Consider the following 246,288-nt stretch of genomic DNA (forward strand, 5'->3'; position numbering starts at 1 on the left):
ACAACATTTTAGATAAAAAAGACAAAAATAAAAAAGCCTCTATAATTATAACAAATTTCCAAGAAAGAACTCTTATTTTGCTACTTTCTTATGCAATTTTTATTATTATATTACATTGAATTGAAATTAGTTTTTTGAATTAGTTTCTTTTGAATTTTCTCGTAACGAATGTTAATTAAAAGTTATATCATATAATATGTCTGACATTAAAATAACTAATAATAATGTCAGGTTTCAGATACAACGATGATACACGTTTATATACGATAAAGGATAATATATTCATTCAAATCGTTAGTTTAAGGTGTAAGACCGCAAGCGAGAAAAGATAAATTAATGAATGCATGTAACAAGATTATAAGTCACATAAAATCTGACAGTCATATAAAAAAGTTACATATGATTCACGATTTCTTTAACATTATATCATAATTATTCCTTATATATTTTTATATAACAGATTATTTAAATGAAACCATTTATCTTGATTTATTATCGTATATTATTAACATTGTATCGGACTTTTAAATACATTCTATTGCTTATATGTTAACTGCTGCACACATATATCTGTTATTATTATTAATTATGTTATAATTATTAATTAATATGAATAATCTTACAAAACATTCTCACTTTACTTTTTTCCAATAATTATATTAGATTATGTGATATCCTCAGACAATGCTTTATATTTTGTGTCCAATTGTATTAGTAATCATACTAATAAGTTCTTCATATTTTACATATAATATAATCAAAAAATGATTCGTCTATAGCATTATTATCTTATAAATAAATTAACTTTTTCTCAGTGAATAAATCCACAAGATTATAATTTTGTTCATTATTAAGAAAAAAGCTAACAACTCTTAATGATATTAAATTCAATAAAATACATTCGCAGATGTTGTTATAAAAAGAATGAACAGTTTATTTAACAATTAGTAATACCATCTTTTTTATGTTATAATTTTAAAATGAAACAATAATTCCAATAATAATAATAATAATATTTTAATAATTATATAAAATAAAATTTTTTGCCCTATAAATTGATCATTGTTTGATAAATAAAAATAACGAAATATTTCAGATCCGTATTTCTATCTATTATCTCAATTATATTTAATAAATCTGAAAATTTGTATTGTTTGTAATATATTTGACCTGATTACTTCTTTATTTTTAGAAATTAACATAGGACGATTCAAATGATCAAGAATGAATCAAATGTCGAGAAGTTTGTGAATTTTTCAAAGATAAATCAGTGACACACTTATCATTTATTCAAATATCAAAATAATGGATAAAATTGGTGAAAGAAGCGAACCTACGAAAGATAACCCGTTTGATGATGAAATTTTTACTACTTTTGGACATCTTACAAAATTAGCACCTTTGGATATTGATTTTCACGATTTAACGTACAGCCTGCCATTCGAAGCAAAAGGTAAGCAAGCAATGAATAAATATATTCCTTTATAAAGAAAAGAAAAATTGCTTCTTTTAATTTCAGATTGTTTGTTAATTATGAAATTATTGTATTAATTTTTTAGAGATATTAAATAGATATACTCTGTTCCTTTTCTTCTTTAAATTTTTTATTTATCTGCATAGATGTTTACGCATTTAAAAGTTTAATTATGAATCAGAAATTCTAAGGAAGACAAAGAAGAAAAAGAACTTGTTTTTTCTTTTTACAAACAAAGGTCATGTTACCAAGGATAATATCTACAATCACTATCTAAAATCACTGCAATTTGCAATATGCGTCATTTAGTGATTCTATTAATAATATGTTACATGTATAATTATATGTAAACGTGTTAATGTCTATATAAATATTTACTATATAATTGACAATTAATACTTTTATGGCTGTACTTTTTATTTAAGATTCTATTAACTAATATTTTTTTCGTCTAACTTTAAACGCATGACGTCGCGATATTCATTTAATAGCTGTTCCACGTGAGATTAACGTTAGGTCATCGGACGGCATAATATTTAAAAAAAAATGTCATCAATGTCTATCTCTCTTTGCTCTTCTCTGTTTCTTCTTCTTCTTCTTCTTCTTAATTTTTTGCAATGAAAATATCGATGTTTCTCAAAAAAAAATGTTAGTTCATGAATATTTTTATTTGACACAAAATAACGAAGCGATGGATTGAAGAAAAAAATTGCAACTCTGACAAATAAATAAAGATACTGTATAGCCGTAAACATATACATAGAAATACCAGGAAAATTAAAAAAAAAGAAAAGGAAAAAGAACATTACCATAAGCTATTACGCAGGTCTTTTATAATCAGACAGTAACTGTCATTTTAATTGATCATCTATATAATTGCATAAATACATATACATGAGTAATTGATTCATTTTCATGATTAGTGATAGTTAGTTATTTGAAAAATTGAGATAACAATTTTTCTACGAATAGTTTTAAGGAAATAGAAAACTCTAATAAATAGACGAGATTTTCTCAAATGTGAAAAGGGTATTGTACGTAAAAATACCATATTAAATTTTGTAGGGACGTAAAAACATAGCAACAGTATATTTCCGAGAGGTACATTCTGTTATGATTATTATCATTCCGGATATGATTATAATAGAACAATGGCGTTCACTTTCTATTCATCCACAGCACGTGTGTTTTGTGTATATCTTTCTCTTTTTTATTCAGAATCTAAATATTTAATTATTCCCTACTTTAGTGTCGATTATACAATTCCTTACGTCATGCATTGTAAATTAATTTTCATTTTCATTTTCATGAATCGTTTGGAATTAAAATGAATAAATAAAAATTAATTTCGTTTGATATTTGATCTCAAAAATAGTATTTATGATGTTATTACTTGGAATAATATAAAATCCCATTAACGTATATATAATACGCATATTTTTTTAATTATAATTCCAAAGATCTAATACAAATTAAAATGGACAATTTTAAAACATTTTTAGCATTTTAATTAAATAATAACGATTTTGTATTAACTTTGATTTGATAAAATTGACATATGAAATTTATATTTTTTATCTATCATCGCATGAAAGTAATGAAGAAAAAAAGTATGACAGTGAATGTTAGAACTTTCATCGATAATTCTTTGCTGAAAAGTGAATGCGTTCGAATCATTTAAATCGCGAACAATTCTAATAATAGGTTCACAAGAAACGTGATAAAAGTGGTCGAGATACTTCCGCTAGAAAATTTTCTATTAAATTATCTCATCTGTTTGAAAAATTACTGAACCATTAGAAACGATTGTTTCCTTATTTTCGATTTAATAATTAATCATCTAAATCTTATTAATTGTTATATTAATAAATTAAATTTAACGCATTTCTTTCTAAATATAATTAAAAATATGTTTAAGATTAATTTCTTGAGTATCGGTTGAATCTTTCGTTTTAAATGTTACAATTTCTAATGTTAATTACCAAACAAGAACCACAATTCTAAAACCAAATTGATATAACCAGTAGCTAGCGTAAGGTTTGTTAATGCTCAAAAAAAAAAGAAAAATAAATAGAGTCTTTGTACGTTTTACGTCGAACGTTCTGCGCATTATGCGAAATACTTGAATGAATGTGCACTTTTATGAAAAACATGAATGATGAAGAAAAAAAATATGGGATAAAAAAATTTAAATTGCTTTCCGTTTACAGTTAACGTCAACCAGTTGGAAAATGAATGTGTTTAAGGTCAATTATTTGTTTGTAGAGGCAATAAAGACAAATAAAAAATTATTATCGCTTCATCATTTTCATCATTTATCTCATTAGTATTATAATAACATTAATAAAAATAATAACTAGGTATAAATATAAATACTAATCTACAAATAAACATATCATTAACAAATGTTTCCTCTCGTATTTAGTTTATTATAAATTATGCGAGGACGTAAATCAATGACACTCGAAAAATGTCGTCGATAGCTTATTAATGACCGGAAACTGTGATAAACATAATAAAATTTTCAATTCTTTGGACTTAGATTACAGCATAGTGTTTTAACAACAAAAAAAGTATCTTTTTTGATGAATAATAAACATGAGGTTTCAACGTAGTATATTAAAAGTCGATAAAGAAGTATGATTAATAGAAAATCAGTTTTCAAAAAAAAAGAAAAAAATAAAACGAACGAATATGTACGAACACTCATTATACGCTTTTATTTTATGTTTGTTTTCATAGTTTCCGAAGGAAGCCTTATTGAAATCATTAAATCAATAGACAAACTCTTTCTCAAGATTAGATAATCTTCATTTGAAAGGCCATAAAAACGTGTATTCATTTTGTTCGGATTTAGAACCGTGCAAATTAAACAGGTATTGAAAGAAAATCGAAGAATATTACTCTTATACTTGGGATCAAATTTAAATTTTATACTTTAATTATTTGCTTCTTAGGAACGCATAAAAGATAAATAGTTTTAGTACATAATAAAATTCTTTTTATTGCTTTCCCAAAAACATATACTTATTTGGAGAAAAAGTTTATGATTTTCACGATTTAATTGAACGTAGTATGATATTTAAAAAAAAAGAAAGAAAAAGAAAAAGAAAAAATTTAAATGTGTAATACCTATTATATAATAAATACTTTGAAACATGTGGCAATGTTTACAATTCTCACTGGAGATTATTGCACACGTTGAAATATTACGCGTTTATTTTGAACATTTCAATGTGTGTTTATCTTTACTCATAAATAAAAAAATAAAAAAAAAAAGGAAAAAAAAGAATATCTTTCAATTATTGATAGCATTCTTATTTTTTCCTCCGATCCAAGGTTCAAAAGTAATTTTACGAGGAATAAGCGGTCAATTTAAATCCGGTGAATTGACGGCTATTTTGGGTGCCTCCGGAGCGGGAAAATCAACTTTGTTAAACATTCTTGCTGGATATAAGTAAGTATTAAAAGATAAAATTAAATAATATTAAATATAAAAAAACAATGAATTTGTCTAGCGTAGTAGTTTAAGAAGGAAGAATAATAGATAATTAGATAATTGAGGGATTAGCATGGGAAAAGAGGAAAGGGAGAACGAAAGGTCAGAAACCTTTAAATCTTTAACATTATGACGAAATGAAATTTTTAAATAAATTACAACTCGGAAGAAAATGTAAAATCTCAAGTCTGATAACAATTAAAATATTATATACATTATTTTTACATAATCATTGATTATAATTGCACTACTTTGACTGATGTTTTATTAAATCCGAGATAATTATCGATATATATATAAATATTCACAGAAATATAAATGATAATCGAGAAAGAAATATATTTTGATTTTTGATTTTATTTATTATCTTCATATTTTTATGTTTGTTTATCTCTGTTATATTTCTTTTTTTGAACATGTTTCAGATGTCAAGAAGCAACCGGTTCAATAAATATTAATGGAATACCAAGAGACTTAAAAGAATTTAAAAAAAGTTCTTGTTACATAATGCAAAATGATTTAATTCAACCGAAACTGACGGTCTCCGAGTCTATGCATTTCGCAATCGATCTTAAAATTGGTTCTAAACTGACGAAAAAAGAGAAATCGGCAATAGTAAGTAAATTTGGATTTACTTTCCAATTTTTTTTCTAGCCTCTTTGAAACCAATGAAATTATTTACACATGCATATATATTATTCTATATTTTATTAATTTTAACTAATCTCTTATTATTTCAATCAATTAACGAATTAAAAACATAAGACGTATAAAACTTATTACAAATTTTCAGATCAAAGAAATCATAAATATATTAAGGCTGACCAAAGCAAGGAATACACTTTCAGATACACTTTCAGGCGGAGAAAAGAAAAGACTATCTATTGCTTTAGAAATGGTGAACAATCCATCAGTACTATTTCTTGATGAACCTACTACGTAAGTTAACAAAAAATATCTTTTTTCATCTTTCTAAAAGGACTATTTAAAAATAGACTTTTTTTTTTCTTTCAGAGGGTTAGACGAAATATCTTCGATACAAACCATCTTACTTCTCCAAAAATTAACAAAACAATTAACAAGAACTATAATCTGTTCGATTCACACGCCAAGTGCATCTATTTTTTCTAAGTTTGATAACGTATACGTTATGGCAAATGGAAAATGCGTTTATAGAGGTCCATCTAATAATATAGTATCATTTTTTCAACAAATTAATATTGAATGTCCGATTCATTATAATCCAGCTGATTTCAGTAAGTATTTCAAAAGAAATTTCTATTTATGATTACATTTAATTTCTCATATTTTATCTTATTTTTTAATTTCCTTTACAGTTATCGAAATTTCTACAGGAGAATACGGACAAGAAAAAGTTGATCAAATGATCACATACGTTGAAAGAAATTTACCAATTTTACCTGTAAAAGAAACTATAACAAAATTCGAACTAGAAAGAACAAATTTTAGAATATCATGGTACATACAATTCGTCACATTATTTAAGAGGATGATGTTACAATCATATAGAAACAGAGTAAGAAATAACAAAGAGAAAAAGTCTATCGTGTGTGACCTTTTCATATAAAATTTTTCTTATATATCACTATCTTATTGTCATCTTTTTTATTTTTCAGAAATACGAATATCTCAAGATATCTTTACACATTTTTTTAGGTTTAATAAACGGTCTTATTTTTATAAACATTGGGAATGATGCCTCAAAAACTCTCTTTAACTTTGGTTTCTGTTTTATCTGTTTGATTGTCTTTCTTTATATACCAATGTTCCCGATATTGTTACGTTGTATGTAAGAATCTACTTACACATATAAAAAGTTAAAGAAGAAAAATTATAATTTCAACTATTTCAGATCCCTCCGAGATCCATCTGGTTAAAAGAGAACACTTTAACAGATGGTACAATCTCAGCTCCTATTATTTTGCTTACACTCTATCTTCTGTTCCTGCCCAGGTTGATATAAATATTATTATAATTTGTATATTTAAAAAAAAAAGAAAACATACACACTTATAGCATTTAATTTTACAGTTTCTTAATACATTGATTTACGTCTTGATGGTTTATAATATCACTGGACAACCCCTAGAGTTTAGTAGGATAAGCAGATTTTTCTTAATTTGTCTCGTTTGTGCTTTTATTGCTGAAAGTATAGGTCTATCTATTGCCTGCACGTTAAATATGGTGGTATGTCGTATTGTTATAAAATTTATTTCTTTTTTTTTTATATATTTACAGTTTTTAGTTATAATCTATATTATATGTTTCAGAATGGTATGTTTATTGGACCAGCAATAGCAGCTTCTTTAATGTTAGTTTCTATCCAAGGCATGGGAGATCCTGAGCCACTGTCTATTTATCGTATAATAGTGATGTATTCTAGTTATTTAAGATACGGTTTGGAAGGTCTGGTAATATCAATGTATGGATTTAACAGAGGAAAATTGTATTGTCCACCAGAGGAAGATTATTGCGCCATACATTCGCCTATAGAATTACTGCGACTAATGAGTAAGAGTTATATTTTGAACAAATTTTCAATATTTCTCTCTATCATATTTAAAATATCTTTTATTTATACATTCATTGTATTTTTAGAGATGGAACATACTATTTATTGGGTAGATCTTTTGGTCCTCGTTATTATTCTTATTTTCTTGAAAGCGATTACATATTATTTAATAAGACAACGACTTTACCCAAACAAAACATTCAAAACGCTTCATCTTATTGGACAGATACTAAAAAGTCGTATTGGTTGATTACTTATCATTTTAATGACATTAGAATAGAATTGAATAAACAGATATGACTCTCTTGTATTATATATTTTATAGTTACAGCTATTTAATATATCTTTTTTGAAAACTTTAGTTTAAACATTAATGAAAGTTTTTAAAGTTTTTAAATCAATTCATTTTAAATAGTATTAAGATCAAGATTCTCTGGAGTTTAACAAAACTTTAATTACGTATAAGAATTATTTCTCATATTAATAAACGATATAACTCTCTATTTTATTTTTTACTATGAGTACAAATTATTACTATTGTAGACATTTTTGATATCGATATATGCGAAGAATAATATTAAATTTAGTTAGTAAGAGTCGTTATTATTTTTGATAAATGCACGAAGGAAGTTTTTGTACAAAAAGTATTCTCTATTTGATTTTTAAATATACAACTGCCTAATTATAGGAAAATGTATATTAATCTAACGTATTGTCTGTGAATTTAATAAAATAAAACATTACTATATGTGCCTATATTTTTTTTCCATGATCTGATAGTACTGATATTCTATTTCATTTCATTTTTATGAAAATTAATACGTAAATGATTGTGTATATGTACAAAAATTCAATCAAAATTAGATTGTAGAAAAAATTATTATTTTTTTCCTATGATATTTAATACAAATTAGATGTATTAATTAACAGAAAAAACATCTATTATTTCTTCCTACAAGAAAGGATATTTTTGTTTATAGGTAAAATGGCGCTGTACTTAATTAATTACTTATTAAATCATAAAAGATGCAACGTTGCTAGTTTCACGAATCGATTATCGATTATTTGTTTAAATAATCTAATCCTAAATGAAAGATTTAATGTACTTAACATATTTTCCCTCAAGTCCCATAAGTCATACTATTATACAACACTTATAAAAATCAAATTAAATGTTTATGATTAGAAGATTTTAACGAGGGAAATATTGTTGTCATATTTAAAACAATTTGTTAAGACAAATTAAGAACAAATAAATGGAATATTCAAAATTGTTGGAAACCATAGATACTTTAGGTTATGCGGGAATATGCGTGAGCACGGAAAATTCTCAGCTATTAAAAAATTCCCTCTTGATATTGCAAAAAGAAAATCAATTTCGAAAGTGTTATTATTGGGGTAAAATAAATGCCATACAAAATGATTATCACATAGCTTATGGATACAAAAAAGATTGTATGAACGGAAAAATATATTATTATAGGTTATAAAAATATCTTTTCTCCAAAAAGTCAATATAAAAATAAATACATTCAACGATACAATAAAAATAATATGAATAATTTTTAAACAGTATGGAGGGATTAAATTGGTTATTACTACCAAAGCCAGAAAAATATGCTAAATTTTTAACACCCCTTGCAATTAACAAATTCGAAGGAGAACCATCAATAGTGACGAACGTTTACGATTCGAATCCACCATTTCCATCAAATGAAGATCCTAAACAATATTACGACGTAATTGCATCATTTTAGATTGCATTAAATCATGTTTATCCGAAAAATCGTTCTAATATTAAATATATTTTTTTGTTCAGGGACCAATACCGAAAGAATTAAAAGAGGAAGATCGTTTGGCAACCATAGTTGAGACAATAACAGAAGAAGCAGTTATTATTCCTCGTGGTGGATGGTTCAAATGTCCAAACGGAGATATTATTGAAAATTTAACATTCGAGGGATTGGACGAGGTAGATGCATTTAATCTTAAATCCTATCAACATGCACGTCCTCCTCAACAAAAATGGAATACTAATTTGTTAACGAGACCTGATTACAACTATGCTATCGATTTTCTTGACACCATCGATCTGGATACTCCTCAGGGTATATACAAAAATCGTATTCGAGAAGTTAATAATAATTTGAAAAAATAGATAACCTCCAAATTGCTGCATCACACAAAATATTTTAATAACTTTTTTAATCAATAAAATATACGTATAAGAAAACTTGATATCTTACTTAGGATGCTGGAATCTGCAACTTCTTATGGAATCCAATTTAATAATCCTTTACAATTTATACTGGCCTGGAATGACATTTTATCACAAATTAAATACACCTCATTACGGTTTTTTATATATTGGTAACGGTAAGAAAAATATGGATTTACCTTTCATGGTGTAACAAATGATAAATAAATTATTTAATCCAAAAAAAAACATATATACACAAAACTTTAACCATAACCACACAATATATATATTTATATTTAATCGAGTTAACAATAATTATAGAAATAAATGTAAAATAAAACACTTAGTTTTCTTTGACAAATACGATTATATACGTATATTTAAATCGAACGTAAGATATTATTTTTCCCACGGTAAATTAAAATCTGACCAATCAGAGCGCATCTGCGTGGAGAGTAGATTGGGAACGTTTGAAAAGTGTATCGGAAGATGGCGGCACCATAACTGACCGAAGTAAGGACAGGTTTCGAGTCGCAAGATACAACGACACACAGGCGCAGTGACCGGCGTAGAGAAACGAGTGAAGTGACGTTGCCAGTAACACACTGCGAGAAAGAAAGAATCCCGTATTTCTTCTTCGATATTTCCTCGGGATAATTTGGTCGTCCTAACGGTAAGTCACATTATTCAACAACAACTATATCGAACGCTAATATCGTAGACAATATTACAAATTTTCCTCGTTACATCTTCGTCGTTGTTCGATCAAATTCGTAAAGACGTTTACTCCTCGCGGTAAGGAGCAAGAAAAGAAAGGAGGACGAAGAGAAAAAAAGGACGTGGAGGAAAAAAAAGCATAGCTTTTTCAGTGGCTGGATGCCCTTCACAAATCCCGAGCGTCTTGTCTTGTTCTTTGGTTGCTTGCTTGCTTTCTTGCTTTCCCTTGCTTGCTTGCCGGGTGACGACGCCGGTTTTGACTCGATAAACGTATTTCCTAGGGATATACTTTACATATTTCTTCGAACACTTGAATAATCTTGTCGAAGCTATTCAAAATAATTATAATATATTTACGTTAAAGTCGATTCCTCCCATAATTCGTTCTTTCTACTCAACATTTTATTTGAAATTTGAAATCTGTGAAGGAAAAAACGTTCTACGAAAAGAAAATAAGATATCAGAGTTTAATATCTTTTGTTCGTGATGATAAGCTTGGAAACAAATTAGGCGTGGACGCTTTATATATATATATATACACATGTATATGTATCTTTCTATTTCTTTCCATCTGTTTCTATCTTCTTGTCGTTGACAAGCGGCATCTCTACATCCTTTTTCTTCCTTCATTTTTCATTCATTCGGATTAGTTCAAATTCGTTTGGGGAAATAGTCCTCCACCGAATCCTACGCCTATGGAAAATGGAAACGGTCTTGTTTTTCATCAAATTTTTTTTAACGTACACGCGGTATACACGAGACATTTTTCGTATAAACATATTTTCGTTATAATACTTGATAAGAAAGTATTTTAACTGTTATGTGTACATATGGTTGGTATGTTGTATGATGTGTGCGTGGGTACATATGTATGCGTGTGTATATTTTTTTCAATGTTTTTCTCGACAAGTCATACAGAATTTTGCGTCGTAATAGTCAGATTTTATTATCACATATCTAATATGGGAGAATTACATCGATGTTCTTGTATTTTCTGTAATTTTGTTCTTATTTTTTAACGTGAAATAATATTTATTCGATGATATTTATAAGAACGTATATAGAAATGTCCCAATTAAGAGCTATTATTTGCTTTAATTTCTTAACTGTAAATGTAATTAATATGCATTGTAATAATAGATTGTAATTCATAGGGATTTTGTTTTTTCTCTCTTTCGTTTCTTTGTTTTTTTATAATTAAGGTTGTATTTAGCATAGATTTTATTTGTTTTCTTTTTCCCCTCGTTCTTAATTTCTGAGAAAGTTTGTTCGTAGAATGGTGATATCGTGAAATACGAGATTTCGATTGGTCGATTGAGAAAGCGACCCTTCCGATTGGTGTGCACGTTTGATTATACTTAGCGATAATGAGTTCATTTGGTCGAATATTATTGATCCTTCTACCTCTCTTTCATTGGTCTAATCTTTTAATTACTATAACGATTAATTATTCTGACAATTTGATTATTTATTTTTATTTGTTTGTATATTAAATTGCATCGATTAATTATAGATTAAAATAAACGTAATTCATGATGACGATGATTATTATTATTATTATTATTATTATTATTATTCGTGTGTATTATTAAAATATAAGCGAAATAAAATATTTTTTAATTTATTAATCTGATCTAACAATGAATCATGATTGAAAATATGTATTAGATAAAAAGAAATTGTTGATATTGTCAGTGTATTTCTATCGTTGTGATTCGTTTTGATATCTTTTTTCTCTTTCTTTATTTCTCTCTTACTCTTCCGCTTTTTCTCTGTCTCTCACATGTCGCGTTTGTTGGACGATGAAACCCACGACCGACTCGATTCAAGGTTAGCCGGGTCAACCTAAATTGCGAACCCGTTGGCGAATGAAAAAGAATTCTTTTTATTCTTTTCCACTTCTTTTTTTTTCTGTTTTTATATGATAGGCACGTCGACATGATCTTTCTATTTGGTTTTCTATCTTTTTCTTTTTTTTTCAACAATCTACGATCTTTGATTTTTTTTCTCGTATCATTTATTGTTTCTCATTAAATTGTATTTTTTTTTTTATTTCGTGGTAGTTTCAATTATATATTTAATTAAATGTGTTCTTGTTATTTAATAGTTTAAATTTTAGAAATTAAGGTTACTTCTTCCTTTCATTTTTTCTTTCTCTTTATCTTTCTTTTTTCCTTCTATCTCTTTCGTTGATAAAAGAGAGAGAGAGAAAAAGAGTAGGATTGCCTATGAAGTATCTCAAGCATATCTCTGAGGGTAATAAATTAATCTCATTGTCTGCCAATTACAAAGTTCAGATTCTATGTTCTTTCTTATTGCTCATTCAAGGTCCACGTTTTCTATACGGTATCACGTTGGAAATTTTCTTCCTTGTTCTTTCACCATGTCGTTTATTTTATAAAGGAAGAGAATACGAACAAGATTTTCTCTTACAAATTATTTATACGCAAATACATACACACAAACACAGACACACAGATGATATTTTTATAATCTGTCAATAAATTTAATTTATATATTCATTTTCTTTTTTAATTATTTAGATCTTTGTACCGATCAATATAAATGTTTTTAATCAACTGTTTATACAATAATTATCATTAATGTTTTAATTATTATACAACAGACCTCGAAGGAATATATGCAAATCATTTGCAATAAGAATTTAATTCTCATGTGACCTTAATTCGTATATGTATTGATCTACACATATGTAAGTACAACATATGTTGTTCTTTGATCTTTATATACACCTAAATATATATATATATATATATATATACAGGATGGGTCAAAAGTTTCTACATAATTTAAAAAGATTAATTACTTTACTTCGAGTTCATTTCATTTAAAAAATTCATATCAATCATTGTAAAAAAAAACACACAGACATACACACACATATTACAAAGATAAAAAGTAGATATTTATTATTTTAGCAAAGACTCGTTTAAACTCGAACGAATCTCATTGTCAAGAAAGAAACAGGAACTGTAGGTCTTGATTCGTGACTAATCCATCTTAGCATAACGTATCGTAATCGTGCGAGGATGCCAACAAAAATGGGAGCTTATCATCGTCGTAAAGAAATACCCGCGAATGATTAAAAGTCCTTTTCTTTGAACGTGACTGACTCACCGATGAAAAATTTGAAATGCTTAGAAGTCGAAACGATAACAAACGAAAATAAATCATTTCCACGGTATAAAAAGAAAACAAAGTACACCTGTACCATAATTAGAAATATTTTAAATGAGAGAAAATATATTATTTTTACTATATTTAAATTAATATTATATTATATCTACAGTACCTAATATAATTATCTACAAATATATTCAAATTATTACAGTTTAGATTTTACAAAAATCATAAATAATTAAAAATTGCATATAACGTACCGTACACAAACAACAACACACGTATTATAAACACTCAAACTGTATCGATTGTTATCGTATTGACAAAATTATTTCTTATTATTCAAATTAGATGATTACAGAGTCAAAATAATACACGCGATCAAATTTGTTCAATATTTCTTCGCGATCATAGATAAAATTTGTTTTCTTACGACACACAACGTTAGAACGTCGACGACGACTATACAACGACAACGTCGATGAAGAAGAAATCAATGAGGAGCCGATAACCTCAGCGCTTTGCTTTTTCTCCCCGCAAAGCCTCCGGCTCCCTTTTTTTATCCGATTCATATGCACAACCGTACGTGTGCAATCGTGTAGTCAATTCCGAGCACGGACTACCGAGTTCCGGTTCCTATTCAAGTGCTATTCTCTCGTATTTTCTACCTTTACCTCCCCCACGCACACCTACAGTATTCCCTTCCACCCCCTCCCCCTCCCACTACTCCTCCTTTTACTCTTTCTCCATCTTTTTCCTTTCTTTCTCTCTCTCTCTCTCACTCTCTCTTTCTTTTTCTATATCTCTTTTTTTCTTTATCACTATTCCTTTGTACCAAGCCGAGAATTTCACCGCGGTGGATTCGTATTTTCCATCATTTTTCTTCTCCGCTTCTCAATTCTGTGATATCCAAGTTGGATCTCCAGTTTCAGGAAACTCGAGGTATGCACTCCTCCTCTGTGTTCTAAGATATTTCCGATCTTTTTAATATTATTCCGTTGTACTCGTTTGAATTTCTATTTTCAATTATATTATCAATTGGAATTATAAAATAAAAAAAAAGAAAAAGAAAAGAGAGGATAATTTTGATGCATATTTTTTGTACGTTAGTATTTTGATTTAATGGTCTAATTTTGAAATATTAAATAAATGTATTTAAAAATTATCTGTTAATTTGAACTAATCTAAATATTTTTAGATCCATTTTATAGAATAGAATTTATTTGTAAAATTTCATTTATTTAATGTAACGTATCGAGAACACAATGTAAAGAGAATTTATTTTTTCAATTTGATGAAAGCTTTTTTCGAAGTAAAATTTAAAAAAGGAAAATATGTTATTCGATGGATCGAATTTTTCGATATATGTATATATGTGTGTGTGGTGTTTATATACGTATGTGAATTTTAATCGTAGAAATGATGAAAATATCGGCAAGAAATCGATGAGACAAGCACTTTGTCTATAATAGTACGCAGGGTGATATGTAGGTACCCTTTTATGCAAATGGAAGCCACAAAATCGGCTCTCGTTGGACGCACCGAGAGCGGAAGTTGTGAAAAAAAAAAAAAAAAGAAAACCGGACAAAGACGTAGTAAGCTCGTAGTAGGATGTGGTCGAAAAACAAAAACAAAATATACACATTGTGCATACGCAGCAACCTGACGTGTATTAATTACCACTTTTGCTTCTTCGTTAAGCTTTTAATTACACTTTTATAGTTTCTATGTTATTCCTATAACACCATAAACTCGTTATACTGTTCACGTGTTTTGATATCATCGCTTGTCTTATATACAATTTTTCTCCAAAAAAGAAAACGAAAAATCTAATAAATGTTATCGACAAAAGATTTTTTTTTGAAAAAATTCTTTTCTCGCGAATTTCAACCATTTGTGTATTTAGATCAAATATTTACTGAAAATTAATAAGAAATAATTAAAAATCGTTCGATTATTTTCTTTTTATTGATTTATTTATTAATTTACTTTGTTTTGATCTTGTCCAAGATCTTTCGAGATAATCGAAAGGCTGTCGACCTCAACTCGATACGCTTTGTCGTTGCGTTCGTTCTTTTCAACGCTCGAGCTAGCACCGTATACTGTTCACTGTTACTGCTTACTCCTGGTAAGATCGTCTAACGGGATCTAGTGTAAGCCGAGAAAAAGTACATCGAAATGGTTGCGTTAACTCGAACACGTTTCTTTCCATTTTACCCGTGTACATTCGTTCTTGCGAAAAAATATCGTCGATCTATCGTGAGATCGATACCGGTATCGAAAGTATTTTTTTCTTTTTATTTAATAGAAGAAAAAAAAAACTCGAATAATTCTTATTACGTGTGTACACATACTTATTTCTATAAGGAAAAAAAAAAAGTAAATAAAAAGAAATTTATTTACAACATAATTTATTGATTACTTAATTGAAGAATGAAAACACGTTTTATCATGGGTCATTTCATTTGAGGGGAAAAAAAAATTCGAAAGAACGTTTCTTCGAAAATTATTCATTAGTAATATACCGTTACAAAATATTATACATAATATAATTATTAAAACAGAAAAAACATATTGCAATGGAATAAAGTAATGTTTTAATTTCTACAATCCGTGCAATGGACCATTTGAAATCTTAATATTCTCATTTCTATGTAACTACTGAAAATAATTACATTTAATGAATCCTCTCGATTATATTCCACCTTGCATACTGATAACCGCTACGATCCTGGAACTGACTCATTAATGTTCAGTAATATCCAAAGAAAAGAAGAAGAAGAAAAAAAAAGATACGTGACTAATATTTTATTATCATAATCGTACACGTGATGTATATGAAAATTATGAAATATTATCGATCACGGAGAATTTATCAATAAAATTCCACGCGTTACAAAATAATTAACTTTTATATCAACATTCTCGTAACAATATTTTATATTCATTTAATTTCCGTTTTTCTTTTTTTTTCAAAAATCTTTTAAATTCTTCGTAAAAATTAGATTAATTTCGTTGAAAAAAAAAGAGGGGAAAAAATTCGAACGTTGCTTATATTATAACAAAAATTAATAGCAAAATTTGTAATTGTTAATTCTAATTTAATTTAAAATTAATTAAATTATTAAAAAAAAGAAAAAAAAATTTTTTTTATACATTGAATACACTCGTATACACGTATATATATATATATATATATATTTAGATGCATCGTAAATTTTGTAATTGTTAATTCTAATTTAATTTAAAATTAATTAAATTATTAAAATATTTAAAAAAAAATTTTTTTTATACATTGAATACACTCGTATACACGTATATATATATATTTAGATGCATCGTATACGTGAGTATCGGAACTCGCATGGGAATTTCAAAGTTTCACCAGTGGTTCTCTCGATCGATAATAAGAAGAAGGAATAAAGAAGAAAGAAGAGAAAAAGAAAGAGAGAGAGAACGATTAGATCGAAGAGAAAAAATATATGCATAAGTAAGAAGAAGAAGAAGAAGAAGGGTTCGAACTAAAACGTCCGTGAGAACCACCCGTTTAAGGCGCGAGAACTGGTTCCGAGTTGGTCGCGGGCCATCTTCTTTTCCGAGACCCCCACCCCCCTTTCTTCCCCTACTCTTTCCTCTTCTTCTTCTTCTCGTTATTAAACGCACCAGAGATGTTGCGAGCTCAGCATGCTCTTGTGCCTGAAATTAAACGTCCAAAGAGGACAAGAACCGATCTCTTGTCTCTTTTTTTTATTCTCTTTTTATTTTTTTGCAAATAAAAAAAAAAAGGAATCATTTTTGTTGCATAAATTTGTATTCCTTCTCTCTACTATATTTTTTTACATATAAATATTTGTTCAAAATTCATTCTTCTCTCTCTCTCTTATATTGTATTTTTTTCTAATTCTTACAATTTTTCTCCTTCCATAATGGTTTTCTTTTTTATTACATATTTCTATTCTCCGTTTTTAAAAAACCTCTTTCATTCTCTTTTATAAAAGCTCCAGATCTCTTCTAATCCCATTTTTTACCTGGTAAAGTATTATGAAACATTTCTTAAGTCGATCCTTTCTTCTCTTTGCCTCCCTAAGAATGGAATTTCAAGGACGAATAAGGATCAACAGTCAGAAGAATTTTGTAAAGATCATCCTTCTTGAAAGCTTACATAGCTATGATCGATTCTATTGCTAAATCGATTGATTTATATTCATTTGTCTTTTTTCTTTTTTTTTTCTTTTAAATAATATCAATATTTAGTAGCATTTTAGATGCATTAATGTGTCGTGATGAGTTTAAGAACGTTATTATGAATGCGTTTTCTGACTGGTATCGGACATCACGTGCGCCAAGAGTGATTCTCTTCCAGGCGGTGGCTCCGTTGTCAAGTGGACAATATCTTCTCGTGTTACTACGATGTTACCGTTGCCGAACAAAACGAAATGGTGTTCCCCGATGTTTCTTCTTGCATATTTTCTCTTCTCTTTCGTTCGTTCGTTCTTGTCATCTCTTATTCCATTATTTTTCGATTCACACATTTATATACGTATTCTTATTTTTATTCATATAATTTTCACAATTATAAATCCAAACTTAAATATTATTACAAGGATCCTGTATTAATTCGCATTTAATTATTGTATTTTTAATTTTTTTTATTTTTTTTTTTTTTTTAAATTATTAAGATACTGATAGTGTTAGAAAGATAATGAATGAAAGATCTCATTCGTAATAAATTCAATTTATATATTCATTTATTTAAAAGTATATTTTTATTCGAAATTTGATAATAAAAAAAGAAAGAAAAGAAAAGCGTAAAGATTATTTGATAATGCTAGTAATATATACAGATCCATTGAAACGATCTAAGCTAGCAGGACGTTAATTCGATGCCCGGATGCGTTTGACGGTCAATGTTATTTCCGTAGTAGTAATGTTAGATAGTACAAAGCTAGTAGTCTCATCGATTAGTTTAGTCCCATCGTTTCCGTTTCTCTATCTCTATTCGAAGTGAACGTAATAAAGCTATCAGAAGATATAAGCATCCTCATATACTCAACATCAGGGAGAATAGCTTGAGGGCTTAGTACTGTATCGTAGTAAGAGGAGTTAATTAACTCTTATTCGTCTAATTATTCTCGAATTTACGTGTTTGTATTTTTAAAAATTTATCATAGATTAAAATGATTTTCACAAATTAATTCCCAATGCATTTTAATAATATAATTTCAGAAATAGTAACATAATATAATATATCGTAAAATCAAAAATAAAATGAAATACAAAATTTTACTTCGAAATGTATGTTCCAATCATTAGTAATAACGTATAATTTGTATTTTCAAAATTGCCAAAAAATAGAAAATGAAACATCGAGTATAGAAAATTAAAAGTTCGAAATAGTTAAAATAATATTGTTAAAAATAAAGAATAAATTTAGTGACAGATGCGTATAAGTGATACTGTGGAAGGATATTTCATTTCCAAAAGGGTATGAAAGGTATACACAAGGATCTTGTTGAAAACGCGACGGACAATCTCGTCACAATAGTAATACAGGCACGAACGAACCGTGACGACGTAGAACGTCCTCCTTGTAATCTCGAATCAAGGGCTAATGTCGTCTCTCAGGGTCGACAGGCGTGCTAATTCCTCGGATCAGAAGCGGTCGTGCTATCCCTTTTTCCTTCTCTCTCTCTCTCTTTCTCTCTCCCTCTCCCTCACCTCCTCCCCCTCCCATCCTTACTTTTTCTCTTTTTTGATACAGTCCGCAGGATTCCACCTGGCTTTCTTTTTTCCTTTTTTTTTTATTCGGCCTATCGGAATCGACCTTCTGTGCAAGATCACTCGATTGCTTTTAAATATTACGTTTATAATGTAAAAATAAATTCTTATTATTTCGTTTACGATTTCGTATGAGTTAAGAACTTTTGGCCCACCCAGTATAGGATTTTAGTGAAAGAACGTCTTGTTTTTTTCCTATACATCTAACACTCTCTATACGATGCTTGAACGAATACTTGGTTGGTTGGTTGGTTTGGATGGATGGGTGGATGGATGGATGGATGGATGGATGAATCGATCAACGAAGAACCAAACGGAACATTTCTATAGGAAAAGGGACTCTCTTGCTCTCTCTCTCTCTCTCTCTCTCTCTGTGCTAGGGTGCTGGCGCTATGGGGGTTATGGGGGCACGTTCACACAAAACGACGGCCACCGTAGGCAACGGCAGCTGTTCACCATCCGTGCCCTACTCTCTTTTTCTCTTCACTATACTCGTTTCTCTCCCCCGCATTCTTTGCTCAGCTTAAACCGCGCCCTTCGAACCGAAACTTCCTCTTTCTTTGCTTTTACCTTCTCTCTCTCTCTCTCTCTCTTTTTTGTTTCTTTTTTTCTTGCTCTGTCGTCGTCGTCGTCGTTACTTTCGTCATAGAAAACGTGTGCGTGACTTTCACGATCTTTTCTTTCTTTTTTTTTTTTTTTTCGCGTAATTCCCATCGTTAATTTCACATTGTTAAATCATCAAAAACGTGCTCTAGTTTTTGGCCTTGTGATTTTTGTATTTTTGAGAAATCAAACTAGTGGATTTTGTATATATACTAAATTGTAGATGAGAAGGGGAGGGATTACAGTAGAAATTATTGAATTAATTTTATTATTAATTTATTATATATTTAACGAGTCACACAAAATGGCTGGTTGTATTATTGTACACCTAAATGAGAAAAATGTAATTAATTCGTTGAAAAACAATTTAAAAAGAAATTCATAAAAAAAGTTAATTGGATAAACTAAACGCGAAATTCGTTTATATCCTTCGGAGAATGAGAAAAGAAAAAAAAAAAGAATAAAAAAGAATAGAGAAAAAATCAAAATTAGGTCGCCGCCCCGGTCGGTCGGTCCTTTTTTAATTAAATTTTCGTAATTTTATTTCTGGTTTATTTATTGCCATCAAAATAAATAGATTAATTCGTCAAATTGATCGAATTAATGTGATCAAAATAGATCGGTAATTCCAATGTTAATTGTACAATAATAAGACGATTTAATGTTTCTTCAATTAGAAGATTCGTATCGAGAAAAAGAGAATGGGATGAGGAGGGAGGGGGTAGGGGGTGAGGAGAAAAAAATGTCCTCGTTGGTCATTTTAATTAAGTTTCGTTTGAACGAAAGGCTGTTCTCATTGGTCTCGCGATCAACGAACAAACTACTTACACTACTGACCCTCCTATGCAACGAGGGTAAAGCATTTACCCCCTCTCTTCCCCCTCACTCACTCTCTCTCTCTCTCTTTCTTTCTTTCTTACTCTCTTTTTTTCGTTCCTCGTAGTAGGATCTCCTTTGACTCTAATTAATTACAGTTAATTACGTTAATTGGCGTAACTAATACGATCGCACCGTTCTACGTCGTCTAGTTATTTTGCTCTCTTCGAGTTACTAGGACCTTTGACGAGGCAATCCTTTTTTTTTTCTTTATTTCCCTTTTATTTCTTTTGTTTTTTTTTACGTCATATTGAAAGAGTTTCTTTTTTTCTCTTTTATTTTCTTTTTTATCCTCATTTTTTATCTGCAAACAACAGAAACATTTCTTTCGTTACGTAACACTCAATTATTCGAGGGTAGATGTTTTTTTTTTGTTGTTAAATATTAAATGAAAATACAAAAAAATATAGTAATATAGTATTTAACTATAACGATGAATTATAAAACAATTATTAGATGAAATAAAATCTTGAAAACTCTTTATAATAAACATAAAGTCTTTTTTCTTTTCACATATATAGATGCACGTACTGATACATTTTTTTATGTATGCATATACAAGTAAAAAGAAAAGTGATAAGAAAAAAATGTAGCAATATAGTATTTAACTATAACGATAAATTATAAGACAATTATTAGATAATATAAAATCTTAAAAATCCTTTATAATAAACATAAAGTCTTTTTTTCTTTTTTTTCACATATATAGATGCACGTATTGATACATTTTTTTATGTATGCATATACAAGTAAAAAAAAAAAGTGATAAGAATTTTTCGACTAATCTAATAAACAAAGTTTCAATAACAAAAACGATCCTTTTTTTTTTTTTTGACAGAGAAACTTCCTGCGTTGGTACGGTTTATTTGAGTAGTATAACCTCTCTCCCTCTCTCTTTCTCTCTCCCTTTTATTCTCGTGTAAAAAGGAAAGAAAGAAAAAGAATGTGAGAGAAAGAGAGAGAAGAGAAAAGAAAAGAAAAGAAAGAAAGAAAGGGGGGAAAAAAAATAAACGGGGTCGATGTTATGCGAGGCATCCCCCATGACGTGTCTCGCGGGACAATGGGAGATACCGATGGAAGTTTTCCAATAATATCTTTCGTTGAAGAAGAAGAGTTAGAGAGAGAGAAAGAGTGCGACGACCGGACGAGAAGTACTTTTGTTTCATCGTTTGTCTTTTCTAAAAGTACTACACACACACACACATCCATCCACCCCCAATCTCTTCAACCCCCGGTCCCCCTTCCTATCCCCTTCCTCTCACCCGTCCTCCTTCGTTGCATAAGAAAAAACAACCAACCGATTGAATTATTCAGTGATAAAACGTTCCCTATTTCCAATTCGATAAGTATTTATCATCCTTTAAAAGTTCCAATGCAAATGGGAAATGAAAGAGAAAGAGAGAGAGAGAGAGAGAGACTGACGTTTAACTGATTAAATTATTTCTGACTTTAGATCAATTTTTGTGTCCTACTTTTATTTCTTATTTATAATATATTTTTTAAAAGTATTATTTCGTTAATAGGTGTAAATATATAAACAATATTGTATTGCAAACTATATATATATATATGTATGTTAATACGTTGAATTCCATGGGGGAATCTATAACTCTATGTAAGCTCCAGTAAGCTGAATGCATTATACGTGATTATACGATTTTACTTATTGTATGTTTTAATGAATATTTCAACGTAAATGTGTAACGCATAATAACACAAATTCTTGTTAGCGTTATGAAGTGTAAACCATGTAAAATTAACGTGGTGTTATATATATTTATTATAAGATATATTTTGTTTAATTTGTACGAAGTATAATTTGAAAAAATCTTTATACGTTATCTACTTTTTTTTTATATTCTATTATACAAAGAATATTTCAATGCATATGTCGTTTTCAAATTATAATATCTATATCTCTTTTTACAATATATGTTAACGAGTATAAAAACACCATTTGAAATGTTAAGCGATCCTCAAAGATTGTAATCAAAAAGATCTAATCGTCAAAACGAAATGTACAACTCCCTTTTTCAAACTTAAAATATATAATAATAGAATAAGTGAGAAAGAGACGTAATGACAAAGCATGGGAAAGATATGTGACTATAATTCGGTTTAGGTTTATCGCAAAAGGGTCGCGTATCAATCGATACACGACGTTTGGAAAAGCAAAGGCAAGCACATTTCACAGAGACCCTTATTTGTTTTCCCTGATGCATTGGCTTCGACACGTGTGTATTACTGTATTATTCTATTCCAAACGAAAAAAAAAAAAAATAAGAGAATACTATGATAGTACAATATACCCCATGTTACACATACGTCAGACGTTGGAAATTAACTAACGGAAGAGAAAGAAAAAAAAAAGGGACAGTTGAAAACGTCTGACCGAATTTCTTTTTAGGGACAATATATATCTGATTATCTAAGGGTTCTTCAGGGACAACCCTCGACATAAGGTTATTTCACTTAAATTGTGATCTAATCGATAGATATACCCTGATCACCGTCCTGTCATGCTCTGATATTTTCTATTTCTTTTTTATTTGTTACAATTATTATTATTATTATTATTATTATTATTATTATTATTATGAAAATAAATTGTCATCGAATTTTTTAACTAACGCACCCAAATGTGTGTGTGCGTTAACAATTGTAATAATAAAATAATGTCGATTAAATTTTCGCACAAATTTGAATTATATATAATTCAATGTAACATTTTTTTTTTAATATTATTTAATATTATTCACAATTAGTTCTCAAAAATGTTTTTAAAAAAATGAATAAAGAATTTTTTTTATCCCATATCATCGATAAAGAAAAATATACTTTGCTATCCCTGATATAGGGGCATAGTATATTTGAGTTTTTTTTTTTTTTTTTTTTTTAAAGGAATAATATATCACCGATAAAATATACAAACTTCCCCTGAACCGTAAAACTTAGATAAATCTTACAATACATTGTATCTAGTAGCTCGTTGAAAAGAAGGGACACATTTAAGACGATAGAAATACACTCTCAGATGACCAAAGGGAGCCTTTTATCCAAATACTTTATTACATTCCATTTGGGATGGCAAATATTTACTTGGAGATAACGATAGGGTATTCCTCGTTTAAAGAAGCTACTAAAAAAAAGGACTATCCTTTTCTTCTTATTTTTTTTTTCTTTTCTTTTCTTCCCTTTGCATCTTTTTACATACGAAACTAAAAAGTACCAAACTGCAAAACCAATATTCATAAATTTTAATATAGTTTTAATTTACTTTTACGTTAAGAAAAATAATTAAAATGTAAGAATCGAAATAAATGATGTATCATTCTACTCTATTTTCTAAATTATTTTTTTTTCTTTTCTTTTTCATCAAAATTAATTACTATTTCACATTCAGAATTTAATTAATTTTCACAATTTATATCTTTCTTTTTTTTTATTTTTTTTAGATAATAATAATAATAATAATAAAGAAAAAAAACACGCACACACAGTTAAGAAGAGACAAATTTTAATGTAATTAATTGCAGATTAGAACGAGAAAGAGAGAGAGAGAAAATTTAAAATCATTGTGTCATGCGATATCTTATTAATCACTTACACGAGTCATTCGCCTAACGCACGTAAAAATTACTGCTGCTGCAACCTACGCTAATCCAAGAAAGAACAAAGATAATATTTCCTTGCTCGATCGTAGGACGACGACGACGACGACGTACGTTCGCCAACGTCGAGTCGTTACGTTCTTTTCTTTTTTTTTTTTTCTTTTTTTTTTCCGATCTTTCTCGCGAATGAATAAATTGACCGGAGCAACTTGTTTAAAAATGATTATTATACGACGAGATGAGCCGAGACGACGAGCCGCACAATGAACAACGTGATTATGGCGTCATACTCGTTCGTGTAATTTGTGTGCATACTTTAATTAAATCATTTTCTTTTCTTTACTATTCTTCGTTTAATTTTAAATTCCGATCAATTTTAGCAACGTTAAAAGAATTCGATTTTGTTCCCCTGAATCGATCGAAAATTGTTGCCGAAATCGATGATGCGTACAGGGGCAACATATTGCAACATGTGTGTACGGTGGTGGTGGTGGTGCAGGAGGGGGGGAGGGGATGGATGGGGTCTTTAGGTTTCATCTGACACCATTGTCGTTCATTCCTCGTATTTTAGGGTAGAACCCCAAAATAGTTTTTTGGAGAGAGAGGGGGGAACTTGAGGGAACCGTTGTTCAAGGTTAAGGTTAAAGCTACGAGAAATAGGCATAACCTAAAGGAGGAAAGGGCAGTATATAGGAAAGTACGATGAAGGAATAAGAGGATGACGATGACGATCGACGATGGAACTAAAAGCAATTTTCCCATTCGAATTCTCGCCGCCCCCTTCTTCTCCACGTTAGAGAGATAGGATATAGATAAATCCCCTAACAAGCGGAAGTGTATCTCTATCCTTATCTGTCAGCCCTTCGTCGTAGTCCTCAAGGCCCTTAACAACCCACGCGTTTACTTTTCACATTGTTCGAGAGACTATCCTAGATTGATTTTAACGCATTGTTTGACTATTAAGAAAAATTATTTTCCTTACTTTTCTTTTTTTTAATTTGTAAATATGTAAATTTGTAAAGTATCAAATTCCTATTGTTTATTTTAATCGTAGTAATAATTATTGAAAATTGAAAAGAAATTTGATTTTTCATTATTAACGATTCAGCTCTCTCTCTCTCTCTTTTTCTCTGTAATTATTTATTATTAAAATTAATCATAATTTAGAAAATTTTTAAAACTCAAAATAATGTATAAAAAAGTAATAAAAAAAGAAAATATGAAGAAAGAGAAGAAAGAGAAGGAGGATGATTGTCTTCGATGTTTCATCGGTCGATCTTAAAATAGTTTTACTCTCTCCTGTCCACGCTCGAGGTTAAGGTTAAGGTTACGTGAAGCAGCTTAATGCTTCGTGCGTTACAGATACGTGAAGCACGACATCGGCTACAAAGAACAAGGGCTATTCTTTAACACCCACGATTTCTTCTCCTACTTCTCTAACCCTAACCCTTTCTATTTAAATTACTAACGTATTAATTATCCTGATACGATTTGTTTCTATCTAACAAATCGTATTTTAGTTGAAACTATAGAAAAATATTAATAAAGTATATTAGAATGTTCGACGTGCATTAAATAATTGTTAATTAATCGAAGATTAATAACATTTTTAATAACATATTTTTATAGAAAAATATTAATAAAGTATATTAAAATGTTCGACGTGCATTAAATAATTGTTAATTAATCGAAGATTAATAACATTTTTAATAACATATTTTTATAGAAAAATATTAATAAAGTATATTAAAATGTTCGACGTGCATTAAATAATTGTTAATTAATCGAAGATTAATAACATTTTTAATAACATATTTTTATAGAAAAATATTAATAAAGTATATTAAAATGTTCGACGTGCATTAAATAATTGTTAATTAATCGAAATAAATGTGTATTGTAGTTTAAAAGCACTGTGTATCGTTTGCACGAACCGTCACCTTTGAAATCCACCGTTGAACTGGCACGTTGTCCTCTATGAAAGTTCTTCTGTTAAATGTTGTCTATGTGACTTGCCGGAGGCTATATACACGTCTAACGATCATAATATGCGCGGTAAATAGAATTTGTTCGTTGGAAAAGTCATATAAACAATAATCAATAAAAGTATTGTCATAGAGGTTAACGCACCAGTCTAACGATGGATTTCGAAGAGGAAGGTACTCCGATCATATATAAAGTGTTTTTTAACAACAATACACACTTCTTTTAATTAATTAACTAATTATTTAAGGTATTTATAATATTCCGATATACTTTATTAATATATAGGATTTTTTTTTCAACGTTTCTTGAACAATGATAACTACGAGTTAAAAATGTTCATCTAATCAAATATCAGATCGAAATTTTTTTATTATTATTTTTATTATTATTCTATTATTATTATTAATTTAAATTTTTTCAACGTTCCTGAACAATGATGACTACGAGTTAAAAATGTTCATCTAATAAAATATCAGATCGAAATTTTTATATATTTCAATTAAATTATATTAAAATAATATAATACAATTATATTACATTTAATATATGTATATATCAATTTTAAAAAAATGTATTTTATATTATTCTTAGTTTAATGGGTATATTATACCAACACGTACGATTTTAAGGGAAACCACACTCACCATAGATGCTATACAAATCTTCGTGTTAAAGAGAATTCATAATTTCTTTTTCGTGCAATAATCTAAAAACATATAATTTTTAATATTACATTTGTCATTAGATTAAATCAAAATGTTGTTCAATTATAAATCGAGATTAACGAAATAACGAAGAATTTAATTCTTTCAGACCGATCGACGAATTTGTTCCAATTAATTTATACAATCGACATTTTTATTATAATTATTTTCTTGAAAGTAGAATATAAGAAAAAATATATGCCGAGATGAAAGATATGTAATAATATTCACTTTATATAATATCGTTTTCACGAAAGATTGAAAAACAATTGATCAAGACCCAACTACCGGGGGTGTAGAGACGCAGGGGGAGAAACAGAAAGAGAAAGAGAGACATGCTCTCCTTCATGCAACCATAATCTAGATTTCCATTTCACGGCTGCTACATTCGATCGTGGCGACGGTAGGCTCTCCTCTCTCAAACGCTATGGAAACTAAATGGGAATCGAGTTTGATATATATCTACGCGTTCCGGTTTCGACATGCTCGGTTGATTATGGGAGGTGGTGGTGGTGATGGTGGTTGTTGTTGTTCAGAGAAGGAGACACGCCTAATGTTCGCTTGGTTCGCCTTCGTGAAAGTTTTCTATCAGTTTTAATGTTTCTATCTTAACTTTTTACTTCCAACTTTTATCTATCTATCTTTCTCTAATTTGCTTTTTTTATTATTAATATTCTCTTCCTTAATCGTCAAACTCGAACCCCAACTGTATTCTTACCTACGCTTTAATTTAACTTAATATCACGAGATTTCTTTCTTTCTTTCTTTCTTTCTTTCATACCGGGCTTTCTTTTCTTTTCTTTTCTTTTCTACTTTTTTTCTTCGTCTTTCTGGTAATAACTGTGAGAAAAATTCGGTAGAAGTAGATAGGAGTTAAAAACAGTGATTTTTTTCTCCTCGATTACGGTATTTCAGGACTGGTCCAGAATACCACTCGGATCCACTCTGCCTTTTAACGATCGTTAACCTTAGACCTGCGCGTTCATATCTTTTCATCTTTGCTTCCTTGTCTAAAGAGAAATTATGGCTTCTGGAAGAAGAGCACATCGGTCGCCGGTGGTGTTTCCCTTTTCCTCATTTTATTCTTATTCGGAAGAGGGTTAGGAGGGAAGGGGTAGGGAAAGAAATTAAACTTTCGATAAATCGATTTATTAAGTTTGTATCTCTTTCTCTCTCTCTCTCTCTCGTTTCCGATCAAATCCTAAGAGAATTCAATTTTGGGGGGAAATTTCTAATCTTCGATTAATCCCTCAACGTTTTGTTTTTTTTCTTTTCTTTTTTCTTTTTCTTTTCTTTTTAGCAAAGAAAATTTATTTCCTTTTCGATCGAACAACCCATGAATTCTTAATGCTAACAAATTTTTTATTACCTTTTTTTTTGTTGGTCAGGAATTAGATATTTTTCTTTTTTTTTTAAATCTTTTATCAAACATTACATTTTTAATCGTTTAACAGAAAAATAAACTTTTATCTTAGATCGTATCGAATCGGAAAGAATATTCGATTTTTTTGTAAACCCTGAATATATTCCAGATAAATATTTGGAAGTTCGTAATCTGAGCTTAATACCGTTTTTATCTTCAACTATCGCACGTTAAAAATCCTCTTTCTAGGAAATCCATTCGAAGCTCGTGTCCGAACGTTCGAACACGTATTAACCTTTTTTTCTTTCTCTGTAGATAACAAAAATATATTTATCTAGATCTAGACAAAAGTACTATGGGATAACCAAAAGATATTTTTCAGTTCGTATGAACATTTTCTTCCCTATTTCTTTAGCAATTTTAACATTAAATCAACCTACCGATACTTCATGTATATTTTATTCTTAACACTAGATTTACGGACTGAGCCAATTTGACTCATTACAAAAATTTGTTTACCATATATATATAACTTAAATATTATTTTTTTAAAACATATGTTGGTTTTTAGTTACTTAATTAAATATACATAAATATTAATGCCTCTTCTTTACTCAATCATCCATTTAACAATGTTTGTAAGTCATTAGAAAAATAATGAACAAAATATCCGTAAATCTAGTGTTAAATTTGAGTGGTCAAATTTTTTTCACCGTTTCCAAAAATATAAAACGTTTATATTTTATATTTGAGAATGAGATTTTTGTAGCCAATTGGGGATAATGTGTGAACAATTTGTTATTAAATAATTAAATAAAATTATTAATATAATAATATTAATAATAATATAATAATATATATATAATATTAATAATTAAATAAAATTTTTATTTATAAATTAATCATTTACATTGTATTCTTTTCCATCGTATTTTTTTTTTTTTTTTTTACAAATTACAGAACACATTCACATTTAAACTCACGTGGGTAGATTTTTGTTAATGTTGACTAAGGATAAGAAGTAATTTTATCTACGTATATGTATATCGTTGTTCGCTAAGTTTAAGAAAAATCGAATGTTGTTCGTCTGTCGGCGTTGAACAAGAGACGTCGTGTTTTTCCTTGTACCCCAAGCAATTCCTTCATGGAGATACGGAATAATAGACTGTTTCTTTAGCCTCCATGACCTACGTCGTTAAGATACGTCCGTTAGAAAGAAGAAGGATGAAATGAAAGAGAGAAAAAAAGAAAGAGAAAACACCAAGAGAAGAATTTGTTGCGGAATCGGCTGAGTCGATTCCAACTGGTAGATCATTTTTCTTCCTTCTTTTCTACGTCCTTGGGGGAACGTTGTTCGGAAAAGCGAACATTAAAAAACAAATATAATATAATATTATTCCATTTTTATTTAAATTATTTAGTTTCAATAGTAATTTCAATTGTATCCAAAAAATATTTATTTGCTTGATTAAATATAAATTAAATAGAGAATTAAAATATATATATAAATATGCTTCTATTAGTAATTAATTTTTATATAATAATGGGATTAGTATTGATATTGTTAAATGAAAGAACAAAAATTCATTATATATATATATATATATTTTGTTTTAAACGAATCGTTCACCAAGAGACAGATGTTGAACAACATATTGAATTAATAGATTGAACTAGAATCGAACGGATTAGAGTTTTCCTTTCGCTGTTGAACCATCGACCGATTCCATAATACACAACGTGCTGGTTGGTATTAAGCTGACTCACACGGCCAATAATCTCCTCTTTTCTCAGTTAGTAAGCGTGAATAGAGAAAGGGAAAGAGACAGACGTAGATAGAACGAGATAGAACGAGATAGACATAGAAACATAGACATAGATATAAACTTGCAATCAGGGACGAGTTGAAGGAGGCTACAGAGATGGGGGAAAAAAGAAAGAAAGAAAGAAAGAGGTAAAGAAGAAGGATAAGAAAAAGGTGGGGAAGGGTGACGAGGGGAGGGTGGGAAGGAGAAGGTGGGGTAGATGTCGAGAAGAGGGCGGAACCGTTTTCTAACATGAACCACAGAATCGATCGTGTGCGAACAACCGAGATATACCACACTACTTTCTATATACAAGCTAAACACTTAAAAAGAGTGACAGAGATAGACGATTTACGAGAAATGCTGAACCTTCCACATACTCGTACACATATACGTTCACTAATACTTACGTAAGTACACTTAAGAATACACATACCATAGATATATTCATATATACGTGTATAACACCGTAAATACATTTACACATTCGTTTAGTACATACCCATACAACATATACTCGTATATACGTGTACATACCAGAAATACTTTTACACGTATATACGTGCATATGTAGTGTACATTCCATCTACTTTACATATACATCTATCTACGCACCATAGATACTCCATACATAGATACATTCTATCTACGTTACATACAATAGATACTTTTATATATATATACGTAGAATACATTCGTACTTACACACAAAGAGATGCATTCATGGATATATATATATATACATGAAAACGTGTACAGGTATATAATAGACAAGTACTTAATACATGTAGTTGTTTCCTCGATCGTAGTCGTTGGTGAAAAGCAAAGTATATTACCTGAATGCTTGGGAAGGTGTAACGACAAGATCTAGTCGATCACAAACACTCGTTCCTATGTCTAGACGATCGAACGGGATCGATCGATCCCTTTTCTTTTTATCTTTCTTTCTTTCTTTCATTCCTTCTTTCATTCCTTCTTTCGTTCTTTCTTTCTTTATCTTCTTCTTCTTCTTCTTCTTCTTTTTCTTATTTTACCTTTCATCCTTTCCCTCTTTCTAATCTTGTTCAACTTAGGAGGATGTTCTCAAACATTTACGATCCCTTCAAAATCTCTTTCTCCCTTTTTTTTATCGTGGAATTTCTTATCGATTTAATCTTATATATTATTCAATTAAGTTAAGAATGATTTTCAAATGAAAATTTATTCGCGCGATTGAATAAATATATAATAGAAAAACAAATACAAATACAAATGATTTTCATTAACGTCACTTTTTTTTTTTTACATTAATTATTTTAGTTTTTATTTAACAGAAATACATTGTTCACCCGATAAATGTGATTTATCATTTTTATCTCATTAATTTTGTTCCACGAAATCCATTTATTTTCATTTATTTATTTATTTATTTATTTATTTATACGTATTTGTTGAAAAATTGTTATTCCTTAGTTAGGATAATTTTGCAAATTGTATAGGATTTTCGAATGAATTTTCTTTTTTTTTTTTTCTTTTTTTTTTTTCGAGCGTAGCAAAATATACAGTTGAATGATCGTTTTGAAAATTCGAACAACCAAATAGGATTTGCAATTACTTTGAAACGAGTAGTAGTATCGACGTTTTCGTTGATTTTCTCTCTCTCTCTCCTCAATTGCATTTACGAGATGAAACGCAATGCGCCATGGAACTAATGAATTTTAGATAGAACCAGAAGAGCAAACGGTAAACGAGCGAGTACTGCTCATACATAGCGAATTTCTAGTTGTGTTTATGTATCGTGGGAAGAAAAATCTGCTCTTTTTTTTTTCTTTTTATTTTTATTTGTTTCCTTTCCCCCTAACCCCTCCCCCTTTATTTCTTATTCCATCTCGGTCGATCAATTTCACATAAATGTTACGATCGAAAAGAGAAATAAATTCTATTTAAAATTGATATAATATATTATGAGAATCACTGAGAGAAAATGACGAGTTTAACTCTTAGCAACGCGTTGCGCCACGTTATATCCGCGAGGAGAAGGTTTTAGAGAAGTGTAAGACACGCAAAGATAGAAAGCAACAAAAATAAACAAAAAGAAAGAGATACGAAAAGACGAGAAGAGGTCCTGGTAATTAAGGCGTTTCGACAAATGTACATCGTCGAAACCGGTTATCCTGGAATCTTCGCGATCGTTTGGCTTATACCTGCAAGCATGTATAGAAGGTATATATATATTATATTACTCAGTTTCTTCCTATAGTTAGTTAGTTTGTTAGTTAGTTAGTTAGTTAGTTGCCATGGTTAATTTTACTATATTCTTTCAACAAAAATCTTTCTTAAAATTATAAAAAAAAAAATAATTTCATTTAAAACGAGTAATTAGAAGAATTGAATTAAATTAGTATATATATTATATTACTCAGTCTCTTCCTATAGTTAGTTTGTTAGTTAATTAGTTGCCATGGTTAATTTTACTATATCCTTTCAACAAAAATCTTTCTTAAAATTATAAAAAAAAAATAATTTCATTTAAAACGAGTAATTAGAAGAATTGAATTAAATTAGTATATATATATATATATTACTTAGTTTCTTCCTATAGTTAGTTAGTTAGTTAGTTAGTTAGTTGCCATGGTTAACTCGACTATATTCTTTCAACAAAAATCTTTCTAAAAATTATAGAAAAAAAAAATAATAATTTCATTTAAAATGAGTAATTAGAAGAATTGAATTAAATTAGTATATATATATTATATTACTCAGTTTCTTCCTATAGTTAGTTAGTTAGTTAGTTGGCATGGTTAATTTTACTATATTCTTTCAACAAAAATCTTTCTTAAAATTATAAAAAGAAAAATAATTTCATTTAAAACAAGTAATTAGAAAAATTGAATTAAATTAGAAAAAAAAAATAAAAAAGATGAAGAATACAAAGAAAAAGATAAAATTGAATGGAAGAAGAGAAAGAAGAAGAAGAAGAAGAAGGAAATGTAGGGGGAGATGATCTCACATCAGTGAGATCTTAGCAGGAAATATCGAATTAACGTGGATACAACGTTTAGTGTCTTGTTCGTGAAAAGATAGAGAAAAGCTTGGAGGATCTGCTTTAATTCCTACGTTAAGCTGTCTTCTTACTCTTAAAGCCATTGTACTTTAAGTGAGAATTGATTCGGTCCATCTCCTTAATCTTTGAAACTATTATTTTTCTAATCTTCCTAAATGATTATTTCTCATACAACATTAAATTAAATCTTTGTTATATTTTCGTTTGTATGGTATTTTTTTTCTTTGTATTATTATATTATAATAGTATATTTTTATTGTTTATTTTCTTCGGAAAATTAAATGAATTTTCTTTTAAAAGAAATAATTTTCAATAATAATAATAATAATATCATCATCATTAATGACAATGTATACTCAAAGGATTAAGTATAATTTACTTTAATTTAATACTGAACCATCCAACGTGAAATGATCGAGTAGGACCACGTATCTCATTTCAGTTCAATTTTACCAACCTTCCCTTCCCCTGAACAGGTTTTTCTTTCATTCGGCCTAATCATAATCCCATCTGATGAAATAGAAGATACAAATTACCGTACTCCCTGAATCAAATTATTTTCAATTATCTACAAACAAATAACATTATTTGTCTTACAGTATCAAAACGTTGTATCTATGTTATAAAAATTATTTGTCTTTTTTTTCTTTTCTTTTTTAAATATCATCTCACATTTGAATCTAAAATAAAGTATCTTGTCTGAATTTAATGCGTTAAAATACGTATAAACTTTGATTTATACAATGGATTAATATAAAAATAAGATTACTGTTGAAATGAAAATACAAGCTTTATATCATTGTATTCAAGAATGGACGAGTTTAGATAAAAATAATCTAGGTTTTGAAATTATGAGCGACGATGATATTATTTCATCCGTGCTTGAGACAAGTGATAATACAAATGTCAGTATAAATGAAGATGGGATATAGTATTATTCCAACACCCAGCGAAGTTGAAAATATATTTTAATATCGTCTTGAAATGAGCGGAAAACATCAAAATGGAATTAGTTGTTGCACAAATGTTCGTATTTCATAATTTGACGATATATAAAAACAAAAAACCGTTGAATTTTTAAATATTACACTTTTCTTATTAATATTCGTTTACTCATTTAATTATTTTAGATTAAAATAAATTATTTAATTTTAAATTGATTTACGATTACAATTAGGAATATGATTTTTTCCAGACAGATTATCGAAACGAATCTGTCTTGCAATTAATTTTGATATCCGATGTTTTTTACCATGTATTTATATATATATTTATTACTTATTCGTAGAAACGTGTGTCACGTAATCACACGGAATGAGCTCGTAAAATATCGAAATTATCTTTTGCCACGTAATCGTACTATAACTTTGCTACCAAGAAGACAGTTATTATGTATTTCATGATCTTTATGTTACACATACACGCGACACACATACACATACAGATATACTTCTATTGTTTATTATGTATTTTGAATTTTTATTATTACTTAACCAAATAACCAAAGTTATTTTTAACGAGTGTAATAAGTACAGGGTGCGGAGTTTTACATTATCCTAATGATATATTATATATATATATATATAAATATAGTTATAGGTATAGGTAAAAGATGAGTGGAAGCGGAAGCGATTTTCATTGTTAAATTAAACACGTAAGGTAATAATTGAGAGGAGGAGGAGTAGGAGGAGGAGGAGGAGGGTTCGAGAACACACCACCACGTGGTTGGTCTGTGGCTTTGTTTGCTTTTTCACATCGTCACGCTGTCCAACTTTCTGTAATGTTATACCGAAGCCAAAGATAGACGGAACTTGGGGATATAAAAACGAAACGAAGGATTTCATTTATCGATCCGTTAAATCGCATCTTTTTATTTTCATTTTATTTTCATTTTATTTTCATTTTATTTACATTTTAGTTACATTATTTTCATCGTGGAAATAAATCGCATTAGCTTTTCATTTGCTCTTTTAACAGAAAGAACGTTTTTGAAAAGTAAACATTTGAAATCGATAAATTCGAGAGAAAGAGAGAGAGAGAGAGAGAGAAAATAGAGTGCTCGGTGGGTACTAATTTTATAATACAACCTAAATCAACAGGACTTCTTAATTAAATTAATTACGAAGCTTCACTTCCCAAGAGGAAGAGTAAAACTTGCGTAGGCGAGTTTTCTACTTCCTGAGTTCTTTTATTATATTTGTATACTTAATTACATTTATTTCCTTCGGTAATTATGTTCAATTAATTTAAATCCAGTTATGTATAATGTATTTAAAAATTTGTTTTACTTTATTCTCGAAATTTTCTTCTTTTCTTCCACCACCTATTTCTATCTATATCGAATTAAAATTATTTTCTCTATTCAATTTTCCTTTTACATATTATATTATTTTTATCCTAGTTATATTTGCATTACTTTTTTTTTATGACGCAAAAGTATGACAAATTATTATAAATACAGAATGTAGTTAATGTTTGCCAAGTACAAGTTATACCAAACCGTACCATAATTAGTCTATAATATTCATTATGTTATAAATATTCTAATAATGGTGGGGGGGTTTATTGATAGCTTAAATGTATGAAAACTTTTCAATATCAGGGGAATAATAATCGGGGAAATATCATGCAAGGGAGGGGAGGGGGGAGGGGAAGGGGTGGGGTATGTTTTAAAGGAACATAAATTCTTATGATCTCGTTAACTACCAAGAATACTCGTCTTCGAATAACTCGATAAATTATATCTCTTCGAGCCGTAAATCCTGTCGGCAGGATGGAATCTTTACGATAAATTTTCCTATATAAACGTGTCCCTTATCACTATTATATTCTCTTCTTAAGTTTAAGGATAGAAAATTAAAGCCCGTTGCTCGCAAAAAGTCCGAGAAAAGAAGAAGAAGAAGAAGAAGTAGAAGATTTTTTGTTCTTTTTTCTTTTTCAAAAAAATTATTTCACCTCCAGGCGATCTTATAGACAAAGTATTTCGATATAAGCAAAACTTTTCTTTATAGGGGGGGAGAAGGATACACGTTTCAGTATAACGTTCCTAACTAAATCCAAACTTTTATTATTTTATAAGTAATAGGATAGAAAACTCTAGTAAAGAATACATTTACATTTGGGGGAAAAGGTGGGGAAGGGAAATTTTTTGTAAGCAAGAAATTATTCAAAGTATATTATTTACGAGTTATTTTAATGTATAATGCTAATGATCGTTTTTATATAATTACAAAAGAAAAAAAAAAAGAAAAATAGAAAGAAAAAGAAACGACACGTTACTTAGCATCCGTTAAAAAAAATAAATTACTTAGAAAAAAAAAAAATTTAAAGCGAATATCTCGGAGTAGAAGAAAAAAGAATTAGAAAGGAAAGAGGAGAGAGAAAGAAGAAAAAAAAAAAGAAAAGAAAAAAATCTTTTCATGCTACCATAACTAAAAATTAAGAAAGATGTTATAGAAATACTTAAAAGCAAGCAAGCAAGAAAGAAAATAAGTAAGCAAACAGGTAGAAACACGCGCATAGAAGAGGAGACTTACTATGCCGGTGATGGGCACATCTGGTGTTGTACATTCAAGGCCGGACAATCAACTTTGCGTAAAAGGGGACCTATCTTGGTAGATTTGCGCATGCACACTAACACAATTGCTCCCTCTACGTAGTAGAAATATACGGGCAAGGACACCAATGAGAGAAAAGAGAAAGAGGTGAAGGAGGAAGAGGAGGAGAAAGAGGAGGGAGAGTATATGTATGTTTTTAAGTTACTCGATGGCGTTATTTATACCTTTTGTATTTGCGTAGGAGAAACTAAAGATATCTCTTTAAAATGGAAGGGATGAAATTGCAAAAAAAAAAAAAACGAAACCTAAGTGTTCGTCCTCTACCATTCGATAATGGCAATTCAAGTTTAACGAAAGAACGCAAACTATTATACTTGATAATCATTCTTATTTTATAATCCAAATAAATTTTCCTTAATTGAAAATAATTATTATAATTATATTATTATATATATTATATTATTATATTATTATTATTATATATATAATATATAATTAATATTATATATTAAATATAATTATATTTTATTAAATAAAAAAATTGTTATTTGAAATATGTAGGCGCAATATGAAATGGGGGTTTTTTTTGACTATTTTTCGTTAGAATGAAAATTCCAGGTCAGAGTTAAAAATTCATGAGAATCCTATAAAACCAACATCACCACCACCACCACCACCACCACCACCACACCTTTGTTCGCTATTTCTGATATACTCGGAGAAAAGTCGAGAAAGGAAAGAAAGAAAGGCATCGGAGGGGTTAACGTGCGAGTTAACGACTTCAACCTCACGCGGGATTGTAAAAATAGATTTCCCGTCTTCCTCGCAAGAAAGAATCTTTCTCTATCTATTCTTTCTCTTTATTGCCCATAAGAGATTCTTTTATTTTCATGGGATTCAGAAGAAAGGTATATCTCGGCTGAGATTAATCGTACACCATTTTAAATATTTATTTCCCCATTTTTTCTTTTCAATCTTTTTATCGTGAACTCGAACAATTATTTTTCTTTTCCTTTCGAATATTCATTTCGTTCGTTAGATTCGATTCATTTTCGAATACGATTAATCGGTGAGAATGAAATTAATTTTGATTAAAAAAAAAAAAAAAAAACAAATAAAAATTTACGATAGAAGAGTTATAATAAAAAAAAAAATAAATAAGAAACCTTTGAGAAATTATTTAAGATACTTTTGATATTCGCAAATGATAAGGAAGTATGTAACATTTGTATATATTTTAATTTGATTTATAACGCAATAGGAACAAAAAAAATACGGTAGAAACAATTTGCACGGACGAGAAAAAGTGGGGGAGGGGGAAAGATATAATTATAATTTTGTGAAAATTGTTATATCATGAAAATGATCGAGTAAGATAAGAGAGTAAGGGATACTTAGAAATTACACAAATGAATTTAATGAGTCACACACAACCATAGTCGATTATGATTATATGGATGGTGTACGATTCCCTTTTTTTCTTTCGTCCTTGATATTTGTCTACCTCGAACAGAACGTCGTCGTCATCGTCATCTCCCTTCCAGCAATGTCCCTTTTCCTCATGCCACACAGGGATAAGCTTCGAGACATGGGGGTTGGTCGCGCACGCTTAGAATATTGTGGGGGTGGCCAACAAGGGTGGTGAAAGACTGAGAGAGATAGGAATATAGAGAACCCCATGAATCATCCGACGTGAAATCAATACGAAAGCGGTAACCGTCGGTAACACGTTCGGACACAACGTTGCAATTCACCACGAATCATGGGGCCTGGTTTCAATTAAATTATGGCGAAAAAAATTGTGTTTCCATTGGGAAGAAAAATATTTCGTTCAAAATTTTCCTTCCTTTCTTTTCTTTCTTTCCCTTTTTAAACGAGGAATTATTATTATTATTATTTTAATAATCAATCTAAATTATTAACCCTTTAACTTACAAAGACGCCTCTGAGGCGTCATAAGGTTATCGGACCAAAAACGAATAAGACGCCTCAGAGGCGTCGCAAGGTTATTTGACCAAAAACGAATAAGACGCCTCAGAGGCGTCGCAAGGTTTTGGGACCAAAAACGAATAAGACGCCTCAGAGGCGTCGTAAGTCTACCGGGCGAAAAAAACAAAACATTTCAGAATATTGTTTGGGCGGCCGTTCCAAATATGAAATTAAGAATATTTTTCGTAACTCTAGTTTTACACTTTCTTACTCTGATATTCTTACTCTCTACCTTGATTCTTTTCCCTCTTCACCCTTATACTCTGTTACTGTGTAATAAAGGTAAAAAATTTTTATTTGAAGCTTACATAAAGTGAAGAATATTTGTCGGATCGATTTGAAATTTCAGAGAATATACTTAAATATATGTACATTCCGAAAATGAAAAAAACAAAAATCGATTTTTTTTAAATTCTAACTGCGTATAATCCCTTAAAATAAAAATGTTATTAATAATGGATTATTCAATTTGCAACAATAAGTCTTTTTTTGTTTAATAACCAACTAACCGTAATTATTTATCAAACATCTTGCAAAGTTAATTGTACCGCGCACGTGTATATACAAATCATAGGAAGTTTGAGATTAGTACAGTTTCGAGCGCTGAGCCAAGCTTGTGTTTATGTCGCTGCGCGCGACCGACTGGTGTCGCTTTAGGCCCGCACAGTTGGAAATTCGATCGTAAGGGAAAGGGTTAATATTCTTTTATTTTATTCTACTTTTTTTTTTTTAGTTATGATTAGCTCTCTACAAATATATATTAATAATTATAAAACTGTAAATAATATCCAAAAATATTTTGTACGAATTTTATTTATAAAAAATATATTTGTATAATTCGTTTATATTATATATTATTACAGGATAAATTTGTTCTCATAAAGTGCAACGAAATCTGAACGTTTTTACGAATTATTCAAAAAAATTACACCCGTACGTATTTAATTCAAAAATTTTCGTGTTAAATATTCGTAAGATAAAAAAAGAAAAAATAAATCAATTAAAATAAATAATACATACAAACGTATAATAAACTTATAAATACATATATGCATGTGTATATATACAAAAAAAAAAAAAAAGAAAGAAAGAAAGGGGAGCTTATTCTTTGAACGTTTTCGTGTGGTCGAGTCGTTTATTGCTTTCTGAAAGGTCCCGAAGGATAAAGTAAACCCTTCGACGAGTCTTCACAAGTATCTCCCTTTTTTATTAACTCGAGAACTCAAGAGAAAAGTAGGAGCATGAATTGAACTCTCTCATAGTAAATTCACGTCAGGAAGAAGAAGAAACTTTCTCCTTCCTTCCTTCCTTCTCCTTTCTTATTTTTTTTTTTTCAATCTTTCTTTTCTTTTTTCTTCGTACAGACAAGTAAGTCGATATACACGAAGAGGAGAGGATAATTACTATCAAGCTCTCGATTATGACGTGGCGATTAAGAGATGATCATAAGATAGTCACGATTCGTGGAGCAACAGAAGGGTATCGTTCGAACATGAGTCAAGGAAACGACCGTTTAAAAGCCTACTTCGTGCTTCAGCGAACACATATTTTTCGCACGTTTCTCATTCATTATTAACCTTCAATAATAATCCTTGAAATATATTACATATATATATATATTTAATATAATATAAAAATATAATAATATTTTATACATATTTTTTTTGATCCGTTAGAAAATTTGTACTTATTTTTATTTGAAATTTATTTTTAAAAGATAAAGGATTGATAAAATTGTTAAGAAAAATTTAATACAATATTTCGTTGCTTAATATCAAAGAGAAAATAATATTTAATAATAAAGGAGATTATTAATAACGAAAGAAAAATATAACATATTTATTTTAATATATATATATATATTTCTAAAATAATATTAATAGATATGATATAGAAATTATCGATCAAACAAATGATGTAGATTTATTAGCAAAAATGTCTTTTTTTCAACGATCAACGAGAAAATTAATTTAATAAAAAAGAAAAAAGAAAAAACAAAAATTAAAGAACGAATATCTATTTAATAGGAAGCAAATAAAATAAAATTTAATAAAATAAACGTGAAAGATAGGTTCATTAACATCAGCAGGTATTGCATAGTAGCGAGTGATTGATATTCAAAGAACGGTAAAAGAAAAGTGTGTCTGTTTTCCTGTTAGGTAAAAGCGATAATCGTCACTTCCGTTTTTTCATACTGTAGCGATGTAGACGATTGTAATAGTTGGTGGTAGAAGAGAAAAGAAGAAGAAGACGACTCGCATCGAAATACAAATCGGACTACGACGACGGGTATCCTTTTCTATTGTTCCGACTGGCACGTAAGCTTTAAGCTGCCATTAATCGTGTGCTCATGTAATCTTGTACTAACGACGAAGACTACGACGACGACTACGACGACGACTACGACGACGACGATGATGATGCAGAGTAGGTTAAACGAGCTGACAAAACGTAATTTCTCGAGGCATTCAATGTCACTTGTAACTCCGACCAAGTGAATCATGCCGATTTCAAAGCATCATTTAGAATCAAGACCGATTAGAAATTGGAGAGGAGTCCCATTTGACAATCGAAACCGAATCGTTTGAATATCTAATTCCTAAAATAGACACTAGCGCGATTCATTATACTATTTTCTTTTATTTTTTTTTCTTTATTTTATATTCTCCAACCTATTTCTATATTTCTATTTCTATTTTATTTCATTTGATTTTTTATTTTTGTTCCAAACAGATAGACACGGATAATTATTTATTTCCATCCCAATTAACCTAATATTTCTTTCTTCTCTATTTTGTTCAAATTATAGCGAAAGCAACAAATTTTAATTAAAATCAATTTTTCTATTTATTCATTTTTATCCAGTAAAAAAGTTGTCGCTAAATTTAAGCTTAAATATAATTTATTAATATTATATATATATATATATAATTTTTGTATTTTAAATTAGCATTTTTGTTTGTCTACGTTTCTATACCGATGTCCAAATAATTTCTTTTTTTTTTTTTTAAATATTTCCAAGCATTCTCTCGTATTAGAAAGAGAGAATCATCTAGCAATCCGTTAGACATATAACTGCACGTAGTAGTATTTTCCACGAACGTATCTAGTTCGATCCGAAAGTAATGTCTTTCATCGATTTCCTCCCTACCACTCCCCCTACCCTTACCCTTCCCCCTTTCCCCCATTCCCCTTCTTCTTCTCTTTACCACCATCTTCGTCACTCGCGACGAACGAAGCAAATAAAAGTACGTGAGTTGACTTACAAACTCATCGTTTTTCATAGGGACATCCCTGTCGAGACACTAGGGACTTTGATGATCACGTTCTTTCGTCTAGCAGGAGGAAAACTTCCTTCTTGTGAATGAATTTTTATGGGTTTCTTTTTCTTTCTCTTTTTTTTCCTTTCCCTTCGTCACTAGAAAACGATTACAAACACGTTTCAATTCTACCACGATTCTTATTCTAATGCTTTTCAATGATGTTGTTAATCCCAACGCGTTAAATTATTATTTTTTATTTTGTTTTTACTTTTTCTTTTTTAACGATCATTATAAATTATATTTATTTACTACTATTATTCACGTTTTCAAGAGAGGAGAACACGATTTATCATTTCCTTATGTATTAATATATTTTATGTACACTAATTTTCTTTGATAAGTACGTTCGATGATTTATTTATCTAACTTTTATTGTATTAATGATATTTAAATTATGTATAATTATTATCCACGTTGAAAAGAGAAAGAGAGAGAGAGTGCATGATTTATTACTTCCTTCATACAATTTTTATTATATACTTAATTCATACGTCTTGTTATATGTACACACCGTGAATTTGTAATTTAACAGGCCGTACAATTTATTTGTTTATTTATTATTAATATTCTCCAAGTACAAATAAGGTATTCTACGTTCAAAAAAAAATAAAGAACGAGATGATCGATCGATCGATCGATCGATCCGACAAACCTTTTTCGATAAATTTGAGAGCCATCGATCCTAGTTAGTGACACTTTTTAAGTGATCAATGTCCAATTATTACATATTAGGATCGATACTTTCGATCATTATCGTTTCTAATTGTAAGTTCAATAACATAGATCGAAAATCCATAGTGCGATAGAACGAAATAAAGAAAAAAAAATGGAAAAAGAAGAAAAAATGATCAAAGATCTTAGAATCACTGCTCGATTCTACGTTTAATCCTTCTTCTTCTTCTGCTTCTTCTTATTTTTCTTCTTCTTCTTCTTCTTTTCATTCTTCTTTTTATATTTCTTCGTCCTCTTCTTCGTTTCTCACGTTCCTACGCGACTCACGCACGTGCCTCGCATGAAAGAGAAACGCAAAGAATTTCGTTTAAGATGTTCCTTGCACAAGACTAATCGTTTCTCCTTGCACTTTCGAATGAATCTCCCGTTAATAACAATACCCACGGCCGGGGGGTGGTATTTGCAAAATTATAGTCATTTTTTTCTTTTTTTTTTTTTCTTTTTTCTTTTTTCTTTTTTTTTCTTTTTTCGGTACATATTTGCGCGGAGAAATTAATTAACACGAATTAAGTTTGTTGACCTGGGGGAGAGGGGGAAAGGAAAAAAAAAAGGAAACAAATTAATTAATGTTAACCTATACCTTAAAGATTTAATTATCATACAATCGTAATATCGAAAATGTCTCTGCGCGAAAAGTAATCCAACTAAAGTGTTAACTTTATTACGTCGGCAAATATAAATTTATTTAATTCTTTTCTATTTAACTTTTCATTAAAAGAAGAGTAATTTTATTTATTTTCTTTTTTTCTTAGTTTTTTTTGGTTTTGTAATTTAATTAGATTTTAAATTTAGTATGACACTTGAAATAACTTTTTTTACCAATCAAATGTTGTATTATTATTCCGTTGGTTTTTCAAAATAACGCGTTACGTAATTTACATTAAAAAGAAACGACAAGAACCAAAAATATTATTTTACGATATTAAATATATTAAAATTTATTCGCCAAGAGCAATATAAATAACCCATAATAATATAAATCAAAAAAGAAAAAAAAAAGGAGAAAAAAAAGGATGAAATGACAAATTAACGAGTTAACAAATTTACAGGATGTGCATCCGCCATACACTCTGTGCATCGAGAGTGCAATGAGCGTGAATGTGTGCGAATATTCGAAAAGCGTTACTCTACTACTGCCATGCGTTTGATAGAAAGAGACAAAAAATAACACATCCTTTATCTTTCTCTCTCTTACTCTCGTAAACGAAAATAATTTCGGGCGCCAGCCGTCCACAGTTCCGACGGATGCAAGAGAGAGAGAGAGAGAGAGAGAGAGAAAGAGAAAGAGAGAGGGTTTCGTTATGTTGTATTTGTGTTTTGCGACTGATGAACTTTTATTCGGAAGTAGCAAGTTTAAATGTATTAAAATGGCGGCTCTCTTGGTTGTCATCGTCGTCGTTCGTCGTCGTAGTCGTCGTCGTCGTAGCTGGTCCTTCTCTATCTGTCTGTCTATCCATCTATCTATCCATCTCTCTCTTATATCATATAATTCGTCGTGTCGTACATTTTATAAGCCTGACCGGAACCGGCGAACGGATAAATACGATATTGGACTTTATTACTGCTTTGAAGTTCCGTGGGCTTTCGTTTCTCTCAAAGGGAAGAAGGAAGGGTGGTACACGACCCAAAATTTAAAGACCGGAACAGAAAGATGGCCGACATCTTCCTGTGTTCTCTAACCGTCCAAGTAACATCACCGTTCACCTACTTTTTTTTAATAATTATAATAATAATAATAATAATAATAATAATGATATTTATTTTTTCCCAATGAATGAATTTAATTAAATATAAGACAAATATTTTTCATTCGCGTATACGCGTATGTATTGTTGTATAAAAATCTCTTTTTAAAAATAAATTCATCGTTTGGATGACCTAATTAATTAAACGATGAAATATAACTTGATATTGTATATTTTTGTAGTATTATTTTATATATGATTATTGTAAATTCCCTGATATTATATACTACATAGACGCCATAGGCATACTTCGTATCCAATGACTAAGGTGGAGCTTCCGTTTCCGGTAATGAACGTGCCGTATAAGAGAATCTGACCTGTCTATTACAATACTAGATATCTTTTCTATTAGTTGGTTACTCCTGGTAAACTTAATTTTTTTCTTTTAATGGAAAACAATGGTTAATCATTGTTTTTGCTTTTGAATTAGATAGATAGGTGATACAAATTACATGGTCTTATTGTTTTCTCTTATATTTTTATTTTTTTTTTTATTTTCTTTGACTAATAAATCAATTCTATCAGAATTAGTTAATATATTTTATATTAGAATGAATAAAAAATTGAATAATTAAAAACATAACTTATCATCCAATTCAATGATAAATTAATATCATTTATTAATTAACAAAATATTGATAATTATAAATCCAAATATTCGACGTAATAATATCCTTTTCAAAAAGATGATTAATATATTTAATTTGCTTACGAAAGAAAATGTATTTAAAACATACCTACTCGCGATCGGAGTCATCAATAAATAGATCCATTTCCGGTACGTATGACAAAATGGCGAATACGATTCCAAACAAGATAGATTGGTATCGGATTGATGCATTCCAAATCGATTACGCGTTTGAAATTCTTTTATTCGTATATAACAACGTATATAATACACTACATACGTGCATCATACGTGTATGCATTCAATATACAAAGATGTGTGTATTCAAACAATACAGTCGATATCGAGATATCGATATTCTTTCTTTAATCTGACTACCAAGCAAGCATCGCAATGGAATCGATATGTTAGGAAGAGAATTTAAAAACGATGCGTTGGCTACCAAGAAAACTCTCCTATCGAAAGATAAAGTTCTTTCCGATATATACGATGCCTCCAATCGTCCTCTTTCTCCTTCCCCCTCCCCCTTCTTCTATAATCTTTATACTACTCCCTCTTGGATATCTATCGATATATAAAACACCAAGCATAGATTACGGTCGCCTATACACCCCAGTTCCTTGAACTTATTTTATTCTAAATGGAAATACCAGAATAGAATGGATTAGAATCGAGAAAGCCACAAATGATTACGATCTATATACTGTTGTTTTATTACCGGAGCCTTTTCTATTCTGCGAATTAAATAAAAGTGTTGTATATTGATAAATATTAGAAGAAGAAAATAAATATATATATATCTTTAAATGGGATTTTTGTTTTTCAATAAGATTAGATCAAGAAAAATAATATTATTCTAATGAGATACATCGACAAAATTCTATAGAGATGAATAATTTTGTGTTTGTTGAAATATAGAAATAAATCAAAATGTTGAATAATTTCTTTTAGATTTAAATATTGATAATACATTTTTCAAATATTTATACAAAAGAAAGATATAATATATAAAATATTACGTATAAATGCATATACGCAATAATGCACAATAATAGCTTATGGTTAAATAATTATACGCGGCTTTATTTAGAAATATTTTTATTAGGCAGAACAAAATATTCAAACATTATTATGATTGGCTATTTAGTAGTACCCATTTTTCACACCGGAAATGATCGAAGGTTATCCATCGAAGGCTGCGAACCAAGACGAGACAATCTCCTTTCGCCTTTGCCCGAAGTAAGTGACTAATGCGAGAGAACCGACCGCGACCGCGAACGAAAGGAATGCACCGAAAGTTAGGTAACACCTTGCGTGTTTCGAATTTCTTTATTATAGTGGGTCCAACCTCTTTTGTTCGATTATCTCTATCCTTTATCTTTTTTTTTTTACTTTCTCTTTTTTAAGGAAGGTTATCATTTTTAAGTGCCCCACCCCCTCCCCCTCCTCCCCCGACACATTATTCCATCGACGTATAATATTTTTTTCAAGAGATAATAGAGAAACAGCAATATTAAGATTAATTTTAATTAATAAATAAAATATTTAATAAGAAAATCTACGCGTCTCTTTTTTTATCGTGTAATTTTTAAAAGATATAATAGATTAACAAATTAAATAGTATAATTTTCTTCTACGATTAATAAATAATGTCTGAAAAAAAAATCTATAAAGTAAAAAAAGATTTGAAGCGACACATCCTAGTCAAAGTATATATATATATACGGCCCTGTGTGTGTTCTCTACCACCTCACATAAATTATTATTATTTCTTCAAGCATAGAGAACCACGCTGCATAAGCGCAGCATTCCCAATTCTTTCTTTTCACTTATAGAAGAGATAGAAAGAGATAAGGAATGTAAATAAAAATTGATTTATATATACGATAAAAGTTTATTTCCAATAAATACGTGGAAAGTTCATTCATTAGATTGAACACCTAAAATAAACTATTATAAAACTATTATAAAACTATTATTCTTAATAAAAAGTATTGCGAAGAATTAAAAGAAATCGAAGATAAACAGGTAGTAGGGTACGATTAAGAAAGAGAGGGAAAGAGAGAGAAAGGTTAATAGTACGGTTGCACGAAGCGACAGTTGAGAGTGCAGTGAGTGAGTGAGTGAGTAAATGAGTGTGAGTGTGTGTGTAAGTGAGTGAACACGTACGCGCGCACCGTCGCCGTGTCGGCTAGACGAACAGACCTACGGACGCCGGGCGCCCGTACCCCCTCCCCTGACACTTCCTACCCCTTCTCTTGGCGTATCCCCACCAATCGGCGCCAGTCTTCTCACAAATCCACCTCGGCAGTCGGTCGCGCGTTACCGAGCAAAGTGGATAAGTTCGCGAACGCGCTCCCGCTAAGAAAGCTCAGAGTTTTGTTCTTTCTCATCCTCTCCCATCATCCGAGTATTATTCCCATACGACGACGCATCGTGTTCTACGATTTTGTACAACTTTCTTTGTATATTGATATATTTACTACGCCCTAGAGTTATATACGTATATATATATATATACATATATATATATATATATAGAAATATATACACGGTATATATTATTATTATTATTATTATTAATAATATTATTAATATATTATTATTGTGTGCGAAAGATAATATATTATATATCGTCGTCGAGTTTCTAACGATAAGTCGACGCCCGATCATCGATATATACACGCACACGCGCCCGCGTAGTGATAAACAAAGGAGAAAATAAATTTAAAAAAGTAACTTTTTGGGGAAGTTCGTGCTGATTCAGTGTTAAACGTTCCGTTACAAGGAGAAGAAGAAGAATAATAAGAAGATATTGCTTAAAGGAGATTCTTAAGTCTTCTCTTAAGGACCTTCGTTTCAAGGAATCGTTTTAAGAACGATCCCCAACGTACTACACACGGTGAGTCTAAAGAATAGAGAAAATGAAATATCGTGGACACAATTTTAACTTGAGAATCTCTCGAAAGTAATTTCGTCATAATCGCGTTCAGTTCTCGTGTTTTCTTTGTTCTTAGATTATTAAGATGTAATTTTATGTTGATGATGATAATAATAAAATATGTATAGGTTTTTACTATGAAATTTGAAAGTTCAGCGATTTCAACGAGCAAGCAAGTAGGTGCACCTCGTCCGCGCCATTTTGAAAATGGGTAGCGCAGCGATCGATATAGCGGACTGCGCGCGGGACCACGAGCTTTTTCATCGAGCTCTCCGGAGCTTACCCTTCTTTCTCTTCTTCTCTTCCTTTTTTCTTTTTTTTCTATTTTTTTATTTGTAATCATTCGAAAACTATTCAAATTTTCCTCTTCTCTCGTTCCTATTCTCTTGATTCGTGATTATTATTTCAGTCGAATCGTAAGGATTGATTTTCTTTCGAACGATTAGTACGAACGTTTTCTCATTGGCCGAAAATGTATCCTTCGAATTTACTCGTTAGGGTGCAAGTCGGTTACGCCATCTTGATTTCTCTCTTTCTCTCTTCCTCTTTTCCTTTTATGGTATATGGTTCAACCACCGCGTTCTTTCGACCTCAACCGTCGTTCAGCCTCAACGAATGGACCGAAACCAGATTCGTTCCAATACTTTCAAATAAATTCTTTAGATATTTCTTTTATTTTTTGTCCAAATATTTCATGATGATCTCAAATTTTAAATAATTATCAATGTAAAATAAAATCAATAATTTCATTAAAATTTCAACTTTTTTCTTTTTACTATTAATTATCATTATTTAATCGAACAAATTTAACAATATTACGAAATATTAAACCTTAAGAATTAGCAGTAGATAAATATTAATTTAAATTACTTTATACTTTGATATTTGTGTCAGTAGAAGTTTAGAAGATTAGATAAAGATCAGTTGAAATATGCAAACCCCTCTTTGTGCTTTCATTCTGTACCATTGTAGGAGAAAATAAAAAGTGAAAGAAGAAGAAGAAGAAGAACGTTTGGATTGGTTGAACGAGGAGGAGATCTCTTCTCATAATGTGGCCAGCAGCAAGCTTGCTTGCCTGCCTGCCTGCTTGCCTGCTTGCTTGCTTGCTAACCTTCTGCTTGACTACCTTCCTACCTTCTCTACCCTACCTAGCTTCTACCTACCAACCTACCTACCTATCTACCTACCAACCTACCTACCTACCTAGTTGTGCCTATCTTACCGTTTCTCATTCTCTCTCCTTTATTTTTCTTTCCTTGTGTATGTGTGTATGTGTGTGTGTGTATGCATTTATGTGTGTTGTATATATGTGACTCTTTCTTTTTCTCTTCTTTTCCTTTTCTTTCTTATTTGTCCCGATTTTGCATAGCAGTCTTCTCTACCTGCTGTGCATTTAAAAACGTGGTCAAGACTTCTAAGGAAACAATTGTTGTCCAAGCGAAGAGAGAAAGTTTTCTCCGTTCGATAAAATTTATTTAGCATGCTCGGACAATAAACGCTGACTGTATTATTATTTTTCTTTTTTTAATCCAACGCGTTGTCCCGCAAAAGAATTCATTTCGACATACATCGAGGAATTGGAATTTTTGTAAGAAAAAAAAAAATAGTATGCCTTGAATTTCTAATAGATTGAATTAATCGAATTTTATGGTAAATAGATAAAGGATATAAGATAATTATTTTTCTCCAAGGTTGTTTTTATATCTTTTAGTTTAGAGAGATCTTTCTATTGTCTGAAGAACAATAAAAATGACTAAGGGGAAAAAATATCCAATTCCAGGAAAATTATTATTTTTTACGATCTCGTCGTCGAACGTTAAACGTTTATATGTATATATGTGTGTATATGTGTATATCTGTATACATACAACAAGTTACGATTAGATTACCTCTATAAACTTCCCCAGAACGTGTACTATAATCGCGGTTCCGCGAAAACGGACTTGTTTTAACGTTAGGAGGAAAGATAAGCAGCACACTTCTTGATCTTTATTTCCACTTTTGTGGAAAAAAAGAAAAGAAATTGCTTAGAAAAGGACAAGAAAACCAACTAAAGCAAAAAGAAGAAAGAATATTTGTCCAGAAATCTTGCTATTAAAAAATTATTTTCAATTTCGTTGCATTATAATTCATTTTTACAATTCTTAAAAAAAAAAAAAACCAATTTCGATAATATTATCGTTAACCTTTTCATAACCCTAATTTATATATTTGCGTCTTAATAAACGAATTATATAATAATATGAAATATATGATAAAAACTTGTACTACTAGTTATACCTACACGTTAAGAGTATAACTTATTAATCATTCTTTAATGAAAAAAAAAAAAATAAAAATTCTTCTTAAACATAACAATTTTAATATATATTATTATACTTTTATATTATATAGAAACAAATTCATTTTGTCTTCTCTAAAATAAGATAATATAAAATATCCTAAAATATTACCAAACTAGTCATACCTATATATATATATATTATATTTTTTTTCTTCTTGTTCTTCCTTTTATTTTATTTTGATCTCGCATACGAGCAGGTGAAAATTCGAATCGCCATTGTAGCTAATTTAAACGCATCAATTCGGGCATAGCCGTGGTCCAGGTAAACGCGTAAGCGCGCAGCCTCCGCGCCAGCCGTTCGATTTTGCTTGCACCTGCGGGAGAACGTCCAAAGTACGAGAGGGAGAGAGAGAGAGAGAGAAATATAGAATGCCAAGAGAGAAAGAGAGAGAGAGAGAGAGGAGTGCCGAGTGTCTCGTACTCGGTCGATCGGCTTCTCCTCTCAACGATTCGCGATTCTCCCCCCTTAAAATGCGCGGTGCCCTTTCTCCCCCTTCCCTTCCCTTCCCTACTCTTCCATTCCCTTCCCTTCCCCACTATTTCTCTTCGTCTTCTCTCCCCCCACACCTTTCTTTCCTCTCATCTTTTCTCTCCCTCACCTCACCTCATTTCATCTCATCTCATCTCATCTCATCTCATCTCATCTGATCTTTTTCTTCTTCAGTCCTCTCCTCTCCTCTCATCTGATCTTTTCTCGTTTCTTCTCATCTCTCTTTCCTTCTGTTCTTGTTTCTCGTGTGGTGGCCGCGATCTCAGAGTTGTGTTGAGGCAACCAGTTTCAGCGATGAAGAGGTGGAGGAGGAGGAGGAGGAGGAGGAGGAGGCAACAGCAGCAGCAGGCAACTTCAACGCTCGCGCGATAACGGGTCGTTAACTTACCCACATCTGCCTTTCTCTCGACGTTTACCAACGCTTTGAACCTTTCCTTTCTTCTTCTTCTTCTTCTTCTTCTTCTACTTACTAGTAAGAAGACGCGCACGCACGATTATACTCTTCTTTGACGTCATAACGTGCTTTAGATCATTCTCCATGATTTCCTAGATCTAATGATCATTTTTTTCTTTCTTTCTTTCTTTCTTTCCTCCCTCCCTTCTCTTTTCTTTTCTTTACTTTACTTTATTTTTGCTTAATTCCAACGACTATTAATCTTAGGCGTGATAAGCGTTCCTTTCATTGACACTAAAGTTTTCTACGAAAGAACTCATCTCTTTGACTTACAATTAATTAATTATATACATCGTTTCTTTTTCTTTTTTTTTTGTGAAAATACAAGAAATTAATTGAACGATTGAACGAAAGATCAAGATCGGCAAACTTGTGTGATATAGTTAAACCCAAATTTAACATAGACTTTTCTTTTGAACGACCATTCAATTATTAATCTTCATAATGCATCTCTCGCATCGATGGTATTTTAATTATTATTTTTATTGAAATAAGTAAAAAGTCTGTGTTGTTATTAGTCTAGAAATTTTCCATATGATATGATATCATACGTAAAATATAAACTGATTACGTATGTATGTATGTATATTACCACAAGTGCAAAGGATTAACAATATGAAAAATTATACACATATATAAATAGCAAGCTTGGTACAACGATTATTTCAATGAGTTTTTTGTGTGTCACTTAATATAATATAAATTTTAATCATCTAACCATCTTCATATTTATCTCTTTCTCTCCTATAAACACACGATATCTTTCCGTTACACATTATTATTTATATATAATATCATTAACAAATTTTAATCGTCTAAACCATCTTCCTCTCATCTTTTTCCTTATCTTCATTTCTTTTTTTTTTCTTATTCGCTTTCATAAGCACTCTACCGAACATTTCTCCATTTCTCTTATTTTTCCTTTTTACATGTTTTTATCATAACTCTTACTCCGTACTCATCATCGTGGATAAGAAGTTTTTCTTTTTTCATTCTATCGTTCTAACGTTCGTTCATTCGTTCATACATTTACACGAGCCTTTAATCCAAGCTTCTTCTTACTCCTCGTATTTCCCTTTTTCAACAGCTAGCTAGCTAGCTAGCAGCTTGGTGTTTACACGAGCTTGAAGGGTGCATGCGCCACTACTACGTAGCCAGGAATAATCCCTTATAACGTTCTATACGTTGTACGTTATACGCGTTTTGTGTTCATCCCCCGCACCCCCCCACCTCTGTCTCTCTCTCTCTCTCTTTTTCTCTTATATTCGGTCTCTTTCTTTTCTATGCTTCGTTTCCCATACGACGATGTTTCTTTCTCGACTTCGTCGAAGCGCGAGCGCACGTGCGCTTCAATCCGCATCTGCTCGCGCATGCGGGACACGCGTCGTCCGTATACAGGCCATCGAGCGCACTCATGCTTAGAAGAGAGAAGGGTGTTTCTATTTCGTTACCACCCCTCACTTTTCTAACATTTCTATATTCCAACCGAGATCCTTACTTCAAAAGGAACACAAATATTTTTACCTTTCCACAACGATATATTTTTATTATTATTTATTATTATTATTATTATTATTATTTTTCTTATTCGAATAATTTTATTTAAATGTGTGCTGAAAGTTATTATTCCTTTTTTTTTGTTCCATCGTAGCGAGATAACTTTCTATTTTTATATATTTATTTATTTTTTTTTCCTATTTTGGAAGGGATAAAAAAAAAGTAAAGTATTTTTATTTATCGATCGATAAATTATATTGTTTCTCAAAATTGTTAATAATATTTTTAATAAATATATATATTCATAAATAATAAATTGGATATATATAAATTTCTAAAAATTATGGTATTATTTTTAGAAGTTTAATCGAATGCTATCTAATCTTTTCGCGTTGTTCTTTTCACTGTTATTATATTACAATTTAATTTAAAGTTTCTTTTTTATTTTTTGATATAACAACAGTGATTAAAGTAAATATGTGTATATTCAATAAAGAAAGGTATCTTATTCGAATAATTTTATTTAAATGTGCGCTGAAAGTTATTATTCCTTTTTTTTTTGTTCCATCGTAGCGAGAGATAACTTTCTATTTTTATGTATTTGTTTATTTTTTTTCTTTTTTTTTTCTATTTTAGAAGGGATAAAAAAAGTAAAGTATTCTTATTTTATCGATCGATAAATTATATTGTCTCAAAATTGTTAATATTTTTAGAAGTTTAATCGAATGCTATCTAATCTTTTCGCGTTGTTCTTTTCACTGTTATTATATTACAATTTGATTTAAAGTTTCTTTCTTATTTTTTGATATAACAACAGTGATTAAAGTAAATATGTGTATATTCAGTAAAGAAAGGACGACGAAGTCTTGTTGAATCTATTTTTCTTTGTGTATGTTGTATCACGTCCTCCTACTACCTCCGGTGTTTCTATATTAAGCATCAGGAAGGGTTTCGACAAATGTTTATGTTATTCCATCGTGTTCCTCTTCAGAGTACGCACATGGTGCGTTCAAGCCCAGTCCCTTCAACTCTTCTACTTCTTCTCTGCAATATGTTGAACGATAAAAAATAACTCCTTCCGTAGCCATAAGTACGAGGAAGCTCGAGTAGATGTCTTAGTTAAAAGGAAAGACTTTTTAAAGTTCGTGGGAAGAAAGAGAAATAGTCATTAATCGTTTTATAAACGTAACACGTGTGTTACTCTCTCTTTCTCTCTCTCTCTCTATCTCTCTAATCTTATCTTACGCAAACTCAAAATTTCAACGAATATCAACACGTCGAAATCTATTTTTAAACAAAATTTCATTCAAGTGTCCAAAATTGATTTTAATAATTTATTTAATTATAAATGATACCGAACTTGTAAAACCTCGAATTCATAATTACTTCTAAAATAATTGTAACAACAAAATTGACTTTAATTTATCTCAAAATGATTGTAATATTTTTCTTATTAGAAGTACGCACGAAAATAAGAATAATATAATAAAGTTCAAATAATCTATTCAATGTGTATATAGATATCAAATAAAATATTCGATTAAATCATAATTCACTTCTCCGAGGTGACTAATAGCTTACTTTCTACGCGTTTTATAATGATCATTGAGAAAGAAAAAGTCGTATTAGTGGTGGTGGTGGTGGTGGTGTTGGTCGTCTCTATGAACGTATTTTTCAAAGAGAAGAAGAGACTAGAGAAAGATTTCTTTTTGTAAAACCTTTGAATGGATTTAATAAGCACATTCAGAACTCACCGACAAGTTACAGTATAGCACAGCAGAGTATAACACAACACGTCGCGACGTCGAACGTCTATTAAAAGCTTTATAACAGTGTTGACTGGTGTCAGAGTCATGCAAAGAGATAGTTTCTTCTTTTTCTTACTTCGTCTATCTTCTTCTGTCGTGTCGTGAGAACCAGTAATGCATCCATCCCATCCCCCATTCCATCCCCCCCTCAGTTGTGTACGCGTGCATGCATATGCATAACGATAATCCAAGTACCGGCTGATACTAACGAGGAAACGTCCCTGACAATTAACGAGTATAACGGAGTTACACTATACACAGGTAGTTCTTCCCACCTTTACGAATTAAATATTCCCTTGATTTCTCATATTTCTCATATTTCTAACATTTCTCATAGATTCATTGTATTACTCTATTACAAACAATTTCTATTTCTTATCAAAAATGTTTGAATCGTATATACTAATATGCCAAGTCAAATTGAAGTCAATTATTTATATATATATTTATAATTTATATAATTTAATATAATTATATAATATAATATAATTATATTATTTATTATTATATTATTTAATATATATATTTAATTTTATATATATATATATGTTTTTTTGTTTATAATTGTTTATATTATTTTCCTTTTAAGCTATCAAATTTGTATAAGCGAGTGTCAAATGTTTTTAGATAATTTTTAAAAATATATAAGTGATGAGAGTCATGACTCAATATAATTAATATGTTACAAGTGCTTTATTTTCTATTATTTAATTATTATATTTAAATATGACAAAAAAATATTATTCAGGAAAATTTTTATTTGCAATCATTTATAAATATAAAATAAATTTTGTTAAACTGAAACATACAGATATTCTTGTATAAATGATCAAGTTGAAAAATTGAATTAAATCTGAAAATAATTTCTTTGGTTGAATAATTTTATGGCTTATCGATAAAAGTTAAGATTATTATTAAATGGGGTGTACGTAAGTTTACATACACACATATTTACCATATTAATGAAGCTTTGAATAAAAATGTGATCGAAAGAACACACGTGTATATTATATTAACGTGTATAAATGTACATATGTATTTATGAATCTGATGAGTAATGTCTTCCTATCAGAGAATACGATAACGTTCTCTTATTGCAAAATAGAAAATTTTTTTAATGTTAAATCATACCGCGATTCATCATTCAAAAATTTGTATTTCTACATTTATAATTTCTATTTTTATTTTTATTTTTATCTTTACATTTATTATTTTATTTCTATCAACTAAATGTTAATATACATGCATAGTTTCGATATAAAATTTACAGAGAGGGGGGGGAATCAAGATTTGAAAGAATTTATTTTGTTAGATTTTTGAACGAATATTCTAACAAAGTTCGTTTCTCATTTCCTTTCTCGAACAATGAATCCTCTTTTTCATCGACCTATGACAGAGAAAAAGAGAAAAGAAAAGGAAAAGAAAAAAACATTCTAGGTAAATATCTGTTACCGTTAGGTTATACGTCGTTTTAACGGAATCACTGCGATCCTACTAAACGTATGTCGATAATTAGTAACGTGTGTTGTTGAAAGAACGGGCTCTGTTAAGTTTTCTTTTGTTCTTTCATTTTTATATATACCATAGATTTTTACTTCGAAATATTTTTTTCATAGTATTTAAGTGTTAATTATTTCAATCTATTTTTCAGTCTTTCAAAAAATGTCTTATTTGTATTACAAAGGAACCGTTGTATTAATATGTTGATCGTTTTATTATTTTTGAAATATTATTTCCATTAGTTTTTTCATTTCTATCGAATTAAATTATGCGCGTTGGCTTTTTAAGTTTCTTTTATTTTCTAGAATTTTCCTTTTTTCTTTTTTCTTCTTTTCTAAAAATTCGTAAGAATTTTTATCCCACCCTATAGAAATTTGCGTTTCTTTCTTTCGATTTAAAATGCATACGATAAAACGGATATATTTAAATACGTGTTCGATCCAACTCGTCGCACTTGCTCACCTCTCTATCTCTCGTGTATTTAATTCGCAACACCTGCGTTAAATAAATCGTGCGAAAAATCGCGGTTATCTAAAACTTATGCGAAAATAATCGATTCGCATAATTCTTATGCCACAATCGTGATTTCAATATGATTCGATTACGTAGACCCAATATCACCTGCTTTTTCACCTCAATTTAACGTTCCCGATTAATGCGAATTTCGTATCAAGATATTACGTAAAATTATGAGACGAGAAAGATAAAATGTTAATATCGAAAAATCGATTATAAATGCAAATGATGAACGAAAGAGAGAGAGAAAAGAGAGGGAGAGAGAAACCATAGGAAAGCTATGAGTTCTCTTTGAAATTCACTCGACGAAAAGGATTTGCACGTGGGGAACGTTTACGAGCGGTTGTAACTTCTTCTGGCGCACCTGCAGCTAAATCCGAAGGAGGATCGAAAGTCTCTCTCTCTCTCTCTCTCTCTCTTTCCCTCTCTCTCTCTCTCTTTCCTTCTCTTTCTTTTTCTCTCTTTCTCTCTCTCTCTCTCTCTCTTTCTCGTGAAAAGAAACTTTCGAGAAACCGGTGCGTAGAGTGTGTAGTACGACAGATGGTGCTATCAGATTTCAGCTGGTTGGTTGGTAGTGGTTATGGTGATGGTGTGGTGGGATATATTTGCGAAAGTTGTACCTTTGGTATAACGCAAGCAATATGTTATCCTATTAGTATTTTACATTTAAACAAAACAACAAAATGTTCTTTTATATCAGAAAAGTTGTTTTACATTTAATTATTACAAAATTAAGATAAAATAATTATGAAGATTTTGTAACTTTGATATGTAAAAGAAAAATTTATCGCATATTAATATTGTTTATTTTATTTAATTTTTTCTTATAATATCTTAAACTTGTTTATATTTTAATTGTCAAAAAAAAAAAAAAAACCAAGAAAATAATCAGAATAGTTGTAACTTTAGGATACGTATTTTATCATACGTAATACTTGCTTAGATTTAATTATTAGAAAAATAATTTTTCAAAGTATTACCTTTGTGATATATGATACAAAGAATTTATTTCTATTAATATTTGACGCGTATTTTATTTTTATTTTTTTTTTACCAATGTATAGTTTGCTTTTAATTTACGTAGAAAATAGTTGAATAGTTCATTGTAGAATATATGTATGTATATTCATGAGGAGGATGATAATACGTATATTAAAAGTGGATTTCTATTTTAATCCCTTCATCGATTAATAATAACCCTTATCTTGCACGTTCGATCAGTTTCGTCGAGCAATAAACTGTGTCACAGGGGTGAACGTTCTTTCTTTAAAATATACGTTTTAATTCTAATAGAAATTTTTCTTTTTTTCTTCTGTCACGCGATGTTAATCAAATTGAAAAAGATCATTCCATTTTCCCATTTTTTCTTTTTGTTCTCTCTTTTATCTTTCAATTATTATTTCGTATCTTTTATTTTACAATTATTATCTTTATACGTGGTTATATTGATCGAAGTTTATTTTGATTATATAAAATAATTTGATAATAATATTTTTTTATAACATTTGATAATATTAAAATATTCTAATTTAATTTATTGATATTGTTGATATCGCAAAAACAAAGTGTTATTCGTTAAAATGCGGAACATACTTATTAATTTTGGTTTTAATTTGTTACAGGTAAAAACTCAGCAGCAAGCGCTTGTGCGCAACTTTGATAAAGGAAAAGATAAAGAAGGAGGATAATAAAGTAGCGAATCAAAAGGATTAAACAAAGGAAAAGATGGGTGCCAGACAAAGCAAAAGGTCAGTCGACATAACGACGACGCCGAAGAAAGAAGGTATCCCAAGCGAAGGGGCTGTTGGTGATGCAGCAACACCCGGTGATGGAAAACTAGAAAGGATCGAGGAAAGCGATGCTAAACCAACGACCAATGGCATTGCTTATCGTACCGACGTTAACGAAGATAAAGACAAAGACAAGGATGATACTAGTGAGAAGGATAAGGAAAAGGAAAAGGTAAGAAATTTCAAATAATGAAAAACATTTACAAAGTGGCCTAAACAACAATTTTCTTCTATAACAATAATTAGCAAATTATAATATTTTATTGTGTGTTTTTTTTTTATAATTACTCTATATCATAACATTTTAAAATATATAAATTTTATAGAGAGAGAAAGAAAAAGGAAGATATTTATATTATATATATATAATTTAATTAATATTTAACAATTTAATAATATATTAATATATATAATTTAATTAATATTTAACAATTTAATAATTATTTATATAATATATAATATAATTTAATATATGTTTATATATATATTAAATATTTATATATATATATATATAAATTATTTTTAGGCTACTTTCTAAAATAAAGTTAAGTTAGGTTCATGCAGGAAATAAAAAGAATGTGAACTTCTTTTGAACGAACTCAAAGTTACTCGGGATAGATTCTACTACTTCAAAGTGTCGTCCACCAACGTCTATTGTCATCCACTTGTTGTTCCGCGTACTATTCCAAGCTTGACCTAAGTAAAATGCGTCTCTACGACTTCGAATGACTTAGGTTCAATTCTACGAATAATAAAATACAATCTAAACTTCTCCTTAAATAATTTTCTCATGTTTTCTCTTTTTGAATCGTCGAACTTTTAGTTGAACAGAACGGAATTTCATTAACTGTGAGATATTAAATAAGAAAAATAAATTTATATATTAGATATTGATCGAAATATTTTCGAAAGCATCACCACTACTAGGTCAAATAATAATCGGAAAAAGGATATTAAAAAATGGTACGTTACGTGAAGCTCGATATTTTCTCGATGAAGTTTTCACTTGTCACAACTGTCATTCACAATAAACTTATATAATATAACAGTAGCACACATATCGAAGAAAGAGGGATAAAAGAGAAATAAAATGTTCACTCTTCTTCTTTTTTCTCTACCTTTTTCTTCTTCCTTTCATTTCCGTTCAAGAAATCATTTCTGATCTCATTTCTTCGTTTCCCTTTCCCCCTATCTTCCAAACGTCACAACTTAAAGGATCTTATTTCGTTTTTTATGATCAAATCGAGCATGACCAAAAACATGACTTTTGTGACATACTCAGTTATCAATTTTAACGATCATTGATATAAATAAATATATAAATATATATATATATATAAATCAAAATAAAAAAAAATAAAAGTAAATCTTTTAAAATAAATCATGAGCAAGATTTCGTATAAGATTCTTATCCGATCGTTCGATCGTTAGTGTTAATAAGCAAATATTTTTTGATAAAAAGCGATTAAAGATAAGAATATTGTCGCAGTAACTGGTTTTATACAGATTATATCGAAACATTACTTTTTTCTTTTATTTTTTTTAATTCTTTTTTTAATTGGATAACGTAATCGTTATAATAAAATATTTTTACGTTTCAAGGTATAACAAAAATTATTTGACAAAATGTGAATAATACCGTTATTAAATTAATATATATTTTCTTATCATTTTTATATATTTTTCAAATACCATTTTCATACAATATTATTTACATAATATTATTATTTGAAAAAATGTGAATAATACCGTTATTAAATTAATATATATATATATATTTTTTTTCTTATCATTTTTATATATTTTTCAAATACCATTTTCATACAATATTATTTACATAATATTCCTTTTAAAGTATTTTATATGCAATTTTTTCAGGATATTTTTTATCAGACATGTAGACATAATAATAACAATAGTAATAATAATACTAAATTACTTTATGATAATTTGTGCAAAAATGAAATAATTCGTCGAAATTTCAAGTGAAAAAAAGAAATAAAAATAAACATATACCGTTGGTGACTCAAAGAACGACATAACCCAGTAGACAGGTCAAGAAAGAACAGAACGGAAGGGTAGGGGGAAAGAGGGGGAAGATCGCAAACCTACCGGTAACTCGTTTTTACGACTAACCGTAATCGTTTCTCCACGCGTACACGTTTGTTAAAGAGGCACATCTAACTGTCACGGGAGCATAAATCTTTCCTCCCCTTTCTACACTAGTTTTCCCATGATTATTATAACTTTACCTACTTTTTTTTTTTTACGAGGTTAACTTGCTAAATTTCTTCTTAAAGAAGAAAGAGAAGCGTCAACGCGACGGAATTAACGGACTTAGAAAAAAAAAGAAAAAAAAAAGAAAAAATTACCTTCCATTACAAAACTGATGTCACAAAAACGCGTATATCATATTTTAATCTTACATATAAACTTTTTTCCTCCCAGGAAAAAACATATTAAAACATTTTAAAGATTTTAAGAATTATTTTGTAATACAATTCAAATATGGCTTCTTCGATGTTTGCTTTTTAATTCATTTAAATTATTATGTATATTAGAAATTGTATTAATTCTTTGAGGAGTTACTTATACTCGCACCTCGCGTGAAAAGGGTTGAATATTTTGTTGTTTATTTTTGTAATACAATCGAAAATATCATTTTTATCTCATTTATATTTGGATTTCTTTTTCACGCACACACACACACACACACATGCATTTAGGTAATTACGTAGATCCCAAATTAGAATTTATGGGGAACACACTTTTTGTGATTCAATACTCGGCTTTGAGAAAAAAAGATGCATAAAAAGAAAAAGCATATTCTTATCTGACAAATTTAAATGGCAGGTGTGCAACCAGCCGGTTTAGAAGGTTCTCTTTCTCTCATAAGCACGCCACCTGTCTTCTTATGGCTTCTCTGTTCTTTAATTTCAAGATGAAATGTACTTTTCAAGCCTCACCTTACATCTCTATCTCTTTCTCTTTCTCTCTCATTCGACGTAGATATAACGTCGTAGTAGTAGAGTATTTGTTATCACATCGATGACTACGTGGTGGCCGTGAATTCTCAAAGTCACGATCACAACCTCGTTCGTAAAGATTACACGATATGTAAAATGTGTTATTTATCCTTTTAAAAGTGGAAGTAACAAAAAATATGTCTAGATATTTATTTTCTTCCATTGATAATTCATTTATTCAAATATTAACCACGCAATTTTATCTTATAATTATTATAACATTATTATATTTTTTTATATTTATAAAAAAATTAATTTTACAATTGTATGTATGTGTGTTTATATACATCGCACAAGATCATAAATATTTATTTATATTTATAAAAAAAATTAATTTTACAATTGTATATAACATTATTATATTTTCTTTGTTTTATTTCATAAATATTATAATTCGTTGCAACGTTAATTAATTATTAATTTTTGTTTTGGCAATTAAATCAAACGAAATAATTATTTGCAAACATAATGATTTTTCTATGACGACCGAATTTGTTTTGTTTACTTTGTTCTTTGTTAAGTTTTAAAAAAAGAAACAAGTTTATTTACGAAAGTAATGCGAATTTTTGTTTTAATCGCGATACAAGAAATTTGTCGAGAACATTTAATCGTGTTCTTACAATCGTGAGTCATATTTCTTTCTCTCTCTCTCTCTCTCTCTCTCTCTCTCAGACACATACACACACACATATATATTGCATTCCATGAGAAAACTAGTTTTATTAATTAAACTGAGAGACTTGCGACTTAGTCGTTCGCTTTCGCTAATTAAGCTCGCATCTAACCCGAATTCCTTTCAATTTTCGCCTATAATATGACATTTACAACACATATCTCATTTCATCTTTCTTCCTTTCTTTCTTCTTCTTTCTTTCTTTCTTTCTTTTTTTCTTTTTTATCTACTTTCATCAAATTTTAAACCGAGGTGTGAGAACGACGGTTAGAAAATTAAATTAAATTACAAATTATGATTTATGTTATATCTAATTTTATCATCTAAATTATTTCCATTTATTTTTGTTCTTTATATATATATATATGTATGTGTGTATATATATATATATATAAAATATAATAAAAAAAAATATATATATATAAAAAAAAAATATATATATATGTGTGTGTGTGTGTATTTGGGTTTAATGGTTGGTTGGACGAATAGTTCAAATGATCAGTTAAGTGATCACTCATTATGATTAGTGTATAAAAATTATTATAACCAGTTAAACGATTGAGAGATCGTTCAAGTCGTCATAAATTTTCAAGAGAGAGACAGAGAGACAGGGAAAAAAAAAGGATGATAAATTTAATAAGAATATAAAATCACATTTTTCGACGAATCTCGTGTTACTATAATACTTCTCGCAGACACCTCTCATTCGTTTATATTCACGCGAGAGAAACTCACGAAAACGTAATTATCCGCACGAGGTTCCCTTTCGACAACATAAAAGCCGACTTTTAATTTTCCTTTTTCTTTTTTATTTTGATTTTGTTTAGTATTCGAAAATAAGAATCACGTGCAAGACATTGTATCGAAGTAGTCGAATTCCAGAACTTCCTTTCTCGAGCTCGAAAGGAAAGGTTCGTTTTAAAATTCGCTCGATTGAAATTCGTAGCATTGTATTTAAAAAAAGAAAAAAGAAAGAAAAAAAAGAGGAGAAAGATAAAAAAAAAAGCAACACGAGAGTGATCCTTGAAACGACCTTCTCGGTTTCCTGTTTGCTATCATTGCGTAAAATAATATCGAATTAAAATTTGTAATTGTATACTTTGTTATTGATTCTCGTATAAGTAAAAGTTTAATTTCATTTATTCGATTAAAAAATTCGACAAATTTTACTTATATCGCAGTAAATTTATTTTTATTACAACGATATACGAATTATCAATTATTATATATTCACGACAATTGAATTTAATAATTATTAGAACAGTAAAAATATTGGATTGGCAACTAAGTGAGCATGGTTACTTTTAACAAAAATCTTATCGCAAACACAGACCACCCCGTGGGTCCTTATTTGCCAACTCAATAATTAAAAATCAAACAAAATCAACGATATTTCAACATCTAACAAATTTCATAGCAACAAAGTGGCGCCAGCGCTTAGCTAATTTTCTTTTTCGCAATTCAATTCGTGTTTTCTTCGCATACGTGATAACAAAAAATGAAGAAGAAAAGAAAATAAAAAATAGCTGTGTAATAAAGTGGCGCTTCTTATTTAAGCGAAATGTGACACGTTCATTCAAAGTACTATTACACGAATGTACAAAGAAATTACAAAAAAAAAGAAAGAAAGAAAAAAATAAAGAATACGTGCAACAGACTGCTAAATGCATCACTTCGTATCTACAATGTTTAACTGTGCGTTGTACATACATACATACATACATACATATATACATACATACATATATATCATATAATACATAGAGATACATAATGTTACATTTATATGAAAAGTTACATAGCATACGTCTCTACAATCAACATTATTCTCATTCAACTTCATGTACAATTTCACACCTTACACAATAGCGAAAGACACGTAGTCCCAGACGGACCTGTCACGTTTCCGCGTCTACCAAGAACGAAAATAACTCGTTATTTACATAATGTAATGTGCCCAGGGCGATGATGAGCGTGGCGTGTGTTGTTTCCCTCTCATAAATAAAAAGAAAAAAAAAAAAAGAAAAAAGGGAAAAGAAAAACTGCTCGGGCAGAACTTTGTTCTTCTTCTTTATTCTACGATACTTTCTTTTTGTCATATACCTCAAAATCATACGAAAAGAAAAGCTACTACTCCTGGGGAATCTTTTATACAATTTTTATAACCCTAAGTCTTTCCCTTGTGTATATATATATATTATTTGTTGTTTTAGTTTGTTTTTTATTTTATAAATATTAAATCGAGTTAAAAGTTTTCTTCATTTTTTTTTTTCTTAGTAATTCAACATGTGTGTGTGTGTGTGGATAATATTTTTTTTATTTTATTATCTTATCGAACAATATAAATTATGAAGAAGATTAAGAAACAGAATGTGGATTATATATTATTTTATGAAATAACAGGAAAAATAAAAAATATTGAAATTCGCATAAAACTTCGCATTCAAGGATCCAAATCTTGATTTATTTATCGAAAAATCAAGTTGAGAGTCACTATCCATTCTCCGTAATCTGAGATTTTCGCGGTTTCATCCTGCACGACGTGTTCGTTCAAGCCACAGCAGCAGAACAGCTGCTTTATTCCAACGAGAATATATTCACCATCTTTTATTTAATTTTTCGGTTTTTTCTTTTTTTCTTTTCCCATATTATTTTCTTCAATTTTATATTATACTTATTTTGCGCTAACAATATTGAAAACGTAACGATTTTGACATGAACAATGTGAATACTCGAGATAAACAGGAAACACAAAGGAAAAATTAATTAATCATTCCGCATCGATCTTATTATTTACAATGTAAAAATGATCCTTGAAAGCATGATGCAAAATCATGTTAATCACTGCTTTTGTACTCTGTTTTTATTTATAGTCAAAGAGAGATTAGTATTGTTGTTGCGTTGTGGTGTATCTTATTGCGATGCATCTTAGAAAAAAAAACATTACTTTATCGTTTCAATATTATTTTCAGCAACCATCCGAAGAAGCAAAATCAGAGGACACGAAGCAAGAATTGTCCGGTGAATCTCCAGCAGAAGGTGCGGAAGTGACAACGCCTACAGAAGGTAATGCTGCAAGTCCCAACACTGTAGCATCGCCAGAAAGCAAAGAGCCTAAAAAAAAAGACAAGGTGTGTTATCATCCCATCTATACGTCGTTTTTCATTTCTTTTTTTTACATTTTTCAAATTACGCGCTAAAATATATTCATTTAAAAAATTAATACGAGTATAGAGATTTATTAATTTACAGCCTGTTGGGCTTGGTAAATAATTGACTTGGTTTTATAAAATAGATTAAATATCAAATTTATATAAATTATAAAACTCTGTCATTGCAAATTTAAATGAATATAAGTTAACACCAGATTTACGGACTGAGCCAATTTGACTCATTACAAAAATTTGTTTACCATATATACATAACTTAAATATTATTTTTTAAAAACATATGTTGGTTTTTAGTTACTTAATGAAATATACGTAAATATTAATTCCTCCCTTTTACTCAATCCGCCATTCAAACAATGTTTGTAAGGCATTAAAAAAATAATGAACAAAATATCCGTAAATCTAGTGTTAATTCATTATTATCTATATATGTTACAATGAGTTAAAAAATTAAATATCAAGCTGAATCGATTAATACATCTTTTTTTGGGGGGAAAGGAGAGAATTTACAATACTTTATATTTAAGTAAAAAATCAGAATAATATATTTTTATGTTGGAAATTCCGATATAAACGAGTCCAACAATTTTATTATACGACCAATTATTTTCAATAATATTTATAAATTAGTAATAATTAACTTTTGGATACTTGTATCTGTCCGTATTAAATCAGAAATAACATCAAGGATAATACTTACCTTTTTCTTTATTTTTTTTACTTATCAAAAAGAAATGATAAAAGATATAAATGATTAGATTATGTGTCGTATATTGTATTATACAATGAAGCTTTCTCGTTGTGTTCCTAGATGAGGAAAAAGTGGTCTTTGAGGTCGATCAGCTTTAGTAAGAAGGACAAGAGCAAGCCGGCTCGTGAAGAAGCACCTAAGAATGGAGACGTCACGAAAGAGGAGCCGCTGCCAGAGGTAAGCGCATTTAACAAGAATGAAAAACTAGCTTCCTATTAGTCCCCTAACAGGAGAACAAAATCATTGATTCTGAAAACGACGGAAGTTAAATACTGCTCCATATACCATTGTGTTTCTTTTTCTTTATTTTCTATACACTTTGTCTAAACACGCGTGCAATTAAGTTGTCTTAATCAGAACTCTTCAAAAAAAAAGTATATAGAAACAATATATATATATTTATTATTACATTCTATTATAATATAATATAATAATATATGTATTATAAAATATTGTTAATATACAATATTATATTGTACAATATTATTATCATTATATATATAATAGAGAAATAGAAAGATATATAACAATGTGTTGCAAGTTAAATAAATAGTTAAATAAAATAAGTATATAGAAACAATATATATATTTATTATATACAAACATTTTATTATATATAACAATATATATATATATTTATTATTTATTATATATTTATTATTACATTCTATTATAATATAATGTAATATAATAATATATGTATTATAAAATATTGTTAATATACAATATTATATTGTACAATATTATTATTATTATTATATATATAATAGAGAAATAGAAAGATATATAACAATGTGTTGCAAGTTAAATCAAAATGAAGAAGTTGTAAGATTTGCTCTAAGCTATAATGAATCTCTTGACTTTCTAGAACGACAATGCTAAGAGAAACACTCTTGCAATAAATCGCACTAGCCAGCAGACGTATAATAAGTAATACTAGGCTGCTCTCACCTCTTCTTATTATTTATATTCTTTTTATTATCTCTCCTGCTTTCTCTCTTTCTATTTTCTACCTTCTGGATTCAGAAAAGACATTGCGTAGGTGCTTTACCTCAAGATCACCAGGACTAATGTCCTTGCTTCTTCTTCTTCTTCTTTACCATCGTCCTTCCTCTTATTCTTATTCTTCTTCTGCTTCTTCTTCTTCTTCTTCATTGCAATCATGATTGGAAGGGGAGAATCATGAGTCATCCTTCTGGTTCATCGTACCTAGTAAGAGTTTCGTGATAGGCTGCTATGGAAAACCGGCTGCAAGTCGCGTTGAATTATCCCTTTTCTTATTTTTATTCTTCTTCTTGTTCTTCTTCTCCTTCTACTACTACTTCTTCTTCTTCTTCTTCTTCTTCTTCTTGATGGCACCTCCTACGTTGCCATCTCTTTCTTCAACATTTTTTACTATGCTTATCATTGAAAATGATAAGATTTCTCTCTTTCCTTCTCTTCGTATTATCATATAGAAAAAAAAGAATAAGAAAATTATAATCATTTTTATTGATTTTATTTGATTGCAATTTTGAGTACATTATTAGATTTTAATATAATCATATGAATGATAAATTAATTTGTTGATTTAATTAAAAATGAAAAAGAAGAATCAAACGTTCTATAAGAAAACTGATGAATCAGCTTATATTGTTCATCTTCTTCAATTGAACAGCTCCGATGATATTGAAGGAACGATTAGGCTTTACCATGAATCTTTCGCAATTCGTAAAGGCTTTGAAATAATCGCGCAACCTTCGCGCCATCGTTTACCATCACGAAGCTCACATTCAAACAGTTAGACTTTCACTCCCTTCAAATAGTTTGCATAGCAAATCTTTAAAATAATACATTTTATTCTTTTTGTACAAATACTTTGTACAAGCACATATTATACGTGAATATGTGTAATATCAATTATTATTATTATTAATCGGATATGATTCATAAATTTTATTAATAAATCAAATTATTTTTTATTATAAATATAAAATTATTTATATGAATAATTTATAATTATTTATTATGAATATAAAAGATAGATATTGTGCAACTATGTTTTCTTTTTATAGTTTTTTTTTTTCTTCTTATTATTAATTATTATCTAATAATAGTTTGTTTTCTACGAAGTCATTGTTAAAGAAAAACGAGCAGCAACAGTGTTATTAAGACTTTGTAAGAAAGAAAATCGATAATCGAGGCAAACAAACCGGTCTTGTTACTTGCAAGCTTTTATCGTTCATTGTGTTAACCAGTAACATGGTTCAATGGCCCAAACTTCCCGGATATATACTTACCTGACGTGAAACATTGTTCGTCACCGCGAGAAAAAGCAACTACAAGTCTTCCGTTTTGTCACGTACGTGCGTTACGAAAATAGAAAAGTGGAAAGTTTGTTTTAAACGTTCGTCAACATTTTCCATTGTTTCTTTTTTTTTTCTTTTTTTTTTCTTTTCTTTTCTTTTAATCGATCCTAACACTTACGATTAAAATAACTAACGTAATGTAAGGGTAATAACGTAATTAGATATTATTTGTATCGAAGATAAATTTATATCATTTTTCATTTCCATTAATTCGTTTCTAACATAATTTTATAATGGTGTCATATCGTTTAAATAATTAATTAAAATTATATTCGTTATTATATATATATATCTAACAAAAATTATATTATATATATTTATTTATTATTATATTATATTATTTTTTATATTATATATATTTATTATTATATATTTATTATTATTATTATTATTATATTATATACATTATATATATATATATATATATAATCTTATTTTTTTTATAAACTTATTCAAATTTTAAATTAGACAATTCATTTAACTGATAATAATTATTAAGAAGTTAAATAATATTCTAAATTTGTTCGATTTTTTATTAATATTATTATTATTATACACACTTAGCGTATTTAGTTTCTAACACTCGTTCCATCAAAGATTGGTCTCCGTTGCTTAGCCAAGAAGTGTTCATTCGTTAACCCTCGTCATTCATAGCACACATATGGCACATTCACGATCAATGCCAATGTAATAGAGAATTCCTGAGTACACTCTCGTCGTTGCACTCTCCCTTCGAAAATAAAAAAGAAAGAAAAAGTATTTTACAGAGTACTCCCGACCCAGTCCAACCCCCTCGCTCCACCTCACCCCCTTGCATCCTATGGCTTATAAAGTCATGGCCAACTAAAAAAGAAAAAAAATAAATCTACCCTTTAATCTGACACGTACATCTGCTCGAAGTATTTATTTTACGTTTTTATTATTTCATTTATTACAAGTGTATTATTTAATAATATATCGAATTATTTCAGTATATAAAATTGCATCATTTTCTGTCAAAGATAATTATATATAACAGCTGATTGAAATTAAACAAATATTTTTAATTAGAAAAAAAAAACAAAAACACGCGAAGGTATTTAAAAAATATTATTATTTCCTATAATATAAAAAAAGAATAGAGAGTTGTGCTTTTATTAATTTGCATCAGTGTTTCGTTACATTCCATTATCTTTGGTTGGAGATATAAACAAGCTCGGTGGTTCTAAAAATAAAAATATATTATTTATTATTCAAGATACGTCGTATATTATTCATAAAACGATAAATTCATTTAATCGGCTATACTTTTTCCTTTCTCTCTCTCACACACACACACAAACACATATATATTGTACGTGTCTCGTTACCATAACTCTATCTTTCTCTTAAGTTACTACCACTAACAACAACACTATTACTGCTATTACTACTACTATTACTCACGGCTTTTGCTCTCAGATCTTCGAAATAATTTTATACGATCGTAAATAAGATCGGTAGTGGAAGGAAAAGGGAAAGGGCGGAGGGCGTAGGTGGTGGTAGTGTATCGTAGGTCGAGATAAATACCTAAAACCCATCGTTAAATCTTAAATCTTCGTTATACCATTTTCTCGTCTTTTTATTTTCTTCATGTTTTATTTTTCCTTTTTTTTTAACTCTATCATAACGTTACGTAACTTTGTCATGTCACCACGTTTATATTTATCCGTGTTTATTCTTCTAATTTTATTTTTATCCTCATTAAATTTATTTCTTACTGCATTTATATGTAATTGCCCCGATACAAATAATATACTATAATTTTTATTATAAACATTTAAAAAAATTCAATTCTAAAAATCAAATTCGTTGAAACTAAAATATATTTTGAATACCAATCGTTTAATAATCTTCATCTCCAATGAGATTACTCTCCAAAAGTTTATTCGCTTAAATGAAAAAATTCAATTTTCAATTTGTTCATTTCTTTTTTTTCTTTTTTTTTTCTTTTTTATACATAAAACTTTGTCAAGTCACCACGTTTATATTTATCCCTGTTTATTCTTCTAATTTTATTTTTATTCTCATTAAATTTATTTGTTACTGCATTTATATGTAATTACGTTGATACAAATAATATACTATAATTTTTATTATAAACATTTAAAAAATTCAATTCTAAAAATCAAATTCGTTGAAACTAAAATATATTTTGAATACCAATCGTTTAATAATCTTCATCTCCAATGAGATTACCCTTCAAAAGTTTATTCGCTTAAATGAAAAAATTCAATTTTCAATTTGTTCATTTTTTTTTTTTTTTTATAGATAAAACTTTGTCATGTCACCACGTTTATATTATCCGTGTTTATTCTTCTAATTTTATTTTTATCCTCATTAAATTTATTGTTACTGCATTTATATGTAATCACGCTGATACAAATAATATACTATAATTTTTATTATAAACATTTAAAAAAATTCAATTCTAAAAATCAAATTCGTTGAAACTAAAATATATTTTGAATACCAATCGTTTAATAATCTTCATCTCCAATGAGATTACTCTCCAAAAGTTTATTCGCTTAAATGAAAAAATTCAATTTTCAATTTGTTCATTTCTTTTTTTTTTTTTTTTTTTCTTTTTTATACATAAAACTTTGTCAAGTCACCACGTTTATATTTATCCCTGTTTATTCTTCTAATTTTATTTTTATTCTCATTAAATTTATTTGTTACTGCATTTATATGTAATTACGTTGATACAAATAATATACTATAATTTTTATTATAAACATTTAAAAAATTCAATTCTAAAAATCAAATTCGTTGAAACTAAAATATATTTTGAATACCAATCGTTTAATAATCTTCATCTCCAATGAGATTACCCTTCAAAAGTTTATTCGCTTAAATGAAAAAATTCAATTTTCAATTTGTTCATTTCTTTTTTTTTCTTTTTTATAGATAAAACTTTGTCATGTCACCACGTTTATATTTATCCGTGTTTATTCTTCTAATTTTATTTTTATCCTCATTAAATTTATTTGTTACTGCATTTATATGTAATCACGCTGATACAAATAATATACTATAATTTTTATTATAAACATTTAAAAAAATTCAATTCTAAAAATCAAATTCGTTGAAACTAAAATATATTTTGAATACCAATCGTTTAATAATCTTCATCTCCAATGAGATTACCCTCCATAAGTTTATTCGCTTAAATGAAAAATTCAATTTTCAATTTGTTCATTTCTTTTTTTGTTTTCTTTTTTTCTTTTTTATAGATAAAACTTTGTCATGTCACCACGTTTATATTTATCCGTGTTTATTCTTCTAATTTTATTTTTATCCTCATTAAATTTATTTGTTACTGCATTTATATGTAATCACGCTGATACAAATAAATACTATAATTTTTATTGTAAACATTTAAAAAATTCAATTCTAAAAATCAAATTCGTTGAAACTAAAATATATTTTGAATACCAATCGTTTAATAATCTTCATCTCCAATAAGATTACCCTCCAAAAGTTTATTCGCTTAAATGAAACATTCAGTTTTCAATTTGTTCATTTCTTTTTTTTTGTTTTCTTTTTTTTCTTTTTTTATAGATAAAAGATAAAAATATTGTTTACGTGTATCGAACATGTTTCGAAATCCGTTCGCAGTTCGACGTAACAGTTTGATCCGGATTTAGAGAATTTCCGTAAGCTTTATCTCCTTTGGTCCCTTCTATCCGATCTTTAAAAAAAAAAAGAAGAAAAAAAAAGAAAGAAAGAAAGAAAGAAAGAAATCCTCGAAGCTTCTCACTAAAACTGGCAAGGATCCCAGAATAATCGTGCAGTAAAAGGAGTGTTAGAAGTGTTCGGAGTCCTTGGTGAAAAATACGCGATTGGGACGATACACCCGACACCCTTCTAGATACTTTTAAAAGATGAGTGCTTTCCAAAGAAAGAGTGTGAGAGAGAAAGAGAGAGAAGAAGAAGGGTTTCGAGGAGAAGAAGAAGGAGTACTTGAGTATTTTTCTCAAGTGTTAGAAAGAAATAGAGAAAGAGAAAGAAACAGAGAATATTCCTCTTTCGCACCTCAACGTCAATGTGACATTGTTTTCACACCCTTCTTTAACGTGTGTAAAAGAAAAAAAAGAAAAGAAAGGGTGTGGCCTTGCAACAACCCCTCTTCATTTCCTTACCAATATATCCAACCGATGTCTTTTGTGACTTTTATCGTAAAAGAGAATTGGGGGATGAATCAGGATGGTTGTGGTGGTTGTGGTGATGGTTGGGCAGTTACACGGCATGCTGTTATTAATTAGCATGATGTTGCGTGCTAGTAGAGGGTGGATGTGTGTCACCACCAAGGGTGCAACTCGAGTTTCTTCCCTCGCTCTCTCTCCTTCATCTTTTTCTTCTTCCTATGGTTCTACTTCAGTTCGTATGAGTCACCCTTATAATAGGAAAACACACCTGTGTTTTAATTTTATAAGAATTAAGGATGATAATTCGCAAAAAAAAAGATTGTTCATTATTTTTTTTATCAATCGAGTTTGTATTTATATGTGTTTATGCGTATCAAGTAATGGAAGATTATTTATTTTTTATTTTATATATATATAAATGTTAATATATTAAATTATAAATATTATTAGTGTTGCTAATAGAATTTTTATAGATTTATATTAGATTATATATATACATATTGATTACTTGTTCATATTGATGAATTAATTTTGAATTGTAAAATATTAGAAGACAAATAGTTCGAGATTTTCTGATTTAAATTTTATTTAATTATATATATTACTAATTACGTTTTTTAATCAATCTAAGAAAAGAATAATCAACCTCGTTTTCTTCGAAAATATACTCGAATGTCTGAAAAAGTATTCCTTTAAATCTTCTCCTAATTGCATTACATAGATACAATTACTTCTAATTAGAAAACTAAGTTTATTTCTTCTGTGTTAGAAACAAAGAGAATAGAAAGAGAGAGAGACAAATAGAGACAATTACATCTAACAATTACATCTTTGATAAAACTTAAATAAATTCGTAGAAACTTTTAATATGAATTAATCACAAGTCTGAAGATTCATTTTATTGTAAATTATAAATTCAAGATAAATTAAATTCAGATAATTTTAGATCATTCTCGATACTTTCTAAAGATATGTTCTTTCTATCTTTTCATATAAAAATTCAACTTTCGCTTGTAATCTTTTACAAGGATGTGTTGCGTGCATTGAAAAATAATAATAAAAGATAACGACGTATCATCTTTAATATAATCTAAAAGATTATTATATTGAGAAAAAAAAACAAATCATCTGTACACTTAACCAACACTACTACTACTACTACTAATACTACTACTAGTACTATTTCTATTACTATTGCTACTTACATTTATTACATATTCCTGTCTCTCTCTCTCTCTCTCCCTTTCTTTCTATTTCTATCTAGAAATCAGTAAACGTTAAAGATAGCTTAGATTGCACATGCAAAGAGACTCATACACGTGAACTTTTATCGAATCGTAAGAAAAATCGATTCTTTCCTTCGTCCATTGCAACAGTGGTATATAATACATACATATATAGATATATATGTATATATATATGGTATATATATATGTATATACATATACATGATAGTGCCGACGCATTCAAAAACCGGTTTTCATTGGCCACGGAAGGCATCTCAGTAGTAGTTTCCACTCGCTTCGATTTCGTTCCTAATGGCCTCGATGAAATTTATCCGACAAATATACTCCTTCTTTTACGGTCTAACTTCTTACACATACTTTGTGAAAACATTATTTTATTCAACTAACAAGATTTGCAGTTAAGTCCAATCTTATTATACATAAATATTTATCTTGTTTTATTAATATCTTTTTTATGACATTGGTCGTAGAAATAAACGACTTTTCTTTTTTTTTTTTCTTTTTTAATTTTTATTTTCAATTATTCACAATCATTGATCAAATAATTGTCCAATGATTATTCGTATAAATAACAATTTTTCATTGACATTATTGTATTGCAAAATCAAGCAGGATAAAATATGAAGTAAATCAATATCTATTTGAAATTTTAAATACTGATATATTATTTAAAAAAAATATTGTCATTAATTTCTTTCGTTTCTTTTCTTTTTTTTGTTTCTTTTTTTCTGTTTTCTTTTTATTTGTATAGAAAGAGAGAATCGTTCGGGAGTAAATTTTTCTTTAAACTCTTGGAATTCTCGGCGTATCTTCCGCCATTGTGGAAAAATCGAATTTGTCTGCTTCTCTTCTCTTTTTCTTCGCACCATGGGAGAATGTATGTATGTATGTACGCTTCGCCGCATCCAATGAAAAGCTGTCGCTTTTTAAAGGGGTGAGAAAAGCTGCCTATCTTTCTCTCTCTCTCTCTCTCTCTCTACACTGTATCTCTTTTGATACCATTCGATGTCACTCTCTCTCTCTCTCTTTCTCTCTTTCTCTTTTTCTCGTTCTCTCTTCTTCTGTTCCGTATTCGTAAATCACCAGGCGTTGACGACGAGAACTCTCTTACAAAAAAAAAAACTATCTCTTCCTTTTTTCCACAATTCAAAGCCAATCATGTTACTTTCTGTATAGTTACAATGTACGACACGTGAAATGTTACTAAAAACAAAAAATAAAATAAAAAAAAATAAAATAAAATAAAATAAAAAGAAAAAGAAAAAAAGAAGTTACACCACACATGGGAGGTATATATGCAAAAGAATAGAAAGAAAAAATACGTATAGCAGTCGCGTTGTTTTTCAAAAAGTCGTTTCGACGTTCACAATTACTCTTTCGTTTAATTGCATTTTCTTTTATTTCTCTCTCTTTTTGTCTTTTTCTTTTTCTAAATCAAACAAGGAAGTTCAATGAACCAAACGAAATCATTTCGGCAATGCGTATCGACGTATTTCAACAACGTTTCACTCTGCTCGAGTTAGACGAAGAATAGAAAAGAAAAAAAAAGAGAGATAGGGATAGAGATAGAGTGATGTGGGTGAGGAGGAGGAGGAGGAAGAGGAAGAGGGAGTGTAGGAAGGGACAATACGCAATTACGAACTACTCAAACCTCGAGTAGTCAAGAGAGAAAAAAAAGAGAGAGTGAGATAGAGGAATAGGTCTTGGCACCTGGCCAGAACTGTTGAACGTTTTCCTCTTGGACGTGTCTAAAAGCCATCCTAAGGTTGTTTGGATTAAATGGATTATCTGAAGAGGAAAGAGGCTTTCTTGTCTAATTTTTTTCTTCTTCTTTTTCTCCTTCTTCTTTTTCTTTTTATTATAATCGATAGTTTGATAGTCGTAAGAACCACAAATCAAGGAAACGTTTCCGAGAGATGCACACACACACACGCGCGCGCTCGTGTTTATTAAAATTAAATGATTATTTTATATTACGATTTAGTTGATATTAAAAAAGATAGAAAGAAAAAGAAATAGAAATGAATCTTCTTCGTTTTATTGAATTTATTTAATGATATAATATCTAATGAAAAACGTGGAGGAGGGGGAAAGAAAAACAAAAATAACTTAACGAAAAAATTGTCTCGATAAATCGTTAATATTATTAATTAAATTTGTATTCTTCTTTATACTTGTAACAACCAACGAGTGAGAATATATTTTGTATTGTATTACACGACCATACGATACGATAGAAAATACATTTGTTCAGCTGCCAAGGGTGATAGTAAACTGACTATCAAACACCACCACCACCACCCTCCTTCTAATGCATTATTTCGATACTCTTAGATGTTCTTGACTTTCTATTTTCCTAGAGAAGAATAAATATCCAACTGATGGATTGGTGGGGTGGTTACTGTAAACGGTGAATAGTTTTTATTGGGTATTTTTTTTTTTCTGACAAAAACTATTTTCTATCTATCCACTCCACTTCCTTGGAATGGAATTTAGAATGCCGTGCAAATTGTATATTCGTGTTATACGATATATATCTTGTTGCACGCGTGACAAATCAGTGTCGCGTGCAATTACTTTAGCCCTCTTTGGATTTGGGCGTCGTCGTCAACGTCGTCGTCGTCGTCGTCGTCGTCGTCGACGTTGACTTCGTCGTTGACTTCGTCGTCGTCGTCGTCGTTGTCTAGGAGTATCGAGCGTCCCGACGCCGGGACGCGCGGAGCTGTTGCCATGCCGACAGACGAAGCTACCAGGGCTTTCCCTATTCGCTCGTTGTGTCTCGGTTCTTCTACTGATGGCTTCGAGTTGCTACCGAACACCAAATTTGTTCCAAATTTTTTTTTTAATTCATTTATTTTTTTTTTTTTTATTTTTTGCTTGTTTGTATATTCTTACTTTAGGAAGAAAGGAAAACACACATTAGGAACTTTAGAATTTACCCATTTATTTACTCGTATAGTATAAGTTTATTTTATTTTATTTTATTTTATTTTATTTTATTTTAATTTATTTTAGGAATATTATTTTTTTCTAATTTTAAGATTAATTGTTATTTGTAGTTGACTTCATTTTAAATTATTAAAGTATATTTCATTCATTCATTCATTGAAAAACCAATCCCAAGAAGCTGCTTAGAACATATTGGACAAAATTTCGAATTTATATATAATTTATATTACATACAAAAAAGAAACAAATAATTTAACTTAACGAACAATCAGACTGTAGGAGTATACAAATCTTTCTACTATTTGCTTTTTTTTAATTTGTAGAATAAAATTCAATTGGGAAAATAAATTTAAGAATATTAATTAAACATTAAAATATTATAATCATTATTAGATATAGGAGTCTGCATATGTTATTAATATCTTATGAGTATCTTTCAGTTTTCTACTTGCAGAGTTAGTTGATATAATTCAAATGAATAGGATAAAAACTTCTTATGTTAGTAGATTATTATACAACGAACCCCATCTGTTTAATCATCTCTCTAATGCGATTCCAAAGTTTCTCAGTTGGTAAAGTAAAATCTAACATTCTATTCGTGTCTCTCAATCGAGGAAAGATAATAATTCCTCGTGTGTTAGTTGTTAGTCTTGCTCGATGCTGCCACCAAGCGTGCTTTTCGGAAGCTTTATCTTAAAACTGAATTGGTTTCGCAAATCAAAGCTCTAGATGAATTCCGATCAAACTGATATAACACACAATCTTTATAATATATTTAATTTATCTATCAATTTTTTATTCATTTTATTTCTTTCTTTCCACCCTCACCCCCCCTAACCCTTTATCTATATAGAAATTAGAAAATAAAATTAAATAATTCACCTTTTTATAGATCTTAATATTTTTCATAATCTCTTCGAGTTTATTTTTATTAACAATAATAACAAGAATTCTGTATCTCTTGTTCTCTTTTTTCATTTTCTTTTTCTTTTCTTAATTCTTATTTCTTCAAAATTAAACGCTAATTCATTTGCTTATAATTACGCTTTTATCAATTAATTGTAATTTAATTAAAGAACAAAATCTATTTTCAGAAAATATATTTATACATTTATTTATTTGAAAGAATATACTTCTTATAAATAGGATAAAAAAGGAAAAAGTTGTGATGAATAATTCACAAAGAAATAAATCAAATAAAAGCACGTTTCATTTAAACTTGATCCTTGAATGCTTTAGTCTCGTTACTAAATACGGTAGAGGATGGTCAGTGCCGAGTTTGAATACGGATAAGCTATTTTTACATTAACAACTACTAACAAACTAGTTCCACCCGTATGCAAATAACTTTCGCGAAAATATTAAAGATATTACTTTGCCAAACTTTCGTGAATAAAATGCAAACAATTTATTCTTTTTTCTTTTTTCTTTAGAAAATATTAACAAATTTTAAATATAGATCATCCTCCCCATACTTCTTGCATTTCTTTTCAAACGCTTTATACAATCGCATAGTAAAGAAAATAATTTAACATTCAGTATTAATAAAACCATTAAAAAAAGAAAAAAAATACCTACAATACAATAACGTTTGATCAAATTCGAATATTTTTAAACCCATCGCTATATTCAAATCCTACTTATCTGTTCAACTAACTATCATGTTCCTTAACTTTTCCTTGAGTTATCCAAGAATAGAAACCTATGGTGGTTTTGTGGTGTTAATTTTTTCTTTTTACTAGACATATGCTAGCTTTAACTATACGTTTCTAGTTCAACGCTAGGTATTACTAGTATCTTTATTCTACTCAACATATTCTATCTCTCTTTCCCTTCTCTATCTTTCGTTCTTTCATTCTTTAATTCTTTCTCTCATTCTAATCGTTACTCTCTCTTCCTAGTTTCACGTTCCTCCCACGTTTAAATGTTGGAGACCGGTTTGCACTCTTCTAATGCATCTAATTCTCTTTCTCTCTCTTTCTCTCTAATATTATTCTAATCCGTTCTATACAATCTTTCTTCATTTCCAAACTCGTCGTCGTCCCTTTTATTCCGTTTAACAAAGGAATACAACAACGTGGGTCGTTGGTTCGAAGGAAAAGTTTAACAAACAAAAACAAAAATAATAATAATAATAATAATAATAATATATTTTATCTTTATTAAAAATAATCGATGACACTTACTTCCTTTCGATAATTCTCCGAAAATAAACTCGAATATAAATATCGAATGATTTAATTAATAAAATTAATAAAAAGAAACATCGTATGAGATACGAATAATGTTTGTCTTCTCTAATCGCGTATTATTTTGTCTTTTTGCTTTTAATTTATTTTATTTTTTATCTTTGTTACTCTCTCTCTTTCTTTCTTTCTTTCTTTCTTTCTCTCTCTCCCTTCGTTGAGTTCGTTTTCGATAAACAACAGACAGTACACGTTCGCAAGCCGTGTAGTTCGACACGAGAAAACGATCTTTTTGCTTGTGTATCAATCCTCGCGCAAAGTTATACGAAGTTACATTTCTACGACGTAGTTTCATTATATTCTTTTTTTATTTTCATTCTACAATTTTTTTTAGATATATACGAACTATTTATTTATTTAATTTTTATTCGTTCCGACAATTCGAAATTTCGGTTTAATATAATCATTCTTTGTATATATTTTCTTTTTCTTTTTTTTTATTTTTATAATATTTATATGATTATCATTTTATTTCTATAAATCGTCTCTTAAAAATATAACTTATTAATTAATATAAATATTCCTTTTTTTTTTCTTCTTTTTGCGATATATATTTTGCTAACAATTAATTTTCAATATTATAAATTGAATTAAAATAACTTTTATCCTTCTTTTCTTTTTTCTTCGTAATATTATTTACATTAATCCTTCGAGATCTAACTACAAATTTAATTTCTAAATTAATCAAATCTTATCGGTGGATTGCAATATTTTATTAACAATTAATTTCAATATTGAATAATCGTATTTTATTATTTCAAATTTATTTCTTGTCATGGTGATTTATATTTATCATTCGACCTGAATTAAAATCTATTCGTTAAATCTATATATTTAAAAAAATATAAAATTATCATTTTACTTTTTGTTTTACATTAAAAAAAAAAAAAGTATAATTTTTGTATTTTAATCATATTTTCTTTTTCTTTCTCTGACATTCTACATTTGAACTCTCTCTCTCTCTTTCTCTTTAATTAAAATCTATTCGTTAAATCTATATATTTAAAAAAATATAAAATTATCATTTTACTTTTTGTTTTACATTAAAAAAAAAAAAAATATAATTTTTGTATTTTAATCATATATTCTTTTTCTTTCTCTGACATTCTACATTTGAACTCTCTCTCTCTCTCTCTCTTTCTCTTTAATTAAAATCTATTCGTTAAATCTATATATTTAAAAAAATATAAAATTATCATTTTACTTTTGTTTTACATTAAAAAAAAAAAAGTACAATTTTTGTATTTTAATCATATTTTCTTTTTCTTTCTCTGACATTCTACATTCGAACTCTCTCTCTCTCTCTCTCTTTCTCTTTAATTAAAATCTATTCGTTAAATCTATATATTTAAAAAAATATAAAATTATCATTTTACTTTTTGTTTTACATTAAAAAAAAAAAAGTATAATTTTTGTATTTCAATCATATTTTCTTTTTCTTTCTCTGACATTCTACATTTGAACTCTCTCTCTCTCTCTCTCTCTTTCTCTTTTCTATTTCTTTCTATTTCTTTCTCACACTAACAAGACGTGGGACGACGATCCTCTTCGTCGTCTTCTCTTCTCGTCGTCGTAGTCGTAGTTGTCGTCGTGGGTTTCTATATAAATCCTCGTGAACTCACTGGTTTCTCCGAGTAGTTCGCCATCGGCAAACAGTTCGCACGGATCATTCTCTACGAGTATATAAGTGATATACATACATATATACATACAAATACTTCATTTTGCGGTTTATATACGTGTGTTCCTCATTGTATATTTGTGTGTATCGTTTTAATTATAGGTAAACATTTATTAAAAAGAGGGGGAAAAAAAAAGCAATGCAATAATTGTGCGAACTTTTTTTGTCATTACTCTTTTATCGTGAACGAAACGAAAACGATCGATCGAGATATAATTATTATATTTCAAATCATATCTTTTTCTCCTATTTAAATTCTCAAATTTCGATAATTTTCTTATATAAGTAGTAATGAGTAGGGAAGAGGGGGCACGGTGAAAGGGAGGGGTTTTTGCAGTAAACGATAGTGATTCATATTTCAATGCTATTTTTCACTCGGCCATGAGCCACTGCGATTCGTATTTCTATTTATAGAACTAAAACAGATAATAGTAATTATTCTAGTAAAATCTTAAAAGTTACTTTTTCTTATTATTATTATTGTTAGTATTTTTTTCTTTTTTCTTTCTTTTTGTAAATTTAATATGATAATAATAGATACATATCCTTATACGGTGACCCTTTTCTTTTCAAGGATAAACTTCTTCGAAGTATAATATTCTTAGGATAATACCACACTAACGTAAATCTAAGAGAATCCACATTCTCGTACAGTTTCCGTTGAATTTTGAAGTTGTTCTGACGATAAAATTTCAAACCTTTTTCGCTATCTATGCGTTTGATTTATCTCGATCGTTTGTTTAAAGTATAGGTATTTGATAAAGTTTTTAAAATTCGTGACAATTAAACAACAAAAGTGAAGTGTTCGAAGGACAAAAAATATAAAATAAAAAGGGGAATAAATTAGATTGAAGAAAAAAAAAAATATATATATATATATAAAAATTTGAAAAGATTACATATTTCGACGATGGAGTCGGTCATTAAATTAGGACGAGGTATGAGCAATGGCGTATATAGAGCTGCCGGTGCCCTTTCCCGTGGAGCTCAATACTTTCTGGCAGCAGTCCCATTTGTGTGGTGGAAAATCGACGTTGCGGTATGATTAACACAAATTATATATATATATATAATTATATCAAGGCTAATATTATTAATTAAGTAGGTTCTTCTAATAAATTTGCAACCGAAAATGAATATTTCTCTAAGTTTTCTATTTATTTTGATTATTTTTGTATATCTATTTTAATCATTATAACTTCGAATATACACCGAAAATTTTCATTCAAGAGATGTTTGTTATAGACAAAAAAATTCACTTTGTTGCTAATTTATAAAATAATGTTATAGGAAAATAAATTAGACGGCGCTAATATTTTCGTTTGATATTATATATATTTTTATTAATTCATTTATTTGATATCTAATGCATAAACTGTATTTAATATATAAAAGTGTTATAAAATTAACACAAAATATAGTAAATTGATGAATATGAAGGGAATATTGTTACCTCATCGTAACACGATTCAATACTACGCAGTATAATATATATACTAAACGCAATTCGATGCTAACGTATTCGTATCATCTTAGACGCAATTAGCTGCTAAGAAAGATAATGATTTATAATATACATGGAACTCCTCTTTAACAGTTGGAATTAGTATAACTAATCGTAGAAGAAAAAGGGGAATGTATTATCGATTATGTACATAGACGCCATGTTCTTAACTAACAATTAATGATCCCAAAAAAATGTTGGCACAGGTACTTCAACGGTATATCCTCGAGGTATCATTGACAATTTGAATTTAAATTTAGAACGTTAACGAATGATGATCATTCACAGTAACGTAATTAGAAAATTTCATTTTATTCTATTATTGAAATTAGTTGAATATTTTATTTTTAATTTTTTTCTTTTTTCTTTTTTTTCTATTCAAATTATTACGATTCAATTTGTTTAAATTATTATTGGCAACGAGAGATGGTAACAATGGCAACGTACTTTGAGGAAGCATAAAAATAGTAAGAAGAACATAATACCAAGATGTAACTTAGCTAGCACGGGGGTAAGCAACACTGTGAAAGCATAAAAGCTCGAAGCAAAGCTCGAAACAGAAGCTTGCCAGTTGTTATCGTAGTAGTAATATGTGCTATAGTAATGGTTAGTGTTAGTATGCGTTTGGAAACCGAAAATAGAACGAAGAAAGACGCTGACTCGAAAGTTCAATCTTTCGTTTCTTCTCTCCTGTTTTCTTTTTCCTCGCATTATTTTTTTTCTACATCGTTATTTTAAGTAAATACTTGCGGCAACAATTAGACGCGAATTAGAGTCGACTAATTTGTTTATATATTTATTTATTTTTGTTCATTTCTATGAATACTTTTCTCATTCGATCGAAGAATAATTGCAATTCAATTTCCTGTTACACAAAGTCTTCTGGCAAATCTTTATGACAGTCATTTGATGAATATTATTATAGCCAAAGTAGTAAAATTATTTCTGTTCCGTTGCACGATGTTAATTAGCCAAACATAAAAATCTACGAATTGGCGGGAAATTTAAAAACAAATTTTCTATACGCGTACTTTATATTTGTATATATATATGATATATATATTTTTGTACAGATCTATTTTTTTTTTTGGTTTTAAAGCATTTAATGCAATCAGCATGCAATCGTATACATATCCATATATTAAACCGATGGTAAATATGCACGTATGCATCACGCTGTATACATATATACATTGAAACACACAAAAAGTAACACACATGGCTTTTCTACCGTTCTCTTCGTTTATACGTTGCAATATATTATCGTCGGACACGCTCCGACGAACCGAATAAATGTCCTTTCGCAATTTCGATCTGTAAAACATCGAAATGACAAAAAAATAGCAGAGGTCGACAAAAAAATTGTGTCCGGCATTTTCGACAGTTCCAAATCGACACACACTTCTTTCTATATGCGTGTACGCATATAATGTATTCCAAATACACGCAAAGAAGAAATACTATTGACATGAAATCATCAAATCTTTTACTAACCTTTCTTAAAACTTAATTCCAATGTTTTCTTCATTTCCAAGAACTAAAGCCAATTGTGAAAACATCTAAGTTACGAAACAATACACCATTTAATTGAACTTCATCGGAAGAAGGTGGTAGGTTAACCGGAAGTTTATTTTTCCTACTTGTTACGGACAATGATCTCTCTCTCTCTCTTTCTCTCTTTCTTTCTTTCTTTCTTTCTTCCTTTTTTTTCTTTTTTTAGCATACACGAATGATTCCCTGGCAACATTCCAACTTTCAATAGAGTTCCTTTTCTCCTTTTGGTGACGAGCCAAAGTCTTCACCAGCAAAGCAAGCGTGTTAGAGAAGATATATCCCGAATTGCCTTGGGCATTGATCTGCTTGCAATCGATTTTCTATTCCCTTGGAAGCTAACGCAGTTTTTATCGGTTTATCCTTGCTAATGTTCTGGCACACGGAGAAACACGAACTACTTTTGTCCCTATATCCGTTCACTATAATTTCTTAAAATTATCGTGATAAGTTCTGAGACTTCAAAAAGTTATAAATTATTAACACTGTATTAAATAATAATATACTCGTACTTCTTTATCTAATACAAACTTATCGAATTGTTTAGAGCGGCGAGGATTGCGATCAAGGAGCTGTGACAAGCAGTCCAGCGGAAGAAAACAAATCCGATGCAAGCAGTCCGTCAGAAAATAACAGCAGTACGCCATTATCACCGGCAGTAGAGGCAAACGAAGAGTCATCGGCAACAACAACGACGACGACGGCGACGACGACAACAGCAGCAGCAGCAGCACCAGCACCAGCAGAGGCTACGACACCAGAAACATCAACAGAAGCACCAACAGCAGTAGCAGCAGCAGCAACAACGACGCCACCAGCAACTAGCCCAGTTGCCGAGGAAAAGAAAGAGGAGCCCACTCCTTCCGCCCCTACTCCCGTTCCTCTAGAGGATAAGAAAGGAGATGTCGAAAATGTCGAGGGGGAAAAGAAAGTAGTTGAGGTCAGTCCAGCAGACGACGGTGGTCGGTCCTTAACAGACTCAATCAAAGCCTCCGTCTTCCAAGTTCAACCAGTCGATACGCCGTCTATCATTGAGAGGAAAACCAGTGAGGATCTCCCATCCCAATTTCCATCGAGTCCTCCTCCAACTCCAATCGAACCATCGCCCTTACAACAAGCTCAGCAGGCAGCAGCAGCAACAGCCGTAACTGTTACAGCTCTTGCTAAAGCTTTAGAGTTGCCTGTTGAACCTGTTATAGATGATAAGGACATTGCTACAACTGAGGTCAATCCAACTTTACCGCCAATATTACACCAAGACCCTCTAGAAGACGCACCTGAATTCTCATTGCTCACTCGCGTTTCTAACAACGATCCACTCGAACAATCATCTCCAATTCTCTCGAACCTTGAATCAACAACTACAGTTATCGAAAAGATAATAATCCCTGCCAATGTAGATTCCACTCTATTGCTTACAAAAGACGAACCTATGGGTATCGTTAACAAGACTGATGATAAGACTGTTTCTGTACTGACGGAACCCGATAAGACTAACCCTAATTCCGAACTAAAAACTGGTAAGACTAATACAGACATTTCGGAACATTTAGTAACTATTGTCGAAGATATTCCTAGAAGCCCTAAATGTAATATTTCGGATAACATTGTCGAAGATATACAGACGACTGAGCAATTACAGACTGACGAAATTAGACTGGAAGACAAATTTGATATTCTTATTGAATCTAAACAAGTATCAAATGATCCAATTGATACATGTATCAAAGATGACAAGAAGGTTCTTATTGATGACACACCATCGTGCGAGGTGGAAGACGACGAGGTGATCATATTGGAAGAAATTAAGAATTCAGATCCGTCCAAAGATGTTTTAAATCCTGAAGAAACGTATCAAGAACATATTGTAGAAGCCAAACCAGCAGTAGTCATACCTTGCGAAGAAGTAGAGATAGAAAATGATGAAGTCCAAATAATCGAAACCGTGGCACCTAAAGTAGAAACTGAAAACATTGTTGACGAGATTTTGAGCGAAGAAAAAATCGAGACAAAGCCAGTATCATCAGACACAAGCTTGCTAGTGGAAGATGATCTTTCAGAGGAACCATTCAAAGTAGAAATTCCATCTCCTCCACAAGATGTTATGAAACCCAAAGACCAACTTGCGACAGAATTAATAACTCTTATCGAGAACTTTGCGACTGGAGAAAAAGGTGCTGAAGTTGAAAGTTCAGTTACTTTGCCAATGTCAGAACCAAGAGAATCCTTTGAGGAACTTATACCTGAACAACCACATCCACCACTACCACCGCCACCTCCATCATCTTCAACAACATCGACTACTATCACCGAAGTCGCTTCCAACGATCAATTGAATAACGTAGAAACAAAAGAATCTTTAGAGGACTTGACAAAAAATGCTAATGAACTCTCGTCGAGTTCACAAAAAGACACAATAGTTACGACAGACGTTCCCACGGAAAGACAGAGTCCATCTTTAAGTACTGTTACGGAAATCACAACATGTTCACTACAACCATCACTACCTTCCACTCCTCCACCTCCCCCTTGTCTTCCTACCAAAGAGGATGAAGATTCTTCTTCTCCTTTAATTGAAAGTAGCTCAGTATTCCCAATGCCACCACCACCACCACCACCTGCAGCATTATCTCCTCCTTCCTCACCTCAATGTAACATTAGTCACGCGTCCGGTAATCAAACAGAAGTTGTCCCAACGTCAGTCACAAGTCCAAATCCAAGTACTATCATCCAATCCAGTATCGTGTCTAGCACAACAACAGCAACGACAAATGATTGCTCGCAAACTCAGTTGCACGATGACCAGACCGATGATTCGAAGACGGAGTCGGTATCTCAGAGCCTCAGTTCGTACAATGATTCAGAAGTTGAATTGAAGGACAGGTTAGCCCAATCCCTGGCGGAGACGGAAAACCAGAAGGATACCTTATCGTGTCGATCGTTGAACGACGATGTCTCAACTGCCTTCCAGGAGAACCACCAGGTGACTAACATGCGACACAACCTCCTGGCATGAATTGGGGCCAGCCAAATTACACTTTGGCAGTGCTCGCTCGTTACCAAGTATATCTCTCGTCGTTACGGTCCGCACCACCACAAATATCTTCTTGTCTCTTGTCGTATAGATATTCGATAAATAAGTATACATTTATATACATACATATGTATATATGTGTATACGTATATATCGATGATCACCAACATCTCAATTGTCCCTTTAATATTCCCCCTTATCTTATCAAGTATAACAGTCTTATCCAAATATCATTCTTTCTTCTTACTCATCCCAAATCTTTGTCTTTCTATCTTTATCTCTCTCTCTTTCTCTTTCTTTCTCTCTCTATCTCTTATTCTCTCGTGATCGACATTGATATATCCCTAGTGTCATCAAATCTTTTTCCCGACAATATCTCTCATATCCAATATCAATCATATTTTCTCATTCTCTCAACGGAGGGGTCAAAATGATGAAACCTGGCGACTGCATCTTCATAAATATACAGGGTTTTCTTTGCACGTTTACGTATTTTTTGGTCGTCACTCCACGAAACTCTTGCCTTCGTACTCATATATTTACTCACTCACTCACTCACTCACTCACTCACTCACTCACTTACTAGCTTACCCTGGTGCTCTTTTGTTTCTAATCAAAAAGATAATAGACCTTTTACCCGTGTTGCTTTGGCCAAATAAATCCTTACTTCCTTGCAATGGATCAATCATTCTCCCACTCTCTGCCCGAAAGCAACCCCTCTTATCTTTAAGTGTCTATGTTGAGGGTCTCGTCAAACATTTATCCTTTATTCTGTTGAACGCACAAACAAATTAAATGAGGAGGAATCACTTGTTTCATTCCTCTTCAATAATCCCTGATCATCCAACTCTGGTTTTATATTGTCACACCTTCAACAATTCATTCCTCCCTTTAATACCATATCACCAAATTATTACCGCCCAACAAAAAATTCCTTGCGTTGTTTGCCTCTTGGTTTTCTTGATACGATATATTACTATTAACCTGGCTTTACATTAAAAATAAAAATATATATATATTCGAAATACGCTGAAAAGAGTAGAGCCAAATTAATTGTAGAGCTCGGTAATGATTATTATTATGTGTATGTTAAATAGATTTTAAGAAAGCATATAGCAAATCAGTTTCTTATTAGAAACACGTCATCTAATTAGACAAAAATTTGCTATTATTATTAATATATTTAATATAACATATAGTTCGCTCGAATATTAGATCAATTATATATAAAATAGAGTGAAACTCATTGATAGACGTGAGATATTTTTTTTTATTAATCATTTAGATTAGTAGAAAACTGGCGCCTTTGATGGAGCAGCCTTGGAGTTGATGAAAAAGTGTATTTTTTTTTTTTTTTATTATTTTTTTTTATATTCTTTCTATCTCTTTTTTTATTCTTATTTCTTTACTCTCTATTTTTAATTTTTATCATTATATTTTTATCCGTAAATATATATTGTCGGATTTTTATATTATTCTTTTCACGTAATAATTGCATCCAAATTGCGTTTCGTAAGAAGCATCCTGTTGTAAATGCTGCATGAAATGAATTTTCTTTTTTCTTTTTCTCTTTTATTTTATTATTATTATTATTATTATTATTATTATTATTATTATTGTTATTATTATATTATTATTGTTATTATTATTATTATTATTATTCACTACTCGGAATTTTTCAAACGGGATGTTCACACATGTCCTTTGAACTGCTCGAAGCATGGTGAACGATTCTGTCTTGTTTGTTATATTTGTGTCTGTTTTGTCCAGTTTCTCTTCTCGTCCAAGCATTCGATTATAAATAAAAATATCTAGTCTAAATTATTATAGGGATATATATAGAATTATTGCTAATTATATATTTATTTTATTTTATTTTTTATTTACTTTTTTCTTTTAATTTTGTAATGGGGGTTCACGACAGAATCGATTCACGTTCTTAAGTTGGATCTTATGGTAATAATAAAAAAAAAAGAAGCATGTTTGGTTTTCTTGGGGTCATTGGCAGGAAACGCTTTCAAATTCGGAAATAAGAATTCGTTAAAATATGTCTGTCTAACGTGATCTTTTACAGAGCACTCCGGAAGTCGAGATACCAGTCGTGGAAAAAGCCGTGACTCATGAAGTTGATACGACAGAAAATAATATTGAAGAAGCTCCTAAGATGGCACCACCAGCAATTCCGATCGAAGTTCCTGCTTCGCCACCATCTGCACCGGCCATTACTGAGGATGTTGCTTCGGTCACTAAGGTAACAATGATTTAGGGGGAAAACATACCTTCTGTTGTGCTGTCTTATTCCAACATATAGAAAAAAAAAGTCTGCTTGCTGTCTACGTCAATGATAATGACTGAAAGAATATATGACTCTGGAAAAGCTATGACTCATAGCTTAGTGGGTTGTAAATGACTCTACCTATTGACTCTAAACAGGAACATCTCTTCGAAACTTCATTTGTTTTACCTTATCCTGTTGAACAAACATAATATTTGACTTTATCCATTTATCTTAATTATAATTTTTAAAATATGATGATTTCCTAATGATCCCGAATTTTTGTTTTCGAAATTTAATGACGATTATTGGGGCCATCTGATTTTTTTTATAATATAAAAATATATTATTGATATTGTTATATTTATCGTATGTGTTTATTTCTTATTATTAATATTAATATAATTTTGGGATTTTTTTTGTTTCACGTTACAGGCCATCGAGGAAATTGAAATTAGCGACAAAGCTGTTGCAGCGGCGGTTAACGAGGCCATTGAATGTAACACGAATGTAAGCGTCATCAACATGAATATGTAACAATGATCATCAACGAACGAATGAATTATAATTGAATTTTCTTTTTCTCTTTTTTGTTTTTTTATTTTTCTTTTTCTTTTGAATTTCAGGAAATAATCGCCGATGCGCATCACCAAAACAACATGAATGAATAAACGCCATTTAACCGAATTGTATCTTGGGATGAAGAAAATTTTTTTCTCTCGTTAAAACCAAAAAAGTATATTATATAGATATGTATATTTGGACCATTCCTTACTAATTAAACCAGAAAATAACGTTCTTTCGTTACGAGCAACAACAACAAAACAAAGCAAGCAAGAAATAAATAAATAAACAAACAAACAAATAAACAAGATAAAAAAAAAATAATAAAAAAGGAAGGAAGGAAGGAAGGAGGAAGGAAAGTCAGGTAGAAAGAGAATAACGATGTTACCTAAGCATCACGATAAGAAGAAAAATAATAATAATAATAATACAAAGAAGAAGAAGAGTAAGAAGAAGAAGATGAACATTATAGACTTTAAATAGTAGGCCTATTAATTATTATGATGAAAACAAAAGCCGGCAGGGTGACGAAAAAAAAAGAAAAATAACAAGAACTAAACGATTGCATTATTTAAAGGAAGAAAGCGAGGGTCGTTAAAAAGGGTATATAATAAAAGGAAAGAATAATAAGCGAATGAAACCGGATGATTTTATGCAAATTAAACCAAACAAAATAAAAAAATACACAAGAACAACAACATCCACTACCACCACCACCACCACCACCACCACCACCACTACCAATAATATCACTACCCCTAAAACCCATTTATACTCGCTTGTGCGCAGATTATGAGACTCTTTTTCTAAAATAAACGATTCATAATAATAAGAAGAAGATACAATAAGAAAAATAATACGATTAAAATTATAAAATTACATCTATCTCGTTTAGCGTTTATGGTCGCTCGTAACCGAAGGATCCATTGAATTCATTTTTACCACGGGCTGAGCCCAGCCACAGGTGGGGTTAGTTATAATTGGCCTTCCTGTGTAGGAATTTAAACAAAAATAGCAACAAGTACTGAAAGGGTTACCGATAAATAAATTAAAAATAAATTAAAATAACAATGCGCATGTGAGAGAAGGAAAAATAAATCTTTCAAAGATTATCGTCATCTTCATTGTCTTCATCATCATCATCATCGTCATCATCATCTTTGTCATCTTAATTATCATAATCATCATCATCTTTTTCATAATCATAGTCGTCGTCTTCGTCGTCGTCAATATCATTATCATGAACATTTACATTTACATTTAACATTGTTGTCGTCGTCATCAATGAACAAATAATATCTTATTCTTTAACGTATACTATTTCGGTTTAATGGAAATACTCGAAACTAAAAAAAAATATTTAAAAAAAAGACGAAATGGCTGGTGCCCTCCCGTGTAATAAACATTAACATATAACATTATTAGATTTATATGAGAGAAAACGAGTATGAAATATCGCAAATGGTAAGTAAGGAGATTGATTTGAAAAAGTTGAGAAATGAAAGGAAAGAACGTATTAAAATAATAATAAATAATAATGATATATTATAATAATAATGATATAGTAATAATAATGGTGTACGATTTTACTTTAACTTTAATTGTGATTTGTATGACGATAAAAGAAAACAAAGTGGCCGCTATTGGCTCTAATAAAGCATTTGGTAAAAAAAATTAACTATAATAATATTAATAATAATAATAATAATATTAATAATAATAATAATAATAATTATAATAATAATAATTATAATAATATTAATATTAATAACAACTAAGATGAGAAAAGATAATAACAATGAGAGAGAAAGAGAGAAGGAAAAAAGAAAAACGAAGAAATGGTTTTTAGATAATCCAAAAATTGTCGAAATGCTAATACATTAACAGCAGCAGCAACAACAAAAACCGCATGAGTGATTTAAGACGAAAATAAAAATATCTTTAAGAACGAAAAAAAGAGAGAGAAGAAAGGAAAAAAAATGAGAGAAAAATTTTCTCTTGTTCGTAGAGGAAAGAAGGACATATTCTTACATGATATACATATGCAAATATATATATATCACGATATTTTCTTTTTTATTATTTTATTATTATCTTATTTTATTTTATTTTTGTTCGTACTTTTTCCTTTCTTGCGATCCTCTTTGGTTTTTCTTGTCTTTTCTTTTTTCTCTCTTTTCTTATCTTAATCATTTTATTTTATTTTTTTTTTTATAGATATATATGTAAATTTCAATCTTCGTTCTTTCCTTTAAAAAGTATTTGTACGTTCGACAATTGATTATAATGTTAATTATTATTTTTTTCTTCTTTTTTATATTATATAACGAAGAACTATAACACTTCTATTATATACGCATTTTTATGATATTTGGATAAGCGCAGGTGATTAAAAAAAAATGAAATGAATAACTCATATGACTACTCTCGTATTTTACACACACTCACAAACATATATATATGTATAATTAAAAGGAAGGAACAAACAAAAGAAAATATACAAAACACACACATTTACCAAAAGAACATTTTGACACGCACATAATACGATACCTTCGTAAATTTACTATCACCCCATAACCATTCACCATCACCGCTACCACCCACTACCACCCACTACCACTACGAACACCATACGAATACACAAACTTTTAAGCAACAAAAAAAAATACAATAAAATCGAAACACAGTGTAAGTGATATTTAATCTAGACGTATAGGACACAAAAAATACGTTCGTGTATAAATACACAAAACAACCCAAAAAAATAAAGAAAATGAAAGAAAGGTAAAAAAAAAATAAATAAATAAATTCGGTGTTCGTTCGATAAATGATATTTCTCTTTTTTAACTAAAAAAAAAAATAAAAATAAAAAAAAAAGAACAAAAAATGAGAAAATAAATTTACGACAGAAAGCCTACTATCTCTCGTAATTTTTAGGATAATCATTTTAAACAAAAAAAGTATCGTCAATCGCCTAATACTTACAATAATAATAATAATAATAAATAATAATAAATAATAATAATAATATTAATGATAAACGAAAAAGACAACGTGTTGTGTGCACAATTTTACCGCCCCCGAAAATATAACAATAGGAAAGGGATAAAAAAGAAGAAAAAAAATTGCAAAAAAAGGACAAAAAAAGAAGTAAAGTAAAGAAAAGAAAAGAAAATAATAAAAGAAGGAACGTTTACCTTTTTCAAGTTTTTCATACAATATTTCTACGTTTATACGGATCTCCCAGAAGTAAGGAATAAATAATAAAACTTTAAAAAAAGAAAAAATGCAAAAAAAATTTTAAGAGTAATTTACATGCGAAAGCTTTTTTTTTTATTAAAACAGTAGAGTGTAGACCATTTAAAGCTAATCGAACAAACAAACGCAAAAACAAAACGAAAAAGTGCATATATCCGTGCACTTTATTCCTTATGCTCTTGATCAGAATAATTCCAAGTGTTAGAGGATGTTGGTATTCATTTTTGAACAATATAATTATTATTAAATAAGAGAAAGAAAGGAGAAGATAAGAGATGTTTAGGGGAAGGGGGTATAGGAAGAGTAAGAGAAGGAGTAGAGTAAGAATAATAGAAAGATGGAGGAGGAGAAGGAGGAGGAGGAGGAGGAAGAAGAAGAGAAGAAAAAGAAAAAGAAAAAGAAGAGGAGGAGGTGGCAAAAAGTTAAAATTAAAAGTTGTATAGTAAACCTTATTCGTATGGAATTTCATCAAAATAGTATTGTCCATAATGATATTTACAACGAAATTGCGTCGGTTTTTTCTCAACGGAACATATTTCGGCAACGAGAGAAAGAGAGAGAGAGAGAGAGTTTTTTTAGAACATTTTCGTTTTCGAAAAATTTATTGTTTAAACGTGACTAATAATCTGTATCTCAGCGTAATAACAAAATGGATTGTTAAAATAGAAAATTTAGGGCGTCTTCCGGCACATCGAGTCAACTATACTCGTTAATCTAGAGAGAAAAAAAGAGAGATTGAGAGAGAAAGAGAGAGCGAGAGAGAGAGAGAGAGAGAAAGAAAGAGAGAGAGAGAGAGAGTGAGAGAGAAAAAGTAAAAGAGAAGAGATCTTTGCGTTTTTGAATACTATTAAAATAATAAAATTATATTAATATAATAACACTTTTTACACCGGAGGCGCTTCTAAAACCACAAAACTACAGTCTTTGGTATCTTCGATCAACAGTTATGATAGTAACTAAACTATTCTACATTTATCTATAATCTAATAAACTGTGAAACAAGTGTACTATAATGTTATAGTTCATTATGACCCCCTCCCCCCTCATCAAACATCCTTTTTTATTTATATATATATATATATAAATATTTGAATATTTTTTTCTTTATTTATTTTTTTTCTGTAACACTGGTGGTGAGCCACATGAAAAAACCTTTTAAAAGAATTTTCTAAAATATATGTATATATTATCTTGTTTCTATTTGTTTTTTTTTCAAACGTGATAATTTTATTATAAAAAACGCGAGCGAGAGAATACATTATTGTATTATTGTTTCCATTGTAGTTATCAACGTATCTAATTCATCCTTGTTCATTTCAACGTCAATGATACGTCTTGTTCCCTTCTCTTCAACAATAAAGTCTAATTGAAGTAGAGGTTCTCGTAACGATGCCATTTTACTCGTACCCATGACAAGCTGTAAGTTATACAATTCCAATATATCCTTCTTTTATTAAATAATCATATAGAAGAACAAAATATAATGAAATATTTGATTACTTTTAATCTCCAATCAAAGTCTACTAAAGTTTGTAATTTTCGCTTTGAATGTTCCATTAATAAGGCATGCGTCAGTTGTTTTTGTCTAACTTTTAAACAATTTAAAATATCTTTTTGAATTAATTCAGGAAGGTCATGATACTCTGGAGGCATCTAAAAATTAAATTAACTTCAATAAGGCAAATGGAAACTTGAAATAATTATTTAACATAAATCAAATACGTTAAGAGTACTGGGATAAATTTTTAAGTATAATAGTTGTTGGTAATAATTTTTAATACCTTCTCTTCCATCAAATATAAACATGCTGGATTACGTAAAAGCATTATCATTAATTTATAAACATCTTCGTATACTTCTTTACTCCAATTCATTCGATTCATGAACTTGTGGTAAGACGGTCCAGGACGTCCACATATTTCATCTACACATGCATGTAGTAACTGTAAACATAATAGTTACTTTTAATACACAATTTTAATTTGTTACATTTAATAAAATATACTAACTTCTTTCAACACATCACCCTTATCTTGATCAATTAAGTTGGAATATAAAGACTGAATAATCTCCATTCTTAATCAATACTTAAGCATTTTCTAATATTTGTGTCGTTTCATCTGAATCAAAAAAATACAAATATAATAACATGTAACAGTATTAAAAATACATATTAAATTTTTGTACACACAACTTAATGTATATTATTAATAAATAATAATTAATATTACCTTATGTTACAGATGAATTAAATTATATAATAAATGATTATTTTTTACAAATACATATACATAAGTGAATGCAATCACTTAATTTTTTGTTTATCACATTGAACAGATTGTCTATTGTAATAAATTTTATTCGAAGGTTATACATTCAGATAACGTAGAAATGTCATCGAAACAAAAAAATCATTTGTTAATACCGGCCTGGAGCAGGGATACCAACATGGCAACCGGAACGCCAACTGGTGGTGATTAAATTTTTCTATTCAATAAAATCATAATAAATTATAATAATTAACTCAAATTCATTCTCAAATATCGCGAAAAATATTACAAATATAAAACTAATAAATTAAATTAAAATATATATATATATAAAAAAAAAAATAAAAAGTAGAAGAAAAATATACAAAAATTATTTGTAAGTTAGAACATTAAAACAAAAAAAGGAAAGAAAATTGCATCGTTAAAATAAATGTGGTAATATATCTTATATATATATTGATAATTAATAGTTTTCCCCATTAATAATTATCTTTGTAATTAATTTATGAAGAAATCAAAAAGAGAAAATTTTTAAAAAGCCTAGATGGCGCGCAGAGCGTATTTACTAATGTTCCTTTTCTTATAAAAGAAAGAGAACTTGGTACGTTTCACTTTTACTTGACGGTTACCCTTCCATTTATACTATTATCTTTAGTTACAAAATGCACTTCTGTGTATAGTCATGCATTATAGGAGAAGGTTTATCATGAAATAACTAACGTTTTACGATTATTTACTCGAGTTCATCGATTTTACTGCAAATTTTCTTTTACAGTAAGTTTTTTAAGTAATATCTTACATTTATTTCATTATGACAATTGGTTTTATTCATCTAAATAAAATTATCTTGATCATATTTTATACACTGAATCGTAATATTAGAGAATAACATTCACTCTCTTTATGGCTTCGCGAATCAATTTGTTTACGTGTGTGTATTATATATATACATATATATAAAACATTTCTGGAGTGACATAAAACATACTTTTATTACAACGAACGTTTGCAGATTATTGGTTAACGTACTGGTTACGTTTTATTTAAAGAAATATTATTTCTAAAGTTTATAGAGTTAGATTATATAATTCTATTGCTAGATTTTTCTTTTGACCTACTTTTTTTTTCACTATCTTACCCATCTGTTTATTAAAATATTTAGGTCAACTGTTGTATTTTTGTTCTGTTTCACTTGAAGCAATTGTCATTTATAACAAATTCGATATTTTAATCATACATTCATGTAGAACGAAATTTGTTTAAAATTATTGTTATTCTATAATTTAAATTTTTCGTTATTAATCAGTTTTGATTTATATTAAATTCATTTGTTGTTTACAAAATGTATTCAATTAAGAATAATTTTAATCGGACGATCATTGTTTATCGTGTATCGATATTTATAGAAATTTTTTTATAAAAAAGAAAATACTTGAAAAGTTTTATCAGAGTTTGTTTTAATTAGTATAATTTCATTTTTAATTTTGCTTTAGTTTCAATAACAAAGTTGAATCTATCGTACGTGACTCAAATCACGTATTCTTTTCCTCGGATAATTTTTCGTAATGTCTTTTATAAAATCGATATTTTAATGTTTTATGCGAATATATCGATAATAAAATTTAATATTTGCCGATGCATGTAATATAAACATTTTTATAAATATAATATATTTTTTGTTGTAAATATTACTACACAATATTATTCACAATTCAATTAGTGATATTTATTCTTATATTTTTTTATATAAATTGTATTTCTTTAAATATATTATTATATTATATTGCATTTTCTCTTTCAGATTATAAAGAACAACTTAATTATTTAAAAAAAGCTTTGAAGAAAGTATTGAACATTTTTTAATGAAATATTTTATTAAACCTAATCAAGACTGTTGTTGAAAATATATTTCAATTGGTTGCATTTTTCATTATAATGGTTAAGTATTTCGAAGACAATACAACCTTTTACTTTAATTGGAAGCAAGTTGTACAAGGATTTTGGGTTAAATATCCCAATCCTCACAGGTATTAATGGTGTTATTATAATGAAGCTAGAATATATTTCTCTCATGTATGAGCTTTTTTAAATAATATTACTTTTTCATTATGTCATCAGCTCGCATGTCTTATCAGAAGATACTATATCGAGAGAAGTTAAGGAAGGCAAGCTTTACTCTAAGCGTCTCTTGACAAAAACAAACGGTGTACCAAAATGGGGTGAAATGTTGATTAAGAAAAAGTCTGTTAAAATAGTTGAGGAAAGTATATTGGATCCAGAAGCGAAGACATTAACAACATATTCGAGAAATTTTACCTACAACAAGGCAATGGTAATTCTTGCAAATAAGATATATTATATTATGAATACATCTTCGTTACTTTTCAAATGTATATAACATAATATTGGTGTTATTACTTAGAGCGTTATTGAGAAAGTTGTTTATCGAGTATCGGATGAAAATCCTTCATGGACTACAGTACACAGATCGGCATGGATATGGAGTTGCGTACTTGGATTTAGTAAAGCAATTGAAGCATTTGGACAAGACAGATTAAAAAAGAATTATGTTAAAATGTCATTAGGTTTCAATGACGTTCTTGGACGTATGTTTCCACAAACAGCACAATTATCAACTTCTTACAGCAGTATTCAAGTAAGTATATATCATATAAGAAAATGGTTTCTACAATTTTCATATTTTTTATATTTTTTAATATCGAATAATTTACAGCCAGACGATACAACTGCAAGTAAATCAATTTTAGCTGAAGGTTTGCAACATTCATTAAAAGACAAAGCAGAGCAAGTTAAAGATGCTGCTAAAAAAGCTTCAGATTTAGCTAAGCAAAAGACTGGTCAATTTATGTAATATATAGACGATTCAGATTAATTAAACTTAAATAAAACATTAGCGAATAATCAAGTGCTATACCAGATGAAGAAATTCAATGGAGCATGTATTAATAGTTAAAAAAAACAACAGCAAAAAGAATTAGATCACTTGGAACTTTGTGTTTAGAAAAATCAATTTGATCTTCTCTCTCGTCACAATATATAGATAAATTAATGATTTTTATTACTTTTGTTTTACAAAACATAGTTAATTGTATTTTAAACAAAAATTACCATTCCTTTTTAACTGCCGGAGTTCCCAGAATATATACAACATTAAGAATATTTTCTGTATCGAATTATTTAAGGCTTAGTGCATATATAATTAATATAAAATACACTTTTTAGATACGATATACGTACTTACGTGACTTATACACTACTACTCGTTTAAAATAAAATATACGAGTTTAATTACTATAAAAAGTAAGTCTTGCCTATAGAAATGGAGATTCTATTAGATTATATTAAATTGTTAATGCCATACAACATTTTTTCGGTTGTAATGTAAAATTCAATTTTATTTATTGTTCATGTTATAAAAAAGTCCACATATTTTTTAGAATTATTTTCAAATAAATTATTTTATTTAATGGCATATATATAAGTGAAATACATTTTGTGTTAATTTGTAATATAGGGTATAACTTTTTTCTTTTTTGGAATAACAATTTTTTCTTTATTCTAAAAACAAGAAATACAATCATACCGTTGAAATATAAAACTATAATATATATATATCAAATTGAAATATAAAACTATAATGTATATATATCAAAAATTAACATAAGTTGTGACTTGATGTTTTGTATGTAGAATGCCAATAAAAAATAAGTATGCATTTATGTAAAATTAGCGTTTAAAATATTGCATAATAGAATTTGCACCTTTGTTGCTTTATAAAAGAACGTAAATGCAAACTTATATGTACGTATATATAACAATTGTATTATATTATAAAAATATATTTGCTATATGTATGTGCTTTTTAATGTATTATATGAATAACTAATTTAAAGTTATTAAAATATATATATGTCCAACATATGCAAGTTTTATTGCATACAATTCTTGTTATTTTCATATCAAAAGGTGAAGGATAATAATAAATTAAATTAATCAAGGTTATTTCCTTAATAGAATAATCAATGTCCTGTAATTAAAACTGAATTATTGTTTTATTTAAATTAAACATTTACAAAAATTAAAGGTGGACTGTAAACTTTAGGGGTCTTGGATTACACTATTTGAGGACCTACCCAATTTACCCAGATTAGCCTAACTAAATTTGAATTAGTTATGACGACTCATTCGGCATTTTGTCGAAAAATATCCTATTAAAATTTTCCTATTTAAATTCAATAATGTTGCAAATCAACGAACGTAAAAAATGTTTTTTAATAACAAGAATAAATAAATAAAAAAATATGCTTATTTAATTTCAAATTTTATGTATTTATGAATACTCTTGTTGTTGTACAGTTATGACTGTACAAGCATAAACGTGCGTATCAATCTAATTCTTGAAAATAATTATTTAATAATTTCTTGTTAAAGAATCTTATTCTAATATCCTAAGTATCTAAACAAATTTCTTAGAAGAAACTTGGAAAATTTATCTCATTGAACATATTGCGGAAATAAAAATTCAAATATACTTATAAAAATTTTCAATAAATAATATTAATATTAATCATTGACATTGCAGTGACGTCATTGAATTTTCGCATTCACGTAAATACAGTATTGAAAATAACGATGATCTAGTAGTAATTAATTTTGTTGATATGTTTTTTGTCTTCCTCATTTCATAAGCATGAAACGTGATTTTCTGGTTGACCTTGTCGTCGCCATTTACGGATCGGACTTCTCATTAACGTAGTGATTCCTTGAAATTTTAGAAATATCACTTTCCTTTAAATTTATCAATAAATTCAAAGAGGAAAAAGAAAGTAAGACAGAAGAAATAACATAAAAAAACCTTTTAACAAAAATATGTAAAGATGAAATTGTTATTATAATCAAAAGTGTTGTGTTTTTATTAACGCATTAAAAGGGGAAATTTATCTTGTGCAATATACGAATGAGGGAAAAACCAAGTTTTTTTTTCTTTTTATAATGTATTTGTGAGAAATGGAGTGAATAAGAAAGAGAAAGAGGAAAATTCTTGGGTACACGTATTTAATTCTTTTCCAAGTTGTCGTCGACCCGTGCAACGTATCAGAGATTCATATAAAAGTAAAGAGTCTCGATAAATTTCCGTACAGTCGATCGTCGACCTTCAGTGAGAAACTTTGTTTGAGAAGTCTTGAGAATCGTATATAAAGATATTTCTTTTGTGGTCTATAATAATTTATTATAATCAATTCAACATGACGTGCCGTGTCAGCGTTTCTACGATTTTAAGTAATTACTAATTAAAACATATAATAATTTGTGTTTTTTTTATACGATGTGATTTATTTATACGATAGTTTATTCTCCGTTGATCTTTGATATTTAATAAGATTAAATATTAATACGATTATTTTGTTGTTTGTTATTATTGTAGTCGTGCTTGCAGTAACATCAAACACCATAGCCTTTCCTCAGGTAAGTTTACAAATGTTATTTTAAACATTAACGTTATAAATATAAAAATTGCACTTTTACATTATTTCGACGGATAAGAAATCAAGAATTGTTTAAATATATTTATGAAATTATAATCCAAGTAATGCGAATGATCGGATGATAGAACCAACAGTTTCTTGACAATTGTTACTTGTATTTATACGTGTACTATTGTATTTAATTATTACCTTAATTATTTATAATTCATTTCAGAACTTGAATTTAAATGATTTTTCTCAAGTTAATGGGTTCGTTTTTGACGGTCCTATAAGAACTACAAGTCGACGTCCTGTGGATAATGGAATTATGGATATTACATCAACTACACGAGCAACACCTGCACCTGTTACGCCAGGATCCCAAGAATATGAACAATGCATTTCTTCGTGTGTGGTAAATATTTGTTTTAAATAATTTTATCTTATAATATTACTTATTACTTTACATATATGTAATTTTTTAATACAGTTTACTGCAGAATATAATCCTGTATGTGGAACAGATAACATCACTTATGAAAATCCTGGAAGATTGAATTGTGCAGTTTTGTGCGGCAAAAGTAAATTAATTAAATATTTAAATTTTTTAAACAATAATTAACAGTTCCTAATACTAATTTGATTCTCTATCTAATTACAGATATAAAAACAAATTCGTACGGACGTTGCGGTGCTGATGGGCTCAGAGGTTAATTGATCATTGGTACAGACTGATAATAATGATTTATTACTAAATAGATAAGTAATCTATTATGAAAGACTGTTTAGTGATATATGTTTTTTTATAATCTTTTCTATTAAATTTCTTTTATTTCTACTAATACGTTTCTTTGATAATATTAATAAATATCAAAATATCAAATTAAATGCATTCTCATTTGTTTTTTCTACTAGATTATTATTAACGACAAAAAAATTTATAACAATGATTTCATTTATTAATTGTTAATCATAATTAACATTTATTATATTTATTGGGTATACACTGTAATTATCTTTTCTTTTTTGTAAAAATTAATATAATTTCCAAGTAACAAAGTATAAACTTTTGTTAGAATATTTATTTAATTGTTATTATTATTTTCAATGTTGTTAATATAAATAGAAAAAAAAGAAAAAAACAAGAAAGAGAGTGATAGAAAAAGGAAAAATTGATGCAGCTTTGTGATATGTCGATTTAAAGTGATTCCCTCAGCCGATGGTAACAAATCAACTGATCGAAGAATTATTTCTATCAGCCCACCTGACCCTTCGAGATATTTCAAAGTTACCCCCATGAATACCATAAAGATGTCTGGCCAATATATCAGCTCTGTCTTCTTCCGCTCTTATTGCCATTTTTCTGTATCGTCCAACAGCAAATAGGCACGATGCTATCAAAATTATTTGAATGATCAGCCAAAAGATGAGTAAGCCTAGAACTAAACTAGCATCTACGCAGAGTAGTCCATCGATGGAGTCTAAAAAAAAACAAGTAAAAAAACAATTTAGAAATGGATTTAAACAAAAAAAAAGATAAATTTTAAACTTGTTTAAAATAATTGGGATTAAACTTACGTCCGCCAGCTATTAGAATCGTATCGGGAGTAGTATTTTCCCTGGACAGTAGAGGATCCGCAAATATCACAGGACTCTGAACTATGATAGACAGTTGTAATGGTAGTTCATCTGGTGTTTTGTTCCTGAAAATTTCAGTTACCTCAGCAGTTATATAAGGCTCCGACGTAGAAGTGGCAATTGTTGATTTTCGTTTCCTTCTTCCGTAAGAGACACGATTTCCTTCGCAATGTGCCTTCAAAATGAAAAATAATCATTCCAATGATATGTGTACTTTTCTATTGAATTCGATGTTTAATTGTTAATTTACCGGCTCGCATATATCCAGACAAAATTTAACAATAACGTTGAATCGGACCAACTGACTTTCGGGAAATTTGAAAGCAGTAAAAGTTGCAATAAGTGATCGATTATCAATAGGATCTTTGGATAACGCTGGAAATGTTGTTGGATCCGTAGGACACCCAACTTCATTAAGTAGAAGATAAGACCAATGTCCTGTTGCACTACTAGCTACTAGATGTCCAGCCATGATATCATACGGACCTAAAATACTTGAAATTCTATTTAATTTCATTCCTAATTTTCATATCTATCATTTAACTAATTCAAGATCACGCATATTTATTTTATCATTTTTTGAACAAAGGGACAAAGAATAAATAAATGGTTTAAATTAATGAAGATAGGATACTTAACCAAAGACGTACCATCAGCTGGATTTATTTCAATTCTAAGAGTCAGCCTTTCTCCTAGTTTCGTAACAACAGCATCCTGATGATCCTCGTTTAAAATTCTCATTGTTATCACTGGAACTTCCGATGATGCGTTCATTACAATTGTTGAAATTGGTGGTACTCCTGCGCTAAATACGTTATTACGGATATGGAAAAAAGTTAAAAAAGTAATACATTTTACAAGGACTCAAAACAGTGCTCACTTGGGATCAGCAAAACTTAAACTTGATTGTACCGATATGTTCCTAGGTTTTGGAATATCATGTTCACCTATAGTACATCCAACTTTAACAGCTTGATCACCCAGTCTTTGAATAATAGGATTGAACTGTACGACTATGGTAGCCCATATCATTGTTCTTGTTCTAAAAAATAATACATAATTTTAATGTAATTATTGATTATAAATGTTTTGTTGAACTAACCGATTTTCATTATCGATTGAAAATGCTGGCGTAAAACCACATGGAATTTTTGACATCTCTAATTCCTCGGTTTTTGGTAAAGGCAGTGTTAATATTGTTACGTTTCGGCCAGTCCCTTGAATACCACAATCATTTCCATAACCATTGGCGTAAAGTCTACCATCGAAGGGTTCCAACGTAGTCAAAGTTACTGTTAACATTGTGTCGCTGCATTTGACTTTAACTGAAAACATAGTATTTTATAATTTTGTAATTGAATCAAATCCCAAAGTTTTGCTTTTAGCGAAATAACTCACCGTCTAAACAAGGTTCGCGTTCCTTGTAAATACTGTTAGGTGTGTTTTCAAGTGAACTGGTACCAAGACTCAGTGTATCTTCTGAGTGTAATCGACAAATTGGTTTTTGATTTGACGTGTATACTACTGTATAACTTCTACAGATGAAACCATCCTCGCCGAGATCGCATCTGCTTTCGCACTGTGTGCAATTACAAAACAAAATGTTAATGTTATTATTAAAATAATATTAATAAAAATATAATACATCTACCTCTTGTTTATCAACACCAGGTAATTCAAGATCCGAATATGGCAGAGTTACGTTCGGAAATTCAGCGTAGGAACAATAATCCATTTTTACTGCAACATAATTTAAGATTTAACAATAGGCAATATTTTCGCAATAATTTCATTTTCCTATGTTAAATAATTAGAACAAGGAATATATTATTAGATATTTTTAAATACATTCCTTTTTTTTTTTTTTTTCAATAAAATACCCACATATATCATGACACTGATGTTGCAGATATTCGTCTCTGTACATGGAAGCCCTGTAAGTCTGTGGTCTGATACTCCTTTCAGCCATTGATAGGGCACATCTTCCAAGTATATTATTAATCGATAATGCTTTTGATGCACGAAATTGGGCTGATTTACAGGCACCACCTGAAAATCAAAATTCGTTTAACATAAGTTCATATTCTAATAAATTTCATTCTGTAAATGACAACAACAACATCAAATCAACTTTTTTTTTGTGTTTACTTTATATATTTTTTACAGATATTAATTACATTAATTTAAATTTACCTGCATCGATACACATTTTATAACATCGGCTTCTTCGCATAAGTTGTGGTAACCAAACGGAGGCAACATCGAGTAAAACGGCACCCAATGTTCTTTCCACTTGCCAAAGTTTCTTTTCTTTACAAATTTTAGGTACTAAAATAAAATAAGATTCGAATAAATAATTCGAGAGAACATTGAATAGGAATAATATAAAAAGAAAAAAAAAAGAAAATATTCTCGATACCTTTAATACAAATTTCTTGATAAAATATAGCATTCGACTCTGGAACAAATTCGTCGCCTTGAACTTCGACGCTGTAACAGAGACTTCTATCGATATCGATCACGAAGGCAGTGCAATTGATTCTTTTACACCTGAGAGAATCAAATAAAAATAATTAATATATAAATAATAGAAAAAACAAAAATTCATTTAAATATATTTAATATTAAATATAATATTTTATGAGAATACCTTTCAAAACAAGGTATAACAATGCCATGGGCATTTTCACCACTGAACAGGGCAACTTTAGAAATGGTATATTCAGGCCTAGCTCCATTAACTTTCTCCCATGCTGTGTCTTGACAACTTTGACATAATCCTACAAAATAAAACGAAAGAAAAAACAAAAATTATTAAAATAAATATAAATGAAGAAAAAGAAGCAAATACACGATTAGATGAACGTGAATTCCTTCGAGCATTGCATACCTAGTTTAACATCGGGAATACATTAATGACGTAACGTAAACGTGGTTAAAAAAAAAGCAACAAAGAAAAAAGCAAAAAACAAGATAAAAGATAAAAATGCAGCACACCTGTACAAATGATCGACAAGATGACGATGACGACGAGGAATAGAAGAAATATCAAAGATCTCGAACGTCCAGTCATCCTTTTAACTAAACTCTTTTTCTTTTTCTTTTTTATCATAAAGTATTATCAATCAATTTGCAATTCATCTATCAAACAAACGAACACTTATTGTTAGTCCTTCCTTCGTTTCTTCATGCGCGAACAAATATTTCGTCGTTACATAATTTTGTTGATTCACGGTGCTTATATCCTACTTTGTAATTAATATCCTTCGAAACCAATCATTAACACCGTCTTCTTCAAACAGTTGATATTTTTTCATCCCCATTCCCGTCATTCACAAATTTTCCTTCTTCCTCTTCTTCTTCTTATTTTTATTCTTCCTCTTCTACTTCTCTTCTTCTTATTATTCTTCTTCTCTTTTTTAATTAATTTCTTTGAAATAAATCATTTCCCTATATACTTATACGTATAATGGAATAATTTAAAAAAAAAAAAGGAATAAAAATAGAAGAACACGTTGTTCGTCTAACGACGAACAAAAATATGAATGACAATTCCGTTCTCGCGTTCGTACCACGACTGACTCCTCTACCTGACGGGATGTGGGTAAAAACTATATATCGAGGTGCATTGTCGTAGAAAAAAAAAAAAAAAGGTGTACCTGCGAAGACGAGCAGGACGCGCTCGGTGGTCCACGAACACGATCGCGATAGGCTTCTCCCTCTTCACCCCTCTTACCTCATCTGCAATCGTGCAATTAGTCACCCCTTTTTTAATAATACGTACCTACTGTCTTTTTTCTTTTTTCTTTTTCTTTTTTTTTTCTATATCGTATCGTTATACACATATATACGATATATGTTCATGTGTCGGTAATTATGACAGTGGAACTAATGTAAGTCAGATAATCGAAACAAAATTTTGATGACTTTACGATTTACATTTGTAATACGAGTAATTTTAATATAAATTAAATCGTAAAATGAATTTTTTAATTAACAATTACTCGACCGTCATAATTATTGGTATATATAATATAATTAATCAAATATTCTTTTTTTCATATATATATATGTGAAATAATTCAAATATAATTTACATATGTTTAAAATAATTCTACGCGGCGATTGTTAAATTAATTATGAACATTTTTTTTTATTTTTTTTCAATTACTTTTTTATTCTTATGTAACAAGAAAACAAAACTATATATGTTATCTTACCAAGAGAGAGATACATTTTAAATATGCGAAAATATTTTCGAGAAGAGGATTATTTGGAAATAACATTTCAACGTAGTTCATACAATTATCTAACTTACACGCGCGACATGATAAAAATAAATTTATTGAAATATAAAACTTTTGTTGAAACACTAAAGAGAATCAGTATCGCGTTCTCTGACATATACGCACATTAAATTAGAATTTATATAAGAGTTATTATAATTATATATGAAAAAAAGAAAAAGGAAAATGAATTTCATTTGAAATTTCATTAGCATTGTATTAGCATTATAATAAAATATGAATATATATCACTTCGTTATAATCATTAACTCAAATGTAATGCCATAATCATATTATTAACATATTTGTTTTATCAGCTCCAATTTTGGTTATCCATGAAGATAATCATTTAAAAATGGTGTCAACAGAAAAAAAACAGACAAAGTATGTGTTCCATAAGTACTAAAGTAACAATGTGTGTTTCCATCTGTAGAAAGGCTTACCGAATCGAGGCCGCAGGTTCATTTACGTGCTCGAGTGGTCGTCTATCGTTATCACTGCTTACGCAATAGCCTTTGAAAATATAGGTATATCCTCCATTAAAAATACGAACGATTTGTCAAACAAAATGAAGAAGAATCTTAATAGTATAAGTATTTTTAAAATATGCAACTGATGTGTAAACCTAGGAAAGTGAATTCTGATATTTGTTATACGGGTCATTCCTGTCCTTATTTATTATATATGCATATGTATATATATGTGATATATCTATTAGTAAATACTTACTTATGCATATGCATAACTAAGCATATGAGTCATCGACGTTGTTTGAAATCTCTCAACGATATATACTTTTATATTATCTAACGAAGTATTAGCATTATCTAATACCAAAATTATCCTTTCAATTTAAATATAAATAAATTTCAATTTTATTTATGAAATAACCCTTTTTAATTATTTTTCTATAATAATTAATTATATAAATAGTTTATATTAGATACTAATTATTATATCATATAATATTAGTATATTGTATTAGATTACTTAAAATAAGTGCAGTAATTAACTCGATGTCTTGATATTAAAACTGCATTAAAACTGCCATTTATTACTCGTAAAGAAATTCGTCATTTGTCTGAAGGATGAATAAAAATTATCGTCAAAAATGTAGAGAAAGAGAGAGAGACTATTTCGGAGAATAACAGATGTACGATTACTTTGTAAATAAATATAAAAATTTGTTTAAAATTAAGTTAATTTGTTATATCTAACATATTATTTTGAGAAACAATAAATAATATGTATATTATTATAGTAATTAATAAAAAATGAAAAAGAGAACCTATAATTTTGTATTAACACGGTATTTACTTTAACGGCATTAAATAATAATAGCACGATTGTATTATACTTTACGCATTATGCTTCTTGAGTTCTAGTTACTTAAGTATTTCAAAGCAATTCCTACGTAAAAAGAAAAGTTTCTCTCTCATCCTGATGTAGACATTCGAAATAGAGGAAACGGAACTGGCAATGAGTAAAACGTGATCGTGGCACGTGTAAAATCGATATTATCTATGATATGAAGAAGAAGATTTAAACGTGTAGAGAATTATTGCAGAATCGTTTATTTTGTAAAATACGCATACACGGCTTACTCGTCTACGAATATACGCATCCGGCGTGATGTCCTTCGTCTTATGCAACAGCAATGGTAACGTTATTATGTACAATGCATATGTATCTATTATATCTATGTACATACGTTTATTATCATGGTCTATGCGTCAAAGATACGTAAAACATAAAATTCATTTTTAAGAAATAAAGATTATATAGGATTTATTTATTTAAATTTTTTTAAATATAAAATGTTTTGTGTCAATATAAATTTGGATTAATTAAGATATCGATTGTTTATTACGTATAGTAATTACTTATAGTAATTTTTATACTAATATTATATTATAATAATTAAATAATAAATAAAAAGAAATTTTTATGAAATAAATATAATCGAGTCCCAAGAGTTTGTTCTTTTTTTCTTCTTCTTCTTCTTTTTAATTTCTTTATATGTTTGTACAATAATTAAAAATCGTCAAATAAAAGATAGAAATTTCGAGATGGTCCCGTTTATTTTCGAAAGGCTAGTCGGAATCGATTCAGATGCAATTTCCTGTCGGGCCCGTCCGTGTCTACCCGTCAGTCTGCACATCGTCTCTACCCCCTTTATACGGATCAATGATATCGTATAAATGATGACTGGATCGAAAACTAATTTACATGAAGTCAATCGATTACGAGTACTTTCATTGTCATATCTCCTAGTTTGACAGATACCGTGAGAATAACTTCCCAACAAGTTACTCTAATTCCATACCATTCCTCTTTTTATTTTTTGTTATATACCATAAAAATGCGTAAATATTAATAAATTAAAAAAATATAAATTTTCATATTACATTTATTAATAGTCCATATACAATATACTTCAATAATTTTTTTCATAATTTATATTTTACATATATATGTATATTAGAAATAATTTTATATATCATAGTTAATATTTTTTTACTATGATAAAAAGAAATATCGTAGACTAGTACATTTTGTTTAATAATTTTTGAAAAAATGAAATTATATTATACGTAGATATATCAATTTTCTGATGCTTTCGAAACTAATTCGATGAGTTTACCGACTCTAAAGGATCTAACTTACATAATCCTTTAATAATGTTTTCACCATAACAACCTTTTCCATAATAGTTTAAGATCAAATCGGATGGTTACTCGTATAGAAAGTTTCATTAATAGAGATTGTACAAAAGTATACGATTCAAAGTAAAATCAATGATAATAGTTCATCCAAAAATCTTAATAGGATTATGATGACTGTCATTTAAATCAATCATGTCTTCTTCCTGTATTGTAATAGATAGATATTTTCAAAAATATTAGTTAGGTATTATTTACTTTCAAAGATTTCTCATATTGCGACAATACTTCGAATACATACTTTCAGCCCGCATTATTTATCAGTTACCATTTGAAATTTATTTTCTACGAAATTCTTTCGTAATTTTTCTCTATTACGTGTAACTTTCTTTTCCGATTTGAAAAGGAAATTTCATAATTAAATGTTGTTAACATTAAAATTATATTACGTGTAATTAATAATACTAATCGAACATTAAAAGAAAGTACAAAATGTATGTACGCCTGTGCATTAAACGTTGCTCAAAGATTTATTTGTAAAAGCAAATGAAAAAAAGATGTACATAAAAAAATAATCGTGTTAAATCTTTCTCTCTCTCTCTCTCTCTCTCTCCCTCTCTCTCTCTCTCTCGCTCAAGATCAAGATCAAATTTTTACGTACAAACATATTTTCCTTACAATTTTATAGAATAACAAAATGAAAATATATATAAATAAAGAAAAGAAGAAAGAGAACTATTAATTAACAATAAGATTTTATAATGCACTCATAATTAAACGATTGATATCGTATAGACCTAAAATAGTATGAAGCAAAGTATTCAATGGGTCTGGAACAATATTACTTTCATTGAGATTTTTCAATACCGCCATTACCGGTGGTATAATAGTATGAAGAGGATCATTAATTATATCAGTTAGAGACTTGCTTTCATCCTGGACCGTTGAGAGAATATAACAAAGAGATTTTGTTACAGATTTTATAGGATTATCTGTAAGTTCTGAAGTAGATGGTAGATTATTTGAATCCGATGAGTTACAACCGAGAACGTCATTGATGGTCGGTAATAAATTCTTGGTAGCAGATCCAACTCCTGTAGACATATTGAAAATATTTGATAACGATAAGGATATTTAAATGAATTCTTCGTTTTAACGTTAATGAAAATTCGGAAAAATAAATGAAGATGATGAAAATGGTGGTAGTGGTGGTGGTCGTGGTGATAGAGTGATGATAATGATGATATCATAGAATAAATAGGTTTGGAATCGTTCACAGCGTTTTATACATTATCAATTAACCCTTTCGGAAGATACTCAACACGATTAACAATTTGATCGAGCAATGATGCCCCGGAATATAAAATCTTGGACAATAATCCTGTCAGTGATTTTAGAATAAGCGTTAAAACATTAAAAACCGATGGCGGAAGTTGTTCGTTTAAATGTACAATCATTTTACCGATCCAATAAATTGATTTCAATATCGTATGAAGAAAATAGTTAACTTAGGTGCTGTTATTATTGCTCATTGTGATATTTTTGTCGTTGTTTGGAGCCTCATTTTGGCCTGCAAAAAATCTTACGTTAAAGCTCATTTTAATTCTTCGCGATTTTTCTTTAGATATCAAACCTTTTTACTTGATTTTCAAAAAAAACTAAACTCAAATTCCATCTTGTCTAACTTTCCTTTATTCGTGTTTAATCTGTTTTCTTAGGATGTTAGGAAGAAAGAAATTAGATATTTAAATAGGTAAGACAGTGAGAGATAACGAATGAATTTTGTTTCGAAAAAAAGATTAGGAAAGAGAGTAGCCGTATGCGAGACAAAATAGTTATAGATGTAAATGATATAAAAAAAAGATAATTAATTCTACCTTCAACAGCATTTTCAATCGTCGATGGGAGTGAAGCTCCATCGGATAAACCATAGAGTCCGCAGCAGGCAACCAAGCAAAATAATAATGATTTTGAAATAGTCATCATTTTACCACAAAATTGTATCCTCCAATAATTCTTTCACTCCTTTGCACTGGTAAGATATAAGATAAATTATTTCTATTCTAAAGTATAACGTATTAGTATTAAAATATTACATAAGTTTGCGAAGAGCCGTTCCAAAGATATTTGCGAATTTTCTTGTATGCGTTTGAGCCCTTATATTAAGAACTCTATCCTCAAACTGCGCTAGTCTATTTCAAAGAAATGTCACAGTACTACGTAAATACTACTACTTCAAACGTAAAAAATCGTTTAAATGTAGAAACGAAAAAGGAAAAAATAATATTTTAGCCTGGCTATTCGAATATCATTGAACTACTTCGTCACCAAACACTAGTATTTATTATGCCACCTTATCATATACCTAATTTCTTTCCCTCTATTTTTTGTCTTCCTTTTCTTTTTTTTTTTTTGTTCTTTTTCTAAAATTTACGTAAATGATCGTTGCATATCGAAAAGGATTAAATAGTTAAAATATTATTATATGCGCATACATTTCCAAATATAGTTTCTATGTACATGCCGATAATTATACATAATCGTAATGATATAACAACGACTATTAGACGTGTATATAATATAAAATAATATCATATGAGATGTAATTAAAAATACATAGAAGCTCTAAAAATTTGTAAGTATTAGTCATCTGATTGAGTCATACGTTTTGATAAACAAAAAGATAGGTATATGTTGTACATTACGCGAACATAGAAAAAGCATTAACACTTTCAATGAAAAAGATGAATGATTTAAAATAATATTTTGGACAAACTATTTATTATGTATAGACATACTGTATTTTTTTATTATATTTTTATTGATTAATATTACATGACTATCATGATGATTTGTCAAAATATACTGACAATTTATAACTCATTATGAATATTTTACGAAGTTGTATAATTAGACATTTAAAGATATTACTACGGTTATCATTAGAACGACCTGCATTACTATCACGAAAAAAGTATTACGAAAATAAAATATGGTAATACTTTAATTATTTTCCAAATTCAAATATTTGCTATTCATTCATTCACGCACGCAAACTCTTTCTCCTCTTTTTTAATATATATTATCTTATTTAATATATTTTTTAATATATTATTATATATAATAGATATGGAATAAAAAAATACTAATTCGTATAGAAATTTGATTTAATGATATAATTTACTTGAATCTTGATAATATATATAATAATATTTAAAAAACAAAATAGAAATATATATATAAAGGAAAATTGTAAAAATCGTATTTCGTACAAATAATTTAATCCTAATTGCATAAAATATTTACTTCTTTGTTAATTAATTTTAATTACGTGTTATTAATGCTATATATTATAAATTCATTAATATAAATATAAACAACACATCCATGTCGGTTAATATTATTAAGTATACAAATAAATTAAAAGTCAAAGCTTCCTAGAAATAAACAATCGATCCGCAATAATCCGTAAAAGATTGAAAAAGTTATCTTAATTTTCTTTTATACATCTCTCCCACTTCTCGGGCAGATGATGAATTTCCTGGCGGTAAAATAATGGTGGTTTTGAGTCGATAAAGTAGGTAATACAGTTTTCGACTTCTTCGAACGTTTTAAAGTGGCTATTGAGCACTATATAATGTTGAAGCAATCGGAAAAAATAAAAATTATAGAAAGCATATAATGCATAATATGCGCCTTATTGCAACTAATTTTGTTTACTGTACTCGTGATGAATATATTGAAGTTACGTTAAACTTTTAGTCCGGTAATATAATCTACTAGGTTGATATTATATAACCCCCACAACTAGCGGGGAAAATATTTTCATTCCAATATTTAATACGATCGTTTTAATTATTAAGGCTGGAACTTATTTTTGCATCTAATATATCAATCTGTAAGAGTACAAACATGACAAATACGATATAGGGAATAAACAAGAAGTGTTGATCTTAACTGATTAGTCCTTACAACGAGCACCGATTGGTCCTTAGTTCTGAACATTGATTGGTCTTTATCGCATGTACCGATTGGTTCAATAAATTAAACCAATAGAAATCTAAAATTTCATTCTAGTTTCTAACGGACAAATAAGAAATTTATAAAACAAATCAGATTTTCATTAATTCATTATACAATTCTTTTTATAATTTCTTAAAATAAATTCACCAAATAGTAAATTGGCAAGAATTATAAATGATCAACCCCTTCCCCCTCTCCTACTCTTTGGTACTTTATGATGAAAAGGTTAAGTTAGGCAGTAGAAGCAGAACTAGCAGAGACATCACGAAATTTTAAGACACTGACACTGAAAGGTACTACTGTATTTGTATTTGTATTTAAACACTAAACGGAGGTACCTTAGATTATATCTATACGGGTTATTAATGAAACATTTATCTAAAAGATTAAAACATCTTTTTTAAGAGTAACTACTGCGTCTCAAATAATAGTTCCAAGTTATAGATCGGTGTATACGTGTCTCTCTTTTCATCTCTTTCTATCCTTTACCACCGCTACTACCCCCTCCAGATATTTTTTCTTTCTATTTCTTTCGGTTTTCCATATTAATTTTTTTCTTATTAATTAAAGTCCTCTGCGTAATGTGATTATCTAGACAAAAAACATATTGTATTATTTTCGTCTGAGAGTGTTATTTAGTGAAAAGAAAAGGTTTCACTAACGTTATAAGATATTTATTATAATTGACTTAATTATAATAACACACATACACACACACATATATACAACATAAATGACTATGCCGATTCTTATTTAATTATAATTCCTTCATTATTTCTAATCGATGTTGCGCGACAATGAATTCGTATAAAAAGATAGACTTTGATTAACTATACTATATTTAATCAATTTCATATTATATATATATATATATATTGATTAATTGCAATATTTAATAATTGTTATATATATATATATATATATATATATATATATACATATCTATGATAATAATCTTCAAATTTTCAATGTCTTTTTTTAGATCAACACATTTCTTTGACACGCAATGGCTGTCAAAGGACTAGTTGCTGCAATAGTTCAGTTTCTGACCCATCAATTGGAGGATGGGAATATTACAGCAGATTCCCGTGAGAGTCTTGAAGTAGCGATTCAATGTTTAGAAACAGCCTACAGCGTACAAGCAAGCGATACACCTGCTAAATTTAACTTGTATGAAGCTTACAAAGCTGCTGTTGAAGATGCTAAGCCAGATCTTGGACCAGAAGCTTCACCAGAGGCTAAAGCTGAAGCTGAAAGATATAAGAATGAGGGTAATGCTTTGGTCAAAGCAGAAAAACTCGAAGAAGCTATTAACAATTATACCAAGTATGTTGTATAATAAATTAATATAATTGATTATTTAATTTCTATGTTGCATGTAATAATCGCTTATTAAATTTATATCCATTTTTAGGGCAATTGAATTGAATGCGCATAATGCAGTTTATTACTGTAACCGAGCTGCAGTCTACAGCAAGCTTGGAAATCATCATCAAGCTATTAAAGATTGTCATACAGCATTATCTATCGACCCTATGTATAGTAAAGCATATGGACGATTAGGTCTGGCATATTCAAGTTTGGAGAGGCACAAAGAAGCCAAAGAAAGCTATCAAAAGGCTTTGGAAATGGAGCCTGATAATGAGAGTCATCGAAATAATTTACAAATAACTGAAGAGAAATTGGCTCGACAATGTGTTTGTAATATGGGATTAGGTGGAGCACCAGGATCATTGCCAGATTTAAGCGCTATGTATAATAATCCTGCTCTGACAAGTGTGGTACAACAAATATTGTCAGATCCAGCTATGCAAAATATAATAAGTAATTTGTTCTCAAGAACAAATGTTGAACATAGAGAACGGCGCATGGAAGCATTGATTGAAGCGTTAGTTAAACAATTCTAATTTTTGTAGTTAGAAAAAAAAATCTTTTAAATAAATCTAATTACTTTGCAACTTTTTAGGGGTCTACAATTAGCGCAGGAAATGCAGAGCGAGAATCTGGAACTGATGGAGACCATAAGGAGGCAGATGGGAGGGAACCCTAACGATCCTGATCCACCACAACATAATTAAATTCTGTATTAGAGTCATCAACGTAAGATCGAAATAATCAAGGTTGATTTTAATGTGGAAAAATTTGAAGACAGTGGAATAATCACTTTTTTAAAAAGTTATTGCAAAGTACATATGAACATTTTACTTACAATTCAGTTTAACCTATCTTACTTAAAAATGAATATTTATACGCATACGCATAATCATGTCTATGGTCATATATACTACTTAAGAATTCTCTTTAAAACTTAGAAGTTGAATAAATGTAAAATATTGTCTTCTGAAATTCTCTCGTATGAAATTTTTAATGTTTTAGCTAAATTAAAAAAAAAAAATGATTAAAAACAAAAAACGGATATATAACGTACTATATACTATACGTACTTACAAAGGCTGAAATTAAAATTAGGATAAAATTTTTTTCTATTATTCTATAATCAAAACAAAATTAAATGTTCTTTTTTTTGTATAACAAACAAATTATATTGTTCTTTTCTTAATATGTATCAGTAAGATTTATCGTAAATGTGTTTATATTATCATTTAAAATTATACATATACTATTAACTGTTATATTTCATCAATACTACTATTATTACTATTATTATTATTATTATTATTATTATATACTGTTAATTCAATATGATGATGAAATATTTAAAAAGTTGGAAAATTTAATGGAAACTAAATACATGCTCATAAATTCTGCCATAGTATATCAAAAGGTGATATTTGATCTATTTCTTCATCGTCTCAAAATATTTAATCTGACATATTAGAATCATCTAAAGACCTAAATAACATGAGTATATTTAATGACAAATGAATTACATATTTCCTATGACGTCATCTTGAAGATTCTATAAAAACATCTTGCGTTCTAAGGTATTAGACATCAAAATAGTGTAATTTTTCAATTATTCTATCTAACTCTAGTTAATCATATATATATCATATATATATACTCCAAAGTTCGTTTCGTGGCATCTTGAATCACATTATTTGGTATATTATTATTTGTTTTTAAAATATCTAGTATCTAAATTTTAACAAAATTAAAATTTTATATTATGTAGTCTATTATTCTTCTAATCTATAAACTATTTCATTATTTCTTTAAAAAAATACACTAGTTATTTGTGATAATGAATTTTTATGACATTCGCTAGGAGATGTTACATGTTAATATAATGTTACGCGATTCAAATTTGGCTGTAGAAAATTGGAAAGAAAAAATCGTCTATTCATTACCATTTGATTTTTATTCGAAATTAATTAATTTGTAAAATAAATAATCTGCTTTCTGCAAAAAAATCAGTATGTAAATTTCTACATTACCGACACTGCACTTACGCAAATGTCTTTTTCGTACTAGCACTTATTAATAAAATTTCCAAAAATTCTAAATAGTGCTTCAATCATCAACAAAACTAGAAAAAAAGAAAATTGTTTACACAATTTGACTAATTAAAAACATTATAAACTATAAATAAAATCGAATTAATCAGGCATGATAGTTAAAAGATTATTTTAACTTATCAAGCAATTTCGTTTATTTTGATACTCGATAAAGTTGAATAATTTTATGTTACAGTATTGAACCAGTTTATGTAAAACTGTGTAGTAGTAGTAGTAGTAGTAGTGTAGTAGTAGTAGAGTAGTGGTAGTAATAGTAGTAGTGTGTAGTAATAGTAGTAGTAATAGTAGTAGTAGTAATAGTAATAATGTAATGTAGTAATGATAATATAATAGTAATAATTATAATATAACTTTTTAATTTTTTTTTTTCAATTTTTTTCTCTAAGTAATCTAACACAATATACTAGTATTAGATGATATACTATTTAGTACCTAACAAACATAAACAAATTAAACAAAATAGCATTAGGGCCATGCATTTAGGATCATCTTATTATTGTAACTATAGGATCACGTATTATTTCAATTTATGTTGAATAATACAAAGTGCTGATGATCCTTAGAAAGAGTAACTAACGCGTGTTGACTCTGTCATAGTAGAGAAATTGCTCAATCTAATCACCCCACAATATGCACAGTTAATTAAGGGGTAACGTTATTCTAACACTCGGAAAAATAACTTATTTTTGAGCATTTTTTATAAAAATATGGTAAGTGCAAAGTAAAATTCATTTAGATGACTTATTACATATGTCAGCGTTAAATTATATAATTAAGTTAAATCGTAGAAATATTAGGTTTTACCAAAAATAAATAAGCGTTTTTGAGAAAGCGTATAAAACTAGTAGTTTTATAAAATAATTAAATAAAATATAAATTCACAAGAGACGAGTAGTTAAAGTATGAGATTGACATTTAATTAGTCTTTAAAGTCAGATTTTCTTACTACAATAATGCTCGTAGTTTTCCGTTATTATCTCTTCCTATACTTTAAAAACCAATGTTCTGTTAGTCATGCTGTTTTATCTAATCTTTTATAATTTTGTTTTACATTTACCATATTTCCATAAAAAATTCTAAGAAATAGGAAATTTTTCTGAGCACTAGAATGACGTTACCCTTTAACGCCATTTTGAGTACTCGAATGAGTACTGACTTGACTTTTCTCTTTTCTTTCTTCTCTCTCTCTCTCTCTCTCTCTCACTCTCTTTTTGCATTAGATTGCAATAGTTAATATTACGAATGTTCTTGTAAATATTGAAATGAATCATACGTATGTAATATTATTTAATCTTGATTTTTGTTTTTCTAATTAAGTAAAACATATTTGTGAAAGAATGAAACAGAATTAATAATTTATAAAAACAACCCTTACATCCTATGTACAAATTATTGCGATTAGATGTAGAAAAAACAATTTGTTTAGATTTTCTTTTGATACAAATTTGCTATTGAATTTTTTTCTTTTTCTTTCTTTATTTTCTTTTAATTGAGATATTGTTATCCTTTTGCATTGCCAATAAGGAACTCGCGTTATAACGAATAATTTTGCAAGATTTCTATTTTAAACGAAATCTTATATTGCTTTTGAAACATTTATTTTCTGAGAACTTTTATTTACCGTTTATATTTAAGTTGGAAATTTTATTTTCCTACTGTACAAAATTTCTTTGCATGCCAATAGTAAAAATATAATCACATAGATATCATGGAAAAAAAACTCTGATAGCCATGATCAAAATGATGTGAATATATTACATGTAGCAATTAATTCGGTGCCTTTTAAACAAATTTAGTGTTTATTTATAAAGTAATTAGTTTCTATTAAGTATTTTATAAAGTTTTAATAGTTATTTACGAAATATTTATTTATAAAGTGTTATTCTTCAATTTATCTTCCATTATTTTCGATGGCTTTAATTCATCCACCTTTCAAGCAGCTACCGAATTCATTGATGAAAAAAAGATGGCGATTTTGATGGATTTAATATCAAGACACCGAATTAATTGCTACACCTAATACTTTTTATATGTATTTCTGTTTTTCCTTTTTGCTTTTTAAATCTATGAAGAATTTAATATTCCTATAGATGTAAAAACATTCTAGCTGAAGTGTCATCCTATTTTCGAATAAAATTCTTTAACAAACATTTTCATTTTTACATCAATCGTTCTACCGTTATTATTGACATGATCGAGTTTATACTGGTCTCACACTGACTTATCAGCAAAATACAATTATTGTCAACTACAGTCGAATCCTGAGTTTACTCAATTTTAATCGCCTGTTTCATTAATTTAATAATAATAATTATAGTAATAATAATAACAACCATAATAAACATATATTATATTTTCCAAATAAAAAAAAAAAATTAGAAACAAAAAATAAAAAGAATTATAATAATAAAAAAGAATCGAATAATTTTCACGTGACAACAGCAAAATGCAAATATAGATATATAAAAGTAAAAAACAGATAATCATTTCGATTCACGAGTCTACGAAGTAACAATTTCCAATTCGTCATTCGTTACTTATGAAAATCATATTTTACAAATAACAATTTTTAGAATCGCCAGGAAAACTTAATAGGTACATATGTACATGACGCATTGATTCAACAACTAATTAATTAATCAATTAACCAATCAATTAATCAATCAATTAGGGCTCCAACACCTGCAATAATAAATCAGTGTGATATATCCAATGAAGCTCGTTATATATACTCATCTAAAACAAAAGTACTAATATTATAGGATGAGCGTGAATCATAATAATAATATATTAACTAATAATAATAATATTAAAAATAATAATAAATTCAAGCAACGACTGGTTCGGGACTACACGGCTGCAGTTCCGGTTCATTTTGCGATTCTGCTGTGTTCGAGTTATTCGAAGTAGAAGATGCTGTCGTAGCACTTGTATCATGATTTGAAATAGAATCGGGTGTCATAGCAGCCCATTGTGCAGCATGAGGTGCTGTACGTGCTTCTCTTCTGGCTTTTCTTTTGGTACGACGTTGTTCCATGACTAAACGTAAACGTCGCATTTTTCCTTTAGTAGCTTCATTTTCTTTCGACAATTCTTCTGCAAGAACAGAAATATAAAAACACGCGCACACACACAGACACATACATACACATACACATATATACACATACCTGTATTTATAGGTATATATAAATTTTGACAATTATTTTTTAAATTATACATACCCAAAGAGTGTCCTGATCCGTTTGAATCATGGCAGCCAACGCCAACAGAGGTTCCATTTCCTGAATTTGGTACACCATTAGATCCAGAAGAACATTGTTGACGACTATTCGAATGCCTATGATGATGCCTATAGTGTCCTGCTGTAGCCGCTGGTGTAGCACATAATAAATCATTTAAGATATGAATAATAGTACTAATATCTCGTTTGGGGCGACCATGTCGATCCTGAAGCGCTGGATTAATAGTCCCACTAAAGGTTCCAGAATATACACCTTTCCCGTGATGATGCATACTTTCTATCATGGCTCCTTGCCTATGTCTCGCATTTTCCTGTATATAACATATATTAAATAAACTATTAATCTCATTGTTTTTTTTCTCTTACAAGATAATTACAAGATTTAAAAATATAATAAAATATACTAATAGTATTATACTATTAAAAAGCATGCTTTTTTAAAAGTAAGATTTCATAAAAAGTTTGAAAAAGCTATAAAGTTGACTACAATTGAATGATAAATTGAAACTTTGATAATAATAATAATAATAATAATAATAATAATAATTATTATAATTATAATAATAATAATAATAATTTATAGAGAGATATATAAAGTGTTTGTTGTATAATACCATTTAAATATAAATACATAAATGTAGACAGGGAGAACTGGCATCGGTAATAATGTATACCTCTGCGAGGTCGACCCGCGAGGTGAATACCTCAGAGGAGAGCTGCTTCAGTTTCTGCGTCAAATTACGAGATGCCTCGGCTAATGCTCGGGTGTCTAGGGCGAGCTTTGCACCTTTGTCGATTAGAGATGAGGCTAGAGGAGAAGTCTGCGACGAGGTAATGTCACCGATGGCGTCCTCTCCGTTTCTCCTCAACGACGTTTCAAGGGACGACTGATGGACGTGATGAGCGGTACAAAGCTTTTTGCTTGCTGGCGTCGTTACATCGTACGATGACGAAGAAGAGGAAGTTGACTCGGAGCATGTGTAATTGATGGAGGTAGATTGTTGCAAATGGTCGATGGAAATGGTCGAGGATGAGGTAGTAGTAGTAGTAGTAGCAACAGCAGCAGCGGCGGCGGCAGCAGCAGCAGCAGCAGCGGCAGCAGCAGCGGCGGCGGTGGCAGCAGAAGTGGCAGCGTTAGTGGCAACGGAGGCGGCAGCAGCGGCTGCGGCTGCGGCGGCGGCAGTAGTAGTAGAGGAGCAGGTGGTTGAAGAAGAAGAAGAGATGACGCCGGAGGGTAAGGGTAAAGGAGAAGGAGATGATGTTGAAGATGAACAGGAAGGGAGAGATGTACAGGACGAGGTACAAGTTGGCTTATACCTCGAATGATGGCGGTGATGGTGGTGATGATGGTGATGATGATGGTGATGATGACTGTGGTAACGATGATGATGGTAGAGGAGTCGAGACTGGCACATACTCGAACAGTTGGTTGCCGAAAACGCAGTGGTAGCGCGACTGGAACAAACTGAACTTGTCGTTTTGGTCGCTGTTGATAAACTCGTGCTGCAGCTCGCCGCAGCATGTAAAGCCGATGCCAAACGGCTTACGAGGGAGGACGTACGGGGTGCTGCTGCGCTTCCTCGTTGAAGTTTCGACGATGTGCTCGCAGTAGAACGTGCAGCCAACAATGTTGATCGCCTACTTTGAAGCGAGGGCGGTACATGATTCGTCGAAAGATTCGGCCCATTTCCACCGATGTTGTTTCCTCCTCCCCCGCCGCCACCTCCTCCTCCCCCTCCGCTCCCGCCTCCACCGACAGTCAAGCTAGTAGTACCACTGCCGTTCGTTTGATTGCTACCTGGTAAAGGCACTCTCACCGTCGATAACTGCAGTTGAATCAGCATCATGTGATCGCCCAACCGCATCGTCAGATTTAGAGGTGCCTTTCCAGACAAGAAGTCGTTCACCTGCGAGTCGTTCAAACTCTCCAATGCTTGCATTACACTTTGCTCTGGTCGTTGTGCCTAAAAAAATATATCATTTCTATAATTACAACTGTTTTACACCTACATATCTTTTCTCTTGTCAATATTTGTATCATACACACATTTTTTCTCAGCATTCACATGAAACAAAACAACAAACCCAACTCGAAATAGAGAAAGGAAAAAATGAGATGAAATAAAAGAAATAGATGATCAAATTAATCGATGATCGAAACGAAACAACAGAATGGCAGATGATAGAAACGAGAAGACCTGCAGAAGGAAGGAAACCTCGTCGCATCGAAGCTCAGAGAGACCCTCGATGGACTCGGCTAGTCAGTCATCCCTCGGCACACCTAACGGACTTCTCTTTCACGTTAACGGCTATCATCGCCTATTCGATATAACTTGATTTGTACATATACGTTTTAAGAAACTACTCACTAATTTTCTAACCCAAAGCTTTTATCCAATCCCCCTATTTTTCTTTTTCACCATTATCAAATAGTAGAAATAATATCGATATACTCTTTGAACGACATTTTGCATAGATAAGTTACGACTATAACTAAGAAAAAAGTAATAATTCAATACTTTACATCATCGTTTCTTTTAATTCAAATTATCCTATCTTGTTTCTAATATTGCATGTACATAAATTATAAACGAAGGTTCATTAATTCTCGTAAATCTCGACACGACGTATCAAAGAAAACTTACCAATAATCCTGTTTCCACGCTCGGCAATAATGTAAGTCTACTTCCATCTTGCAAACGATTTTCCTCGAGAGTTCCATCGCGTAGCAATCTATAGCAAAAGTTTTAGAAAATAAATAAACAAATATTCTAATTAAAAAGATATAAAAGTAGGGGAAGAAACTTACATTAAATAAACGCAATATAAGATAGTATCGATAAAAGAACATATAATGATAAAAAGAAACTTACTTTTAAATGTTAAAAAAATATTCAAAATATACATGGTTTCAAAGTTCCCAATGATAAACAAATTATGAAGAAACAAGTCATGTTTGATCAAACGTATTGGTAGCTCAAAGTACGAATGGCATTTACCTATACACAAAACGATAATGATATCGTCTTATAAGAGATTCTAATATATCAATGGGGTATAACAATAATAATAATAACAATAATATCACAAATAGACAATAAATAAATTAGCTCTTTAATCGAAGAGTACAAATAAACAATCGATGGTCATGGATTTAAAACCACTCATTATTTCTATATAAATTTATCTAAACCTTGGGCTAGAGACCTTTTATAGATCTATGAGATCTATCTCTCTTCCCTCATTTCCTTTTCTTTGTAATAATAACAATAACAATTATAATAACAATATCGCTTTCTATCTATTTTATTTTTAAAATAATTTAATATACAATTCCATTATATTATTCATAATAATCTGCACTGTAATCATAAAAGTGATATTTAGAAAGAATCTTATCAAGTATCTTATTTCTAAATAAAAATTTCATGGAATTGGAAGCGATAGATAAAGCAAAATAAATTTGTTCATTTCTTTGTAACACTTTGAAGAGTAGGAATACGAAGAGGATACAAGATGAAGAAGAAAAAGACGACAAAAAGTAACCGAAAGAGACGGGAAAGGCCAAGAGAAGAGAGACCCGTTGGTCCAAGCTCGTTTCTCCATAAGGCGCATGCGCACACGAGGTCGTCGTGCACACGGTGAGCAACCAAGGGCTGGAACGGGGGCTTGGAGAGAGCTGGAGGAAGACACGCGTATACGTACACGCAGTCGCGTCTCAAAGAGAGAAAGAAAAGGAGAGATAGATATAAAAAGAGAGGGAGAAAACCAACTCGTGCGACCCTGAACGCCCGCGAGCACACATGCACGGAAAAAATCACGTACGATGTTGCTCCGTTTATTTTCAATTCACCATCCTCCTGTGGACTTTTTTTCGCGCCAAATTTGATTTTTCACATAATTTAAATATTATTTGATAACGATTTTAATCAATTATTGGACCATCGTTCGTTCGACATGTTTTCTAGAAACACTTTATCTGATTGGTGTTTTCTTTTAACCTCAACAAATAATTGGCTCGACGTGTAGAAAAACAAACAAAAGACAATAGAATACAAACTGTTATTCAAAAATGTCTCGACATTTCTATAGTTTTTTAATCCCAAATTAACGACAAAATCTGAATGTATAACCTAATCTAAAAAAATATGATGAATATTTTATTATTATTTCCTATCTATAACTGTTAATAAACATTCAATTCTAACCTATTTTTAATTGAATAATTAATGAGATTCTCGTCCACTAACATTACTATGTCAAAAGAAGAAGAAGAAAACGTGTAATTCAAGGGAAAAGAGAAACGCGAGGAATAGAAAAGAACCTTCAAAAAAAATACGTAAAGAGAAGAAGAGAGAAGAAGAGAGAGAAAGAGAGAAAGAAAGAAAGAAAGAGAGAGAGAGAGAGAAAGAAAGAGAGAAAAATAAAAAAATAAACAGCATCATCGTCGATGGATCCGTGTACGGGAATAACCGCTCTCTGTCCTACGTTCTCTGACCGGCCGCTTGCTTTTTTTATTCCTCTTACTCCTACCCTCTCGTGAATTCTTCCACTCGGTCGCCCTCGCGACTGAGCTTGCTGTCTTTTTCTCTCTTAATGCTCGTTTCCTTCCTCTTTCCCCGCGTGTGTGTGTGCGCGCGCGAGAACGTACGTCGTAGATGGCTGTCATCGTTTCGCTCTAGAGAACGCAATTTATCGAGGTATTCTACCTACTGCACCACACCATCACAATTCTCTCTCTCTTTCTGTCTATCTCTAGTAGTTTATTCTTCTATCTGTCTCTCTCCCTCCTTCTTTCTATTTCTAGTAGTTATTTCTTATCTTTACCTAACTCTTTCCCTTCCTTTTATCCATCCCTTTCTTTATATCGCGCAGTAGTAGTATCTTTGTATCTATCTTTCTTTCTTTCTTTCTTTTCTTGTGCATACACGCGCTACAGTGAAGGAGGATCCATGGAGAGCGACGGCCCCCACGACGCCTACGAAGCGTGTGCACACGTACTCCCTCTATATATCTATCTTCTTTCCTCCTTTTCTTTCATTTCCCCCCCTGCCCTTCCCATCTCTCGCGCTCGCTCTGTTTGTTCGTCTCTCTTTCTCTTTCTCTCTCTTTTTCTCTCTCTCTCTCTCTTTCTCTCACTCCCTCTTTTGAGAAAGAGATTTCTCCTACTCGATCGTGGCCGCCGCACCACGTCCGAAAGCGCACCACATACACACACCGGTGACGACTATTCCGCGAGCTCGAGCATTCTCTCGTACGGGTCAACAACGGTTTCTCTTTCTTTCCTCCTTTCATGAAGCGTCTCTCTTTTACGGTTTCGTATGATCTTGTATATGCCTAAGGATTTTTATATCTTCCTTGATAAAGTTTTAATTGCTTTGATCGAAAATAATTTTTTTGTTATTCTTCATAAAAATGAATATGGGGGACTATTCTTTTTATCATAATTCTTTCATTATAACGAAAGAAAGACAGGAAATGATATGCATTTTTTCTTTTTCTCTTTTTTTCTTTCCTTCTTTCTTTCTTTCCTTATTTTGAATTTTGTATTTATGTACATATTAATACATTCGATGGCCTACAACTATTTTTTTTCTACTTTATTTCTAACTAAACATATATAATCTTTGTTAAGAAGATTAGAATAAAATAAATAAAGAAAAAGAAAACACATCGTGAAATCGCGTTCGATATTTCTAATATCGAACTACATTTTTACGCGGGAAAATTCAAACTAACTATTTCGAACTACATGAATTCTATTGCGTAAACTACTTTGTTGTGTTGATTAATCTTTCGTTTTTGAAAAAATACGAAAGGAATTGGAAGTTTCTGAGAAATAATGAATCAGTTGATTATAACATGTATCATCCTCGAGTATTACTCACCTCTCGAGGTGTAATAAACAGATGCGTTCTTTAGCGACCTTGAGTCTTTTCGAAATATTCTTCTTAAGATTTTCAATAGTTTCGGATCGATCTACTGTAAGATCGAATTGTCCACCAGTAGTTGGGGTGATGCTGATGGTGATCTCGTCGGGTTCGACGGCTGCAGCCACGACGCAGCCACACCCTGGCGGGGACGGGGATGTGGTTGGGATCGGTGAAGAAGAATTAGACCTTAGACTGGAGGGCCGACCAGCAGCAGGAGGACGATGATGATAGTCCGGTTCGTTGGGTAAGGTAGGGTCAGGTGAATTTAACCAGGAGGATATTGAGGAGGCGGAGGAAAAGGGGGAGGAAGAAGAGGAGGAAGAAGAGGGGGGGCAAGAGGAAGATGAAGAAGAGGTAGAGGAGGAAGAAGCGGAGGATGGCGAGGATGGCGAGGAAGACGAGACGGAAGAAGAGGAAGAAGTTGAAGAGGGAGAGAAGGAGGACGAGACAGCAGAAGAGGAGGTCACCAAGGCGGCGGCAGCAACAGCAGCGGACTCTTCGACAACAGTTGTTCTACTACGTATCTTAGATTCTTCCTCCTTCTCCTTTCCCATAATTATATCCGATGACGACGTCGGTGGCTGGGAACTACCTTCCATACTGTCGAATCGTGCAACAACAACTACGTAAGATCCTTCTTCGGAAAAGATCTTCAACAATTTTCTTCCTTTTTCTTCCTTTCGAAGCTGATACTGCTCGCTTTGTTCCACCTTGAATAGTTGGAGTAGGAGTAATAGTGGTAGTCGTCTTGCTTGTGGTCGTCGTCGTCGTCGTCGTTGTTGTCGTCGTTTTCCTCGCCGTTGCCGTTGCCGTTGCCGTTGCCGTCGCCGTCCTCGTCTTCTTCGTTTTCGTTCTCGTTCTCGTCCTCGTCGTCGTTCTCCTCGTCGTTCTCGTCGTCGTGTTCACGCGTCGCTTCTTCTTCTCTTTTCTTGATGTACAAACACGCTCGCGCACGATACAAGCACGCACGCACCAAAGCAGGCACACGCGGCTGGGAAAGCACACTCGTACCCAACACCCACACCCACGATCGCGAGTCACAGTGTGTAGCCCCTACGCTCGATCTATCGATCCCACTAAAGCGTTTTTCTCTTCCTCCTCCACCTCTGTTTCTTTCTCTTTTCTCTTCTCTTTCTCTCCCCTACTTCTTCTTCTTCTTCTTCTTTTTCTTTTTCTTTTTCTTCTTCCCAAGAATTCGTCGAAATCTTTTATTTTTCTTGATCCAATCGAGAGACGCGCCACTGGGGGGAGTTCCGACGGCAAAGGTAATCGGTCGAATCGGTCAACTTATCTTACTAATGATTGTCAAAGGTAAATTAAGAGAAACGTTCTCGGGAATGTATGCATTTAAAAATGATTAAACTTCTCGATCGATATCACCGATAAATAATCGAACGCTTATAGAGATTCTTTTTCTTTTTTTTTATTCTCTTTTCGAGTATATCACGATTTCAACAGTATTTGAACACTATTAATTTTCTTCTTTATTTTGTCGCCGGTACGTACAATGGTGATACGACATACGTGATAGACGCTCGCAAACTACCTTTGCTTCCTCCTCCGCCCCTTCCTTCTATCTTTTCTTCTTCCTCTCACCCACTTTTATTTGTTCTTATCTTTTTCTTTCTCTCTTTATCTCTATCTCTCTCTCTCTCTCTCTCTCTTTTCGATGACCTCACGTGTTCATTCTTGTCAATACGCACTGACCCTCCTTCCCTAAGTGATTACAACTAAACGCAACTGCCATCGAGCAGCAACCAAAACCCTGGAAGAGCTCCTGTGAAATAGCCGAACGTAACCGAACTTTTCCGAACTATTGCGCAAGATGGCGCTGATTGAGTGCCTGTCTGTCAAATTTAAATAATTTAAGCGCCATTTTTTTATTCTATATTATCGATGGCACAATTTTTTTTATCGAAATAATTATACATGAAATGTAATACTAATTATAGTATGAATGAATACATTTATTATTTTATTCTTTTATGTTTTTTTATTTATTTCTTCTGAAAATTTCTTTTTAAGAAATTATTACCCTTTCACCTTAATTGTTACAATCTTAGTACATAATGAATTGGAATTCCTTTATCATTTTCGCTATTTTTCTTTCTCCTTTTTTGTCTTTCCTTCGTTCTTATAAAGTATATTTTTAATAATATTAATAACGAAGCGATATATACATGAAATAATTACAGCTGTTCGATCGCATCAAATATTCTGTAGAGAAATAATATTGTGTATATACATTTATATATACACTTATATAGCTCTTTGGTTAAGTTTTGCTATTATTCATTAATTAACGGAATTTATTAGTTACAATAATAGTTATAATAATAGAATATAAGTTAATAAGACTTACTTAATTACAGAGCAAATATATACATCATTTTCCAACGATGTATTATTACGATACAAGCTTCAACTATATATACAATAATTTTTTTATATAAATATTTAGTAAAACACTGGAAGAAGAGAGTGTTCGTATTATATTTACATACTTATAAATGAAAATTTAAAAATAGAAAATTCGAATAGAAAAATATATGAAAGCTATTTTTTGAGATAGTTTTGATTATACACCTTATTCACGTAGAAATAATATTTATGGCTATTCATTATTTGTGCTTAGATATTGATTTCTTTTGAGAAACTAAAAGAAATCTATGAAAATTTAGTATTTTAATAAGAAACTATGTATTCGTTTGCTCGTTATTTCATTTTAAAGAAAAAATTTAAATATTTATGATTTAAACTCCTCTGAATCTAAATCGATCTTTTTAAATTCATATCCTCCCCTACCATCCATTCGTAAAAGGTGCTGTAATCAAATAGATAATATTTATTATTAACAAATAATTGTCTTTTTAATGCATAAAGAATTGTTTGTCTTACCTCGTGATGTTTCCAAAGAGATTTTCTATGAGAAACAGTAAATAAAGTAATATTTGCATCTTTACAATAAGAATATATAGAATCCTCAACATCAATGCTAACAGCACTCGTGCATTCATCTAATATTGCAAATTGTGGTTTGTGGTAAAATAATCGGGCCATCTAAAAAAATATTTAATTAATATTATATACTAATTAATAGAAAAATCTTATATTTAAGTTTATCTACTTAACGATAAAATATTTCATTAACACGTTAAGCACTATGCCAGTCCTTATAGATCGACTGTAGCCATTTAGGTTTATGCTATATAACCACGCGCACCGGTCCTTGCATACTGATTGTTACATTAAAAATTTCGTATTGGCGACATCAAATGTTGTTTAATCAAAGCTTTCAGGAAATGAATATAATATTTTCATAAAAATTAATGTATTTTATTAATGTTCGTTACTTAGTTTAGAGCTCACGCATCATAGATGATCGCCTCCACTTGACAGCAGAATGCATCGTAAACGAAAAGCCCGACAAAATAGGCTTGGAGCTTAATGTGTTAAATATCTTACCGCAATACGTTGTTTTTCTCCTCCTGACAAAACATCCATCCAATCGGCAACGGCATCCCATTTTTGATTTTCAGAATTTCCTTGATTTTCTCTTTCCAGAAGATATTCTAATTGCACTATACGTAAATAATTTAACAAATCTTCGTCGTTAGTTTGTCCTCTTCTGATCATTTCTTCTTTAGTGTGAGGATAAATAATTTGGTCTCTTAGAGTACCTAACGTCATGTAAGGACGCTGTGGTATATAGAATAATTTTCCACGTGGTGGTTTTGTAATGACACCATCCCAAACAGGCCATAACTAATTACGTATAAGCAAACAAAAATATATATATAATTTAAAATTATAAAGTTGTATAACATAATATACAAATAAATCAAAATAAAGATCAGAAATAATTTACCTCTCCAAGAATTCTGAATAATGAACTCTTTCCACAACCGTTTGGACCACAGACTAATACATTCATGCCAGATTTAACTTCAAATGACAATTCTTTGATAAGAATATCTCCATTTGGTGTTATAAGAGGAACACGGTCGAATCGTATAATATTATCTTTTGCAATGGTTTTTCCAGCACCTGGGTAAATATTTGGATCACTCTTCGAGTCGGTGATCATTGTTCTAACATATTTTCCAGAGTTCAAGTCATTTAATACATCTTTTATTTCTGTAACTCTTGCTGTAAAACCTGCTAATCTTGTTATCTCTCTGCTTGATAATATGAGTAAGCCCAATGCTTCTGAAAATTTAACCAACATTCTTCCATATGTATAATAATATTTAAATCGATGTTCAGAAGAGCCTGAAAGAACGGGGTGATCCTTTTTAAAGAATGGTATACTAACGGCAGTAAAGCCAAACAATAATGCCAGATCTGAAAAAAAAACCATAAATTTTTAACAATTATCATTTTAATTAAATATATCTATGTTTTACTTAGTAATTAATTTACATTTTCCAATAAAATTGTCAAATATGCCTATGAAACATCTATATTCCAAAAATTTACGAAGATGTGAAACCTGAAACAAAATATACATGTATTGATATATTGCTGCTATAGAAAGTTTTTTTCCACTTACCAATTTATGAAAACTAGTTAAAAGAATTAATTTTTCTCTATTGTTTCCTTGATAAAATGCTATTTCTTCCGAATTGGTGATTAAACGTGAATTGATATGTCGATATTCACCTTCCAATTGTTGTTCTTTCACAGTCATTTGTGTTATTGGTCTTCTCAAGTAGGTAATACAAGTACCAGCGAATATTAGATATGTAAGTATCAATAATGGTGTCTACAAAAGAAACAGAAAAAAGGGGAAAACAGAAAAAAGAAATAATATCAAGTAACTGAAAAGAACAAAAAGTATGGTTTCTTTAAGTGTATGATATTGAATATAAAGAAGCATTTTTCTTTATATTATATTTCTATGAAGTCATATTTCCTAAATTATATTTAATATATATAGTGTACAATAATATAAAAGTACACTAAATGTATTCACACAGAGCAAAAACAATGGTAACATATGAAATAAGTATTATAATATATTTACATACTTCTCCGCCTAAAGTATTGGTCATCCTCAAAGCATATAAAATAATGTCAAACATTGGCTTCATTATATTGCCATACAAGTCTGTAAAACTTTCACAAAATTTATCTACATCGGTTGTTAATAGTTGATCTGGATTTGCAATGCGAGAGTCTAAATTATTTATCTTATAATATGTAAAGCCCCTGAAAACAAATAAAAATATATATTAATTAAGATCTACATTAAAGTTTCACTCGAAAGAAAAAACTTATAAATTGTAATATTATTTTAACACTAAACCTATCACGCGCGATTAAATTACCGCGTATTGTAATTTATAAAAATTGTGGTAATCACGCATAAAATTTACATTATTCATTTCTAAATAAAATAAAATATATTGTTCATTATCCAATTGGCTAAAATTTCACTTTATATTAAAATACACGTTCTTTTAAAACGATCATATTATTATTTACAGTAGGAATAGACTAGCATGAGAGAGAGAGAGAGAAGTATAGGTAATTTAGTATTAAAATGTCTTGACCTCGACTTATTTATATATAAATATGTAATATGTAATATATAATATATAATATATAAATATATTTTTAATAATGTGTGTGTTGAAAAAATTATATAACCTTCGAATTATTACAATAGGATTCCTATGTTAATCTTAATTAGCAATTATAATGGCTAATGAAAAATAGAAAAGAAACTTACTTGAGGTAATGATTGGTTAAATAATGCGTTAGATTTGTGCGTAATTTCAACTTCACTTCGCCTATACTATATTTTAAAATGTTGTTTACAACTGCTACCTAGACAAATAAATTTACATTTAAATATACAATGAATTAATAAAAAAAAACAAAATAAGGTTATTCAGCAGTTAGAAAAAAAATATATCAAGAGTCATTGTTAATAATTTATGCGATATTTTCAAGTACTCACGCTAGGTAATACGATTATAAATTTCATTAAAAGTTTCTTGAATAAAGGAAGATTCATGGTGATAATTGCTCTAAAAAAACAAACATCTATTAGTAAAAAGAAAATAATTGGAAAGAATAAATAAAATAATTAAAGCATACGTTTCAATAAGAGTAATTATTTGTATCATCCAAAGATCGCAAACTGATCTGGCAGTTAAAGAACCAGCGATAAGCAGCAGGAACAAAAATTCGGATGATATTAATCCAGGAATGCTAATGGACAATAGTTTAAATAATTGTCGAAAAAATGCTGCATTGACTTGAGTTTTTGGACCTTTACGTTTTTCCTAATAGAATTAAATAATATTTAATTAATTGTATCTATTTTTTATCTTTAATAATAATTTTCAAATGATTACCTCTTTAATGAAATATTGTATATTGTTGTTAGACCAATTAACATTCCTATAAACGGAAAGAAATATATTTTATTAAATATGATGGATACAATTATTATCTTATCACGCAAATACTTACTTGCTTTTAACATGTTTTTTTCCTTTTTTTTTTACCAACCATAGTAAACTACTAATTGCCAAAGATCCAGCTAATGCATATTTCAATGTATGTTTACTAAGTGCTGGTGCCATCCTTCCTTTTCAGTACTATCTAACTAACTAAATTCTTTAGCATCTATCGCGCATATAAACTATATGTTATGAATATGCTACTTCGATTCTACAGGGTAAAGGTTAAAACATATGTAAGAAGTGGGGTGAGATTATTAATCAGCTTTTTCATGATGTTTCAAATTGAATTAAATAATATTAAACAAGATATTATATTGCAATCATTTCAATATTGCAATCGTAAATAAATATTGCTATTTATAACAAAATTTAAATAATACATCGCGTAGAAAATAAATAATAAATGGTATTACGAAAATCGAAGAATAAAAATGGAAAAACAAAAATATGTTTTAAATAATTGATAAATACAATTTTATAAGACTCTTTAAGGCTTGCGGTATTTTTTCGTCCCCTAAGAATTATTTCAACGAATTTACATTCAGATTACTACGCAACATTAATTTTTCTAACATTTATAATACAAATATTGTTCTTAAATTTCAATCAATGTACGATGTAAGTATATCAATGACGTAAGTATATCAACTTCATTAACAAATCATACAATAGATGTAATAACATTAATTAATTTTGACCTATGAATTATACTGTCATACATATAATTGGACAAATATTCTATAGTTAATAAAATAGTCGTCTTTATAACTCGAAAAAAAATGTTAAATATTACGCATGAGGATAAATATTACAGAAGTGAATTAGAAATATGCGAATTAAATTGATAGCAAAAAATGGGGAGTAATAATAGTTGATCCATGAAGACACACGATGGTGCTGCAATCGCATAGAGATGCACGATAATTTTTATAGCAATTTCCACTCTATCGAATATTTTTCTTCGACAATCTACGATTGTAGTGATTGTATTTTTTTATATCGCTTGTCCGAGTGATACTTTTAAATGGTCAGTGGTTTGGCTTGGTCACGTTAAAAAAAAGCTGTAAGAAGTGATCGTGCATTTTTGAAAACAAGAAGAAGAAGTAAAAAGAGAAGAAGAAATGCCAGACAGTGGTGCTGTTTATCAACCTACGACGGTAGGATACACGTATGATAGTGGAGGTGACGGTACCGGTAGTGCTGGTGGAATAAGAAGTGGTTTTTGGAGAATTGCATCGAGGCATAAGATTAATTCAAGAAAATGGCTAGAATGGACGTTATTGTCTGTTGGATTGTCCTTCTTCGTCGTTGGACTCACCACAATGCTTGTGAGTCTGGTCTCAACCGACAACATTAATCAACGAACTACAGAGGTGATTAATTATTGTCTAGATTTATTTAGAATAGATTTATTATTCTTGTTATTATTATTATTAGTATTATTATTATCATTCACTTCCTTTCATTCTCTGTTTCTCATTCTCTCTCGTGTTCATCTGTCTTTTAAATGACATTCTCATACCTCAGAGTACCTTCCTCGCTGCTTCGTGATAAAGGATTGCTCCCACTGATAAGGTAATACCAGTGGTGAGTATGGAGATAACACGAACGATAGCAGGATTTATTGATCAGTATCCTTCGCAGCATTTCAAAGAAACGCTTAATTTATTGGTGATCAAATATATATGGAAAATTGTTTTAACATTGATCATAGGTAAAGCAGGACCCGTCTTCGATTGGTGCAACTGTTGAAGTGGAGGAGAATGTTGAAGGAGCTTCTAAGGGATCCGTAGCATTAGGAGCAGGAATGATATTTGTTGGAATATTATTGAATGTTATTTGGGCATGGCTTCGATTCTTCCAACGTAACAAATCACCAAGGAGCGGAATTACTGGAGGTAGTGGTCAGGTAAGAACAATTGTTACAATGAAAATCTTTCTTTTATTTGAGTTTTCTTCTTCTTCTTTTTTGTTTCTTTTTTTTTTTTCACCGGGCACCATCTTTTTATGTTACGTATGTTCGTTTTCTTATCTTAATTACGCGTTGCTATGAGGAAAGATGTTGGGCGGTTTGAATCCATCGACTGACTTGCTGGTGGGTTCCACTTCGCAGTACGGGCCAGTACTTACGGAGTTGCCGAGTCAGCTGAAATTAAAGGAAGCTAATATACATGAGACGCTAGTAGCACCACTTTCTGATCAAGAAGAAGAAACCCTTACTTTAATGCTGGATTCTAATACATCTACAACGCTTGTTGCTGATCCTAATAGTGCTGCTAACCAGATTCCAGGTTGAGTACATTCATTCACCACACTGAATGCAATAGAGTGACCTGAAGTGAACACTGCTTTACTTTTACAAATCTGATAATACTTATCAGAAATTAATTGCTTATATTTTCTCGTAAGAGAAAAAATGAAAGAAAAAAATCTTGTTTTTAACTCTCCATTAGTTTATCTGCAATGATGAGAATCATTGTATAAGTAACATTAACTTGTAAGTTCATATTCAATATTTGTTGACTATACTACTATCTATTTTCACAGTCTAGTGCTTTCAGTTATACGAGTCTATATCAATATACAAGTCGTACAAGTAACGATACGAGATCTCATTTTTAGAATCTTTCATAATATTTAGTATATATACATATTTCTTTGCTATTGCCTACACATTCCTCTACTCCGTCCATTACTATTAATTATTTCTTACTTGCATTGAATCCAGACGTTAGAAATACATAAGAAAACATATAGGCTTCTAAGAGTCAAATAATTCACATTATTATATATATATATATATAATATTATTTGAAAAAAAAAGAAAATGTGAAAGACAATATTTTAATATATTTGATTGTTTGTTAATAATAAATAGCACAATTGACTTTTAAACGATAAGTTATTTTTTTATGTTTTTTAATTCATAGTGCAATAATGAGTTAAGCACGCAATATTTATTTGAAATGTTTTGATGCAAGGCACAAGATATAGAAATAACGGAAGTACTTATTATGTTAACTCTTCATATTTACTATATTTGTAGTTTTATATTTTTTATTTTTACTGAGTATTGCGCATAAAATATTATTCGAAATTGTATTAGTTATTAGTTCTATATTTGAATAATTTAAAAAAAAAAGGTTTTGTATATAATACGATTTTTCTTTTCAAGTTCTCTAAAATTTAAAAAATGATTCTATTTTTAATCTAAAAAAATGTATCACTTCTTTAATCATTATAATTTTATTCACATATCTTAGGTAGTGCTTTAAAAAGGCACTATATTGTAATTAATTTATGTCTAAAAAATTTATAATTAATTTATGTGTACAAGATTTGCATGCATTTTTTATTAATGTTATTAATATATGTATATCTTTTTAAAAATTTGTATACTATATTAAAAAATTTTTTTTCTTTTTTAACTACTGTATAGTATTCATTATACGTGTTGGTAGATTATACTTGTTTTATCGATTTAGTTTTATTTTTATTTTCAGTTTATTTAACATTAATTCTTATCGATAAAGAACAAATGTGTACAAAGAGGAATGCATAGATGATATTTCATGAAATGATAAACCAATGCATTACATTTTAACTTATAATAAAAAAGTAATAAAATAGTAAATTTAATTAATCATGTGAGAAGTGAGCTAAACGTCTGGATTTATCTTATGACATCACATTCTCTTATTAATACATGTATTATCCTTTTCCTTTTAGTTTACTTCTAATAGTAAAAATCTACAAAGGGAAACTGTGTATCTGCTGATTGGACATAACCGATTTAGCTATTTTATTTACGTTTTTTATTAAAGTTATTTATGTATTAAATTATTTTTTAAGTAATTTATATTATAAAAGAACATATAGTATTATCGAATTATTATAATTATATGTTAAAAGAAATAAAAGAAATTCATTTCTCTACTTTGTTTAAAGGTATTAAGAATTACTTCATTTTATATAATATAATTTAAGAAAAAATTTGGTAAAATTTTTTTAAAGCACTGTCTGGATGCAATGCAATTGTATTATCAAGCACATTTTTTAAATTTTTTGTTCTTTTTTTTATTATGTTTTATAATATATACTCGTTCCTACACACTGTTTTAAGTAAACATTGGAATGCTTACACAATTAAATAAATACCTTTAGGAATATATGTTTTGTTAATAAATTGATTTAAAAATTATCATTATTTTATTTGTTAATTCAAACCAAAATTTGATATACACTGCAAAAGACAAACCTTGAAATTTAATTAAATATATATCTCCTTCTTTATCTCTGTGTAGGTATACTAATTGTATTTATATAATATATATAAATCTGAATATATACCGAAATATTTTGTGATTTGTTTACATTAGTAAATAATCACATTTTTAGCATGTCTGAACAAAATCATTTAATATCACAATATTAAACAGGATTCCTTTGAAGAAATACTTTCATTGCAACATCCGTTTGAAGATTTGTGATTTCTATGTATTTTGTATTCTTGCATCCAACCATGGGACACCTACAAAAATTTTTTGTCATTTCTAAACTAGTAAATCATTTATCATTATGTCTCTTACGCAATTCGTTGCACTTACCTTGTTTTCTTATTTACTTTTAACAATGCCATAATATTTTGACGATCATAAGTATGTCCACATGCAATATTTTTAATCGGATCTTTTATCCTCATTTTTGAAATAGGATCTATCACATTCATGGAATCTGTTTGTAATTGTAATTCTTCGTCACTGTTACTTTCCTCAATATTCTGATTTTTGTTCGCATCTGTTTACATTAAAATTATGAAAGATTATAAATAATGTTTTTATAATGTCATCTTTTTGTTTTTTATTACTTGCTCACCACTCAATAATGCTTCCAATTGTCTATTAAATTCCAGTAATCTTTCATTTGTAGATACATCAACATTCATTGTAGATATAGCTTTCTCATAATCCTAGTATTGTAAAACAATTTTTGAACTGTGTTATTTACTTTGAATTTAATATATACAAGGTGTTCTGTAACTGGTAGTACAAATGAGAAGAAGGTGATTCTACACGATGATATCTCTTGTATCAGCTCTATTCGTATACTTACCAAATAAGATTCAATCAAGTGCATGCGTACTACACTCAACAAATTTTCAAACTTATTTTTCTCAAAAATAAAGCTTTATATGAACAAATTTTATTCTACATTTTCGACTTAGTTTTTCATTTAAAATCACCTTCTGTTTGCTTGAACTACCAGTTACAGAAAACTATATAATATAATAATTTACCTTAATAATTTTAGGTATATTTTTTTCCGTTATTTTCTTATCACCATACCTCTCTAATATTTCATCCTTTATCTCTCGAATCATACTTAATTTAGTATCTATTTCACAATTCTTTTGTACAACATCTTTCAAATCAGCTATTATCTTTTCTCTATCTTCTGCAAATTTCTAACCTATATTTATTAATATATTACATTTAATTAAAACATAGCTTAAGATATTAAAACTTACGAAAGTATATAACTATATTCTCAGCAGTTTTTGTATAACATTCGAACAATTCTTCGGCTATTTCTTTTGATTGAGTCATTTTTATTTGTTTTTTGTTATTAAATTCACCATGTATTTTGAATTCACAAACAAATAGAAATATGTAAACGTGATTTGAAGGTTATGATAGCGTCATCTAGAAATGGTAAATGCAAGAAGAGGGGATGGCCTCACAGCTCACGATTACTCTCAGGTGTAAGACGTGTTCGCGCGTGATAAACGCATTTATAACACAAAATACTATATAAAATGAGTAAAAAATTGAAATTGACAGCTTTGAAGACGTCGACGTTCTTGAGATCTAGTCAACGAATTAATACTAAAACATTGCTCCAAAATTCACCTTATTTTAGTCAACAAAATGATCATTCAATTAAGGTAAAAGATGTAAACAATGATAAATCTAAGGAAATTAAAAATAAAATTGATGAGGAAGGTATATCGGAAGCTACTAATGAATCAGAAAAACCAAAGAAGAAAAAAGTTACCAAAAAACAAAATGTACCGATTAAAATAGAATATGAAGAATTGAATGAAGTTAAACCACAGATTAAAAGCGATGATGAAGTTCCTATAACAAAAATAAATAAAAAAGAGAATACAAAAATTAAAGAAGAAACAGAAGATACATCTGGTTGGGAGCCGTCCAATTGGAAACGTATTTTAGAAAATATACAAGAAATGCGAAAACATAAAACTGCACCCGTGGATGAAATGGGTTGTCATAAATGTGCAGATCCAGATGCTAATGATTCAACTTATAGATATCAATGTTTAATAGCGTTGATGTTAAGTAGTCAAACTAAAGATCAAATAACTCATGCAGCTATGAAACGTTTAGTTACTTATGGTTGTATACCAAGTAATATAATGGCTACACCTAATGATGTTCTTGTAAAGCTTATACAACCGGTCGGATTTGCTAATGTAAGGTTTTTAATAGTTACATTTATTTTGTTCAGAAATTATGCTTTATTTCTATAAAAGACATAATTACTTTTCAGAGAAAAGCTGATTACCTCAAAAGAACTTCTACTATTTTGTTGGATAAATATAATGGCGATATTCCAAAGACTATAAAAGAGTTGTGCGATTTACCCGGAGTAGGTCCAAAGATGGCACACATTTGTATGCAAATAGCGTGGGGCGAAGTAAGTGGTATTGGTGTAGATACGCATGTACATCGTATCTGTAATAGACTTAATTGGGTAAAAAAACCAACTAAAACACCAGAAGAAACTAGGAGAGAAGTAGAAGAATGGTTGCCTAAAGAATTTTGGAATGAAATAAATCATCTTCTCGTTGGGTTTGGTCAAGAGATTTGTTTACCTCGCTTTCCTAAATGCAAAGACTGTCTTAACAAAGATATCTGCCCTTCTGCCAAAATAAAATGAAGTAGAAAGAGATCTAAAGTATTTTTATGTAATTTATTTAACGCATGAAAAATATTTTTTTCCTATAATTAAAAACAATTTTTATACAAAATTACATAAAAGTACATAATAGAAATTAGCGTAATAGAAATTAGCGTTTTCCTTTCCTCTTAAATTTTCCATCACTTTTTTTCAATTTTTTCTCTTGTTTTTTCTTTTTCCTAATGTTTAGCTTTCTATTTTTGTTGTGTTCTAATCTATTTTTTTGTTGAAACACTTTACTTTTCTTTACTTCTTTTAATGCAGCGTATTTAATAGCTCGTTTTAAATCCTTTGCCGATTCAATACTTTTACTTTCTATTCCTCGTGCAGAAGTTTTTGCTATGGATTTTTCTTCAGTTTCTTTACCTTCTTCTTTTTCAGATTCTTCGTTATTGTCAACTGCTCTGTTGATTCCAATACATTTATTCTTTTCATATAATGAATCGATATCCATTTCTAAGATACTAACTGTATGATTTTCTGTTTCAAATTCTCGTTCTGACAGCAATTTCTCAAGTTCTGGTATATCACGATTTGATAATAATTTTTTATAACGTTCACGTGCCTATAAACATTATATTTGTATATATTTATTAATTTTCAATTCATAAGTAAAACGTTCTTTATGTGCAGATAAATAATATAATTAAAAAAAAAACCTACATCTTGTTTTATTCTCTTTTTTTCTTCTTTCAATTGCTTTAGTAATTCTTCTTTAGCTTTTTTTTGTCGTTCTACTTTTCGTTTATGGAAACCTCCCAAAAATTGTCTAAAATTATTTCAAAATATAATTAACCCCAAAATAGACATATGTAATTATGACTTGAATCTTTAACAAATTTTTATTTAATTGAGCATATATTTACCGTCTTTTATCCTCATCAAATACTAAAGTAACACCTTTTCGTTTATTTGGGTTTTTCATATTGATTTATTTACGTCTAACACACATATAAAATTTTACTCGTGTATATCTTTTGGAGGAATATATATAATATTAACTTTATAATGTGCCGTTAGACATCGCTGTCGTCGTTGTTTCGATTACACCGGAATTACGTCACGAAACAGGTGAGAAATCATTCAATATAATTTCAAAATAATTATTATTAATTCTTGATAAGCATAAGACAATCTAAAAAATTATATTAAACGTTTTAAATAATTAATGTAATTAACAATTAATATTTTAAATTATTTTATATTTATTTTAACAATGTGTAATATATACTTATGCATGTATTGCGCATACAAAATTAATGTTTACACGTTATTACATTTATTTAAACATTATATACCTATTCATCAACTCCTTGTATATAAAATAATATTAATGCCTTATTTCGTAAGAAAAACATTTTAAAATCATAGTGAATGCCGACATCAACGATGTAAACATAAACGAACACTCGAACGACTTTGACAGTTATCGTCAGTCTTCTTTCGTATTTCGAGGAGTAAACATCGCCGGTACGTTTATTTCGTGCTGTTACGACAAAATAATATATACTTTCGCGCGCGATTATTTTTCATTTATTTAAACAATATATATAGTTTATATATGCTATTTTAATATGATTTATTAAAATTCAAGCAATGCTATAATTGTTTAAACATTACATACTTTATTAATATATTTTATACCTAATATAAATTTCAGTCGTGTTTACATTGTAATTTATACTTTTTTTATGTTTATAAAGTAAATCGTTATACGAAGTGAAGTGTCTTAATAAATTTAGAATCAGTGTTTCTCGTGTCATCGTGTTCAATTTTCTTATACAAGATATTCATCTAAAGTTTTTCTTTTCTTTTTTTGTTTTAATAGTTTCGATCGTCTTATTATTTAGTGTTCTGTTCAAGTGAAATAATTTAAGAACTTGGTATCATTCATGTGAATTGTAAGTATTTAGTTTTTCTTTAATGTAAGAATTTCATTTTATTTGGTTGATCAAAGGTTGGATTAAAGGTTAGAATAATATATACTAATCAAATTTACGATTACTATTACAGATAATTTAGCATCTTGTAATATTTTCTATTACAGTTAACCTATTATGACGAATTGGGATTGTTACAAATATTTTTGAGGTATTGTAAAACTTCTTAAATAGCAAGTACAATTTAATAAATTATTTTAACCATTTAATCGTGTTTAAGATTAAAAGTTTAAATTTGCATGGATGATTAGTTGTAATTTTTGATAAAAATGCAATGAATGATTAAAAATCAATATTCAGGCATTGATATTTGAAAATGAAGATATTACTTTTATAAATATATGTATAACCTAAAAAGTATTATAACAAATATGTATAATAATAGTATATATAAATATTAATAAAGAAAAATGAGAACTTGGTTAGAGAAATTATTTTAGAATTTATTAAAAAGTTTTTATGAAAGTATAAAAATTGCGTGCATGTAAATAAGTTGACACACTTAATTTTATTTTTTATTAATTAGGTGAAATTGTAAAATAATAATCGTGTAATAATTATAATTATTATTAGAAACGGATGCAGGACGAGTGATAGGAGCTTGTCACGTAACAAAAGAGAAAGAAAGAAAGAGAGAAAGAGAAAATCAACAGACGTCTGATACAGGAAGTAGTGGGCACCCAAGGATAGACATTCGTTCCTGGTTCCTTCCTCCCCTCCATCGTGTCGATCGCCGCGCTACTCACAGATTGAGGTGTGGCCAGTGAGGGCAGCCATTTTCTTGACTTTCTGTCGCTTAAGATTTCAGGTAAATGCGTAATTATTTATCTTTAATAATGTGTCTCGATCGTAGTAATGCGAGAGTGTGTTTGTTGTGTTATTGTGCTCGCGTCCTCGCACCGTGTTGTCCATGAATTAATATGAGTTCGGGGTTATAAGTCTGTGCTTTTAAAATGAGATGAGAGAAAGAGAAAAAAACTTCACCTACGGATGCCTAGGGAGAAAGAGGGAGGGAGAGAGAGAGAGAGAGAGAGAAAGAAAGAAAAAAAAAGAGCGAGAAAAAGAAAGAAAGAGAAGTCTAAGGAGTGCCATGCGTTACGAATTAATTTCATGACGGCGAGTCTAAGCTCGATAATAAAAGCAAATTTCCTTTATTTTATTTTCTTTAAATTTTTATTGTTTAACTTTATAAATACGGTCAGCAGCAGCTTTCAAGCGCACGTCACGTCATGCACGTCACGTCACGTCATATTTTCGAACTGACATTCTTTGGTTATGCCGAAGAAAAAAGATTTCTCTTTTCAACTGATAGATGATTATTAGTGAATTTTTCATTGAATGAATTCTCTTTCCTAACCTCGGGGCCTTCAAAGACCCCTGCATCGCTATCTTATCCTGCCTGCCCTGTCGTACCATGCCCCACCCTACCCCACTCCATCAGTCCACCATTCCACCACTCTACTCGACTCTACTCTATTCCATTCCCATTCCATTCCGACCCACCTCGCTTTTCCTCGCACTCTCGCACACACGCAGCGCCCTCACGTCCGGCTTCCCCTTCACTCTTCCCCCTATCTTCGTCCTAACTCTCACCGAGCAGCGATGCACATCTTCCATTCGATGAGTGGACTAAGATTTTTTTCCTATAATCATATCTATACTACGATTAGCTGCTACTCGTCAAAGATTACAATTGACTTTTTACCTTTATCTAATTTAATAATAACTATTTGCTAATTCGTTTTGTTCCTCAAGTCAAAGGCAGCGTTTCGCTATAATAAAAAGGTCGGTATATACTTTGACGTACATTTGAAATATTACGTCGTGATCTCGAACCGTACCGTGGAAAACCCCCTTGCGCTTTTTTTTTTTTTTTTCAATTATACTGACTAATCATATCTAGAAACGTTATTTCTACGAATTCATTCTATTTCATACGTTCAATTTTCATCGTTATTTAATTTTTCTTGTTTTATATTTTTTATTTTTTTTTTTTTTTGAGTTTTTGCAAGTAGTATATAATGTTCTTCTACCTTGTTCGGTGTTGAAATTAGTTATCGACTCATATTCCTCTGCTTATACGATAATGAATATAAAGTAATATTGTTTGATATGATCATTTAAATTTTTCTTCCAAGGTATCTGTATTGTGCAGTTTTGCATAACTTCTAATGTTTTAAATACGATATGTGTTATATATATATATATATATATATATATAATACAAATCAAGTCAGATTTCCTTCCGTCAAGTAATATATCTCTTAATCGTCCAATACAAATACGAATACCTTATTGGTAGCCTGATCTTTCGATGATCCGCAAAAGTCATCAGATAGTATTTATTTCTATTTAATGGTATGGCTATTGCATCACACTATAAGCTTTAACTAAATTAATTATAAAAATCATTATTCATTATAAGAATGCGTAAAAATCTACAAGTTTATATTTCATATTGACGTATAACACATTATAACATTAAAATTAAGATACTTATTTATTACGCAAGGTGTTTCCTGCATACTTTTTTTTATATGATTGATGAAAGAAAATAAAAATAGATTTTTTAAATTCATATACATATATACATACATATAATATACTTATCTTGTGTACTCAAAAGACAAGGTCAATTAAGATTCTTCTCATGCAGTCACGTATTAAATACATTTTTTATTATTTCGTTTAGCTTTGGTAAAATATATTATAAACGCACTTTATTGTATTCTTTAAAATTATATGCTATAAAATTTATTAATTTTTAATGTTCTTTATTTTATTTTTTATTTTTTTATAAGTAATCTTGTAAAAAAGAAAAACAACGATAAGGCACTCTATATATTTGCAGATATAGTAATGTCCAATAAGAAGTAATAAATATAATTCCTGTAGATTTATTTTAAGTATTATAATTAACTTTATACAATGCATATATGTATATAAAGCAAATGTGTCTTGTTATTCAAATATTTGTTGAAAAAAATTTACATATTATAAAAAAGTATTATTTTTAAACTTGAGTATTATATTTATATTTATAAATCGTATTGTTAGGATCATTCATAATATATATGATTGATATTGTAACGTTTAATAAGTTTGTACCATATAATATATGCAGTATTAAGTCTTCTTTAACTTAGGTACGCTTTTCAAATTGTTTTTTCCAATGAGTATGTTCTGTCCTAATGCATGTTTAACGAACAATATCTTTTATTTATATGCATGTAATCTATAAGAATGTCATATTATTTAAATCATAAGGTATTGTCTTTTTATACACATCTTATACACATACATATCATATTCTAGGAAATAAGCGATAGTTAGAAATTTAATAAATTCAATCGTTTAACTCAAAATGATCATATTGCTAAATCATGCATTGATTTTAATGAAGACTCTACCTTATGTGATTATATAATCTGTTATATGTAACAAAATTTACTATACAATTATCAACTATTTATAATTGGTTTCTTTTGATATAATCCTATGAAATTAATTTATATAAATATATATGTATATATATATATATTTATATAAATATATATGTATATATATATATAATATGTGACATTAGAAGGAAAGAGTTAAGAATGTTGATTGCACGATTTAAATATCGGGCAGTGAATTTCCTCATAATAATATTTAAATACAATTTTTATTATTATTATTATTTTGAGAGAAGCAAATATAAATATATTATTTAAACAAAAAAAAAGTAAAAAGGAAAGTAGAACACATATTATTTACACAGAAGTATACACAGACAATTTTTGTTGTGTGGAATTTGAGTTAGTCTCACAGCTTCCTACTCATTCTAACATATAAAATGTCCACTTAAAACAGAGACGCTGAAAGAAAGACTAAAAACATGGGATGCAATGCGGGCCGATGCCTCGGTCCAGACGATACGGGGTACCCTGGATCAGGTACGACCCAGTCAATATCCTCTAAAGCTTCAACCCTCGTAGGTTGCTTTTCGAATAGCATTCACAAGTAGATATGAGATTAAATATGGAATCTAGGGAATCTTTACTACAACCATTATGTAAGTAGCTTGCAGTAAGCAAAGTTAGAAATGATTATTAGTCGAATATCTTTTTAATGCAAAGTATTGAAAAAGTCCAATGATAGTATTACACACTAGACAATCAGGATAGTTTTGTAATTCATTTAATATATGCAATTTAATTATAAATAGATAGTGAATTCAAACTACGAGGTTTGAACTCTAGTCACTGTTTATTATAACAGTTTCAAAAGAGATCAGTAATGTCAAGTTACGCAAGTTCAAAAGTTTACCCTGACTTTTCCTAACTCTATCCTCGAAATTGCTTTTTTAATCTTGTCTATTTTTATTTTATTTTATTTTTGTTTACTTTGTAATATTATTGCAAAATGCTGATCTATATTTATATATATATATATGTTTTTAGTAATTGCTTACATTTTTTTAAATTATCATAGACAAAAAATATAATTAAATATTAATATAAAAATTATTTCCCATTTCTTTAGCGATTCTTACGTTTCTATAATTTTTGCATTGTTTTATATTGATCTATGTTGTGAACATTACACATTCATGCTGCATGTTGGTAGATATATTTCTGCTTTTATTATATATTTCTGTTTACAATAGATTGCAAATTTGATATTTTCTTTTTTTTCCGCTTGAAAAGAAACCTTTGTTATTTATTTTATCAAAGAATATATTATTATAATTATAGAATTTACATGATGATGATATTTATCAATCTTTATAATTATATAAAATATTGGACATTTTGAGATGTGTATGTATGCATATGTCAACAATTGATTTGTTTAACCAATTAAGAAGGATTTATGTATATTGATGCATATTTGCAATGGTCAGCAATCTGTTTGTTGATTTTATAGATTTACATATCCATATAAAAACACTAAATTATCCGAAATTTTTATGTACAAATGTAAAAATTTCTTAAAAGATTATTAAATGACTATATATAAAAAAATCTATATATAATTTAAAAGTATAGTTGCCGAATAACAAGTTATATATATATACATCGTATGCATACTAGTCAATTTCAATACAATTGTAATGTATGTATAAATATTGGAACTTATATGTAGTGCATTATTGTACTACATTATTATGAAATGTAATATAAAGAATTACAAATCAGTAGCATATAGGTAAGTTATCGATTAAGGCATAGGATTTTTTATAACTAATAAATTGTGGAACACCGCTCTAAGTTTTTTGCACATTGTTGCTTTAAATGTGCGTATGCCTAGTTTAGAAATACATGTAAATATATATATATTTATATAAATTAATTTCATATATTTATATATATATATATATATATATATTTATGTGTGTGTGTCAATACAGTAAAATTAAAACTAAATAGTTTTATGTAGAATGTTTTTTATACTTACTATAATTAAAAAATCTAATAGCTTATAATATTATAACTAGAAATATATCTTTAAAAGTTTAGAAAAAATAGTCTATTCTGCATAAAACCTCATAAATTATTATTATTATTATTATTATTATTATTGTTATTGTTATTGTTATTGTTATTGTTATTATTATTGTTATTGTTATTGTTATTGTCATTATTATTATCATTATTATTATCATTATTATTATTATAATTATTATATTCATCAAGCTTTGTACACACACATATATTGTTGTATTATATATTATCATTAATAAGACAGAAAAATAATATGAAATAATTATATAATTTTTTAATTGAGGAGCTTTTTATTTTATACGAAGGCGCAAACTTTGAAATTTTTTATTACAGTAAATTTTTTACAAATTATGTAATTATAAAATAAATCAGCTATACATTTTCAAACTATTGTTTTTTAAGAATAAAACAATCATCTTTATTGAAAATTTGAAACAAAAGTCTGTGCCTATATTATTTTTAATCACGTATATGAATGGACAAACACTTTGCAAGATTGTTACTAACTTATAACGATTTATTCTATCTTGCTTTTTGCATAATTCAAACTGTTACGCAAATTTACAAATTTCGACACTGTTTTTGTACAAAAATAAAGTAGTCTTTAAAAGTCTTAATATTTTTATATCAATATTTTTCAAATGAACGTGTATCTTAATTGTAGGATTCATGGCAGCCATTAGGAAGAAGTTAGTTATCGTGGGGGATGGTGCTTGTGGTAAAACATGTTTACTCATAGTATTCAGCAAAGATCAGTTCCCCGAAGTATATGTACCTACTGTCTTTGAGAATTATGTTGCTGATATCGAAGTGGATGGTAAGCAGGTATGTTGCCTTAACATAATTCAAATAATTTATTATACTTCATTATTATAATATTATCGATAACACTTCTAATTTATGAAACTGTAATATTTAATTACAATATATGTATATCTGTATGTGTACAGGTTGAACTGGCCCTTTGGGACACAGCTGGGCAAGAAGATTATGATAGATTACGTCCCTTATCATATCCAGACACAGATGTTATCTTGATGTGTTTCTCCATTGATAGTCCTGATTCCCTGGAAAACATTCCTGAGAAATGGACACCAGAGGTGAAACATTTCTGCCCAAATGTGCCCATTATTCTTGTGGGGAATAAAAAAGACTTACGCAATGATCCCAACACCATCAAAGAGCTTGGAAAGATGAAGCAAGAACCAGTTAAGCCAGAAGAAGGAAGATCCATGGCTGAAAAAATCAACGCCTTTGCATACCTTGAATGTTCTGCCAAGAGCAAGGAAGGAGTCAGGGAAGTTTTCGAGACAGCAACTCGAGCTGCGCTTCAAGTGAGCCTATTTTAATATTATTTTCTACGCAAGCATTTATAGGAATGTTAGACATCTTCTTATAGTATAAAAACTTGTTTAATTTATTTACTATTAATTGCTACAATGTTATTTTTCTTAGGTGTTTTTTTCTATTTATTTTTTACAACCCATCTTTACATTATTTCAAATATATGTAATATATCTTTTGATATTATATAACTAATATGATATATTTCAGGTAAAGAAGAAGAAGAAGGGAAGATGTAGGCTTCTTTAAAATGTAATGTCAGATGGGCCCAAAAAGTGGGTGAAATTATGGAATTGCAAAGCTAGCTGCAATAAAGCTAGTTGTAATACTGGAGGCCCCCAGTGAAGACCATAATATAATAACATCTTTTACCTTTAATTCTTTTACATAATAATCAAATCTACAAACATGTTTACATCAAAGCCACTGAATAACAAATCTTTCATGGTACAGGACTTCTTTAAACTATAATGAAAATATGCTTCAAGTTTGAGCGAGTGAAAGATTGTCATGTCAACTATTTACATTCAAAAAAGAAAAAACGAAAATAACGTAACTGTTTCATTGTAGTGGCCATTACTGTTAATATTAGTATCATATTACTATTATATGTATACATTCTACTTTTTTTTATACGTATTTGCTCTTCATGTCGGTGATAAAACAGAACGAACGAAATTGGGGGAAAAAAATTAATAAGAAATATTAATAATAATAATAATAATAATAATAATATTAATATTAAACGAAAACAAAATAAAAAAAATGCAAAAAACCAAAAAAAAATATTATACAGAAGAAACTTACATAATATGCAATGCAAAGTTGTAAAACTTTTTAGAGCACTGTAAGAATCTTAAGAGAAGAAAAAGCGTTACAGATTCCAAATGTTACGTCGCTATTTGAATCGAACCATCAATCAATATTTCTTAACAAACAAACAAAAAAGTAAATATTAAAAAAAAAGAAAAAAAGGAAAGTAAAAAAGCCAACAAACAAACATAAGTAAAGTAGGGCGAGCAGATGATTTTCGTCTTTAAGGTACCAGTTAGACTAAATGTATTATTATTATAATATTATTGCTATATTAGTATAATACGACACTAACATAACGGATTGTAACAGCGACTATATTATATTTATGTATTTCGAAAACATCCTTTGTGTTTAATCACGATCATGAACAATGCTTTAGAGATCACACTGTATCTATATGTTAATATGAATCATTCATGCAAAATACAGTAACAGATTTATAAGGATCGTATACGAGGAAAGACTACTAACCTGTCACGCGTAATGCTCAATTTTGATTAAAAAATGATTTAGCTTATTTTTTCAATTATTTTTTAAATTTATCAACTTGTACATTTATTTTCTTCTATTTGATTTTATACGTGATTCTTCGTTACAAGTTTCTTTATGATACAATCTAAGTTGACATTAAAATAAAGAGAAGGAGAGACAAACGGACGAATAGATGGGTAGACAGACAAGTAGAGAATAAAATTATTTTATCAAATGCAAAATACACTCTATCGCGTTTTCTCTTTATGCTTTTTAATTACGTATATCAGGGCATTCGAAGTAATTGTAATCGTAGCATCGGGCACGTCTAGTGAAGCCTAATCTATAAGGAATTTATTAAAGAAACATAACAAAAAAACGAAAAAAAAGGAACAACAAAAATTTAATAAGAAGTCTGTGAACCAATCGAATTAACGGCCTTTGGTACGCTATAAATACAAAAAAAAGAACCTTAGCCATTAATTCAGTGAGTGACTGTGAAACTGTGTTCATCTTGTTTTTTCTTAAACGATTAGCTGTATCATTATTGAAATGCGCTTTTTGAGAAAAGGGTCCGATCGCACAGTGGGCTAAACAATTTTTAGCAATGGTAAATGGTATACACCCACACATAAACATTACGTACACACACTTTTACTACGTTTGTACTTTATGTACATACATAAACTTCCTACTGTGTTGTTGATTAGCTTCATCAGAAAAGAAAAGAAAGAAAAAAATCTTAATTACTGCCGATTACGAGCCCACTTATTCCGGTATCGAATTATTAACAACAACAACAACAACAACAATAATAATATCTATTTTCGTTTCAGTAATTTATACTCTGTTGCGAGGTTTGGAAGTGATCTTTACAATTTGTACATGGCTTTACTATTACATCTATATTAATTACGATTTAACGATTGTATATAAATCAACCTCAACCATTCTTATAGTAGACGTGATTGTTGATAAAAATACCAAATGAAAATTCGAGAAAATTAATTTCGAACACTTTTGCATGATACGATAAAACAATAATAAAGTCACAGAAGGTGTTATTATCTTATTTTATTTTCCAGTCGATAATTTTAGAATTATTTAGATTTTCCTGTTTTATTTAGAATGTTATTTTGCTTATTTTTTTTCTAAATTTAATATATCCGCGTACATATATATTTCGAATAATTAATATAAAAATTAAACTTTATTTAAAAAATTTTCATTAAATCCCCTTATTTTTCCTTTAATTCTGTATAAATTCATCAATAAAACTATAATTACGACATCGACAAAAAAATTATTTAAATTAATTTGACATAAATTTACGTCGATTAATACAATATAAACTTAATTTTTTATAGTGACCAAAAATGCTACTGTGTTATTTATTATATAAAATTTCGTTAAATCAGGGAAACTCTCTCTTATTTTTGTGCTTGGATAAAATTCAACGTAAGAGCAATTGAATTTTTTAATATTAAAAAAAATTTTAGTGCGAGTGAATAAAAATTATAATAAACATCGAACTTCTAAATTTAATTTGTTTGTTTCTTTTTCTTAATTATCATTTTCATGCAAATGGAATTGTTAAACGGTTGAGAAAGAAAATAGAAATCATTACATATGCGTTTCTTATAGAATGCAATCGCTATTTTTAAATTATTTGCAACTCTAAAGGAATTATTTTTCATGGATTTTAATTATTAAATAAAATCATACGTAAATTTATTCGTAAATCTAAAAATATAACATCATCATTGTGAAATATCTAAAAAGAATTTGTTTGTGTATTAATCATCGTAAAATTCAAAGTACAACGCGATTAAAAAACAATTCAGAAAAGAAATGGTGGGGATAGTTTAAGACTGCGCAAATGAGTCAACATGGCGGTCATAACCAAGAGATAAAGGTTAAAGTAGGAGGAAAAGGAGGAGGAATTTTATTTTCAAAATATTCGATATTAATATCAAGTTTTTTTTATATAGAAAATTTATTATCAATTATTAAAAAGAACAATGTTTTATTAACAATTTAATAACTATTAAAGTTATAATTGCTAGAAAAGAAATGTCAGAAAGAAAAGTTTTTGTAACAGTTGGTACTACAAGTTTTGATAATTTGATTTCAACAATATTAACTCCTGTAGTGCTTGAGGTATACATTGTTTTTTTTATATATATCCTTAATTATATTATAAGGAAATATTAAAATATTGACAAAGTTTGTTTCATTTTAGGCATTAAATTTAAGAGGTTATAATTATTTATCTTTACAAATAGGTAAAAGTTCTTTAAAACCTGATTGTTCACCTCGATATGGTATCAAACATATTGAATATTTCCAGTTAAGTTCATCTATCGAGAATTATATACAGGCAGCTGACTTAATAATAAGTCATGCTGGAGCAGGGAGTATCTTAGAAGCCTTAGAAGCTAAAAAACATCTAATTGTAGTTACTAATCAGTTACTCATGGACAATCATCAATTAGAATTAGCTCAGCAATTGTATGAAGATAAGCATTTGTTTTATTGCACTTGCGATACTTTATTAAATACTATTCAAACCATGGAGTTAAGTAAGTTAAAACCATTTATATCCGATGGAAGTAAAAATATTGTTAACCATTTAGATCGTATCATGGGTTTTAGATAAAATAAAGTATGTTTCTATTTATAAAACATATTGAAATGATAAATTTTGTTAATAACTTAAACGCTTTTTTTCGTAAATTATATTAGTATAATAAATTATTATCGACAGGAGGATATTAAAAATGATTACATAGCTATATAAGAATGCAAGGAAATAGTAGTTTAGGTACAGTGAGAATGTGAGAACCATATATTATATTTATGTTGAAATACATATAGATAATATAGAATTGATAAACTCTATATATTTAATAACAATATAAAAAAATAATATACTTAACAAGCGTGGCTTAAAATGTTTATTTAGATATAAAGACAACTTTCTTATTTCATGTAAGAATAAATGATAAAAAATGTGGCAGTCAACTTTTTAAAATTTTGTTAAATCGATATATCATTGAATTAATTTCCAATTAGTTACTTAAACACTAAAGTTGTCAATTTATAATGACTCTCTTGATAAAGCACTATAGTATTTAATTAAACTTAAATCGTTAACAAATATTAGCTATAATTTTTACTTTACCATTATTTTACACATAATATGTTAGATAAATATCATCGAATTTTCATGAAACAATGCGTTATCGGCTTTAGGATAAGCAACTTTTGTTTTATATTTAGATCTTTAAAACCGTTGTGTTTCTCAATTACAACAGCTATTACATTTTCAATTTATTTCATAAAGATACACGAATATGCAGAAATGAACTACATTGAGCCAAGGAAATATATTTTAATTACAGACCAGACCAAGACGGGTCATTTCTTTTAATAGTTCATTACCCATTTGTGCAGGACTCCTTGTTACTATTACACCAGCCTGAAAATTAAACATTTCATTAAACAAAAATAATTATTCACAAAATTCTTTTTCTTCATTTGAATATAAAATTTTCTCACTTTTTCAAGGGCATTGATTTTATCCTGTGCACCTCCTTTTCCTCCTGAAATAATAGCACCTGCGTGACCCATTCGTCTACCTGGAGGAGCAGTAAGACCAGCAATAAACGAAACTACTGGTTTGGCTTTAGAACCCTGAAATTTATAATGAAAATGATATTTAATTTGTTTATAAGATAGCTAAAGAGAATTATATTTATATGCATAGGAAAAATAGGAAAATATTAGAATGAGAGAAAGAGAAAATAAGAGAGGAGGAGGACGAAGTATGAATGGATAAACAGAAAGCTTTAACGAGGAAAGCTAGGGAGAGGAATATTAAATTATAAAACAAATTAGAATTAATATATGTAACATATATCTTGTAAAGTAGGAAATTGTACTAAACAAGGATGTGGATCAGGATTTGGGTACCAATAATGTTTTACAGCAACCAACAGTATTATTTTCAATAAGGTATTCCGCTGCTAGTTCTTCTGCACTTCCACCAATTTCACCAATCATGATAATTCCTTCACAATTTGGATCTTTAAGGAAGACCTCCAAACAATCTATGAAATCTGTACCATTAAATGGATCTCCACCAATTCCAACACATAAGGTTTGTCCAAGACCAGTCTTAAAAAAAAAACTTCTATTAGATTTATTTTCTTTCTATGTTTTTGCATATTAATAAGATTTATAATAATTAATTACTAACTTACAATAGTTGTTTGATTTACAGCTTCATACGTTAATGTTCCTGATCTAGAAACAATACCGATTTTTCCTCTTTGATGTATATGTCCTGGCATAATTCCAATTTTACACTAAAACAAATTTTTATCATTCTTACAAAAATTCGTATTTATTCATTATTTTATCAATAATTATTAAAAATTGTAATACTTGTTCGGGAGCTATGATACCAGGACAATTAGGTCCAATTAATCTTGATTTATTTTGTTCAAGTAATCGTCGTTTTACTTTAACCATGTCATGTTGGGGAATACCTTCCGTAATACAAACAATTAGGGGCATTTCTGCATCCATTGCTTCCATAATGGCTCCAGCAGCACCCGGTGGTGGAACATAAATTACAGACGCTGTAGCTCCTGTTGCATCTTTCGCCTAATTCATATAAAACATATATAAAATATATATTAAACAAATAATGAAAAAAATTATGATTATTAAATTTTTCAGAAGTAAGTTTTATTTTTTTTAGAGAATTTAACTGAGCTTTATATAAAATATAGAATGAAATAAAAGTATAATACCAACATCTTTCACACATTTGAATACAGGCTTTCCAAGATGATTTGTTCCTGCTTTTTTTGGATTAACACCACCTACTATTTTCGTACCATAATCCAAAGCTTGCTGGCAATGAAATGTACCTTGTTTGCCAGTAAATCCTTGACATATTACTTTAGTATTCGAATCAATTTTTAAATTCTGCCTAGTTTCCGTGTAATTGAATCTTATTTGAGAATGTAATATTCTTTTACAACTTCCAACTAAAATAATAATATACATGTTAGAAAATTGATAAGACAAACATAAATATTAAGAATATTAAATATATCAAATATTTTTATTTGTTAGCATTAAAAAAAAAATATTTTTTTTAACAAATTTTTGTCTTCCTTAAAAAATTTTATTTTTTAAGAGTTGCTTTAAAGAAAAAATTATTTTATAAAAATGAATTACTGTAATTATATGCGTTTAAGAAAAAACATTTTTAAATCAATGTTATTCTTAGTCACAATAATAAAATTGAGACTTTTAGGTCAAGGTTCAAAGGTACTTTGACAATTTATCTATTAAAAAGTAAGAAAATAACAGAAAACAAGATCTATTTTAATGCAATAAGATAAATTCAATAAATTGCAAATCTAATTACTATTTAATTTAAATTAAATTCGATGAAAATCATTGACAGTTTTAAAAAAATAAAATAAATTCAGGGTTATCTTAAATAGAATTTTTCTTTTAGCCTAATTATAAGTAACACTTGATATAATTACAATGATAAAGACGTATAAAATCGAACATTTATGACATTAAACGAATTAAAATAATATTATCTATGGGAAATAAATTCTATTATGCATTGTCTTATGTAATATATTGGTAAATACGTGAATACATAAATCAGAATTATTTTTAGTTCGAAATAACAGTCATTTATGACATAAGGAAAAATATTAAAAAAGAAATAAAAATACAAGGACACTGAAATGCATATATTAATTCATTTAATGCGATACGTCAAAAAGTTGCTATGGTTATCCTTAAGTTAACTTTACTTGCTAAAATCTTTAAATAAGAATTGTTAAATCGAAATAACTAATCTTACTTGCAAATTTAGAAAGTGTCCTAGTAGCCACAGCCATGTTCTATTAGTAGTTTTTCTATGGAAAAACTATTGTAAATATCTTGATAATTGAGAAACCACCATTAATAGAACTACCGTGGCAATGGTTTGGCAAGAAGGCCAAGAAGCAAGTCAATGCAAGAATAAAATGAAATACGACAATATCACTGTAGACCAGTGAGTAGCGCGCACGATTTGGTGAGCTCGATATTTATCTCATTCTCGATAGTGAACGTACAATTTTTAAGAAGAAAAAAAAATTATCTAAATCTGTCTTCTTTTTTATTGGCAAATTTTTAATCTATCTAACACGATAACATTAAGTTACACCTAAATTTATTTTTTTTGGGTTAAAATTTCATATGACGATTTAGTTTATTCTAGGGTTTTCATCTTTCTTATTGTTGCAATTCGAACGAAATTTGAAGTAAAAAAGCATGTGCATAGGATACAATTCTTACTTCATAAATTTTATTTCATTAAATCAACCAATAGGAAAGGCAGAAATGTATCCACGAATTTTATCGGATCAACAATATATCGAACAATCGTGATTGGTCGATACTCGTTACGATGTGTATCAACCATGTTACTGTCATGGCGGGTAGTTAGTACCGCTACATTGCCCATTCTATAGTAATGCGTTTTGTATACGAATCATTTGTTTTTACCGAGTAGTGAAACAAAGTACACGTCTAAGACGAATGAATTAAAACTAAAATAAAAAATACAAATAAATAATCGTCATTATGTCGACAGATTTTTATATACGATATTACGTCGGCCACAAAGGAAAATTTGGTCACGAATTTCTCGAGTTTGAATTCAGACCTGATGGAAAATTGCGGTACGCTAATAATTCTAATTATAAGAATGATACTATGATTCGGAAGGAAGCTTACGTTCATCAATGCGTTATGGAAGAATTAAAACGCATTATTCAAGATTCAGAAATCATGCAAGAAGATGACTCATTATGGCCACAACCTGATCGAGTTGGACGTCAAGAATTAGAAATCGTTATCGGAGACGAGCATATATCATTTACAACTTCGAAAACAGGATCACTTTTAGATGTTAATCAATCACGAGATCCTGAAGGACTCCGTTGTTTTTATTATCTTGTACAAGACTTAAAGTGTTTGGTGTTTTCCCTTATAGGATTACACTTTAAGATTAAACCCATATAAAACAGAAAAATAGAAGAAGAACAAGATTAATTTATATATTCTTCATTGGAAAAATATTTCTACTATCAATGAAATACATGTAATTTTTTAATAAATAGGATATAAATAATTTTAATTGATTTATCGTAAATGATCACCATGCTTTCACATCTATGTTTGACATACAATAACATTGTATATTATAAGATAACTTTTTCTAAAAAGTAGAAATATAAAATAATTTCAAGTGTTTACTTGGTTACTGTATATCTAAACTATTTAATTAAATATATGATAACTTTAAAAATTGAATGAATCATCAATGAGAAAGAAAGATACTAAATCGAAAGTTATCTTGCATCTTGCTTGGATTCCATGCTTTTATTCAGTCACACTACTAAGTATGTCTGTGTACATTCATATTTATTCGAGAACGAAAGACTATAAAACTAGTAATCAATTTGTTTTTTATGGATAAACATGAAAATAATCGAATTTATATTAAAAACGAATAGTGTAATAACAAGAGAGATACGTACGATATATTTCTAATAGATGAAATTCGTCTTTTTTTGAGGTTAGAATTTTTTAATTATTAATTGGAAAAAAATATCGCTGCTGAGATGATTTAAGTAACATAATATTGAATTATAGATGCGAAATATTTTTTACGAAGGATAAAATGTCTGAAACACCAAAAAATGGAAATCATAGTAAAAGAAATGAACGAGTTAGAACGGTTACAGATTCCGTTCATGAAAGATTCCGTGAGATTCGTGTTTACTGTGATATTTGTAGAATTGATTTTATTGGAAATCATAAAGAAATAGAAAAACATTTTAACAATTCACATCCCTCAACTACGATGTGTTGTTATTGTAAAGGCAAGGTATTTAAATATCAAGAATTAAGAGATTATAGTTTTGATAATAAAGAACCTCAGGAATTTGTCTATCATAAGTGCCACAGTTCAAGATAATAGTACAAATTTAAATGGATTCCATTGGAATTCTTATAATTTATGTACATAAAATAAAAGAAAAAAATAAATTTATTATTATATGATAATACCGATATAAGAAATAAATTTTATTTACAAATAGTAAATTACAAAGATACACGAATTTTTGTACACAGTATAATATTACATATTTTTTTTCTTAATTATTTATAAAGTTCACATTTTCTATTATTAAAAATAATAGGCAAATGTGATGAAATACATTATAATACTTCTTATGCATATAAAATTTGGTTTCATAAATTCCATTATCATAGGCAATACCCTTGTCGTATTGTTTAAGGCATACACCAGCACAGAGTTCGGATATAGTGATTTATAATATAAAAAATAATCTGTGTTTAACGTAATGTTACTAGAGATCACAGTGACTCAAAAAATAATTCTCTTATACAAAATTTAAAATATCTAAAATAGTAGCAATAATTTAAAATTTATATATCACTATTAAAGACAAACAATTTATAAGCTCACTTTTTGTTTTAATTTTTATCTACTGTATTAATACTGATAGTATTGAAAGAAGCATCTAATAAGTATAATTAAAGATACGATCATATATAAGCTGTTAGATATTTATGCGTAACTTATACAAGATGATATCGTTAAAAATAAATATTCATGTTAAAGAATTTTAAAAAAAATAAATACTTTTTATATGACTTATACCAAGCATTTAGAATAAATTACTTAAAGTGTGCAACTTATTATATATACTATTTGATAATTTGGTACTCTAAAACTGTACATTTGTAATTATTCTTATTGTTTTTAAATATTATTACAGCACACATTTAAAAAATGCATTATATTAATTTTATACGCAATAGCAAGAAATATTAATTTTAAATTAATACATTGTATAATAGTCCTATAAATTTATATAAATTGTTATGTTGGCATTAAAATGTGCTGTGCGGTTTAAAGTGCGTTCAGGTTGCATTTGCGCAAGGTATAATTAAATTTTTTAAATTAGTATTAGTGCATAGAATTCAAAATTTAAAATACTACTCCTTTTGTTTATAGAAAATTAGACATACATTATTGATGCACTAATACGAATCAGTAGATATTTGTTGATATATCAATTTCATAAACCTATTATAGAAATTAGAAAATATTATTCTAAGGCATAATTATCCAAAAATAACTTTAATTTTGTGGGATAATCTGTCATTACTCCTGTTGCTCCAAGATCGAAAGCTTTCTTAAATTCTTCATCTTTGTTTAAAACCCAAAAGTATACCTGTTATAGTGTTTTTATTTTTTTTTAATATTTTCTTTTTTCTTTTTTTAAATTAGTAGTTTTTTTGTAATGTTCAGTTAATTTAATTTGATCAACTTTACTCACATGTATTCCACGTGCTCTTAAATGTGTAAATAAGCATGGTCTCATTAACAGTAAATTGATAGTGCGTACAACTAGTTTTTCTAATGGAAAGATCGTTGGGTTTGATCTATTCTTGCGTCTTAAGAACATAAAAGTATTTTTCTAGAGGTATTGCATATATTATATATTTATTTGAAATAACATTAACTTACCGTAAATAAATAGAAGGTAAAAATATTTCTAAATGTGTCTCCTTTAATGGTATAAATGGTAACAACCCAGTGTATAGAAGAAATAATAGCATCGTAACACGTTGCATAGAAAATAATAGGTTTACACTTGGATTCTGCAATGTAGTATTAATAAATGTTAATCAAAAAGATACTAATTTTATCAATCTAATAATATTAAGATGTTAAAAAAATGATGTACCATTTTGTAACATTTTCGTGTAATTTCATCACTAAAATTACCCCAAACTGTATATTCCTCTCGTTTAAATTCAGTAATTAATTCGGATACTCGTTTTATAAGTTCATCGTTGTTTATCTTTATATCGATATTGATAGGAATAGTTGGAAATTCCTCAAATACTTCTCTCAATAAAGGAAAACGTCTTTCATTTTCATTAGCAGAACCGATAAATTCCATGTCTGTGAACTACTATTTTTAAATAATTTCATTCAACGCTGTTAATATTCTTAGAAGAATAAGCAAAATACCTGGATCAAAATCTATAGGAAGACGTGGTTTCAATGGTGGCAATTCTTTGTAATTTAAATCTGAGATGTTCTTATTGGTACCAGTGCTACGCAATAGATTTTGATCATGCGACACAACCACTTTACCATCTTTAGTAAGATGACAATCTAATTCTAACATTTCAGTACCAATAGCCACTGCTCTGTAACGTATTACATATATTATTTAATTAATATATTTAATAATAAGAAATAATGAATTATTTTTAATAAAGGAATAAATCAAAGGATGACAGTTGAACGAAAATTGTCAATGATTATATAAAATCATGCATTCGTTAAAATGGCGTAAAAAACTTAATACATTCATAAACATAACCCTGAAAAAATAATATTAAAACTAACCGTCGAAATGCGGACATGGTATTTTCATAATTTTCTCCAGCTCCTGGAAAATGTTAGAATAATATTTAAAAGAAGTATTCATATTAATTAACTCATAGTAATATAAAATGATATATTAAATAAGTAAATAGAACATACCACCTCTATGACTAATATGATGACAATTAAATTTAATTTTTTTCTTTTTATGAAGTAATGTAGGATATTTAAACAATATCATTGATGTTAATACATAACCTCCAATTAATGTATATAGCAACATTTTTATTGCGTCTTTTTACATCCAATACACGTTAAATATTAATAGAAATCATTAGCGACGTATTAAAAAAATGTTAGAAGTCAGAATTGCAGTCGACACGTAATAGAAACTTTTTTAGCGACAATAATAGCCACCAATTTTAGATAATTACAAGAGATAATACGAATTCATGTAAATTGTTTTCTAATTGCCATTTAAACTTTTATCATAAAACGTAATTATTTGACTTTTAATTTATTATTAGTGTTCATTGAAAAAACTGTAAATGAGAAGAAAATCAGGAATAAGAAATTATGTTAATTTTTAATAGTTTTTTTTTTTTTGTTTTTAGATATCCATAAACCAACCGTGTGTGTTCCCGCGCACAGGATAGATCTTTGTTTTCATTGACGAAAACCTGAAATATCTGACAAATATGTTTATCTCTTTCCTTACATTTGATTAAAGAATTTTATATTTTCATTATTTATTTTACTTATTTAACGAGATAAAAAAAATGACATGGTATCTTTTTTTAAAAGTGATAAATAAAATAATTTTGAAGTTAAAAGTTAACCTATAAGATAAACGGGGGTACGTAACTTAGTATGAATGTGAATACATACAGAAAATTGTTTCAAGTTCACGATATTCAATAAAAATTGATCTTAATTAATCTTCCTAGGTAATTATAACTATTTTAAGAAAGGACTCGTTATTTAAAGGCTATTTCTATTCGAAAAAAAAATGATTTAAATACGCGGACCTACGATATGTGTGAGTTTCTACATATATATATAAATGCATTTGGCATATGTGTGTATGTATATATGATTTTTAAAGTCAGTGGCTTGCATAGTTCAGAAAATATGTATGGTTAACTAGATGGCGTTGCATATTCAGTATCTTGCAGTGTACATCGTTGATAATCTGGCGCTTTATTACCCTCTTACAATAAGTTAAAAGAACGCTACGATTATTAATTTCTTTACATTCAATTGTTTCTAAATACTCAGTTATCGTTGAGTATTTATCGTTGAGTAATTATCGTTGAGTATTTATCGTTGAGTATTTATCAATATAATACATGTATTCTTATTGCATCGATAGAAATTTAAAGTGGTAAGTTAAAGTGGTTTTATTTAAAAAAAAAAAACAAAGAAGTATAGTACTAAGAATATAGTATCTAGGTAAGAAAGAACATCTAAATATATTTAAACATTAAATTATTTTTCTTCAATTAATAATTCAAATAAATCATTTTTGGTAATATGTAATAATTTTTTAAATATTTAATTTTGTTATAAAAGACAAGTTAAGATTTTTTAGTAATAATCAACTTTTTATAGTGTACTTCTTATTTTATAATTTTTGAGTGATTATTTTATGAAAAAAGAAAAATATTTTAAAAATAATGTTAAATCGTGGAAATTTTATTTTTATCTTTGATAAAATCAGTAAAAAATAAAATGAAAATGTATAATAAGATGTATAAAATAATTGTTATTATTAGTAGAAAATTATTATATTGTAATAATAGTAAAATTACATTTCCTGTATCTATCATTGAGAATAATCTTAGTAGCTACATATGATAGTAACGTTCTTTGTTTGTGAAAGGTCATCATGTATGACCTTATATTCTTATCTTATTGTTAGCTTTGAATATTGAATTAATTATCTAAAAGTTGAAATATTCATGGTAGCATCAATACATTGAGTATTTGTGATAAAATAGTTGTATTGAATAAATGTAAATGTCATTATACGTGTTAATTCATATTGAATAATATTTATTTCAGATATTTATCAATATATATATATATATATATATAAATACTAAAAGAAATAATGAAGTTATTTAGTCTACTATTACTTTTGCCGTTTTTCTATACTAGTCTATGTAGGGCTAGGGAAATTACGTAAGTATAATTATGTATTAGAAATACATAATAATTTATTCATCAGTTTAATAATAAAATAATTTAATCAAATACATTTTTATTATTATAGACACGAGGACATAAAAGATGCTATGTTAAGTTTGGTGCATATGATGCGAGAGAACACTGAAAAATTAGAAAGACATGAAGCACGCGAAAGACAATTAGGCGAACAATTAAAAAAAGCTATCTCCGCATTAACAAAGCGAGTATCTGCCATAGATGGAATGAAATTAGCTAAATTGGATGAAAGATTAGGGGGAATTGAACAATTAATCGCACAGGTAATAAGTGGTTTATAATTCCATTATAGAAAAAAATTAATATTATCATTTTAAATGCAATGTTTCATTTTGTTTAGAGAGATGAGCGAGAACGTATACAAATGCAGAAAACAGCGGATGCTTTAGAAGATTTGGAAGTTAGATTGGAAGGATGGTTAACAGATTTAGAAACTAAAATAACTAAAGCTCAGGAAGATTCCAATCCATCATTAAATAATAAGGAAATAAATCCTGAAATTTTATCCAAGTTAAATAATACTGAATCGTTGATCATGGGACACATTACAGATCTTGAATATACTATAAAATCAACATCGCTGGAGTTACAAGATACTATGACTAATCAATCAGAGAAAGTACAGTCAATGGCTATGAAGGTAAATGTTATATAAAAAAATATCATTCATAATTAAATAGTTTATTCTAATAATGCATTCATTTCTTTTATATATTCAAATAGTTGGAAGACATTAATGATAATTTTAAAAATGTTAAAAATTCGGTAGAAGTTATCAAAGAATCATCCAAATCTTCAGACAAACATGTAAGCGAGCAATCAATTATTTCTTTACTAGTACAAGAACAAAATAAAGCATTAAAACATATCGAAAAGTTAGTTAAGAATTCTATAGAAGATATTCATGAACTACCGCAGTAAGTTTATTTATTAGTATAATTGTATAACAAAAAATAAATTATTAGGCGTTTTAATGTCTATTTTTATTTTTAGAGTTAATGAATCTCGAACACTGCACAACGAAACAGAATCACTTTTACAAGAAACCAAACATTTGATTAAAGATATTATTATTAAAGAAAGTAATGATATAAAAGATAAAATATTGAAGAGTAAAGAAGAATCAAAAGATACAGTTGAATCGTTGAGGTATAATTATTATAAATAAATACGTATTTGACAAATATTTTCCTAAGATGTAAAATATATTGTTAATTGTATTTATAAAATTTTAGAATGGCTATGGCAGATAATTCTAATCATGTAAGCAAGGAATTACATGATCTTAGTAAAGGTCAATCACTAATGGTTTCCATGGCTGATCATGTGTTAGATACGAAAAAAAGAGTAGAATATGGCGTTCATCAAATTCTTTTGGAAGTAGGAGATTTGGTGAAGGCACAGAGTAAAAATATTAATAATACAATTAATACAAGATTCGATGGCATTTCTAATGATATTATGGACAATCAAAATGGAGCTTTAGCTAATTTAACTACTAAGATGGAACAAGAAATGAATCAGGTGAATATATAAAAATAATTTTATAAAGTAGTCTTCTAAATATAGGTGAGAATCTGACGCATATTATTTGTCAAATAAAGGTGTGGAGGCAAATAAACGTAATGTATCAGCAAATGACAGAAAGTGCGAGAGCTTTAGATAAATTACACAAACAGAATGAAGTTTATATTAATGGTACAACTTCTACTATGGATGGAATGGAAAATAAAGTAATTATATATTTATAAGTAATATATTATTTAATTTAGTTATAAATTGTAAGGAATACATATGAAAATAATTCATTTTATGTATAGGTAAGCGAAATAACGAAACGTATGACAGAAGTAGATAAAAACTTAAATTATCTATTGGGTCGTCTTTTATTGGTAACGCAAGAATTTACTCAAATTAAAAGTGGATTAGGTACGGCATTAGATAATATTAAAGCATCTTTCAAAGAGGTGCAAGAAAAAGCCCGTGATTTAAGTAATCCAGGACCATATCCACTACCTGAAAGTTATAGTGAATTAAATGAAGAAAGAACTGATTAATTATCTATGCATATAAAAATGAGAGATATATATTGCAAATGAGGTAGGAACCAAAGGAGTTAGAAATATGAATATTTTATATACATATGTTAAATACTTGACGATATACATAATACATTGAAAGATACTTTGTGTGAAAGTTTTTATAACTATTTTTATTTTTATTTTGTAATTTTTTAGATATATCATTTTTTATTGTGTATTAAAGATATTAAATATATATATATAAATATATATTATATACATATTTAGAACATAACTTGAAAGTGCCGCTCATTTTTTATACAATGTTTTAAATAATATAATTATATTAAATAAAAATTTCTATATATTATATACACTTATCACCCATGGTTTTGTAATGGTGTCTCATTGAAGTCTATGGTGGAAGCAAATACATATATTACTCAATTTTATGTTACGTCATCCGGAAGCTAGTCAAATCTCAGCATTGTGCAATGGTAAGCTATTTAACTCTCTATTATGATATTATAACATATTTTTACAATTTAGTAACTTCTTTTTAGATTTTATTTTTTATGGAATAGTTCACTGGAAAAATATTAGAAATGATTGGTCCTAAAATAAGTGGAGAAAGAATATCAATTAAAGAGGTAATTTTAATTAATATATTTTTGTGTACATTGTCTTCAATATTTTTTCATTTTAATTTTTGTAAAATATCTCTGACGATTTTAATTGAAAATCAGCTTTGATTTAGTTTTAATATTTAACACAATAAGAGTTTGGAGATGTGTTCTAAAAGGAAAAAGAATAGGAAGAAAATAAAGTAGAAAGCACGATCGTACCTTTGTTAGCGCGAAGTAGGGTGAAATATACCAAAAGGGGAACACGTAACTCGCGAATTGGTATGGTATCTTTAAAGCGCGATTAAACGACAGGAGAATTTCGATCACGATCGAGAGAGTGCACCTGGAGAGATCGAGATAGAAGTTCGAAAATGCATGTCCATCGAACTGGAGTGAAAAAAACGATTCCGTATCTTCCCTTGACAAGAATGACCTACATACTCGACATACCACGTTCCTCGAAGACGCAAGTTTCAAATTGCGTCATTGTCATTTTTATATGAACCCAGAGAATCGTATAATTAAATCATAAAATATTCTTTTATATAAGTGAGAAGTTAATCGGACGGTTACTGTTAAGTCACAAATTATTTCCTAAGGAAAAGAAATGATGAATAATCGAGATGAAACAATTGATTTGGATAATTTTTATTAGTCAGATAAAAATGGCCGAGTGATAAATGAAAAAAAAATTGATTAATCGTCTAGCAAATGAAACTTTTAATATTTTCTTTTTAAAATCGTACACAACATTAGCATACATAATTAGCGTACAAAAATAAAAATTATCTAAGTATGTATATATATATATATATAAATATTTAGTATTGCGCGTGATAAAATAGAAGTTACGAAATGAAATGATTAGGCGGGTAAACACTTCATATCGATAAAACACTTTCCTCATCTATCACGGATGCACCTGTGCTTTTTCGAAAGGCGCAATGCGCGCACACACACACACAAAGAGTGAGAGAGAGAGAGAGAGAGGGAGAGAGATGAGAATCGGTAGAGAGATGGACTGTCTTCTGTCTGGATCGTGGTGCGTGCACTTGCATGAGCACGAGCAGGAGCACGCATGCATGTACGTACTTTACGTAAGTACGATCAAGTCTTTCGATGAGTATTATCTGGAGGGTTGGATCGGTTGGTAGGATCAGTAAGAAGGATCGACTTCGCGTTGGAATACTTTTCCGCCTGTCTTTCTCTCTCAAATAAGAAGAAGTAAAAAAAGAAGAAGAAGAAGAAGAAGAGGAGAAGGACTGCGTAACGGCATAACGATTTTCACAGGTGCAATGATAATTACGACGTTCTCGTCGAGGCCGTGAAAGAGGAACGTGCGCGAACGTACGATCCGGTACATATCGTATCATATATATATATATATATATATATATATATATATATAAATATTACAGACGGTGGACACTTTCTCGGTGAACCGAATCGAAGGCCTCCGGAATCTACAGCTTGCAAGTAATAACAGCTTTACGCGTTGAGAGAAGAACACCAAAGAGTAATATTTATCCGCTTGCCGAGTCCGGTTTTCTGATTCTCAGTTTTATACGCATAAGACGTGTTAATACATGTTTATAACGTGTACGAGTATTACCTATACAGGTGTATATCTTTTCCAGTCTGCTTTTCCTCTTCCTCTTCCTCTTCCTCTTCCTCTTTTAACACTTCCTCTATCTTTGCAACTATTGTTATTCTTGCTTTTCTGATTATTAGTTTCTTTTTACGGATTAGACGTATCATAGACGTATCATAGTTTATAACGTGTACGAGTATACCTTTACAGGTGCTGCTATTCCTCTTCCTCTTCTAATATTTCCTTCATCTTTATAATTGTTATTCGTGATTTAAACTTCTATCCATCTCTTTGTAGATAAATAAATGAAAAGAGAAATTTTAATCCGAGTAGGTCGAATTTTTGTTAACACGTATTATTTTCATTCGAGAGCAAAGAGAAAATGAGATTTCGTTCAAATTGAATGTAAGTATATAAAGTCCACCGTTATGCAGCCAAATTAACGTACGGTATATTCAACCTTAATGAATTTAATCCAGATCATTAGAGTAGAAGAGTACAAAATTCTTTACCTACGATTTACGATTGTGAATGTTTAGGAAAGGACCCGAGGAATCATGTTAATTTCTGTTAATAAGTTCTTATTATAATTAAATGCATTTAACGCTTGAGACCTTTTTTTCTTTTTTTCTTTTTTTCTTTGGAGAGAGATCATTTTCCTTGAAATACGAGCTGGCAAAAGGCAAGTGAATTGTTTCTGAACTGAGCTTGGCTATAACCAATGAGTAAAGAAGGAAGGAGTCTACCAATAAGTCTGTGTGTTTGTGTGTGTATGTGTGCGTTGCTTTAATTAATAAGGAAAGACTGCTTGTCTGCGACAGCTGCCGCGATAGCCCCGAAAAGTACGCGCCTACTTACTAACGTCCTTTCCTTTCTCTCTTACGGCCACTTATATTCTCTCCTTTCCTTTCTCTCCTGTTTGCGAAGTGAAGGTAAAACCCTGTTTCATTTTAAAGTGCGCGTGCGAGTGAGCGCGAGGGCACGCGCCGATTACCTGCAAGTGGAAGAACCTTGCGATGGGCACGCGTATGTCTCGTTCGTCCCTCCTTCAGGCGCACGCGCCGAGTCTTCTGACCGATTTTCTCCGAGAGATCTCTACCGATCCCCGTCGAAGATTAAAACAGAGAAAAATTCATCTTAACCGTTGTTTCCGGGTTTTATTAATAGAAAGAAAAAAAGAATTACGGAAGGAATATAATTCGATCATAAATCAACGATTCGATTAGATTATTATCATCTAGTTTGTATTTACTATTTTTTTCTTTTTTGCTCTATTTATATAAAAATATTTTTTAATTTTTATAAATATTATATAATTAATAAGAATAGAGTTAAACACGGAGATTTTGATTGTGCGCAGATCATTATTATTTTCACGCGTTAAATTTCATTTCTGTATATTTTGTAGAAAGGTGGATAGGAATATGTCTCTCGAATCATAAATTAATTATTTAATTGTATTATTGTTTAATTTGTATTTATTTTATTGTTCCATTTTGCAATTCGGTAGATATGTTTTATTAAATATTAACCGACAAGAATAGATAAGAGATATAGTATTTTAGTTTAAATTATACAAAAATATTAATAAAGTATATTAGAATGTCCGATATATTTTAAATGATTGTTAATTAATCGATAGAAATGTCTATTGTTGTTTAAAGGTTCGTTCCGTTCGAAATCCACCGTTGAACTGGGTCATTGTCCTCTATAAAAATTCTTTTATTAAATATTGTTTATACGACCTTTCGAACATTGCGCATGTGTATAAAGGATATAATACACCTAATTTATAAAATTTAAGATTATAATGTTCTGATTTTAGTATTTTTTATCTATTTTATGTAATTATTTTAATGCTCCTGCGCAGTGCTGACTTCGAGGGTAAAATTTTCCTGTAATATAAATAAAGTGCATTAATGCATTAAAATAATTATTAATTAATCGATAGAAGCGTGTATTGTTATTTAAAAGCTCGGAGAATACGATCTATTTACCGTCTTCCTAGAAATTCCCCTTCAAACTGGCACGTTGTCCTCTATGAAAGTTCTTTTGTTAAATGTTGTCTGTACGACTTGCCGGAGGCTATATACACGTCTAACGATCATAATATGCGCGGTAAATAGAATTTGTTCGTTGGAAAAGTCATATAAACAATGTTCAATAAAAGAACTTTCACAGAGGACAACGCGCCAGTCTAACGATGGATCTCGAAGAGGAAGGTACATAGAAAGGTAAATTATTGATTTTAGATTACAATATACATTGTTTTTAATTAATTGACAATCATTTACGATATATCGAACATTTTTAAGGTATGTGCATCCTGCAATAACCATCGATCAACGTATCTCATCGTACATTTATACACACGCATATTAATCTTAAAATTTTTCATAATTTCGTTCAATTGTCGATCTACTGTAAGGTTTTATTTTACTCTTTTTCTCTTTCCCTCTCATTTTCACGTTGTTACGTTAAATTTTATTTTTACCTTTACGCCTATAAGAAACGTTTCACTTCAAAAATGAGAATAATAGAGGAAATAATATTTACTTTGTAATAATCATTCGTAATTTCTTTTATGTTCGTTCGTAACCTCCCACCCCCCTTTACACGCGTAACCATTTTTCGGCGTACTAATTTTAATACGAGAATAATTTTGCACAAAGATCTGGATTGAGCACAGTGTTCCTCTTTCTATTTTCAACTCGATGTATCGATAACTCTCTCGTACATAATCGCTTTGCCAAAATTAGCTTGATAATTATAGCTCGTATTTCTCTACTTTGTACACCCACAGCAGCCTGGAGGTCCAGCTTCCGGCTACCACTTTTACCTCGATTTTCACTTTCTACAGAATTTTCGAGGCCACCAATTACCGATGGGATCGATACTAACGGTATAAAGCGTCGCGTGCCCACCGTGATCGAGACAAACGGATTTGGCCGGGAGTGTTACGTGTTTTTTTTTCTTCTTTTTTTTTTTAGTCCACTTGTTGGACCCAAAAATTGAGGAAGAAGAACAAGAAGAAAAAAAGAAAAATAAAAATTAAAAAAAAAGCAAAACTCGTGTACGGTTACATAAACGAGAACAACCTACCTACGCGATTTTGCGATAAGTTTCTATTTAATGGTTTCTCGATAAAATTACTAAGATAAAAATTCGAAAGTACTTATAGAAACGAAATATTTCATTTTTTATGTTTCAAGTAGGAATAAAAATATTATATTATTAGCTTGTACAATATACAAGCTATATACATATATAATAAACAATATCATTATATATTACAATTTGTTAATAAATAATATCAACAAAATGTATATTTTAAAAAGTACTTCTTTCATATTTTTCGTAAATTATATTAATATTTCATTTTTTATGTTTCAAGTAGGAATACAAATACTATATAATTAGCTTGTACAATATACAAGCTATATACATATATAATAACAATATTATTATATATTACAATTTATTAATAAATAATATCAACAAAATGTATATTTTAAAAAGTATTTCTTTTATATTTTTCGTCAATTATTACAAAATTATCTAAGATATTGGAAATGTATATAGATTAAGAATTTCTTTGAAGAGTTATCATCGAGTTTTGATTTATTTCAGGAAGATGAGCAATTGCAAAGCTAATATTTTCTAGAAGAATTTTTCGCTTTCCATTGTATTATACTTAAACAGTGTATATATACATATATATATATATACGTCTTTACCTCGCGTAATCTCTTCGGTTCTGTTCTTTCGTTCATCGATCAATGTCCGGCGTCGTTTGCTTCTACAAGGCCCGCATTCACCATAAATTTTAACCGAGATGGACAGCGCGACGTACGAGTACGAATGCTCTTGTGGATTGGCTTAAAGAGAGCCAAAGCGATTTCATTTGACCGTGAATGACGACTAAATGTAAATGGACACGCGTGTATACTCGCCTCGATATGCCAAGCGATCGTTACTTTTCGCTTCGAGGCATATCAACTAAATGTGCTACTGAGAAAATCTACAGTTTTGAAGCTTAAGCTTGATCAAACATATCCGAACGATAATAAGATTGCATTTATTTTTATTTGTTTTTAAAATCGCAGTCCTATCTCACTTATCGTTCGAAATAAACGTCAAACGTTCTGCGATAATATTCGACAAATTTCAAACGATAATATAAACAAATTGCATCAGAATTTTCGTCTCTACGATTCTATTTACTAATAAAAAATCTTTAAAATAATGTTGTGGACATTTTTAAATGATAATAAGTTATAAAACAAATAAATAAAATAAATAAAATATATAAATTAAATATTAATTATATATTAATTATATTTATAATATAATTAATATATATATATAATATATAATAATTAATATATAAATTATTTATTTTATAATATATTAATTATAATTAAAAAACAGATAAATAAAATATATAAATTATATAATAGGGGAGTATCTATAATTATGATAGATATAAATATCATAAATAAATGTTACATATTAATAAATTGTAATATATTATAATTTATAAATTGTTTAATATTTGTAATGAAATATATATATATATATATATATATATATATATATATATATATATATATTTATTTTAACTTTTTGTATTTTCTATTTAGTTAAAAAATAATATTTACATGGCAATGCATCTAATGCATATGCATTTGTATCTTGAATTTATTAGATATTCCGCTAAATGATAGGGTATATATTTAGAAATCGGACCGTCCGCATCCGGGGGGGGGGACCATTTGTATTATGTATTTATATAGTCATTTTAGTCACGCATCGTTCACGCCAAGTTCACGCTTACTTCACGCTTCGTTTGCATTCTTTTTCATTGTCAAGCAAAAATCGAGGCACGTAGAATAGATTGTTAGGCGCAACCCCAGGCCCTGAGAACCTGAAAACCCTCCAAACCAGGGTTTCTTTCTATTTCTTAAAGATTAAGGCAAAAGTCCATGATTGGAAGATGCGCAAGAGGATTAACATAATACTTTTTGGTAGATCTTTCGAATGTAAATGAAGTATCAACTCGTGGTAGAGGGCTGAAATGTGTCAGTAATAAATAAAAAAAATAAATTTCCGAAATTTATTTCGAGACGTCGAAAGGAGGATGATCGATCTCTGTATCATTACGGTAAAGTGGCAAAAATAATATACCTACGTCATTATTAGCGCGAAGAGATTTTTTCTTTTTATTTTTATTTATTATATTTTCCATGATTATAAAGTAGAAAAGAATCAACAAATTTTGATGCTGTATATTATTATCGTGTCGGATTTTGTTGACTCATTATCTCTCGAAAATGTTGTATTTCGAATTTACAGAAATTCAAATGCAATGTCTTATTGTTATATTATTATATTATATTATTTTTTCTTTTTTTTTATTTATTATACTTTGCATGATTATTAGATAGAAGAGAATCAACAAATTTTGATGCTGTATATTATTATCGTGTCGGATTTTGTTGCTTTATTATCTCTCGAAAATGTTGTATTTCGAATTTACAAAAATTCAAATGCAATGTCTTATTGTTATATTATTATATTATATTATTTTTTCTTTTTTTTTTATTTATTATACTTTGCATGATTATTAGATAGAAGAGAATCAACAATTTTGATGCTGTATATTATTATCGTGTCGGATTTTGTTGCTTTATTATCTCTCGAAAATGTTGTATTTCGAATTTACAAAAATTCAAATGCAATGTGTGTTTTATTATTGTTCGAATTTTTTTATTACATTATCGATAGGATTTTATTTTTTACGTTAATATATGAACGAATATAAGATAAACGTTATACAACGAAATTAACTTTTACATCTGTTTTATGATAATATTTAAATAATAATAATAATTAACGCGTCGTTTTTTTTAAATGTTAAAAACATCAAAACCAAAGTTGTACGCCTAATATTTATATAATATTTCTAAGGATGAAAAATATTGTATAATATAAGAAATCAATCTTGTCTTGTACTTAAGGTAATTAAAAATCCTTATTCGATGATGCGCGTTACTCGCAATTCATATCGTTAAATGAGAGTCCTGTTTCGGGTGGTTAATAAATCAATGACAAGAAACTTTCGAGAAGGACTCTGGAGGTACTTTCTTCGCGAATCTATCTTCGTACGATATGAAAGTGAACGAAGAGACAGGGTAGAATTCTTGTACGCATGTATGACATTTATCAACCTGTTAGCAAAACTGTCTGTTTACTTTATTGTTTATTATGAAATATGGAGGGACTAATTCGATGCATTTCTCGACAAATTACATTAAGATCATTGCATTCACTTGCATACTTTAGGTATATAAATACTCATTTAATAATAATAATGATACTAATTAACCCCCTGCGGTTCTGGGGGAATAAGAATAAGAACGCAGTAATCCCTGCTTGTCGTAAAAGGCGACTAAAAGGGAAATAGTAATAAATAATTAGAGAGATTTTTGTCTAAGAGTTTAAAAACGAATTTATACAATTTTTAATAATAATTGTAATAGACATAATAACTCATTTAGTATGTATATATATATATATAATATAATGAGTATGCCATTAAGTATGGGATGCTGTGATTGATGTAACCTCGAGTCTCAAATGGCACATGTGATAATCAAGTACTTGATATAAATTACATGTGTAATTAATGCGCCAACGGTGGAATACATTACAATTCATATAATATAAGAAAGTATATGACAATATTATTTTATATTAATACTAATAAGTATATATTACAACAGCCAGGATAACAAGTTAAAACCTTTTCAATCGTTTGTATAATAATCATCGAGGTTGCCGATTTGACTTTTGATTATATTCAAAGGGAAAAAAAAAAGAAATAGTAAAAGAGGTTCATAAATTATTTAAAGATTTTTTTTCAAAATTACCTGTTAAACGTTTCCACGTTAAATGGGTCCTTTTTAGAAATCATCTATAGAATGCTGTATGTCGTTCAACTAATTTGTAAATAATCCGTAAGCAGTGAATAATTTATTTAGATTAGCTCGTATCGAAGAGTTTTAGTTTGGTTCGTTAAAACAGTTTGTTTGCACGTCAGTTCTTTCTTGTGCTTGGCAGGTATACGCGATCAGGTATTCGTGCTCCGCGACGAATCCTTCAAAAACCAATGGCAGTGTCCTGTCCTTACCAAAAAAAAAGAAAAGAAAATAAAGGAGGAAAAAGAAAAAACTTGCATTCGAAATGCGATAAAATATTTGAATTAAGTTTACGTATTTTATTCAATGAATTCGAGAAATGCATCTCTTATCCCCCTCCCTCCCTCCCACCCTTCTCCCTGCCACCCTCCCTGGTTCTTCGAGGTTTCTTTTCCTTCTTTCTTTATTTATTTTTTTCCTTTTTTTTTTTCCAATTTTTACGTCGTTTTATGGATGAGACACGTTTCTCAGATACAATGCCATATCATTGGCAGGGAGTTGGTACTTGAATAATAATAGAATAGTAGCCGATTCTTGCTTAGAAATAGTCCAGACAGGAGACACCAGTACAATGGATAAACCTATACTGATCTGCTGGCACCAAACAGTTTTTGTCAACCATTGAAGAAAAAAGGGATGCTTCGAGCCCTCTTTTTCTTTTCTAAATTATATTAGTATTGAGTTTCCATTGATGTGAGTGTAACTTGGGAGAAAAAAAAGTTGATTTCTTATATTCATTATATATTTTTTCGATCGTAATAATTTAGATTTCTTTCGTAATTATTATGATTATTAATAATAATGTTTGTAATTGTTACATAGTATTATTATTATTATTTATTAATAAGATATTTTTGACCAAAGGTTTAAGAATTAATATAAAAGTTAACACATATATAACATATCTAATAAACAAAATGATAGTTTTTTGATTCCTTGATTTATAGCAAATGCTTACTCGACATATTTTCAATTTTATTTTTTTTTTTCAAAAACAATACGATCAAATTTTATTTTACATTTTTGACATTGTTTTTCATGCAGAATCACCCACTGTACGTACTTATGTAAGCGAATTTTGTTTTTTTTTTTTAAATCTAAATTTTATCATTTTATTCTGCTATATTAATTGTTTTTTTTTCAGATGACGCATTCGAAGTTAAGAAGAGTTAATAAAAATTAAGGGAAAATATTTCTTATGCTAATCGCAACTAATCTTAATCCGTTCTAATCTAATACGCTAAACAGGGTGATGTTTAATGTATATTGTATCGTAGGCGCGAAAAGGGGTATTATCAACTCATCCTTGGGTTATATCTTTCCTCTTTTTTTTTCCCTTGGTCAACGCGATAACGAGGAATTCATACATTAATCAGATGCTAATAAGCGTTGTCTTGGTTAAAAAGTTAATACGCCAGTCGGAGATGTACGCCTGTTTCCTGCTTGGATCCTTCCTTTTCTTCTTCTTCCTCTTGTTCTTATTTTTCTTGGTAGCATGCAAACACGTTTTTGTCGAAAAGCGGGAACCTACAATTCCATTCGAAATTCGGTATTAAATTTTCGTTGGGTCCGTGTAAATGTTCAAGGAAGATACGATAAAAACTGTTAATTAGTGATCCCTGTGATGTATCCGCATTATTTTTAAACTGTGGAAAGAAACATCTGTCGCGTTTTTAATATAGTTTCCTTATAAATGAAAATTATTAATCTCTCGTCTTATCTTTCCTCTTTTTTTCATATATCTAGGATTTTACAAGACAAATGATGTTATCCGTTATTACGTCGGGGACGAATTTTTATACGATTTTTATTGAATACGAATAAAGAAAAAGAAAAAGATAAATACAAAAACAAAATTGATTAAATAATTAAAATATTACACGGGTAATACTTTATACGATTTGTAAAAAGTATAAAGATTTTCGAACGAAATCCAACGAACTAAAGCGTGAAATTTTAGTAGTGACCCCAAATGAGAAGATAATACTTTACGGTAGTAAACCGTAAACATCTTTGGTAGTTCTTCTTCTTTTCTTCTTATCTTTTCTTTTTTATTTTTTTTTTAGCCTGGCTTATTATGCAGATCGGTGTATTAACCTAATTTTGTACCTGGCTCGCGATTGATGTGGTCGTCAACCTTAATCAGCACCGTACCGTTTCTTTAAAGATTCGTTATCGAATTATCGCAAAAAAAGTTAGGGAACGAGTTGCGGTACACGGCTTTCGATATTTCATCGTTAATATGTATTTAAAAGTAACGTAATAATCATTTATTCCTTGAAAGAAGGAATGAACGAAGGAACGAACGAACGAACGAACAAGCGAGCGAAGCATTCGAAGAAATTTTACGAGTACCTACACATTTATACATACAATGTATATACTATAGAGCTTTTTTTTATATATATATTTATCGAATATTTCAACTTTCTTCCAATCGGTTATCTCGTTTCGATATCGCCAATTAAATCGCGTTCCTTTTTATAAAACTTTATAAATCAGTAACGAGCACATGGGAGTCGTGTATTTTCAAATTTACCGTGTCGTTTAATAAATGATTATTATTAATTTCATTAAATATAATATATATAATTAAGTGAGAAAACTTTCGCTACGTTTGCTCGTATAAGTTAAATGTTAATTTTTAATAACTCCTTGCTAATTACCCATAAGATAATAATTTAACGAGAAAAGGGGATAAAAAAAGGAATCGATTGAACGGGGTGATGGTCGTCGAGTGGGGAAGTGGATCGAATTTTTGGAAACTCGAACTTTTAGGGATCGAAGCAACGAACTGACTACGACAACTTCCGTGAGGGTAAAGAAATAGCAAATTGCACTTCGATCGAAGAATAAATGAACGTACCTTCTGTCCTTAGGTATTGAGTTGCAAGCACGCCTATCAAAGAGGTTCTTTTCCTATAAGATAAAGACAAAGTGCAACTTTGCAAGTACGCAACTGTTTACACGATGTGCACTACTATGTGCCTAGTTACTATGGCAGCCATAAAAGTACGAACAACTTGAATGGTGTAGGGCATTTGTCGATTGAGTTACCGAGACGCTGTATATGTATGTGTGTGTGTGTGTGTATTAATTACGTTTAGGTGGTACATGGTACAATATTGTAACATCGAAAGAAAGAGATAATGATGTCAAAGTGAAAGGATAATCAAGTAAGGATAGTTTGTGTTTCAAAATTGACACTTTTAATACCTACTGTAAAAAGATATAAAAATACTACAAATCTTGTCGACTCTATATTTTCAGTTTTTAATTTTATTTTATATTTTTATCGGTTTCGCGAAAGTGTAATAAAATTCATATTAACGTCTGCACTAAATTAAAGATTTAACGCGTTAAAGAAAAAAAAAAAAAGAGGAAATATTAACAATATTTTTCTTATGTCAATTTTATCATTTTATTTTTTATCGAGTTTGCGAAAGAATATAACACAAAAAATTGATTATATTTATTGCTTTAATAAATATCTTATAAGACAAATTTATATATATATTAAAATTGATCAAATATATATTTTCTATTTTTCCATCGGAAAATAGTTAGATTAAGATTTATTATTAGATAAAAAGAGAATAAAGAAAGAGAGAGAGATATTTTTTAAAAGTGTTGTAAAAAAAGAAATAGTATCTCGAGGAAATATGGGAGCCCTTTGTACTTTACAAAAGCAAGCACCTGTCCTGTCACAGGGCCAATCACTGCGGCTTAACAAATGCGAACGAAGAAACTCTTTTTACGCTCTTCCGTTTCTCCTTTTTCTTCCTCATCCCTTTTTTCTTCATGCGTTCTTCGGTCAAGTAATTTATCAAAAGGATTCGCGCGGCGCGAGGCTCCTTCATTAAATCCCAATTGCTCTCCATCAAATTAGTACGAGGCCATCTCTCTCTCTCTCTCTCTCTTTTTCTCACTCATTGCGAACGTCGGGGATGTTTTATTTTTCTCTTTTCCTTTCTCTCTCTTTCTCTCAAAGATTAGTTTTAAAAAGAGACCGTAACGAGATATAAGAACGTAAGAACGAAAAGATAGTCATGAGAAGCTGGAGGAAGGGGGGGTGGGAGTGGGGGAAGAGAAGTAATTAGTTTTCTTACGATTCGCTTTACTTGCAAAACGTGATAACAAATTCAAGTTGATGAAACAAATGTTGTCAGCGTTATTTCGTAATTAAATATTTATACAATTAGGAAGAAACGTTAAAGAAAACGATAAAACGTATAAAAGGTAATGAAAAATCAAGAAGAAAAGAAAACATGTCCAGTTTATCCGTAACTCGGATGATCGGATCAGGAAAGAAACGAGAATGCGAATATTTTGCAATTTCGTCATCACGGGCACGTGACTCTTGTCATTGGTACACACGTCGTTGCATGCACGACGGAAAAATAATTTTACGAGTATCTCTCCTCGTGAAATGCGCGCACGTTCACCCTCGACACATCCGCGTGCATCGTGCCACGTGAGAGATATTTACGCGAACATTTGCATAACATATGCTCAGTCTAATGCGATTGCATTGCACCAATTTGTCTTTCGACACACGAAGTTTCTCTTACGTATCAGAATTATATCCGCGTGTAACTATCAATTTAATTGTTCTCAAATCATCATCGCCTAGAAACGAAGTAATTATTTTTCTTGAATTTTTTTATCTCGTTAATCAAAAAAGAAAAAGAAAAAGAAGAAGAAGAAGAAGAAGAAATTCTCTCATTTTATTTATGGTTAATTGAAGTTACGAAGTTGGCTTGAAGTTGGATGAAAAATTTGTTAACCCAATGGTACTTAAATATTTCAAATAAATTTCAACATGTATCGCGTATTATTTATTTAACGTTTGCATATATATGTACACGATGCCGACATATTATTTAATTTTACTTTGTGCCGTGTCGTTGAAAAATTTCCTGTCCCCTTTTACGCATATATTTTATATACTCGTAGAGGGATAAAGGTAGGAAGAAAGTTTCAGTTCGGTTTCTTTAATGGCTGAAAAATTGGGGCGCAATAATTCGTTGCACTTGCATCTGCGGTTAATAATTCCAGGGGAATCACCTGGGCATTACGCGATGGGCTCTTTCGGGTTATATACGCGCACAGGGATAGCACGTATGGAAATCGATGCCATCGTTGTTGCATGGCGTGTACCGATTGAAGGAGAACCGTATTCTCATTCCTGGACAAGTTCCAATGAAAGACACCGGATCGTTTACGTATTCCTCCTGTTACTACTTTGCGGATGATTATCGTCCAAACGCGTATCGTTGTCTCCTCAAGGACATTATCGGCCATGTTCATCCATAACCTTCGTAATATTTCAAAAAAAAACCTCGAAGAGAGAAAACGTTTACGCGATATCACACCACCGATTACTATCTTTCCTTCCTTTTTTTTTCTTTTTCCTTTTCCTCCATTAAAATCATTTCGATTTTATTACCAAATAACAATACGATTCATATTTATATGTTAGATATTTCCAACTTGTTCATTACGTATCATATTTTATAGGATCGTATTTTTCAAAAATTATTTGATATAAGAAGAAAGTGATATTATTATTCTTAATATTGCAATTGCACATATATATGAAATAAGATATTTGCAAAATATAACTGTATCGTAAAAATATGTATTAGTATATTATAAAAGTATCTTGGTTAACATTTGCGACGCGGCTGATAATAATCGATTTAGTTTAATTTAGGATGTATCACGATGAGTAAATTAATTCAAACACATTTTATTCGATTGGACGATACATACAAAATCTTTATTGTAAATTCAAACGTTCGAAAATTATGGTAATAAGCAAGCCTGTTTAATAAAGATCTTCTCTGATATTTTATGATCGTTCATCATCGTCCATCATCGTCCAGTTCTTCTTTCATGTTTATAACGTCGAGATTTAAAAGGGCTTTCCTGACTTGTATACGTTCTTTCAAAAAGGAGCCCGACCAACAGCTGATACTTCCGTCAATAGTAGTCTTTCTGCATTCCTTTATTAAATACCTGTACCTACTACCTGCTACCTGAGCGTCAATGCACCAGCCTAGTAATCTTTAACTTCTTCGTTTCAATTTTCTGATCTATTTCTATTATTTCCGATGACTGCGATATTCTTTTGACGTTAATTAATGCTTCGCGTTTTTTTATTTTTTGTTTTTTTTTTGTTTCTTAACATCACAGGGTTTACAGATCGGAAATTTTTCAAAGCGAGGTTTACAAACCTCGATGAAAATGAAACATGCAAGATTTGATTGAGTTTATAATTTGAAGGATATTCATTGTAATTAATTCGATACGTAATTGTTGAGTTTATTTTCAGCTCGTATTTCGTTCGATTTATAATACAAGTAGCAGGTAGATCCATGTTTGTCGTCATTTAAGAAGTTTCGATTAGGCTTGAAATATTTTGCGACTTCATTCATGGGCCTCTAAACGAGAAGGGGGACTTTTACGACTTCATTCACGCACTACTCCAAGTTCCCGAAAGGTAGAGCGAAAGATGAAAGCGTTTGCTTCTTTCTTTCTTTCTTTCTTTCTTTCTTTATATTTCTCCCCATTCACTACTCCGATACGGTTCTTCCTTTACCTCATCAATTACTCCCTCTTGGTTCCTTCGAATTTCGAAAGGATATACGAGAATGTAATTTCATTCGTAGGTATCCCTACTTCTTCAGTACATCGTGAGAAACTTTTCTATATAAAATCGTAATGTTACGAATGATTTTTGATTGTTATAATCTTATTACAGAATGGTTTTATGAAAATCCACAAGAAAAAAACAGTTGAAACGTTTCAAGACTTATTAAAATTTGATTTAATGGCGGCGGAGCCAAACCAACCCCCGGCAATGCTAACAATGCCTAACCCGCCAACTTTTCTCTGCCATTTTATGAACTTTTGCAGATCGATTTATAACTCGAAAAAATATTCTACACGTAGGAAAAAGAATGCACTTTAATTTAATATAAGAGTCATTAAAATCTATTCACTCTTAATATAAAAAATATTTACCCAAAATTTTCAAAGAAATGGCAAAGATGCACAATTTACAGTATTGGATTCACCGACATTTTCTGCATTTTACATTTGAATTTCATAACTCTACAAAGTATTCTACGCGTAGAAAAAAGGGTGTACTTTAATTTAATATAAGAAACATTAAAATCCACTCACTCTTAATATAAAAAATATTTACCCAAAATTTTCAAAGAAATAGCAAAGATATTTACAGCATTTTATTCTCTGACATTTTCTGCATTTTACATGAAAAATTTATAGCTCGACAAAGTATTCTATACGTAAGGAAAAAAGTGTACTTTAATTTAATATAAGAGTCATTAAAATCCACTCACTCTTTATAAAAAATATTTACCTAAAATTTTCAAAGAAATGGCAAAGATGCACAATTTACAGCATTGTATTCTCTGACATTTTCTACATTTTATATGAAAAATTTATAGCTCGACAAATTAGTCTACACGTAGGGAAAAAAGTGTACTTTAATTTAATATAACAAACATTAACATCCACTCACTCTTAATATAAAAAATATTTACCCAAAATTTTCAAAGAAATGGCAAAGATATTTACAGCATTGTATTCTCTGACATTTTCTACATTTTACATGAAAAATTTATAGCTCGACAAATTATTCTACACGTAGGGAAAAAAGTGCACTTTAATTTAACATAAGAGTCATTAAAATCCACTCATTCTTATAATTAGTATAAAAATTATTTACCAGAACTTTATTACAAATAAAATTGTTGTTACACACATGCGCAACTTTTGGAAAGCCATATAAACAACATTAATTGAAAATACGTTTAATTAAATCGTGCGTCAAAGAATTTCACGAGAATTATTTTGAAAAGTACTGAAGTTTCGATCACGCTCTTTCTTTCTATCTTTCTTTTTTCGAAATAGATTGTGATTTACTTGGTAATGGTTCGTAAAAGAAAAATCTCTCATTATGGATCGAATCAAGGAAAGAAGGTACTGCCTCATTAACGTTCCCATTTCTTAGGACTTGCACGAATACGTCTACTCAACGCTTGGAAAAGAAGCTTTGTGGACAGATCGTCAGGTGCAAGGTCGTACAACGCATACTTCTTCGCAGCCGGCTGTTCTCTCTCTCTTTCTTTCTTTCTTTCTTTCTTTCTTTATTTTTTTCTTTCTTTCCTCACTCAATGAGGAATTCAACGAAGAAGCTTTTTACTACGAGATACTTGTCTTTGAGTTCTTCGAGGGAAAGCCCACTTCGAGGAAATCTCGGAAACGATCTTATTGTTAGTAACAACGAAAGACTGGACTTCGCATTACTTTTTTCTTTTTCTTTTTTCTCTTTTTTATATTTTTTTAATCGAAACTAAATTCTATAACATTTCGATTCGTTGATTGTTTAAAATTATATTCCTCCATAGGTATATCCAATGATAAATAATTAACATTTAAATTTGTTTAATCCTCAATCGGTATCGTGGATCTTGCAATGTTCGAATAAATAATATTCCTTTTTAAAATTATAGTTATAAATAACGTTACAAATTATATTATATAATATATTAGAAACCTTAAAGAGAGTATTAATAAATTTTGTCGATAACTATAACATCCGAAAAATTTCACCCCCCGTGGCGTTAATAAAATCCATCATACCGACGGTGCATTAACTCGGTACGATAAATCTTTATAAGTATTTTGATGATTACACGCGCGTATATAAATGTTATTATATTTAAAAATATATACTTTGACATATATTCCTAATGTTTAATAATCACGTAAAGTAATATAATTTTTGATAAAACAACAAGAAATAAGTTGGATAAAAGTTAGAAACGAATTGAGCAACTAAAAGAGAGTGCACGTTTCAGTAGACCTACTTTAAAAAACGTAATCCCATGTATCTGTCTCGTATGCATAACGAATTTAAAAATGTGCATCGATCTCGAAAGCATTTACTCCGATTACTCCTCTCTTGAAATACTACGGCGTTCGCACGAGGACCTCCTTAAGAGGAAACGGAGAAATGGAGTCCAATATTATAAGAAAGAGAGGGACAAAAAAAAAGAGAAAGAAAGAAAGAAAGAGAGAATCAATGGACCACGCAACTGGAATTGGCAGGACCAGAACGGACTTAATCAGAGGTGAAATCACTTTAAGTAGACGAACGTGATACGTGGTTCCGCATTTTCGATCGGGTTTCGGTATAATGATTCCAAATGGCAAATGATAGTTTGATTCTCAATCCTGTAGAAGAATCTTCTTACTTGAACCTCATATCCATAGCATTTATATTTCCATCTTTCTTCACGAAACCACACGCATATGTATTACGTCACCGTTGCATTCGAGAGACTATACGAGAGACTATACGAGAGTAGAATTTCCCGCGGGATCCCCAATTTCCATAATTTCATCCGTACTCCATACTTACGCTCAAAAGATACTCCGTTTTTTTATTTTTTTTTTCAAGAATAAAAATACGAATGGCATCGCACGCGAACTGTTTTTAAAAGAAGACTGGTTTTACTTACTTACTTACTTACTTACTTACTTACTTACTTGATTTTTCTTGGATTTTTTTTGGCTGATGTATGTAGATCATCGTCATACTTTTCAGGGATTATCTCTACTTACTTACTTATTATTCACATTTTTATTTTATACTTTCTAACCACTCGAGGTGGCTTCTTCTTTCTTTTTGTTTTTTTTTTCTTTTTGGTTGGGTCTTTTTATGGGTCTATACTAATGGTATTCGACTAATCTACTCATAAATGTATACGTTCATGGTATTTCCTAGCGGTGACATGTGTTTTATTAAGAGATTAAGATTAGTATACATTACATTAATGTTCTCTTAATGGTGCTCGAATGTACGTGCCTTAGACGGATGGAATTAAATCGAGCCTAATAATATGGTGTCATGGTTTATTTTAATACTAATTTTATCTTTACGATTTGATCGTACTTAAATACTGTTAAATACAAGTCGTCCAATTAATTCGCCTTAAAAATGTGGGAATATGAATCTAATAAAATTAGTCAAGAAAACGAAAAAAAAGGAATAAAAATTCTTTATAAGGAAAAACATATAAGTATGTATACCGATGAAAAAATTTCTATTCCAACAGAAATGAGAATTAATCGAGCATACCAGTAAGTGCCATTTATTCGACCAATAATTTAACCTATCCTTCAGAACGTATTCGAAAACTGATTAAATATAATTTAAATATTATATTAGAATAGGAATGACATTAAATCGAGAGCCTACTAATGCGTGTGTCATTTGTTTCAATAGAAATGTTTATCATTCAAATTTGTCTTAACGTTCGAATCAAATATGAAAGAAATAATAAATCTAACAGAAAAGAATTTCTTTTTCTAAAAAGTGAAGAACAACAAAAAAAAAGTATGATATAAAAATAAAAATAAATCAGAGGTTTCAATAGAAATGTTTATCATTCAAAATTGTCTTAACGTTCGAATCAAATATGAAAGAAATAATAAATCTAATAGAAAAGAATTTCTTTTTCTAAAAAGTGAAGAACAACAAAAAAAAAAGGTATGATATAAAAATAAAAATAAATCAGTGCTGGGGGGTCGTAAAACGGGACAACAGGTGTGGTGGGACGAGTAGTTGAAAGAAGGAAAGATAGAAACATAGAGAGAAAGAAAGAGAGAGAAAGAAATATATATATATATATATATATCCTCAGGATTGTCGATGATACCAAAAACAGAATCACGCAAAAGTAGTTCACGGTTTTTACTTGTGGTGGAATCGATGCGACTACTACTAGCGGGGATGTACTCGCATTAACTCTTTCGTGGCTTTGCCTGAGGCTGGTAGCCGCCTTGGAGAAGTACTGAGAGACACGTTTCAGAAAGAGAACCCGCTCTTTGCTTTACGCGTCTGTATAAAAACTTTCTCTCAAGTGGAGCAAGAAAAGCACGGAACTGAGAACTGCCCGAATCCGTTCCCGGTTAAGCCGGTTCCATCGGCAAGCTTGAAAAGATTTTCACTTGAATCGATGATCGAGATCTTTATATGGTCCATATAACCACCATTCAACTAAAACCCTTATCCGTTTAATTCCACATACATACGTGCATACACGTACATACATATCTACGTATCGGGATTAACGAATAATATAATTATAAGTATTTTTTTTTAGAAATAAATAACATTTAGATGAATATACCGGTAAAAGTTATTATTTTCAAGTAATTCAATCAAACAAATTGTTGTTAGTTGTTATTTAAAATTTGATATATCTATTTACTCTACCTTCAAGATACTTATTAACTTATTAATCTTATCTTTATCACAAATATATTCTTGCAAATATATAATATATATGTCTATTAAAATAAACAAAAATAAGGAACATTATTACTTCCAAATAAATCAAGATTATAATTATTATTGTTATAGTATAAGAATATTATAAATAATTATGGACAATCCACGCACATAAAACATTTGAAATTTGGAACATCATCATTCGACATACGTCCACTAAAAACATTCGACCGTTATACAGGGGGCATACGGTAACGCCCTAAAAAAAAGGAAAAGAGACAGATACATGGAAAGAGAGAAAGAGAGAGAGAGAGAGAATTCATAGGAGGAAACCGAAGCATCCATGTGTTTTTGGGTTTGCTGGGTCTTCTGCTTGCCAGATGACACCATCCGACCGTTCTCCGATCGTAGCCCATCGTTGTGCTTCGATACGAATACCAGGACGCACGAGCGCAAATGCGTAAAGCAAAGGAAAGGAAAGGAAAGGAAAGAAAGAGATAGATAGACAGACTGTTAGATAGAGAGAAAGGTAAAGGTAAAAAAGAGCCCACCTTGGGTGCTCCCTCACAGCACGTGGCGCGTGTCCGTCGCGTGCCTTTCGAATCCTTCTGCCTTACGGGATTCGCCCTTTCAGGATTTCTCCATTATGGTCTCGTTTGAAGATTAAAGAAATAAGTACGATCGTTAATTATCAGATATAGAAACGATTGGCTCCCCGTTTAATCCGAAATTGATCATTCAAACTTGATATCTTGTCAGTTTTATTTCATTTGATTTTTGTGTTATTTTTATGAATATTTTTAATTGTAAAATTAACGATTTTTCTTTTTCTGTACATTATTATAGGATATCAAATGTATATTAATGTGATGTTGGATTTATTTAAATTATTTTCTAGCGACTTTTCTTTTTAGGATTGATCTACGATTTGTAAGTTTTATTATTTTGGGGGATTTATTTTTATGAATATTTGTGAGATAAAAGATTTTGTTGTTTTCGTAAATTATTATAGAATATTAAAATTCGATGTTGAATTTATATTTAAATGATTTTCTAGCGATTTTTAGGGTTTGTAATATAATGAAATTTCTTTTTAAATTAATGACAAAAATATTTTGAGAAGATCATTCTCGATTGTCAGTTCTTTATGGGCGATTATAATTATGGTATATTAAACGATTAAAGTGTAATATATGTATATATTTTAAAAGTGTGAATTTGATTTTCGATAGGTTGAATTTTTAATAAAGAAAGAAAAAGCAAGAAGACATTTTAACCATCGGCCAACTGCGCCAAGAACTTGTTCGATCCCAGTCTGTCGCATCGTATACGGATAAAAAAAAGATTTTCTTGGAACTCTCCTTTTGAAGTGAAACTAAAATGCTTTGACTTCGAGAAAGAGAGATGAGAGGAATTTAGAAATATCGGATTAGAATTTCATATTAGCCCATTTAATATATTTACTTCGATAAATTTCGCTTTCTTTTTCATCGCTTACTTTCTCTGATCGTTTCGATCATTTATTTACATATTTAATGAAAATAATTGTTAGAAAAATACTTAGGTGTTGTATAAATGTAATTTTAAAAAAGCAGGAAGCGAGATAGAGATTATTAATTGATAAATTGAATTTTTTAAATATTCCAATAAAAATGATATAAAATATATCTTAAACGCGTCGAATTTTATGTAAATTGAAATAATTGAAAAATAAAATTAAGAAACATAATTCGATTAAAAAAAAAAGAAATAAATATTTATATCACGATTGGGAGAAAAGGTGTAGAGAGAACCGAGAGAGTAGCGAGAATAAAGAAATGAAATAAAATGAAATAAAATGTACAAATTAAAAAGAAAAAAAAAAAAAGAAAAAAGAAAATAAGCGCGGTGCAACGTAACTCGAAACGACCGGATGGTATCAACTTTCCTCGCATTAACTCGTCATAATAAAGCAAGAGAAAAAGGATGCGAGCAGATACGGAAACGTTTAAGAGGTAACGCGCGAATTTCGCGAGGTTTGGGCTTACGTGCGTACACATATACACATACACATATATTCGTATAGTATTTACAACATATAAGAAAATTCGAAAGACGACCTTATTTATTCGTGACAAGTGTACACGCATCGTGTAGACTTACGAGCAGCTTTTTCGTCTTTCGTGAGTTATTAAAACGTGTTCGTAAAATGCATTACCTTTGTGTATATATAGTGTACGACATGTGTTGTATACATGTATGTATGTACGTACGTATGTATTAATTTTTATTTACTCCTACGTAGTAATGCGTGAGAGAATGCGTACAAATATTTACGTATGTTAGTAAGTAACTTACTTACATATGTATATCATACATATAAAGAGCATGCTTACCAAATATTTCATGTCATTTCTTTATTAAAACACGAGTTTATCTCTTTCCTCCGTTTGATGGTGCCAATGCATGGAATCTGCGTTTTTCGTACGCACGATTTTCGTACGACCATTCCTCGGATTACCTTTTCTCGTTTCGTATCGCGAAAAAGTTTCTGAATGAGGCCGATGCTGTTCTGGTGTACAACGAGTTTTAAACGAAATAATGTTACCCACGTAAGTAGTACACGCACAAGCGTTCAAATTAGTCAGACATATCAACGCGCAATCAAATCTATAGAAGGAATACGTGTAATGTATTAACCCCGTTAAAATTATTTAGATATTTCAATACAAAATATGCTATCGATATTTAATTAAAATCTTATAATAAATTAATTTACTTTTTAATTATCTATCACACAAATGTTGCATTAATAGTGACAAATTTCGTTGGTTAAAAATATCACCTGAAAAAATATATGCGATTATTTAAACGTATTTCCAAAAAATACGAAATTTCTTTCCCGTACGTTAAAATAAAACTTGCAAAAGATAATGGAAAAATTGTCTTCGTGAAATATCAGGCCAAAAAAAAAAAGAAGAAGAAAAAGAAGAAAAAAGGTACACGTATGAGATACTTGTTTATCAAGATTATTATCAGATACAATAATTGTGCAATGTAGCATAAGAAAAACATAATAGGAGTTTAACGATGCTTGTACCTATATAATGACTTTTTAATAAAGAAAAACATGATTCAGTTTGGAGAGAAACGAGACCAGACGAGAGCCTTCGTAAACTCAACATATCGATTTCGAAATCGATTTTAACCAAGAAGACTACAAGCAAGCAAGCAAGCAAGCAAGCAAAAGGGTAAGAACAAAGGTATCTTTCGAGAGAAGTAAAGAACACACAGGTAAGACGTCTTTCTCTCTTCTGGCCACCTCCACTTTTAACGAGGCATGCATTCGCTTTCTCTCGCATCGTTCTTTATTTGATCTACGAGTTATTAATGCGCAGCTTGCCCTCGTTACAAACTCGAAACTACTCATTGACTTTGACTGTCATCGTGCTCATACATTTCCGATGTACAATCAGAAGATTATTTTCTTAGTTAAGATAACGTTAACTCCAAAGTTAACATTAAAAGTGTACAGTACAAGCTGTAGTTAAACCCGTAGGTATTATCTTTGAGTCGTACTACTTGTTGCAGCTTCAACATATATATCTGGAATAAATGATTAAGGAAAAGATTATATCTTTGATGTATTCAAATTACCGATTATTTATTTATAATGGTGTATTAATTTTCGTAGGGTTACTCGCGCATAGGCGGATATATATTTCACTTTTATTTTATTTTATTTATTATAATATACTTGTTTATACACAAATTTGAAATATAAAATGATGTAATGGAAAGAATGATAAATTTTTCGAAACAAAACAAAACAAATATCTACAATGAAACATTAAATAAACGTTCGTTTAAAAATCTTTTTACGATCAATTTAGATTTATCGATAAAATCTAGTATTAAATCCCAATTAGATCAGAATTTGTATTACTGCGACGATTATGTGGTTAGATATCGAAGATCATTAGATATCGGCAAGGTGCCAAGGTTAATTTCTTGTTTTTTTTTTCCTTTTGATGGGTTTTTTTGATCAGTGAGTTGGTTAAATCAGCCGTTAAAAGAGCCGTTGACAAACGCTTACCGAGAAACGAGCCGATTGTCTAAAGTTTCACAAGTGGAGCGGGTTAACGCAACAGTGTTTTACGCTCGGTCTCCTTCATGAATCGTAGTGCTTCATTTGATCAGCCTAGAAGGGATGAACGACCACCATACACGCTTACCAGATCCTCCTCCCGCAGGCTTTAAACCAGGTGTTCGGCCAACGACACTGACTCTAACCGGCTGCCGGCGACGTTATAAGTGGTTTAACTCGACAGACTTAAAAGTCCGTTTTGAATTGGACAACTGTCTCCCCCGTCCTGGAATTTCACAGCCTGAATCCCTCTCGTTTTATAAGAATAGTTAACAGTTCATCGTTAATTTGCCATTCCGTTTAGATAAGCCTACGTTAAATCCTGCAACATGGTTTCTTTTTTTCTTTTTTTTTTTTCGGGAAAGAGGGATGAAAAAAAGGAACTAATAGAAATTTCGAACACTTATTTACTTAATTGTGAAACACAAAAATATATATTAGCATTTAAAGAAGTTTTTATTTGATGTTAAAGTTAATGGAAATAACGAACGAATAAGTTAGATTCAAATTGTTATTAGGAGATGTCAACCGAGTTTTATTCGTGTCTGTGAAATTGAGAATAAGAATTGTCTAACATATTGGATTGTAATATATACTTATCCATATTGCAAAAGAAATAAAATAATAAACAAAACATATATGTGTTACAATCCAATAAATATCTTGAACAACATTCTTGTGATAAAACATGCTTATTTAATTCAATGTCTTACCTATCCACAATACTAAACTAAATATTAACCAGTCTGATTAGAAAATAACTGAATTATAATAAAATAGTTGACGACGAGACGATATATGATGAAATATTTATAATATTTGTTAAATAGTAAGGGTACGTCGTAACAGGAGAGAACAAAACCGGTCCTCTTACGTCGTCTACTCTTCTTCCTCTTCCTCATATTCTTCTTCTTGTAGCAGCTCTCGGGAGCGTCGCTTGTTTTAATCGTCCTTCTTTTGCCGGAGCGTGTGCGGGCGTATACGACCGTTGCTGCTGCAGCTGCTTCGGTTTTTCATACACGAGCGCACGCACGCACGTACGCACACACGCATCTTTACGTACGTGTGTGTCGTCCGTGTACTATACTAATACAACTAAAAAAAAAAATTTACTCTTTTTCTTTCTCTCACTTGTTCACTCACTCTCACTCATATGCAATTCGTTGCATCTCTCTCTCTCTTTTTTTCGAAGTATGTTTATAAGTTATATTAAATGTTCTCGTGTATGTGACTTATGTATAAAGTAGTTATTCCACGTTACATTTATTCGACTCATACTTTTGCATAGTGTGCCTGCCGGTGGTTTATATAACGAAAGGACGATCTAAATGGACGACGAGCTATTACATATACATACGTAAACAGTCCTAGGGAGGAGCGTGTTACACGTCGCTACGTAACTTGGTTACTGAATAATGCAATAGCAGACCGAGTGTGCGTATCGAAGATTTTCGCACGGCAAGGTGACCAACTTTTATCAACAATCAGATACGTCGTTAGTATTACTTTTCGCCCGCCTTTCAGGGGGAGACTACGACGATGGTACCGTTTTAATTACTACAAGTATCGTCTACTATTTTTATCTTCTTCGTTTTTTCTTTTTCTTTTTTGTTAACGTAGATCAAACACGAAATGAATTCGTTTAACTTTCGTTCAAATCCAATCGATGGATTTTATGATTAACACAAATATTATTCTATAGTGGAAGAAAAATAATTTCAACATGGTGTTCGTTTAAAATCAAAGAGATTGTTACTTAGTATAAATTATATTGATTTTATAATTATTTACGGACAAATTAATATACACGTATATTCAATTTTGGTATTAACTAATGCATTATTATTTCGAGATAAATAAATGAATAAATAGAATTAAAATCAACCAATTCGTTATTTCTATATTAACGAAACTATGTTGTAAAAATAAAAAAAAAAGGAAGAGAATAAAGTGTATATATATATAAAGTAGTTGTTTTAAGACAGAAGAGTATCGTTACGTTGCTACGACAATGTACAGGTGTTTTCAGCCCCTAAGCGTTACTATACGGACAAGAGTGAAGAAGAAGCCGCCGTTGCCGCCGACTTACGACGGCGCGAACCTTCGCATCTTCGTTTAAAAGCGTAGGGCACGGTTGGTTGGCTGCATGAGCGGGAAAAGTCGTTGGGTAAAGTTCTTACCTAGTCCTTTCACTAGGATCTCAAAAAGGGTGGGGGGTAAGTGGAACTTAGGAAGGGTAGAAGAAGTTCCTTGGTTGTTGTTGGTGGTGGTGGTGGTGGTTGTTGTTAATAGTAGAAAAGGTTAAACGTTTTAAGGTAAAAAAGGGTAGGGGAAAGAAAAAGACAGAAAGAGAGAGGGAGGGGAGGGGGGAGAAAGAGAGACAGAGAGAAAGGAAGAAGGTGCGCCCGTGCGCTCGTGCAAAGTGGAGAACGTGTCCGAGTGGTGGGGGTTAAAAGAAGGAAAGACGCGCGTGCTCTCCGTGGGAAAGGTGGCACGTGCCGACACGTGCCCGAAAGTCACGTGCTCTTTCGCCATTGGCGTAATCGGGAACAACATTATACGATATGCTACTGAAAATCTATGTCCTTATGTAGGTACACGTATATATATATATACGTTAAATTTTTACAACCGAATTACAATATATGCTTCTTCTATTTTTAACCGATATAACACTTTGGTATAGTATTTTATTTTATTTGTGTGTACAATTGCATTGTTTAAAGTTGCATCGATTACTTGATTATTTATTAGCGCTTTGTCAAATTTCTAATCTTTTGGAATAAATAAATTTTCACTTACGCGTACGTGACGTCGGTCTCTATGTAAATTTTCAACGTTTAGTTGTCTTGTTTGTTTAAAAAAGAAAACAAAATAGAAATTCCATATAAAATCAAATATTACAGAGAGTAATACTAATCTATTTTAACAATTTACTTACTGTAATTTTAGAATTTTTCTGTTACTTTTTGAGATATCTTATCTTCTTTTTTTTTTTTAATTTCTACCTATCGTACGAGTAACCAAGTAAAAATCTAACGAGAGGTAATAAATTTGTTTTGGATTTAAGCGAAAATCGGTAGATCGAATCGTAGCTATAAGTTAACCTTCTGCGATAACATGTGGTGTCCGGCATCATAGAGTAATGAAAAGAAAGGAACAAAAAAAAATATAAGATTAGCGTTATACGCCAATGGACGATCCGCCTATTGCCCATAAAGGGAAGAAGAGAAGGCGGACGTGTTGGTGGTGGTGGTGGTGGTGGTGGTGGACGCGCGCGCAAACTTGGCCGCCTGTGTTAGCTGCGTTCCGCTCGATGCATCCGTGGGTGCATCTTCCCTACACCTTCCCATCTGACCGGTCGCACACGATTGCTGACTTTTGATACTCATTTTCTCTCTCTCTTTCTTTTACCTCCTAAATTGTCACGAATTAAAATTAAAATTAACAAACGTATTTGTTTTTTTTTTGCTTTTCACACGTTACCAATTATGTTTTTCAACTTTGATTTGTGTCCAATTTGTGATTGTTTTGCCCTTTTGTAAAGTGAAATATAGGTATTTCTAATGATCGGAAATAGGGAAGAGGCTATTATAGTGAAGTTTGAACGGTAATTCAAATAATAAGACGGGGAAGATAATATTAGGGGGGGCCTAGGGTAATTTTCTATTTCGTCCTATTGTGTGGTTTTCTGAAGTAGTCTAACAACAAAAAAGAAAAGAAAAGAAAAAAATATGCGCGAGGTTATAAAATTAAGTCTAAACGCGTCTTTTGATCTTGCGACTTTGATAGTCGCCCTTTCGTGTTCCTATTAATTATATAATTCGGTCTAATTTGTGAAAAAAAAAGAAAAAAAAGTAAATAAGGATTTTCGTATCGAAATAGGAATTCTCGTGCGTTCGCGTATCTGCATTTCTTAAGGATTAAGATTAACGAAACCACTTAATCTTGGCTACGAACGAAGAGCGCAGGTGGCCAGCCCCCGCCGAGGGTTCGTGCACAAATAAAAAATTACAAATTGAAATGAGGGAGGAAGGATTTCGTGCAACGGATCTTTCGGTTCGTCAAACCCGGTAGAAGAACAGTGCTCGGACGCGAGTGTAACGAACGCACGTTCTCCATGAGATTTTAACCGTAGATAAATTCCTCTAAAAATAAACCCATCTGTGGGTTCTTCTTTGCATAATGATCAATTCCAAAAGATCGAATCTAACAAAACGAACTTGATGAAGGAGTCTACGGATTTCCATCGTATCTAAATCATAGATTTTTTTAGCAGTAATTTTTGATTCGGTTACTTTACGGTAAATTCTCTTACCATCGATTTATAAATTTATTTATTCCAATTTTAAGGAATTAAATAAATAAATAAAATTATAAATAATAAATTTTTTTCCTTTAAAAGTCAACTAACTAACTAAACCATAAAAATCCAAAAATCAATACAACCTAATAATTTATTTTTCTTGACTTATAATATCGTTCCATGCAATTATTGTGAAATTTATACCTCTTACCTATATCTTATCTTTTAAGGATATGATAAATATGAATATGATCTTGTACGAAGATACATATTTATGTTTTTTCTCGATGTAACAGGAGCGTAGCTTTCTTAACGGGAAATGTTGAGAAGGTGACATGCGATTCGTGTGTTCTTGGTGTCAGCATCTTCGACTTGTCCGTTCGTTCGTTTTTTTTTTTGGCCGTACGGTAATTACGAATATTCATTAATTACTCGTCTCCCTCTTTGGTTCTTCAGTTGACTGAGACTTTTTCAAAAGAGAGTCACGAATCGTCCTGGCATCACCTTCTCAATCTTCTCCCACTTTTTCTACTACTTGTCCAAGACCACGCTTATTAGGCATTCTTACTTGCACCTGCAATTGAAGTTTCCCATCGAGAAACGACCCTCTTTTTATTCATCGTATTTATTTGCGAACCGATTTTAACCTTCGCTTAAGAAAAAAGAAAAAGAGAAAAAAAAGAAAAAAATAATTTCATTTAATTTAATAGTGTAAGCGAGAAAGACGGAACGAGAGAGAGAGAGAGAGAGAAAGCATGATTCAATGCAAGATTCGTAGCTCGTGCCAATGAAATACCAAAAGCAATGGTTAAGTGTTCATTTCATTGCGGCCTCTTTTTGTATAATTAACCATAATTAAGATGGTATACTTGGTTAATTATACCTTAAGCTCAAGTGATTTCCATAACAAGAATATAGGGTATGTACTTTGATATTTTGATATGCACATTGGTAAGTGAGTATTATACTTAGGCATACCCATCGATTTCTCTTGCTAATTATGTTAATTGTTTCAAGAGAGAGAGAGAGAGAGAGAGAGAGAGAGAAAGAGAGAAAAATGTGAATCTTTAGATATTATTTTTTATATTATATTAATAAAATTTAATAAAAAATAATCTATTTATTCTACTTTCAGAATTTTCTCGATACTAGTATAATTTTATTATAGTAATTTTTGTCTCTGTGAAGTAATAAATTTAGCAAATAAGAAGTTCCCCTTGATATTTTGATATTTACTTATTTAATATTTATTTGAAATAAATTTGAAGAGAAAAGGCAGAGCCCAACGTGCGAATTGTGTTATCAAAAGTGAGAGAAAGATAAAAAGGAAAGAATAAAAAGGGAACAAAAGGTGGTTTCCTTACAGTAATTTCCGGCTATTACGGGGAGAGTCATCCTTCTTTAAGAAGTTATTCTAGATGAAGAGTAAAAAGTCCAAAAGAATCAGCACGGTGGGCGTCGACGGGTGTTTTACAGTCGTTTCTGAAGATTGCGAAACTTCCCGTGAATTACGAAAACTGGCCGGAATCGAGTCGGTTGATCTCGAAGACCTCGAATGAAGGTGGGCAGGACAACTGGATCACGCATAGCTCGAAAGATACGTTGGTTATTTTTTTTATTTTTTTTTCCTTTTCTTTTTCATATCCGCAGAAATTGCATTTTTCACGAGTGTATAATTAATAAATGATATAATAAATATATTCGTTCGTGCACGAATAAAAAATTGAATTTGGTACTTTTCATTAACATATGTGTATATTTTAATTTTAGGTTCTAAAAAAAAATAAACACACTAGGTTATGGAGGATACTTTTTTTTTTTTTGACTATTCTTACAATTAGTAAGACTTACTGTAACAACTTATCATGTCTGACATCACAAAGTAAGTAGATAAAATTCAATGTAAGATCGAATATGCAAAGTAACTTATTAGTAAGTGTATATGTAAATAAAGACTCGTGAAACGTTATACAAAAATTCAGACATTTTCGACAAAGAATGACAAAAAGAAAAAGAACAAGAAAAAGAGATAGAGAGAAAGAGAGAGATATATATAAAATTGTATCCTTTCTGGTTCAATTGAATGGCGAGAAAGTTTTTTTGCGGCGAAACGAAAACTTTTCTTTTTTACTGTTCTCCTTCTTTTCTATACTAACCACTTTTAATCTTTTCACACACAAACAGATACACACACACAAACACACACACACACGTACATACATTTATATACTTACTTAGGTATAAAAGCCAACATGCGTGTGAGATCAGAAAAAGCGAGAGTCAATCTCTTTCTCATTTTTTTGTTCGTTCTGCACTGCTCCCATTTACAATTTTTTGTATTTCGAATAAAGAAACTTTAAGGATTGTTTTTTTCGTAAAAATTGTTTGTAACAAATTTTCGTTGAAATCGATGTGCCTTATATTTTCTTTTTTTTTCCTAACAAGTAACGACTGATCGTTAAATCGTTTAGAATCTTAACATTTGCATTTGTTAAACTTAAAAGTATGTATATCCTCTATAAAACTGTCAACGTTGTCGGGACATTTTTGTTCATCTTATCGTTCGTTGTCAGACAATTTATAACTATCCGACATAAAACGGTGTATTAGAAAATGATTGACAATCGTTAATAGTGCATACATATTTAATTAGACAAATAAATGGACTGTGTCCAGTTAATAACAAATTTTTGTAAGATGTTAAAAAATTGATAACAAAATTCTCGTACCTAAGGACGTGTCTTATTTATTATCATCAATTTTCCATGAAACAAACAACAAATATTATCGACAATTTTTGATCTAGTCTGTAAAAATATTCAAAGCGTTATTTAAAAAACATCGATAACCATGTCTTACGTAACGTTAGATTAGAATCTTTATGACTAATTTGTACGGTATTGTGTATTTGTTTTTTGTTTTGTGTATTTTTGTCACATTAGTAACGGAAAAAAATGTATAACCGATTGATTTTAATTGTTAATTTTGAAAATCATTTAATAAGAAAACCATTAAGACGTTCTGTAAATTTAGAAAATACCATTTATTGTTATCAAACGATAACGATGAGGCAGCAGCAAGTAAATGTCGGAGTTTTGATAAGTGAAACTTACATAATAATCTATGAACGTAATCGTAGTCGACTGCGTCTTTGACGTTGAACGTTGACGACGAAACATTAACGAGAGAGACCAGCAGGTAAGTGCACCTGCAGTGCTTCTATAACCACACACACGCGTACACGCACACGCACACGCACGCACACGCACACACACACATATGTATCGCGTAACCTCGATGTAAAGTAACCTCGAGGAAGGAGGTGAAAAAAGAAGAAAGAAGTGGTGGAAGCCAGGAAGAAGAAGACGAAGAAGAGAAAGAAGAGGAAGAAGAGGAAGAAGAAGAAGAAGAAGAAGAAGACCAGATGAAACGAGTTAGACTATGAGCAATACTGGACGAACGGCTGGAAGAGGGCAAGAAAAAGAGCTGAGCTATAAACGATGAGTATTGTTCTCACAGCTGTTTCACCTAGTTTTCCACCAGCTCGTCCCATTGCGATGGTAATTTCGTCGTTGTATTGTGTCAGTTATATGTCGAAGTTTGTATATAGCTACTGCTTTTGATGATACCAAATAACGATAAAAAAAAGGGGACATATTTTCTTATATAAATACCTAAGATTACTATTATATATAATTTTTGATAGAAAAGTTAATGATTAATTATCTTTTGTAAATACATGTTCGAGATATCAATCAGAGTATTAAACAATCAAGTTAAATTGTATAATAAGACTATTGTAAGATGATTATTATAATGCTGATATACTCTTGATATTAAATACTATATACAATATAAAACAATTACGTATTAATATCAGGTACCATCTAAGATATACTTAAAACACTTACATTTAATATAAACGCATACTTATACTATTTGCATACTCTCGTAACTGTTGATATTAGATATTGTATAATACATTTATACTATATAGACATAAATAGTGAAATATTTAGATAGCTATAAAAAAGAAGGTTTGTATGAGGGGAAGAAAGACGATCGAAGAATGAAGGAAGGTGGGATCTAAATCTAAAACTAGGCGGTCCGGTAACAAGGAGGCGGCCTTGTTTCTGTGGCTCTTTTACTGTGCGTTACAGCGCCGACGCACTTCTGTCTCTCCTACTTCTTATACTAAACCCACCACCTCCACCACCAACACACTACTGCAACACCACCACCACCGCCGTCACCAGCACGCTTTGCCGAATCAAATCTGCTCGCAGATCTTGAGTGCGCGCGCACACACATACTCTACAGACGTCTCCTGGTTGTGCTCATGCTCATTGGTGTGGTGGGCCGATCAGCTTCAAGAGATGAAATGTATTCAAGATGGATTCTCTCTACTACCTCTTCAATAGAAACCCGCCATTGGTTGTTTTCTAATTTCAAATAGTGTCATTTTGTTTTCATTCATTTTTTTCGTCCGGTAATTTGGCATAATTTTGTTGAAATTCTCGATTGAAACGATTCCGATTGATTTAGTTTTGAAATGAACAAAACTTAGGGTATTGATATGGAGTATAAATAAAGAGAGAGAGATATAACTCGGGTTCACGGCGCGGCTCGGGATCATCCTGGTGGTTGGGTCAACCAACAACATTCACGATTTCGGGTCCTACCTTTCTCCGATATAATATATGTCGATTGAGTGCTCAAGATGAATCTCGATGAGTCGACGATCTTTACAAGGAAAAGATCGCCGGCATGCTTCCGTCGTAACGTTATTTTTAAAACGTAATTGAACGATCATTGCGTTCGATGTACCGTTTCGAATCAATCAGTTATTTTATCAAGGAAAGCGATTAAAGGAAACGACAGAGGGCTGATTAATCATCGAGATTACCTTCATTTTTCAAACTTCTCTTTCAAACCGAAATTAATTTCATTCTTTTCAGTTTCGTATAAAAGAAACAAATAACAAAAAAGACAAACATTAAATAAATATTAAAAATAAATACGGTCAATATTTCAATAGATATCGGATTGAAGTTTATGTTCTTGAAATTTTAAATTGTAAATTTTTATTCAAACGTTCTTTACGACTACTTGTCAGGGAATGAGAATTATAATTATATTCGATGACATTGAAACAATACATTATGACACGTGTCTCTATTTTATCTTCTCTCTGTTTTTTTTTTTTTTTTCTAAAACAAATTGTAAAGAAAACAAATGAATACAAGCAAGTAAAATTTGTTGTAAGAGTTAATTAAAATATTACGATTAGAAATAACACCTGGAATCAAAATCAATGACAAAATTCGTAGTAGTTCTTTTCGATAAATTGAATAAGTCAATCCCGATGCGACCTAACCATTTTTCCTATCACGGTAACTGAAAAAATACAAAACTTTCCAACGAAGACTCGGAAGGTGGTGGATATATGTTTTATATTTTTCTCATTTCGTCAGCATGGGGAGACTAATTTAAAATCGTATATGTGTGATAGAAAAAAGAAAAAGAAAAGAAAGAGAGAGAGAGAGAGAGGACAGAGTAGAGACACTTATGCAAATGCGGAGGAATCAAATGTGCATCCATCAAAGGATAGAAAAAGAGAGAAAAAAGAGAGAGAGAGAAATTGTCTGCCCCTTCTACTATCAAAGTCTCGTCCCGTTGAAAAGCTCGTAGCAGAGTGGTAGGCGTGGTCTTTGGATAACTTGTGTGTCGTGTGCGTATACGTGTCTTACATATGTATACGTGTATATACACGCATGAAGACACGCACGGGTGCGCAGGTGAGAAGAGAGAAACCCGAGCAGGTAAGGGGAAGCTACCGGCGCGCACGCCACTATGCGAGACCGTTCGTACCCTCCGCGGGCTCACCGGGGTCAGTCAGGGTCCTGCTCTTAGCCAGGACACTCCAATATCTTGCGCACGCGGACGAAACCGGGTGACGAATCTAAGAAAAAGAAAGAGAAAGAGAAAGAAAGAAAGAAAGAACGATTTGGATAGATCAGACAGTTGTCAATTTTGTCTTCGTCATTTTGAAAATCCATTTGTCATTATAATTTTCATCTTTCTCTAGATTTTTTTCTTCGATTGTCATTTTCTACGACGTATCATCAAAGATAGAAGAAGATAGATACGAAGTTTTTCATTTCGGGTGTTCGTTAGACAAATAATAATAATAATAATAACATTTATTTTTTGTATGTATTTTTCGATACGTTTCGTCTTACGTTTAATTGTCTTGTCAACTGGACAAATTGGCCCGACCTGGGTCAACCACGTGGTAACTCTTTCTCTCCCTGTCTCTCTCTCTCGCTCTCTCTCTACCACAGAGGGGTATCGTTTTATTTCTAAAGGAAAGGATTAAGAAGAAGAAGAAGAAAAAGAAGAAGAAATAAGTCAAGGATACTTTGATTAAATATATTTTTAACACCCATTCCACCCATCAATTGGAAAACTGGTTTCTATAATTTCTGGGAGAAGTGTAAGAGAGAAAGCAGGTAGTAGTTGGACGATCGTTCAACTTTTCTACATGAACGGAGGGAAGAAGAAGAAGAAGCTCTGATTTCGTAGCAAGTTGACGTTTACGTTGCCATTGCGATTAGGAACGTGATGTGTGGTAAGTAATGAATTTTTATTAATGAGAATTACCGTTTAAATAAATAATAATAAGTGATAAAGGATGGAGAGGTTAATGAAGAAATTGTCGGTAGCCATATTTCATAATGTGCATGTATTATTACAAATCAAATTTCAATGTTTAATTATTGTTATTATTATTATTATTATTATTATTTCGTTGTTTCGTACGATAATATATTTTTTAATCGTAATTATTGCATTGAAATAAATTGAGATTTTTATCAGAAATTTTGTTAAACGCAAAAATTTGTCATTTGATTTAAAACTAATGTAGCAATATTGAACTATTTTTCCTAACTAACGAAACACGTATTAGAAAAATGAAAATATAACCGGCTATCTTTTCAAAAGTCACGTGGTAGCATCAATTACTGAGAAAATTATCGAATAAAACGAAACGCGTCTGTGCTAATACGTAAAAAGCAAGTCATCGTTAATTGGTAACGTTTAGTATTAGTCATTTTCTATCATATAACATACATACACTTATGTACTATTTTCTTGATAATTTAGTAGCTCGTAAATGAAAAAATTGTAAAGAGTTTATGTTTAAAATTTAGATTTTTGTTTTTACTGTTGCGTAACGTTAAAATTTCATAGGATCGTTGCGTTCTGCTTTTTCGATATTTCGTTTCTTCCGTGCACTCTTAACAAAAAGGAAAGAAAAGAAAGAAAAAAAAAAAAACTTTCTCTAAAAATCTTCTCAACACTTGGATAAACAAATTTCGGCCTATTTAACGAGCGTCGCAGTGTCAATAAGTTCCTATCAATCCCAGCCGATTCATGACTATTTCGAGATTTCCATGAATATTCATCAAACGATAACGCAATCGTATCGTTATTAACATTTAGCGAGGATGTTTCCGTTTTTTCTTTTTTTTCTTTTCTTCATTTATATTTTTTCACTCGAAGCCACATGTTAGTCGTTTTTATTGACACACATATATACACTCTTTCAATCCAGATTTTTTATTCATTTTCGTGTTTTTCTTTTTTTCTCCTTCAAAAGCTCTGCTAACTCGCACCAATTTGCGATAAAGTGTTTTTAAGTATGCGAGTGCTTACTTAAACACGTGTTTACTTAAGTATTGAATTGAAACGGTTAGAAATGTTTGTATTCTGATTAAAATTTTTGTTTCTCTTATTTTTCATTAAATTGATTAAGCGTTAAGATATTTTGTATTAAAATGCAGTTTGTTTTTATTTTCTAACATTATCGCACAGCGTGTATTATAAATTATGCAAAAATAAAAATCAACTGTAAGGTATATAACGTGCGATAGAATGAGAAGGATATAATTCTAATTATAATAAGTTACATTTCAATGTTCGATGCATCGCAAATGATGAAATCCAAATGGTAAAATACTTTTACAGATAGATATGCGATATACCAATATATTTCTTGTTCATTTTAGCAACGGGTTTAAATGTATGCGTATATAATCTCGTAATAATTAGCACATCCGGTAACAACAATGTAAGACTCGGTATTAATGAAAGACTTTATCTATGCAAATCAATCGACAACTCGTTAAAACTATTTTACTTATACTTATCTTTTATGCAAGAATGCAGTCGGTTAAATCTTCAAACAGATTTATTCGAAACGAATGATATTTAATATAGCGATTAGAATGATTATTGCTTTTTTTTTCCTCTTTTTCCCATTTTTCTTTTTTTTTCTCTAATGCATGATCGAATAAAAACACCTACGAGTATGTTATGCGATTGCTATCGTTCGGGAAAAAAAAAAACCTTGAAAGTTTTATTATATTTTTGTCTTCTTTTTTCCTTTCTTTCCTTCTTGATCATGCTCGATCGTTTACAACTATGCAATATATCGTAGTGTTTGATCAGTTGTTACAATTTTTCTTCCTTTTTTTTTTTTATCTCTCTCTTCTTCTCCTACGTAGTAATTATTTGTAAACCATAATTGAGTTATATGTATATATGTATATACTATAAACACAATTGTAACATGCTCACTCGGCGGATTAATAATTGCGATTGCGTAAATATCGTATGACACAGTGATAATGATGATGATGTTGGTTGTGATGATGATGATGATGATGATGATTATGATGATTATGACAATGATGATGATAATGATAATCGTTGCCATAACACTCTCTCTTCAAGCAGATATTATCGCAAATGCAGAACACACATTTGTTCCAACTCTTATGATAATTAGTTAACAACGGCATCCAATTAAATATAATGAAAGAAAATCTTCCAAATGTCAAAATAGAACAGATCGTTTAGTTTCATTCAAACAAATTAGGCGGCTCACGAGTAATCGGTGAGATAAAGAAGAGAAATAAAAAAAGAATTATATATATATATATATACACACACGTATATAAAAAAAACAAATAAGATTTCAATCACGATTAGATCAATGGTAATAATATTTGAAGCCAGTTGTTTTAAAACGAGGTCAAAGAATTTCTTTATAAGAGATTATACGTCTTACACCTTCTTTGTAATTACATATACTTATTATACTTAAATAATTACATATAATCACTTTTTGAATTGATTATACTGAAATTCTTTCTTATTTGTTACCAAAAAATTTCTAGTATCATCTTTTGATAATGTTTCGTTTATCCATTGTTCGTATATTCTTAGTTTATGTAAAAGAATCTTTCGAAGAAACGTATAAAAGAAAACGTTTCTCTACCCACTTTGTCAATAATACTATTTCGATCATTTTGATGCGACGTAACGCAGTCGCGTTGAATATTTCAGTCTAATTAGACTTTGAAAACGATCACGTGCATTCTTATCATTGTCAAGTAAGACAGAATAAAAATAGAAATAAATGAATAAAAAAAAAGAAAAAATAGTAATTCTTAAAAGGGGAAAAAGCGTCGATACGTAATTAATATATAAATCTTGATTATTCGTTTAGTAAAAACGACGGAACATTTTTGACATACTTTTCATTATTCGATCATTTGTAATTACGCATAAATAAATACGTATGTGTAAATTATATATATATCTATTTGCGGTATTCAAATTTGAATTGATATAGAATAATAAATTGTCAAGCTTGTAGCTTAGAACGTATGTTATTGTCTATGCTTAAAACGAGTAACTGGGTTCGAACGTGAGCACGTATGGCGATAGGTATCATCTCGAACGTCAGTATTTTAAATATATTCCGGAATCACATGAAACCTCATAGATCCTGTCATCTTGCACGCGAGACTTTTACACGGGTTTCCTACCAACCGTTAATCATAAAAATCGTTTATTACCAACGATTCGTCTAGTTTTTTATTTATAAAAATGACGTTCAACCGAGTACGTGTCCACTGAATAGGAAAAATAGTGCAAATTTTTTTACAGATCAACTTTTCCTCTTTATCTCTTTTTCTTTCTTTTTTTTTATTTTTTTTTTACCGAGTTACGATCACGACGCAAATCCCCGGCCACCCACCCACCCCACCTTCGCCCAGGAGACACTCGAAATTTTCTGCACGCACGACGTGCATACACTTATGCACGTTTATATGTGCTTTAAATACGTACGTGTGTTTATTATGTATAAAACACGCATGTTTAGGAACACGTACGTTTTCACTAGGTTTTATTATGCTCTCACTCGTCGAGCAATCACGCCTGGTCGACCTAACATAAGATTAGAATCTCGTCTCCCGACGAGTCAGCTAGGACGATACAGGATGTGCACGCACACCATGCGACATATATAATTCATTTCGCTGTTTGGCCGATATATAGTATGTATGTAAGTACTTAGGTGTTGGCTTGTTTTTGAACGACTATACCAATGGGGGTAGATACACCACGACGAGGAATCGTTGACGCATCGAGCTATCTTTAAATACTATAGATAATACTCATTCCTCGTTTAATCGTTGTCATCCGATTTATGCTAAATACGTTTTCTAATCATTTTCTTTCTTTCCATTTTTTCCTATCTCTTTCTTTTATTTTTGCTTCTTTTTAATAAAACATGATACGTGTTTCTATTTGAAGTTTTTCGTTTAAATTGTCGTTTAATTAAAAATCAATTTGAGTTTGGTATTTTGTTCGCTTTTTTTTCTCTTTAAATTTCTCTAAATGTTAGTTAGATTATTATTTGTTAAAGAATATTAATCATTTATTTACGATAAGTATATGAAATAAATAATTTTCAAAATGTCAAGTTCTCGGTGTTATATTATATTTGTTCCGTGTGAGATTTTATTAGTGCAACATGTAAAAAAACGCGGCTTACCGTTCAGAAGGATTATACCTTTACACGACAACTCTCGACTAAAGATTGCATCTCAAATTTTTCATAGATTGCAATAATTTCGTTGCTAAATATTTTAACTATCTATTTAAATAACTACCTATCAAATGATTACCTACATATTTTCATACGTTAAAAGAAAAAAAAAAAACATTCACCATTGATGCTTATATGAAAAGATCGTTCATCGTATCATTTACAATTTTGCTTAATCCTATATAAAACAAATCTTGAAAAAAACCACATCTCGTATGGCATCGTTACCATCCAGTTAAATCGTATAATTATCCTTCCAAAAAAAATAAATCGATATTATAGTATCAAGTACAAAAAATACATATTTCGTTCTTAACGATCATCTTACAAAGAGAAACGAATTAGTATGATGGTAAATGAATTAACGTCGCGCCTAAGGGAAAGCTCGAAATACTCGTTTTCGATCATACACCTTGAACCTTTAAATTGGGATTGAATTTACAACATCGAACCTCGTAAATCGTGACTTACGTACATATATATATATAGAATATAGAATATATATATATATATATAGAAATGTATACATGTACTCGACTTATCCAACTTCCTTTTAGGTCGGCCACGTTCGACAATATTTTAATAAGAAAGCTCGCTCGTGCCAAAAACCAAACATCAAGTTCGTATAAACGTTTCGATATCTTATCGAAATAAGATAATATGAAATAAGGGTTTGAGTCGAGTCATTTCGAATTGGTCAATTCTTTATCTCATCCCTATACCCCTCACCATCCCTCTTCTTCCTCCTCTCTACCTTCTTCATTTACTTTCCGACCTACACTTTCTCTTGGCCTCTTATCCTTTCGCTAACACTTCTCCATCCTCTCTCGAGAAGATATTCGAATTATCGATAATTACTCTCGGTCCAGATATTACTGATCTTGAATTTTTCGGGTTACGTTGAATTAACGATCGTGTACGCATGTACTTATACCTATAGGTATGAGCACACCTTTACTTATTTACTTGGCTGCAATGTTCGTGTCATCGTGAGCGTATCGAATACCGGTTTTACCGAACGTTCGACTATCATTAACCGGCTCGGATATCGAGCAACGTTTCGATGCTTCTTCGAGGAAGATAGCCCAGTTTGATTGTCTTCCGTCAATTTATCACGAGTGACGTCACGCATTTGCTTTTACCAGTCTTCGGGTTGAGTACCTCAACCCATTGTCAGAGTCGGATGAATAGTTCTCAATTATTTTCGAATATTTTTATTGTAAATTTATATTATATTAATTATTTAATCTAAAATCTTACGGACGTGTGTTATTTCTATTGGTCAAATTTCTTATTGTTTCAATAATATTTTTTATAATATTTTTTTATAATATTTTTCAACTATAATTATATATATATAATATATATTATTTATTATTATTATATATTATTATTATATATATTATATATTATTATATAAATATATAATATATATTTTTCAACTATAATATTATTTTATAATATTTTTTTATAATATTTTTCAACTATAGTAAATTCAATCAATCATTTAAAAGGATTAATTCATTAAATAAGAATGAATTATTTTGAAAGAAGAAAATTTGTATTGATAGATGCGAATATTTCAGAAGCGGTCCCGCGAACTTGGCACATGAAACCGGAACTTCACAGCGATCCTGTAGGAGTTCCGGTGGGAGCATTATCACCCCCGGCTACCCTATCTCCCCCAAGTAGCCCGAACGTGACATTACCACCCTCTCCTTGGAGTCCGGGTGCTCCGGGAAGCAGTGCTAGCAGTGTTGCATCTTCTAATCCTCCCTCGAACTTCTGCGTACCTGTTCCGGATCGTTTCAGTGCTTTCACACTCGTATCTGGTTATGGTTCGGACTTACGACTACAAAATTTACCCCATGCCGCGAACGTACCTACGCGAGGTAAGACAATCATTTTCTTTCATTTGAGAAATATCTTTTTTTTAAACGTATAAATAATTAAATATTTATTCGTCGGTATATCATTTTTATAGACAAGTAAATCAAATGAAATATAAATTAAACGTGTAATATTTAAGAGTAACGTAAAGCTCGATAGTTTTTATTGAGCGAAGATATTAAATGATGATGATTAAATAAGAAATTATATTTAATTAAATGATCTATTTTTAGTTGCACCCCAAATGCATTAGTCTAAGAATGAATTTGTGTTTTTTCGATAGAATATTCGTTCGAGCTAACATAAAAAAAAAAAGGAATGAAAAAAAAAATGCATTCTTATTTTAGAGATGCGTTGCGGCCTGATGTACAGCGGTTACGCGACGTCCGGGACCACTTGGTGGGCCCGAAACGTAGGCCTTCTGTTGCCGCATTCCCTTCTGCCGCCGTTAAGAATTCCAGCTCAACAGACAACACCGGTTGCCAATTGTTCGCCCATTCATCCGGAACCTCTTAGCCCAGTCAAACCGGGATCACCGAGATGTGCCGTTGAAAAAGTACCAATTGGTAAGACATTAAAAATTATTCATTTTATTACGAATAATTATTATCAAATTGCTTCACAATAATTTGTTTGCCTTATCAACAAATTTTGATATATTCTTATATATTATTGTCATCTTTGCTTTAAGATTTTACGATTGATTATAATTTATTTATAATAAAAAAAAAAAGAAAAATATGTGAAATATTTTTTTTCAAGCAAGTGAAAAAATATTCAAGTTAAATAAATATTAAGTGCAGTGCGGGTGATTAATTTTTAATCTTTTAGATCAGAACGATGATTATTTTCGTGGAATTTAAAATTTTGTTGCGCATTATTTGTTGAAATTCCGTTAGGATTGTTTAAAAAGGTAGGAATAATTAATACGTATGATATAATGACAACACGGTTTCTAGCTATCGTTCACGTGATTACGAGGAATCGGATAAGCAGACAATATATATTATACTAGAACAATTTTCCGTAAGAAACGTAAGCTCGTAAATAGCTTACGAATTAGTCGTAGACGATCGGCAAAGAAGGCTAAAATAAAAGTTAATCGTGCAGCTGTTACCGTTTTAAAAGCATTATTTTTTCCTTGAGTGTATGTATATGTATATACGTGTATATATATATACGTTTACACAATATCGACGAGGTTCTTTCCAGTCACCAATTACTATTTTTCGATAATGTTCTTTGAAACTTGACGATGCGATATTACATTTTTATTTTTGCCAGTCTTTTCACGCTTACCGACAATTTTTATTATTAAAAAAATATAATAATATATAATATTGTTTTCCCTTTGTTATTATAAATAAATCAATATATCGAATTTTACGAGTATCTTCAAGAATGTCATTAATTATATTTCATTAAAATTCTCATCGTTCCTTACAATATACGTGTACCATCAGTAATTATGAAATATTACCAATATTACTTGAAATTATGAATAATTGAATATATAATATAACTTTTATTTAATCTATACGACATAATGACCAGAGTATATTTATTATTATTGTTATTGTTTTCATTCAGTTCCGAAAATTTGGGCCATTCAGACCAAATATTGGAAAAAAAAATGTTTTTAAAAATACATATCTGACACATTATAACGTGTTTACGGCGTCTCCTTAAACGATAGCAAATAGTTAAGTACCGAACTTGATAAGAATAAACGGCCAGCACTCTCTCATTATTTTTTTCCTTACTCGTTTGTTCGAACATTCGTGTTAATACTAAATAAAGGGGAGAAGGAGAAGGAGGGGGAAGAGGAAATGTGACGCAAAGCAGAGCAAATTTTCTTGTTTGTTAGTGACTCGTTCAGACTATAGTCCTTTTTTCTAAAAGATTGTACTATCATTTGAGGAAAAACTAATCACCACGCGGTAATTTTTATTTTTAATCACGAATACGCGTAATTGTTGTTTGTTTTTCTTCTTTTTAAATAGCGCAGTTAAAGAGGAAATATTAAAATTTGTTGTTTAAATAATTAAACTTGAGCCTAATTTCGATCGATATGGTGATATGTTTCAGAGGAAGAAGTACCATTGAATCTTAGCACCAAACCAAACGACGTATCTTCTAATATCACCAGGAAGAATGAAATTTGGTCACCTGGTTCGGTTTGCGAAAGAGAGGCTAGAGAAACGAAAGCACCATCTTCTAGGAATCCTTTGGCTACTTCAATTATCAATAGACAAATTCATCATTCACCTCTCACCCCACCATCGTCGTCCGAAAGAAGCTTTCAGGTGAGTCCCATCATATATCTAATTTCATTAGGCCCAATAAAACGAATTTTTATCGATAAATTGAAAATATTACAAATTTACAAAATGTATGACGATCCCGTTACAACAACGATTACAAATAATAAACGAATAATATCGCGCGCGTGTTAATTAGAAAAATGATATAAATTAGAAAATAAATTGTACCGACTATTGCGGAAATAAAGAAGATAGGATTTTCGGAATGTCGTAACTTAACTGGATCAGAAAAATGAACATTGTCCTCGTCGAGAAGCGCGAATCGTTGAGCACCAAAGATCAACGATAGGCCTTCGAGGAAGTCGAGTGGTATCGGTCCTGGAAATCTCGAAGCTACCTTTCATGACACATACACACACAAACATATTCTCTCTCTCTCTCTTTCTGTATAGTCAATGTGCACCTTCAGGTGGCTCGTGCGTGGGTTTACCGTACGAACGTGGATTTTACGAGCTCGTGTGTAGACTTTTATCGACATACTCTTATTTTGCGTGAACGTAAAAAGCAACAACGTTCGATTTCCATCCGACTCGAACGCGCGATTCCTTTCTTCCTTCCTTCCTTCCTTCCTACCTTCCTTCCTTCCTTCTTTATTTTCCTTCTTTCTTCTTCTTTCCTTCGTAAGAGCAATCGCGGATCTTCTTCGAAGAAGATCGAAGATCAAGACCCTCGGCGTCGTAGTAGGACATATGTATGCGTGAAGGCGTACGCGTGCACGTTCTTCTTCCAATCGACTCTTTCGATCTTTTTAAACGTTCAACGTCGTCCTTCTTTGCAACAGAAAAAAAATCAAGACACCATTGCGACGCCGATTTGCCCAAGTTAATCGACCTACCTGATTCTTTTTACGATCAATTTGCAAGACCCATGAGAAATCTTATATATATATATATACGATCGCGTACGAACAAGTTAACATCCTACGATATGAACTTTTTATTTTTAAAGAATCTTTCGAACGAAACATTGATTTTAAGAATAAACGATCTTACGAATCATTTTATATCCGTTTGTTAACTGTTAATATGATAAATACAATAGTTATAATCTTCCTTTAGTTTTACTTTTATCACTTTACTTTTGTTGCGAATGTAAACAAAAAAAAATAAAAAAAAATCTAACCAAATGAAAATTCGCTTGCTGACAATATTCAATTTTTCAATAGTTATAATCTTCCTTTAGTTTTACTTTTTTCACTTTACTTTTGTTGCGAATGTAAACAAAAAAAAGAAAAAGAAAACCTAACCAAATGAAAATTCACGATTTCTTGGTGAAAAGAAGAAACTACGAATGTGTCTTTGATTATGCCGATTTTGAAGAGTCACGCGATCTGAAATTCCTGCGAAAGTATATAAGTACCCCCCAGGAGTTGTTGGTGGTGCAGAGGAAACGGGTCAAATGTTTTGACGTATTACATACGTATATATATATATATATAGGTATATACATAAGTAAGTACGTATCGGTGATCGGTAAGAGGCTACGTCGTAATTACGTGCGATTCGATGGTAGCTCAAACTCTTTCAGCAGTGGTTTTACGTCCGACACGTAACTGTAATGCGGACATATTAGGATATGCGGGCCAGACGCGTCACGTAGTTTTTATTTCGGAGGACTGATTTTTATTTTTCCAAACCAAGTTGCCGTGTAGAGTTACTCGGAAACCTTTTGCTGATACCGATCAATTCCAACGACTTCAACAAGCTTACTTTTATCGCATTGTTTGAGAGGAACTTTTTTTTTTCCAAAATTCCTATTTTTTTAAATATATTCATTTTTGTTATCGTCAATAGCTGTGTTGAGAAAGTTGAATTAATCTCTTTGATAAAAAGACTTCTTTGTTAGTATTGAATAAGCGTGATAAAATATTCGTAAAGAATTAACTAGGAAAAGGAAGAGTAAAAAGATGAGATTTAATAAAGAGTATTTTTCGGATACACACCGAATCCCATTTCCTATATCAAGGATTATAACAAAAGATTATTTTCCAAATTGAGATCCAAACTTGATAGAAATTTCTTTCGTTGAATGAAATTAACTTTACGTTCATATTTTTCTTTTTTCATTACGAAATATATTAAAAATAAATTCGCAAACAAATATCTATGCTTTCGAAAATATCAATTTTATTTCAAATTCGAGATATAATAAAGAAAAGAAGTATGAATGAGAGGAATGGAATGAAATTAAAATCAAATTTATTAGACCAATCGTATCGATGTCACTTGGGGAAAGTCTCGGTCAAGTAATAACGACAACAACAACAACAACAACAACAACAGCAGTAACAGTAACAGTAACAGTAACAGCAGCATCTCTTAACGTTTGCGGACGTCTTGCGTTTTCCTTTTGTCTCGAAGCGCCACCGGAAGTTAGCACTTTCGTGTCGTGTTACGACAATGGCCCGCGTGCTCCACTCCCTACCCGCTTTCATTCCCACAATCCACCGCTTCCTTTGCGACTCTTGAACGAAGTGCCGCGGTGCTTATTAACGATCTCTCCCTTTTACCTCCTTCGTCCTTCCTCTTTTCTCACTCTTTCCTCACTCTTTCCTCACTCTAATCTTGACCCCTGGCCCCGTTCATCACCTCATAGCCGATGATCTACAAACGGGACGAACGTTTTCACCTTAACGACGCGGGTATTTAATTTCCTCCCTTTTTTCTCTTACGAATGACAAAAAAAGAAAAAGAAAGAAAGAAAGAAAGAAAGAAAGAAAAAAGTTCAACCGTTATCGATACCGTACATAATAACTATTCCTTCATCATTCGATGTATAATTGTTAATTGTCGTGTAATTATTATAGATATTACGAACAACCAATTTTTCGAGAAGAATTGTTTCTTTTTTTTTCAAGAAATTAAGGACACACGTCAATTAAGTTGCACACGTCGTCGGTGCAATACTTTTTTTTTAAATAATTTTTAAAATAATATTATACGTATTGAAAATATATCGTTAAGGAATAAAGTTTCGATGCTAAAAGGGATTTTTCGTTGGAGACACTTTGATGGTTTTCGTCGTAACCGGCTTTATATCGATTTTTTATACTCTTAGCGAGGATTTTTTTCTATACCTTTTTATCATTATTTTATTTATACTTTCTTTCGTCGGGCCACACATGAAAGCAACACGATCAAGATCGGGGACACTCCCTCCCCCTCCCCCTTCTCCCCCTCCCCCTTTACGAGTCATTTCACGTTCGACAACGCGTCCCACGGGGACACGCGAGAACGGGTTCTGGTGTTTCACTTGAGCATTATCCGACGATGCAGGACGACTCTCGTCGTCTCGCGTGTGCATTTGCACCGGGAATGTATTTGCGCCGGTGGGTGATCAAAAAAGGGGGCTGACTCAATGCCGCTCTGTTTTACCGCACCGAAATCTTAACGCAACGACGTCCGAAAAATAAATGTCGGTTTTTCGGCTATACCTCTTTCTTAAAAGTTTCTAATGTTTTTTTATTTCAAAATCGAAGAAATCAAATATCAACGAGATAAATGTAAGAAGGATCCGAATAGTTTTAGTTGAAGTAAATGAAAATGTAATATGTTGTTAACGCAATAAGATGAGAAATATTAGGGTGAATCAAAAGTTCACTGCATTTCATTAAACGGGCTTTACATTGAAACTGCATAATGGATTGTTTTCGTCAAAATGTTTGTATCTAGAGTAATCTTTTATGTTTGAGTATTTGGAAGGTTCGTTTACAAAAAAGACTCTTAGGATTTTCTTTAAAAGTAATAATAACGGTGTGAAAATTAAGAAAAAAAAGAAAAAGAAAAACGTTAGAAAACAAGTTGACGCAGTAGTACAGGTTTATCATTGAAACGGTTAACGTACATAGTTAAATCCGAAAAATATGATATATCAGTAAAGACTTTATCCTGTGAAGTATTTGACGAAATTTTCTCGTTAAAATTCGGGAAAACATTAACGGATATTTTTTTTTATTGAAAATTAACAACGAAAAGAGTATAAGTAAGAAAATTCGGTTTTGGGAAGATCGGAAAGAAGAGAAATAAATAAAATTAAAGCAGAACGAATATTATTCCATACAAAAGTAGTATTTGAAGTTGGATACGTTGAAGGAACGATTCCCTATCCAGCTACTTACAAACCTACATAAATACATATGTACATATATTGTCCGGAAAGAGACACGGCGTGTTGCTTGTAGCATTGTGACGACTGGCGCCTTCACTACAATGAGTCGAGGAAGATAAAATGAACACAGGTGCGTCGGTCGTCCCGACGCGGCGTATTACAGCGCAGCGCAGTGCAGCACAGTGTATAGCGCAGCACAGTGCGGCCCTCTTTTAAGGTGCCTTCTTCCTTTCCTTTTATTTTCCTTTTCTTTTTCTTTTATCTTTTTCTTCTCTTCTCTTCTCTTCTTTCCTTCACTGACTTACCTGATCGGTTTCATCTTACAACTCTAAAGATCTTTACTTACGCTTACTTAAGTACCAACTACTTACTCGTTTACTTATTTTTTTATTTACTCGCTTTATTCATCGATTCCGATCGTTCTTTTTCTCGCACTGAAGATTTGTCGAAGAAGAAGAAGAAGAAGAAAACAAAAAGAGAGAAAAAAAATATAGGTTTGAATATGCATACATGCACGTTAAAACTGGGTCGTTGAGGGATTTTTGTCGGATGTCCGACAAGTGGCAATGAAGGAAATAGAATACAAAGAAAGCGGAAGTTCATTCTATTTGAATACTTAATTTCTTCTTCAATTGAAATGAGAGATAGAGAGAGAGAGAGAGAACAAAGGGATGGAGTCGACAAAAGGTATAATTGCATCCTTACTTTGGCACGCAATTCCTGTCCTTTGGATTAATATCTACCTAAGGGTTGTCCTAGTTACGAATACATAGATTGTTTCTTTTTTTCTTTTTTTTTATCTCTTTTCTTCCGATATTCAAATAAGAGGAAGATTACCTGTTCTTAGAAAATACGATAAAACAAAAAACTTGAACATACTTTTAGAATAAAGTATTAACCCGAGAAACCACGAAATCCTTGTTACAGTGCAAACAATGCGGGAAGGCATTCAAACGATCGAGCACGCTCAGCACTCACCTTCTAATTCATTCTGACACGAGACCCTACCCCTGTCAATATTGTGGCAAGAGGTTTCACCAAAAATCGGATATGAAGAAACACACATACATTCATACCGGTAAGTATTGCATGTCCCTTTTCATTAAAATGAAAATCAATAATAATTTCCCTGTACATCATGCGCGCGTGTATGTGTGTGTGTATTCATTAGACAGATTAATGTTCTAAAATGAATTAATAAGTGAATATAAATCAATATTATTAATAATAATAATAATAATCAATGTAAATATATTTATACGGAATATAATTGGAAGAAAAAGAACTTAATAATACAATAATACAAATTATAAAAAAATTATCGTTAAAGGGGGAAAAAAGTTTTTTAAACGATAAGAGTTATGGATAATTTATCAATTAATATTCATCGAGCTTAGAAAGCTTTTTCTATCGAAAGCTTACTACTCTGTGGTCGATACTTTAACACGCACGCCCTTACACACGTATACATTTGATCACACATACAAGTACACACACACGTACACGCACGTAGCATCGTCCGAGTTGTATTTAATAATTCCAAACAGTTTTGTAACAAGACAAAAGCAGCAAACTATTCTCTTCGAACTTAAGTTCGATCGTAGAGTAGCTTCTCCATTTTCGTTGTTTTTATTGCTCATTGTTTTCGGGATATCCAAAGTACCACTACCACCATCACCACCACCATCACCCCCCTGCCCCCCTCGCGCTTGTCGTAGACACGAGCCCAACGACAAAGTTCAAGACGATCGGAGTCGCTAGAAACGGTTTACGAATTATTTACGAAGCCCGCTTGTTGCCACTACCTTACATTATTCAGTGTTCCTATTGTTGCCCTACGATCGACGAAATGTTTCAACATAAGTCGTGCATTTCATGACGACCAAGGAAGAAATGAGAGATAAAAGGATATTTTTCTTTAATCGTTTTCTTTTTTTTTTTCTCCTATCAAAATATATCGACAACAACGTAACAAAATTTCGTATCGTCTTTAATTGAAATATGTTTCATTTATAAATACATTTTTTTTTCTTTTCTTAATTAATTCGAATTCATTTAAAAATCGGGGGATAGGAATAATTTCATTTCTTTTCGTACGGAATTCGACGATATTAATTTTTCTATTGTTTTTTTTTTCTTCGAGTTTTAATCGAAATTAAAACGGGGTGAAATACGATTTGTAAATTGGCATTGATATAGAATGGGTTAAATAATGTAAACGAGAAATACGATGGATTTTTGTACGATTGTCGATTTAACGGTTTAATTAACGAGTGTGAAAGAAAAACTTTCTATGAATATCGATATACTTTAATTGGATGTTTAGATTTGCGATCGTAGCACCATAGTCGTCGTTGTCTGCATAGCCTCTTTTCTGTCTGTTCTAGCATGTGAACGAATCACGCACTATGTTACGTGGTACGGTATGACATGACTGTCAGGTCGATATTTTTCTTCTACGAAAGTCCTGACACTTTGAAAAACATGAATTTGCTTTTATGGGGATGATACTTAAAAAAACAAATCTCTATATAAAATATTTTTGTCGTAATAATGCAAAATAATTTTATACCAAAAGAAAACAAAAAAAGACAAACTGTCCGATCGCGAACGACAAAATTAAATTTACTTCAATTAGTTTCAAATAATTAATTTTCATTAGAAATTGATATCAAGTAAAGAGGCTAATGTTTGTTGAATAAATTCTCTTGTCTTTTGCAAATGGTTTAATTGCGTTACCATGCGAAGAAGATTAAGGTAAAATCGCAAGAACACTATCGTTACCTTTATAATTCAAGCACCCTATTACTTTTGCTAACTGGCAGCCCTTCTCTACAAACTCCTTCGCTTATAATTAGATTTCTATCATCGAGTAACGTTTAAGCTTTCCACGACATCGGGGGTTAATTTCTGCTTAATCCATTTAATTGGAACAAATAAATTATCGGAGTCTCGACAAAGCAAAATCAATCTATAACACGCAAGTATAATACAATATCATTGACAGAACATAGTTTTCGTAAGCTTATTAAATCTTTAAATCAGAAAATAAATTCTATTAAAATATATTATAAAGAAAATGAACAAAATATTCAGATTTCTTTATTACGAAAAATACAAAATTCGGCTTTGAAGAATAATCGTAAAATATTCGACCCTAAGTAAAAATATTGTTACAACTTATAACAAAGTTTCGAAGTTTCTATTCCCCTGATTTGTTACGATTTATATTCGCTTTCTTTTTAATACAGTTGAGTGTACTTTCTTTTGACCAATAATAATAATAATTCTAATGGAAGGAAAGTGATATCGATCGTTGATAAGTAGAAGCATAGGGTTCCCCAAATCTCTTCCTTCCGGGAACGAGCTAGGAAGTTTGATATCACGTGGCCACAAAGTATGCTACTAACTTCCCTCTCTACATATATATATACTTGTAATATATTTTAGGTAATGTAACGTACGCATAGTTACAGGGAAGATCACGCGTGTGTCATGCATCGCACAATGTCCTAATAACGGTTATATACGAATCGGACACATGTCTTTATTGATGCGAGTATGACGTCTGACGTCTGACGTTCGCCCAACAGCTGACGCTATCCGAATAAAACTCCCATGAAATTCGTACGAATATTATGTCATTTCGATTATCAAATTTTGCTTTATTTATCGAAAATAAGACTCATCAATTAAATTAACTTTCTTTATTATCGTACTTTTTAAACACGGTACGCGATCATTCGTGAAAAAGGATAGAAAGCTTCGTGTCCTTACGATTTGACGTTTCTTTTTTGTTTTTGTTGTTTTTGTTTTTAACTATCAATAACAAACAAGTTTTTATCGACAATTAAAAAATAACAATTTTCTTGGAGCCACTGTTATCTTCAATAGGTTTCAAAACAAATTTAATTAGAGTATTTATATATAAATGGGACAGAAATAGTATACAACCTAACGTTACATACACAAAAACCAATATATATATATATAAATAAAAATAATAATTTTCTACTTTCTTTTAATAACAAATTTTTGTCAAAACCGTGGAAAAATCGAAGTATAAAAGAAACCAAATTAAATTGTATCGGGTACGTATAAATAATTAGTGTAAATAAAATGTTTTAAATATTAAAATATTAAATGAGATCTATTATGATAGAAATTTAGTGTCGATTTAATCAGCTGCTGCGGGAAGAGCACATTTTCTCCTGAGAACGAACGGAAAAAGCTTATGTACGATGAGAAACGGTCTGTTTGCGGCGCACTAAGCGAGTTTCCGGCACGACACGCGCCAACCCGGCGTGCCACGAGCCACCAAGGGGGGAAATAACGTGGTGTTGCGTGCTAATTACTAATAGGGAAAAGGTAGGGAGACCTAGGAAGAGTATACCCTAAGTTCTTACTTTTCATCGTTTCCAAGCGGTATAGTAACCTAACGCGATAAAGTAGCTAAATGCGAGAGGACGAACGATTAATGCTGAGTTTAATTTGATTTTCACGCGATCTTTTCTCAATCTTCCTTTTTAAAACGACCCTTTTCTCTATCAATACACTTTTCAATCTTTCCTTACGATTCCTATGCGTTAGATGAAAATATTTAAATTTATCAAACTAGATTGAATTTTTGAAGTTATACTTCTTTTGGCGCGTTTGGGAAAATGTAATGGGAAGTGATTTTGTTCCGAGCGTTTGGAAAAACGACACCATGAAGTTTGTCGGTATTTACGACGCGCGGCAAAGCGATTTCAAGTATACGGCATGAAGTTGTCTTCTCTTCTTCTTCCCCTTTTTTTTTGATATTTTCTTTTTCTTTTTTTTACTCTTTCTTATATATATAAATAATAATAATAATTATTTTTCTTTTTTAAGTTATTTTTTTTCTTTGAAGTTTTTTTTTGAAGTTATTTTTGAGGTTATTGAGGTTATATTCGTTTTGGTACGGCAAAGAAGTATACCTTCTTACGTGAGTACATAAGTACACACACCAGTTTTTTTCGTTTACGTTATTACTATTATCAATATATATATATATATATATATTGTTATGACACAATTCTAGATTAATATTTATAATATTATGTTTGAAATAATGAATTATTATACGATATATCCCTTATACCAATTAAAAATGGTAAAATTATATATTATAGATTAAAAAAAGAAAAAAACCTATACGTGTGTGTGTGGTGCCCCTATCTTAGAAGTGTCGGCCACTAAAGTGTGAAATTACGTAGCACGAGTCGTATCTTTAGTTTTATGCGTATCGAATGAAGGATAACGACTAACATAAATGACTTTTTTTTTACGAGCTAACAGATTCTTACAACGATTATTGTACCTTGGCTCGACGTTATGCGACCATGTCTTGTTTGTTTTACTGTACGTTCTTAGTCTTAGGTGTTTTAGACGATAAATACACTTAACTAAAATGCGGGTAATTAGCGAGACTTTACTTATAGATGTATTCGTTCGTGTGTGTATTCACGTATACAGATATATCATATAAGAATAGGTATAGGTTATAAAACAATAATATCCCTTATGATTTACTCGTACAATTACTTTCTTTTTTTGTGTATAAATTTCTTTTCTTTGTTTTTGCGTTAAATATTAAAAATACGGAAGGTGTGTTTTTTCTTTGGAATGAATTTATTTATCGCTAGTCCGTGATTTGTTAACCTTTTTTCAATGTGTACAAATAATTGACTTGCACGTCGCGTCTACCTGACACACATTTACATCCTATTCAATTATTAACGTAAGTAAGTATTTACCTTTTCTTCGTATGGTTCGTCCCGCCTAGAAAATTATGTTTTCTTTTGTCCGTACCATGTACTCTTGCAATACGTCCCCATTTCCGATCGTTACTTCGGTATGATACAAATGCAGAATAAAAAGAATGATCGTGTCGAAGAATAAGAAGAAAAAACGACGAAACATAAGGGAATCGATCTTTTTTCCTTTTTTTTTCTTTTTTCATTCAACCCTTCTACCCTTTTCATTCGTCATTCTAAAATGAAAACGAACGTAAGTTTTCAGTAGTCTTTTTCTTTTTTTTCGGTGAAAATAAAAATGAGAAATCTAAGTTTCTGACGAGGGTTGGGGTTTGCTAAAGGGGGTGGGGGTTTGTAGAAAATGTTTATTCGTCGTGAAAGGATGTATTTTTTTTAAAGTTGTAAAATATATCATAAATATAGTAAATATGAAATATGTATATCAAAATTAAGAAAAAAATCACGTAAACCTGATCAGTAAACCGCATAAGAATTATTGTTGTTCTCACACACAATTCATTAGATTTTTATTTCTGAAGGAAACTAAAAGAAGAAGTTTATGCGACTAATTGCGAGATAATTAAATTCGAAGTTGCAATAGAACGAATTAAGGATGCAATTGTAGAAATCTTTGAGAAATTAGCCATTTTAAAAACATCATATTAGAACAGTGTTAAACTTGTACGTAGACACCCCGTAACATAACCAAATATTTGTTGGTATTGTAGTAAAAGTTAATGGCGGGATAAAATAGATCCATTTTTATATTTCTTAGCGATCTTTTAATATTCGCAAACCGATACTGAGGGCACTTTTATATGCACTCCATTCGATATACTCGATATAACCAAGTCCTAAGGGACGAACCCTCTACGGAGAAGAATGGCGTGATAATAACCCCTCGAGAGTTTTTGTGCCGTGTAATTGCAATTCTCTTTCTGAGGCGGTATATTGTTTTCAGCGCATCCATTTGTAGACACTCAGCGGAGTTTTCCCTCCCTTGCAAGACCGTTCTCTATAAATTATTCTCGCGGAATACGTGACAGCTTGGTTACGATCTATGCTGAAAAATAAAAATAATATTCTACGTAAATTTTGCTACGATAATATGAAACATAAATTCCGTATCTATCTTAGAAAATAAAAAAGAAGATAAGAGAGAAATTTATTCTATTTCATTTCTTCGCAATCTTATCGTAAATATTTTATCACTAAAATATTAAACGATCCATTTTTAAATATTAATATTTCATTTAGAATTAAATTCATTTCGATACGAAAAATATTTGCGACGATAAATATCGAAATTTGATGAAATTTTATTTGGTAAATGTTGTTATGTATAAAAAAAAGAACTTCATTGCGATTTTAAATAATATAATAATCAATTGAAAGGGCAAAAGATAAATCTTTTTATCGTGCGATAAGTTGTTTTAGATCAATTTTGAATTATTACGTAGAACGATTGTACTTAAAATATGCAAATCGTCGTTTCGAAATAAGCGGTTAAAATAAAACACCAGTACACGAGTAAGCAAATTCCTGCAAAGTCTTGATCATCGGTGCACGCATTGTGGTACACTATGGAGTAATCTACAACATAACATTTTTGTATCCATTGAAGAATCAATAATAGATCGGCACATACGACGATCTTTGTCATTCATCAAATTGATTTCCCTTATGTGTGCTATTTTTACATCTGTTTTTTTTTCCCTTACCAATGATCCAAAGAATACACGGAAATAAGGGAATTCCGGTCGTGCTTAAAAAATAAACGCAACCATAGATGAAATATATATATATACATACATACAAACGTATATTCCGTTCTACTGCAATTTCTCTCAATTACGTTACCCATGGCATGCTTCGAACCTTCGGAATTTGGATTAATAATAAATTTTCACAAATGTGCATGATCAAGAATAACGATGGACAAAGGTGGTTCGATTTTCTTCGCGTTTCTTCGATATATTCTAATTTTTCCTCGATAAGTATGATAAAAACGAATGAAAGAACAAAATGTAGGAAGAAAAAAAGAACAGAAAGGAACAAAAAAGAAAAGAAAAAGGATTGACATGGTTGGCAAAAAAGAAAATGTGTGATCGTATAAGCGCACGTTTATTGCTTTTACTATAATTTATTATATCTTATCAAATTATTCCCGATAGATTAGTATACACAATGAATCAACAATTTGTTGTTTATGATAAAATATCAGGATTAATTGCAACGTAATACACATAAAATATATAATATATTATCAATTAATAATAAATTAATAATACAACGGAATATATAAATATAAAACATTAGAAAAAAAAAGAAAAGAAAGATGTAACAAAAAATTCGATTAAAATGTTCAAATAATTTAATCATCCACTAAGTTCGACTAATTCGTACCGATACACTACCCACCAAGATAAATGATGAGGGAAATTTTAAAACGAACGTTATAAACGTTCGATGATTATCGGTAACGATGCATCAAAAAGAGACAGGGACGTATTACGATATTAAAGACTCTCGTCGTCTGATATCGAAAATAGAAAAGAGTATGTGTATGTGTACGTGTGTTAAAAGAATCTATCCACGATATATAATAGAATACATATAGCAAGTAGTAGTAGTAGTAGTAGTAGTAGTAAGCACGATCGATTTTTACTATCGCGGAAGATCCCTATATTTCCCGTAAAAAAAAAAAAGAAAAAAGAAATAAAAAATAAAAAGAAAAAAGATATAAAAAGATATAACAAAGACAGAGAGGAAAAAAGAAGAGAAGAGAAGAGAAGAGAAAAAAAAGAAAAAATAGGAGTAGTAGCATCGTCTTTTCTAACCGATCTCTATCTAGCAATAACCGAGTAGAAAAGGCGGATCGATTTGCCGACTCTCTTTCACCATCGTCGTTGATACGACATCGCGTTATTACATCAAGTTCGTTAGGCGAGTCGTGCATAATTAAGTGACCACCACCGACTCACCATCTACCCACCCACCCCCAACGGTCATCCCAACCTGTTCTCTCTCTCTCTCTCTCTCTCTCATTTTCTCTTTCTAACTTGCATGCTCCGAATGATAGGCGCGAACTCGCGAGTATTCGCGGCCGCGTATTACTCGAACAGGCACTGACTAACACAAGCATACTCGTTGCTTGTCGCAGATACGATTCTACCTCTCCTATCATTAAAATCGGCCACCAAGTGAACGCTTCGGTCGGTAAATATTTAAGTCGGTCGGTAAGGGGCTGGTAATGAGAGTCGGCATGGATCGATATGCTGCTTCTCGTTCGTAAATATATATAAATATATATATATATATTTTTTATTTATGTATGTGTGTTTGTGTATGAGCAAGGCTCGGTCACTGACACGGATTCGATAGATAATCTTCTTCACCTGGACCTGTTCTACTGATTTATCTTCCTACGTGATTTTTATTCAAATTTTTGTCGAAATTTCTTTTTCTTCTCTCTCTGTCATTGTTTTCGATAGATATTATTTATATCAATCGTACGTTTTTGAACAATCTTTTGATTTCAAATTAAAAACGATATTCTAGAGAAATCTTTTCAACTTACTTACATTACTTACTTTGATTATATTTACTAGCTTATTTCTCCTCGTAAAAATCGATCGCAAAAAAAACACGTGCTAAAGTCTTTTCTTTTTTTTACTACCATCAATTTATCTCGGGGAAAGCTCGTTCTTATTTCTATAAAAAAAAAAAATAAAAAACAGGAAAAAAAAGCTCGTCTATTTCTCTAAAAAGTACCGTTATGACGCTGCTCGTACGGATGAGAAAGAGAGCAAAGGTAGTTCGTTCAATTTATATACTATTTGTCTCTTTTATCGTTTCCTTTTTTTTTTTTATTTCATTCTTTTTTTTTCTTTTTTTCTTTTTTCTCTCTTTCGTTCGTTCGTTCGTTCGTTCTTTCTTCCTTCCTTCATTTCTTTTGCCTTGACTCAACAAAGTTATGGTGATCGAATCCTAGACGGCAATTACTATAATTGTATTTTTCTTCGCGCAAGTGAGTAGATAGGAGCGATGACAGGAACGAAGTGGCGGAACAGTGCGACAACAATATTCAATAGTCCTCGTGGACTCTACCATTCTTTCTTCTGTCATGTGAAAGATAATAATTGTAATGGTATATCCGATAATGCGATGATCGCCGATACGCTGAATTAAAAAAGAGAGACGGTAGATAAACTAAATAGATAGATTCAGATGAGAAAGAATTTATAATATAACTGATATCGATTTCTCACTCGATCCAATTAGAAGAATATCCAATAAACGTGTTCTGCTAATTGTAACACTGCCACTGAACCCCTAAACACACACACACACACACATTTAGGGGGGAAATAATTTATGTTATTATTTATTTGATATATTTTATATTATATTTTTATACCGATTTTTTATTAGATATCAGATTTACCAATAAACGTGTCCCTATATATAATTGTGACATTTGAATATAAATTTACAAATTTTTCAAACAAATATTCTTTCATATACAGTTATATTATTCCCTAAACGCACACACACATTTAGGGGGGAAATAATTTATTTTATTATTTATTTGATATATTTTATATTATATTTTTATACCGATTTTTTATTAGATATCAAATTTACCAATAAACGTGTCCCTATATATAATTGTGACATTCGAATATAAATTTACAAATTTTTCAAACAAATATTCTTTCATATACATTTTTGATCATAAAATAAACCTTTTATCAATGTTTTTACGTTCAAACGAATAACGACAATAAATGAAAAAAGATATTAGACGACACGATAGACGAAAGATAAATGGGGGGGGGGTGCAGAAGGAAATAAATTAGTTGATAAAAAAATTCCCTTATGTGTAAAACGAAACGGAACGATGACCGAAGGAAAGGTTGAAATTTATGACAAAAATCGAGAATCGTCTTGATATCAGAAACAAGTAACTTATCGTAACAGACAATCGTGAAATACAACGAGCACGTCACCTCTAAGTGTACACACTCAGATAGTTTATAAGTTTATTTTCTCTCTTGTGTGTGTCTTATAACGGCTCGGTTGTAATAGTATATTACATATATATATACCTCTAGCTAACGTTTTAGTATACTTTTCACTCCCCGAGCAAGGGTCTGCCGTTCTCCAGAGAATATTATTCGCCGATATCGCTCGTTATACGGCACGTAACTTCGGCCAATTTACCAGGAAAAATTTACTTCCCATCTATGTGTGTATGAGTATTGTTGTACATATAATAGGTATGCTTGATATCGAAGAAAGTGTATTCTATCATATCTATCCAACACGTATACATACACACATATATATACATTATAAAAAGATGCTTACGCGTGGGCGTAAATACACTCTATCTAAATACATTTCTATTGTCTTTCTCTTACTTTCTCTCTCTCTCTCTCTTCTTAAACGTAAGTGTGATAAAAATTGTACTAAAAGTGCAAGCAAGCACTTTCCAACTATCGGTACGTAGTGTTAACGTTGTCGGGGATAGGGTGGGGGGTTCTTTGCGGTAGGGTTTAGTGGTAGAGTGTTTAGTGATGGTGGATGTTGAGGGCAACCTGAAGTGTGGTGAGAAAATTAATTCCTTTTCGATAGAATCTTAACGGCGACGCCTTTCGAGGACGGTGTAACACACACATATATATATACACACACAAGCACAGAAAACACCGCCAATGTCCTTTTCCAACTCCGAGGATACACGCGTTTTTATCGTCGCTTTATAATCGCAAAATTGTTTGCTCGGAATTTCGATGGCGACGTAACGGAGGAACAGCTGTTTACCTTTATTATCGCAACCCCACGATCGACGTTAGACGTCCGACCGAAGGACTTTTAGAAAAAGGCTTTGCGAGTTGTCTCTGTTCGACCCTCTTCTTTATTTCTTTCTTTCTATCTTTCTTTATTTCTTCCTTTCTGTCTTCCTCTTTCTCTCTCAGTTTTATTGTCATTAACTTATGCGACGAGTCCGCGTCTCGTAAGTTTTCATTTTTATTTTTACATACGTATACATATATATATATATATATGTTATAGTTAGTAGTGGCAAGTATTTTATACGTGGATGTGCGTCAAGATTCGTAAAAATGATTGCGAGTAACCTAGTAGCTAGAAAAGTATACTTTTTAATATCATCCTATCGTTTATTGTGTTTTGTCGACTTGTTCCTTCCTGGCTATCGATGTTCGTAGGAATACTTTCAATGTATATATGTATATGTATATAGAGAAAAAGACCAAGCTATTGGCTTATGCGATCACTCGATCGTTCCTTTCTATTTTTTATGTATGAACTTAGAAGAGTACGATAGGGTTGTCTCTGTCTATTGTATTTCGTTTTCTCTTTTTTCTTCTTCCTTTTCATCAAATTACATCGACCGAACTCGAAATAGCCTTGTTGTTTCCCAAAGGAATTCCTCGATTTCTATCTTTCGGATAATATTGTCATCGATGTTTATTATTCGTACGCGAAGGTTTCTTTGTTTAGTTTTGTTTTTTTTTTTTAGCGAGGTGCATCCTAATTTTCTTCAAGAACGCACCGACAAATGTTACGCGATTCTTTTTTTTTTTTTGGTCAAATCAAAAATAAATTCTTTTTTATAAAGCTAAAATTATCGGACGATTCATTTAAATTTATTTCTAGGATATCAATCAAAATGATTTTTTGATTATTTGTACAACGATGTTTAAAGAACAATTTTTGATTCGATGTTATATTAAGTAGAAATGTAAATATTGTTTTTTTAAAAACGCGTGCATAACGTTGTATGAATTTATATTCGTGTTAAGAAAAGAAAAAAAAAAAAAGAAAAAAAGAAAAAGATTCGAACGAAAATACGAAATAATCGTGATTTCAAGTTTAATCAGTAATTTCGTGCCGCAAAATAAAATGATGTCCGTGTTTTGTTATTGAAATGGAAATAATGAAATTACGTTTTTACCGTGGGCTCGTACTGCAAGATTATTATGCGATACGTAATTATGTTCTTTCAATTTATCCGCATTGATACCCACTCAAGTATTCCGTTCACGTATCGTTGCACCTTATTCGAATTGAAAAAAAGAAAGAAAGAAGAAAGTAAAAATATAAATCGAATTTGAGTTTTGAAAGTGAATCAACACGTAGATAATAATCGGCGGGTCGTTGTACTTTACTCATCTACAATGGAATCTTTCGATTTCTGTATCGATACCGCCGATATCGAGGGAAAAACCGTCGTCGTTTCTCGGCAAGATCATTTTAAACAAATTATCATTTTTTACTCATCGTATTGACGCAAAGCAACATCTTATGAGTTGCGCCATCGAAACGCGTCCAACCGTACGATTTATTAGTTGATACAGCTGCGTTTGATTAACCTTGCTTCATTATTCCAAACCATATCCCGTCTTTTCTGTTGATAATCGAATTTATGATCGGCAACCGATGCGCATGATATAAACTATGCAATTCCGATTCCCAATCGTGCGATTCCCTTTCAAGATAATCTTTTAGATTAGTCATTGAAAAAAAAGAAAAATAACACATCGTGATACCAATAAATGTTAACATCAAATTAAGAGTATAAAAATAGACCCATAAAATTATATCTATTTACAAATTTTCTTGATTAGTATAATAATTATTTGTCTCTATTTATATTATTTGTAACATTTTTATAAGATAAATTAACTTAATTTATTGAAAGATAAAAAGAACAATTAATTTTTGTAATAAATAATTGAAATATAATATAGGAATAATTTCTTGTCCCTTTTTTCTCTAGTGTCCTAATAATAATACTGACCCATTGTATTGAGATAAATTCTAACGACATCATTAAATATATGTTTTAGGTGAGAAACCACACAAATGCGTGGTGTGCGGTAAGGCATTTTCGCAGAGTAGCAATCTGATAACTCATATGCGCAAGCACACGGGTTACAAGCCGTTCCAATGTGGTCTATGTGACAAGGCATTTCAAAGGAAGGTCGATCTTAGAAGGCATAGGGAAGGTCAACACCCAGCAGCGCCGGCGTTAGATTATCGTTCGCTTCAGGTTGCATCGTCTGGTGTCGGTGAACAAAGTGCGGTTCAACGAAACAACACCGGCCAAGTTCGGTGCACGCCATCACCACCAGCACCACCACCACCACAACCATTACAACCACCACCACAGCAACAACCATCACCACCATTACCACTACCACTACCACAAACAACGTCACAAGGAGTGGTACAACAACAACAACAACTACCACCAGCACAGGTACACTCCGGTACCACTGCCAACGGCATCAGCAGCAGCAGCAGCAACAGCAGCAGCAGCAGTAACACAGCCCCGTACAGAACGATACCGGTTCCGGGTAGCAGCAACAGCAGCTGAGATTCGTCTCACCCAGAGCCCTTTCCTTATTCTTGCAGGTGTACACAACGATTCCATGGGATCACCGAACGCATGCCAAGCGTTTCCCTCTAAATTCGAAACCCTACACTTCTTTACTTATTTACTACTACCACTATTACTATTACTATTACTATTACTACTGTTACTCTCACACCTTAACAATCTTTGCCTTGTAAATAGTTCACGATCAATTGCTACTTGCTAAAAAAGAGATATTAATACTATTGGTTATATTACGTGTATGCAATTATTTTAATCTCGTTTAATTCTTTTTTCTTGTTGTTTTTTTTTTGTATTCGTAATTTTATTTTATTTATTACGTCGTCGCGTAGTTTCTTTCGCATTTATCTATTACGGAAACATTCGTAAATTAACAAACAATTTGACAAAAATGTCAAGTAATTAAAACAAACAAAACGGGATTACAATTTTTGCATATATCTAATAATTATTTAAAGGAAAAAAAATGTTCATTCATTCGTCCATTCATTATTGTGTACAATTAGGATATACACACATACATATTACGAAGATGTTTTAGATGCTTCGATGGCGGAGATAGATTTTGTAATATTTCCAATGTAGGTGAGTAAAGTCTTATATCAAATTTATTAACTATTTCTTAATAACAAATTAGTAGAGAGAGAGATATATATATATATATTTAATTAAACATATAATTTATATATTTGAATGACCTTCTCCATGAATGAAAAAGAAAAAAATATATTTCTTTAACGTGATGTATGAATTAATAATTCGAAAAAGAAAGTAAAGAAGAAAAAACAAAGCAAACTTAAATTAGAAAAGTGTCAGTATATTAAAAAGCATAGTTGATGAATCATTTGTTTTTTCCAACACTTGTTTCGTATCGATTGACGCATTAACGTTGATTGTTTTCATATCTTGTCCCAATATAAATATTCCTTCCAATCGAGCCCTTTTCTATTTCGTACGTCACAATTATGTAATAAATACAAACGTAAAATGTGAAAAGAAAGGAAGGAAAGAAGTTTTAAGTATTTACGTATGTAGGAATATATATTATCGCGAAAAAAGGCCGACAATGAAATCATAAAAGCAGATTCGCGTGTGTAACTGGACATATGAACGGTTAGATCAAGTTCGAAATAACACGCGAATATTGTGTTATTCTTTGAGACACTGCGTTTGATTTTCAATATGGCGTCCACGTATCACGTGTGTACTACTATTCGCGTTTTTCAGTTTGTTTTTTTGGTTTTTTTTTTGTGCTTGCGTTGGTCTGCTCTATCAACGCAAACTCATCGAATGAAACTAACACACGCGATTGTAAAAAATGAGCTTTGTTTGTCTCTCTCTCTCTCTCTCTATTTCTCTCTCTTTCTCTTTTGAACTTAATTTTTGCATACAATAACGAAAAAAAAGCTTAAATGTTGCACTTAGTTTAACTTAATTCGTATCTATCGGTAAATGACAACAAATTTATATTATTAGATATATATTAGACGATGTTATTATTATGAATTATTGTATTTACATTAATGTGTACAGAGTCAAATTCTTTTGAAAATGGTAAAGCTTTAACGACGAAACAAAAATATCTTACTCTCTATTAAATCGGAATGTTAGATTTGTCTTTTTACTCGTGAGTGACGATGTTTGAACGATAAATATAAGTAAGAGGTGTGTCAACTAGGAAAGAAAGAAAAAAAAGAAAAAAAAAAAAGAAAAAAATACTGTTGTTACCGATAATCGCGGTGTTTTTTTCCTATATTCGAATCTCGGCTTAGGTTAGTTAATCAAATTTTTACGCATCTAACTGTCACCGACGATAATTTGTGTTTGTCGTCTTTTAAAAAATATTTATCGAAATATTATGCATATATATATATATAATATAGAGAGAGAAGGTTTGAATAGAATACAAATTTATATAGAATATTTGTATAAACAAAAATTATATTCGATAAACATTATTGATGATTAATTATTAATCATGGATTATAAAATATCATGAACCGTCCAATCGTTTTGTTGATGAATTTGTATGTGTGTGTGTGTGTGTATATGTGTGTATGAATGCGCGTGCTAATATACATATAAAAAATGATGCTCTTAAACGAAAATTTATTATTCAAGTATGATACATATCTTGAATATGGCATCAAGAAGGTCCAATGTATATTCGACACATATTAATGAAATTTTGAATAATTATTACAAACACTTTTTATTAAATTTTACTGATTTTCTTATCCGTTATATATTCGATATAAATTAGGTACGTATATCCGATGATATAAATGCGTAAATGTGGATATTATCCTGTTGCCCCCCCCCCATCACACGTATAACAGAATTATTTATTTGCTATTAATTATTTATAAATAATTAATCTACTTTTAGACGCATGGATATTTCCAAATAGAACGTTTTACGATATCAACAAAATTATAAATATTATTTTTTATTGTTATGGTTTTTATCTTATTATAGGTATTTTTCATTTTTGCAAAAAGGAAAAAGAAAAACAATTCGGACAAATTAAAAGAAACACTTAGTTTAGAAATATTTGTTTCCCGATGTTTTAGATATTTTCTTACAAAACATTTCTTTCATTAGAATAATTTTCTTCTCTTATTTCTCGATCACTGTTATAATATCAGTATATTTTGTAATTGATTAATGCAAAATTAATCATTAATATTTACTTAACGTAGAACGCTCTTAATCTATTACCTGTCATAGTCTATCAAAGCCAAAGTCGTAAAGTTAGGAGAGAAATTTTTTTTTTTTTCTATCGATAAATAGTTAAATTTTTTTCTTCGAATAATATCATCAAATCGCATCGTCGTTTCTACCATACTTTCTTCTTCTTCTTCTTCCTCTTCCTCTTCTTTTTTTATTTTTCTGTGTTTATTAACGTAAAAATTCTGTTGAAAAAAAAAAAGTACGAAAGAAATTATGCAACTATTCAGAAGAAATTTGTCGACTCATTTAGAATAAGTGATAAAATTAATAATATGCCGAAATATAGAAAATGGAAAGAAGAATTTTCGTACGTTCGATTTTATAGAACCGAGAATGTATAAAGAAAAAAAAAATATAGAAAAGAAAGAAACCTCCCCTCTCCAAAAAGAAAAAGTAAGAAAAAATAAATAAAAATGGTACATAAAATATTATAGGAATATATAAGCGTAAAACAAAATGTACTTTATACGATCGATGCGCACAATTATGAAAGAAAAAAAAAAAAGAAAAAAGAAAAAAATACGCGAATTTAAAATTAACAATATATAAATAGAATTATTTACGCGTCGTATATAATTTATTTTCTTCTTGTATCCACATTTTTCAATATAAAATACGCATCTATGCAATGTATCTAAATGTGAATGGTGTACACACTCGAAAATTTATATTATTATTTTCTATAAATAATTTTCAATTGTGTTTTTTTTTTTTTCAACGAAAGTAGAGCGTAGATTATACGAAATTAATTTCGAAGACAAATTTAATATAATAATCTTGTTTAAAAGAATGATATTATTAATTATATAAATTTTTAAATTGCATTTAATGATTTATTTAAACAAATATATACACAAATTGTTTGACAGAAATAAATTACATATGTTCGTTGGGGTATATACGCTACTGTTTCGAATAGATTAAAAAAATAATTTTTAAAATTAATTAGGCATTTAAAGCTGCTAAGATATATGGCTTATAATATAAATATTGTTACATATATCTAAAGTACGTACATTTATACGTAACTTATTCTATATTCGAATAATCAGTTTTAAAATAATTAACAATTGGATAATCTATGCTCTACTATACGTAAATATATATATATATATAAATAAATTTATATATGTACATTCTATGTGATCGATTGTAAAATATATATATATATATACATAAAAAAGTTAAAAAAGAAAAAAAAACTAGAGAACAAGAAATTGATGCGAAAAGTTTCACATATTGAAATTCGATGTGTAAGAAAAAAAAAGAATCATAGCGGCTAGAGGACCAAAGATAGAATTAAAATGGACCCGGCTGATTGGTAATCTTCGGGTTTTTATAAATTCAATAATAGACAAAGGAAGATGTATAAAAAAAGAAATTGACGATGAGAAGAAATTTGAAACATTTTAAAAACCCGAAACAAAAATCAAAGCCTTAGGTCCTTCTTAAGCGCTAGTATAATTAATTAGTTTATTAATTAAGAATTATTTACTCGTGCGCGTATGTGTGTTAGTGCATGCTTGTTGTATGAACGAATTTATGATAATAGTTTTATTTATACGGTATCATCATCGTTGCTACGAAATTTCTCTTCTTTTTTCTTTTCTCAGAAAAGTTCATTATTATTTGTTTTTTTTTGTGTGTTTTATTTTAACGACAATTCGATACGCGAATTTGATAATACAATGTCAATGTTAGTTAGTTGCGAATATAATTGTATAGTTTACTTTGTAAGATGATATTATTATATAAGGAAAAAAAAATCAAACCAATAGATAATTAAGTATACCTATCGTTTTATCGAATCTAGAATATGCGAATGCATGCACGCGTATGTATGTTAAGAGAATGAAAAAAGTATGGGGGAGAAAAAAAAAAGATAAAAAAGAGAGAGGAAAAGATAATAGATGGTAGATAAGTAAATTTAGCGATATGCGAGGAGAAAGAATAAGTGCAAGTACGAATGATTAAATTTGCATTAGTTGATAAACCAAAAATATGTTTATTATTGCTATCAAAGAAGATATTGATTGAATAAAATGTTTTTCTTATAACGTTTCTCCTATTTCTATTATACTTATACCTATTACTCATTTTTATTATTATTATCATAATGGGTTGAGTAAATTGTGCTTGAGTGACTTAAAATATGTAAAATTTATAAAAATAATGAACTATCAGTATACGTGGAACAAAACTAATCGTTAAAAAATTAGAGCGAGACTGTTGGATTTGAAAATACGAAATACAATTTGTTTTACTTTTGCGTTAAAATATAAATTAAATTTCTTAACTGATCTCAATACATAATACGTACATTTGAAATGATTTTTGAAATCTTCAAATTAACATGCAAAAGAAAGTAGTATACTTTCACAATTTTTTTTTAATTTTTTTTTTTTTTTTTTTTTTTATAGAACGTATTAAAGAAGTATATAACAGTTTATTTCGAAGATTGTATATTTTATTTAAGAACACACGTAATCTCTTCCCAGTAGCGGTTCGTATTCGAGATTTTGATAACCATAAACGGCGATTGGTGTAATTGATCCCAAATTGGGGCTGATTGTAAAAAGAAGAATGTAATATAAATGGGTAAATGGGACGTAAACCAGACGCATTTAAGAAACGGTAAATGCCGTGTGGAATTTCTAATTTGGTAAGTGAGTATATATGTTACGGTCAATGTACAGAATCCGGACATTCTATAGAATGTCTACTAAGATTAGGTAATGTATGTTTTTAAGCACATTTTTCGTACGTTGAATAATTAAAATCTCTTCTTCGTGAAATAGTTAAAAAATATACCTTTACTTGAAGTTTATTTATTAAAACTAATCGTTCTTCGAATAAAATAATCAATAGAAGTAAATTAGATAAAAACTTAAACATCTTTCTCTTGCATCTAATTACAAGAAAACGTATTTTATTCTCGTTTCGTATGATAATAATGTTACTTTTAAAGCGGAAGTTGCTTTAGAGATTCTTTAAAAGCGTGGGATTCGCAGGTGCAAGAAGAGAGGAACTCTAACTCGAAAAGTTCGAACCATTTTTCTTCACTTTGGAAACACACGTGCGTGAGAAACGCTACCCCCTTTACTTGGAAGAGGATTAATACTCTAAAGTACCATAGTTAACGTCTTCGTTTTAGATCGTGTTAACGTGTTTAACGGTTAAAATCCACCTGCACTTGTAGTTCTATAGATCGGTAATAGAAAAAAGTAACGTAATTCTACTGGTTTTCAACACGTGCGTTTTACCATCAAGTAATTTACATTGAAATATAATTTAGAATTTAACATCTTTCATAATATTATCTCAAGAAGATACTATTCAAGAGAAAATGATCCTAAAAATAAGAATAAATTTTATTGGAAAATAATTTTAATTACGCAAAATTATTATTAACATCATTTTGATCATCATATTTCAACCCTATCGAAAATTTACGAAGCTTATGAAAGGAACTAATTAAAAATATTGCAATCATTTTCAAAGAGAGAAAAATATGAGAAAATATTAATATTGAATATTTAAAAAAAAAACCAACTTACATGTGTAGCATTAATATAAATTATGTATTATTATAGTCAATAAAGTCACTTTATTAGATATTAAATGATATTACAAATATCAATTTTCTTATATATACTCACGAGAGTTTTTGTATCTTGTATTATATTTTTTTATTTGGGTATTTGAATTTGTTAGCAAGCCATCTAACGTAAATAAATATTATATCGGAATAGTGATCCGTAGTAGGATCGTTTTAAATGATACGTTTAATTACATGCAGGCTCTTGCAGGTGCACCCTTAGATCGTTCCAACATACTCTGATGTATAGTGTATATGTATATGTATATTTCTAGCCGAGTTGAATGCTCTTAACTTTCTTGTAACTATTTAAATTAGATAGGCTCAATGATGTATGAGAACACTCAATTGCACAAAGTATGATATAATAAATTAATAATCATTAAGAATTTCAAAACATCTGCAAGGAAAAAGAATACATAAATATTTATATATTAAATTATACGTTTAAACGAATTAATATTTATCTCTCATAACGTAATAGAAACAAGAAATGAATGTATTTCCTTAAACATTACAAAATTACAAGATAGTAAGTGATTTAGTGATTTAAATTACTGATTCATATAATTATAATCGAAATTCTATTTATTGCACACTACCGTAATAGTTCTATCTTTTATCTTCTTTTTCTAAATTATTTTATTTTACTGTCAAATAAAATAATACTTAATAGTATTAATATTTAATAGTATTATAGTACTTAAAGTAATAGTTCTATCTTTTATTTTCTTTTTCTAAATTATTTTATTTTACTGTCAAATAAAATAATACTTAATAGTATTAATATTTAATAGTATTATAGTACTTAAAATAGTATATTAATACTTAATAGTATTATAGTACTGTAATAGTATTTCATTGTATTTTTTTCTAAATTACTTTATATCATATCGTATAAACTAAATATAATTTGTAATCCGTTTAACAATCATTCGATTATTATGACAGTTTACTATTTAAATCATTTGCTAAAATAATTGTATATCATTGTAATTAAAATAAGGAAGATAAAAGTAAAACTTGTAAAATGTGTTAGGATAAATCAAAGAGAAAAATCAATTGAAGAAATGATCTAGTCGATGACAGGTGCTCGTAGATATCCGCGACAATGCGGAAGTCGTTGAACAGAATAATGAAAGGGCGGTGTCGGTGCGGCTGATAGGACCCGCCGAAGAAAAGGGTGTAATATTCTTGCAAATCTCGCGCGCACGCACCACCGCAAATTACTACCGGGTGCTGTGCACGCCCGTCCGCCCGCTGGCTCGAGTCCGATATTTTTTTTTCTTCTTTCCTTTATTTATTTTCTTTCCTTCTTTTTTCACCTTTTTCTTTTTTTTACCTTTACCTTTACCATCTTCTTCTTCTTCTTCTTCTTCTTCTTCTTATTTTTCTTCTACTTACGCACCGTGAAATATACGTGGCACGAGTCCAGGCGGATTAGAGTTGGGCACGAACAATGTGTATGAAATTGTATGCGTGTTGCTGTGAGTGTGTCTATGTGTATAGTTGTTGTAAAAGAGGCGGGGGTGCAACACGAGCCGAACCGAAGCAAGCCGAGCCACGCAAACACCACACAACGCACCATCTGTTGCATCGCAGACGTTGCTTGCATCGCAGACGTTGCAGTTCGGCTTTCGCGAAGATATACCATATGCTATTTCTTTCTCTCTCTGTCTAACTTTTATTAATGCATTGCTATGCGGCAAGATAAGGATACGTTATACGTTTACTATTTTCGAGCTGATTTCTGTCATATTGCCAACGTTCCTTCCGAACGTTCTCAATTCTGAACATACATGCTGCACGTATGTTCTGTATTTTTTTTCTTTTTTTTTTACGTATATATGTATATAATTATTTATGAATATAGGTATAACCCGTTTCTCAATTTACGCTGAGTATGACAATCGCTTAAATAAAGTTTTCCTCGTGTCGGTAGAAAAGAAAAATGAAAAAATTTATATAAAAAAATAATATATATATATTTTTTTTAAATAGCTTAATTAAAAGAGAAAAGAAAAAGAAAAATATATTTTTATTATTATATTATATTTTATATATTTATATATATATAAAATAATAATATAAATAAAAAAAAAATAATAAAAATAATAAAAATATAATATATATATATATATTTTTTTTTATTTTTTTTTTATATTTAATATAATAATAATGACGGTGTAAATTAGGATAGCGTGTAAAAACTAATATTAAGGGAAGAGCGTATATATTTATGAGTATGTTATTCCATTCGAATAATAAGTATATCCCTTTAAATAAAGAACATATTGAGAACATATAGAAATGAAATAAATAAAAGAAAAATAAAATATAAAATATATATATATATATATATTTTATACTAATATAAGTATATATTTTACTATATTAGTATATATTTTATACTAATATATACTAATATAATATATATATATATATATATATATATATACTAATTCATGATATAAATTCATGACCTGCACGAATATATTTATATATATATATAGATGGGTTTTCTTCGGCTAACTGTTGGTAAGATCTCTTTATCGATGGATTCATCGACCCTTCGTCGTGAATGCTTGCTCGAGAACCCTTCAAAACGATCGTTCATCACCTGCTCGATTTTACGAAATTGATCGCGGCAATCGTCTTCATTTCCCTGTGAAAAGCTTACCGGCTGGTAAAAAAGAGAAACAAAAAGAAAAAAAAACGTCACTCTCAACTTACACAAAAATCCTTTTTACGTGTCTTACAATGATCGATTGTTTCTCGATGCTCGTGAATTTTCTTTTAATGATTTTCAACGTAGTTTTTATATTAATAATTATACATCTCTTATGATTAATTAATGTTTTTTGTCAGTTTCAGTGAATGTAAAAATGCATCAGCTGGTAAAATAGAATTTGAAAAAATGTTTATAAGAATGACAAATATCGGAACATTTGATAAAAATCTTTTATCCAAATAATATCCTTGTTAACACTAAACCGATCGATAAGATATCATAAAAATATTTCCTATAAATAATAATTGAAACAATATTTGTGTGTTAAATGAAAAAAAAACAGAACAAAAAGAAAAAAAGCAATAACGTTTAACCAATTTGTAAGATAGAATTGAAATACCAAATAAAAATCTGAAAGTGACGGTGATACGTTAAGTGTTAATTTCAAACTCAACCATGTGCTTATATATCCTACTCGATTAGTATTAATCCTACAAAATTGCGATTCGACATGGTTCGAATTGAAGTGATCCTTTAACGTATCATCCGTTCTAAAGTCGACATCAAAGGTTCTTTCTTTCTCTCTTTCTCTCTCAAGTTGTTTCGATCTTGTCAAAATGACGAGACACTTTGCTGCCGGCTTTGAGAAGAGACACGAGGTCACTGATCCACGCTACTAGCATCATCTTTTTTATTATTCCCATGGGTCACGTGTACCTACGCGTGTGCTGGCCCCCAAAAAATGATTTCAGTAGGGATGAGTCCCTTTGATTCTCTTGTTTCTAAATGTGTGCGGGTGTCTATGACCGTGAAACACACTACGAGAAATACAAGATTTTTAAGATCTCGAGTATGATTTATTTTTTCACGTTCATTTGTTAGTAACATTATATAGATTATTTTTTCAAACGTTAATAATAATCGTCTGTAATTTTGTTCCTTGTTTTCGTGCATGCGTCTACGTAAATCGAATTGCAAATAAAATTGCTAAAAACGTAATTTTATTTTTCAAGAAATAAAAAATATTATGGCTCTTGATGATGATGCTCAGTATTTCGATTAGCGTTGATATTGAAAAAGGTAAGCATTGATACGGTAATATTGTTTTATTTTTATCTTGTTTTTCTTTTTTTTTTTTTTTCAATATATGCCTGTATGTAAATCGAATGGGAGGAAAATGAGATAGAAAGTATTGCGGTTTTGTAAGACTTATGTTGGTACATATTTTAACTTGAGTTTTCTACTTATAAAGGTAGAAATCGATTAGGTAATATTTGTTTTTATTTGTTGATTTCTTTTTTTTTTCTTTTCGAATTTTTCTGTTCCTTTTTTTTCCCAATGTCTGGACGTATGTAAATCAAATAGAGAAAAATATTAAATTTCGTTCGATGAGATATATAATATGGCGGTTTCGTTGATACCACCTGGCCCGTATATCGCTTGATTGGACGTGTATCTAAAGCTTAGAAAGAACATTTGTACGTTTCCTGCATACTTTTTATTATCCTTCGCATATATTTGACGCGTATCACGTGTGTGGGAACTTTCGAAGAAGGTTATACTCACGGTCTCTTCCAAAAGATCACTTATAAAACTACGATTAAACATTATTCGAAAAAACAGTCAATTAATACAAGCACATTAGTTAGTATATATAATTACATATGATAATTAGATTAGGTCAATGAAATCTTTTATCTTTGATTGAAAATGATTAACAACCGTTGCTGTATACATTTCATCCTTTACAGTTTATGTTCTTATTGAATTTTTATTTTGTTAGATAAAAATTAAATTAGAAAAACACGGTACGATCAAATAGAACTCAAAACAATAAAAGTAATCTTTCGAAGATACAATATATTGTTGTAAGAGTATCGACCCTCGTAATTCTCTCCTCTCCTTTCGATCGAACTGTGGAAAATCGATTGGATCCCCCTTAGGTGTGAAATTCTGTTTGCCACATGGCACGCGTTAACAAACCTCAGTATCATAGCAAATAACAAAACAAGAGTGAATTTGTTTATCAAATATTCGTGAAACAAAAAATGATACAAATTTGGATGATTTTGAAAAGGAGAAAATAAATCGGTTGGATCAAAATCAATGATAGAAACACGATTTAATGTCTGTCATAATATTCGTAAAATCGTAATTGAAATTTGAAATATTTTGAAAACAAGAAAAAATGTGAGTTAATTAAAAGTAATAATTCTGAACACAACGAGGTGTTTCATCGTACAATGCCATTATATAAAATATTATGTTAAATTGTTATTACATAAAATGCTATTGAGTAAAATTTGTTAAAAACAACGAACAAATTTATAGAATAAATAATATTTATTGTATTATTTTAGTAGTATGAGTTAGTTCGTACGATCATCCATGGATCACCGAAGATAATGGTTTAGCATGTATCATAGGTGTCTATCAAAGATGAATCTCCCTTGGTTGGTCCGGTACCGATCCAATTAATACGCCATATGATGTTTCCGACGGAACGGAAATCGGCTGAAGGGGAGGAAGCAGGAAAATGGGCGTGAGGCCTTCCTCCAGTATATCGGACATTCAACTACAGGATATTCTCAGAGTTAATTGCTAATCGTTAATCTACCCTACCGTAATTCGTCCCATCGGGACGCCATTTGGTCCTCTGATTTTTACAATCAGGATATTCCTTATTAAACTAATTCCAACATTGTTAATTTCATATCGTGTAAAAAAAGAATAATTATTTTTCCATAATTAACTCGTTATCTTTTATCGGAATTATGCGAAATTTTCTTCCCAAATACGATGTGAAGATAATACAATGAAAACTCGAGTAATCGAATGACACAATTTGTATGACTCAAATAATAATAAAATTACGCAGTAATTGTAAAGAGTCATTTTGGGAATTGAGATGAGATGAACTCGGAGGTTAGCTGCAATTGTACTTTATTGTCTAATACGATCCAATTGATTGTGTCGAAGTGTCAAAAATATCATGCAAAGTATTAACATTTCGATGACCTCGAGTCCAGTCCTCTAATACACAGAATAATAAAACCTGATCGATTGATTACACAAACGAAATATGATTGCATTAAAACATTAAGTGCGCAATTACACCTGACGAATATATCGGTCAATCCACGGACAAAAAATTAAATCATAGGATTAATTCTAAAGAACGTATAACGTGATACGATGCTGTTTTCAACTATCCAATTTGTCCTTATAAATATTTATTAAAATAAAAAGAAAAAAAAAGAAGAACAGTAACCGTAGGTCCGAGTTCAAAGAATTGACTCTGTTTTTTCTTTCTCGTACATGGATCGATTAAATTCTTTAATGGGAAATAATTAAAATGTCTAATTAATCATGTTTCTATCATAAAATTGAATCTTGAAAGTTTTTTTCCTGAATGTCTAGAGACACCACCCGTAAACACAGGCATATTCCAGACGAGGAAAAAGAGGAGAAAGAGAAGGACGAACGGGAGGAGGAGTTTAAGGGGGATGAGGAGGAGGGAAAGATGGAGAGACACGTAGTATCACTCTCTCCTTCGACCCGCGACCAAATAAGTACAGACCGGGCTTTCCCGTTTAAGGCAGAGAAGGCGATAGCGCGAAAATCCAAAAAGTGGCAAAGCGAGGGAATCTCCAGGTGCAGATAGTGTAAGACTCGTATTTATGATTCAGTCAACGACTACGAAAGAGAAGGACAGAGAAAGCTTCCCAGTAACTTGGAATGTTGAGCATTCCCTTCCACCCTTTCTCCCGCCCTCCTCCCATCTCTTATTTTCGATTACGATTTCGTCCCCGTCTGCGCTGCGGGTGCCACGGTCGGCCGCCGATTCTTTCATACAAAATTAAATGTCCGAGAGATAAAGAGAAAGAGATAGAAATAAGATAATGATGAAGAGGAAGAAGATGAAGGGGGAAAAAAATTAAAAAAAAAAAAAAAGAACATACATTAAAAACGACTTTGCTCTCAGCAATGGAAGGACGAACGGAGAAAGTCGAGTTGCGTTTCATCTTCTTCTACTTATTCTTTTTCTTTTTGTCCTTCTTCTTCTTCTTCTTCCTCTTTCCTCCCCCTGGCCATCATCCACCTCCTCCTTCCTCTGGGTCCAATCTTATTGGCGCGTTTTCAGAGAAGCGTGCTTGGTGACAAATTAAATTGGGTGAGAAAGGCAGGTGGTGCCATTTTGGTCATCGATCTGCGTTATGTATGTCGGACCGTTCTGCGCTCATAACGCGCGCGCGCGCGCGCGCGTGCACATCACCACGTTGGGAACGATTCCTTCCTGGAAATCTTGTTCTCTCTTTCTCATTCGTAACTACACGATTTAAAGAATGAATACCGATGAATCTTCGATCACGTTGGTATGATATGAATACGTGTGATTAATGGGTTTCATGATACATGATATGTGATTTAATCTCTTGCCGAGATTACTACGTCAGGGATTGTCAACCGATAAAAATAATTCAATTCAAGTGATTATTATTATATTATCTAATGGTATTAGTCTATTGTAACGTTAATTTTTCATATGTAATGATATAATAAATAATTAAAAAAGAAGAAATAAACAAAATAATAATAATAATAATAATAATAATAATACTTAATACGTATTAAATAAGTTGGATAAAAAAAAAAGAAATAAAATAAAAGTGCTAGATAAATAAAGAATAAAATAGAAATTAATTAGCACGTGTCTCTAAAATTCCACGCAAATCTATTTATATTTCCATCGAAAGAAGAAAAAAATGAAGAAGAAAGAAAGAGAGAGAGAGAGAGAGAGAGTGGAATAAAAGAAAGTTGAAGTTTCGAAAATAGTGAGTCTATTAATTTCCTTAGTGATGATATACGAGGTCAATCGGAGGGAGTATGATTTTGACTTTCACCATGGAGGTAAGAAGAAGGAAGGTGAAGCAAGCAAGCAAGCAAGCAAGCAAGCAAGCAATTCTGATATCTGTTCCGGGGAGCCAACATCGAAACCGATCGTTTCTCCGATCTGTGATCCAGGTGAAGCACGAGCACGAACGATCCGCGTCAGTTTTATCCCGAGGGGAAGGCACACGAGCAAAAAGAGAGGCGACGGACGCGGTTCGAGATAATTGGAAACTTTGCTTTCCTTCTTCGCGTACCCCATAATTGGAACTTCGTACGTTGACGCAATTACACACCAAGCGTAAGTACACGCGTCATGGCTACCATTTCATCAAACGTTTTATTACTTCTAAATTACTACCATATTTTTTAGTATTTTTCTTTTCTTTTATTTTCTTTTCCTGTTTTATGAAAAATCTGAGTATCGACGATTAAAGCATTTCCATCAGTTTGATTATTTTAGAACTCACTATTCTTAAATTTTGGGATTAAGATTAAGCGTTCAGGATTGTACAGTGTTTCTAGGATAACAGTTGAGATATCTAAAAGTATCTTTTCAATCGATAATTTTAGGATCTGTGCTTTGAAGTACTCTAGTTTAACTATCTTAGAATTTGCGCTCGCAATATTTCAGCATGAGGGTAAAATTTATATGATACGTATCCTAGAATAAGGGTAAACGTAATAAATATCTTTTAACATGATAGCGGAATTTAATTCTTTTGCTACGGGCGTGTTTTCCGCAGCGGTACTTCTATACCGAACAAGCCGCTGCAACGTGCAACAACTAAACTGCACGTTGCACGAGAGAGACCGAGAGATCAGCGGCCGAGACTCATTTTTGAGGCCTTTAATTGCTGATATTGACAGTTTTATATTCGAAAGAAACAAAATACTAAAATTAGACGTCCAGATTAGGATATTTGATGTGTTATGACTGCATATGTTCGTCGTATGTAAAATACGCGGCATTTTAGGTAGAGTAACGAAAGGGTTAAGGACCCATTTTATAGTATAAGCATTTAAAGATTAAAAAAATCATCACTATGATAAATCTAAACTATTACAAATTTGTAAAATATAGTAAAGTATCTTGGAATAAAAATAAAAATATCGGAAAAAACGCGAGACAATTTTCCTTCCCGATCGATTACTCATCAAACATCTCGAAGTTCTTGGATCGTTCTATCGCAAATCGAGCTTTGATGATGTTTTATGAAAAAGAATCAGGATCATTCGGTTGGAAGTAAAATTGAAAGAAATGTTGCCGGTTCTACCCGCAGATCGTCGATTTACGAGGGTACAAACGGAAAAGTGTACGCGAAGAAAGACAGACGATACAGGTGGTTATGGAAAAGGGCCACCTGCGCTCGAACAACTTCCAGGAGCAGAGTAGAGTCTTTTCTTATGGTGCATTCGTATTCGCCGCCGTGCCCGCATTCGCGTTTCGATCTTTTTTCTCTTTTTTCCCTTCCTTCCTTGTTTCTTCCTTTCTTTATCTCTTTACGTTCTTTCTCTCATCTTTATCTTAAACTTTTTCTTTTTATTTTTTCAGATACTTGCACCTTCTTCTTCTTCTTCTTCTTCTTCCTCTTCTTCCGATTCCGAAAGGTATTATCCGGATTTCACTCGAAAACGGCAGCCGTTTCTTGTAACACTCGATCACGTATCACGGAAACGTGATTACCCTTATTTCTTCGGTCTTACTTACTTCCTGAAATAAAAGGGACAAGAAGAATACAAAAAGAAAATAATACAAAAAGGAAGAAGAATTCGTCGATATTACCCGTGGTTTCATTTAATTCATATAATTTACACGTATGTCTGAATTATCATATCATCGTTAAAAAAAATAGTATTAACGAATGAAATATATGCACGGTAGTCGTGTACACGTGTATCTACATGAATTTAAGTATAAGAATGATGTGTCCGTTATTTTATTTCACGTTGAAATAACGATATTAATCTTAGGTACCTGTATATACAGCAACGTTACCGAACTTAACGAGCCGCCGACTAATATTGGGTCCTTAATTTTGTCAGTGTTCGAAAGGTAAGATTAAATTTGGTTGTGAGAGTAAGGTGTGCAGATTGCTTCCCATAATGAGCAATCTCTCACTCTGTCTTGGGCTTTTACAACGCTCGCGCACAAACGAGAGAAGAATATGCGCGTGCGCGCGCGCGCGCGCGCGCGCTCGTACGAAACGACAGGCTATTATGTGAGAAGACCTTTGAGAAAAGAATCAAAACAGGTGCAACAACGTCGGGAGTCTCTTCATTTAGCTACGCTTTATTTCATTATGATTTATCTCGAATTGTAAGATAGTTTTATAATAATTATACGTAAGTGCAATCTTTTACTTGAGATTTAACGACAATGAATTATCATAAATTATTTCGTCTAGTTGAAATAAGCAGATTTTTAGTTGTTGTATACATTCATCGGATTAGAATAATGTAGATATGAATATATTTAATTTTTTTTTTTTTTTTAATTTAATTTATATATATATATTTGTTTTTATCGTTAACGAATAATTCTATCTTCGATAGGGGACAATATCAAATTTGTCAAGGTTTAATTAAAGGGATGGGTAAGATCTTTCGTTTATTTTATAACCTGACGATGAGTTTTAAAAGATTCACCGATGTATACTTCAGTTAATTATCAAGCATTAAGTTTTTGTTACCGAGAAACCACCTTGGTTACATGTTAAACCCATGTTCTTTTTAAAGGTGTCGATGAACATCGGAGACGTAGGAAATAATTCTGTACGAGAAGTGGTATTTTCGGTAAGACAGACACAACGGGAGAAATGAAAAGAAAAAGAAAAAGGTTAAAAAAAAAAAAAAAAAGAAAAGAAAGTCACACTCACGCATATAATTACGAACACATAAATAACACCGACATACGTAATTCTTTCGAATTCATGTTTAAGTACTTACTTACTTACTTACTTACTTACTTACTTTAGGCTTATCTCTCGTATTTCGAAAGTATGTGTGTGTGTGTGTGTGTGTGCGCGGATATGTTTGCGCGTGCGTGCGAGAGAAAAAAAGACAGAGATAGGTCGCGTGCCGTTACGTTTGCAAGCCTAAATTTTAGTCGGAGCATATTTCGTGCATGCGTCTTTAATTACAACGGGCCGCGACGTTTTTGCAACACGAAATGTGCCAAGTAATGTAGACCCATTTGCAATGCAGGGATATGCTTTCGTTACGAAGCTTAATTGGGAAGTTAAGTTCTTGGAAGTTGATGCATTCGAATAATATATTCTCCTTCACCCACCTTTATTGTGTTACATCGATTTGTTCCATTCGAATATATTATAGTTTGTCATTTTTCGTTATTTTTATTATTATTTCATCTTCCAAAAAAATTAACTATTATATTTAACCGGTCATCTCTTACTTTATATAGTAATAAACCCTTCAATGGTGTGATTTTGTGCGCGGGCTGAATTATTTTTTTTATGAATATGCTTAAATAAAATTTGATTAGTTTTTAGCAAGTAAGTTCAAATTATGATATATGTAATTTTATTTTTATTTTGTATTCTTTATTATTGTATTTATTATTTTATTTTATTATTATAAAATATATAAATACATATAATATATATTGAAATAATTAAAGATTGGCTAATCTTCGCAGTATTAGAAATGCGATTAGAATGCAAAAATTTATTTGTACATTGTCGATTAAAACGAAATAATAATTATTTGTAATTTATTGTTACGAAATCTCGAGTAAAAGTAAAAAAAAAAAAAAAGAACCCGACAAAAAGAACAAATTTGTAATCTCGCGCGACAAACGTGCGTCAATTTGAAATTTATCACGCGCGAGTTCTCCAATGGGATAATCAAACTTCCGACACATTCGTGCCAGATCTTGATCTCGATCTCGATCTTCTTATATACAACAAACGGGTGTAGTAAAAAAAACGTAACCTTACGTGTATTCAACTTTGTGTGCGTTTATATGTGTCCCTATGTGTATGTTGAACTCAAAATATCGAAATATAAAAGACACCGAATGCGCAGGGATTAGCATATCGAATGAACCATCAAGAAATAAAGTAGATATGTGTTTAAACGTATGCGGAATCGAACTTTAACTTTTATATTTATATCGATAAACTTGAAACCAACCAACCAACCAACCAACCAACCAACCAACCGGTGACAAATCCTTATGGGATCGGGCTTTCTCTTAAATCGATCAAATATTAAATACAATTAAAAAGAGAATTGTGTTCTCCTCATATCGAAAGCTTATATTTTATTTATATATTTTAAGAAAAAAAAAAACGAAAAGAAATAATTATTTCAATATTACTTTTAAAATTTCAAGGAAATTTAACAACTCCGACTGAGTAAATTCAATTAATTTTTCTTATTCCTTTCTTTGTAATTATATATGAAATCATCACGCAACGTTTTTTTTATTTCTACTTTCAGCACATACGAAAGTTTATTTATATATGTTTATTATATTATATATTTCATAATTTTACCAATAATTTTACTATATACGTTTTATTATACAGTAGACTAATTATTATCTATATTATAAATTCAACTTAATAACTCAAATAATAATACTACTTAAATTACACACAGGTGTGTCATTATAATCTATTTTATTCAAACCCCATTTTATAAACTAGTTGTTATAGCATTCCAAAAAAATTACTAATTGAACATAAAAGTTTTCTTCTTTGTTGACACATGCATAACTTTGTTTATATAAATATATTTATCATATTATATTAAATAATTTTACTACGTCAAAATAAGTTGATTATGCAATAATCTAATTATTACGTACGATGATATATATATACTCAATTTAATAACTGAAATAGTAATAATATTTAAATAACACTTGTCACTACAAATTTACTATTTTTGAAACCTATTAGGCCAGTCAACGCGGGCCAAACCCGGAACTTTTCTTGTTTATGCTTCAAAATTTGACCTAAGGGTAAGTTGACGACGCTGAATCGAATGGTGCTAATTATAATAAAATCAGCAACCGGCATCTTGGGGAAAAAGGGTAAAAAAGGGTAAAATATAGCCTTATCTTAGAATCTAGGCATTTAATCGAAAAAAGTTTCAAACAAAAGTTGTAGAGAATTAAAATATACATAAAAAATGTTCTATGAGTTATCTTCGTATTTTCAAAAATAAGCGCATAAAATTGGATTGAAGATGGGAACAAAATTTTAAGAGTGGGAGAAGGTAAGCTTATCCCTCCGTCGCGTTTTACACGCGAGCGAGCTAGTATGCGTGCGAGCGTCCGTGTGCACTAATACACAAACGAAGGATCTTCGGCAATCTTCGGGACTCTCGGTCTTGAATGAAAGTGCGAGTGAGAGAACAAACCAATACTTCTCTCTTTTTATTTATCATGCGATAACGAGTATTATTGTCCTTGGCCATCGATTGTTGAGCCTTCTGATATTTC

The 246,288-nt window shown here is 30.1% G+C and overlaps 22 protein-coding genes and 3 long non-coding RNA genes across 40 annotated transcripts in view; 15 read left to right on the top strand and 10 right to left on the bottom strand.

Moving 5' to 3' along the window:
• LOC122524969 (ATP-binding cassette sub-family G member 1-like) overlaps window positions 1–8,193 on the top strand; it is an 11,006-nt gene extending 2,813 nt beyond the window's left edge. For all 4 annotated transcript variants that reach the window (XM_043647519.1, XM_043647503.1, XM_043647495.1 and 1 more), the window contains exons 2-12: window positions 1,193–1,453; window positions 4,814–4,931; window positions 5,399–5,588; window positions 5,767–5,912; window positions 5,988–6,229; window positions 6,311–6,510; window positions 6,611–6,779; window positions 6,847–6,947; window positions 7,026–7,181; window positions 7,265–7,505; window positions 7,593–8,193. In XM_043647519.1, coding sequence (XP_043503454.1) covers window positions 1,306–1,453; window positions 4,814–4,931; window positions 5,399–5,588; window positions 5,767–5,912; window positions 5,988–6,229; window positions 6,311–6,510; window positions 6,611–6,779; window positions 6,847–6,947; window positions 7,026–7,181; window positions 7,265–7,505; window positions 7,593–7,756 — 1,875 coding nt within the window. In that variant the 5' untranslated portion in view covers window positions 1,193–1,305 and the 3' untranslated portion in view covers window positions 7,757–8,193. The remainder of the gene's footprint in view (window positions 1–1,192; window positions 1,454–4,813; window positions 4,932–5,398; window positions 5,589–5,766; window positions 5,913–5,987; window positions 6,230–6,310; window positions 6,511–6,610; window positions 6,780–6,846; window positions 6,948–7,025; window positions 7,182–7,264; window positions 7,506–7,592) is intronic.
• The window catches only part of LOC122525046, a 66,633-nt gene extending 56,689 nt beyond the window's left edge, over window positions 1–9,944 (bottom strand). Inside the window, exons 1-2 of the long non-coding RNA XR_006305698.1 lie at window positions 9,904–9,944; window positions 9,753–9,819 (exon numbers count right to left, since the gene is read on the bottom strand). This is a non-coding gene — a long non-coding RNA (uncharacterized LOC122525046). The remainder of the gene's footprint in view (window positions 1–9,752; window positions 9,820–9,903) is intronic.
• On the top strand, window positions 8,554–9,952 carry LOC122525007 (radial spoke head protein 9 homolog). Its single transcript, XM_043647541.1, has 4 exons — window positions 8,554–8,989; window positions 9,080–9,245; window positions 9,326–9,614; window positions 9,757–9,952. The coding sequence occupies exons 1-4, from the start codon at window positions 8,763–8,765 to the stop codon at window positions 9,915–9,917; spliced, it is 843 nt and encodes a 280-aa protein (XP_043503476.1). The 5' UTR covers window positions 8,554–8,762; the 3' UTR covers window positions 9,918–9,952.
• A 37,918-nt stretch (window positions 9,953–47,870) lies between these two features.
• On the top strand, window positions 47,871–90,667 carry LOC122525049 (A-kinase anchor protein 200-like). Its single transcript, XM_043647609.1, has 8 exons — window positions 47,871–48,209; window positions 58,480–58,819; window positions 65,319–65,477; window positions 66,328–66,444; window positions 84,510–86,945; window positions 89,071–89,247; window positions 89,707–89,781; window positions 89,898–90,667. Exons 2-8 carry the CDS (start codon window positions 58,583–58,585, stop codon window positions 89,940–89,942), a joined length of 3,246 nt encoding a protein of 1,081 aa, XP_043503544.1. The 5' UTR covers window positions 47,871–48,209; window positions 58,480–58,582; the 3' UTR covers window positions 89,943–90,667.
• Window positions 79,401–81,740, top strand: LOC122525056. 2 transcript variants are annotated; one of them, XR_006305701.1, is made up of 3 exons: window positions 79,401–79,511; window positions 80,755–81,009; window positions 81,659–81,740. It is a non-coding gene; the product is annotated as an uncharacterized LOC122525056 (long non-coding RNA). The 2 variants fall into 2 exon arrangements; XR_006305700.1 differs by having other exon boundaries at window positions 79,402–79,511; window positions 81,654–81,740.
• A 3,271-nt stretch (window positions 90,668–93,938) lies between the features above and the next one.
• LOC122524815 (COMM domain-containing protein 8-like) lies at window positions 93,939–95,368 on the bottom strand. Its single transcript, XM_043647266.1, has 5 exons — window positions 95,328–95,368; window positions 95,106–95,216; window positions 94,878–95,039; window positions 94,597–94,749; window positions 93,939–94,513 (listed from the first exon to the last, which is right to left on the bottom strand). The coding sequence occupies exons 2-5, from the start codon at window positions 95,169–95,171 to the stop codon at window positions 94,355–94,357; spliced, it is 540 nt and encodes a 179-aa protein (XP_043503201.1). The 5' UTR covers window positions 95,172–95,216; window positions 95,328–95,368; the 3' UTR covers window positions 93,939–94,354.
• Window positions 95,369–97,226: 1,858 nt separating this feature from the next.
• LOC122524351 (protein preli-like) lies at window positions 97,227–98,337 on the top strand. Its single transcript, XM_043646558.1, has 4 exons — window positions 97,227–97,393; window positions 97,485–97,698; window positions 97,789–98,022; window positions 98,101–98,337. The coding sequence occupies exons 1-4, from the start codon at window positions 97,302–97,304 to the stop codon at window positions 98,236–98,238; spliced, it is 678 nt and encodes a 225-aa protein (XP_043502493.1). The 5' UTR covers window positions 97,227–97,301; the 3' UTR covers window positions 98,239–98,337.
• A 2,210-nt stretch (window positions 98,338–100,547) lies between these two features.
• Window positions 100,548–101,631, top strand: LOC122524357. The gene is made up of 5 exons (XM_043646571.1): window positions 100,548–100,667; window positions 100,813–100,853; window positions 101,088–101,267; window positions 101,343–101,433; window positions 101,514–101,631. The coding sequence occupies exons 1-5, from the start codon at window positions 100,634–100,636 to the stop codon at window positions 101,564–101,566; spliced, it is 399 nt and encodes a 132-aa protein (XP_043502506.1). The 5' UTR covers window positions 100,548–100,633; the 3' UTR covers window positions 101,567–101,631.
• A 221-nt stretch (window positions 101,632–101,852) lies between these two features.
• Window positions 101,853–105,902, bottom strand: LOC122525883. Of its 2 annotated transcripts, XR_006305901.1 has the most exons (14): window positions 105,488–105,902; window positions 105,141–105,270; window positions 104,910–105,040; window positions 104,684–104,818; window positions 104,375–104,539; window positions 104,142–104,230; window positions 103,889–104,069; window positions 103,593–103,815; window positions 103,371–103,532; window positions 103,141–103,295; window positions 102,741–102,976; window positions 102,573–102,665; window positions 102,431–102,511; window positions 102,211–102,333 (listed from the first exon to the last, which is right to left on the bottom strand). XR_006305901.1 is itself a non-coding variant. In XM_043648897.1 (13 exons), the coding sequence occupies exons 1-13, from the start codon at window positions 105,600–105,602 to the stop codon at window positions 102,083–102,085; spliced, it is 2,208 nt and encodes a 735-aa protein (XP_043504832.1). In that variant the 5' UTR covers window positions 105,603–105,902; the 3' UTR covers window positions 101,853–102,082. The 2 variants fall into 2 exon arrangements, 1 of the variants encoding a protein (XP_043504832.1); XM_043648897.1 differs by having other exon boundaries at window positions 101,853–102,333; window positions 102,431–102,665.
• A 4,278-nt stretch (window positions 105,903–110,180) lies between these two features.
• On the bottom strand, window positions 110,181–111,725 carry LOC122525252. The gene is made up of 3 exons (XM_043647930.1): window positions 111,536–111,725; window positions 111,317–111,471; window positions 110,181–110,533 (listed from the first exon to the last, which is right to left on the bottom strand). Exons 2-3 carry the CDS (start codon window positions 111,423–111,425, stop codon window positions 110,196–110,198), a joined length of 447 nt encoding a protein of 148 aa, XP_043503865.1. The 5' UTR covers window positions 111,426–111,471; window positions 111,536–111,725; the 3' UTR covers window positions 110,181–110,195.
• A 1,927-nt stretch (window positions 111,726–113,652) lies between these two features.
• On the top strand, window positions 113,653–116,238 carry LOC122525260 (small glutamine-rich tetratricopeptide repeat-containing protein alpha). 3 transcript variants are annotated; one of them, XM_043647937.1, is made up of 4 exons: window positions 113,653–113,755; window positions 114,445–114,788; window positions 114,877–115,350; window positions 115,429–116,238. In XM_043647937.1, the coding sequence occupies exons 2-4, from the start codon at window positions 114,469–114,471 to the stop codon at window positions 115,538–115,540; spliced, it is 906 nt and encodes a 301-aa protein (XP_043503872.1). In that variant the 5' UTR covers window positions 113,653–113,755; window positions 114,445–114,468; the 3' UTR covers window positions 115,541–116,238. The 3 variants fall into 3 exon arrangements, with proteins under 3 accessions (XP_043503872.1, XP_043503884.1, XP_043503876.1); XM_043647949.1 differs by having other exon boundaries at window positions 115,443–116,238; XM_043647941.1 differs by lacking the exon at window positions 113,653–113,755 and adding an exon at window positions 113,900–114,113.
• Window positions 116,239–119,470: 3,232 nt separating this feature from the next.
• On the bottom strand, window positions 119,471–126,948 carry LOC122523925 (midnolin homolog). 3 transcript variants are annotated; one of them, XM_043645927.1, is made up of 6 exons: window positions 126,074–126,948; window positions 122,831–122,918; window positions 121,747–122,149; window positions 120,860–121,650; window positions 120,166–120,496; window positions 119,471–120,037 (listed from the first exon to the last, which is right to left on the bottom strand). In XM_043645927.1, exons 1-6 carry the CDS (start codon window positions 126,715–126,717, stop codon window positions 119,769–119,771), a joined length of 2,526 nt encoding a protein of 841 aa, XP_043501862.1. In that variant the 5' UTR covers window positions 126,718–126,948; the 3' UTR covers window positions 119,471–119,768. The 3 variants fall into 3 exon arrangements, with proteins under 3 accessions (XP_043501862.1, XP_043501857.1, XP_043501849.1); XM_043645922.1 differs by having other exon boundaries at window positions 120,890–122,149; XM_043645914.1 differs by having other exon boundaries at window positions 120,860–122,149.
• A 1,145-nt stretch (window positions 126,949–128,093) lies between these two features.
• LOC122523947 (ATP-binding cassette sub-family D member 3) lies at window positions 128,094–132,944 on the bottom strand. Its single transcript, XM_043645939.1, has 12 exons — window positions 132,602–132,944; window positions 132,484–132,529; window positions 132,224–132,411; window positions 132,084–132,153; window positions 131,853–131,950; window positions 131,149–131,329; window positions 130,671–130,883; window positions 130,541–130,610; window positions 129,987–130,462; window positions 129,584–129,883; window positions 129,017–129,178; window positions 128,094–128,942 (listed from the first exon to the last, which is right to left on the bottom strand). Exons 1-12 carry the CDS (start codon window positions 132,712–132,714, stop codon window positions 128,865–128,867), a joined length of 1,995 nt encoding a protein of 664 aa, XP_043501874.1. The 5' UTR covers window positions 132,715–132,944; the 3' UTR covers window positions 128,094–128,864.
• Window positions 132,945–133,519: 575 nt separating this feature from the next.
• LOC122525973 lies at window positions 133,520–136,545 on the top strand. 2 transcript variants are annotated; one of them, XM_043649022.1, is made up of 4 exons: window positions 133,520–133,967; window positions 134,309–134,503; window positions 134,654–134,885; window positions 136,324–136,545. In XM_043649022.1, exons 1-4 carry the CDS (start codon window positions 133,716–133,718, stop codon window positions 136,332–136,334), a joined length of 690 nt encoding a protein of 229 aa, XP_043504957.1. In that variant the 5' UTR covers window positions 133,520–133,715; the 3' UTR covers window positions 136,335–136,545. The 2 variants fall into 2 exon arrangements, with proteins under 2 accessions (XP_043504957.1, XP_043504958.1); XM_043649023.1 differs by having other exon boundaries at window positions 134,708–134,885.
• A 440-nt stretch (window positions 136,546–136,985) lies between these two features.
• LOC122525976 (E3 SUMO-protein ligase NSE2-like) lies at window positions 136,986–138,292 on the bottom strand. The gene is made up of 5 exons (XM_043649030.1): window positions 138,122–138,292; window positions 137,891–138,048; window positions 137,470–137,563; window positions 137,202–137,391; window positions 136,986–137,125 (listed from the first exon to the last, which is right to left on the bottom strand). Exons 1-5 carry the CDS (start codon window positions 138,198–138,200, stop codon window positions 137,026–137,028), a joined length of 621 nt encoding a protein of 206 aa, XP_043504965.1. The 5' UTR covers window positions 138,201–138,292; the 3' UTR covers window positions 136,986–137,025.
• On the top strand, window positions 138,190–139,566 carry LOC122525972 (endonuclease III-like protein 1). Its single transcript, XM_043649021.1, has 2 exons — window positions 138,190–139,087; window positions 139,165–139,566. Exons 1-2 carry the CDS (start codon window positions 138,410–138,412, stop codon window positions 139,552–139,554), a joined length of 1,068 nt encoding a protein of 355 aa, XP_043504956.1. The 5' UTR covers window positions 138,190–138,409; the 3' UTR covers window positions 139,555–139,566.
• A 13-nt stretch (window positions 139,567–139,579) lies between these two features.
• On the bottom strand, window positions 139,580–140,612 carry LOC122525975 (nucleolar protein 12). The gene is made up of 3 exons (XM_043649028.1): window positions 140,442–140,612; window positions 140,239–140,344; window positions 139,580–140,140 (listed from the first exon to the last, which is right to left on the bottom strand). Exons 1-3 carry the CDS (start codon window positions 140,498–140,500, stop codon window positions 139,685–139,687), a joined length of 621 nt encoding a protein of 206 aa, XP_043504963.1. The 5' UTR covers window positions 140,501–140,612; the 3' UTR covers window positions 139,580–139,684.
• A 619-nt stretch (window positions 140,613–141,231) lies between these two features.
• Window positions 141,232–150,558, top strand: LOC122525974 (ras-like GTP-binding protein Rho1). Of its 4 annotated transcripts, XM_043649024.1 has the most exons (7): window positions 141,232–141,476; window positions 141,623–141,692; window positions 142,089–142,323; window positions 145,371–145,453; window positions 147,669–147,829; window positions 147,955–148,338; window positions 148,559–150,558. In XM_043649024.1, exons 4-7 carry the CDS (start codon window positions 145,396–145,398, stop codon window positions 148,595–148,597), a joined length of 642 nt encoding a protein of 213 aa, XP_043504959.1. In that variant the 5' UTR covers window positions 141,232–141,476; window positions 141,623–141,692; window positions 142,089–142,323; window positions 145,371–145,395; the 3' UTR covers window positions 148,598–150,558. The 4 variants fall into 4 exon arrangements, with proteins under 4 accessions (XP_043504959.1, XP_043504961.1, XP_043504960.1 ...); XM_043649026.1 differs by lacking the exon at window positions 145,371–145,453; XM_043649025.1 differs by lacking the exons at window positions 141,232–141,476; window positions 141,623–141,692; window positions 142,089–142,323 and adding an exon at window positions 142,898–143,300.
• Window positions 150,559–151,652: 1,094 nt separating this feature from the next.
• LOC122525977 (UDP-N-acetylglucosamine transferase subunit ALG13 homolog) lies at window positions 151,653–152,523 on the top strand. The gene is made up of 2 exons (XM_043649031.1): window positions 151,653–151,795; window positions 151,878–152,523. The coding sequence occupies exons 1-2, from the start codon at window positions 151,709–151,711 to the stop codon at window positions 152,292–152,294; spliced, it is 504 nt and encodes a 167-aa protein (XP_043504966.1). The 5' UTR covers window positions 151,653–151,708; the 3' UTR covers window positions 152,295–152,523.
• A 362-nt stretch (window positions 152,524–152,885) lies between these two features.
• On the bottom strand, window positions 152,886–155,931 carry LOC122525979 (succinate--CoA ligase [ADP/GDP-forming] subunit alpha, mitochondrial). The gene is made up of 7 exons (XM_043649034.1): window positions 155,538–155,931; window positions 154,460–154,695; window positions 154,085–154,306; window positions 153,901–154,005; window positions 153,635–153,814; window positions 153,197–153,331; window positions 152,886–153,116 (listed from the first exon to the last, which is right to left on the bottom strand). The coding sequence occupies exons 1-7, from the start codon at window positions 155,572–155,574 to the stop codon at window positions 153,030–153,032; spliced, it is 1,002 nt and encodes a 333-aa protein (XP_043504969.1). The 5' UTR covers window positions 155,575–155,931; the 3' UTR covers window positions 152,886–153,029.
• A 204-nt stretch (window positions 155,932–156,135) lies between these two features.
• Window positions 156,136–156,755, top strand: LOC122525982 (protein mago nashi homolog). The gene has a single exon (XM_043649037.1). The coding sequence runs from the start codon at window positions 156,305–156,307 to the stop codon at window positions 156,743–156,745; it is 441 nt and encodes a 146-aa protein (XP_043504972.1). The 5' UTR covers window positions 156,136–156,304; the 3' UTR covers window positions 156,746–156,755.
• A 1,988-nt stretch (window positions 156,756–158,743) lies between these two features.
• On the bottom strand, window positions 158,744–160,512 carry LOC122525980 (lysophospholipase D GDPD1-like). 2 transcript variants are annotated; one of them, XM_043649036.1, is made up of 7 exons: window positions 160,320–160,512; window positions 160,182–160,224; window positions 159,798–159,979; window positions 159,508–159,728; window positions 159,288–159,421; window positions 159,097–159,112; window positions 158,744–158,991 (listed from the first exon to the last, which is right to left on the bottom strand). In XM_043649036.1, the coding sequence occupies exons 1-7, from the start codon at window positions 160,441–160,443 to the stop codon at window positions 158,866–158,868; spliced, it is 846 nt and encodes a 281-aa protein (XP_043504971.1). In that variant the 5' UTR covers window positions 160,444–160,512; the 3' UTR covers window positions 158,744–158,865. The 2 variants fall into 2 exon arrangements, with proteins under 2 accessions (XP_043504971.1, XP_043504970.1); XM_043649035.1 differs by having other exon boundaries at window positions 159,097–159,214.
• A 54-nt stretch (window positions 160,513–160,566) lies between these two features.
• On the top strand, window positions 160,567–160,905 carry LOC122525983. The gene is made up of 2 exons (XR_006305919.1): window positions 160,567–160,657; window positions 160,775–160,905. It is a non-coding gene; the product is annotated as an uncharacterized LOC122525983 (long non-coding RNA).
• A 402-nt stretch (window positions 160,906–161,307) lies between these two features.
• Window positions 161,308–167,235, top strand: LOC122525978 (centromere-associated protein E). Of its 2 annotated transcripts, XM_043649032.1 has the most exons (11): window positions 161,308–161,544; window positions 162,225–162,344; window positions 162,436–162,649; window positions 162,727–163,026; window positions 163,110–163,303; window positions 163,380–163,535; window positions 163,622–163,910; window positions 163,991–164,119; window positions 164,207–164,904; window positions 164,971–165,057; window positions 166,452–167,235. In XM_043649032.1, the coding sequence occupies exons 2-9, from the start codon at window positions 162,274–162,276 to the stop codon at window positions 164,441–164,443; spliced, it is 1,590 nt and encodes a 529-aa protein (XP_043504967.1). In that variant the 5' UTR covers window positions 161,308–161,544; window positions 162,225–162,273; the 3' UTR covers window positions 164,444–164,904; window positions 164,971–165,057; window positions 166,452–167,235. The 2 variants fall into 2 exon arrangements, with proteins under 2 accessions (XP_043504967.1, XP_043504968.1); XM_043649033.1 differs by lacking the exon at window positions 166,452–167,235 and having other exon boundaries at window positions 164,971–165,071.
• LOC122525947 (zinc finger protein 205-like) lies at window positions 164,859–226,842 on the top strand. The gene is made up of 7 exons (XM_043648989.1): window positions 164,859–164,904; window positions 205,906–206,226; window positions 206,572–206,790; window positions 208,313–208,530; window positions 213,583–213,733; window positions 226,313–226,543; window positions 226,691–226,842. The coding sequence occupies exons 1-7, from the start codon at window positions 164,859–164,861 to the stop codon at window positions 226,840–226,842; spliced, it is 1,338 nt and encodes a 445-aa protein (XP_043504924.1).
• The last annotated feature ends 19,446 nt before the right edge of the window (window positions 226,843–246,288 follow it).

The sequence above is a fragment of the Polistes fuscatus genome, unplaced genomic scaffold (assembly GCF_010416935.1).
Source record: "Polistes fuscatus isolate 324 unplaced genomic scaffold, CU_Pfus_HIC Scaffold10, whole genome shotgun sequence".
Taxonomy (NCBI): Eukaryota; Metazoa; Arthropoda; class Insecta; order Hymenoptera; family Vespidae; genus Polistes; species Polistes fuscatus.

Excerpts from the sequence above, each read along its gene's own strand:
- LOC122525049 (XM_043647609.1), top strand. The coding sequence starts at position 58,583 with ATGGGTGCCAGACAAAGCAAAAGGTCAGTCGACATAACGACGACGCCG. Across the intron at positions 86,946-89,070 it reads CCTTCCAGGAGAACCACCAG|AGCACTCCGGAAGTCGAGAT; the intron begins GTGACTAACATG and ends GATCTTTTACAG. Across the intron at positions 89,782-89,897 it reads CCATTGAATGTAACACGAAT|GAAATAATCGCCGATGCGCA; the intron begins GTAAGCGTCATC and ends TTTGAATTTCAG.
- LOC122525883 (XM_043648897.1), bottom strand. The coding sequence starts at position 105,602 with ATGATAAAAAAGAAAAAGAAAAAGAGTTTAGTTAAAAGGATGACTGGA. Across the intron at positions 104,231-104,374 it reads ACATCAGTGTCATGATATAT|TAAAAATGGATTATTGTTCC; the intron begins GTGGGTATTTTA and ends ATTATGTTGCAG. Across the intron at positions 102,334-102,430 it reads GATTCTAATAGCTGGCGGAC|ACTCCATCGATGGACTACTC; the intron begins GTAAGTTTAATC and ends GTTTTTTTTTAG.
- LOC122525974 (XM_043649024.1), top strand. The coding sequence starts at position 145,396 with ATGGGATGCAATGCGGGCCGATGCCTCGGTCCAGACGATACGGGGTAC. Across the intron at positions 145,454-147,668 it reads TACGGGGTACCCTGGATCAG|GATTCATGGCAGCCATTAGG; the intron begins GTACGACCCAGT and ends TCTTAATTGTAG. Across the intron at positions 147,830-147,954 it reads TCGAAGTGGATGGTAAGCAG|GTTGAACTGGCCCTTTGGGA; the intron begins GTATGTTGCCTT and ends GTATGTGTACAG.
- LOC122525252 (XM_043647930.1), bottom strand. The coding sequence starts at position 111,425 with ATGATGACTATTTCAAAATCATTATTATTTTGCTTGGTTGCCTGCTGC. Across the intron at positions 110,534-111,316 it reads GATTGAAAATGCTGTTGAAG|GAGTTGGATCTGCTACCAAG; the intron begins GTAGAATTAATT and ends ATATGTCTACAG.
- LOC122525979 (XM_043649034.1), bottom strand. The coding sequence starts at position 155,574 with ATGGCTGTGGCTACTAGGACACTTTCTAAATTTGCAA. Across the intron at positions 154,307-154,459 it reads TATTCAAATGTGTGAAAGAT|GCGAAAGATGCAACAGGAGC; the intron begins GTTGGTATTATA and ends TATATGAATTAG. Across the intron at positions 153,117-153,196 it reads AAATCAATGCCCTTGAAAAA|GCTGGTGTAATAGTAACAAG; the intron begins GTGAGAAAATTT and ends TTTAATTTTCAG.
- LOC122525007 (XM_043647541.1), top strand. The coding sequence starts at position 8,763 with ATGGAATATTCAAAATTGTTGGAAACCATAGATACTTTAGGTTATGCG. Across the intron at positions 8,990-9,079 it reads GGAAAAATATATTATTATAG|TATGGAGGGATTAAATTGGT; the intron begins GTTATAAAAATA and ends ATTTTTAAACAG. Across the intron at positions 9,246-9,325 it reads ATCCTAAACAATATTACGAC|GGACCAATACCGAAAGAATT; the intron begins GTAATTGCATCA and ends TTTTTTGTTCAG.
- LOC122525976 (XM_043649030.1), bottom strand. The coding sequence starts at position 138,200 with ATGACTCAATCAAAAGAAATAGCCGAAGAATTGTTCGAATGTTATACA. Across the intron at positions 137,392-137,469 it reads ATTGGAAGCATTATTGAGTG|ATGCGAACAAAAATCAGAAT; the intron begins GTGAGCAAGTAA and ends TAATGTAAACAG. Across the intron at positions 137,126-137,201 it reads AAAGTAAATAAGAAAACAAG|GTGTCCCATGGTTGGATGCA; the intron begins GTAAGTGCAACG and ends AAATTTTTGTAG.
- LOC122523947 (XM_043645939.1), bottom strand. The coding sequence starts at position 132,714 with ATGGCACCAGCACTTAGTAAACATACATTGAAATATGCATTAGCTGGA. Across the intron at positions 129,884-129,986 it reads TATTCAGAATTCTTGGAGAG|TTATGGCCTGTTTGGGATGG; the intron begins GTAAATTATTTC and ends ATACGTAATTAG. Across the intron at positions 128,943-129,016 it reads CTCTTTGGAAACATCACGAG|CACCTTTTACGAATGGATGG; the intron begins GTAAGACAAACA and ends ATTTGATTACAG.
- LOC122524815 (XM_043647266.1), bottom strand. The coding sequence starts at position 95,171 with ATGGAGATTATTCAGTCTTTATATTCCAACTTAATTGATCAAGATAAG. Across the intron at positions 95,040-95,105 it reads AGGGTGATGTGTTGAAAGAA|TTACTACATGCATGTGTAGA; the intron begins GTTAGTATATTT and ends TTATGTTTACAG. Across the intron at positions 94,514-94,596 it reads ACTTTGATTGGAGATTAAAA|CTTGTCATGGGTACGAGTAA; the intron begins GTAATCAAATAT and ends TATAACTTACAG.
- LOC122525973 (XM_043649022.1), top strand. The coding sequence starts at position 133,716 with ATGCCAGACAGTGGTGCTGTTTATCAACCTACGACGGTAGGATACACG. Across the intron at positions 133,968-134,308 it reads TTAATCAACGAACTACAGAG|GTAAAGCAGGACCCGTCTTC; the intron begins GTGATTAATTAT and ends CATTGATCATAG. Across the intron at positions 134,504-134,653 it reads TTACTGGAGGTAGTGGTCAG|ATGTTGGGCGGTTTGAATCC; the intron begins GTAAGAACAATT and ends CTATGAGGAAAG.
- LOC122525975 (XM_043649028.1), bottom strand. The coding sequence starts at position 140,500 with ATGAAAAACCCAAATAAACGAAAAGGTGTTACTTTAGTATTTGATGAG. Across the intron at positions 140,345-140,441 it reads TTTGATGAGGATAAAAGACG|ACAATTTTTGGGAGGTTTCC; the intron begins GTAAATATATGC and ends AAATAATTTTAG. Across the intron at positions 140,141-140,238 it reads AAAAGAGAATAAAACAAGAT|GCACGTGAACGTTATAAAAA; the intron begins GTAGGTTTTTTT and ends TAATGTTTATAG.
- LOC122525260 (XM_043647937.1), top strand. The coding sequence starts at position 114,469 with ATGGCTGTCAAAGGACTAGTTGCTGCAATAGTTCAGTTTCTGACCCAT. Across the intron at positions 114,789-114,876 it reads GCTATTAACAATTATACCAA|GGCAATTGAATTGAATGCGC; the intron begins GTATGTTGTATA and ends ATCCATTTTTAG. Across the intron at positions 115,351-115,428 it reads ATGGAAGCATTGATTGAAGC|GGGTCTACAATTAGCGCAGG; the intron begins GTTAGTTAAACA and ends GCAACTTTTTAG.
- LOC122525982 (XM_043649037.1), top strand. The coding sequence starts at position 156,305 with ATGTCGACAGATTTTTATATACGATATTACGTCGGCCACAAAGGAAAA.
- LOC122524351 (XM_043646558.1), top strand. The coding sequence starts at position 97,302 with ATGGTTAAGTATTTCGAAGACAATACAACCTTTTACTTTAATTGGAAG. Across the intron at positions 97,394-97,484 it reads AAATATCCCAATCCTCACAG|CTCGCATGTCTTATCAGAAG; the intron begins GTATTAATGGTG and ends TTATGTCATCAG. Across the intron at positions 97,699-97,788 it reads TTACCTACAACAAGGCAATG|AGCGTTATTGAGAAAGTTGT; the intron begins GTAATTCTTGCA and ends GTTATTACTTAG.
- LOC122525977 (XM_043649031.1), top strand. The coding sequence starts at position 151,709 with ATGTCAGAAAGAAAAGTTTTTGTAACAGTTGGTACTACAAGTTTTGAT. Across the intron at positions 151,796-151,877 it reads TAACTCCTGTAGTGCTTGAG|GCATTAAATTTAAGAGGTTA; the intron begins GTATACATTGTT and ends GTTTCATTTTAG.
- LOC122525972 (XM_043649021.1), top strand. The coding sequence starts at position 138,410 with ATGAGTAAAAAATTGAAATTGACAGCTTTGAAGACGTCGACGTTCTTG. Across the intron at positions 139,088-139,164 it reads AACCGGTCGGATTTGCTAAT|AGAAAAGCTGATTACCTCAA; the intron begins GTAAGGTTTTTA and ends ATTACTTTTCAG.
- LOC122525980 (XM_043649035.1), bottom strand. The coding sequence starts at position 160,443 with ATGTTGCTATATACATTAATTGGAGGTTATGTATTAACATCAATGATA. Across the intron at positions 159,729-159,797 it reads TCCTATAGATTTTGATCCAG|ACATGGAATTTATCGGTTCT; the intron begins GTATTTTGCTTA and ends AGTAGTTCACAG. Across the intron at positions 159,422-159,507 it reads CACGAAAATGTTACAAAATG|AATCCAAGTGTAAACCTATT; the intron begins GTACATCATTTT and ends ACTACATTGCAG.
- LOC122523925 (XM_043645914.1), bottom strand. The coding sequence starts at position 126,717 with ATGGAAGGTAGTTCCCAGCCACCGACGTCGTCATCGGATATAATTATG. Across the intron at positions 122,919-126,073 it reads TGTTTATTACACCTCGAGAG|ATTGCTACGCGATGGAACTC; the intron begins GTGAGTAATACT and ends CTTTTGCTATAG. Across the intron at positions 120,497-120,859 it reads CGCGGGTCGACCTCGCAGAG|GAAAATGCGAGACATAGGCA; the intron begins GTATACATTATT and ends TGTTATATACAG.
- LOC122525978 (XM_043649032.1), top strand. The coding sequence starts at position 162,274 with ATGAAGTTATTTAGTCTACTATTACTTTTGCCGTTTTTCTATACTAGT. Across the intron at positions 163,536-163,621 it reads GATACAGTTGAATCGTTGAG|AATGGCTATGGCAGATAATT; the intron begins GTATAATTATTA and ends ATAAAATTTTAG. Across the intron at positions 163,911-163,990 it reads TGGAACAAGAAATGAATCAG|GTGTGGAGGCAAATAAACGT; the intron begins GTGAATATATAA and ends TGTCAAATAAAG.
- LOC122525947 (XM_043648989.1), top strand. The coding sequence starts at position 164,859 with ATGTTACGTCATCCGGAAGCTAGTCAAATCTCAGCATTGTGCAATG. Across the intron at positions 164,905-205,905 it reads AATCTCAGCATTGTGCAATG|ATGCGAATATTTCAGAAGCG; the intron begins GTAAGCTATTTA and ends TTGTATTGATAG. Across the intron at positions 213,734-226,312 it reads ACACACATACATTCATACCG|GTGAGAAACCACACAAATGC; the intron begins GTAAGTATTGCA and ends TATATGTTTTAG.
- LOC122524357 (XM_043646571.1), top strand. The coding sequence starts at position 100,634 with ATGACGTGCCGTGTCAGCGTTTCTACGATTTTAA. Across the intron at positions 100,668-100,812 it reads CAGCGTTTCTACGATTTTAA|TCGTGCTTGCAGTAACATCA; the intron begins GTAATTACTAAT and ends TTATTATTGTAG. Across the intron at positions 100,854-101,087 it reads ACACCATAGCCTTTCCTCAG|AACTTGAATTTAAATGATTT; the intron begins GTAAGTTTACAA and ends AATTCATTTCAG.